This window comes from Callithrix jacchus, chromosome 3, assembly GCF_049354715.1.
Source record: "Callithrix jacchus isolate 240 chromosome 3, calJac240_pri, whole genome shotgun sequence".
Lineage (NCBI taxonomy): Eukaryota > Metazoa > Chordata > Mammalia > Primates > Cebidae > Callithrix > Callithrix jacchus.
In genome coordinates, this window is record NC_133504.1 from 139,606,007 (window position 1) to 139,887,219 (window position 281,213).

Genomic DNA, 281,213 nt, shown 5'->3' on the forward strand with positions numbered 1-281,213 from the left:
GACCCCCACCTCTCTATGAGTATATTGAGAGAGGAAGGTATCCCTTTAAAGCAAAGTGCATCCCACCTACTCCTCTGGGGTGGTGGTGGCCCTGTTAGAGATTTACTCTGACAGGTTTAAGCACCATGGAATATTCTTACTGATTGCATCGCAACTGGATGCCTGATGATCAGACTTTTTCAACAAGAATGCTCCCAGTGGGTGGTGGTTTGCCAATGTGCTACTTTAATGATTATTCATATTAGCTCTGTGCTCAAAGGTCCCAAGTTATGTCTCTATCTACTCCAGTGTTTATTTAGAGCTCAGTGTTGGGATGAGTAATAAGCCCCTTAGCTTTGTGACAGATTGTTCTTTAAAGACGAGACCCATCAGCACTCTGCTCTTGAGCTCCTGCTAAGCAGAGAAGATTCCCAAGGAGTAACTCCTCAGCCCCATGAGAGTTTCTGAAATGTGAAATTGGAGGTCGGTGGAGGCGTAAACAAATCCAAAAGTAGCTCTTGTGAAAAATCTGCTCTACAGTGTAGGGCCCATTTCTGTTAGAGCTGGTTGAGACCTTCCATGAGTCCTGCATCCCTCCCACTGAGGTTAGTGGGAGGTAGAAAGAGAGGTGGATTTAGCACTTGCAGCTGACTCAAAAACACCAAATTTGGAAACAGGTAACTCTTCAGTTTGATTTGGTTTTTAAATCCTAAGGTATCTGCTTTCTCATGATAGCATTAAAAAGTTTTTTTAATTAAAATAAATAAATACATCCTAGAGTATGCTTTTCTACCCCTCCAAAAAGACAGAAATATATATATATACTCTTACCCTTGTATTAGTGGTGAAGAAAGTGAAGCACAGAGAAGTTTACAGCCTGAACTCTGCAGTAGTAGGGGCTACCTGGTAAGTCATAAACAGCAGTGAGGATTCTGGAGCCCAGAACAGGTCCTGACCACTTGCTCATGTGCCTGACAAAGTGTCTAGCACTGAACAAATAGTCAAACCATGAATGTTTATTGATGAATGAATGGATTGGTTAATGACAGAATGAAATCGACTAAACCAATGTCTCACATATTTGAGTAATATAAAGACCTCTTTTGGAGAAATAATATTCTTTTGATCCCAGAGATTTTCTGTAAAACCCCTGAATAATATGGTCTTTTAAAAAAAAGGTAAATTCACCACTGTAGGCAATATGGAAGAACCCCATCTCTGCAAAAATTACAAAAACTAGCTGGGCATGGTGGTATGCACCTGTAGTTCCAGCTACTGGGGAGGCTGAGGTGGGAGGATAGCTTGAGCTTGGGAGGTTGAGGCTGCAGTGAGCTAAGATCACACCACTGCACTCCAGTCTGGGTGACAGAGCAAAACCCTGTTTCAAAAAGATTAAAATTAAAATGCTTCTCCATAGCAAATTATCATTATAAAAAATAATTTCTGCATTTATAACTGATAAAAGGTTTTATTCTTATTGACAGAAAATCACAATTTTTTAACGTTCTCACAGAATTCATAGACCTCAAGTAACACCAGCAAACCCATTTGAGAAAGACCAGCCCAGACTGTAAACCCTTGACTGAAGGCAGGATGTAAGACACCCTCAGCACCTTGACCTGGTAGCCCTTCTCTGACCATTTGAGGGTGGTGACAGTGATATGATCATGGCCAGCCTCCCGTCCTACACATGAAAGGACAATCTGCAATGCCAGCCAGGGACTGCTAAGCACCACAGGAGAACTCTGGTGCTCATGGTGACAGCACTGCAGGCACCGAAAGCTGGAGTCCAGCTGGGTGATCAGGAAAGCTTCCATAGTGGACGTGGAAGGTGAGCAGGGTCCAGGATCATGAAAACGACATGGTGGCACAAGGAACAAAGAGGAGGGCTTTACCATTCAGAAAGGGAAGTGTTTTCCTTTCCTGTTGATTTGCTGCCTTCTCTCAAATTGGATTTACCAACAAAGACAGGCCCTAAAGACATGCATCAGAAGTCCCTTGAAACCTCAGAGGACTGCATGGGTTTTGAGTAATGCCCAGCCAGGCAGGACACATTAGAAAGATAATTGAAAATCTAAAGAAACTCTGATTCGTCCACAAAAAAAAGCATCCCAGGGAGGTGAAGGAAAATTACTCTTTTCTACCACCTTCTGTCTCCTTTCTCTCCATTTCTGAGTCTGAAAACTACTTTAGGCCACCCGGATCCTGTTCTCAAAATCTGAAGTCTATCATTAGTGCTCTGAGACTCCCCTTCTATGTTTTCTCAGATCTTAACCCTCACACTCCTGCACAGCATGTCCTTGAGGTCCACTACTGTGTCTTTTTCATGTTTTTTTTTCCAATATTATACTGCCAATCACATCTATGCATTCAATAAACATTTCCTTTAAAAGATACTGTTTGGCCAAGTGCAGTGGCTCACGCCTGTAATCCCAGAACTTTGGGAGGCCAAGGTGAGCGGATCACTTGAACCCAGGAGTTCAAAATCAGCCTAGGTAACTTAATGAGACTCAGTCTCTACAAAAAATTTTAGAATTAGCCTAGCATGGTGACATGCATCTATAGTACCAGCCACTCAGGAGGCTGAGGAGGGGAGAATTGTTTGAGCCCAGGAGGCTGAGGCTGAAATGAACCATATCACACCCAGCATGTCGTAGGTTGTAATAAACTGTGGTTATTGTTAATATTATTTGGCTGTCTCAACAGAGTAGCTGTTTCCAGATCAAAAAAGGTAATTGACACACTTCTTAGCTTCATCTTGGGAAACATATTCAATTTGGGGCCCTCCATCCTTGTGGGGTGTGCGTGTGTGTGTATGTGTGTGCATACATTCATATATATATATATATATATATATATATATATATATATATATATACAGTTATAGTCATAGTTACAGTTATAGTTTTGGGGGAAAAAGAAAACCATCCAGAGTTCTGTTGCCCAATCACTTCTCAGCTGTCAAATTTACTTCTAAGAAGCTGACAAACTCAGTCACATTACAATTTAACTAATACCACTTAGTATATTGCCCTACCCAGTGGCATTTTAAATCTCACGTAAGTAGGAATTTAGATATATTCAGAAACAGAATTGGGACACGAGTCAAGGCTAAAGAGGAGGTGTTCTTTGTTTCCAAGCACATAGGTATATCTTACTCAGCTGATGTTGGGAATGGTTCTCATCAAAGAGATGAAGTGAGATTTTGGCATTACTCAGAGAAGGCCATAATGTTGGTCCTGTGATCACAGATAGGAGTGATAAAGAACAGCCTTTAAAAAAAAGTGGGGGAGGAAGGAAAAACTACAATCTATAGCCTAGGAACACTTATTAAGATGAGATTTAACCAAAGACTATAAAATCTTAAATGGTAGATAATAAGGTCAAGCCAAGTTACTATTTTCAGCTTGGAACAGATGACAAGACAGGAGGACATAAATGGAAATTAAAAGAAAAGGGATTCAGAACAGATCAGAAGGTTACCAAAAATAATCAATGGCTGAAATGACTTTCTGGACTCATTCACTTGTGCTGAAAATATTGGGTCATTGAAAAAGTAATGAGATGATATTCTTGGGAAATGGAATAGTTAAAATGAATGAGTCCAGATGGATTCGAAGACTTTAATCATTCTAAGGAGAAACGCTGGCTCAGATTCTCTCTCTCCCAAACCAAGTTAAAATTTCATTCTAGGGAGAAAGCTAGGTGTAAGAGACCTTCGTTTTTTACATTCTGTGGGTGTTTGCCGCTTCTTGAAAATTATAATGGTATTTAATATCAAGGGGTTTTTATGTGTGGTGCCTCCTACAGGATCTTAACAAGAAAAATGAGCAAGACAGCCACTACAGACAAAGGAGCCTTGGAGTTCATTCTCAGCCAGGCTCCCATCCACAGTCAAAATCTTCCCAGTGCTCTCACTAGTCTCACATCTTCTGATGCATAATTCCAGGAACAGGACAATTCAGAGGCAGCCTAATCTACTACTGGACAGCTCTGACTGCTAGGTGACTAGAATTGTTTCTGGCCTCCTAGTTTCCCCATTGAGTCTAATTATGTTCTTTGGAGCTGTACCTCTTGTGTCTATTTCCACTTTTACATGGTGACCCAAGAAATACTGAAAGGCAGTTCAAACTCAGCTTTCTCTTTTCCATGCTAAACATTCCCATTTCCCTCATATGACAAGTTTTCCATATTGTCTGTCTTTCTAACCACCATCCTTGGAAAGATCTAAATGTTTAATCATGCATGCATACAGACACACACACACACACACGCATGCGCACGCGCGCACACACACACACACACGCACTCCCAGAGTGGAGGGCCCCAAATTGAATATGTTTCACCAGATGAAGCTAAGAAGTGTATCAACTACCCTTTTTGATTTAGAAACAGCTACTCTGTTGATACAGCCAAATAATATTAGCAATAACCACTATTTATTACAACCTACTACATGCTAGACACTGGACTAGCTGCTTTGTATACATTATTTCTAATCCTAACCATAGCCCATTTTAATAGTCCCATGATACAGATGAAAATATTGAAACTAACTGAGAAAATAACTTGCTCAAGTTCACAGAGCTAGAAAATAGCTAAGCAGGAATTCAAATTCCACTGTCTTGGACACCAAAGCTGTCACTCTTCCAGTAGGTCATACTGCCTAACAGTTTCTTCATGACTGCTTCCCTGTCTTTTCATTTGTACTCATGGTCATCCAACATCCCCAAGCTTCTTTCACTTTCACAGGTGTTAAGGATTTGTACCCAACAGGGGAGTAAGGCACTTTGCAGAGTAGTGGCATTCATCCCAAGATGTGCCAGGAGAAAGGGGCTGGACCCAAGCCAGGTGGGGTTCAGGTCTGTGACCCCAGGATAGGCTACCCATGCTCCACACCCTAACCTAATTCCAAGGTAGCCCATCATCAAGGGGTCTCAGGAAGACTTCGTAGGGAGACTGGGGCAGGGACACGGCCTCAGAAGTACACAATATTGACTATGAGAATGTCAAGCTAATCCAAGTTTCTACATTGATGTATTAGTCCATTCTCACACTGCTCTAAAGAACTGCCTGAGACTGAGCAATTTATAAAGAAAATAGGTTTAATTAACTCACAGTTCTGCATGGCTGTGGAGGCCTTGGGAAACTTACGATCATGACAGAAAGGGAAGCAGGCACATCTTACATGGGAGCGGGCAAGGGAGTAGTGTGTGTAGGAGGAACTGCAAACACTTATGAAACCATCAGATCTCGTGAGAACTCACTCACTACCACGAGAACAGCATGGAGAAAGCCACCCCCATGATCCAATCATCTCCCACTAGGTCCTGCCCTTGACATATGAGGATTATAAGGATTACAAGAAGATGAGATTTGGATGGGGACACAGAGCCTAACCGTATTAATGGAGTTCTGGCCTCCCAGCTCCACAAGTGTATACAACCACTAGGAGAATAAAGCCAGCCTTTGTTTACCTGGCTCAGACCCCATGATATAGAAAAGGGTAAAAAAACAGGAAAACTGTTAAGCACACAAAAGATATAGACAGGCCAGGCATGGTGGCTCACACCTGTAATCCTAGCACTTTGGGAGCAGAAGTAGGCAGATCACTTGAGGTCAGGAGTTTGATACCAGCCTGGCCAACATGATGAAACCCCATCTCTACTAAAAATACAAAAATTAGCCAGGTGTGGTGGTACAAGCCTGTCATCCCAGCTGCTGGGGAGGCTGAGGCACAAGAATCACTTGAACCTGGGAGAGCTGAATTCACACCACTGCACTCCAGCCTGAGCAACACAGTGAGACTCCATCTCAAAAAAAAAAAAAAAAAAAAAAAAAGAATAAGAAGAAGAGAAAGAAAAGAAAAGGTACAGACAGAAGGGAGCAAGGCCTATGCTTACAAGGCCTGACCTCTGGTGCAGAAAAAGATTAACTCAGGAGGCTTGGAGTGCCCAAATCCTGCACATTCCAAAAAAAGGAACTGCCCCTTGACCAGCTCCTGGGGGATAATCTGTCAGACTCTGGACTATCCCGCCTGTAAAAAGTGTCTTTGTTTACCTGGGTCCCTGAGCCACAACAGATATTTTATGCTAACAAGGTGATGTATGGTAAATACCTGTTTTGATTCACCTATCCATGCTTAATCAGTGTGACCTCTGGGGAAGCTGGAGCCTCAGCAGCTAAGGTCAGCCACATGAATGTTCTTTGCCTATGTGACTTACCCCTCATAAAAACCCTGAACACAAGACTCAGATTGGCAATTCTTCATGCATGGTGCCACACATCAGTGCTGGGGGGGTTAAGTGCTATCCGTGTGACCCCACTGGGTGACAACATCTGGAAGCTCCTGCCCAATTTCTCCTGGACTCTACTCTATATACCTTTTTTCTTTGTTGATTTTAACCTGTATCTTTTGCTCTATAAACCACAACTGTGGGTATAACAGCTTTTCTGGGTTCTGTGAATCCTGCTAGTGAATCATCAAACCTGAGGGTGGACTTGGGGACCCTACACACATTTCCCAATAGCAGCCTTTGGGAAGGGGTGGCTGTGACTGGCAGCGTTGCCCAAAACGGAGGTTAACTCCAAACCTCCTTCTGTGGCTGTACAGGACTCCCGTACCACAGACCCTCACTGGTACTAAGGGGAGCCAGATCCGCCTGCCAGGGATGGAGTCGTCGTTTGAAACAACTAGGATGGAGCTCAGTACTGCAGGATCTATAGTTCTAATTGTGAAAGCAATACTTATTTGTTGTCAGGAATCTGAACAACAAAACAAAATAAAAAAGAAAACAGTCCACTGGAATCCCACCACCCAAAGGTAAGCATGGATAATATTGTGGTATAGTTCTTACTAGTCGATTTGTTCTTCATGAATATGTAGCAGTATCCCCAATAGACAGAATTTTTAAATTTTTTGTTAGCAAGAAAATCTGCAAGTTAAAAGTTGCCAGCCACTTCCATGTCTAACAAGTCATCCTGGGACACATTTTTTTGTTCTGGAAACTATCACCCAGGAAGTTTCTTTTAGCTTTGCAAATTTAAGGCAGAGGCACCCATCGTTCAGAGGCAGGAAAGTTAGTCATAGGCAATGTTTTTTCTCGGCTCCCCATTTGTTCCCCAGGATACCAAGGCCTAATGTCACCAGGAAGTGTGAAATAGTTGAGTCCATTTGAGAGGGAGCCTAAAGCCTCCTAGGAGAAAACAAACCCACGCTCCCAGGCACTTCTCCTTAGGTTCACTGATCTTCAAACATCTCTGATGAACTCCGCGGGTCTTCTGCAGGAGCCTGGATGACTAAACTGCTGATGTTAGTGGTGAGATGTTTTAGGGATGGCACATTGCCAAGACCAGAACCTTCTACCACAGCAGCCACTGCAGCCCCATGGGCATGGTTTGAGAATCATGTGTATGAGGACAAACTAAGAAGTTGAAACATTGGGAACCCAGGCCATAGCTGGCATAGGACAGTGAGAAGGGGTCTCTTCCCAGCACTGTAGGAACTATCCCCTATTCAGCTGTGACAGCGCAAGACAGTGATAGCTCAAGGCTGTGTGGAAACTGCTTTCACCAGCCCCTGGTGTTAGGAACCAGCAAATGCAGACCACAGTGGACCCATCAAATTTTCCAGGGCTGTCTCCGCAAGAAACTTGGGAATATCACTGATCCTTTAGGGACCAAGGAACCTTAAGTATATCACAGAAAGAGGACCCCACTGGGAAAGAGAGAAGGGCATGTTAATGCTGACGAATCTATGCATGCTACCATCATGGAAATTGCTGAAAGCTGTTGGCTACCCAGCCTTGGGGCCATTCCTGTCTGCGCTGTCACAGCTGGTCAGGGGATGGTTCTCATGGTGCTGGGAAGAGGAGATCAAAGACTCAGTTCACTGGAGACATGTGACCATTTCTTACACTCCAAGTTGAAATAGAAGACATAAGCAATACAAAAATACAAATACACACACTTTGCAACAAAACAGGATTAAACTGCACAATGCAGTATGTTTTTCCCCACTTACTGTTACCTACCAAGCATTTCCTAATGACATTAAACATATTTATAAACATAATACTAACAGGTAATAATAATAGCTAACACTGATGTAGTGGTTAGTTAGTATCTACCTGCAGCAGTGTTATTAACCCTATATGCTAGATAAGAAAACTGAGGCACAAAGAGATTCTATAACTTGTCCAATGACCCACAGCTAGTAAAAGAAGATAGTATTTGAACACAAGTAACCTTCAGTGCTAATGCTCTCATTTTTTTAATACGCAGGTTATTTAAACATTTTCCTACAGTTGCATATTTCATCTTTCCCATGTTTTCACTACTATAAATATGCAGTGATAAACATCCTTATATACGAAACTTTGCAAGTCAATTAAAACTTTTAACCTAAATGTGGAACTTCACATTTATTTAATTCCATCATTTTTAATTTAGACCTGCAAGATTGTCTTGGATCTTGATTCTGCAATTTAAATTTTCCACTTTCCTCCCAGCTTTGTGTCATTCAGATTTAACAGATTAAACAGCTCAACAAACACTTTACCTAAAGCTTGACCTGGACAGGAAAAGATCCAATGGCTTGGCTCCTGTCTCTCTCACTAGCTCATCCCTGTCTTTCTTTGGGGGCCCTGTCACTTAGTCTTCCAGTTCCTCAGTCATACTGTGCTCTTTCAGGCCACAGGGCCTTTGCACATTCTGCTCCTTCTCCTGCAACCCTCTCCTCTCGCCTGGTAAATTTCCAGTAGTACTCTGCATCTTAGCTAAAGCTGAGGCCAGGGGAAGTTCTTCGTTATACGCTTTCACAGAACTGTGTTCTTTTCCTTCCAAATGGGAAATGTATGCACTAGGTCATGAAATTATCTAATTAATAGCTGTCTCTCTCCCTCAATAACAGACAGCAGAAACCATCCTACTTCCTGCCCATGTTATCCCTAGCACCAACACTGTAAAGCTGGCCCTCTGCATCCACAGGTTGAATCCATGGATTCAACCAACTGCTGATAGAGACCCAGTGACACCAAGGGCCAGCTGTATGTACGTATTTTCCATTCATGGTTGGTGAATCTGCCAAAGGGCCAACTGTACTATGCCATTTTATGTAAGGGACTTAAGCATTTGTGGATTTGGTGCCCTGGGTATGGTGGAACCAATCCCTGAGGCTGGAGAGGGCAGACTCTACTGCGCCCTTAGTGACATTTAATGAATGTTTGCTGAATGAATGAATGAATGCAGCATCCTGTGGCTCAGCAGTAGAATACTCCGTGCTGACGGTGAGCACACAGAGATTCATCAGCCCTCCTTGAGGACTGTGCTCCAATCAGGTAAAATGTACAGCCTACCCTGTTCTTCTCTTAGTCCCAGGATATTCTAGAGAGTTTATCAGCTGCAGCTGAGTTCAAGCACTGTGACTGACCTGCTCTGATCTCTTCTCTCCAGGCAACCTCTATTCGGTCTCCAGTTGCCCTTCCAAAGGTAGCTGATTATAAGACTCCCTGATTAAAAGCTTTTGTGGCTTCACAGGGTCCTCAGGATGAAGTCCAAGCACCTAATCTTGACATTCAAGGTCCTTCACATTCTGGCCCTTGCCTCCATTTTCCCTGTCATCTCTGCCACTGACACCCCCAATTCCAACCCCATACACATATGACCAAGATATTCTGCAGCACTAAAAGTCTTCCCATATGCCATGCACCTGTGTTCTTTTGACCCTGTGCTCTCTCTCCCTAGAATGCAAATCTCTCTTCTCTGTCTGACAAACTCCTACTCATCCTTCAAAGTCCCACTCAAAAGTCACCTCCCCTTTGAAGGTCTCCCTGTCTCCTTCCATCAAAGGTGAAATTAATTTTCCCTTCTGCTGTGTTCGTACAGCATTTTGAACTTAAGTCTATGTTAGTGCCTATGCTATCTATCTTCAGGTGCCTGTGTTTCCTGAAGGATGGCAGGCTCCTTGAGGGTAGGCATCTTATCTTCATTCTTCTCACCTCAGCCCTTCCCATAAAATAAGCATCCCATAAATGCTCAGCAGGGCTTGTCCTTTGGTATGATCCCACTCCACCAGTCTAGCGACACTTGCAAAAACATTTGACTTTTGGAGCCATGGCTGACCAGCTGGCTAAGATCCAGCAGTAGGTGGGATGTGGAGACTTTCAGGAAGAAGAGTGGTAAGTTTCACATGCGAATGTGGAATTTAACCTCTCTGCTTCCCCAACCACCACAGCAGCCACTAAACTCCCAACTCAGCCGAGTGGAGCTGCCTGCTAAACCCTGCTTGCTGATCTTGTCAGCAGCCCATCTTCCCTTTCCTTCCTTTTCCTGCTCTCTACCTCTTTATGACTTAGCTACAGCTCTGGACTGGCTCAAGGTGAAAGGGATATCAACAGAATATAGAAAAACACCTTCATAGGCCAAGCATGGTGGCTCACAACTGCAATCCCAGCACTTTGGGAGGCCGAGATGAGAGGATCACTTGAGGTCAGGAGTTCAAGACCGGCCTGAGCAATATGGCAAGGCTGTCACTACCAAAATAAAAATAAAAATTTAATTTAAAAAGTTTTTTGAAAAAAAAAAACCTTCCACAACTAAGAGCAGTGAGGACTGTTGAGTTTCTTGAGGAAACTGTCTGCTCTGTCCTCCTCCTGCCTCAGTCTGCCCCTCAGGCAACTCATCTTTATACACCCCTTGGCCTACAGACTCTTCAGCGCAGCTCTCCATATTTTCACCAGACCATTCTTTTCAACATTCTAGTCCCAAAATCCCGAAAGACTCTGACTGGCACATTGCCTACGCATTTTTGTGGCCTTAAGGTAGGTCTCCTGCTCAGGTTCAATCAGAGGGAGCTGGCAAAGGAGGTTTCGGTCCTGTGGGCTGGCGTGGTTTTCTCAGCAGAGGAGGGGAATGGTGAGGGGCGGCGGGGGGCGGCGGGGGGCAGTTAAATTTGGTGACTGTATCTCTAGGTAAGCACTAAAGAATTTTCTTTTTTTTTTTTTTTTTTTTTTTTTTTGCTTGAAGACGGCTTCAGAGAGAAGCACCAGCTGGCTGGAAGGAAGCAAAGCACTTGTTATTCAAAGCATTGCTAGACAGAAGGCAACCTTGCCTGCCATCCTCAATGGAATAGTAGCTCTTAGACAGGCTGCTTTCTAAGCATTATTTCCAAGCGATCCCTATTGACCTGGCAAAATGAAGAAATGGGTCTGTAGCTCAAAAGATAGACTGGAGATTCAAATGTGGTTGTCATCAAGACAAGGCAGTGAAGAGGATGGCGGTGGGTTTGGGACACACTCTGCAGGGGTGCACAGAGTGAATCTTAGAGGAACAAAGAATCCTGGGACCAGGGACATTTAAAGGATTGGCAAAGGAAGGAAATGCCTGAAAAACAGAAAGGAACAGCCAGAGAGAAAGAGGTTTCGGAACCAGAACCCAGCCAAGGTGGGACAGAGTTTGGAGGAAGGGAGCAAGCGCCAGTTCTATAGATCAATTAAGAAAAAGATGAGGTTCAAGAAGTGTGGGAGCGACCGAAGAAGAGGCCATCGGGAGCACCGTGTTCCCCACAGTCGGAAGAGGCAATGCCGCCCGCCACAGGCGGTTGCGGGTCCCAAGGTCACGCGTAGGACGCGGACCGCAAAGAATAGCCCGCCGCCTTCCCCGCTGGCTCCTGCGCAGCGCGTGACGATGATGCCCTCTGCCGGCGACAGTCGGCATCACACCACACGTGAAGTCCCCCTGCTCTAGGAACCCGAGCGTGAGCGGCTAACAGGCGCGGGGGGCTCTAAAAATAAAGCTCACTGCGCGAAAGGAGTCGGGGAGGACATCACGGCGACGGGGACGTTGATCCTCCTCTGCACTTCTCTTTGGTCACGTTAACCGGACCAATTATCCAAAGCAACGTTATGCCCGGAGCCGCAAAAATCCCTGAATCTTAGCCTATGCTCTGGATTCATACTCGTCGTGACCCGCCAGGTACGGACCATCTGGAGATGGCGGGGCACAGCAGGCAGCAGGGCGGCGCGAGTACCTGAGCCTCACCGCGGAGCCCAGGAAAGGGGGAGAGGGAAAAGGGAGACTCTAGCTGCGAGAGGACGCATTGGCTGCACAATGCTGCCATCTACTGGGCATGTCCGGGAATGCGCTGCTACCGCGCGCTCGTCCGCTGGCCGGAGCCCTAGAAAGCAGGGGCGCCGCGTGCGACTCCACAGCACCGGGCGCTGTCATTGGCGGTGGGTTTTCAGGCACAGCAACACCGGGAATCACCTACTCACGCAGCAGCTCAGGAAAATGAGCAGTTGTTTTGTGTTTTGAGGCCTGGTAATAGGGCCTGAATTTTTTCATCTTAATAAAGAAACTTCTAGAAAGAGAACTACCATGGGCAAATGAAATAAAGTCTCCAATAGGTGTGAAAATAAACATCAGATAAGTCTTTGGGGTCTGGAATGGTGTGGATGGCAGGCTTAGGGTCAATGTCACTCACTTTACAGATCTGTGTGGAGCATGGAAAGAGGATTTGGATCTTCAGTCTGTTGGCTCCTCTGGGCTGTTTCCTCATCTGTAACATGACAGTAAAGTGGGCCTCCAGGAAAAGGATAAAAGTATATGGCATCACTGGATGTGATCAAATGCAAACTCTTGTTCCAAATGAGGGTTGACTAAGCAAGATCTCCCACATCTAGGAGATTTTGGTGTTGAGAGGAGTGGTAGTGTATCTCAATTCTATTTTTTCAGACAGGGTTTTCAATAAAATCTGACTTTTTTTTAAAGCTTCCCCCATGCCATCCCCAGGGATGTTGTGAAGAAGAATTAAATCACTTTCATTAAAAACTCATCTCTGTCCTTGAAGAACAGCTACTAGAGAATGATTAGGGCATATGTGTTTTGGAGTTGTATTTGTTGATAAGTTTAAATGAAATGTCAATCTTATTTTTAGGAGCTAAACAGAACATATGCTAGACATTTTTGCAGTGAGTTCAATTCTCCCAATATTACTGTTAGCAAAAAAAAATTTTAGGCAAATTAAGTTTATTTGAGCAAAAAACAATTCATTAATTTGGCAGCACTCAGAACCAGAAAAGGTTCAGAGAAGCCTGTCCAGAAGTTTGGGCAGAGGTTTTAAAGGCTGAACAGGCAAGCAAAGCAAAGAAGTCACCTGATGGGCCACACTTGGGCATCTGCCTTATTTGGGCATGGTGCAATGAACTGGCTGCTGCGATTGGCTGAATCCTATTAATAGTTGTTTGTGATTGGCTGAAACTCAGCTGTTTGTTATTCTAAGTATTTCATTTCCAGGTGAGGCAATGACAATATTCTAAAATTGATTGTAATGAAGGTTGCACATCTCTGCGAATATATTAAAACACTGAATTATACACTTTAAATGAGAAAATTCCATGGTATATAAATTATATCTCAATAAAGCTGTTATGTCAAAAAAAATGTACACTATAATTTTGAATATAGTCAATACCTGAAATTTCAGGGTCTAATTCACTATCAACTTACAGTGTGACCTCAGGCAAATCTCAACACTGTTGCTGAAACTTGTTCTCTGAAGATACATTGACATAAACAATGTGATTGTTACCTTTCAGAACAGTGCACTGTTCCTTTTTTTGTAATTGAGATGGGGGTCTCACTATGCTGCCCAGGCTGGTCTCAAATTCCTGGGCTCCACTATTCCCTTTTGAGAGGCCCAACAAATAAGTCTAAAGGAGTCTGATGTAGGTCGTTCTTGTAGCTGATGACATTTTTCAAAGATAGCCTTCATAATATCATCCATCCTACATGCTCTTCTGCAACATGGCCTTGCTGCTAGAATCTATTGCTCTCAGCTTGAATCGACGCTGACCTTAGTAACTCAGCTGTCACAAGAGAAACAGAATACACAGCACTGTGTGGCTCCCAAAGCAAGATCAAAGAAGGCTTACAACTTCTGCCTTGCTCCTTTGAAATGCTCACTTTCAGACACCCCTTTCAAGATTCCCCTTCTCACAGCTCAATTGCATTGTTGTAAGATGCCCAAGCCATGGGGTGAGGCTAGGTATAGGTGCTTTGTTCAATGGTCCCAACTGAGCCCAGCCTTTGAGTCATTCCAGCCAGTTATGTGTGAAGAAGCCTCTAGATGATTCGAGGTCCCAACCATTCAAGCCTTCCTACTGAAGACCCAGACATGGTAGAGCAGAGACAGTCACCCACGCATGCACTGCCCAAATTCCTGACCCATAGGATTCATGTACATAATAATATATTACACTCCTAAGTTTAAAATCATATATTGGCCGGGCGCGGTGGCTCAAGCCTGTAATCCCAGCACTTTGGGAGGCCGAGGCGGGTGGATCACGAGGTCAACAGATCGAGACCATCCTGGTCAACATGTTGAAACCCCGTCTCTACTAAAAACTACAAAAAATTAGCTGGGCACGGTGTAATCCCAGCTACTCAGGAGGCTGAGGCAGGAGAATTGCCTGAACCCAGGGGGCGGAGGTTGCCGTGAGCCGAGATTGCGCCATTGCACTCCAGCCTGGGTAACAAGAACGAAACTCCGTCTCAAAAAAAAAAAAAAAAATCATATATTACGCAGTCATAAATAACCAGAACATTGTTCTAATCAGGTACTCAAATTCTGTTCCTCTGACAACCTGACCAGCCTAGGGCCAAGGAACAAGGAAAAATGTCAGTAGAGACTACTTACTGGGCATCTATTATATGGCAGAATGGTGCAAGGTGCTTTCTGTACTTTATCTCTAATTCTCCCAGAAACCCACCAGGTATATGGTATGAGTCCCACTGTCTAAACAAGGAAGCAGTGGTTAGGTAACTTTGAATGTCTTACCCATGTTTACACGGATGGTGGATAGACAGATGGACATGTACGCTAATCTCATTATACTCTCACCACATCCAAACCATGCACTTTCCCTTACAATGTAACCCCCATCTCCAACCCCAGGCTCTCCACCAGTAATGCAAGACTAGAACTGCAAGAACAGTGCTGAAGGATATGAAGAATGCTGACTTTTTAGTTTCGCCATCAAAACTGCAGGAAATGTGTAGAATACCAAGGGGTCGAGGTGTTAAAGGTGTTTGTTTTCATCAATTCACCTTATAAAAAATAAATTTAAATAAATAAAAAGGAAATGAAGAAAACTTTCAAAATAGAGCAGATTTCATTTTTCTGGTCTTCCTTACCTGAAGTCAAGACTGACAAAGGCATAAGGAGAAAGTTTTCCATCCTGGGTCAGACATAGGGTAGGGATCTGGCTGAGTCATTTCTTGTCCTGAGGACTGAAGAAGACAGCCAAATTGTGGGAGATGACTGAGTGGACCAAGACTCTTTAGGAAAAGGCCAGAACCTAGGGTAATCCAGAGGGTTTTGGACTAGATCAACCCCTAGATATTTCTACATCCCCTCACTGCACACCACAACTACACTCCCAAGCAGTAGTTACATAATTATTCAGCATATAAATTGTTTGTTTAATGTCTATATTAGTCAAAGTTCTCAAAAGAAACAGAACTTACAGGAGATAGATGATAGATACATACATACATAGATGAGAGGCAGAGAGAGGGAGAGAGATTTATTATAAGGAGCTGGCTTACATACCTATATTAGTCCGTTCTCACAACACTATAAAGAAATACGTGAGATGGAGTAATTTATAAAGGAAAGAGGTTTAATTGACTCACAGTTCCACATGGCTGGGAGGCCTCAGGAAACTTACAATCATGGTGGAAGGGGAAGCAAGGACCTTCTTCACATGGTGGCAGGAGAGAGAAGTTCCAGCAGGGGAAATGCCAGACACTTATAAAACCATCAGATTTCATGAGAACTCACTCACTATCACAAGAACAGCATGGGGAAACCGATCCATGATCTAATCAATCCCTCCCTTGACATGTGGGGATTACAATTTGAGATGAGATTTGGGTGGGGACTCAGAGCCAAATCATATCAATAACTATAGAGGCTGAGGAATCCCAAGATTTGCAGTTGCCACACTAAAGACCTAAGACAGCTGCTGGAGTGATTCCAGTCCAAATCCAAAGGCCTAAGAACCAGGAGAGCCAATGGTATAAGTTACAGTCCAAGAATAGAAGATTGATGTTTTGGCTGGGCACAGTGCCTCACACCTGTAATCCCAGCACTTTGGGAGGCCAAGGGAGGCAGATCACCTGACGTCAGGAGTTGGAGACCAGCCTGACCAACATGAAGAAACCCCGTCTCTACTAAAAATACAAAATTCGCCAGATGTGGTGGCGCATGCCTATAATCCCAGCTACTCGGGAGGCTAAAGCAAGAGAATCGCTTGAACCGGGGAGGTGGAGGTTATGGTAAGCTGAGATCATGCCATTGCACTCCAGCCTGGGCAACAAGACCAAAACTCTATCTCAAAAAAAAAAAAAAAAAATATATATATATATATATATGTACACACACACACATATATTAGATACATTAGATAGGAGAAAAATCCAAGTTTAGAAGAAAAAATAAGAAAAAAAGAAGATTGTTGTTTCAACTCAAGCAGTCAGGCCAAAAGTTCCCTCTTAGGTCAGTTTTCTTGTTGTCTTCAGGCCTTCAACCAATTGGACAAGCGCCACACACCTTTAGAAGGGGGAATCTGCTTTAATTTCTCTATAAATTCAAATTTTAATCTCATCCAAAATCATCCTCACAGACACACCCAGAAAATGTTTGACCAAATGCCTAACCCCCCTGTAGCTAGTCAAGTGGACAAACAAATTAACCATCGCAATGTCCACTGCCCCTGCCAGATTATAAGCTCCCCAATATCTGTGACTATTTCTTGTTCCCAGACATAGTCCCATAACCTGGCATAATCGTCCATCACAAAGAAGCTGTTACATAAATATTTGTTGAATGAATGAGGCATGACCCCTAGGAGGCTTCTTCAGTGACATTAAACTGCCAAGTCCCCTGTGAGCGCCCAATTATGACCATGCTCACCTGAGTGTGAAATGACAGTCATTCTGTGAACTGCCTCTTAAATTTCAAGGTCTAAAACAGATGACCTTCCCAGTCCCTACCAGTAACAATGATGCAGAGTGAGGAAGCAGAAGCTAAAAATAGAATGAAGACATTTAGGGATGCAGACGAATCTAGAGCAATCCAATAGAAATGTAATGCAAACCATATGGGTATTTCATGTTTTCTAGTAGGCACAATTGCTAAAAGTAAGAAGGTAAGTAAAATTAATTTTATCATATATTTTACATTATTACAAATATAAGAATTTCACCCAACATATCAAAAATAATATTATTTCAACATATGGCCAATACAAAATTATTAATGGAATATCTACCTCCTTTTTTTTCTTTTCTTTTTTCTTTTCTTTTTTCTTTTCTTTTCTTTTCATATAGAAAAAGGGTCCTACTACGTTGCCCAGGCTAGTCTCAAATGTCTGGGCTCAAGCAATCTTCCTGCTTTGGCTTCCTAAAGTATTGGGATTACAGGTGTGAGCCACCACACCCAGCCTTACCTCCTTTTGTAAATCTTTTGAAGTTCACACTTACAGTACATCTCAATTCGGACTGGCCACATTGCAAAAGCTCAGTAGCCGTGTGTGGCTATTGGCCAACACAGTCTAGTGGACAGCAGCATCATGCCTGACTCCTTGCAAGCAAGGACTAGTGGCATCCTCTGAAGCCCTGGTTAATTAGTGAGACTGACATGAGGTTTTGTGAGATTAAATGTCTTTGTCCCCTTGTCTCCTCTCATCTGAGAAAAATCAGAACCAGGATCACCATGTACCAGAAGCCTGTGGAGCCAGAAGAGGCCAGAACCCAGGACCTGCCTGCTCCTTACAAATGGTGAGACCCAGGGAAGTCACTCAATCTCTCCAAGTGCCATTGTCCTCACAAATGAAACAGCATTGTTGAGAGAATGGAATAAGGCAGTAAAACTGTGTGCAACTTCAGGATTTTAGGCTGAACTCCCCAGACATGGAACTAAATTGGGGTCTTTCTATTGGCCTCTTCTGCACAATGGCTGAGTCTTGAAGTGAGATATGGAGAGTTTTCACTTCCCTGGGGCTCCCTGGGCTCCCTGAAGGAAGTTAGTCCACAGTCCACCAGAGGCCACTGTATGGTGGATTTCATGGTTGCCATTCACAGAGGGAGCTGGTGGTGCTTCCCAGTCTCTTGACATGGGCTTCTAGGCCAGACATTAGAGATTTCACATAGAGCAAACAAACTGCCAGTACAGCAAATCAGTGGTTCCCTCTGATGTGGTCAAATGATGCACATGCCCTTGCTCTCTACCGTTTTGAAATTGTCCCAGGAGCTCAGAGAGATGGACTGGGACACCTACGGATTCTGGCGTCTGCGGGATCCATCATATTAGGAAGATACTTCCAAACTCATGTAAGACCCTCGCAGCTGCTTCAGATCCTCTGTCCACTGCCTGCTCACCTTCAAATTGTCTCTAAAAGCAGCTTCTAAAGGCCATCGGCATTTAGAAATCTGCCATGTTCTCCTATTCTGTAGTTTGTACATTGGTTTCCTAGAGCTAGTGACATTAACCTCTTTCCAAATGTTATCAAATTCGTGTCTCCATTCATGATCCATCAGCCTCTTTAGCTCTCAGAAAGGCAGCAGAGGAAAAAGAAACAAGCCCAAATGGCTTTTTTGGCTGCCCATAGCATTCTTGGAAATCTGTTAGTGATGCAGCCAATGCCTCCTCTCCTATTGTTGGTCCCAGCTGGCAGGCATGGACTGACAGTGCATTCACCAGCATCTGTGTTGTTTTATTCTGCAGAATGAAGCCTGGCTCTTTTCTTCTCTCTACCAAAGTAAAAGAGGAGTCGTGGGTAACTTGTACATTATCTGCATGAGACAAAAATGTGTCAGATGCTTCCTGCTGCTGTGGGACTGGCAGAGAGAGTAGCGAAAGCACACACCATGTCTAAGGCCCCTGCAGAGGAGCCACAAGCTCCCAGGACTGTGGGGAAGATGGATGGAAAAGCAGGTACAAGAGAAGAGGACAGATGGAGAACAGAAAGAAGGTGGAGAAAAGGTTAAAATGAAGAAAAGAGGATAATTCTGGCTGCAGGGAGGAGACATGTCTGTTGGATGCCTGTGTCGTGGCATGAAAATGAGCCACCAAGACCATCCTTCAGGAAGCACGTGCTGCTCAGCTGCAGGAGGTGGCCAGCAGACAGCCTCTGAAGGCAGCTCAGGGGCTGCCTCCACAGCAGGAGCCGCCTCACCCAAGAACACCCCCTTCCCAGGGCAGCCAGGTCTGGTGACTGAGTGAAGCAGGGCTATAAGGGCTGGCCATCTCAGCCCTCATGGGACAATGCAGACGGACAATATTCACTGCAGGGCTCCTTGGGTTTGGTCAAGGCTCTCCCAGTCCCACATTGCAACTCAACCTATCCCTCTGCCCACAGCTTCCTCCCTCTCTGCGCACAGGAGCTGATCCCTAATAAACATCTTGCAACCCAAACTCCATCTCAGCATCAACTTCCAGAACCCCACCCTGCAATAGCCTAGATTTTATTGAACCAAATACTTTACATGTTACCCCTCTTAATATGTATTAATATATTTTATATATATACACACATATATATGTGTGTATGTATGTGTGTACATATATATAAATTAGTCCCCTTTTGCATCTAAGGAAACCAAAGCTCTAAGAGGGTTAATAACAGGCCCTTGGGTTGCATGGCAGCAGAACTGAGGTTGAACTGAGCCAATGCAGCATCAGTGTGTGATAAACCCTTTCTTCTGCTTCCTACCACCCTGGGCTTGTGCATCAGAAGACCATCCAAATGAACTGCAGATGAACCTGGAGGGCACCAGAAAATCAGGAAAGGAGTGGGCCTCTTTAAAGAACAGCAAAGATGGGAGGACCCTGCAGAATCACCTTTTGATCAGATTTCAGGGTTTCTTGGAAGGTACCCTGCACCAAAAATACTCCCCTCACCTGGCCGATTGCTGACTACAATGCCTTGCCTTCCAAAACTGGAGAGTAAAGCTAACAGCTAAATCCTGAGAAGCGTCTCACATGCACTTGCTGTCCTCCTGTGGGTGAGTCACAGCCCCCAGCCTCCTTGTCTGTGCTTCTGTCAACCTCCACCTCCTGCTCTCAGCCTGCCCTAGATGCCTCGCATCACCAAGGGGAGAAATCAGATAAACTGACTCCCTAGAGTGACAATGTGAGTTTACATGTTGCAAGATAATTCAGGGAGGGGAAAATGTTTCACCTGAGCAGCCCAGCTCTGGGTTGGGAGGGCATCTTGAGGTAGGAGCATCATGACCCTAGCTGTCACTTCACAAATTTGAGTTTGCAAGTCCAGCATGCCTGAAGCCATTGATTTCTTTCTAGTTATGTTGCCTGTAATTGAGAAACAGTAGATAATAGTCCCTTACTAATTATCTAGTGGTAAAAATAACTATTCTTTACATAGCCATGGATAACACAGGTATTTTCTAAAAGCCAAAATAGAGTTATTCATTAAGCAACATCATTAAATAGTAGACTCTAAAATATAATACATAATTAAGGTAAGTTTTTTAATAAAAATCATTTGAAATTTAATTTTGCAGTCTGTTAAATAAGTCCGTTTACTCTAAGCATAGCTTGCCCTGGGCTGGATGGGCATGACCCTGACTCCTCCACTCGGTGGCACTGGGACTCCGCTCTAGCCTGCATCTACATTTCACCAGCCTGATGTTGGCAAGTCTCTAAATCCTCCATCCAGTGAAGGGATCCAGATTATGCCACTTCAAAATATGCACCTTTGGCATAAGGATTATTTTGAGCTGAAGGCAATTGAGAATCAACAGATGCAGGAAGAATTCTCTGCCCTCCCCTTGTCTGCCTAAAAGCAGGGCATAAATTTCCATTTGTGAAGGTGTCCCACCCTTCACCCCAACACTAGGGAGCAAAAGCACTCATCACCAAAGACAGAGTTGACACCAAGAGGAGTTCACAAAAACAGACCCCACTAAAATAAGCTTTATCTTCCATTAGTTCTCCCATACATTTTCCAGTCACTTCCCCACCGTGTGTCATCCCTTGAAGCCTAAGCCCGCTTCCTTTTGTTAAAATGGGATATGAGCACTGGAGCCTAACTCACCACCTCTTTGAGTTTCACCTCTTTTCTGTGAACTCTCATGCATATAAAGTATGAATAAAACTGTATGCTTTTCTTTTCCTCCTGTTAATCTTTCTTTTGTTAGTTTACACTGTAGGCCCCCAGGTAGTAAATATAAGAAAGTAGAAGAAATGTTTTTCCTCTCCCACACCAACTACAGGCATCTTTTTTTCCCAAACAAGAGAGCCTCTTTATTGCTGCTGACAGTCTCCCTCTGTCATATAGTTCAGGGACATCCTACCTAATAATGCAAGCTCTCTTTGTTCTTACCTTCAAAGACAAACACTTTCAGAATGATCCAGCTACTGAGAGGGAAACCCCATAATCTCCTGGCATCTTGCTTCTCCAGGAGTAGGAAACTTGAGACATGTGGGGTAGGCACTACCCTGGAAGTCAAGAGGTCTGGGTTCTTTCCTTACTCTACTCTGTAACCCTGACATTAACCAGACCAGGGCTCAGCTCCCTTGCAGAAGGAAGGGAAGGGAAAAGGAGAGAGATGAGGGGAGGAAAGTGGGGGAGAGAGGAGCAGGCAAGGTAAGGGGCAGGCAGGGAGAGGAAAGAGGAGAAGAGGAGAAAAGGGGAGGGCAGGGAAGCAGCTAGGAGAGGTGATTCTAGTCCCAGCCCCTCTGCTTTCTCCCAGAGTCACTGTAAACCAGCCCCTTACCTCTCCAAGTTTCCATTTTCCCATCTATAGACTGAGAGAGTGGAAGGTGCCTAGATCGGTGCTTCTCAAGGTGTGGTTCTTCTACCAGCATCAGCCACTGTTATGCAAAGGCCGAGAGTCAGTCTATGTCCTGCCACTCACCACACAGAATGCCAATCACTGAGACAATGAGTATTACCAAAGAAGAAGGCTTTAATCTGTCTCAGCAGCCAAGGAGAACAGGAGACAAAGCCTCAAATCTGTCTCCCTGGACAACTAAAACTGGGGGGTTTCTGTACCGGCAGAAGGAATATAGCTATAGGCAGGAAGGATTTAGGGCACAATAAGAAAGTGATCATGAAAAATGAAGGATCTGGCTGTCATTATCTGGTTGCAGTGATATGGTCAGTTTTAGTCTCTTACCTGAGGCTCAGTTTCCAGAGGAAGGAATTCACATGAGACAAATGTAAATTCCAAGTTTTAAGACCCAGAGGGTCAACTTCTACATTTGTTAAAAAAAAAAAAAAAAAAACCTGTAAGTATCAGTTCTGTGGGAAACTTTGACCAGTGTCACCACCATAATATTGGCATGAGGATCACTGGGGAATTTATCAGAAATGTAAAGGTTTGGCCCTTTCCCCGACCAATTAAAGAAGAATCTCTGTGATACAGCCCAGAAACCTGTGTTTTAAAAAAATTTCTGGGTGATTCTCACTCAAATTTGAGAACCATAGGCCTGAATAATCTTACAGGTCTCCTCCAGATTAAAAAACCTCAAACTCTTTCTGCCCTAAACTTAAGAGATTTTACCCCAACTTTAAGTTTTCTTCCTCTCCCTCCTCCTTCTCTCTCTTAAAAAAAAAAAAAAAAAAAAAAATTCCTGCTGCAAACTTCTTCTCTCCTCTCCATAGATTGCTAACTTCAAGGGACTTAAAGTGAAATTTGCATTCAGTCATTTCCATAGCAACCTTAACAAAACCATTAAGATGCTTTTGTTCTTTAATACATCTGTTCCTTCTTTTAAAGGGACTGTGTTCCTTTTTCAGCTATAAATCCAATCTTATCTAAGGATAACCCTTAAAAACACTTCAACAGTACATAATTATTATCCCAATTAGCAGTGTAAATAACATCATTTAAGTCATATCACTGAATTCATCCTCTGTGACAGCTTTCCCAAAGACCAACTCTCAAGATGAAACCAAACCTACACTCCTAAGTCCACAGCAAATAATCTGAGACTCCACAATACTCCATCCACCTTTATTGACTTCACACTCTACCCACTGACCCTGCTTCCAGAAATAGCTACCAACTTTCATTGGGGAGCCATCCTGCCCCACTCTCGGCCCATGTAGTTCTGATACAGCTGACTCCACACCTAACTCCAGGCTGGGCCAACAAAAGCCTTCATGGCCTGGACACTCTAAGTGATTCGGAGATGGGCACATGACCAGTCAAAGCCAATGAGACAGTGACTGAAACTTCTGGGAAATAAACCTGTATTCACTGAGTAAAAACCTGAAATGATGAAGCTGAGAGTTCCACAGCTGTTTTGTTTTGTGCTTTTGGTTTGGTTGGGGTTTTGGGGGGTTTTGTTGTTTTGTTTTTTGTTTGTTTGCTTGCTTTTTGAGATAATGTTCACTCTGTCTCTCAGGCTGGAATGCAATGGTATAAACATGGCTCAGTGCAGCCTTGACCTGCCAGGCTCAAGTGATCCTCTTGCCTTAGCCTCCTGAGAAGCTGGGACTACAGGTGCACACCACCATGACTGGATAGTTTTTAAAAAATTATTTGTAGAGACAAGGTCTCACTATTTTGCCCTGGCTAGTCTCAAACTCCTGGGCTCAGGCAATCCTCCTGCCTCAGCCTCCCAAAGTGCCAAGTCTGACCAGCAGACTCTGTCTGAGCCATAGATGACAGAAGTATGCAGACACAGATGTTTTGCCTGTGCAAGCACGGCCAGGGGACCCCACAGCTCACAGATCCTGAAGAGACTGGAGTCCAGCCATGGAGCCCTCATATGACAAAGAGGTTTACATTTATTTAGTACAGATTAAATGACAAAGGTCTTGAAAAACACCATTAGTGGATATTTAACATTGCTGAACCCCCAAGTAGAGAGCAATTCTAAGTAAACAAGCTATTTAGATGTACGTCCCTTACATTCCTTTGGACATACTTTTTGCCTAATTGCCTCTGGGTAAGGACAGCCACCTTCAGCTCATTCCTTCCCAAAGCTTTATAAAAACCTCTTGGCCTTCCAAAAAGGTTTGCATTTTTCTTATAATTTTTCCCACCACCCTGACAGATCTCCTACACCAAAGTTCTGGGATTACAGGCATGAGCCATGTTACTCAGCCAGAGATGTTTTAAGATCATAAAGGAAACTTGTCTGAGATCAAGCCACCAAAGAGGAAAAAGAGTTGAGAGGCCAGAAAAGAGAAGCTGGAGCCAGGTGACATCATTTCTGAGCCTGTATCTAATCAAGCCTGAAATCAGCTAAACTCTGAACCTTTAAGTACAAGGTCCATTAAATTTCCTTTCTCCACTTTGGGCTGACTTTCTTATCACTAACACCAAAAACATTTTAATGGATAATGGATACAGAGTAGAAATTCATGCAGCATTGAATAGGCAACTTATCAGTGTCTATTTAAAAAGTTTCTTGTGTATAATTCTTGTCCTAACAATTTTAGTTCCAGAAATATATTCTTAAGAAATGCTCTCACAATTATCGAAATATATATACAATCAAGAAGTTCATTAAAGCACTGTGACAAACAATCCTTTGGGAAAGGATTGGAAACAAATAGTGAAAAAGTGATTCATTCACAAATTGTGTTGCATTATGCCATGAAATATTGTGTAACAAATCAGGTCAGTGGATCAATATAACTGAGATGAAGAAAGTCAGATTTTTGTCAATAAGTAAAAATAACCAGTTTCAAGCTGTGTTTTAAATATTATTTTTGAAGTGGGAGGAATGAATGCATGCATTGAAAAGATCTAAAAGGATCAAATGGTTTATAGTAGTCATTTCTGTGAAATGGGATTAGGGACCATTCATTTTAAATCATTTTTATATGGTTAATTTTTTACCTCAAATATAAATTACTTTGGCATAAGAATGACATAATGGACTCTGGGGACTCAGGGGAAAGGGTAGAGGGGGGTGAGGGATAAAAGACTACACATTGGGTACAGTTTACACTGCTCAGGTGCATCAAAATCTCAGAAATCACCACTAAAGAATTTATTGATGTAACCAGACACCAATCTGTTCCCAAAAAATCTATTAAAATAAAAAAAATTTTAATATAAATTACTTTGGTAATTAACAAAAAAAAGAACAAAAAACAGCAAAAAGCAATATATTTGAGTCATGTTTTGGATGAATAAGCATGTAATCAGTGCCTACTGTATGCTAGGCTGTATGCTAGGCTCTATGCCAGGCACTGGGAATCACAGATGAACTTCAATGTAAAGACAACACTGGGCAATCTGTCCACACACCATAGAGTGACCATGCCCGCCTTCTATTGTGAAGATTTAGCCATAACAAATCACAGGATGAATTCATCTCTTGAAATTGAACCCAGTTAGATACAGTGACTCATGCCTGTAACCCAAGCACTTTGGGAGGCCAAGGTGGGTGGATCACCTGAGGTCAGGAGCTCGAGACTAGCCTGGCCGATAGGATAGTAAAACCCCCAACAGATGGTAAAACCCTGTCTCTACTAAAAATACAAAAATCAACCGGGTATGGTGGTGGGTGCCTGGTAATCCCAGCTACTCAGAGGCTGAGGCAGAAGAATCACTTGAACCTGGAGGTGTAGGTTGCAGAGCCCAGAGCATGCCACTGCACTGTAGCCTGGGTGAGAGAGCAAGACTCTGTCTCAGAAAAAAAAAGAGCATGAACCCACGGATTTTAGCACAATGTAGGGTAAAGCTAGTGCCACCAAGTTACCATTCAGTGCTGTGACAAAAAATTCTTGGTTACATTTTATACAACAAACTGGTCTTGCACAGGCTCCTGAAAAACCCAGAGCTGTATGGTTGTGGAAGTGCTAGAAAGCCAATCATTTGGCACAAACTTGAAGCCCAATGGCACCCTAAAGAGTATTTGCTTTCACTCTGTGAAACAGGCAAATGACCTTTTGATTGGAAGGGCATCTCCAACCAAAATCAATGGGGCCTCATGTGCCGGGCTGATGTGACCCCTGGGAATTTATCTGAGATGGCCAACTCACATCCCCAAACATCATTTATAGAAGAGTGGGCACTGGGTTCCTTCCAGCCATGGAAAGGTTACAGAACCCTGTTCTAGCACCACTCCTGGACAACCCAGTTTCCATGAAGTAATGAAATTATCTCCACTCTCTAATTTATCCAGTCATGTGTTTGTTATGTTCTTGTCACTGCATTGTGAACTCCACAAGAGTAAAATCATGTCTATCCTGAACCCCCATCTCTAGCACAGATTGACACATCACAGAGGCTCAATCAACACTGCTGGATTAATAAACTCATTCTTTAGACAAAACAAAACTTTTCTACAAAAAAAAAAATGTAAACAGTCTTTTCATCTCCCTTCTCAGCTCCACTGCAAGACTAAGAATTATAGATTAAGGAAGAAGCAAATGAGACGGTGTATGTGGAATCTTCTGCACACTTTAGAGAACCATACAAATGTTGGTGAATATCATTACCATGATCTGAAAAGTGCTTGGGAAACTACTTAACTTCTAAGTAATGGCTCCATCATATTCCCAACTTAATAGATGATTTTGAAAATAAAAATTGGGCAGCAGTTGGCACTTCAATAAGTGGATTAAAGCATATTTTTGTGTTTATGTTATTTAGCAACCTCCCTCATTTTACGAATTTGTAATGTTAATGAAGAGTAAAACACAACCCCAATTATAAAGTCAAAGTCTCTCAGAGCTGAAAGGGAACGTAAGTCTAGTATTCTATATCTATCTTCTTACAGATGCAAAAACTGATGCCCAAAGAGGTAAAGCGATGTGACTAACTCCACACAACCAATTCTTCAAAGAATCAGGACAAGATTCTTTGTCTTCTGGCAGACTTTCCTCCTCTACATCATGCTAGGTCTGGTATTCTGATTGTGTTGGTCGTTGTGAGACAATGGCTGGTGCCTGGCTTTTCAGTGTAAAGTCAATACCCCCAATGCAAAAGGTAAATCAACATTGCACTCAGCATCAATGATAATGAAGTAATGCTTCAAGCTAACAAAAATGGCCTTTAGCCAAGCAGACAGCTTTTTCTTTCCTTCTTCTTCCCCCACTTTCCCTTCCCTTCAAAAGTCCTGGGTACCCCAAAGCAAATGCCATTTCAGAAAACTTCAGCAGCTAAATGCCAGTCAGTGCAAAGCACTATTCTCAGCCACAGTAATAAAGCAGTTGAAAATGCTGTGCATTCAAGTCACAAAAGATATGATTTCTGCCTGCGATTGTCCGATAACAGAAATGAATAATGGTTCTTTGCCTGAAAATACCTATTGATTGTTGGCTGTGAATTTCACTGTGGATAATGCTGAAGTCACCATCCTTCAAAGGTATGTGAATTGAAGTTGCTGTTACCTAATCCTTGCAGGATGATTTGTAGCAAGAGACAAGACAAGGCAGGAGAAATGTCTACATGTAGGTCAGGCTGGACCTTCTCCAACCAATTTTCCATCTCAGATTATGTGATCTTCACTTCTAAGGTCCCAGTTTATTGCATGAAAGAACAGATTGATTGCCTGCATTTGACTAAGATGAAGGCAGCTTCATACTCTTGAATCTTTTGCAGAACTTAATTCTTCAAAGTCACCCCATATTCCCAGGCCCGGCCACTATTGAACAACTTAAATATCTGCTGGGCTGACCTAGCCCAGGATGCATATACTTTCTGTTTGCCTGTGAGTGGGAACCACATGGAAACCAGCACATACCCCAGGGTGTCATCAACTCTCCCCAAGCCAAACCAAACTTCATTCTAGCTCCTCAAAGGCAGCAATAGTTGTTTGATATTTTTCACTTTCTGGTGCTTAAAAGCATTAAGGATTACTAGCTAATTTAGCTACCAGAATACTTTTAAATCCTGCAGAATGTGGTTGGTTGGTCATAGTTGGTTAACGGAGGAAGAGAATAGTGTTTGAACCTCAGCTTCATGTTACTCTAAACTAGCAACTAGGACATCAGGGTCTGGTGAGCTCAGAAATTTTAAGTGTGTGAAGCTTCTCACAGGGAAGAATTCAAAGGGCTCCTAGTTATTTTTCACTGTCTGGTGCTTAAAAGCATTAAGGATTACTAGCTAATTGGCTACTAGAATACTTTTAAATCCTGCAGAACATGGTTGGTTGGTCACAGTTGGTTAACAGAGATACACTTTTCCAGCAACCTATTATGATAGTTAAAATTTTACCATTAAAGATTTGTTTCAGGCCAGGGATGTGGATTATGCCTATTATCCCAGCACTTTGGGAGGCTGAGGAAGGAGGATCACTTGAAGCCAGGAGTTAGAAATCAGAGTCAACATAGCAAGATCCTGTCTTTATAAAAATAAAAATTAAAAAATTAGCTGGATGTGGTGGTGCGTGCCTGTAGTTCCAACCACTCAGGAGGATGAGCCAGGAGGATTGCTTGAGCTCCGGAGTTCGAGGTCATAGTGAAGTATAGTTGTACCACTGTGCTCCAGCCTGGGTGACAAAGTGAGACCCTGTCTCCAAAAAGAAATCATTGTTTCATTAGAGTTCAGTCAAAGTGAAGTCTCTGAATGGCCCTTGTAAGAATCCCAGAGGTTCTGAGAGGGCTAGCTATTATCTCCACCGTAGCAGAAGTGTCTTCTGAGTTGACAGGCACTGAGCACAAGCCTTTATGAGAATATGAAACATCCAGATATGGGAGAGACATGAGAGCAGAAATGAGTCACAGAAAGGAGGTGAAGAAGGCACTCAGGTACCACTTCCCAACTTAGTCCAGAATCTGCTCAAGGAAAACACCCATCCAATTTATAAGAGAAATCAGTCCCAGTGAAATGTCCTGAGGATAGAAGTGGTAAAATTCCACAGGACATTCTTGGAATCCTTTTATTCTAGAGACAGACTCTCACTCTGTTGCCCAGGTTAGAGTGCAGTGACTCAATCATAGCTTACTGCAGCCTTGAACTCCTGGGCTCAAGTGATCCTCCCCACCTCAGCTTCCCGAATAGCTGGGACGACAGGGGTATACCACCATGCCCGGCTAATTTTTTTATTTTTGGTAGAGACCGAGTCTCACTATGCTGCCCAAGCTGGTCAAACTCCTGAGTTCAAGCGATCCTCCCACCTTGGCCTCCCAGAGTGCTGGGATTACAGGTGGGAGCCTCCATGCCCAGCCTCCTGGAACCTCAGTAAATCCTAGAGTAGGTTTTTATGCCTTTTCATTCCTGTAACTCACATCATTGGTTGCCACCAGGTGCCTAATCAGGGAAACTGGGACAAGTGAGTGGACACACAAAGCAAGAAGTTAAAGAGGAGAAACGTACCATTCAACATCATCGAGTGTCATTAAAAGATTTTTAAATGCTTTCTGAAGTCAGCAAGACAAATCAGTCGACTTCGCCTTTTTTTTTAAGTATAAAAAATCACCATTAGAGAGGGGGGAACATCTCCTTGGATGTCCTAGTGCTGTCTCATTGTCGTCAGCTCTCGCTTTGTCTTACTAATGACTTAATCATCTCTCTCCCGCTGATCCAGTCATCCTTCTTCTATCCCTGAGTTGGAAGAGAGTCCATTTCCTCATCCTCAGCCGGTACTTAGACCCTGAGCATAACTATCTTGGCCTCTTTATCATCTCTTTTCAGGAAGGCTGCTAACTGAAATTCTTCTTCTCTAAATGAATTCTATAAGGCCCCAGAGCCCAAATTCACTAACTTCTTTTCTGGCATGTTTTATGTAACTACTACAAAGGTAACACAGAACTGCTGGCATCATGCCTACTTAGTGTGTATCTGTTTTACTTCTTCCCATTTCTACTGCTAATAGGAACAGTCTGTCTCTTGTGTTTCGTGACATCAAACCCCTGAAATGATCTAACGTAACCATCATTGGACCCACGGGCTTTGGTAAAAACCTGCTGGGGATAAATTCTCCAAATGCTCTTCTCTCCATCTTTGAATGTATCTTATCATCCATTGCCCCTCCTTCAATCCTATCTCAGGGAAAATACTATACCCCTTCCTCTCTGAGACATAGTAGTTCCACTTCCACTCTTCCTTGGTCTTGTCAGTTTTGTCTCCCACTGTATCTTGAAATAAGAACTTTCTAACCCTTAACTGCCACCCTACAAATGCTTCCTGTCCTCTATGTTCTTACAGCCTCTAAATATGCAGCTGACTCACCTAATTAAACTATCTCAACCCTTCCTCCATGTAGACAGTGCAGACACTAATTCAATGACGATTTTATATCCTTTAAATGATATATCCAGAGTGAGAGGCACATAGCGGATGCTTACAATGTAATTGTTCCTTTTTCCCAACTGTGATGGATTTGCTTCTCAGTCTTCCAGCCATTGCTGAGGGAGTGTAGCACAGGGGAGAGGGTACAGGCAGATCTTTAGAGTCACACAGACCAAAGTGTCCTCCCCAGCTCCCCAACCTGCCATCATATCTGTATAATGGTGTGGGTTGTTGACATCTCAATGGGATTCTGCATAGTGAATTAACATGTGGTTTTTCTCCCTCCCACCTTCAAGGGCAGGGACCATGATTCTCAATCATCTTTGCATCAGTCTTCAGTTCCAAGAGACATGCCTGGCAAAAAGGAACTATTCAGCACATGTTCATGGAACCCACGTGCAACAGTGATAACTGGAGATTATATTAAAAGTAATATCAGACACCACGGGGATAGAAAGGGGAAGAGGGAACTTAGGCTTACAGAAGTGCCAAGAAATCCCTGGAGGTCAACAACAACTGTCCAGAAATGGACAAGAGAGAAAAGGATAAGAAAGGAGGTACAGTGATCACCAAAGAAAAAAGAGTACGAAACAGGATTGCAAGACCAAGGGACTCTGATATTTGGTTGGTTCTCTAGAACTTTTTTGGGGTTTTTTTGTTTTGTTTTGTTTTGTTTTTGAGACAGAGTTTCACTCTTGTTACCCAGGCTGGAGTGCAATGGCACGATCTCGGCTCACCGCAACCTCTGCCTCCTAGGTTCAGGCAATTCTCCTGCCTCAGCCTCCCGAGTAGCTGGGATTACAGGCGCACACCACCATGCCCAGCTAATTTTTGTATTTTTAGTAGAGATGGGGTTTCACCTTGTTGACCAGGATGGTCTCGATCTCTTGACCTCGTGATCCACCCGCCTCGGCCTCCCAAAGTGCTGGGATTATAGGCATGAGCCACCATGCCCGGCCTTCTCTAGACCTTTTTTAACAGGAATGCTTCTATTAAAAATTGAACTAGTTCTACAACATTTATATGAGCATTTTTAGTCATTAGATGCTTGTTATGTTCATTCTTTCTTATCAAAAAGCTGCAAGAATTTTCAACTTATTTCTGTTGGGTGCAGGGAGAAATGGAGGGAGAAATTGGAGGAGAGATTAATTATCTGAAAGAACATCAAGGAAACATAAGAAGGCATGGGATTCCAGAAACGATAAGAATCTTACCTGAGGACCAAACAGAAGACAGGGAAGTTTCCTTCCAACCCTCCTGAAAGGACTTGAAAGAGGTTCTGCCCCTATTTTAGCCTTTGATGTTTCAAAATAATGTAGGATTTTGTCTTCCATAATTTTCACCATTTATTTGTTTGTTTTGGTGAAAGTATGTATAGAGAATTACAGATGGGAATCCATGTATTATTTATAACAAGAAGCTATACATAATCATTTAAACTAAAGATGGTTGATCAACAATTCTCTACATGGAAGAGAATTCTCTCTCATGGAGGAAACAAGTTTTGGTGTCTCAAGCCCTCTGATATTGCACCTGCAGCACTGGTCACAAGTTCCTACAGCCAAAAGGCTTTTATCAGAAAGGGGCATTCTAGCAGAGGCCAAGCTAATGATGACACTCAAGCCATTATTAAGAGAAGAAGCCAGTGGCCAGCAAGCTCTATGTGCTTGAAAAGAGCATGATGTATTTTCTGATGTGTGTGCTCTCCTCAAAGGAATCAAAGACAATAAATGGGCCAGGCAAGTTGACTCACACCTGTAACCCCGGCACTCTGGGAGGCCAGGGATAAAGGATCTCCTGAGCCCAGGAATTCAAGGCCAACGTGGGAAATAAAGCAAAACCCCATCTCCAAACAAAAAAACTTTTTTTAATTAGCCCGTGTGGTGGTGCCTGCCTGTAGCCCCAGCTACTTGGGAGACTGAGATGGAAGGTTTGCTTGAACCCAGGAAGTCGAGGCTGCAGTGAACCATGTTCTTAAAAATATATAAAAACACTATCTTGGCCAGGCACAGTGGCTAACGCCTGTAAGCCCAGCACTTTTGGAAGCCAAGGCAGATGGATCATTTGAGCCCACGAGTTCAAGACTAGCCTGGGAAACATGGTGAAAACACATCTCTACAATAATTAGCCGGGTGCAGTGGCACACACCTGTAGTCCCAGCTATGCAGGAGGCTGAAATGGGAGAATTGCCTGAGTCTGGAGACAAAGGTTGCAGTGAGCCAAGATCGCACCACTACACTCCAGCCTAGTGACAGAGCAAGACTCTGTCTCAAAAAAATAAACACATACACACATACTATCTTTGCCACGTTTTAAATCCTAATAGATTCGAAAAATGAAATTATGAATTTTTAATGTTTTCTTTTCTGTAACGCAAATAAAACTGGGTATTTCATGATTAGTCACAATATAGTTTTGCATTCAAAGAAGCCAAAACCCCAAAGAAAACACCAAAAAGCAATGTACAATTTTATGGAATTCTTTTGAAGAGAGTGGGAAGAGTTTTCATATGGCATGACACTTGTGAAAACATCTTTAAAATCTTTTTATTATATATTTCCTCTGAGTTTCACAGAACGCAGCTAGTAGATGCATACAAAATTTTGTCCTTCTTTTCCTCCTTTCAATCCCAGCTCTCTGCTTTGGGGTCTGTTCTGTTCTTCCAACTTCTCTGGGCTCTTTTAACTAAAAATTAGTTCGTCCTTTCAGTTCTGCCACCTCATATTTTCTCAATTAACACAGCAAAACACTGGATCTTGTCCTCCTTCAATAGGGAGGGGAAGGGGAAAACGTGTGACTGCTTACACATTCATACATTTTAATGTCACAGAGTCTATCATATCTGTACTTTCCAAATCTTTTTAATGAATATGTATAACATGATAATTAAAAAGGCATATTTCCTTTTTTTCAATAAAACACAGAAGGTCTTTAAAATGTACCTTAAACTGTACTTCCAAGGATCATTTCTGTAGTGCACTATTAGAGAACCTTCTATGAAACAGTAGAGCATCAAAGGACAAAAACCATATGATCATCTTAATAGAGGCAGAAAAAAGCATTTGATAACATTTAAAATCTCTTCATAATAAAAACTCTCAACTAGGCATGGAAGGAACATACCTCAACATAATAAAGGCCAAAAATGACAAACCCACCAACAACATTAGTCTGTTCTCATGCAGACTAATATGGGACTATACTAAATTACTCAGTCTTGGGTAATTTATAAAGAAAAGCAGGTTTAATGGACTCATAGTTCCACATGGCTGGGGAGGCCTCACACCATGGTGGAAGGTGAAGGAGGAGCAAAGGTATGTCTTACACGGTGGCAGGCAAGAGAGTGTGTGCAGGGGAACTGCTCTTTATAAAACCATCGGATCTCATGAAACTTATTCACCATCACAGGAACAGCATGGGAAAACCTGCCTCAATGGTTCAATTACCTCCCACCAGGTCCCTCCCACAACATGTAGGGATTACAGGAGCTACAATTCAAGATGAGATTTAGGTGGGGACACAGCCAAACCATATGACCCACTTCCACCACTCCTATTCACCACAGTAATGGAAGTCCTAGCCAGTGAAGTCCAGCAATAGAAAAAAATTAAGGGCATTGCAATGCGAGTTGCAATTCTCACATCTGATAAAATAGATTTCAAAGCAACAAAGATATAGTGGTAAAAGGATCAATGCAACAATAAGAGCTAACGATCCTAACACCCAGAGACATAAGACCCATAAAGAGATTTAGACTCAGCGAGACAGAAAATTAATAAGGACATCCAGGACTTGAACTCAGATCTGGAACAGTAAACATAATAAATATTTATAGAGTTCTCCATTTTAAATACACAAAATATACATTCTCCACCTTAAATACACAAAATATTGATCGGCCATTATTAATACCCATTTTTAGAATAAAGCTACATTCCCGTTCTCTCTCCCTCTTTTTCTTCCTCTTTCTTCTTCCCCTTCACTCCTTTTTCTTTTTCTTTTTTTAAAAAAAAAAGAAAAAACTTAAGGGTATTCAAATTTGAAAAGAGGAACCCAAATTATCCCTCTTTGCAGATGACATGATCAGATATCTAGAAAACTCCACCAAAAGCTCTTAGATCTGATAAATAAATTCAGTAAAGTTTCAGAAAACAAAATCAATATATAAAGTCAGTAGCCTCTCTATACACCAATAATGATCTAGCTGAGAAGAAAATCAAGAAAGCAACTTTATTTACCTAGCTACCAAAAAAATGCTTAAGAATAAATTTAACCAAGGAGGTTGAAGACCTCCACAAAGAAAACCACATAACACTGGAGAAATAAATTGAAGAAGATACAAATAGAGACACCCAATGCTCATGGACTTTAAAAATTAATATTATTAAAATAAACATGCTCCCCAAAGCAATCTACAAATTCAATGCAATCTCTGTGAAAATATCAAAGTCATTTCTCATAGAAATAGAAAACATGATCCTAAAATTTACGTGGAACCAAAAGAAATTTATGTGGAGCCCAAATAACCAAAGCAACCCTGAGCAAAAAGAACAAAACTAGAGGCATTACACTACCTGACTTCAAAATATACCATCACAAGGCTATAGAAACTGAAACAGCAAGATCTTGGCATAAAAACAGACACATCGAACAATGGAACAGAATAGAGAGCCAAAACTTAAAATTTAAAAAAAAAAAGTTTTAATCAACTCAAGAGAGATTAAAGACTTAAATGTAAGACTCAAAACTACAAAATTACTAGAAGAAAACAGAGGAAACACTTCAGGACTTTGGTCAAGGCAAAGATTTTATGGCTAAAACCTCAAAAGCACAGGCAACAGAAACAAAATAGACAAATGAGACTATATTAAACTAAAGAGCTCCTGCACAGCAAAAGAAAAAACAATCAACAGAGTAAAGGGACAACCTGTTGAATGGAAGAAAACATTTATTTACAAACTATTCATCTGACAAGGGATTAATATCCAGGATACACAAGGAACCTAAAAAACTCAACAGTAATATATAAAATATATATATTATGTATTTTTTAAATATCTTTTTATAATATAAATAATATTAATATAATATAAATACTATAAATATATATTATAATATAAATAATATATGTACATTATATACAAATATACATATAAATATAAATAATATATAAATTATATATTATAAATTATATATATTATTTATATTATAAAATATATAAAACTCAACAGTAATATATAAAAAACCTCAACAATAATAATAATTCCATTAAAAAGTGTGCATAGAACATGATTAGACATTTTGCAAAAGAAGACATACAAATGGCCAATAGATACATGAAAAAATGCTCAACATCACTAATAATCAGAGAAATGCAAATTAAAACCACAATGAGATGCCATCTCACATCACTCAGAATGGCTGTTATTAAAAAGACATAAAATAACAGATGCTGGTGAGGCTGCATATAAAAGGGGACATTTATAGATTGTTGGTGGGAATGTAAATTAGTCCCACCACTATAGAAAATAGCATGAAGATTATCAAAAAAACAAAAATAGAACTACCATATGATCCAGCAATCCCACCATTGGGCATTTATCCAAAGGAAAAGAAATCAGCATATCAAAATTATACCTGTGCCTGCATGTTTATTTCAGCATTATTTTCAATAGCAAAGATATGGAATCACCTACATGGACGAATGGATAAAGAAAATGTGATGTAGACTGCTCTGCCTATGGGGTAGCCATTCTTTTATTTCTTTACTTTCTTAATAAACTTGCTTTCACTTTACTCTGTGAACTCACCCAGAATTCTTTCCTGCATGATGCCCAAGAACCCTCTCTTGCAGTCTGGATTGGGATCCCTTTCCAGTAACATCCTCCTGGCAAACAAGGAAGGCGTTATACTGAGAAGACCCCCAACTCAAAGGAAATGGAAATGGACTGCAGCACCAACTGGCTGACTTTGGGTAAGAGGTGGGGTACATTTCACCAGGGTAAATGATGAGATTGGGTTAGAGGCCCAATTTAAGAGAGTTAGACAGTGAGGGCTAAAGGCCCATCTTAATAAAAGACAAGGACGCTTGACCAAACTTGGGTTCAAGGCCCAACTTAGGAAGGTTAGAATCCATCCTAAGATTTAGGGAGTTAAAGGCCCCCTGTAAGTAAAGTCTCTCAGTTAAAAATGGATTTGGCATTATGGGCTATTAACCACTATTCTCTTTGGATTAATCTGCCTTACACTCTTTGCTGATGGCTGTGGGTGCCAGAAAGGCAAGTTACAGGATCACAGGTCATGGGGAGCTTTTCTCTCCCCAAAGAAAGAAACCTGAGAGCTTATGGGACTGCTGGAAAAGATACCTTTGTGACTGACAAGCAGCTACCTGAACTTTTTATTCCCTGTCACTGCAATGGGTGACAGTGGGTCTTTCTCTGGCCTCCCTGAGCTCCTTGCCTTCCTCACCACACCACAGGCAAAGCTTTTCTCTCTCTCTTTCTCTCCTTTCCTTTTCCTATCTTTTCTGTTACTCAAGGAGACCACCTGCTCTTCCATCTTGCCCAGAGGCCACATGCTGAAACTCCTGGTTAGAAGTCATTCCACCCCACTTTAAATGGATTAAAGATAACAGGGCCCAACCAGGGGCAAGTTTGAGCTGTACTGGTTCAATATTGGGTGCTAAACAGAGTGGCTAATGTCTGTGTTTTGTCACACATATTTTGCTCTGGCCAGAATGGAAAATGTGAATCTGGTTAACCCATGCAACCACTTGGGTGGCATCTTGCAAAATTGATAGGTTTTTGCCTATGGTTCCATGAAACAGAAAAAGATGATTTTCCTTTGTGTCATGGCTTGGTGCCAGGACTATGATGTGGCAAAAAGGGTCACTACAGGTGCTCAGGAAAGGGAACCCAGAAATCTAGCATGCTAGCAAAAGGGTAAGAATTTCTTATCCATCAGGCTTCTGGCTCCTCTCTCTGTGCAAACTGGTTGAATGAATGGTAAAGAAATCACTGTTCGTCTCCTCTGCAAGGTTTTGAATAATGGGAAAAATAATCTGTGGGGCCAGTGCTAGGCTGTAACAAATCTGGTAGACTTTATGCTATGAATTTGTCTTGTAACTTTCTGTCATAAAGAGGGGTACCTTAGGAAAGAAAATAGTCCTAGGACCCTATAAGTCCGCTGTTCAAGCCAGGCCAGGAAACTATTCAGTTGCCATTTTTGCTCCCCTGAAACAAACAAACAACAAGAAAAGAAACTAGAGGATGTTTCCCTCTCATCTTGTTTTATGTCCTTGGGAGCTTGTCCTTGTAACCATGTGGCAGTACTTGCTCCTGGTCTCTGCCAAAATTCGGAGACAGAAATTTTGGAGTTCATGCCATAGTTAGCTCTAAAAAATTCTATTGAGCAGTTAAAAGCCTTTGCAAGCTCAAAATTGGCTGCTTCTAGGGTCCTTCTGAAAAGGACAGTGGAAACTGCCCAATGCTACAGCTTAGGAGCTAAGGCTGCCCAGGTTCCATTTTCAGCCTAGGGAATGAGTACTTTCTGGTTGATATTTGTGTGACCTTTGCCATTTGCTGATTCTCTTCCCTTCCATGTACAACTTCTGACTTCCCATCTTAGGTTTTTCTTTCTCTGAGCACCTGGGAGGTTACCTTGGATAAAGTTCAAAAGCCAGAAATACTTGCTGTTTATTCTGGATAAGGTCTGGTAATAAGATATTTGGTTAAAAGTCAACTAAATTAAAAGCAATATTCATGCTATACATATATTTTAAAGGCCTTTATGCTTTTTTTCTCTTCCTGGATTTTATTTTTCTGAAGAAAATGTTTTTCTCTTCTCAGGTGACTAAGTTGAATGTTTTTCTCCATTTTGTCTTCTTGCCACTCTTGATGTACACATGAGAGAAATTATCCTAAGATAACTTCTAGCAGCCTGGAACTCCTTGAGAAAAATAGAAGAGGCACCACCGATGGGGTAAAAATTCCATTTTCCTCATGAAACCCCAAGAATTGAAAGTAGATAGATTCCTCTAAAAATCTAAGGCTCTGTTCTGTTTTGCATTGCATTATCTGACATTTTCAGTTTTGGGGGGTATTAGAAATCACTTCATATTATGAAAGAGCTTTGATGTATAGTAAGTAGGAAGGAAATATACTTTTCAGCATGGCTAATATTTATAGCAGTTATCAGGGGATACTCAGCTCTTCACACTTTTGGATCAGAGACACAAGCTCGACCACCTGGAAAGTATGGAAATATCCCCCTTTCTCTCTTGAAAAAAATTTTCATGTAATATTAAAAATAATTAAAGATTTTTGTTTGCCTTTTAAATAAACCATAGGAAAAAGAAAGGAAAGAAAAGAGACAGATTGTTTGGAAAGCTAAGTCTTTTCTCTACTAATAAGTAAAAGTTTTTGCTTTTTTAAAATTGTTATTATTTTGACTGAATGAATGACTTTTGGTGACCTAAATTCTATTTTATAGTACCAAGTCTTCTAAATCTTTGATATTTGACAAACTTTCCAAAATCAAATTGTGAATTATGTCTTTTTCTGACCAAATTAATAATCTTTTAGATATTAGGTCCCCTAAAGTCCAAAAATGATTTATTATATTTGGCTTATTGGTTATGAAATCATACAGGAAGCATTGTCAAATATAAAATGGTGTTCGGCTTTCTTTGGGGTATATTTGTATAAATATGTTATTGGTATATGTTCCAAAATTATGGGAAACTTCCATAATTCTGACTTAGTGTACATTATTTACAGTCATAATTCTTATGTAAAGTTCTATACCACAGAAGTAACCAAAATTCCTAGTCAATTGTGGCTTTAATAGGGTCTGCCCTAAGACATGGCCATCCACAGGCAATTGTTGACTTGGTTTGATCCTCTTTAAAAGGCAGTTTTATACTCAGCTACAGGGCTTTGACAGGTGCTCTTGAATGCAGGTTTCTGGTAACTTTGCAGATTGTGAGAAAAAACTTTCAGGACTCTCAATAAAAGCTGAAATGTTCATGAATATCAAGCAGAACAGGGGTTAATTGCATGAACTGAACTAATAGAAGACTGAAATCATCCCTTTATGATTTTTTGCTTAAAATGTTACTGATCCTTTGTTCTGTTTTTCAGACTCAAGAAAACTTTTCTTTTAAGCTATTTACAGTTTTTAACAATTGAGTAAAGTATACTTCTATAAACAAAGTTTGAAGCGTATTTGTTTCTCTACCTGATTTCTCCAGAATCTGGAAACTATTTGTAAAGTATTCTTTTATTCTTCTGTTTCTTGAGACAGAGTCTTGCTCTGTCACCCAGGCTGGAGCAGAGTGGCACAATATTGGCTCACAACAATCTCCACCTCCTAGGTTCAAGCCATTCTCCTGCCTCAGCCTCCCAAGTGGCTGGTATTACAGGTGCCCACCACCACACTCAGTTAATTTTTATACCTTTAGTAGAGACAGGGTTTCACCATTTTGGCCAGGCTGGTGTTGAATTCCTGACATCAAGTGATCTGCCCACCTCAGCCTCCCAAAGTGTTGAGATTACAGGCATGAGCCACCATGCCTGGCCTACTTTTAAGTATTCTTAATTTATGGCAATATCATTATTTGCATAAGTGCAATAAGGATCTGTTTTCTTTTGCAACAGGACACAATTGGAAACCCTGGTTATTTTATCAAGCCTTTTACTGGAATAGTATGCTTTCAGGTACAAACAGGCTCCTTTAAGGAATCAAAGTTGACTTACAGAGCCAATAAAAGCCCCTTGGGAAAACTGGTCTCATTCTTTGTCTACACAGTCCTGCACAGGGTTCCTGACATGTGGTAAGTAAAGTATGTCACTTCCTGACAAGCCTAGGAGCCCTGAGTTGTCTTGAGACATCAAAAGGATCTGAATGTACTCAACTCATATAGGTATTTAATAGCACAAAGCCATGGCTGGGCTCAAAGCTTTAAAAAAAGGTCTTAACTGAGATTCCTATGGAACAGAGTTCCATTAAGGCCAATTTAAAAAGCCTATGTGAAAAATAATTATTCTTCCTACACTTTATATAAATATTCAGGCTAAATATAAGACAAAAGCTTATTTTGCAAACTTCAGTACTATTATGATTTGTTTTTAATAAAAATGAGAACTACTGTGTTTCTAAAACCGTGGTACACTTATTATTAGGTTCTAGTCTCATCAGTTGTTTTTAAGTTTTTCCCTGCAATTTAGACTAACCCTGATTATTCTTCTGAATCAACCAGTGATCTCTGGCTGCAGCTCAGAAGAAACAAAAGGGATGGGTGATGTAAAAATCTGGATCAGTATTCTAATTCTGGCACATATTGGAACAAATTAGCAACTCCATATCAGCTTGGTTCCAACAAATGCCTAGTTAATGGAAAGCTATTTACTTTACTTGGGATAATTTTACTTACTTTGCTTTACTGTTGTGGCATATATTGCTATTGTAACGCTGTAGAAACATAGGATAAGCTTACTCAACATTTTATTAAGTTGAACACTTATTAATCTTCTAGATACAACCTTTTGTTGGAACTCAGAGTTATGACTGAACCTCAGCATATTGATGCTTTCTAACTGAGCTTTCTAACTTCTCTGTCCTAGACACAAATATCCTTATAGTTACATAGCAATACTATTGCCCCTATTTAGCCTGAAGAAGTTACAGAAGATGAATCTTCATCACTCTACAACCCTTAGGATTGAGAGTTCCCTTGTAAAAGGGAGGAAGGAAATATGTCACAGGCAGTTGAACAAAAGTGACTCCATCTTGAATAGGGGCTGGGTAAAAAAAACACTAAGACCTGCTAAGCTGCATTCCCAGGAGGTTAAGCATTAGTCACAGATGAAATAAGAGGCAGACAGGACTGGTATCACAGGATACAGGTTACAAAGACCCTTCTGATAAAATAGGATGTGGTAAAGAACCTGGCTAAAACCCACCAAAACCAAGATGGTGATGACAGTGACCTCTGGTCATTCTCACTGTTCATTATATGTTTTTTTTGTTTTTTTGAGACAGAGTCTCACTGTGTTGCCCAGGCTGAAGTGCAGTGGTATGATCTCAGCTCACTGCAGCCTCCACCTTCTGAGTTCAAGCAATTCTCTTGCCTCAGCCAAGTAGCTGGGAATACAGTTGCATACCACTATGCCTGGATAATTTTTATATTTTTAATAGAGACAAGAGTTTCTCCATGCTGACTAGGCTGTTCTCAAACTCCTGGCCTCAAGGGATCTACTCTCCTGGGCCTCCCAATGTGCTGGAATTACAGGTATGAGCCAGTGCACCCTGCTATTAGATACTTATTATAATGTATTAGCATGCTAAAATACACTTCCACCAGCACCATCACAATTTACAAATGCAATAGCAATGTCCAGAAGTTACTCTATATAGTCTTTTTTTTTTTTAAAAAAAAAAAAAAAAAAAAAGAGGAACCCTCTGTTCCAGGAAATCTCCATGGTTTTCCTTGAAAATTTATGAATAATCCACCCTTAGTTTAGCATCCAATCAAGGAAGTATACTCAGTCGAGCAGCCCATGCTATTGCTCTGCCTATGGGGTAGCCATTCTTTTATTTCTTTACTTTCTTAATAAACTTGCTTTCATTTTTAAAATAAACAAAGAAAGTGTGGTATATATACACAAAGGAGTTCCATTCAGCCATAAAAAGAATGAAATCATGTCATTTGCAGCAACAGGGATGGAAGTGGAGGTCATCACGTTAAGTGAAATAAGCCAGGCACAGAAAGACAAATATCACATGTTCTCGCTCACACCTGGGAGCTAAAAAAGTTGATCTCATGGAAGTAGAGAGTAGAATGATAGATACCAGAGACTGAGAAGATCATGTGGGGAGTGGTAGGGATTAAGAGAGTTTAGTTAATGGGTACAAACTTACAGTTAGATAGAAGTTACAAGTTCTAATATTTGACAGCAAAGAGAAGCGATTATAGTTAGCAACAAGATGTTGTATATTTCAAGTTATCTGTTCCAGATAACTTGAAATATTACCAGCACATAGAAATGATAAATACTGGCAAGGCGAAGTGGCTCACACCTATAACCCCAGCACTTTGGGAGGCCAAGCCGGGCAGATCACTTGAAGCCAGTAGTTCGAGACCAGCCCAGCCAACATGGCAAAATCCCATCTCTACTAAAAATACAAAAATTAGCCAAGCATGGTGGCACACACCTGTAATCTCAGCTGCTCAGGAGGCTGAGGTACAAGAATCTCTTGAACCTGAAAGGTGGAAGTTGCAGTGAGCTGAGATCCTGCCACTGCACTCTAGCCTTCTTCTCAAAAAAGAATGAAAGAAATGATAAATACTAAGGTGATGGATACACCAAATACCCAGACTTATCATTACACATTCTATGCATGTAACAAAATATTACCCCATAAATGTGTGAAATATTATGTATCCATTAAATTTTTTAAATGTACCTTAAAATAGTGGTGCTTAGATTTGAGAATTTTACCCAATTTTAATAAAAATCTTGGGGTCTAACATAGGACTAGTAATTTTCTATTTCGCCAAAAAATTAATTTTTAAAAATCTGCTATTCTCATCATTTCATTAAAAAAGAACATTTTGACAACTAAAAAAATAGAGCAGACATTATTTCATAACAAAAAAAAGTCTTAAATAGAACAATTTGGCTTTGCAAAGACTCACTAAATTGTGCCTTTTTTCCACCACTCTTCCGAGAGTAGTGTGAATTTCATCAGGGACCAACTCTGCTCTGAGCACCAGCTTTGGGAGATATCAGCTTAAGGGTAGTGGAAAAGATAAGAATGGAGTGAGGGTAGACTGGTGAAGACAGAAAAAGAAATAAAGATTAGGAGTCATCAGACAATGATTCAGTAGAGCAGTGGTTTCCAAGCTGCTTCTCAGAAGATACTCAAAGGCAGCTAGCAAGGAGTGGGAAGAAGATCAGACGAGACTGTGGGTCTCCAGCGTTTGCCCAGAGAGGTCTTACTCTTATTTGATGTATATTGACATGCCACCCAGTGAGGTTCACTGAGGCACATGGGTTCTCTCTGGGCTGGTTTATGGTTTGTGCCAATTCTTCGAATACTGACTCAACATATTTTTAGTGAGAGTAGGGAGAAACCAGCTAGCTTCACTTGAAAAAAAAAAAAACTATATACCTCCTTCTTTTTTTTTTTTTCTTTTTTTGGGGGGAGGTTGGAGGAAGGAGTCCCACTCTGTCACCCAGGTTGGAGTGCAATGGCACAATCTAGGCTCACTGCTACCTCCAACTCCCAGGTTCAAACAATTCTCTTGCCTCAGCCTCCCGAAGAGCTGGGATTACAGGCAACCACCACCATGCCTGGCTAATCTTTTTGTATTTTTAGTAGAGACAGGGTTTTGCCATGTTGGCCAGGCTGGTATCAAACTCCTGACCTCAGGTGATCTACCCACCTTGGCCTCCCAAAGTACTGGGATTACAGGTGTGAGCAACTATGCCCAGCCACTTCCTTCTTTGTGTTTAGAACAAAAGACAATTACAAACACTTATCATTAACATAATATTTTGACTTATTTGTAATTGTCTTTCATTTCACTGATTTTCCATTATTCCTAGCTACAAAGCACTGTCCCCAGTCCCTCAGAGTCACTGGGAATAGAAACTGCTAAATGGCTTTTTCAGGGTGATTTTACTGTGTTTTGTTTTATCTTTCTTGTTAATGAAACATTCTCTTTTCTGAAATATGTGTTATTATTTAGGATGTGTGAGATTTTCCAAACCAGATACATTTTTCGGAGGCATTAAGAGATTAAAGTGCATATGATAGAGTAAATCACTTTTTCTCAGTAACTGAGAATCAGTGGTGCGTTGCTGGGTTTCAGAATTTCAGCTGATTGCAGCTGCCAACTTCAGGCCTCTGTCAGCTGCCTTGCTAGGGTTGGTTGGGGCCAAATGAACTGCATGCATGCCGGAGTCATCAAAACATTCAGATCAAATTGGCCACCACCATCAAAGAGTGTTTTGCCTTTGTTTTCATTTTCACCTGAAGGGCTGTACTTCATTAGGACTGAAAACAATATAGATTTTGATGCTTTTGAAAATAATAGCAGGTGGAAATCCAGGTTTTAAAAGTGCCATATTTCTGATTTATTCCAGCATCCTTTTTAGTTGCTTCCTAGGAAGAAGCTCAGTTGATCTGCTTTTTAATCCAGATCTGTAAAATTCACTTGAATAAAGGGTTTGGCTTTTCAGTAAAGTTTTAAAACCACAAAAGAACAGGAAGGAACATCTGGGTACACTGGAGGGTTACAATAGTTAGTTGTAAAATGAAAAGTATTATGAAAGTCGCATGTAGTTGTTAACTACCAATCTGAATTCTTGATGAGAATATTATCCAGACCAAACTGCTATCATCCAATGCTTAACTGTCAATGGTTTGCTCTGGACTCCTGCCAAACATGGGAAGGAAAAGGGGCAAATGAAGGGAAGGAAGACACCGGCTGATGGCTACCAGTACATCCTTTCTCTATCCCAAGGCATATCAGACAGATGAGGTTCACCCACCCACCTCCACCTTTTCTCCCTTATAATGGTTCAAAATGCTCCCTACAGAAAATATGTGCAACAGCAGCAGTCTTCCTCTTCCCTGCACAAGTCTGCACCCATTTTTGTGCTGATGCTGACAGTTCATTTGGTATACAGAAAGGACACACAGGGAGAGAAAATAAAGCCCAACTTCCTCTCTGATAACCTGAGAAGCCCAGCCGCATTGGCCCACTAGCAGCACATGCACATGGATGGGAGATCAGGTCCGGGAGGACTTGGCACTCCCTGGAGCTGCCCTCTGAAGCCCATCCAATAATCCATCCCATTGAATGCAGGAGGTGTGGAGATAATGACTATTTCCTGAGTATCGTGCTGTTTAAACAGCCCTGCTGTGGTGTTTGGAGGAATTCAGGATGTTTTTTCATCCCAGGTGCTGTTGGAGCTGCCTAGCTAAGCTAAACACCCCACACAGGCACTGAGAACAGGTGGTGTATGGCCAGATTGCTGGCAGTCAGGATGATGGTTGTTTTTCTTGTTCCAGCAGTTGGCAGAGGAATGCAAGCTTCAGTACAATCAGTAGCTTTCCATCCTCAAAAAAGGAATGTGTTTTCCCTGACACCAGTGCATAAAAACACTCTATACTGCTCAAAAGCCCTTTCTGAGACAGAACAAAGTGCAGAACCACAGACTACCATTCAGAATCTTCTCAATTTATCCCTGTTTTTAAGCACTTTGGCATGCAAACTGCAAGATCCACTTAAGCTAGCTCAAGAGAGGCGGGTTGTGTGTGTGTGTGTGTGTGTGTGTGTGTGTGTGTGTGTGTATTAGAGATGTTACTAAAAGAATGCAAGGGAGGAAATGACTCAAAGGAACCAAAACTTAACCAGGAATCACCTGTGACTCCCTAAATCTCTGAGGGACCACATAGCTCCTCCCATCTCTATTTCCTTATGGGATACACACACCCTACCTAGTCAACTATCTTCCTAGTTTTTGTCTTGGCCTCCATATCTACTAACCACTGTTACCTTCTTTCAAGGGTCTTCTCTGACCTCTCCCCAACCACACCATTTGATGACATCTGTTTCTCCTAATACTCTGTTAAATGACCCTGTTTCATTCATTGCCTTTATTATGACCTGACATTTTATTTATTTACTTATTCATTTACTTTTTCCCATTTAAACCTAATCTCTGTGAAAGAAGGACTTTGCCTTATACATCCCTGTATCAACAGGCCCTAGAACAACAGCATGAGGCAGATAATCAGCACTTAGTGCATGCATGATGGTTCACACTCAGGGTCCTCTACTATGAAATTTCTACATTTGTTGGTTCAGATCTTCATGTGAGATCATCTGATTCATTCTCTAGCCAGCTAGATGATCTCCCCTGGGCATCTGAAACATCAAATATAGAAATCAAACCAAAACTGAATGCTAAATCCAAAAGCATTCTAGAACCAAGTATAGAAATTGGGCCAAGGGTGAATGCTAGAACAATACAGCTAGAACCAGTTCTTTTAGTTCTAGTATTCACCCTTGGTCCAATCTGCCTTGTCAAGGAGGAAGAGTCAGAGGCTCCCCTTTCCAAAGGTTATAGGAAGTACTGAGCCTCCAGAGATCTACGGGAGAAGAACTAAAACATGCCTAAGAGAAGACTCACCAGCCTTTGCAGAGTTACCTCCCACAGGTATGTGTGCAACACATCATTACCCCATTCCTGTGGGCTACTCAAAATCCCTGGCTCTGATAGGCACTCACACTTTTGTTAAGTCACCCTGTCTTCCTGGCTTCAGACCTTGTCTCAAACTGTTCCCCCTTTCCAGAAGATCTCATCCCAAACAGCCCAAACTCACTATCACTCTATAGATGTTATAGCCTTATTTCAGAATTCATATACTATGATTTCATCTCATTCCCAGATTCTGTCATTCTAAATTAACCACTCCTTTTCTCAAAGTCAGAAACACTTCGGTTCAACCTCTGCTAAGGACTTGCACCAGGCTTCTTTGCAAGAGAAAGGTAAGAATCAGATAATAAAATGCCACCTGAATGTCCTTAGTGGGGATAACCAGAGATTTATTTACAATAGCATGGGGCCAGAGCGTGACACCTATAATTCAATTATCTCCATCTAGCCCCACCCTTGATACATGGGGATTATTACAATTAAAGGTGAGATTTGAGGGGATACCATGTCACTATACTTGACCCTCTTGCCTCCCAAAACAAAATGATATCTAAAATACAATGAGGGCTGGTACCTGGCTCATGCCTATAGTCCCCACACTTTGGAAGGCTGAGGTCACTTGAAGCTAGGAGTTCAAGACCAGCCTGGGCAACTTAGAGAGACAGCCAGCTCTGCAAAAAAATTAAAAATTAGCCAGGCATCCTGGTGCATATCTGTAGTCCCAGCTACTTGGGAGGCTGATGTGGGAGGATCACCTCAGCCCAGGAGTTCAAGGCTGCAGTGAGTTATGATAGCACCACTGCACTCCAGCCTGGGCAACAGATTGAGACCCTGTCTCTCTCTATTAAAACAAAAATGTAGTGATGTATTAGACCACTTCACACTGCTATAAAGAACTACTTGAGACTGGGTAGTCTATAAAGAAAAGAGATTAAATTGACTCACAGTTCCTCAGGCTTAACAGGAAGTTTCCCGACTGGGACGCCTCAGGAAACTTATAATCATAGCAGAAGAAGAAGCAAGTACCTTCACATGGTGGTAGGAGAGAGACAGAAAGCAAAAGGGTAAGTGCCACATACTTTTATACCATCAGCTCATGAGAACTCACTATCACAAGAATAGCATGGGGGAGATCCATGATCCAATCACCTCCCACAAGGCCCTTCCTCCAACACCAAGGATCACAATTCAAGATGAAATCTGGGTGGGGACACAGAGCCAAATCATATCAAATGGTATGAAGCCAAGAGCTTGCAAAGTCTGGCCTGACTTAAGCCAAGTTTATGTAAGATAAACATGTTACAGTTGTTGCCTGAACCACTGCAGAAGAGAAGATAGCAAATTTTAATTGTGGAATTATTTAATGACTTAATTTAGACTTGTGGAAATGTTGATGAGCATAGGTCCCTATTTTAAAATACAAGACTGGGGAGGAAATTCCCACATGGGAATCAGCAGATTAAATTAAGGCAAACTCTTGTCAGACAAACAAAAAAAAATACATATGATAACAAAAATATACGCAGGATTCTAATTAATGAATTGACCTATTGATTTTTTTCAGCTGTGAAAATTAGCTAGCACTGGTAATTATCCTGGATAATAGGGGTTGGCCTATTAAACCACAGCCCATGGGTCAAACCTGGCCCACCACCTGTTTTTGTAAATAAAGTTTTATGGAACACAGCTATACTGATTTGTTTACATATCACCTATGACTGCATTCATATTGTAACAGCCGGGTTATGTAGTCGAGAGATAGCATGGCCCACAAAGTTGAAAATATCTACTAACTGGCCCCTTATAAAAGTTCATCAATCCCTGCTCTGTAGAAACATGGTATAATATCATTTCCCTACCACAAATACCTGATAGCCTTAGTAAAAATATATTAAAATTTGTGCTTGAAGAGTTATGCTTGATATAGAGTACAGGGAATAGCAATTATGTGTTTATTATTTGTTACATACCACCTGGGGAAAATTACTAAGTAAAATTAGCTTATACCACTAAATATCTATTTTTATATAGATAAGAGTTACACTAACAGTAAAGATTTCATTTCAGTCTTTATTAGCAATTACTACATGGTTAGTTATTTTCACCTATCAGGGCAACTTGGAAAAGAAATACAGTTCATATTATTTCTGCCTTAGTTTTGCCACAGATTAAATGTAAAGGGAAATGGAACTGGTGTGTTTAATTCAACTCAGGACTTTCTATCAGGATGAAATAGTGTCAATTATATGCACTGCAGTTGTTTTAAAGCAAACTGAAACATAAAATATACTCAATTTAATTAAAGCATAAAAACAAAATGAGGTATCAATAGTAAAGAGAACAGCAGTGTTGGTATGGTAATCTTATTTATGTATCTCGATTTACTGCATCAAAAATTGTATGGGTTTTAAACAGTCATTAATGGGAATCCGGTTAAAATAGAGCAACAAAGGAGAGAAAAAAAAACATTTAAATGAGTGACATTTTTCTTTTTTGCATTTAGCCATCTTCTAAAGGAGGGGCTATTAAAATTTTAAATCAGTTTTTAATCAAAGTTCAGTGGTATAATATTTAATTGAAAACCACACCAGATATTCTTTATCAAAATGTCTTTCATAATGGCTAAATCAAGGCTTGAGAAGTTATTTAATGAGATAATTGTTGGTCTGTGAATACAGCAGCAATTCCATATGTACTTATAACACTAAAAGACACAGGTTTGGAGGCTAGCCGAGGTTCTGTTGGCTGCTTTCTGCTTCTTGTATTCTCTTCTTGTGTGTTCCAAGCAAACATGGTGCTTTAGTGCTTTGATTACATTAAAATGATTCTGTTTTAAAATAATTATTTTGTAAAAATAATTAAATTAGTACTGATCAATAGACTTCGAGTTAAAAGAGAAACTATCCAAATGAGCCTACTCTCATCACATGAACCCTTTGAAGCAGTTTTCTCTGGGTAGTAGTAGAAGAGGATGTCAGAGAGATCTGAAGCACTAGAAAGACTCAACATGCCATTGCTGGCTTTGAAGATGGAGGCGCCATATACAAGGAGGACATCAAACCTCAAAGTCCAAAGCCAACAGATGAACCCCAGGAATAAGTGCCCTGGAGAATGGCATCCTGTTTAAACCAGAGAAAAAATTCCATTTATAAGATATAAGCTGGATGTGGTGGTTCACACCTGTAATCCCAGCACTATGGGAGGCTGAGCTGGGTGAATTGCTTGAGTTCAGGAGTTCAAGACCAGCCTGGGCAACATGGCCAAAACTGATCTCCATAAAAAATTAGCTGGGCATGGTGGTGCACACCTGTAGTCCCAGCTACTTGGGAGGCTGAGGCCGAAGGATCACTTGAGCCCAAGAGGTGGGCATTGCAATGAGCCAAGATCATGCCACTATACCCTAGCCTTGGTGACAGAATAAGATTCTTCTCAAAAAAAAAAAAAACATATACAGCATAGGCAACAAACAGCTGTATGGTTCACAGGCAAACAAAAACAAGCAAGGGAAATCCCAGAGCTCAGTTTCAGCAAAGAGTTAATTTGAGAAAACAATATTTGACAACTGTGGTGGGCAGAACTCTAAATTGACCACCCAAGATTTCCTGCCCTAATCTCCAGAACTATGAATAGGATGTGATATTATGTCTGTGACTATGTTATATTAACTAGCAAAAGGGATCTTGCAGAAATTGCATTATTACTGATCAATAGACTTTGAATTCATCAAAAGGGAAATGATCTTAGTGAGCCTACTCCAATCACATGAACCCTTTGAAAGCACAATTTTCTCTGGGTAGTAGCAGAAGAGGAAGTTAGAGAGATCTAAAGCACCAGAAAGACATAATATGCCATTGCTGGCTTTGAATATGGAGGCGCCACGTGCAAAGAGAACTAGAGAGCTGTCCAACAACATCCAGCAAGACAGCAGGGAACTCAGTCCTACAACCGCAAGGAACTGAATTCTGCTGAAAACCTGAATGATCTTAAAAGTGAATTCTTCCTCAGAGCCACCAAATAAAAGCCCAACCCAGTCCACTTTCATTTCAGCCTAAGCAGAGAACCCAGTCAAGCCTACAAGCTGCAAACTTTGTAGTGATTTGTTAAGCAACAATAGAAAAGTAATAAAACTGTCATTTCTTCCATTATTAAGCCCAGAATGACAAGGAATTTCCAAAGTATCTGTTGGCTTTTCTTATCATGGTTCTGCTTGATCAAATTCCTACAACCTCCCTGACACTCACCATAAAATTGACAATACTTTATTTTCCTGGAAGAAAAGACAGACATAAGAATCTATTAATATTAAGCAAGTTACATTGATATCTGCAGGCACTTTTTCCAAAAAGACAATTGCTGCAACAGGTAGACATGCAATGCTTGTGAGATTCCTAGGAGACACTCATCTCCCAAAAAGTTGGGCCAGTCAGCTGTTTAACATTGTTCCTATAGAGCAAAGGCAGACCTGCCATAAACCTGCTTCAAGTGGGGTGATTAAATGCAGACTGGATGTTGATAACTGCCATCACTTCTGCTCCATGGAAGATAATGAAGATGGATAAAACAGCCCTATCCCAGTCCTTGGAATTGGCCCCTGTTTGTGAGTGGTACCAAAGTAGACATAGGTTCACTTTGCCCTTTAAAGTGAAGGACCAGAACTACTTTTGAAAAAAAAAAAAAATGTATCTTACCATCAGAGGACTTGGATTAGTCAGGGTTCTCTAAACAAACAGAACCAATAGGAGAGATATAGTTGGAGACAGAGATAGAGATAAGAGAACAATTGGCTTAGTACGACAATTGGCTCATGTGATCATGGAGACCAAGAAGTCTCATGATATGCAGTCTGCAAGTAAGAAACCTAGAAAAACTGTTGGCACAATGCAATCAGAGTCCAAAGAACAGAGGACGGGGGAGCTGATGGCAAAAACTGAAGCAGAAGCTATAAGAACCTGGAGGAGGTTGGACAGCAGATAGGAAGGTGGTACAGTAATCAGTTTAAGTCCCAGAATCCAACGGCCCAAGAACTAGGTACTGCATTGTCTAAAGCCAAGATGGCTATCCCAGCTAAAAGACACAGAAGAGAATTCACCCTTCCTCTGCCTCTTTGTTCTATTTCATCCCTCAGGGGATTGGATGATGCCTACCCCTCCATATTAGTGAGGGTGGCCTTCTGTACTCAGTCTACTCATTCAAATGCTAATCTCTTCCAGAAACAGCCCCATACACACCCAGAAATAATGCTTTACCAGCTATCTGGGCATCTCTTAGCTCAATCAAGTTGACACATAAAATTAACCATCACAGGGCTAAAACCAGCGTGATTAGCATTTAAATGTTATATATTTTTCTTTGAGATAGAGAATTTAAAAAGCAGTCAAGGCCGGGCACAATGTCTCACACCTGTAATCCCAACACTTTGGGAGGACAAGGTGGTTGGATCACAAGGTCAGGAGTTTGAGACCAGCCTGGCCATCAAGAATTTAAGATCATCCTGGCCAACATGGTGAAACCCTGTCTCTACTAAAAATACAAAAAAAGCCAGATGTGGTGGCAGATGCCTGTAATCTTAGCTACTCAGGAGATTGAGGCAGGAGAATCGCTTCAATTCCTGGAGGCAGAAGTTGCCATGAACTGATATTGCACCATTGCACTCCAGCCTAGGCGACATAGAAAGACTCTGCTCAAAAAAAAAAAAAAGCAGTCAAAAAATCCTTTGACTTACTCCTTATTTTAAAAGAACGAGAAAGAAGAATTCCCAAATCTCAGTAAGTCCTGAAACAGCAACCATGAAACTCTTTATGAAGGACCCCATGGGCATGAGGAGGCTTCACTTTTCAAGAGGTGCTATCCTCCCACGGACTCCCCATTAGCAGGTGCACAGAGGTCCAGCTTGAAAGACTTTGCAAGCTGGGCTGGAAAGACTAGCCCTGCACATACAAGTTTCCATTGCGAAAGCTGTTGGAATCAAAATGGAGTAACTTGTGTTAAAAACCCCAAAAATAGACACCAGAGAAGGCCATGAAAAGGTTATCACACACAAAAGCCTGATAACAACTATCAGAAAAGATTCTGCAAAAACCACAACCCTACACAAAGACCATCACAGTCTTACATAAAAACAAAACTTCTGCAAGGACATCTGCCAAGCAGATTTGTCCAACCTTGAACTGGCGCCACCCTTGTTATTGATCCTTATAACCCAGGATAATTATCTCAAAACAACTATGCAGTCCTCTCTTTTTCCTTTAAAGGCCATTGCCATCTTTTACCATCCTGCATACGCACACTCCTATTGCAATGCCTATTCCCAAATAAATATTATTTTAGAGAGCATCTCTCTAGTTGTTATTTAAGTCGACACCTTTTTGTCTCAGTCATCATGTTAACTTTATCAGTGCTCACATAGCGTTGCTTTTTAAAAAGTTTGTTCTGACCTTATAAAATTATCGAAAGGTTGTCAAACTTAAGTCTGACATTAGGTATCTCTCATATTCCAACTGTGACCTGCAAAGTAATTCAGCCTAGGAAATACCAACAGAACTACTCACCCCCTCCCCACCCAAAAACCTGAGTCCCTCCAACAATATGGGAAGGCTCAAATGGAGAGCAAAGGAAAAGGAAAACGAAACTATTTATATAATACTCTCAACTTAGCAAGAGAGCAAGAGAAGTTGCAGTGAGTAATTATTTTATTCTATTAGTCAATTTTAACAAAATCGTCAGTTAATAATACTGTGAAAACATAAAGGAAAGCACAGGAAATAATTCAGTCATCATATTTATTGAGAGTTTATTATGTACCAAGCACTGCTCCATTCAATCTCCCCACAGCCTTATGAGGTGGGTATACTATTACTCCACATTACAGATGAGAAAACTGAGGCACAAAGCAGTTAAGTCACTTACCCACGGTCATATAGCTAGTAAGTGCTGGAAACTGGAATACGAGAAGAAAGGAACTAAAAAAAAAATTCTGAAGAATGTATGGTAACTGAGATGTCTTAGGCAACAGAGAGCTAATCAGTGGAAGATGTGCAGGGAAATCTTTCATTCATGCATGCATGCATGCACCTACTGAGCTGAGCGCTGGAGATACAGCAATGGCAAATAAGTTGTTTGTCGTTGTTGTTTTGAGATGGAGTCTCTGTCGCCCAGGCTGGAGTGCAACAGTGCGATCTCCGCTCACTGCAACCTCTGCCTCCCTGGTTCAAGCGACTTTCCTGTCTCAGCCTCCCAAGTAGCTGGGAATACAGGCACACACCATCACGCCTGGCTAATTTTTTTTTTTTTTTTTAGACAGAGTCTTGCTCTGTCACCCAGGCTGGAGTTCAGTGTCATGATCTCGGCTCACTGCAACCTCCGCCTCCCGGGTTCAAGCAATTCGCTGCCTCAGCCTCCCGAGGAGCTGAAATTACAGGAATGCACCACCACACCCAGCTAATTTTTGTATTTTTAGTAGAGACCAGGTTTCACCGTGTTCCCTAGGCTGGTCCAGAACTCCTGAGCTCAGGCAATCCACCCACCTCAAACTCCCAAAGTGCTAGGATTACAGGCATGTGCCACCACACCTGGCCAGCAAATCAGTTTCTAAAGCTAGTCATTGTCCTTGAGATCTAATGGTTATATGCAGTGCAGTAAAGCTAAGGTGGAGAATGCACTGAGTGGGGAGCATGGGGAACCTCTGTGAGACCTGAGGATTAGAAAAAACTCTTACAGTGGATACTGATGTCTTCTCTGAGACCTGGAGGATGAGGAAGGATGCTCTGGAGGTCAGAGAAGATTGCCTTAGTCCTTTGGGAAGAGTTTTTGCTTCCCATGGGTGCTGGATGCTTTTTAAATAGACCCCAAAAGTAGAGAACAGGACTCTGACTGCCAAATTCCAAATGAATCCAGTCATAGAGTTTATTTTTCCTCCTAACCTAAAAGCCCTCAGGGAAAGAGAAAGGGCTTGGCAAAGGCAGAAGGTGGCCAGATAAACTGGGAAATGCCTGAAGCCAGGATGTGAGGGGTTCACTGGGAGGAAGGAAGCTCCGTGGGCTGAGCCAGCTACAGTGGTGGGAGAGAGAGCTCAGCCTGGTATGTGGACATGTTTGTGGAGAATACAACAGAGACAAGTGAAAGCAGTCCAAGACAGCAACCAAACCCAGACCGGCTCAGAAAGAGGGAGCTGCACTTCCTGGGCAGACACTATGCAGACATCTACGCAGAGAGGAGTGGCGTCAGACGGCGTTCTAGACTTGGCTGGGACTCAAAAGCAAGACAACTCCCAGAAGAGAAGTGGGCAGAGAAAACAGAGGCCTGGGATGAGGTAAAGGCTCAGTCTTTCCAGGGAATTCCAGAAAGAAGAAATCACATGTGAGACATCTAAAGAGGACGACTTTTCTGGGAGACAGAAAGTCATTCAACTTGGCACATGAGGAGGTCAAAGAGGAGGGGTTGAGTGAGGCTCACAGAAGGCAAGTTGGTAAGGACTTTATGAAGAATTATAAGAAGGCTGGTATTCTTCTCATTAAACAGGGGTGATAGGTCAATGATATTTACCTGAGTATAAACCCTCAATTGGCCAGAGCTGCTGCAAGAGACCCAGATTAAGAGTTGTGTATGTTCCAATAGGTTTGGTACATTTATACCTAGGAATACCTTTTTTTGTGTTTTGTTTTGTTTTGAGACTGAATCTCGCTCTGTCACCCAGGCTGGAGTGGAGTGGTGTGATCTCAACTCACTGCAACCTCTGCCTCCAGGATTCAAGCAATTCTCCTGCCTCAGCCTCCCTAGTAGCTGGGACTACAGGCACGTGCCACCATGCCTGGCTAATTTTTGTATTTTTTGTGGAGATGGGGTTTCACCATTTTGGTCAAACTGGTCTTGAATTCCTGACCTCAGGTGATCCACCTGCCTCGACCTCCCAAAGTGCTGGGATTACAGGTATGAGCCACCGCACCCAGCCTTATACCTGAGAATAGTTTTTACCCAGTCCCTAATTATCCTCTTCTTGCAAACACAATTGGTATAGAATTAAGAATGTGACCCAAAAAGATTTAGCAAGATGAGTTCTGAGAGGCACATGAAGCTGGAAAGTGCTGCTTCTTTGCACTAAAACAATTTTCCTGCCTTCTGAACGTCCAGCTCTTCATTTCAATGGCTAAAGAAATAAGAGGTTTTCCTACACAGGTGTCATTGCCACCACATAACCCCTCCTAAACCTCCCACTGAAGACTTACCAGGATAACAGGACCTTCAGTTTGATCAACTTCTGACCCTTTGAGGCCATGCAGGCCCCTCATGCTATGCACTAACACTTCTCAGCTATGCAGTAACGTGCCCAATTGCATTCCTGAAACCAGGAACCACACACAGAACATGAGAGATTTTACTGCAGGCCAAAGACAAGCATTCCTTCCCCTTGAAGTTGTATCTTCTCTTCTCTGTCTTGCATATCTCATTCCCAAATCACTTGCTCTGCTGTACAAAAAGCCATAGGGAACCTGCCCTGCTCCTGAAGACCTTGACCTTCAAGCCAATCACCATCTCTACTGTGTCACATGGGCCTCCAGGACCAATTTTATGTAACAGGATGACAAATATTTAACCTTCGAACCTTAAGGAAAACCTAAAAATGCTGCTTCTCAATAAGGCATGGGAATATACTAAAATGACCTGAGAGAATGTCAGTGAACAAGAATCAAAAAGAAGAGCAACTTAAGGTTTTCCAGGATTTCCTTTATTCTGACACATCCACATTTCTCTTTTAAAGCAAGCATTATTAATAAGTAATGATGCTATGAGAAGACACTACAGAGGGAAGTGGCTTAGCATTAAGGAAGTTGGATCTGAAGCCTGACAGCTATAGACTCTGACAATATTGAAATTTGCTTGTTATTCACCTAAGAGGCTGACACACCAGCCAGATAGCTGCACTGCAGAGGCAGATAAAGCAACATCCATGTCATTTGTGTGATAAGTGACTCTTTCTTAAAAAGGTGAATCCTCAGCATCAGTGAAAAGAATGTTGTTATTCTAAAACCTTAACAAGCTAAAACAAAATTTTAAAAAACTAGCATCTATGAAAGAAATGCTGTTAACATCTTAACATCCTAGCTGATCATCTGTTCAGAAGAAAAGGAATCAATGCTTTCAGGATAAATATCCTTCCAAACATTCAAAAACACTCAAGAAACTCCTTCCTGGGCACCAAGTTTTATTCATACTAAAGTTTGTGACGGAGCCACTGAAAATATTTTAATTCTCCTGATTTGACTTTCTCCCAAGCTTCTTACGATGATAAGGAGACATTTTTATTTTTTATTTGTCTCCTTTGCCAAGGTGAATTATGAAATCGGGCCACTGGGAGATTAATATAGGGCACTGCATCATTTGCCACCAAATGATCATATCATTTCCCCCATAACAAAAGAAGGATGAAGCCTAATTATGGAATAACCAAAAGACATTTCTCTCTACTTGTTGTCACAAAAAGAAATGCTTTCTAATTTATTTTACAGGGAAATGTAAATTTAAAGTCTGTGTTAATGCAAAGTTAAAGTGTTAAGATAATGAATTTTAAGACAGGAAATGAGGCTCTTAGAGGTTTAAAAGCCTCTCATGATATATATGCAGTATAGTCAGGATCATAGTTTAAAATCTAAATTTTCTTTGCAACTGTGTATATTTGGAAGTTGGCTATTATTCAGTGACCTCAAATCTTCCTGATGTGAAAGACAGTTAAATAATAGAGCAGAATACAAGACTGATCACACACAAATTTTCCTTGATGATTTCTGAGGGTTCTTCAACTATTTCTGTGCCCCCGATGACTCAGGATCAGGGCTCATGGATCCAGTCAGTCACCTGGCTTTAAATGACCTCTAGAGAGTCCTTCAGGTTCTGTGTCTCTAATATTGAATTTTATAGGCTATTAATGCCTTTTCAATCATATCATTAGCTATTTGCCTGCATAGCAGTACCTCTTTTCAGAGATGAGATGCAGAATAATGATAAGAAATCAGTTTCTGTGCTTTATTACACAGTGAGATGCTATCACTGAGGGACTTTACATCAAGGGCTTACTCTCAGCCAAATGCCCTGCAGTGTCTCCAATATAATATGCTATGATCACTAGGGAGCCCCCTCCTTCCTCTCCAGAACTGTCCATAAAGTGCAGGCTTGATCTGTAAAGAACGAGTCCACAATCAAGCTCATCTTCTTCCCCCAATACAAACCGGCTGTGGCAGAGACTGGCCCCCAGTCTCCCACAAGAGAAATTTTGGGGTTTCTCTTGACTTCCCTCCAGTCAGTTTCTTTACAAGACCTGTGTATTCTACTTCTTTTAAGATCCCTCGTCCATCTCTTTGCCTCTATTTAGGGTAACAATGTGTCCCTATTGTCCAGGACAGTCTTGCTTTATGCCTACTGTCCCAGTATAATGATGAACAGTGCCCCCTTTCACTCACCAGAGTACGGGTATGGACAACAAATGATACCATCTCTACCTCGACTCCCATCGCCACAGCTGACTTCAGGACCTTGCTAATTCCTACCTGGATGGTAGTAGTAGTTAGCAGTAGGAGCCGCCAACTCATCTTCCCTTTGATCCAATTACTTTTTAAATTTTTTAATCTCCTGGGCATGGTGGCTCACATTTGTAATCCCAGCACTTTGGGAGGCTGAGGCGGGTTGATCACCTGATGTCAGGAGTTTGAGAACAGCCTGGCCAACATGGTGAAACTAACAAAAATTAGCTGGGCATGGTAACAGGCACCTGTAATCTCAGCTACTCAGGAGGCTGAGGCAGAAGAATCACTTGAATCTGGGAGGCAGAGGTTGCAGTGAGCTGAGATCGCACCACTGCACTCCAGCTTGGGTGACAGGAGCAAAACTCCACCTCAAAAAAAAAGAAGAAGAAGAAGAGAAAAAAATGTGAATTGGGTGCCAATTCTGTACCAGACACACTATTAGCATGAGGCCACACTCCTCTGTAGGGACATGCAGTTAGCATACTGCACAAGGAAACCCAGCCCAGGGAGCAAGGAAGGCTATAATTCAGTTCTCCACCTGCTGGGCCACGCATCTTCATGTGGACTGGGTCTGCCTCCTCAGAAGAAGGAATGCCTTTTTCTTCAAACAAAGCAACCACCTGCTTGCCGAGTCTTGAACCCTCTGCTGCATCTGCCCAGTGGAGGCCATAAGGCAGAGAATTTCTTGAACCTGAGAGGTGGAGATTGCAGTGAGCCAAGATCGTGCCACTGTACTCCAGCCAGGGCAACAGAGAAAGAGAAGAGAAGAGAGGAGAGGAGAAGAGGAGAGGAGAGGGGAGGGGAGGGGAGGGGAGGGGAGGGGAGGGGAGGGGAGGGGAGGGGAGGGGAGGGGAGAGGAGAGGAGAGGAGAGGAGAGGAGAGGAGAGGAGAGGAGAGGAGAGGAGAGGAGAGGGAAAGAAGGGAGGGAGGGAAGAAGGAAGGGAAAAAAAAGAAAGAGAAAAAGAGAGAGAAAAAAGGAAGGAAAGGAAGGAGGGAGGGAGGGAAAGAAAGAAAAAGAAAGAGGAAGGAAGGAAGAAAGGAAGGAAAAAGAAAGATTCTTTTTAAACATTTTTTAAAACTGTATATTTACAGTGTACATGATGTTTTGATATAGGTACATGTTGTGGAATGACTAGATTAAGCTAATTAACATAACCTTTACCTCACATACTTATCATTTTTGAGACAAGAACATTTAAAATCTACTCTCTGTCAGGCATGATGGCTCACACCTGCAATCCCAACACTTTGGGAGACTGAGGCAGGTGGATCATGAGGTCAGGAGTTTGAGACCAGCCTGACCAATGTGATGAAACCCCATCTCTACTAAAAGTACAAAAATTACCTGGGCGTGGTGACGCACGCCTGTAATCCCAGCTGCTCTGGAGGCTGAGGCAGGAGAATCACTTGAACCCCAGAGGCAGAGGTTGCAGTGAGCCAAGATCACAACACTGCACTCCAGACAGAGCGAAACTCCATCTCAAAAGAAAACTCAACACCACTTCATGATACAAAACACTCAACAAACAGAATAGAAAGGAATTTCCTCAACGTGATTAGACTGTCTGTGAAATGCCTACAGCTAACATCTACTTAATGGTGAAAAATTACTAACAACTTTCCCTCTAAGGTAAGCTCCAGGACAAGGGTGTCCACCCACCTCTTCTATTCAACCTGACACTGGAGGTTCTAACCAGGGCAATTAAGCAAGAAGAAGAAACCAAAGGCACCAATTAAACAGGAAGAAGCAAAAGTATCTTCATCTCCACATCCAGCCTCTCCATCTCACGAAAACTGAAGCTGAACAGGTGACAATACCTCTGTTCTTGGAAGGATGGAGTTGTCAACTGCTCTTTAAAGGCCCCATTCACCTGCCTTTTTCCCAGCGTCTCTTCTTGTTTTCAGGTCCTCCAGCTTGACTGGTGCTACCAAAGAGCTCTGATTCCCCCTTCAGTGACCAGAACCTTGCTTGTTTTCCTTGCTTGCTGGGCAATGAGGAGGCTCCTCAAGGGACTCTGCTGTTGTACATGCTTGCGTTCTCACTGTTGGCGCTGATGCAGAACTTTCACACACTGTGGGTGACAGCTCTTAGTGTACAGCTGCTGTAACTGCCCACCCACATGCCCTGCATTGGGTCACACAGTTTGTAGAGCCTGAGGGCTTTGGCTGGCTGTGAAGATAAGCACCTTTACTGGCTGTCTTCCCTTCCTGCTTGCTCACCTGCCTGCCCCAAACCTCAATCCATATGTCCTGAGGTGGCCTCTCACGTGATCTGCACTGGAATCCTTGTCTCAGAGTAACCTCCTGGAGAATCGAAAACTATGATAGATCATCATACTAGATCATGGAACCAATTTAGTGGGTCTTGACCAGTGAATTAATTAAAAAATGAAGTCAGGGCTGGGCACAGTGGCTCACACCTGTAATCCCAGCACTTTAGGAGGCCGAGGCAGGCAGATCACTTGAGGTCAGGAGTTCAAGACCAGCCTGGGCAATATGGTGAAACCCCATCTATAGTCAAAATATAAAAATTAACCAGGCATGCCTGTAATTCCAGCTACTCAGGAGGTTGAGGCAGAAGGATAGTTTGAAGCCCGGAGGCAGAAGTTGCAGTGAGCTGAAATGTCAGCACTGCACTTCAGGCTGAGCAATACAGGGAGACTATTATTTAAAAAAAAAATGAAAAAAGAAATTGAATGGGAAATAGAGTGCACTCTGCATTTGTTTCCTTCTCAGAGTGTGTACTGGGTCATGTAAACTCCATCTGTCGGGACGGAACAAACGCAAAAATATTTAGGAAAACTGCTCTAAAGAGTTGTCATTGTTTTTTAAACAACAGTCAGGTCAACATATGACCTTTGGGGAAAAAAAATGCCCCACTTGTCTATAACACACGAAGAAGAGACCAAAGGCCGTGCTAGGCTTTTCTGGATTGGAGGATGTTTCCCCACTCTCTGCCCCCCGATTTTGTGGTCATTTAATTTTCGAAAAGTTTACAATAACTATCCTTGTAAGAGTCTGTTTAAAATGAGTTCTTTACATTGCTGATGGGATTATGAACTGAACTGCTGGCTTTCAGTCAGCAATCCTATAAATCCCTGGATTTATGCTAAGAAAAAAGAACACAAAAGAACCACAATGTGACATGCAGAATAATGCACGCTGCAGTGTTACCCATTCAGTTAAAAAGTGAAAGCAACTTCATGTCTGCATCGGAGAGGCCAGGGATCCTGACGAGAGGCTTTCAAGTTGAGTTTGGAAAGCACTTTGCAGAAAGACTGAGGAGGAGTCCCTCATGTATATCAAAAACCTTCCGGAATGCTGATAAGACTGGGGCGCGTTAGGTGCCTCGGTGGCAGCTTCACCAAGGGAGGAGCTGGGACCCCTGTTCTGTCAGCTGCGCTGTGCTCTCCCGAGAGGCTTGCTGGAGGGCCAGCAGTTCAGCAAGAACTCAAAACAGGCCAGCTCTCACACTGATTCCAGTACTCACTGAAAACTTGGCTCAGCACAAAAAAAAAAAAAAAAAAAAAAAAAAAAGCACAGAGTTTTGCCATCGGGAGGGGAAACGGGGAGGGAAGTGCAGGGAGTTAGAAGGTTCCAGAAAGTGGTTGGCCACAATTTGTCATTTTAGTGCCTGACACCCAAGACTACAGCTGGCCTGTGGCCAGCGCGGGCACAAAATCCACAGGTGGGGTTTTTCAACAGCTTGTTCTTAAAAGAGCTTCCCAAACCACACAGTAATGAGCGCTCAGGTGTCTCTGGTCCACGGAGGATTTAACAGATAAAACCCCGGGTCGTCTCGAAATCGTGGTTGTTAAGAAGTTTAAATACATGGACTGAAACGACGAGAAACCAGAGTGTGGAGAAGCCGCTCGAACTGCGGGGCGATCCCTGAGGGCTCGGGGCAGGGAACTGGGGACTGGGCCGGTGGGGTGCGCTCCGCGAGGCGGGCCTGAAACCAAGCGCCCTGTGGGCCCGTCCGGCCAAGTCTCCCACCCCCACACCCCGCCAGCGGGAGCGCGGCACGGGCGGGGCCCCCGTGCTCTCCCCGCGCCGGGGTGTGGTTCTTGAGGCCGGGCCGGGCCGGGCCGGGCGGGGCGTGGATTTAAGCCTCGGGCCGGCCAGACCCGGCTCATTCGCGCCCCCGCTGCTGCCACCGCGCCCCGCCATGGAGCGGCCGTCGCTGCGCGTCCTGCTCCTAGGCTTCGCGGGGCTGCTGCTCCTGCTCCTGCCCCTCTCCTCTTCCTCCTCTTCCGACACCTGCGGCCCCTGCGAGCCGGCCGCCTGCCCGCCCCTGCCCCCGCTGGGCTGCCTGCTCGGCGAGACCCGCGACGCGTGCGGCTGCTGCCCGATGTGCGCCCGCGGCGAGGGCGAGCCATGCGGGGGCGGCGGCGCCGGCAGGGGGTACTGCGCGCCGGGCATGGAGTGCGTGAAGAGCCGCAAGAGGCGGAAGGGTAAAGCCGGGGCAGCAGCCAGCGGCCCGGGAGTGAGCGGCGTGTGCGTGTGCAAGAGCCGCTACCCGGTGTGCGGCAGCGACGGCACCACCTACCCCAGCGGCTGCCAGCTGCGCGCCGCCAGCCAGAGGGCCGAGAGCCGCGGGGAGAAGGCCATCACCCAGGTCAGCAAGGGCACCTGCGAGCAAGGTGGGCACGAGCGCTTCCCGCGAAGGGCACATCCGACGGGGCGTCCGCGGCCGCCTCGCCGCGCTGTATTCACCGCGACTCCCCCGCGGGCATCCGAGGGGGCAGGTGGGAGGGAAAAAGTTGGCAGCCGCGGGATGGCGGGAGTGGTGGGCGACACCTCCCCTTCTCCTTTCTGGTGGTTTTATTTTGAGAGTTTGGTGCGTGCGCCAAGAAAGTGAGAACTCGTAGGGCCAGGTGTGTATATAGAAAAGATTTTGCGAGACCTCAGACTTCCCTATCCCCAAAGTGCACCCAGCTCCCGCAAACATCTGTCAAGTCAATTCGCAAGAGCTGCAAACCCAAAGATGTCAATTTCGCGTCATTCTTTCTTGGCTTGGAGATTTAGAGAGAGGTGAAGTCAAGAGATGGGAGAAAGGAGTTTGACAATGAAATATAAGTAAGGACTTCCAGACAGGCTTTGCTTTGCTTTGCTTTGTTCTTTTCTCTTTGCTTTGCTTTGCTTTTTTCTTTTCTTTTCTTTTTGAGACCGCTTACTCTGTAGCCCAGGCTGAAGTGCAGTGGTGCGATCATGGCTCACTGCAACCTCTGCCTCCCCTGCTCAAGGGATCCTCCTACCTCAGCCTCCCAAGTAGCTGGGATTACAAGCCTGTGCCACCATGCCTGGCTAATCGTTGTAACTTTTGTAGAGATGGAGTTTTCCTATGTTGCCTAGGCTGGTATCGAACTCCTGAGCTCAAGTAATCCTGGCTGGTGGGATTACAGGCATAAACCACCATGCCCAGCCCTGATTTCCTTGTATTGAAGAAAATAGTCCACTTACTAAAAGTTACAGTTCTCAAACAGTAATCTAACTAGCTAATTATTTGTGGGCAAGAGTAAAATACAAACTTTTTGAACAATGTTTTTGTGATGCACTTTGTTGTGAACCTTCTGACCATTTTGTTTTTCCTTCCTGTGTCTTTGATTTGTACTGTTTGTATAATTTGTCCCCAGGATGCACTGTTCGGCAGAAATGTCTTTGAGATTATGTTTGATTGTTTATTTTATTCCAAACAAGTCCAACTTGCTGTAAATGAAATAAGAAAATAGTCTGGACTTGTAAACACACACACACACACACACACACACACACACATTTTAACTCTAATGCCTGAAATAACATTTTCCATCAGCAGTATTTTCAAGGGAAAGTCAGACATCCAATGTTGGCAGCTCCTGGTCCTAGCCAAGATAGAAAAGGGAAAGAAGGCAGTTCTGAGATTACAGAAGCTGTTGCTTCTTTAACACAGTTTAGACTTTCTCCAGAATTTCCAAATTCTTCCTTTAGAGCTTTTCCCAGAAATCCACACACTAATAGGCTGTATGTCATCAATTTCAGAATTCACTATTGAAAGCCTTAAATTATGTAACTCACTGTTAACCATTAATGGTATCATCACCTTAAACTTAGAAAATTGCAGCCCAAAATAATCTGTGTGTGTTTCCAATAGAAACAGTTATTTGTTACTTTGGATCTCATAGGTCACATGAAAAGAGAAATGTGCATTATTTAAGAATTTATTCCAAATATTGAGATTTTCTTATAAACATTACAAAAGGAAACTTTCCCCATAGTTTTCTTCAAAATGACAGATACTTGCCTTATCAGAGCAGAAGGTTAGCTTGGTGATTGTTGTCAATTTCTAGTCTATAGTTAATATTCCTTTTTCTCACCTGCTACATACATCTCCAAACACTCACACAGTCTGATTATAAAATGTTGAGACTGACAGTCATGTAGAACCAGTTTCATAACCTCGCTTTCTCATACACCCAGCTCCTCAGTACCTCTCCAGACTGCAAACCCTTTGAGGGTTCCAGCCCAGTTTTTCTTTATATTTGGGGAAATTTTAGGAAAAACAGCATCTAAAACTGGAAATCTTTACTTAAATTAGCCTTTTCTTCTCATCCTAAATTGAGAGAGATGAGGTCTAAATGGCAGAGACCATTTATAGGAGAATGCCAAAGAGCAGAAGAGAATGTGAAATCTTTCCCACAGCAGAATCTTTCCACAGCAGAGACAACAGAGTGATCTCTATCATGTCCCCTAATATATTTTTTCTGATTCCTGGATGGGTTTTAACAAATATAGAAGCAAGCTGGACAGAGTGTCATTTACTTCTGTGCCATTTAATACTGGGGTTTGCACAGAATAGGAAATGAATTGTTAGGTTCCTCTAGTCCTTTCTATTCTCAGAAGAAACTTCAGTTATGCTTGTGTGTAACTTGATTGGGGGCCCAAGAGGGGCAGCCTGGTGGGATTCAGCCACAATGGTGTGGTTCAATCTGCCTTCTGGACTTTTGGTCCCATTTAACATGCATTTACTGAGCAGCTAACTTGAATCAGCACTGTAGTAGGTGCTATATACGAGAGATGCACAAAACAGTATTGCTGATTAAGAAAGTATCTGGGCTGGGAGCAGTGGCTCACGCCTGCAATCCCAGCACTTTGGGAGGCTGAAGCGAGCAGATCATCTGAGGTCAGAAGTTCAAGACCAGCCTGGCCAACATGGCAAAACCCTGTCTCTACTGAAAATACAAAAATTAGTCCAGCATGGTGGTGGGCACCTGTAGTCCCAGCTACTTGGGAGGCTGAGGCAGGAGAATCGCTTGAACCCGGGAAGTGGAGGTTGTAGTGAGTCAGGATCACACCACCGCTCTCCAACCTGGGTGACAGAGCAAGACTCTGTTTCAAAAGCAAAACAAAACAAAAGTATCTTTACAAGTTACAAACTCATCTCCCAGAGCACTTGCCCTGGAGCCCTGGAGTTCATCCCAGTCTTCCTCTTTCCTAAGATCACCACTTACCCACCTGGGAAGAGATCTTGGTCTGCTTGTTTTCCGTACCTCTCTGGGAGGAGGCAAAGCCATCTGCTTGAAAATATGTCTGAAAGATAATCAGCAAATAATTTCAAATCTTGGAAGTGTCATTATGAATTTAGTGCCATTTAATGGTATTGAGGTCCCTGAAGTCATGGGTAACCAGAAGGGGGAATTTGAAGATTCCATTTAATGAAAAGAAGTTTATACAAAGAAGATAAGGTATAAAATTTCATAGTTGGAAGAGAACATGGTGCTTCTCTGTTCCAATTATTGGTTATACCTTTTGTTCATAGTCTTTGAAATCTGAGCTCTTTGGCAATGCCATTTTAGCAGCTTTGGTCTCATTAGGTACCATCCCTTCTCCCTCAGAATTCATTTTCACTTGTGGAATCAGAATGTCGTTCTTAAGGGTCTCCCCTTAAGGGTCTTCGTATCTGTAGGACCAAGTTCAAACTACCTAGTGGGGCATAACAGGGCCTTCACAATATAACTCCATTCTATTATTTTGACCTCTTCTCTCCAACCTCCATTATGCACGAGCCACTCATTAACAGTGAGTGTCTGCTGTTCACACTGCTGTTCATACATGTTCATAGCATGTATGTCTCTATGCTTTCGTGCCTTTTAGATGCTGTGCCTTCTGCCTGCAATGTCTCCCACCTCCACACACACCACAATCACCCTCCTTCACTTCCTTTACATCCTTTGAACGCTTACCTATGATCCTTTTGTACTTCATAAGCATGTGATTGAGTGTTCATACACATGTGTGAGGTATGTCACCCTTGAGATGTATGCCTTGTTATGACATTGGAACATTACCTGTCTGACATGAAAGAAAAAAGAGTTTTAAAAACAAACTCTTACCTAGCCTTCAAGGATCAGCTCTGTCACTTTCTCTGTGAAGCACTCTGACTTTCCCGACCCCAAAATAATGTATTTGTTCTTCTAGGGCTATGCATCCAGCCATTGTTTCAACTAATATTTATTGTACGTGTCTGTGTATCTGTATATAAGAGGCAGTATAGCAGAGAAGTTAAGATGAGGCACTCTCAAGCCAGACTCCCTGAGTGTGAATCTTGACCATTTCCCAACTAGAGCCTTGAGCAAGTTATTTGACCTCTCTGCCCAGCGTTTTTTCTCACTTGTAGGATAGGGATTATGACCATATCTATCTCATAGGGTTGTCATGACGATTAAATGTCATGAATATTATTCATAGAAAGCATTCAATGAACATTAATTTTTGTCATCATTCAACATGAAAGCTCCAGGTGGGAAGGAAGCTTTTTGCTCCCTCATGTAGACCCAAGGACCTAGATAAGTGCCTGGTATGTAGTATTGTTGTACTGGCCCGAGCATAGAAAGTCAACACCAAGACAAAAGTATGCCAAATTGCAGGGTCTTTATTGCGGGCAGCCACGGAGGACTCGCGTGTCTCCAACCCATGGCCCTGAAAGGAGGGTGTCAAGACATTTTATACCCATAAAACTACCTCGGGGGTGAAGGTGAGAGGCAGGGGTGGGGGTGAGGGGCTTCAGACATTCCGAGGGTTAGTGGATTCCGTAAATTACCTCCTGGGCGGAGATGAGGGTGAGGGCCTCCGGAAATTCCAGGGGATTCCTGGGAGAAGATGAGGGTTAGGGTCTCCCAACATTCTGAGGGCCAGGGGACTTTTGACATTCTGACTGTTTCTTAAGTGATTCACAAAAGTCAAGATAAGCATTTGTTTACACATTGTCTGGGTAGGGTGGAAATCACAGACCTTAATTACTTATTAAAAGTCGCAGGGGCCAAGATGGAGTGGGTTTGGACTGCTTACCTGTCACATTAGGGGTTACAGAGAGCAGTTTCAACAGAAAGCCGAGGTATAGTTGAGGTATGCAGTTTTATGGGGCTTTTACCATGTCACAGTATGGGCTTTAGACACATGTCTAATCCATGAATCAATGAATGAATGAACCTATGAATTGGCTAGGCACTCTCCTAATCTCAGGGTAAGGAGCCTTGAATAAGATCTACAGAAACAAGGAAACAGACGTTTTCACACAATGTGTATATGCTGTGAAGGGTGTACAACAGAGAAATCGGATAGAGACTAGAGATGAATGAGCAGTATTAAGATGGGCGGAACCATGCTAAGAACCCCTGGGAGGATTTCAGCAAAAGGAACAGCAAGGCCACGGGCCCTGAGTGGAGAAAAGTGTGGCTAGAATAGATCTTCTCCAACCGCCTCAAAAGGACTATTTGAATGTCTGTCTTCCCCACTAGACTGTAAGCATCGTAAAAGAAGGATTTCATCTTATAATTCCTTATCAACACAGTGTCTGGCTAATAGTTGGGTACCTCATAAATATTTGTTGATTAACAAAGGAGGCCAAGCGCGGTGGCTCACACCTGTAATCCCAGCACTTGGGAAGGCCGAGGTGGGCAGATCATGAGGTCAAGAGATCAAGACCATGCTGGCCAACATGATGAAACCCTGTCTCTATTATAAATACAAAAATTAGCTGGGTGTGGTGGCAGGTGCCTATAATCCCAGCTACTTAGGAGGCTGAGGCAGGAGAATCACTTCAACCCAGGAAGTGGAGATTGCAATGAGCCAAGATTGTGCCACTGCACTCCAGCCTGGCAACAGAGCAAGACTTCATCTCAAAAAAATAAATAAATCAGAGGCTTCCTCTGTTAACATTTAAGAAAGCTCCTTCCCATTTGGAAATACAGGAAAATCACTCTCCTGCCCGTCTGTTCTCTTTTCACCTGGCATCTTCTGCCTTCCTAAAATCCAGGCCAGGGAATTCCTCTGACATTGACTTGCCTTCCTGTCCATCATCAGCAATCCTGAACTCTAACACTGAATGGTAACTTTTCCCCCAAATCCCAACATCTCCATGTCCCCTTGCTGAGAGAATTAGATCCAGAGCAACAAACTGCTTTGTACATGAAAAACGCTTCAGTATAGATTTTGATTTTCAGGAACTCATTTTATTTGATGAATTTTAAACCTCCATTCTTTGAGAAGCTCATTTTAGACTCATTAGACTCATTTTTATGTTGGTAATATATCACTTAAATGCCCATGTTCTGCTACTATCCTTCAGTAAATTTATGAACTTCATTGAAAGTTGAAACAAAGGGGTTTCAAATTAAATGAAGCCGTTAATTGTCTGGTTTATCTTGGGGGAGTACAAGTCAGTGTAATACTTCATTAAAGTAACACAGTAGTACCATAAGGACTGTCAGAGAGCCAGTGGAGGAGACCCAGGTTTCTGGAGGAAGAGCCAGGAATCACTTAGTGGAAGAAGGATGTCCTGACTGAGATAGGGATAAGAAAGAATTGGCTGGAGGAGAGCTAGCATAGAGGTTGTAGTAGTTAGACTGGAGATAAGAAGAAAACACTGTATATATACAGTAGAATACTACTCAGCCTTTAAAAAGAAGGAAATATTGTCGTTTGCCATAACACGAGGGGACCAGAAAGACATTATATTAAGTTAAAAAAAAAAAAAAAAAGCCAGGCACAAAAGACAAATGCTATGTGATCTCATTTATATATGGAATCTAAAAAAGTCAAACTCATGGAAATAGAAAATAGAACAGCAGTTACCAGGGATAGGGTTGGGGGCAGGGGGCGGGACTGAGGAGATGTTGGTCAGAGGACACAATTTTGGTTAGAAAGGAGATATAAGTTCAGGAAGTCTATTTTCCCTCATGGTGACTATAATTAATAACTATATTATATACCTGAAAATTGCCAACCTGGCCAACATAGTGAGACCTCATCTCTGTAAAAAAATCAAAAAATTAGCTGGGTGTGATGGCACACACCTGTAGTCCCAGCTATTTGGGAGGCTGAGGCGGGAAGATTACTGGAGCCCAGAAGGTCAAATCTGCAGTGAGCCATGATCATACCACTGCACGCTAGCCTGAGTGACAGAGCAAGACCTGTTTTAAAAAAATAGAAAGTTCTAAGGCAGACTTTAAGTGTTACCACACACCAAAAAAAAAAAAAGTGAGGTAATGCAGATGTTAAACAGCCTGATGTAGCCATTCTAAAATGTCTACATATATGAGAATATCATGTTGTATACCACAAATATATACAGTTTTCACTTATCAGTTAAATATATATATTTTTTTTGTTTTTGTTTTTTGTTTTTTGAGACGGAGTTTCGCTCTTGTTACCCAGGCTGGAGTGCAATGGCGCAATCTCGGCTCACTGCAACCTCCGCCTCCTGGGATCAGGCAATTCTCCTGCCTCAGCCTCCTGAGTAGCTGGGATTACAGGCACGCGCCACCATGCCCAGCTAATTTTTTGTATCTTTAGTAGAGACGGGGTTTCACCATGTTGACCAGGATGCTCTCGATATCTTGACCTCGTGATCCACCCGCCTCGGCCTCCCAAAGTGCTGCGGTTACAGGCTTGAGCCACCGCGCCCGGCCAAAAATATTTTTAAGAGAAAGGAGATAACCAGAGCGTAGCCAGCAGAAGGACTCACATGTGGTTTGGTGGGACTGACTGGGGAGAAGGAAGCAGCTGGCCACGTGGCAGAGCCCAGTGACAGGTGAGGGCCTGTGACCCGGTAAGAAGCTGAGATGCTGCCACAGAGCAGTGGGAGCTGCTGAGTGATGGAGCTGGATTTGTGCTTTTAGGAAAGCTTTGTTGGCAGCTATTGGAAGAATGGATTGGAAGGGGGTGAGAACTGCAGTCAGAGACTCCCATAAGGAAGCTGTTACTGTAATCCCAGCAACAGATGCCTACACTCCTTCTCAAGACCTGTTTCCCTCTTACATCTTAGAAGCATTGTCGAATCCGGGTTCCCAGCCTGCTGTGGCAAGCTGTTGCCACTTGGGAGTGAAAAGCCCTTGAGGAGCTTCCTCTTACTCAGTGACTGCTCAGAAATTGCCCTCACCTCACTCGCTTTATTAGCCGGTCCTGCCTCCAAATTACCACCACTTGCTTATTTCAGGAGTCTCTTCCCCCTCAAGTCCCTATCACTCTTTATCTCTGCTTTCAGATCAGAAACAGAAAAAGTCACATTCCCTATGAGTCTGCTCCAGTCCAATAGAAATGCTTTAAAAATTTTTCTGACCTCAGCTGTCCTTGGCACAGAAATTTCTAGAATGTTGAGTGAATTGCTAGTTCTTTATTATCACTTTGTCCAGTTTCAATCACTGCATTTTAGGAAAGATTTGAAAACTGAAGGGCAGAAAGTGGGGTCTTACAGGACTTAGAATTCTTTCAGAGGAAAGTAATCTAAAGAACAAGTGAATGTTTCTTCATTGTTTGGGAATTCGTTATTAAATGGAAGGTACCTGTCAAATTTTTCTCTTAATATATTTCTTCAGGAGGACGGCATGAAAGGCCTGGAATTAAATAGCCACAAGGCACATTTAGATGATACATCAGGAAGAACTTTCCAGTAAAAACTGTTGAATAGGATACCATGTTGAGGCAGAAGTCAGGAGACTTTTTAGGAGAGCTGAGAAATAACTTGAGGGGGAGGGGCCACGTCTGGGGGAAGATTTTATAATTTTTAAATCTTTCAAACTACACAGCTCTGAGATGGAATGATGAAGCTGAGAAGGCATTTATTAACATCCTGAAATATGATTTCCATCCTGTCCCTAGAGCCTGCCCTCGGGGTCCACTGTAGACTGGCCTTCTAGAAGAAAACGCCTTATAAGGCTCTCTTGGATAGTTCAGTGACAGAACACCTCTGGATGGAGTCCAAGGCCCGCCAGCCTTCCCTGATTCAAAATTCCTCCCCACAGTGGATGAGATTATGATGCTTCCTTTACCTCAAGCTACCCCTACCCCACAAAAGATCTGACCTCATCTGTGTTTTTCATTGTTAGACAAATAACATCTTGTTTTTAGCAGCTGGGGAACCCTGAATTATCATCAAAAGAACTTTTAAGCCAGCAAATATGAGTGTAACCTTTTTTTGAAATTTAGGAGTGACACAATTAGAAAGCTTTGAAATGGAAGGAGACTTAGGTGTATGAGAATTAATAAGTCTGCTTATTTCAGCCAATTTCAGAGATTGCCCAGTGGGGTAGCAGTGGAGGACTAGAAATGTCCAAGGGAAGCTTCCTCCAGACTCTTGCTTATGGCTTTTCCAGGTCAATCCAGACCCTCCCCTCCACCAGGCCTCTGAGAGAAAATGAGATCAGAAGAAAAAAGCTAGGTTGATAATGAGGGGAAAAAAATGTGTTTTTGGTTTTTTTGTTTGTTTGTTTGTTTTACTTAAAATTGATGTGTTGAATAGTTCTATTTTATCTCAAGTTGGATTAATGGCAAAATGATATGGCCCTTTTGAAAAAGCTAATGTGTTGAATTGCCTTTACTGTTTTACAGAGGATAGCAGGGCAAGGTTAATTAGAAACAGCGGGAGCTAACAATAAACCTCACCTCCAACCCCCAGTCAATGTCCCTAGCAGGGAAAGGGTTACCAGGGAGAGCAGCAGTCCAGGGACTCCAGGGAGGGGCCGCTGGTCTCAAAAGGAGACCAGAATTGCAGAGAAGTTTTGTGTCTGAAAAATAAGACAGGTTCATTTAAGGTGAAACAGACCTAGGAACCCTGTGTTGACAAAGCCCCATTCATACGGTATGAAGTTCCCACAGTAAAGAGCACTGTCAAGGCCAAGACCAACCCAACAGATTCAAAGTAGGCTTGGCCACTGTGAAAAAACAACCCCCTCAAAGCTTCAGGAGAATATGTATCATAACTGAAGGTACAATTTCCTACCTTTTCAGGATTATTGAGAAGGTCAAATTACATAACAGCTGAAAGCATTGTGTAGAATATGCGGCACCAGATAACTGTAAAGAATTATTAACTGTACCGTAAATGCCTTGGGGGCAAGGGCTGCATCTGCATCATGCTTTGTAGTGAGGGATAATGACAACTTGTGAAGTACTTCACATTTGCTAAGGGCTTTTGTGGATTTTCCTCATTTGCTGCTCACAACAACCCTGGATGATAAGGGGAATTATCCCAAATTCCAAATAAAGACACTGCAGGTCAGACATCACACAGCTGGTAAATAGCAATTCCGGTACTTAATATAGGTATTCTACTACAGCCTTGCTATTCAAAGTGTGGTGCATAGGCCAGCAACATCGACACTCTGTGCTATCTTTCTTTTTTATAAACTTGGAATTATTTCAAAATAAGAGGTTTCTAGCCAAAGAGATTCAGAAGAGTCAAACTCTTACGTGTGAAAAAGTTTTAGGAAGACTTTCCTGAATTTATTTTGCTTATATTTTGTTTTTGATGAAGAAGCCAGGAGGATCTATGATATATTTGGGTCTAAATAGATCTAAAAGAGCTCTTTCATTAGCATAAAATAAACATTATGATAACAAAGTTTATGTCAGAGTTGAGATGGCTTTTTATGGTACATATGATGTGCCTTATAAAAAATGTCATATTCAGTGAAAGATGGTATTTCTTAAAATGAATGAATGTCTCTGAGGTGGCTAACATTAGTCCTTCCATGGCCAGATTAGAAATCTTAGTGCCTGGTTAGGCACAGTGGCTCTTGTTTGTAATCCCAGTACTTTGGGAGGCAAAGGTGGGAGGATCACTTGAGCTCAGGAGTTCAAGACCAGTGTTAAATGTAAATATTCAGTGCCACAAAGGAAGCAGCACTCGAATATAAATTTTCTCAGCAAGGCAATTTGCTTCTATAGTAGGGTGCATCTCACAGATGGACAATGGCAAACACACACGTGGGCAAGGGAGGGGAAAATATTCTTATTACGGACACAAGTAGCCTCTACTGCTGTGTTCCCCTATTGGCTAGGGTTGGACCACACAGTCTAAGGTAATTCTGATTGGCTGTTTTAAAGAGAGCAGGGATATGAGATGGAGTGATGGGTGGGTAGTTTGGCAGGAAAGATGGTTATGGAACAGGTCAGAGCAGGTGACCAGGGGTGACTTAGGTCAGAGCAAGTGACCAGGGGAACAGATGTGAACTACTGATTAGAACTGGTGGGAAAGTTGTTTACCAAAACTAGAGGCAAGGGGACAAAGAGAACCAGGAAGTTAAACTTTAAAATGGAGAATTAAAGAATAAGAGAGCCGAACATACTGACATTCTGATTCTTTGAAGAGAAATTTGGAGTTCACTGTATCTAATAACCAGCCTGGGCAACATAGCAAGACCTCATCTCTACTAAAAATAAAAATAAAATTTGTAATTAGCCAGGTATGGTGGGAAGCAGCTGTAGTCCCAGCTACTCGGGAGGCTGAAGTGAGAGGGTTGCTCAAGCACTGACACCAAGGCTACAGGAAGCTATGATGGTGCCACTGCACTGCAGCCTGGATGACAGAGTGAGACCCTGCCTCAAAAACAAAAAAGAAAAAAGAAATCTTAGAGCCTGGCCAGACATGGTGGCTCATTCCTGTAATCCCAGTGCTTTGAGAGGCTGATGCAGAGGATCACTTGAGGCCAGGAGTTCAAGACTAACCCTGGCAACACAGTGCGAGACTCTGTCTCTACCAAAAAAAAGAATTAAAAAATTAGCTGGGCTTGGTGGTGTACCTGTAGTCCTAGCTACTTGGGAGGCTGAGGTGTGAGGATCACCTTCACCTCAGAAGGTCAAGACTGCAGTGAGCTATGATTGTGCCACTGCACTCCAGCCTGGATGACAGAAGGAGACCCTGTCTCAAAAAAAGAGAAATCTTAGAGCCCAACCCTTCAGTTGCAATCAAGAGGCTCTTGAAGGATCAGCCCGTGTGCTTGAGGCTGCTGGCATGAATATTATTAGTCCAAGAAAGACCTCTTGGAGCATAATGTTTGTATGTGCTGTTTGATCATTTTCCAGGCCTTTCTAGTAACTCTGAGTAGGGTAGAGGAAAAGAATCACTAACATAACTGTCAAACATGCTCAAGTATCCGCTTTCACCTGAGTGTTGACCTTGATCCCTGATCCGAGCACTGCCCCACCATCAATTTTCCCAGTTTGAGTAATATTTAGTCCACATCTAAACTAGGACCTAGGGCTACTCTCTAGAAGGAATTTGCACTTTTTTTTGTTTTTTTTTTGAAACAAGCATATTTTTGTCAGCTAGGTGACAACTTGCAGAAGGAAAATTCATGCAGGGTTTTGAGAACTCAATTAAGCATAATCCATTTAGACTTTCTGAGGGAGAAGAAAAAAAAGAGGGCTTTCATATTCTTACAGACAGAAGGGCAGCTGACTCCAATCATCTTGTTCTTTCATGTTGTTTTTCGGGAAGTCTCCAGCTTCTACAGAGGTTTGTCTTTTTCTCTGAGTAAGAAATGCTCAAAGGAAATTTCATTTACATTACCACAGATTAGTGGGCCAGTGGTCAACTGGTTGAATTGGGAAAGCTTTAGATCTGACATCTGTTCTGATTTCTTCTGGCCTGACCCCAAGCAAGGGAGAAAAAAATTATCAAGAAACAGATCTCCTGGAACATGCAGAAGGTTTTGAAAGAGACCACACAGAAATGAGGCTTCAGGAATTTTTTAGGGTAGCCCAAACTTGCAGGATTCAAAGCCTGCTCCTTCTCCATGGGAGCTTTCAGAACTTTCTGCTCAGGGAACAGAAATCCAAAAGTGAATTTCAATAGCAGATACAGTAATTACACTGCACCCCTGGCTTCCAAAGCCCAGCCCCCCACCGTCGCCGCAGGAAGCCATAGAGCGTTTGGTGGAAAATGAAATGCTTGTGCAGCAGTGCTGTCTGAGTGAGAGAAGGGGAGATGAGAGACCCATGCAGCAAGCCTGCTTAGTAGAAATGCTCCGCTCAGTGGGAGAGGGCAGGCTGGGGCAGAGATCAAGATGCCGCCAGATATTTGATAGGCCAGGGCTTTGGAGCCAGAGCTCCCTCTTTGCTCTGTTGTGTCTCAGATCAGAGCCTCGGAGCAGGACGGAAAAGTTGATCTGACTTACTTGGCTCTTTCTGCACTGCTGGGCCTTTGGTTCACTAGAAAATAAATGGCAGGGCAGGCCTGTTCTGGACGCAGTTGTAATGTGGCAAAGTGAGCAGTTCATGCGTCTTTCCCACCTCCCGATGTCCTCTCATCTGAGGCCTCTTTCTTTACACTCATTCAGCCTTACCTGTTACTACATGCTGCCCCTTTTTCTTGTCTGACTGAACTCAAAGAAGTGGGATTTTCTTTCTTCACCCACCCCTCAACCCTTTCTTAGTTACAGAGCTTGACCAGTAACTTTATAAATGGTTGAGCCCTGCTCAATCCACTCCTCCTAACTCCATCCCCAGACTTACGAGCCATACCTGACATTTGCCATGAGAGAGCAAATAAGCAAAAACCTGACATGCCAACTCTGAAAGTCAGCCAGCTCAGTTCATGACATCCAGGGCCAGCCCTTTTTTTCTTGACACTCCCTTGGGATGAAGTTTTTCACATGTCTTAGGATCATAATCTACCCCATATATCAGCCCCAAACCTATCACCCTTTTTAGGACAAGCCCAAGGGGTAGGAGAGATAGCTACAACCCCATGTGACTGTGGGCTCGAACAGTCTCCAATGCTTACCCCAGGGCTGTCCCTCCCAGTTACTTTCAACTCTTTGTGGCGGGTCACCCAAAAGCCAAGATTGGCTGATATACTAGAGGAAATATAGCAAAGTGGTTAAGGAGACGAACTTTGGAGTCACACCACCTGGGTCAAATCCTCACTCTGCCACTTAACTATTTGTGTGACCCTAACCTCCTTCATGATTTTTTTTTTTTTTTACCTGCAAGATAGGTATAATAACAATGTTGTTATACTTATAGAGTTTGTTAAGTAAGGTAATACATGAAAAACATTGGAACCTGGTACATAGTGGGGTTTCACTAAATGCTGTTTCATTTCCATTTTTATTTATTAGCATTATATAACCAAGTATGAATTAATAGATAAATGCCTTGCTGGTGTCTGATTTTGACCTGCCTAAACACAGTACTGCCTCATGTGTTCCCAGGTTTGATTTGAAACCTATGTTGAGACCTGTGCAAACACAGTGATAGGATAGTGTTCTTAAAGGGAAAATTCCTGGGAGCTTCCAACTTGTTCTGCAAGGATTTTAGAACAGGGAGTTCTGCCCATCTCTTGAGAGATCCCAGAGGCCAAATGCAGGCAGTCTAATGGGAACTACCCAGGATGCTGGCCAGAGAGCAGGCTTTGCTTTGCAGCATAGAATATTTCCATCTTCAAGCTCATTGTCACTCACATTATTTTTTAATAGTACCTTTTAGATATACAATCATTTTGGATTCCAAGGTTACTCACATTTAGTAATCATTGGACTCTCTTTTCCCTGGATATTCTACCAGTATTTTATACATAGGAAATACTCAATAATTTTTGTTGGATGGTTCATGGGGTGGGGGGAATTGAAGTACTGGCTCCAAAGACACATGTGAACCAAAATCACAGAGTTTGGCAGAAAGAGAGCATAATTCATGCCCTTTAGGTACACGTTGAGTATTATCTCTGGCTTTTAGTTTTATTGTTGGAAATAATAAAGTCTTTGGCTGCAATTCACGTGTCTCTTCTTTGGCTATACATGTAGCCTCAGCTTAGCAGAAACTCGTTTTTTAAAAATCATTTTAAAAATCAAAACATTCAACTATAAACAGATGTATTTAGACTCAGAAAGGTACCCACTTAGGTTGGTTCATTGCGTCTGTCTAAGAAGTGATAATGTCCACCTTCCAGTGTGGAGTGATTAGCAAAGAAATGAAGGTATGGAGAGGAGGTTTAAGAAGTTGGATGACTTGGGCCGGGCGCAGTGGCTCACACCTGTAATCCCAGCACTTTGGGAGGCCAAGGTGGGTGGATCACAAGGTCAAGAGATTGAGACCATCCTGGTTAATAAGGTGAAACCCTGTCTCCACTAAAAATACAAAAAAATTAGCTGGGCATGGTGGCGCATGCCTGTAATCCCAGCTACTCAGGAGGCTGAGACAGGAGAATTGCCTGAACCCAGGAGGCGGAGGTTGCAGTGAGCCGATCTTGCGCCATTGCACTCCAGCCTGGGTAACAAGAGTGAAACTCCGTCTCAAAACAACAACAACAACAAAAAAAAGTTGGATAACTTTTCAGATCCACCAGTGTCAGCAATATTGAGTGAAACTGGCAGAACATTGCGACTACTGGCTCTCCATGTCCTGTGCACTCTATCACCTTCTAAAGCAGTGGTTCTCCACCTTGGCTGTGCACCAGAATCACCTGGGGAGCTTTACAGAATGCTGATGCCTAAGTTCCACTCCAGGATTCTGATTTAATTTGTTTGGATGTGACCTGGGCAGCAGGACTTTTTAAAACTTTCCAGATGATTTAATGTCCAGTCCCAGTTCAGAACTATTGTTCTAAAAAGATGTCAAGTCACTTTTTGGGATGCTTCATTCCCTTGGGATAATTAATAATAGGCCAGTTTTTGCTCATTTTATTCAGCATCTAGTGTTTCATAACAGGGGACTTTTGAGAAGATCTAGTGTGCCACAGGAAGTGTCAGCCCTAGAAAACATGATAAATCCAATATATTGCAGGCAGCATAAATGATTTGGCTACTTCTTATCTTCTTGGCTATTTCAGAGCTTTTATTTGAATAAGACAGAATAGAAATATGTCAGTATTGTTGGTATTTTTTAGATGGTATCCCAATACATTCAGAGAAGTATTCACCTGAAGCCACATGATCTAATCTTCCAATTATCTCACTAGAACATACGTTCCATGAGCCCATTGCTTTTTTATCTATTTGTTCACTACTGAATCTCCAATGCCTAAACCATCCTTGGGATGTGGTAGGTACTCAATACATCCTTGTTGAGTAAATAAATGCATAATTAAGAGTGGATTTATTATGTGCCCTGTTGGAAAGGGAACCTTCACACTGTTGGAAGCTCACTTCTGTCATCTATCTTGAATCTCTGATAAGGAGAGGCATCTCGGTTATCTCTTGTCACTTGGCTGAGGCCTTTCTGATTATCTTCTTCTCAAATCACCCCTTATACTTACTCTCTATTGTCACAAAAACTCTGAGACTGACAGCAGCATTCCATTCCATTTTATCATCTCTCCCCTAATCATTTCCCAGGAAATGGGTATGGAGCTTTTGCAGCCTTAGTTAATGTACTTAACCTCTCTGAGCATCAGTTTTCTCATCTGGAAAGTGAAGATACTACCGACCTCACAAGGCAGTTGTGAGAGTTACGTGACTTAATGTATTTTGAAAGCTTAGCACAGTGTTTGGTCCACAACTGGCCTTTTTAAAAGGTTAATCCTAGTCTACCTTACCCTTCAGTTAAACAGTAGCAGAGGAAAGTGCAAGGATAATATGTTCTCATTATTCACAGAAGTTTTGTTCTATGAAGTCACCGTAAGCACTGAATTAGCAAATACTGAACTACTGCTCATAGGGGCCCTACAGTTAGGTTCCTGCAAGCCTCCAATCACAACATTTTTATCAACTGATCAATACATAATTTTATGTGTGATTCTGTTTAAAGACACATTATTATTATTTTTCTTTTTTTGAGATGGAGTTTCACTCTTGTTGTCCAGGCTGGAGTGCAATGGCACAATCTCAGCTCACTGCAACCTCCACCTCCTAGGTTCAAGCAATTCTCCTGCCTCAGCCTCCAGAGCTGGGACTACTGGCATGCACCACCATGCCTGGCTAATTTTTGTATTTTTAGTAAAGATGGGGTTTCTCCATGTTGGTCAGGCTGGTCCAGAATTCCTGACCTCAGGTGATCCACCTGCCTCAGCCTCCCAGAGTGCTGGGATTACAGGAGTGAGCCACTGCTCATGGCCTAAAGACACATTATTTAATATACATTACGATTCATTGACACTGAACTCATGGCCAACAGCAAGCACTTTAGCTCATGCCAGAATGAAGCTTATCTAACACACGTATTTTCAATGAGGCATGTCACAGCCTTCTTGCTCATAAGGAATGACTAGTCAGCACTTTAGCAAAGTTTGGGGCCATTTTAAACAGCTGAATCGCCATCAGAAAGCATAAAAATACACACAAAAAAAATGGCACCACAGATTGTTAGAGGGATGCTTGTTTATAGTGTGAGAGCTGAAACTAGAAGGGCAGAATGGTACCTTGTTCCACCTCAGTGGGACCCTGCGCATCCAACGACTCAAATGTTTGCAGCTCTGTGCATGGTCTGCAAATGATTTGATTTAGGGGAGGCAATTACATTTTAGCAAGTAGGTGAATTTATAAATATAGCATCCACAAATAATGAGGATTGACCGTATCTGGAAATGGTCAAGGCTTCAGCAACAAGCATTAGAGAACTACCCGGGATTTCTGGGGCACAACCCAAGCGTGGGTGATGCTTCCTTTATGTGCCTCAAAGCATATGATGTCATTCAGGGCACAGAGCAGGTATTTAGGAAATAATTCTTGGATGACTCTTGATGCAATTTAACAAACATGTAAGCTAGCCTTGTTTTGACTATCCCATGATGAGCCTGTTTTTGCCCTGTACCCACCTACAAGATATTAGTGAGAAGTGTAGAGTTCATTAAGTTTTCATAGGAGTGGCAGGAAGGTTTTGTGGGAGGCTTCTCCTCCCATTTCTCTGTGCAGCCTTCCCACCCGCTGCAGAGCATTTCATGTGGCCCTTACTTCATATGGAGCCACCCTCAAAGGCACCATCCCGTCCACACTTTCCCCACAATCACACGTCATCTCTCTGCCAGTTTCCGCTTGGCAAGTAGGCACTGTCCCTGGCTCTGCAGAATGCACCCATCTTTTAGCTCAGGAAATGACACAAGGTTACTTGGATTCTCACTATCATTGGAAGTGAAAAATTATAATCTTAACACTCACATCCAGTGCCTGCTTTTTGTAAATGATGTGCTGGGTGCCAGATGGAAATCTGCCCCATGAGAAAGGCTGCCCCCACTCTAAGAAGCTTAGAAACCTGCAGTCTATCCTAGTGGTTTATGAAGTATGGAAGAAACAAGAGGCAGTTAGACTCAAAATAAGGAAGTCCCTGTGTAAGCCAAGCCTATATGAATGCACAGGAACAAAAAATGCACACACACACACACACACACCCCTTAACCCCTCATTTTTAATCATTGGAAGCATATTTTCTGGGCGATTTCTACTGGAAGGGGAAAAATGAACAAAGACACATTCACATCTGTAGCCTGTGAATACATTATAATTTGATTGCAGACTCTATGAGCTTATACATAATGTAACTATGGCTAGAGGTATAGTAGTACATAAGTGAATTAGTTATTACTTTGCCCAAAGTGACATTCTGGCATAAAGATGAGTGAATCTTATGTTTGTTCAGAATTGAGCTAAGCAGAGAATATTGATCCAAAAGAATCTTACAGATTATATTTAAATACCTTAGTAAATGCTAAGGGAAAAATAGGCAGTGAATTCACTCTACCTAGTTCCTTGGCAAATGTGTAAAACAAATTTTTTTTTAATGGGTACAATGACCTATTGAGATGATGAGAACACTGTTTGGAAGTTAGTCAACAATTCATTGTCAGGAGTTTCACTTTTCGGACAAACTGCAATGGATTTTAAATTCTTTTTTTTTTTTAATTTGAGATGGAGTCTTGCTCTGTTGTCCAGGCTGGAGTACAGAGGTGTGATCTCGGCTCACTGCAACCTCCACCTCCCAATTTCAAGCAATTCTCCTCCCTCAGCCTTCCTAGTAGCTGGGACTACAGGTGCTTACCACCACACCTGGCTAATTTTTGTATTTTTAGTAGAGACAGAGTTTCACCATGTTGGCCAGTCTGATCTCGAACTTCTGGCCTCAAATGATCTGCCTGCCTCGGCCTCCCAAAGTGCTGGGATTACAGGCATGAGCCACTGCACCCAGTGTAGATTCTAAGTTCTAGACTTACATATCCTCGTTAATTAAACTTTAACTGCTGTGTAGCTTCAGTGTGTCCTGAGGATGTAAGCTAATTTCACTTTATTTTCACTAAAGATCTTTTTTGTTATTAAAAACTAACATTGTGGAAATTTATAGAATGTATTGAAATTGAACACAATCATTGTTAATATTTTTATTGTTCCATTCTAGTTTTTTTCTAGGCTCATATGACATATTTTGATCATACTATCCATACATATTTACATCTTGCTTTTAATTTAGCAAGTAAGTGAATTTGCAAATATGGAGTCCATATATTTACAAATTTTTTATTTATAACTACCATGTATTTAAAATATTTTATAAATTTTATTTATAAATCTATAAGTATTTGTAATAATTTGAACCATAATTTACTCCGTTTTTTTCTGTCATAAATAACCTTTTAATTCACATCTTTAGACATAAATATCTTTCTTCTGCACTAATTCTTTATAATAGATCCCAAATTGGAATTACTGATCAAATGATTTGAAGATTTATATATAATTTTATATAGAGATATATATTGGCATTAGTGATTCCAGCTTAAAAAATGGCCTCTTCTAAACAATTCAGTGCATTATCTCCTAAAAACAAAAGGTCAAAAGCAAAACATTTCAATAATACAATAGAAATTACTTGTTAATTATCAGATCTGTATCGTGACTATCCATCTTCAATGGCATAGAGACCATTGAGAGTTGCACCTGCATCCTGGTTTCCATTTATAAAATTTGCAGTTACTAGCCAGAAAACCAGGGACCCTGCCAGTTATCTAGTTTGCATCTAATATTACCAGGAATCATGGTTTCTATCTCAGATCATGAAGAGTTCTTCCAGCAAGAGCAGAAAGAAAGGATAATAGTTTTCTTTTTTAAAATCCAATTTGGTTGGTCAAATATTTCAAAATAACAGGGAGATGGAAAGAATATTCCTTTGTGCCTAACTGAATTGAGATTCATAAAAAGCATCCACATTCCTACTAGAGTAGCTTGAAAATGTTTGTTGTAAGGGCAGCCACCCATCTGAGATGTAAACAGGAAAAACTTTGTGAAATTTGGAGTTTTGTCTTTAAGAATTTTTTCACAGAAGAAAATGGTCCTGACTATTCTATTTGATAGTCGATGGCATACCTCCAAGCTGAATCTCAGCATCTCTTTAAATGCATCTTCCCTGCATAATACAGAGACCATGGTTTGACCGCCTGTTTCGCCTCAATTTCTGATATGTACTATTATTCTCCGCCTCTTAAGGAGAGCCTGTTTCCTGCTCCACTTATTGAAACTAGAAAAAAATTTACTTACAACGTTTTTACCACACATGTCCTTGGAGCTCTCCTTAGGTCCTGAAGGAGGCTGGCAAAGCCCTGTTTCTCTTTTTCTCGAGTCCTTTAATCTCCAGCGTATTCAGCAACAATCATCCTTTGTAAGGCAGGTATTCCTGTTAATACAGTAAACAGTGCTGAGAATATATTTATAAAAGAAACTGCATGTGATTTTCAGGCAGAATTTTTCCCTTATTTGACTGGGAGATAGGAATCATAACAGCACAGTGCAGATTCTAAGAATTTTCACATATATTCATATGCATATTACCTTTTGAATCCTCACAAAAACTCTGTGGTAAATTATTATCCTCACATTATATTAATAAATTAGGCAACCAAGATTCAGTGTGTTTAAGTGCCCAAGCAGAGCTGCTGTTAATGGGAATTGAATAAAGCTGGAACAAGGAATTCAGGTGAGTTGATGTGTACTTGGATACACACACATATACCCACATTCAATCCAAAGGAAGCTAAAATTGAGTGTCAGAACCTGTTAAACATAAATATGCTTCACTCATTTATTCATTCATAGTTCTTCCATTCCTAATCTTGTATCTCCTACATTAAATTCCCTGCATGGTTAATACTCTGCATTTCCACAATCTCCAGATACTCTGGTCATTACCACTATGTGGAAGTGCATATGCCTTTGCTTGTTTTGTTAAACCATGTAGATATTTTTTGAAGAAAGATATCCAGAGACTGTAAGGCCGTTGTTTTGGTAAATTAAAGCAACTTAAATTCCAGGTGTTGGCAGTGGCAGTTGTCTAATATAACATGATAAAATTATCCCCCAGGTTCCCATCATCAGCTTGGTTAATTACAGGTGATCCGGCTCCCAAAGAGGCTGGATCTATAAGCTCTGCTGAATAAAATAATCAATGTAGCATCTCATTTTCTGTGAAAAATGTTAAGTAAACTAGAAAAGGTAATCAAATAAACTGTTGCTCTCACATGTTTGTTTTGTTTTGTTTTGTTTTGAGATGAAGTCTTGCTCTGCCACCCAGGCTGGAGTGTGCAGTGGTGCAATCTCAGCTCACAGCAACCTCTGTCTCCCAGGTTCAAGCAATCCTCCAACCTCAGCCTCTGAAGTAGCTAGGATTACAGGTGTGCACCACCACGCCTGGCAAATTTTTTATTTTTTTATTTTTAGTAGAGATGGGGTTTCGAACTCCTAATCTCAAGTGATCTGCCCGCCTCGGCCTCCCAAAGTGCTAGGATTACAAGCCTGAGCCACCACGCCCAGCCTTCTCACATGTATTCTAAAAATAAAACCTCTATCACTGAAGAGCATAAGAACTTTATGAGGAACAAATTAAATGTTCAATAAAATTAGTTCATCAATAAAATTGAGTGCTCTGGGGATATTTCATTGTTTGTGTGTGTGTTTCAACACTACAGAATGAGAATGTGACTATGACCCACTAAGTCCTTAAAAACAATAGAGTATATCATAAGAATTATAAGGCCTAACTTCAGACACTGCCAAGAAAGCTGGAAATAGTAGGTTTCTCATGGTAGCATGACTCAGGAAATTCTTGGGCAAACCAAGAATGAAGGAACAGTTCACGGCAGTTTTCTGAATTGTATAATTATGAAATGTTCATTCATAAATACTTTTAGGTACATAAGTCTGTACCTGATGTGGAGATCATACTCTGTACCAGCTCCCTCAACATGTAAGGAGATGGTGGGATTTGGGGAAAAGGAAGAAAAGAATGATGACCAGAAAGGACAATAGCTGGCCTATTGGTAAGAAATTTGTTCAGCTGCAAGTAACAGAAAACCTAGCTCTAGTGGCTTGACCAAAATATGGTTTATTTGCTTGTAGAACCAGGAGTTAAGGTGTAGATGGTTGTTTGTGTGGGTTTAAGTATTCAGCAGTGCTGTCGAGGACTCGGGTTCTTTCACTCTTTCTGCTCTATCATCCTTTGCATGCTGGCTTTCGTCTTCATACTTGGTAATTGCAAAAAGGCTACTGTACCTCAGATCACGGAGTCATCATTAAAGACAGAAGGAATAGAGAAAAGGGCAATGCCAGCCACATGTCCCATTATATCAGGTGAGCAAATGTTTCCCAGAAGACCATACCCAGCAAATTTCTGCCTAATCTCATTGGCCAGAAATGATCACTGGGTCAGCCTAGTGGCAAGAGAGACAGAGAAGGGGGTGGTAGAGACGGGCTGAGTCAGCCTGCTGCAGTGTCTGCCGTAGCTGGGCAGCAGTTCTTTTTAGATTTTCATTTCAGACACAGTTTCTGAAGGTGAATTCAAAGGGTAACTAGAGACTGGCTGCAATGGTTCACGCCTGTAATCCCAGCACTTTCGAAGGCCAAGGGGGGTTGATCACAAGATCAGGCGATCAAGACCATCCTGGCCAATAGGGTGAAACCCTGTCTCTACTGAAATACAAAAAAAATGCTGGGTATGGTGGTGGGTACCTGTAGTCCCAGCTACTCAGGAGGCTGAGGCAGGGGAATTACTTAAACCTGGGATGTGGAGGTTGCAGTGAGCCGAGAATATGCCACTGTACTCCAGCCTGGGTGACAAAGCAAGATTCCATCTCTAAAAGAAAAGGGATAGAGTAACTAGAAGTTTAGCATTTCAGAGACCACAGACCCCATCAGACTTCACTGAAATGTAACATTTCCTTTGGAAGCCAGATAAAATAGGTCATGGCTGGGGGAGGAAATGTAAAGCTTTGTAGCAAATGGCATTCCCAAAGTACAGCCGGAAGAAGTCCTATCTGAAAGATGTCAAAGATCCACACTGAGTCTGTTTTGAAAGAAATTACGTTTCACTCTTTCCCTCACAGAAATGATGGCTACCAGAATTAGGGTTCCTGCCTGATTTAATATGTAGAAAGGGATGATTTAAAAATTAACTCAAAAAAGGAAAAAGTTACTTTAATTGTTTGTATGCTGATTGATGCAGTAAAAATGCTAAAAAGTATATTTTGATTTTTATAAATTGTATCAACTTCATCCTCAGGTCTAAGTACGGTGAATTTCTTGTAGTGTTTTTATGCTTAAGTCATACATGTTATGTGGATTAATGTTTTAGAGAGTGTGGGGTTCAAATCTCCACTTTCCCACTTAATAAATGTGTGATCATTAAATGCTTTAGCCTCTGAGTAGCTAGAATTACAGGCACCCACCACCACACCCAGCTAACTTTTGTATTTTTTAGTAGAGACAGGGTTTCAGCATGTTTGCCAGGATGGTCTCGAACTCCTGACCTCCATGTGATCCACCTGCCTTGGCCTCACAAAGTGCTGGGTGTGAGCCACCAAGCCCCACCAGCAAGTTGCTTCTCTTAACCTCAGTTTTGTCGTCTCTAAAGTGGGGCCAATATTGCTTACCCAAAGGACTGGTGAGAGTATTAACTTCATATGAGGTTCTAAGCATAGGGCCTGCCGCACAATAGGGTCTCAATTTGGCCATTGCTTTTATCATTAGTAGTAGTGGCTAATGCTTCAGAAACAGCCCTCAAATGTCATACTATGGTACGTTTACCTTCATTCTCCCCTCTTTTTCTGGAGGGATAACTAGAGATGGAATGAAGGGTGGAGGCAGAAACTGAGAGGGGTAGGAATGATTGGACGATATTATATGGAGAAAATGAGGGCTGTTCTAGCCCAAACTGGTTCAGAACCTCAAAGTTCTTATATACTTATAATTTACAGCCTACCTTAACATTGGATTTGTGGCAGTTTACATCACCGTGCTTTTCAGATACAGCAATAGTGCTATAAAAAGCACTAAATTGCCTGGGCATGGTGGCTCACACCTCTAATCCCAACAATTTGGGAGGCTGAGACAGGGAGATCACTTGAGACTAGGAGTTCAAGACCAGTCTGGGCAACATAGTGAGACCCCATCTCCACAAAAAAAAAAAAAAGCCAGGCGTGGTGGTACACATCTGTAGCCCCAGCTACTCAGGAGGCTGAGTTAGGAGGATCACTTGAACCTAGGAAGTTGAGTCTGCAGTGAGCCATGATTGTGCCACTGTACTCCAGCCTGAGTGACAAAGCAAAGCCTTGTCTCAAACAAAAAGTAGTAAACTTAGAAGAAAAGAGTCTGAATCCTCCTGCCTTGGCCTCCCAACATGCTGGGATTACCCGTGTAAGCACCACACCCAACCAAGCATCTGAATCCTGCTATCCATTGACTAACTGTGATCATGGGCACATGACTTAGTCTCTTGGTCTCTTTGTTTTCTAACCTATAAAATGGAGCAAGCAGGACCTGTATTAAAGGATTAGGGTTAGAGTTATGGAAATAAATGCAGTCACAGATTTGAAAGCCTCTCTGTTAGGGCTTTATGAATCCAAGATTGTATTCCCTCCGACTTTACCAACTAGTATAGCAACAACTCTCAAAGATGCCCAATCATTTAACTAACTTGTGTACAGCTGTGTCAATTATTTACTTTTTTACCCATCTACCTCTGGTCCATCCCTCCCCTCAAATCACTATCAGCAAGTAGTGCCCAGGGACTCCTGTGTTATAACATTAGCCTGAACCAAACAGTAAGGACTCTGCTACAACAAACTTATACAGAGAAAAATATAAAGTACTTTAAAATCAGCATCCTTTTGAGATAGTCTGTTCCTCTCCTGCTCTTCATTAGTTGGGTACTCAAGAGTTGGCAGTGTTCTCCCATCTAGAAGCTCATCATGTTGCATATTGACCCACAAAGGTATTAGTCCAGGTAACGATGGCAACTTTTATGTTATTCATCAGTCACTTTAATGAGTACAAAAAAGCATCCTATCACTCTGCCAAGAGACAGAGAAGTTAAGAATGACTCATTTATCACTTAAATGTTTGAGTGTTTTCTATGTGTCAGGTGCCATCCTGGTGCTCTGGGGAACAGAACACAGACTCCAGTTTCCAGGGGCTTACTGTTAAATGAGGCTGAGGCAGCAGCAGTGTGTAGGTCTCCTGTATTCAATCCCCTCATAAAAACTGAGCCACTAGGCCAGGCACAGTGGCTCACCTGTGATCCCAGCACTTTTGGAGGCTGAGACAGGTGGATCACCTAAGGTCAGGAGTTTGAGACCAACCTGGCCAACATGGTGAAACCCTGTTTCTACTAGAAGTATAAAAATTAGCTGGGTGTGGTGGTAGGCACCTGTAATCCCAGCTATTTGAAAGGCTGAGGCAGGAGAATCACTTGAACTGGGAGGTAGAGGTTGCGGTGAGCCAAGATCACGCCATTGCACTCCTGCCTGGGTGACAAGAGTGAAACTCCATCTCAAAAAGAAAAAACAGCCAGTAGAAGTGTGGTTGTGAAAGGTGAGGGGAGAGGAGACTAGGGAATTGTTGTTTAAAGGGTATAGAGCTCCACCTTCCAAGATGAAGAAAGTTCTGGGGAATGGTTGCATAACAATGTGAAAGTACTTAACGCTAGAACTGTTCACTTAAGAATAAGATGATGAGGCCAGGCGGCTGCCGCTCACACCTATAATTCAGCACTTAGAGAGGCGGAGGCAGGTGGATTAGCTGAGGTCAGGAGTTTGAGACAAGCCTGGTCAACATGGTGAAACCCCATCTCTACTAAAAATATAACAAGTAGCTGGGCGTGGTGGCAGGTGCCTGTAATCCCAGCTACTTGGGAGGTTGAGGCAGGAAAATCGCTTGAACCCAGGAGGTAGAAGTTGTAGTAAGCCGGGATTACACCACTACACTCCAGCCTGGTCAACGAGAACAAAACTCCATCTCAAAAAAAAAATAAGATGGTAAAATTTTTGTGGGTATTTTACCACAATTTTTTTAAATTAGAAAACATAAATCCTCTGGATTCCAAAACCCAAACCCCATGGACAACATTTACCACACAAAAACATGACAAGCTATCCCCACAAATGCCAAAATATAAGTGGGTTGGAACAAACCACCTATGCCACCAAGCCTGCAGGCTGTCAGCAGCTAGGTGGAAGGAAGCAGAGGGCAGTAATGAGGTGATGACAGACCCAGTAATAGGAAAATCTCAACGTAGCCAACAGGTCCTCACTGGAAAGTCCTTTAGTGGGTGAGTACAAGGGACCCAAGAGGTGGAAGGGGCTTGAGCAGTCTGGGTCCTGTGGACTCTCAAAGCCTGCAGCCAGGGCTCCTGATACGGTTTGGCTATGTTCCTACCCAGATCATGTTGAATTGTAACTCCATAATCCCCATGCGTTATAGGAGGGACCTGGTGGGAGGTAATTGAATCATGGAGGCAGGTTTTTCCCATGCTGTTCTCATGATATTAAGTCTTACGAGATCTGATGCTTTTGTAAAGGGCAGTTCCCCTGCACACACTCTCTTGCCTGCCGCCATGTGAGACCTTTGCTCCTCCTTTGCCTTCCGCCATGATTGTGAGGCCTCCCCAGCCATGTGGAACTGTGAGTCCGTTAAACCCCTTTCCTTTATAAATTACCCAGTCTTGGGCATTTCTTCATAACAGTGTGAAAATGGACTAATACAGCTCCCTTCCAGGACAGGGCCCTTCATCAAAAAAAAAAACAAAAAACAAGTAATAGAAGGAAAATTGAGCAGGACATAGAGATGAAGGAAAGAAAAGGCCAAATAAAAGTGAAAGAGAGAAACCCAGAAAATCACAGAAAGCAAGTTACTATTTTTAACACTAAGTGAAAACACATGCAAAAAGCTAATTTGGACAATATCTCCTTGCAAGGCTCTGGAAAACTAATTTTACATTTTTAAAAAGCACAGAGAAGGATTAAGGTCCAACCCACACTAGAAAGAAATTTAATATAAGGAAAAGAAAGAGAGAAAGAATAGCATCCCTACAGTGGAAGCATGTCTGAAAGACATGCCTACAAACACATGAAAACTATAACCTACTATCTGAATAACATGAGCTAAAAGACGTTTTTTAAATAATACACATAGTAACAACTTAAGACAAAATTAGAATAACTCAAAAATGTGGTGAAGACCTCAGACATTATTTCAGAAATGAAACCAAAAGAAGCACAATAGCAAATAAGCACAACCTTAAAATACTAGAAGGGCAAAAGGAGGAAAATTACTAAATTAAAAAGAAAGGAAGAAAGATCAAAAGAAGCAGCCACTGAAGATATGCAGAACAGATCTCACATATGGATAATAGGAGTCACTGAAGAAAGAAATTAAAACAAGAAAGCAAGCCAATACTAAACACTATAACACCAAAAAACTTCACTGAAATACAAGAAAAATGAAGAACTACATTTTAAAAGAGCAGACCGCACACCTGAGAATATGGACCTAGAATGACAAATACCTATTGGTATTCTAGTAAAACAATTACTGTACTTTAAAGAAAAAGAAAAAAAGATCTAGGCCAGTGCAGTGGCTCGGGTGTAATCCCAGCATTTTGGGAAGCCAAGGTGGGTGGATCGCGTGAGCTCCGGGAGTTCGAGACCAGCCTGGACAACATAGTGAGACCCTGTATTCATTTAAAAAGAAATTAGCCAAGCATGATGGCACACACCTATAGTTCCAGCAACTTGGGAGGCTGAGGTGGGAGGACCAACCGAGCCCAGGCTGCAGCGAGCTGTGATCACAGCACTGCAATCCAGCCTGGGTGACACAGTGAGACCTTGTCTTAAAAAGAAAACAAAAAAAAACTTTTAAATATCCGATTAAAAAGAACAGATGATTTATAAGGGCAAAGATTACATTATCATCAGACCATTTGACAGCCCCTCATTTTGCCAGAAAAAATAGAGTAGCCATTGAATAATAGCAGCAATTTCGGTTTCCTTGCAAGCCGTTTTGTGGTCAGTGCCTTATGAGTGGTAGAAACAAGAATTGCTGCACATGTCCAGTAGAGCAGCCATGACTTCCAACTAGGAGGGCTTCATGGAGGAGGTGGAGTGATTGCATCTTAAATACTGGAAAATATTTATACTGCTAACATCAGAATATTATAATGCATAAACATGTGAGTTACTCTCAAAATGTTCAACTCTGTATAATGTTGAATTCATTGCACACCATTTCATGTCCTTGTTTTTTCTTCATAGTTTTTAGAAAAGGCACATCACTTCTAGCTAAAGGGATTTTTTAATACTGAAATTTGAGTAATTAATTCTGTTAATCCAGCATATGCTGCTATTAAATAAATTGTATACAATTCAGTGACTTCCTTAGAGATGATAGGTTAGCATACTTAAATTTCCTGTTGATAATCCCTGATAATCTACATTCATTGATAACTGAGACAAAAGTAATCATATACAATCAAACAAAAACGTGAACAAAATTGGCTGTCAGAAAAGCATTATCCAAACTTTTTTTTGAGATGGAGTCTCACTCTGTCACCAGGCTGGAGTGCAGTGGTGCAATCTCAGCTCATTGGAACCTCCAGCTCCCAGGTCAGGTGATTCTCCTGCCTCAGCCTCCAGAGCAGCTGGGGCTATAGGTGCACACCACCACACCCAGCTAATTTTTGTATTTTTAGTAGTGACAGGGTTTCACCATGTCGGCCAGGATGGCCTCGATCTCTTGACCTCATGATCTGCCTACCTTGGCCTCCCAAAGTACTGGAATTATAGGCTTGAGTCCCCACACCCAGCCCCCAATACTTATTTTTTAGTTAATTTTAGCTATTTTAACAACACATAAAATGAGTGGTAGGGTATATTTGTTTTTTACTGTATAGGACACTTTAAATATATTCTTTAAAGAATTTGTATTTTGTAAGTAATGCTTTTCACACAAAATAATGGCCAAACTTTAGGGTTGGTTTGCCCTGCTTTATACCACATGCAAAACAAATTTAAGATGGATTAGGATACCAAATAGAAAAAAATTCTTAATAAAAAACTATTCAAGATGGATTAAAGGATTAATTGCAAGAAAAGTAAAACTAATAAAATAGAGCTATTGTGATAACCCAGAAACCATAAGAGAAAGGATTAACAGATTAGCTGCATTAAAATTTCAAGTTTACTACTTATTCACCCATTCATGAGATAATTGTTTTATTGAGAACATACTATGTGTCAGGCACTATTCCTGTGGCTGAGGGTACCACAGTGTACTAAACAATCAGCATCACTGCCCTCATGGAACTTACATGCTACATGGCAACCAAAACCATAAACAAAATGGGAAGAAAGACAGTGACAGCCTGGAGAAATTATTTGCAAAATATATATTAAGCAAAGTAAATATCTGTAGTAAACCAGAGCTCACACAAGTTGACTGATAAAGCACTAGCAAAAAGAGAAAAGTAATAAATAGTTACAAGAAGAACTGCAAGTGGCCGATAACCATGAGAAAAGTTGCTCAACCTCACAACTAGTCTTGAAATGCAATTAGAACAACAGTGACCTACAATGTTTCCCCGTTCAGCTTGGCCAAATTTTTGAAAATTTCTAACTCCCACTGACAGGAAATGTGTGGGGAAATGGGGACCTTCATGCACTATTGCCAAGACCAGAATTCCTAAGAAGCTTTTTTGAAAGTAATCTAGGAGTCTTTATTAAAATTAAACATTCTCATACTCTTTGACCCACCAATCTTATTTCTGGAAACCTCTCCTACAGAAACAAAGTGCTAACACATATGGACATAAGTATTAAGATACTTATTGTATCACAGTTTGTATATAGTAGAATTTGAAACATCTGGAATATTAAAGAAGTATGCCCATGTTTGGGGACATTTTGCAGCTATTGGAAAGAATGAATTTGACTTACGTGTATTGACCTAATAAGGTTAATACATGATACATGAATTGTTCACTGAAAAAAAGGCAATTTAAGCCAGGCATAGTGGTGCACACCTATAGTCCCAGCTACTCAGGAGGCTTGAGGCCAGGAGTTCAAGATAAGCCTAGGCTACATAGAGAAACCCTGTCTCTCAAAATAAAATTTCTAAAAAAAAAAAAAAAAACTTAAGGAGCTTGTAGGTGAATAGTTATGACATTTTCATTAAAAAATAAAAACTGTATTTATAAACAGTTAATATAGGTTGTTGGGTTAGGATTATCATGAGATAAAAGTAGACAATTTGCTCCCTCTTTATATACTTGTATATTGTTTGAATTGTTACAGTGAGATGAACTTTTGCGTTTTTTTAAACAGCAACAAAATATTTTAAAATACTGAACCATTATATCTTTGGTGTTCCTCATTAACTAAATTTTGAAGGTTCTTTTCTTTCCTTCTTTTAATTACCAAACACTAGATTCAAATTTAAAACTATACACTCATAGATCTAGAATGACTCTGGGATGAGATTTCAGTTCACCATTAACCTTTCCCTGCCCACTTCCCTGTATCATCTTGGTTTAAGAGATTTCAAACATGGCAACTCCAAAGATGCAGGTCCCAGAAGAGCTCTCTCAGACCACCATTTGGGAGCCACACTGTTCAAAAGAGGAAAATCACAGAGTATCTTTAACTCAGCCTTCTCTCAGGAAAGTCTTTCTTAATATAACTGATATTCCTTGGGCTGAAGCTTACACGTGTTCCTCCATTTCCGACATAGAGACAAAGAGAAAGGATTCTTGACTCCAAAGGACCTCATAGATCATTGCTTCAACCTTTCCATTTTACAGATGAAAAAACTGAGGACTAAGCAGGATGGGAGAACTGGTACCAAAACCCACTCCCCCAGCTTGCTTGTCAGTGCATATTCTGTTTCTCTAGTCGTACCTTTCTCTCTCACACACCAGCATACCCCAGTCAGTTCTACAACCGTGCCTTTCACCCAGTAAGGCAACATCTATTGGATGCAAACTGCTTACATAGAATCCCAAGTAGAAGCTAAATTATCAATGTCAAAGGACCAGGAAGGCAGGGGATTCTATTGCAACCCCAAAGAAGCAGCACTTCTAAGCCAGAACAGAACTGAATAGTTCTTTATTTTATGCTGAGGACCTAGAACCTCCACTTTTCCTTCTCTGGAGCCGGACTTGATGCTGGAACTTTGTTTTGAAATTGAGGCCCCACAGGATTCAGAACTAAAGAATTTTTTTTCACACGTATTCAGAATGAAAGCCCCGCCTCCATGGTGAAGCTCAAGGTCCTTGCTCAGCTTCTGCTTGTTTTGGGGCTACATGAAAATCCCTGGGTGGTGGTGGATGTTTCCAGCACCAAATGATTTCTGCACAAGGCCCAACAGTCCCCCTGGCCTGACGGGAGGGTCACGCCAGACACCGAGAAGGATGTGACTAATAAAGAATGTGACTTCAGAGACTTTACAAGTCCAGACAACTTCTGATAAACATTTAAACAGAGGTCAGGAATGTTTTCCTTTCTGAGGGGAAAATACGTGGTCCATGGTGTGAGTGGGAGGGGTTGGCGGGAGGTAAATCTAAGCATTAGCTTCCTCCCTTCGCAATTCTCAAGCATTTTAACAGCAGTCGTTTTTAATGCCCTAACAGGCTTTCTTTCATACTTAGAACCCATAGCTGAGTATGGGCCGGAAAACTCTGTGGAAGAAAAATGGGCAATTCCGAAGTGATTACCAAGCAAGTTTAAATCTAACACTGGGATCATTGGAGGCACGTTCCCTGGGCCCCACCCTGAAGCTAAGAATGTTCCAGAAATATCACTCAAGGCCCACTTTAAGTACCCAGGTTAGGATCCTCACTTCCCCTGCTGACAAAAGAGGGAAGCTCCATAGAGGAAATGGGTGTTGACTTCCAGGAGAGGAAAGGTGAGAAGGACCAGATGGCATCTGTCAGCATCCTCAGCCTACCAGGGAGATTCCGGAAACATTGATCAGGGCCAAGGAGAAGGGATTGAAGAGCAGAAGCCAACAGAGATATCCCCTTCGCAGGGGAAAGAAAAGCAGCAGGTCGTTTTTGTGACCCAACACTTTCATTGGTAGTGCTGACCCAGCTAATGTCTTTTAGCTTTTTTTTTCCATCAGCTGTTTGGTTTGTCTCCTGACACTTCCTAGATCAGTGTGCACTGTAGGGACAGGGAGGGTGAGTAAGACTAGCATTCTCTGGCTGGTTCTAAATAAAAAGAAAAAAATATGTCAGCCAGGTGTGGTGGTGCATACCTGTAGACCCAGCCACTTAGAAGGCTGGGGCAGGAGGATCACTCGAGCCTAGGAGTTAGAGGCTGCAGTAAGCCATGATCATGCCACTGTACTCCAGCCTGGGAGTCAAAATGAGACGTTGTCTCAAAAAATAAACTTCACCCAGAAATCTTCCTCTAAATGAGAGAATGGGAGCTCAGTATTGGAAGAAAGTTTCTGACACCAACTTTAGTAAAACCCTTCATGTATCTGCAATCAATATGCCTTCGTTGTTTCAGCTATACCCACTGTAGGATGGAGCACTCAGGGCCAATGTGAGTAGAATGCAGTAGTGTCAATTTCCCACCTTTGAATCTTAGGCACGTAGAGAAATTATCTCATTTTGAAGTCCTAAGTATTTTCATACTCAGTTTTAGACATTTCTTGCTTTTCTTACTGAGACAAAGTATGTTATTTTGAAAACCTAGTCTTCAGAAATCACATTCACAATTTTTGTTGGTTCATTTGTTCTTGTAGTCATTCGTTCATTCAGTTACTCACCAAGCCCTATGTTGGGGTAAAGAGCCATGTCAGTGGGCCATCACTTAGAAAACTGTGGGGATCGTGGTCAGGATGGAAGTTCTGGAGTCAAACCTACCCTGAATCCTGGCTCTGCTTCCCATGTGCTCTGTGATTCTGGGCAAGTTATGTAACCTCTCAAAGCCTCCAATTCCTCATCAGTACAATGGAGTAATAAGCATAGCCACTTCACTAGAGTCTTGTGAGGATTACCTGAGATAATATATGGATAAGCCAGCACTATGCCTGGCATACAATAAGCTCAGTAAATGGTAATAGAGGCAGTGGTAAGGATAGTGCTAATTTTTTATGATTAACAGTCATGAATGAGACAAATAGCTTGAGAGTGAGAGGAAAAGCGCCATTAGATGTCAGTGGAGGGGAAATTGTTGGACAGAAGCTACCTGGGAAGTTTCATATAGAATCTGACTTACTAGCTGTTTTTCTCTTGAGGTTTAAAAAAATAAATTTTAGTGGACAAATTGGGAAATTCCTTTCCCTTTGCATTTCATTTTTATTACATTCCTAAAGACTGAAACTTTCGGTGTAGAATTTAGCTGAAGGCTACATCCCAGCATTTGCATTGGTCTTGGAGTGCCAGGGTAATTATTCTGTCAATTATTTCACTTTTTAAAGTCTGCCTACCTTGAAGAACCTCTGCAAAGAAGGACCGTGTTAATGTGTAACACAGAGATAAGCAAGGCTCTGCTCTTTTTTTTCTCCCCCATGGCTGTTCAACTGGAAAACTGAAATGGTTCTATTTGCATCTCATCCAGCAGCTTTGAAAGGTAGGGGATAAACAGCTTTTACTAATGAAGTACAGTGGGATATGAATTTGAGCAATGAAAAATGCCATGAATCACCGGCAATTAAAAAAAGTGGGGGGGGCGGAATTACAAGACAATATAAACCTCACTTGAAGAGACGATGGTATGTAACAAGAAGACAGCAAGAGAAATACTTCAAGTTGAGCCAAGTAGATGTATGCTGCTTTTGTAGATGGAATAAATGATCCTCACTTGCAAAGACATAGACAGCAAGGTCATTTTTCTCACCCTGAATGGAAGGCATTAATCATCAGTGCTGGAGAACAACATTCAGGACAAGAAGAAACAAGCCACTGCAGCAGGAGGTATTGAGTTGAGCCAGGAGGACTGGGGGCCCTGTGGATGGGAGCCAGCTCAGCCCTAGTCTCTCCCAGATCAGCAGGGGTGGGTGGTGGAGCTGGTCCTCTTGAGCCCTAACAGCTTTGCTGGGAATTTTCCATTGTTCAAGAAATCTCCTAGTTACCATCCAAGTGCATTTCTGAAATGCCTGATGGTGCTCAGGGCTCTGTAGGCTCTGGATTAGCCGGTTCTCCATGGACCCCGTCTGCATTAAAAGCAAAGATCAAAAGAACATGGTAGAGCTCTTTTTTAAAAAAAAAAAACCCTAAACTCACAAATGAATGGGAAATGCATAATTATATTACTGGCCCTTCAAAGGGTAAGGGTGTTCTGTGAGAGGGGAGGAAGAGAAATCTATAATTAGGAATGAAACTCTTCAAATTCAGAGCTGGAAGGACTGCATTGAAGACTGAGAAGAGGAGATTGAGGGCAAACACTGGATCTTTTGCCATTTTCCTTTTTTTTTTTTTTTTAAGATAAGTTTGAAATTGAGTTTAACTGCTTTCCCATCAGCTACACCAAGTAGTTTACTTGTGCAGTGGGTAATTGATTTGTTGAGGCAGACTATTAGGTTACCTATGAGGTAATATGGGATAGTGGTTAGGAGTACCCAGCTTTTTAATCCCAGCTCTACCATTTATGAGCCTTGGAGCTCTGGGCAAGTTACTCAACCTTTCTGTGTCTCAGTTTCCTCCTCTGTAAAACAGGAGATGGTACCAAGCTCACAGGGTTGTCACAAGGGTTAAATTATTTACACATATGAGCAGTCAGTGAATAAGTATTGCTGTTGATTTTTTTCCCAGGGCCAAAAATGGGTGAGGTGGGTGGTGGGTGGCAGGAGTGAGTTGAAGGGGAAAAGAGTAACGTGAAACAGGGTAATAGAATATGGTTGTTGACAGGAACCACGGAAGTCATCCAGTCCAGCTCCCCCTTAACCAGGAAAACAAATCCTATGGCATTTTTAAATAATTCTTTTGAAATTGTAAGTAAGAGTGCCCATTTATGGATTGAGTGTTCTGTGTGCTGGACAGCATGGGAAGCCCTGCCCCTGTATCATAACACTCAACAAGGCCTGAGCACTATTATTACCCCATTCTGTAGATGAGAAAACTGAGGCTTAAACCATTAAGTCATTTACCCAACATCATCTGGACCTGAAAACAGAACTGTCTGAATGCAGAGATTCTGTGAGTGATGCGGCAGTTTCTGCTCCCTTTGCATTTCATTTCCTGTTACATTCCTTAAGACTGATAATGCCTCAGTACAGGATTCAACTGAAGGCTGCATCCCAGCATTTGCATTGGCCATGGAGTGCCAGAATAAACTGTTCTGTCAATCATTTGACCTTTTAAAATATGCCTTTTTTGGCCAGCTGTGGTGGCTCACACCTGTAATCTCAGTACTTTGGGAGGACAAGGCAGGTGGATCACTTGAAATCAGGCATTTGAGACCAGCCTGGCCAAGACGGTGAAACCCTGTCTCTACTAAAAATACAAAAATTAGCCAAATGTGGTGGCGTGTACAAGTAATCCCAGCTACTCAGGAGGCTGAGATAGGAGAATCGCTTGAACCCAAGAGGTGGAGGTTGCACTCCAGCCTGAGTGACAGAGTGAGACTCTGTTTCAAAAAATAAGAAGAAGAAAATATGCCTTTTTGAAGAACTGCTATAAAAGGAGGACTGTTTGGATGTGTTCTGTGGTCTCAGAGAAATGAATATATAACATCCATGAATACACGCCTTATTCTGCTTTGTCTCTTTCATATAAACCCAGAGCACCATATTTTGTTTTTCTGTCTCAGCTACTCTGGAGGCTGAGGCAGGAGAATTGCTTGAGCCCAGGAGGTAGAGGTTACAGTGATCCAAGATTGTGCCACTGCATTCCAGCCTGGTGACAGAGCAAGACTCCATCTCAAAAAGTAATAATAATGCCTGTAATCCCAGCACTTTGGGAGGCCGAGGCGGGTGGATCATGAGGTCAGGAGATCGAGACCATCTTGGTCAACATGGTGAAACCCCGTCTCTACTAAAAATACAAAAAATTAGCTGGGCATGGTGGTGCATGCCTGTAATCCCAGCTACTCGGGAGGCTGAGGCAGGAGAATTGCCTGAACCCAGGAGGCGGAGGTTGCGGTGAGCCGAGATCGCGCCATTGCACTCCAGCCTGGGTAACGAGCGAAACTCCATCTCAAATAATAATAATAATAATAATAATTCCTTGGTACACTGTTTCTAGTATAGAGATCTGCTATGGTCTGAATATTGGTGCCCCTCCCCCAAATCTCTCTGTGGAAGCTTTAATCCCCATTTTGATGGTATTCACAAGTGAGGCCTTTGAGAGGTGAATGGGATTAGTGTGCTATAAGCAGAGAGACAGAGAGATGTTGTCTCTTTCTACCATGTGAGGCTACAACAAGAAGGCAGCCATCTACAAGCCAAGAAGCGGTCCTCCCCAGAGCCCAAACATGCTCACACCCTGACCTTGGACTTCCCATCCCATACACTTCAGTTGCTTAAGCCACAAAGTCCATGGTATTTGTTATAGAAGCCCAGGCTGACTAAGACAAGGGCTTTGGTGTTCAAGATTTTCATATTGTATTCCTAGATTCGCCAAAGTTCTAAAAATAGACATTCTTTGTTTTATGTAGGGCCTATATGTAGTTCTGTATAACAGATCAATGTTCCAAGTGTTACATGTACTCTGAATGAAGAGACCCCTAAACAGGCTTTGTGTGAGCAACATGACTATTTATTCACCCAGGTGTGGGTGGGCTGAGTCCGAAAAGAGTCAGCCAAGGTTGGTGGGATAGGAGTTGGTTTTATAGGTTTGGGATAGGCAGTGGAAAGTTACAAAAGTTATAGTTCAGGGCGGTTTTTGCAAGCTGAGAGGGTGTTGTAGGGTCTGGAGTCACAAGGTTGACCTATCAGTTGAGTAAGATCAGTTGCAAACTCCAGTTGCCTTATCAGTTGAGGCAGAAATAAGGAATAATAGAAGAATGTCTCAAAGTTAATCAGGCACCACAGGGGTTGGTCATTCTTCTCTCTTTTGTGTTTTCCAGTTATTTCAGACTTTCTAGTTCCAGAAACTCATCTGGAGGTGTACATGCAGGTCACAGAGGTTACCACGCAGTCCATGGTGCAGTCAGCCAACCTAAAAGACCTTACACCAAGTAGATGCAGATGAGTGGAAAGGCAGGTACTTCAGTCATACACAGATATTCAGGTGGCTCCTTGATGACCTATCTACCCACCACATTCATCTGCCTTGTGTCCACCCTTTTGTTTCAAATGGGAAAATTATTTGGACTTTATTTTTCTACTTGTCAAATTCTCTTTAGCTGTTGTGTTGACCTCTCTCTAAAAGGCATTTGGTTATTTTTTTTTTATGTTTTTGCTTCACTGAAGCCTAGTGTGCTTTTTATAGTTTTATGGTTACCTTGCAGAAATCTCATTAGGAAAGCACTTTAATATATTACTTGGCAATGAGACATCTGACAATGTTCTAGTTCATTAGTTAGGAAGCCTCCCCAAGCTTGGAGGAATAGACATTCCTCTGTGAATGGTGGAGCTTTGATCACTCCTGCAGGGGCCAGGATTTATTTTATTGCATTTTAGGGGAGAAGAAGAAGATATCCTAAGCCTGGAAAAATAAAAATAACACAGATTAAGGAAACAATGAAATGTTCTTTAAAAAAATGCACTTCAGTTAATATTATTCTATGGTATCTCCTGAGTCCTTTGAAGGCAGAGCTTATCCTAGAAAATATGTCTCCTTTAGTGGGCAGGAGGTTCGTTAAGCAACCTCACACCAGATCACAGCGTGTACTGAAATGATCCTAATAAGGATAGACTTTTCAAAGCTATATTCACTTTAGCATGAATAAATGGATTCAAGACTTATTTGTGGGATTTTAATTTCCAACTTTGAATCTGCAGACTATCAAATTCCTTCAAAGACATGGTGTGCAGAGAAGGCTCTGAGTAATAGGATTGCTTATTTTTAAAGGAAGATGCCCTTTAGCAAAGCACTAGGCTTTGAAATGTGATCAGTCAAGGGTCCAGTCAGCACAGTTTTCCCACATGGCACTGTTTCTTGTTGAGTTCCAACCAGATTTAAAAACTCATACAAAATGCAGCTCCACCCTGAGGGTGCCTGGTACCCTCAAAGCAGATAATGCTGTATTGTTTTAACACAGATTATGCCAAATGAAGTACAATTTAAATTCCTGAAGCCTGGCAGTCCTTGGTGCTGGTGGCTGTGTTTTAGTTGGGAGTTGTATCTTTTTTTTTCCTTTTCTTTTAATTGAAAGACATAAAAGAAGCAAGTCTGAAAAAGAGTTTAGAAGAGCTTGGTTTTCGAATGGTATAAATAGGACAAAGGCAAAGGATGCCATGAAAGAAGGGCCTTCCTCCAACTTTGAGAGAGAGAGGAAAGAAATGGGAGAGTCTATGCAAACGTGTCGTAAGCCCCTGAAGACAGGCTGGGGAGGAAGCTCTTTTGTGTCTCACGTGAGGAGAGAAATGGGTGAAGCCTATAGTACTTTTGCCCTCACCTGAATGGGAAGTAGAGGGCAGAAATCACTTGCAGCTTTTTAACTTTTTAACACCTTCAGAGGCAGGAGGCAATGGTCAGTGGGGGTAATGGTTTTGTTTGGGGTAAGAGGTAAATTTTCCAGATCGGGGGTGGTAGCTCACACCTGTAATCCCAACACTTTGGGAGGCCGAGGCAGGTGGATCGCTTGAAGCCAGGAGTTCAAGACAAGCCTTGCCAACATGGCAAAACCCATCTCCACTAAAAATACCAAAATTAGCCAGGCATGGTGGTGTCACCTGTAATCCTAGCTACCCAGGAGGCTGAGGCAGGAGAATCGCTTGAACTCAGGAGGTGGAGGTTGCAGTGAGCTAGGATTACCCCACTGCACTCTAGCCTGGGTGAAAGAGCAAGATTCTGTCTCTTAAAAAATGCATTTTCCAAAGAGGAGAGTACAATGGGCAGAGTTTGGAAGCTGGCTTGCTAGGTGAGCTGCTGCCCTTGGGAAAGTCACTAGGCCCTCCCCTCTTCCCCCTTCCCTTTTTTGTCATTTTTGTGTGATAGGGATTGTGATTGCTCTGATCAACTCCACAGGACTGTGCTGAGGGTTGGATAAGAGAACACACTTTAGAAAGCTGTCCACAAATGGGCTGTGGCTATGGTGTGGTGGTGGTGACAGTGATACTGGCATCTGGGCTGGCCTGTAGGTTGTCCAGTAACTGTGTAGTCATGGAAGTTTAAGGGAGCTATTTGAAGAGGCCCATCCTAGTCTGACCTCATGAGCCAGAGACAGTAGTAATCTTGGCCAGTTCTGGGGCATGTGTGTGTGTCACCCATGCTGGAGTGCAGTGGCAGGAGTCTTAGCTCACTGCAGCCTCAACTTCAATCCTCCCAACTCTCAGCACCCCGAGTAGCTGGAACTACAGGCACATACCATCACGTCCAGCTTATTTTTTGTATTTTTTGTAGAGACAGGGTTTTGCTGGTCTTGAACTCCTGAACTCAAGCAATCCTCGCCTCTCAGCCTCCCAAAGTGCTGGGATTACAGACGTGCACCACCACGCCCAGCCCAGAATGTACTTATTTAATATACATCACAGGCACTCAACAGGAGGCTTAAAAGGCAAACAATAATACCACAGCTCAGGATACAGAGTGCTATACAGAAATCACAGAAAGGACAGACCATCTAAGGAAAACCTAAAATGATGGCACAAGGACAGGCCAGGCATGCTGGGTCAGGGCTCCTGGCTGGTGACCTGCTTTAAGTAGGTTTCTTGCAGGTACTTCTTAAAAGCCATGGAAGGTTTTCCAGAACTCGTCATCATGCAAGTTCAAAGGGCTATCAATGTTGGGTTCTCCTTGCAGGCTATGGGTGGAGAGCAGGATAGTCCTGACATCATACAGGGCAGACCACTTGTCCTTCAGGATGTCCAGGCAGATGTTACTCTTGGTGTCCATGTTGGGGTGGTAGCAGGGCGTGAGGAACTTCACCATGGGTGCATTGTAAGGGTAGCCCCTGGGAGTTCTAGGGAGAGCGTAAACCTCAGGTCTTCACATGCTATGCCAGCTGCTCCGTGGATGGTCCCCCTCCTTTGAAAAGGTGATCTGATTCAGGGAAGGCAGAAATCCCTGTGTCACCAGACATCATGAAAATCCTCAGCTCCTGCTGTAGCCTTTTGCCCCCAGGGTAACGGATGGCACCTGGGGTTGGATCCTTTACAGGCAGCGGCAATGCTGGTGGCAGCTGGATCAAGGTTTTGAGAGGCCATCTAGGTGGCACTGGCAGAGAGATAGGAACTTAACACAACTGCGACTGCCTTTTTAATGTTTTTGAGACACAGTCTCCCTCTGTCACCCAGGCTGGAGTGCGGTGGCATAAACACAGCTCATTGCGTCATCAACCTCCTGGGCTCAAGCAGTCCTTCTGCCACAGCCTCCCAAGTAGCTGGGACCACAGGGGCACCCCACCACACGGCTAATTTTTTATCTTTTTGTAGAGATAGTGGTATCTGCAGCCAAAAAAAGAATTGAGATCATGTCTTTTACGGGAACATGGATGGAGCTGGAGGCCATTACCCTCAGCAAACGAACACAGAAACAGAAAATCAAATACCATGTGTTCTCCCTTATAAGTGGGAGCTAAATGATGAGAACTCATGAACTCAAAAAAAGAAACAACAGACACTGGGGTCTACCTGCCAGTGGAGTGTGGGAGGAAGAAGAGGAGCAGAAAAGAAACTACTGGGTACCGGGCTTAATACCTGGGTGATAAAATAATCTGTACAACAGACACCCATGACATGAGTGTACCTATGTAACAAACCTGCACATGTACCTCCAAACCTAAAATAAACATTTCTTAAGATTCTGAATTTAAAAAAAAGGAGTCTCATCATGTTGCTCAGGCTGGACTCAAACTTCTGGCCTCAAGCAATCCTTCCACCTTGGCCTCCGCAAGTGCTAGGATTACAGGCATAAGCCACTGCACCAAGCCTAGGACATTTTTATATAATCACCTCCTTTACCCCAGCCAAGGTTCCCAATCCTCAGGAAAAAAAGCTGTTTAAGACAGATCTTCCTAAGCAGACCCCAAGTTTTGAAAGCCCATATGAAACCTGCCTTCCTGAGTACCCTGCTAGCCTCCATGCCCAAATATGCCACAGCAAGGCTGATGTGGCTCCCTTAGACCTATTCTGATATCTACTGAGATCAGTCCCTTGTGCTGGGCAGAGAGCCTGATGGCCACGTGTGTGCTGTTAGAGGACACTGCCCACACAGTGACCACTCAGGGAAAAAGAGAGACTGAATTTCCTTGTGTGTGTTGAAACACGGTCAGTGTTAGAGATCCGGGTTGCTTAGTCTAACCCCAAGTGATTAAGAACCAGCTATAATTCCAAACTGACTGCAAACTTAGTTGTCAGCACAGATGAAGAAATGAAATAGACACACCAGATGTAAAGCCTCAAAAAGGCCTCCTACTGACAGATCCTGCTCTCCTAACGCATATAGAATCCTCCTGACTTGCTGAGATGTATGTATACTCAATGAAAGCCTAGAATTGAATGGTTGACTACAAGTGGCTTTCTAGAGGCTGTAGCAGGAAGAACATTCTTTGTAAACACCAAGTATTTCCTTCTCCCCAATATATCAGAACAGTGTCTTCAGTAGGACCTGGAGTAATGCATTGATGGGCATCACTTTTGACCAACATATGCTCATGCCATACCTTATACAGATTTGCACACTTCTTCCAGACAGGTTTTGCCACCACCATATGCACATGGACCCTCGGGACTTCAGTAATTTGGGGGACTAGTTGTGTTCAGAGCAGAAGAAATAGGAATTAGTGTACAATGAATAGGTCCAGGGAACCCATCTTCAAATGAATTGGCCTTTGTAATTAGCAGTTTTATGTCAATAAATTATTTAATACATTGAGATGTACATTACGGCATTCAACACTGATCCACAAGCTTGATCACATTTATGTTTTAGAATTAATCTTAATCAAATAAAAAAATACACTGAATATCCCTTGTGTCCAGTGCTCATCACCCCTGCGGCCAATTTGTGAGTTGGTTTGTGTTGTCTTAGACTTTGAAAACAAAAACCAAAGGTTTTCTTATTGAACCTTTTGGTTGTACATTGCATGTTTGATTTGAGAACAATTATGGTTCAGGCCTGCAGTAAGAGATTGAGAGCCTTACATCATTATAAATGTGGCCTGGGGCATCCACCTCATTTAACTAGAGGATAATGCAGAGGAGTGATTTGCAGCTGACTTCTTCCTCCCACAAACTAATCTTTCTAAATAGTTTGTACTTTTTTCTGTCCCCAAAGGGATTTGTTAAATGCGATTTTCAGCAGGAAGTGTACTTTTTTTATGTTAGCCATAATGGAAAAGCATAGATAAACTGAATCCATGTTTTAACATAATAAGACAATCAAATTTTTTGTTTAGTTGTGAGGGAGGGAACAGGATAGAGGAAATAGGAAAAGCTTCGTCAAACATAAGCTGAATATTTATTTGGCTTTTGTTTTTATTTAAACCAGCCTCTTTAGAAAATTACTTTCTTAATAAGACATTATACAGTGAATTTTTCCCAGTCATTTTGAGGGAATATGTGGTACTCTGGGAGAACTTCTAGAAGAAAGAGGGAAACTCATTTCAGATTCCCAAGCTCTACAGAGGGCTCATGCTGCATAGCTTCCACTGAGGACCTTCCATCTTGGTGCTTTTTGTCGTTTGTTTTTTTGAGATGGAGTTTCTCTCTGTCACCCAGACTGGAGTGCAGTGGCACGATCCCAACTCACTGTAACCTCCACCTCTGGGGTTCAAGCGAGTCTCCTGACTCAACCTCCCGAGTAGCTGGGATTACAGGCACGCACCACCATGTTAGTTAGGCTGGTCTCGAACTGCTGACCTCAAGTGATTCACCTTCCTTGGCCTTCCAAAGTGCTGGGATTGCAGGCATGAACCACCACATCTCGTCCCATTTTATTTTGTTGTGAGAGATCGTAAACAGCCTAGAAAGATAGAAATCTCAATGATGAGAAGTTTCCGTCATGTGTGGCTCCTGTCCACCTTCTCTCTGCTTATTTGTTGTCTTTTTTTTCTTTTTTTTTTTTTTTAAGATACGGCCTTCTCTGTCACCCAGGCTGAAGTGCAATCATCATGGCTCACTGCAGCCTCAAATTCCTGGGGTCAAGCAGTGCTCCCACCTCAGCCTCCAGAGTAGCTGTGACTATAGGCAGGTGCCACCACACCTGGCTAATTTTTTTTTTTTTTTTTGTAGAGACCAGACCTCACTATGTTGCCCAGGCTGGTCTTGAACTCCTGGCCCCAGCAATTCTCTTCACCTTGGCCTCCCAAAGCACTGGGATTATAGGCATGAGCCATCACCCCAGGTCTATTTACTGTCTTGATTCTCTTTTCCTCTCCATCCAGCCCCACAAATGGCCCAAGACCTCCCAAATGGGCAGTCAACCTTCACCACTAAGTTGAGTTTTTTTTACTGGACAAGTCAAGGGGTTTTGATGAGATCCTATCTTGAAACAATGCCAGGGAAGGATATGAGGTCTCCTTCCTCCTAAAAACACCCCTAGAGGGAAGCCTGGGAGGGGTAAGCCTGGTGGTTCAACCTAGTAATTCAACCACCTATGAAAGACCCTCTAGGCCTAATGACTGGGTGAGGGGCTCTGAGACTTTCTCCAGTCTTGGCCAGAAAGGCTTCCTTACAGCTTTCGCATTTCTCTTGTGTCCTTCAGAAGGGACCTGCATCCAAAAGTGGCCATGGAAAGCTTCACAGAATTAGCTTTTATTGTAAAAAAGTAACCAGTTGAGGAATGACTCAAGAGAAAGCATGCTCTAGCTTCAGTTAACTTTGAGGGCATGAGCCCATGTTCTAAATTTAAATACAATCTGTCCCTTTCTCCTTGTATATCCAGAGTTTCCTTTCACTTCCCTCAGTGCCTTCAACTAATCCCATTCCTGGTTTACTGCTTGGCAGTGATAATTATATGTGTGCACTGTGGCAGTTCAACCTTTCATTTGCCACTTTCCATCTTTTGGTATTTTTTTTTTTTCTGTGGGAAATGATATCACAGAATCTTGCCATTTATATGTTCTTCATTTTTGACTCCAACCATGCACTACAGAATAGAAAGGATTGCAGTCTCCTTTACTTTCTTCTGCTCTTACTGGAAATGATGTTAGCTCATTGCTCATCGTCATCACTTGTCACTGGCTGCCGTTTCCCCCACTTCCCTTGGTATCATGTCTACATGTCTTTGCTATAGGAGGAATTAGTAAATGGGTGATGTCAGCCCTTTGACTGGAGGTTAGCATTTCAAATGCTCAGATATTTTTTGTTAAAGCTGACTTTAAAAAAAAAAATGAGAAAATGTCTGTGTCACCCAGGCTAGAGTGCAGTGGCACAATCTCAGCTCACCGCAATCTTCACCTCCCAGGCTCAAGTGATCCTCCCACTTCAGCCTTCCACATAGCTAGGACTATGGGCATGCACCTCCACACAGGGCTGATTTTCATATTTTTTGTAGAGACAGAGTTTCGCTGTGTTGCCCAGGCTGGTCCTGAACTCCTGAGCTCAAAAGATCTGCCCATCTCCGCCTCCCAAAGTGCTGTGACTACAGGCACCAGCCACCACTTCCAGCCTGAAACCCACTTCTTTCGAAACCTCAACATATCTCCAGATCAGTGATTCCCAGATTTCTTGTCATTGCAACCTCTTCTCCTTATGTTTGCTTTAGATATTTTATTATATCCATCTTTTCTCCCCACCTTGCCAATTATTCCCCAGGGACAAGAGAGCAACATTTTTTGTTTTTTTATGAACAGTAAAACATTTTTGTTTTAGTCTTGAGGAATTTTTAAGAGCATACAACACTCGGTGGTCTATTGGAGAAGTGCTGGAGTGTTGCAAAAAAGCAGTCACTGCTTTGAATCGTGGAATAAGGTCATTTTAATCTCACTGTTTTTCCTTTATGTGTTTTGTGGTTAAATAAAAAAAACACATAATATGAAATCTGCCTCTTCACAAACTTTTAAGTGTGCAGTACAGTGTTAACTATAAGCTCATTGTTGGCAGCGGATCTATGGAATTTTATACCCGTTGAATAGCAACTACTCATTTCTCCCTTACCCCTGGCAACCAGCATTCTGGGTCTGCTTCTCTAAGTTTAAATACTTTAGATTCCTCATACAAATGGAATCACATCATATTTGCTCTCCTGGGACTGGCTTATTTCTCTTAGCATAGTGTCCTACAGGTACATCTGTGTTACGGCATATGATGAGTTAATCTCACTTATTATTTCTTAAAGTATAAATACAAGACTAACACACACACACACACACACACACACACACAAACATCCCTTGTGTCTTCCATGGACCGTTTAAGCTTTCAGATGCTCACAGTTAAGGCTTATGTTTCGGGAATCCTGGGAGGATGTAAGTTCCAGTTCTTTTTTGTATAATGAGGAAAGTAACACAAAAGATTCTAGGATGGCAGGTACAAAGAACAGGTTAAGAACGGCCCTTGAAAATATATATTATCATTGCAGACATCTTCCTGGGGTCAAGTCATACTGTTCCCATATAAATAACTGTTGATCCATGAGGACCTGCTATGAGTCTGTGTTATTATTAGTTTGTCACTAATAATTTAAAGATTTAAATTTAAACAAAAAAAAAATTTAAACAAAAAAAATTTTTTGTTGTTGTTGTTTTTTTTTGTTTTTGAGATGGAGTCTCTGTTGCCCAGGCTGGAGTGCAGTGGTGTGATGTCAGCTTACTACAACCTCCGCCTCCTGGGTTCAAGCAATTCCACTGCCTCAGCCTCCCAAATAGCTGGGATTACAGGCACACACCACCATGCCCTAGCTAATTTTTTGTATTTTTAGTAGAGACAGGTTTTCACCATGTTAGCCAGGATAGTCTCGATCTCCTGACCTCATGATCTGCCCGCCTCAGACTTCCAAAGTGCCACCGCGCCTGGCCTGTTTTTGGTTTTTACCCTATCTCTTGGAGAGAAGACTTTATGACTAAAAACAAATCAAAAACAAAAAAACCTTTCAAAAAGAGATTATAATTATTAAGAAAGAACTCTAGCTGATGATGGAGAAAGTTCAAAGATATCATATTATTTGTTTTATTCTTCTTTTAAAACAATTAAGGCCAGGGGCAGAGGTTCATGCCTGTAATCCCAGCACTTTGGGAGGCTGAGGCAGGTGGATCATCTGAAGTCAGGAGTTTGAAACCAGCCTGACCAAAATGGTAAAACCCCAACCCTACTAAAAATACAAAATTTCACTGGGCGTGGTGGCACATGCCTGTAATCCTAGCTACTCAGGAGGCAGAGGCATGAGAATCACTTGAACCCAGGAGGTGGAGGTTGCTATGGGCCGAGATCATGCCATTGCACTCCAGCCTGGGGGACAAAGCAAGACTCTGTCTCAAAAAAAAAAAATTAAAACTAAAAGAAAATATGCTAGTTATTTGCTGCTACATAATACATTAGTCTAAAACATAGTAACCTAAAACAGTAATAAATATTTGCCATCTTACAAAGTTTCTGTGGGTCAGAAACTTGGGAGTAGCTTAGTTTTGTGGTTCTGGCCTGGAGAGTCCCATGAGGCTGCAGTCAGTATGTCAGCAGGGACTTTGTCCTGGCTTTGGATTGACTCACTGACATGGCCGTTTTCAGGAAGCCCCAGCTCCTCATAACATGGACCTCTCCTTTGTGCTCTTTGAGCATCCTAACAGCATAGCAACTGGCTTCTCCCTGAGTAACTGATCCCACAAAAAGCAAGAAAGAATCTGCAGTCATGCACTGTCCTCCCACGATATTCTATTCAAGTGTGTCACCAGAGCAAGTCACTAAGTACAGCCCACACTCATGGGGAACAGAATTAGCTCCACCTAAACAGGGAGGATTTGATAAAGTGATGGAAGACCCATGCCACCAGAAGGGTAGACAGGACCTTAGCCAGATGTTCTAGTGATGCTCAGGGACAAAGAAAGAGTGAGTGTATGGAGTGTGAGCACAAAGTCATAGATATGGTCAGTGCCAGAGCTGGAGATGGGGGAGGGAGCAAAGGAACACCTGGCCAGGCAACCCTGAGCATCCTCTGGGAGCCAGGCCTATGGAGTGGAGAGAGGTAACAGGAACAGAGTCAGTGGCTCAAAGATGTGTCAGAGATTTCCTGAGGATGAGGCCAGGAGGCCAGCAGAGAAGTGATGCGGGTAAAGACAGTGGCTTTGACCAGAGAGCAAGGGTGGATGCCCTGGGCCAGCCCTGGAGCTTGGCACTGCTGGAGGAAGTACTTTACACCAAGCAGAGCTTCGTTTGCTGCTGCTAAAATGGAACGGTGCCACCAGGCCCTCTTCTCCACTGGAGATGCTCCTTCAGCTCAGCAGGACACTAGCTCGGAACCCAAACTGCACATTTTTGTGGACTGGGAGGAGGACTGACACCTTGGTGGGAGAGCCTCTGAAGCTGCCTTTTGAGGGTGTTTACTTGTTGGCATTTTCAGTACTCCACGAGTCAAGAGTGAGCCTCTTCTTCTCATCATGGAGTTAAATTCCCAAGACGTCATCTTTATTTTCTCCACAGCCCCTTTCCAAAACTCAACTTTTGTTTGCTTCATAAATTGCCCTCTTAACCTCCATGGACTGAGTTTATCTGTCTTGATGGATGAATCATAGTCCCAAACTCGTCTCTTTTGCTCCAGCTCTCTTGGCATAGAACACAGGAAGATGGGTTTTGCTTATGTGTGTGTTTGGGGAGGACTTTTTTCTTTTTCTGTCTCAGCCTTCCTTAGCTTGTGGGCAAGCAGGCACCTGGGACCTTGACCCACCTCCAAACGTGGGCTGAGGCCACATGGGGAGTTCTCCCCAGAACCGTTTGTGATGTACCCTAATTCAAGGATGGGCTACAGTTTCCAAATCCAAGGCTCAGGGGAACTGTGGGAATTACTTTCCTGGAGCCAGCCTTATCTTATTTGTCCATGTTTTATTCATGCAAATTGGAAATACTCCCACTACTAAACTGTCTGCTGACCATCTGCCTAGGCAGTGGAGCTGTGGATGCTAAATGGCTTTTCTCAGCGCCTTCCAAATCTCTCAGCTTCACACTGTTTACATGGCAGCCACCTGATTGAGAACAGATCATATTTTTGCTCTGTTATTAATAAAGTGCAAGAAATTGGAGCTGGGCACAGTGGCTCAAGTGTGTATTCCCAGTACTTTGGGAGGCTGAGGTGGGCAGATTATGAGGTCAGGAGATTGAGACCATCCTGACCAACATGGTGAAACCTCGTCTCTACTAAAAAATACAAAAATTAGCTGGGCATGGTGGCATGTGCCTGTAATCCCAGCTACTCGGGAGGCTGAAGCAGGAGAATAGCTTGAACCAGGGAGTCGGAGGTTGCAGTGAGCTGAGATCACACCACTGAATTCCAGCCTGGTGACAAAGTGAGACTCTGTCTCAAAAAATAAAAATAAATCATATAAATAAAGTACAAGAAGTTGAATTTGTATAATTCTAGTTCCTTTTCTGCCGTTATCTAGGAATGAGCTTAGGTCAATATCTAACCCCTGGGGCCTCTTCTATAAGAGATTTGGTCAAGATGGATCTCAGGGTGCTTCTAAGGCTCAAGTTCATTGGCTATGCCATAATTTAGGAATAAAAAAATATATTCCTAATATATATGAAAATATTATATTCCTAATATATAAATATAAAAATATATTTATTATATAAAAAATTATATAAATTTAAAATTAATATAAAATATATTATAAAGTTATATGTTTTATATATTATATATGAATTATATATAAATTTATATGTATATTTATATATGAATTTATATTAATATATATGTTATATTATGAAATTAATATAAAATATATATATAATTTAAAAATATTACATTCCTAAGAAGAATATTATATTCCTAAATTAGTAGAGAAGGATGTATTTACCACTAAAGGAGAATCTCTATCCTTTCTCTTGCCACTCAACTCATTAGAAAGGATCTGCACGTAACCAAGAGATTTCCCTCTGCATTGTGGAACCAGCAATTTCTTCATGTTGGGAAATAAAATCTAAGTTGGTGTTTTCTCTTAAAACCATGCAAACGTTCCTAACATCTTTGTATAACTGAGGCTTATGCTTTACTGACCATTTCTTTTAAATCCATTTTCCCAATACAAAAATATTGCTTGTCAACACAGACTTGCCCTTCTGCAGTTCTGTTTTTGAGTCACCCAGGCTGGAGTACAGCGGTGCCATCTCAGCTCACTGCAACCTTCTGAGGTGGGAAGATCACTGGACTCAAGGGATCCTCCCACCTTAGCCCACCAAGTAACTGGGACCACAGTCACATGCCAGCACATATAGCTTGCTTGCTTGCTTATTTATTTATTTATTTATTTATTTAGTAGAGATGGGATTTTACCATGTGGCCCAGGCTGCTCTCAAATTCCTGGGCTCAGGGGATTTGCCCGCCTTGGCCTCCCAAAGTCCTGGAATTACAGGTGTGAGCCATCATGCTGGCCTGCAGGTTTTTTTGTTTTGTTTAGTTTTTTTGTGAATAAGTTATACTTTTATTTTCAGAAACAAAAATGACAAGTGGCAACTTGCCTTTCTAAATTATTAAAGAGTATCAGAGTAATAAGCTATCTCTCATAGAGCCAGAAGCCCAAGAAGCACTATTATACAACTCTCAAAGAAAGTCCTATTAAATAAAGCTCAGAATAATATACTTTTAACTAAATCAACAAGACAAAAACCACAAAAAATTATACAGAACTCAAAAAAATGCATATGGTGGAAAAAGGGAAATCTTGACATTAAAGATTGTATATGAGGATACATTAAATCTGCATATTAGAAGTTATTAAAATCAAGGTGGCTCAAATCTGTTTCATTTTTAAAATATGGATATAATTGTGTTTTTCTAAATGTTTCATTAGTAATACTCAGTCTTGTAAGTCTGGTCTCATAATAATCTATAATGTAACTACTTCCATCTGCAGGTCCAACAGTCTGCATTGAAATAAAAATGAAATCAATTAGGCTCCCAATTCCTCAGAACCCTACAGTGCAAAACTTTAACAAACCCAAGACACAGTATCCAAGGTAAAATCAATCTGCTCCCAACCATCCAAGAAAGAGATGATGCAACTGCCACTTTGTATGAATAACCATTTACATTTCGGCAAGACATGGGCTTGAAAAAACCAACTTCATTCCCAGTAAAATATGTTTCATTGCCACTGGAATACTTACAAGTTATGTTGGGTGCTGGAAAACATGAAACATGAGCTGTGTGTGGTTTGTACAGTTAACTGATTTTTGTGTAGCTTCATTTATTTTTGGATCTGCAACCCCAACTTTACCTGGCCTCCAAGGGGGGTGATCCCCACAGAGGATATTGTCCCACTTTGAGGTCCTCGCACTTAAGCGACTCCATGCCCCCGGCAGAGGTGGCAACAGCCCCCAGGGTCCTGTGGTGACTGAGACTAACCATAGGACACCAAGGAGTCTGACAGTCACGGCCTCCACAACAGACAGACTGGAGTGCCAGATGGCCACCATCTTGAAAACCGGCACTTCCAGCTGGCCTGCAGTTTTAAAGTTTGTGCTAAAAGTCACTCTGGTTTCTCCCACTAAAAAATCTGACCGCTTAACTTCCAATTTTTAAGTTTTATAAATTGACTAATAAAGGAATATTTTGCTACAGTGTTAATCATCTCTTATCTCCTGGATTTTATGTGAGTTTTTAAGTGAAATTGCTTCTGTTGTATAGATATTTAACTTATGATGTATGTTAGTATTAAGGTAAAAATTGTGAATCAGCAACTCTGGTCATTTTATTGCTCTAGTTGAGTGGCTGAGTCAGGAACATAAAAAGGGCATACCCAAACATTGACCTGTTTGTACCTATGAACGGCTGAGGACCAGGTTTTAAATAGGTCACAGTTAATCAAAATCTCTGTACTTTAATCTTTTCCAAATGTTAAACTATGCCCTTGTACAAACTGGAATAAAAGTAGTCATAGCTAGCTATGTCTAGCATAGTCCAGAGTTCCCTGAAAACCTTTTCCATGATCAAGAACAAAAGCCAGTTTCTTGGAATGGTTCCTAAACTCTTGCTATTTAAACCTTCATAGGAAAATGCTAAGTGGTGTGTATTTTGGTAGTAACATTGGTTCACTCAACTACTCAACAGTTTTTGATTACCTGCTTGGTGTCAATTACCAGCACCAGGCATTGGATCACAGAAAAGAACTAGAGAGAATAAATTGATGCGTCCTTAGCAGCACTGAGCCCACGATATGCAGACAATTTCAATGCATTGTGAAAATGCTATAAGAGAGAGGCATGTAAGAACCAGGACCCCATTCTAAGTTGGAGGGGCTGGATTCAGGAGTGAAGAGGGGTGAGGAAGGGTTAAGGGAGGTTTGTCGAACAAAAAAGAAAACTAATCTGAGACATAAAGAATATCTAAGAGTTAACCAAGCAAAGGTAGGGTGGGGTGGGAAATGGAAGAAATATTCTAGAAAAAGGAATGGCATGTGCAAAGGCTAGGGGCTAGGGAGAGCAAGACATGCTTGAGGAATCACAGGAAGTTTATTATGGTTGGAGCTCAGGGTTCAGGAGGGAAGAGGCAATAAATGAGGCTGGGAAAAGTTACTCAGAACCAGAGCTCATCTGTTCTGGATTTGACAGTTTAGTAAATGTATTCTTCATTCAGGACCATTACCTTCTTCCTGGTAGTTAGAAAGTTTTTCTCAAGAGGAAAATGTAAATCTAAAACGTTTCAAATCCCAGAGAGAAAATACTTTTCCCAGGAGTATTTACCAAGTGTTAACATTGACTTTTAAAGTTTTCCTAGGATTCCTGCCATCCAAGGTAATTCTATGGCATATGGCGGTTTTTTTAGTAATTTGCAAGACAAAACATGAAGCATATTTTCAAATACTGATTTTCCACATTAAACACTAATTGAAAACATTAAAATCCAATAAAAAGGGCTGGAGTTCTCGGATCACTTTATTCTAAGATGTGGGTAGGATTTTAACCATTTGGCCACAATGGGGTTATCATCCACCCAGCATTCAGGAGAAGGAGGAGGATTCTCACCTATGTGGGGTTGCAAATCTAAGCTACTTATACCACTCAGATAACACCTCAAACGTTTCAGACTGGGTGCAAATAGTAAGCCATGACCTCCGTTTATGATTCTAGAAATATGTGGCCTTTTCTCCAAAATATATTCATGCTTTTACTCTCTTGTTTTTCTATTTTGGTAGTTTGTAGACATAACAAAGTGCCTTGGCTTGACATTGGAAACCTCTGTAATCTAGTCTAGGCTACAGTTCTTAAGATTCTGTTTTCTTCTCCCCAAAAACCTCACTCTCCAACAAAGCAAAATGAGACGGAACACCCCAGCCATACAGATTGTCTAGAGAGGCACCATGAATGCATGAGGGAGGCTCTGGGTTTGGACTCAGAAAACCTAAATTCGTGACCTACCGACCCCATTTCCAGTCTGTGTGACCTCACACAAGACACTTAGCCTCACTTAACCTCAATTTCTTTATCTGTAAAATGACTGTCTTCTCTCACAAGATTGCTAGGAAAATCAAAATGAAGTCATAGATATAAAAACTTGCTGTGAGGCCAGGCACTGTGGTTCACACCTATAATTTCAGCACTTTGGGAGGCCAAGGCAGGAGGATCGCTTGAGCCCAGGAGTTTGAGACCAGCCTGGCCACATAGCAAGACCTTGTCTCATTATTTTTAAAAAAGTAAAAATAAAAACTTATCTGTGAGGTGTAAAGCCCATTGTTAATGTAAAGTACAGCAGTCTGCCTTCATCCATGGTTTCGCTTTCCACCATTTCAATTATTTATAGTCAACCTTGGTATGAAAATATTACGTGGGAAATTCCAAAAACAAACAATTTCTGATTTTCAATTTCACGCAGTCCTGAGGAATGTGATGACATCTCCCCCCATCCAGCCCTGTCCAGGTCAGGATGGGAATTACCCCTCTGTGTAGGGTGTCCAAGCTGTTGACGCCACCCACTCATTATTCAGTCAGTAGATGTCTCGGTTATCAGATTGACTGTCATGGTATGATAGTGCTCATGTTCCAAGAAACCCTTGTTTTACTTAATAATGGCCCCAAAGTGCAAGAATAATAAAGTTGGTGTATTGTTAGTTGTTCTATTTTATTATTAGTTACTGTTGTTAATCTCTTACTGTGCCTAATTTACAAAATAGATTTTATTAGAGGTGTGTGTATACACACACATATATATACATAGTATTAATATATACTGTATATGTATACACATAATATATATACATAGTATTAATATATACATAATATATATACATAGTATTAATATATACTGGATATGTATATACATAGTATTAATATATACTATATAAATTTAGTACTATCCACAGTTTCAGGCATCCACTGGGGGTTTTAGAAAGCATCCCCTGCACGGATAAGGGTGGGCTATTGCATTTTTATTTTTCCTGCAACTGACACACAGTTTTCTTTCTTTCTTTCTTTCTTTTTTGAGACAGAGTCTGGAACTACAAGGGCACACCATCATGCCTGTCTCAGTCACCCAGGCTAGAGTGCAGTGGCGCAATCTCAGTTCACTGTAAATCAAAATGTACCCACCTCCAGGGTTCAAGGAGTTCTCCTGCCTCAGCCTCCCAAGGAGCTGGGATTACAGGTTACCGCCACCACACCCTGCTAATTTTTGTATTTTTAGTAGAGATGAGATTTCACCATCTTGGCCAGTCTCGAACTCCTGATGTCGTGATCCATCCGCCTCAGACTCCCAAAGTGCTGGGATTATAGGCGTGAGCCACAGCACCTGGCACACACAGTATTCCCACATCTTGAACATACTGATCCTCTTGCCTGAAATTTTCTTACTTATCCCCACCCACCATTTTTAACTTTTGAAAGCCCATTTCCCCTTTCATGAATTTAGTTCTGACCTACTCAGTAAGATTTTTTTTTTTAGAGATGAGGTCTCGCTATGTTGCTCCAGGCTGCAGTTCAGTGGCTGCTCACGGGCACAATCACAGGCACTGCAGCCTCAAAATCCTGGGTTTAAGCAATCCTCCCATTTCAGCCTCTCGAGTAGTGGGGACTACAGGATTTTTTTCCCCCTGTCATTCAGGCTAGAGAACAGTGGTGCAGTCATAGCTCACTGCAGCCTTGACCTCCCAGGCTTAAGTAGTCCTCCTGCCTCAGCCTCTTGATTAGCTGGAACTACAGGGGCACACCATCATGCCTGGCTAATTTATATTTTATTTTTTAGAGATGGGTTCTCACTATATTGCTCAGGCTCCCAGGCTGGTGTCAAACTCCTGGGCTCAAGTGATCCTCCCACCTCAGTATCCCAAAGTGCTGGTGTAGCAGGCTGGATCTTCATAAGCACTTTGCTGTAATGATGAATGTGTAAGTTAAACATTAAAGCAGAAGTAGAAAAAAATGGATAATGAACTGGGGAAACTGGTGCCAGAGTAGGAAAGCTCGAATGCAAAAACAAACCCATTAGAAACTTACCTGAACTTCCTCAACCTCAAACCTGACGGAGTGATAAAAGCATGCACCAATGGCCAGGCGCAGTGGTTCACGCCTGTAATCTCAGCACTTTGGGAGGCTGAGGCGGGTGGATAATGAAGTCAGGAGTTCAAGACCAGCCTGGCCAACATGGTGAAACCCCATCTCTATTTAAAATACAGAAGATTAGTTGGGCATGGTGGCACGTGCCTGTAATCCCAGCTACTCACTCGGGATGCTGAGGCAGGAGAATCACTTGAACGAGGCGGAGGTTGCAGTGAGCCGATATCACTCCATTGTATTCCAGCCTGGGCAACAGAGCAAGACTCTGTACCAAGAGTCTTGGTGCAGAGCTTTCCTACCTGTAGACCCATAGTTAAAATCAGATTAAGAAACACTCCCACAAGTAGGCATAGAGCTTGAATTGTATATATAAGCTAAAGGAAAACCTATAACTTTGAGTTGATCTGGTGAGTTTCTTGGTCTTCTCCCTGTAACTGGTTGCAGAAATAAACTCCCTCCTTTCCCAGTCTGTCTGCATCTCGTTATTGGACTCGAGAACAAGCAGCCAGATCCTATTTGTCTGGGAACTCTGGGAATACAGCCCAGGAGATTATTTTTTATATTTGTATTTTTATTATAGGACAGGTTGCACTTCACCTGTATTATAATTGCATGTATACTTGTGTGTCTTCACTTCCTGATTGTAACTCCCTATGGGACAGGAGTCCAACCCTATCATCTCTCTATTCCTCATGTGACCCAGCACAGCATTTAGTTCATGATGGACTGCAACAAATTAATCCATTCCACGTTTCACCTGCTTAATGCCACACAGTACTGAAATGTGATTTAGTTAGTATGATTGTAGACATTTCTCACCTTTTATAACATTTTCCATAGAAATTTCCCCTTAAAGAATGAATTCAGCTAAGCAGTAATAGAAGTTAGTGCTCTCATTGTAGGGATACATATTAAAGTTGATGATGATTAGGTGATATTTTTCTTTTTTAGTTTTAAATATACTTTTTTAAAAAATCGATTTATTTTAGGTTTGGGGGTACTTGTGCAGGTTTGTTACATAGGTAAACTCGTGTCATGGGGGTTTGTTGTACAGATTATTTTATCACCCAGGTATTAAGCCTAGTACCTAATACTTATCTTTTCTGCTGCTCTTCCTCCTCCCACCCTCCACCCTCAAGTAGACCCCAGTGTCTGTTGTTCCCTTCTTTGTGTTCATGAGTTCTCATCATTTAACCCCTGCTTATGAGTAAGAACATGTGATATTTGGTTTTCTGCTCCTGCGTTAGTTTGCTGAGGATAATGGCCTCCAGCTCTACCTGTGTTCCTGCAAAAGACATGATCTCATTCTTTTTTAAGGCTGCATAGTATTCCATGGTGTATATCACCACATTTTCTTTATTCGGTCTGTCATTGATGGGGATTTAGGTTAATTCCGTGTCTTTGCTATGGTGAATAGTGCTGCAGTGAACATTCTTGTGCATGTGTCTTTATGGTAGAATGATTTATATCCCTCTGGGTATATACCTAGGAATGGGATTGCTGTATCAAACGTTAGTTATGTTTTTAGCTCTTTGAGGAATCACCATACTGCTTTCCACAATGGCTGAATTAATTTACACTCCCACCAACAGTGTATAAGTGTTCCCTTTTCTCTGCAACCTTGCCAGCATCTGTTGTTTTTTTGACTATTTAATAATAGCAATTCTGACTGATGTAAGATGGTAGCTCATTGTGATTTTGATCTGCATTTCTCTAATGATCAGCGATGTTAAGCTTTTTTTCATATGCTTGTTGGCCACATGTATCTTCTTTAGAAAAGTGTCTGTTCATGTCCTTTGCCCACTTTTTAATGGGGTTGTTTTTTTCTTGTAAATTTATTTAAGTTCCTTACAGATGCTGAATATTAGACCTTTGTCAGATGCATAGTTCGCAAATATTTTCTCCCATTCTGTAGGTTGTCTGTTTACTCTGTTGATAGTTTCTTTTGCTGTGCAAAAGCTCTTAAGTTTAATTAGATTCCATTTGTCAATTTTTGCTTCTGTTACGATTGCTTTGGGTGTCTTTGTCATGAAATCTTCACCTGTTCCTGTGTCCAGAATGGTATTGCCTAGGTTGTCTTCCAGGGCTTTTATAGTTTGAGGTTTTAAATTTATGTCTTTGATTCATCTTGAGTTAAGTTTTACCTATGGTGTAGGGAAGGGGTCCAGCTTCAGTCTTCTGAAGATTCCCAGTACCATTTAATGAATAGGGAGTCTTTTCCCCATTGCTTGTTTTTGTCATCTTTGTCAAAGATCAGATGGTTTTGGGTGTGCAGCCTTATTTCCAGGCTCTCTATTCTGTTCCCTTGGTCTACATGTTTGTTTTTGTCCCAGTACCATGCTGTTTTGGTTACTGTAGTCCTAGTAGTATAGTTTGAAGTCAAGTAATGTGATGCCTCTGACATTATTTTTTTGATGTTCCCTAATTATTATGAATCGAACCTCTGCTCAGCCCAGTTTAACATATGATGATCAGTATGTTCCAGAAAGATCTGTTATTTAATCATCTTCTCAGCACATTACATACCATTGAGGAAAGCTAGCTAGTACTAATCTTATGAAATATTTATGGAATTATTATTCCTTATGATTTTGTAAGTTAAAATGCTCCTCGCTGATTCAAAAAAAAATTACCCAGGAATTTTTTGTGAATGAGATTAATCTTCTCTTCTCTTTTCTACAGACTATGACTCCCTGTTCTTCACAGAGGCCAAGCTCCCATTAATATGGGGTGGAAATTTGGAGACAGGTCAAAGTCATACATATCCCAAGAGTCTTGTTCTTATTTTCACTGAGCTTGCTTTGAGCTTTTTCAAAGTAAAAAAAAGTAAAAAGCTTCTCACTTTTTACTTTTTTTTTAGTCTTCAAGCATAAGTTCAGCTGATTTACTGGCTCAGAGACTATAATCCTTTCCCATGTACTAGATAAACCTGGATTACTTTCTACCTCTTCCCCTTGTTGACAAGTAGTCGGTGTTTGTGAAAAAGCATTGTCTTGGTGTTTAAAGTCTGCTGCCTTAGCCAGGTGCAGAGATCCATTCATCATCTTTGAAGCATCCAGCTTCCTAAAGGTCACACATTTTGTTAAAGGGACTCCCTGAGAATGTACCCAAAAAGCAAGGATGAGGGAGGCAGAAACAGCAGCTCGAAGGCCAATTTCAGGAGTATTGAGAACAATTTCTTCCTTGTGCCTATAAATAATGAGTTTCCTACTTTTATGTATGGTTGCTCTGAAGCGGCGCCAAATCTGAAATCCCTTGTTTTATGAGGAAATTATTTTCATTTATGTAAACAAAAGAATAAAATCTCCAAGGCCAGTACTGATGGTTGCTCTAGAAGGAATGCCTTTGGAAGTTCTACAAGCCCCAGGTTCACCTCACCCGTAGGATACTTTTCATGTAGTTTCTCCCAGTCCTTGTAAAGGCATAATATCCCCACCTTTAAAACCCAACCCGGCCGGGTACGGTGGCTCACACCTGTAATCCCAGCACTTTGGGAGGCCGAGACGGGTGGATCACGAGGTCAAGAGATCAAGACCATCCTGGTCAACAAGGTGAAACCCCGTCTCTACTAAAAATACAAAAATTAGCTGGGCATGGTGGTGCATGCCTGTAGTCCCAGCTACTCGGGAGGCTGAGGCAGGAGAATTGCTTGAACCCAGAAGGCGGAGGGTGCGGTGAGCCGAGATCATACCATTGCACTCCAGTCTGGGTAACAACAGTGAAAATCCATCTCAAAAAAAAAAAAAAAGAAAGAAAAACCCAACCCATGGGCCAGGCACGGTGGCTCACACCTATAATTCCAGCACTTTGGGAGGCTAAGGTGGGTGGATCACTTGTGGTCGAGAGTTCGAAACCAGCCTGACCAATATGGAGAAACCCCATCTCTACTAAAAATATAAAATTAGCCAGGTGTGGTGGTCCATGCCTGTAATCCCAGCTACTCAAGAGGCCAAGGCAGGAGAATTGCTTGAACCCAGGAGGCAGAGGTTGCATTGAGCCAAAATCGCACCACTATACTCCAGCCTGGGCAACAAGAGCAAACTCTGTCTCAAAAAAACAAAAAACAAAAACAATCTATGGATGGGTGCAGTGGCTCACACATGTAATCCCAACACTTTGCGAGCAAGGCAGGGGGATCACTTGAGTCCAGGAGTTCAAGACCAGCCTGGGCAACACAGGGAGACCCTGTCTCTGCAAAAAAGTTTTAAAACTTTGACAGGCATGGTGGTATGTGCCTGTAGTTCCAGCTACTTGGGAGGCTGAATTGGGAGGATCTCTTGAACCCTAGAGGACAAGGCTGCAGTGAGCCATGAGCGTACTGCTGCACTCCATCCTGGATAACAGAGTGATAGCCTGTCTCAAAAAAAGAAAAGAAAAATCTATAGAAACAATGAAAACCCCATTCTGTGTCTCCCTGCACTGCTGAGGAACTAATAATTCGAGTAAAATAAAAAACAAAACTCCAAGAAAGAAAGCACCATCAACTAAAGAAAAATAATCACTGCCTAAAATTAGCCAAAGTGCCAATGCAGATATTTCTGATTTGAAAAATGCCAATAAGAGCAGAAAAGAGTATTTCCATGCCCCTGCGATCTCCTCCTGTGGATAACACATCCCACATGCACTGGCATAGCTTTGCTTCACCTCGTTCCCATCTCTAACAACTCACGCCCAGCCCGATGGGCTCCACCGTCTCCCAGACCACCAAGAGCAAGTGTGATTTGCCTTGCTAAATGGTAAAGTCCTTCTGCAAAGCCTTCCAGTTCTCACCAGCCAAGTGCTCCTCTCCTGTGATCAGAGACACATACCCATTTCCCTGATTTCAGAGCGGTGATATTTGGCACTTCTGAGACTCACTGAACAGTCTGGCTCTTCCTGGCCCAGATTGTTTATTGCACCCACATCTCTCACCTTCTCAATTCCTCTCAGCTCTCAGAAAATTTGTCTTGTAGCTGTACTGGAACACACAGTAATATATCTCCTAAGTACCCAAGACATATGAGAAGAACTAGTCCACGCAGGAATTAAGAGGAGTATTCTGTTCCAGGTTCAGCCTTAGGGACAGCACCAAAAATGGGAGAAGAAACACAAAATCCTACTAGGAAGCTGGGAGAAAATCTGAGAACACTCAGCCAAGAGTGCAGAAGCAGAGGATGGGGTAGATAACGGAGAGCTTTTCAGTCTCTGGACATCACAAAAGGGCTCAGAAAACAACCAGAGGGGCCAAGCTGGAGAAGAGGAAAACACTGAGACAGAGCAGGAGGAGCTCAGCTATGCACGGCTGGCTAGCATCTGGGGTTGTCTGCCAGGGAGTCGCAGCAGCTGGGCTGTGATGATGACAGCAGCCTGGAGGGTAAAAACGTACCCAAAAACAAATGCCAGACGCCCGCCAAGCAGCCAGCATGTCCTGCCCTCTGCTCCACGGAAGCCTGAAGGGGGCCATTCACACACAAAGATCTTTATTCATCCTCCTTCTTGCCCTCTTAAAGCCAAATCGAATGTCTAAACAGAGAGACACTTGGACCAGAAATAAGCAGAGACCTGCTCCCAAGTTGGTGGGATTTTAAATAAGACCCATGCACTCTGGACACAGAGCTCCATCTCTGTACAGCACAGTCAAGGGTAGGAATGAGGAGGGCAGAAGAGGGAGGCAACTGCACTATTTTATGAAAGTGGAAAGCAGTCCAGAAGGAGAACTGATGTCCCTGTCAAAGGGAGGGAAATTTGACATTGACCACTGTCCATCCCCACATGAATCAAGTGGTAGCCAGGCTGGTGTTACCAGGTGTCTGTACCCTTCACCCAGAACCAGCCTACTGGATTTTCTCAATTCTCCATGAATACTGGTACCTCCCAAGTAGGACTTGGTCTCTCACTCCCCAAAGAGACCTAAGAACATAATTTCTTCTCATCTGGCTCCCTCTCTTTCTCTCTAACTTTCCGCCTTCCTGTCTTCCTAATCATCTGAGTATCTCCTGCTCTAAAACCATGTTTTAACTCAGTGCTTCCACGTAGGGAGTTTATTTGTTCGTTTGTTTGTTTTGAGACAGAGTCTTGCTCTGTCGCCAGGCTGGAGTGCAGTGGCATGATCTCAGCTCACTGCAACCTCCACTTCCCTGGTTCAAGTAATCCTCCTACCTCAGCCTTCCGAGTAGCTGGGACTATAGGCATGTAACACCATACCCAGCTAATTTTTGTATTTTTAGTAGAGACGGGGTTTCACCATGTTGACCAAGATGGTCCTGATCTTCTGACCTCGTGATCCACCAGCCTCGGCCTCCCAAAGTGCTGAGATTACAGGCATGAGCCATCGCATCCAACTGGAAATTTTTTCTAAGATACCTGTGCCAGACCCCACACCCAGACCAATGAGAAACTCTGAGCATGCAGCCCAGGAATAGCTATTTTTTAGACACCCCCAGATGAGTCCAGTGTGCAGCCAGGATTGGCAACCACTGGATAAGCTCCTGCAGGACAGAATCCTTCCTAGAGATGAGTACCTGGTGGCAGAGGCTTTTCCTATTGGCTCTGTGTGTCTGCTGCCTATTTCTGCAGATACCCTGCTATGACATCTTTTCCAACCTGTGTAGCCCTCTGGAGACTGAGCAAATCTCTGGTAGCTCTTGGTCTAAGAGGGTCACCCTATACTGCACTGTCAGATCCCACAGGCACTGTCCAGTGCTGTCAGCCTGTCCTGAAGGATTTGCTGGGACTTCTAAAGTGTAAAGCTCTTCCTTGAGCAGTGTGGTGCTAAACACTTGTCTGGTTCTCAGGGAGCTAAAGAACTTTAGTCTTCTACTAAAGAGCCAAGGTGTTAAGCTTCCTAGTCCTCCTTGGTTGTCAGAGTGTACCGGGAACAGCAGAACTGGCCCCACTGTAGCATCCTCCCAGGGAGTTCAGGCCTCTAGCTTCCCAAAATGCTCTCAGGAGCAGGTTTAGCAAGTCCAACTCTCCTGAAGTAGATTATTACTTGGGAATCTCTTATATCCTCTTCCCCAGGGGCAAGGTTTAAGCACATCTTTTTCTTTTTCTTTTTTTTTGAGATGGAGTCTCACTCTGGCTCCCAGGCTGGAGTGCAATGGCACTATCTCAACTCACTCCAACCTCTGCCTCCCGAGTTGAAGTGATTCTCCTGCCTCAGCCTCCCAAGCAGCTGGGACTGCAAGTGCATGCCACCACACCCAGCTAATTTTTTGTATTTTTACTAGAGATGGAGTTTCACCATGTTAGCCAGGATGGTCTGAATCTCCTGACCTCATAATCCACCCACCTCAGTCTCCCAAAGTGCTGGGATTACAGCCTGAGCCACAGTGCCCAGCCAAGCACATCTATTCTAAGCAGACTGCAATTCTAGTTAGTCAGCATAGGGCCTAGGGATAGAAGACTAAGCTTTGAGGATGGGTGAGCCTCCACTTACAGGTAGGTCAGTTCAAGATACCCTTCCTGATGTCTGAGGATACCAGGCACTGGGTTAGTATGTTGGGGACTGGGAGTGGGCAGGGACTCCAAAATGAAGTATCCTAGCCAGTCTTGGTGGCTCCTGCCCAGCAGGAGGCGGAGGCAGAAGGATAGCTTGAGCCCAGGAGTCCAAGACCAGCCTGGGCAATGTAGCAAGACCCCATCTCACAAAAAGAAGAGAGGCCAGGTGTGGTGGCTCATGCCTGTAATCCCAGCACTTTGAGAGGCTGAGGCAGGCGGATCACAAGGTCAGGAGTTCAAAACTATCCTGACCAACATGGTGAAACTCCTTTTCTACTAAACATACAAAAATCAGCAGGGCGTGGTGGCACATATCTGTAATCCCAGCTACTCAGGAGGCTGAGGCAGGAGAATCGCTTAAACCCGGGAGGCAGAGGTTGCAGTAAGCCGAGATTGCACCATTGCACTCCAGCCTGGGTGACAGAGCTAGACTCCATCTCAAAAAAAAAAAAAAAAAAAAAAAAAAAAAAAGCTGGGGAGAAATGTCCTAGGGAAACTCACTAGCTAGTCTTCTAGGAATCCCAGAATCAGGTGTGACCATCCACATGGTTAGCAATAAGTTTCCTATGGAAACTTCCCACCCAACTCAGTGCTTGCAGAATAGGAAAGTGCTAGCAAAAATCTTTAGTACCTTGGATTTAAGGTGAGTCATAGTCCAGACAGGACTGGCCCATGAGATGTGGAAAAATATGTTTCCAAGGCTACGTTAACATCACTAGGGAGTTTCCTCTCAGGAAGGCGCTCTCTATAAAGTCAGTTCTTCCATATGCCCAAACCAATTAAAAACCTAGGCTGCTGCTTCAGCTTGTGTGGACCTCAGTCAGTCTGCTAAGGATGATAATGTAGGTATTCCAGCTCCCTCGGGAGCCCTGCTGAATATATTAGCTCATCCCTTGGCAGTGTTGTTGACACAGCTCGTGTTACCTCATCCATCACATGCAGAGTGAGCTCACCCCCTGCACACCTAACATGGTTTCATGTCCTTCATGGATTTACTTTATGGCAGTAACAGGGTCCCTTCAAGAATGGCACCAGACCACGTGTACCAGAACCACCATGGGTGAAAACCACACCCTGAAGTCAGACCCTTTATCGGTATCCCACTCTTTTTTAATGCTAGACGCATACAAGGAAGAAGACAAGAATAAGAAAACATCACCAAGGGCTGGGTGCAGTGGCTTACGCTGTAATCCCACCACTTTGGGAGGCCAAGGAAGGCAGATCACCTGAGGTCAGGAGTTCGAGACCAGCCTGGCCAACATGCTGAAATCCCTATCTCTGCTAAAAATACAAAAATTAGCTGGGTGTTGTGGTATGTGCCTGTAATCTCAGCTACTCAGGAGGCTGAGGCAGGAGAATTGCTTGAACCTGGGAGGCGGAGGCTGCTGTGAGCCAAGATCGCCCCACTGCACTTCAGCCTGGGCAACAGAACTAGAATTCATTAAAAAAAGAAAACAAATTCAAAAAAGAGATTTGTTTACAAGCAACACATTGCAAGAAGCAACTTTCTCTGTATGTTCCATGGTCAGTTGAAACTTACAGTGATAACTGTGAGATATCACAAGATTCACAGTCATCGTAGGGAGACATCTGAGTCCTATGTCCACTTGAGAAAAATATACTTCATGTTCCCAAAGGAGATTCTCAGCATCAAAGATTGGAGCCAAAATTGGATGTCTTATTAATCCAGAGGTAACTAGCAATCAGCCTGGAAGCTCAACTCAAGATCTGGGCATGCAGTCACCAGGGCCGCATTGTTTTGGATGGTCTGCTCTTGGGTGGACTGGCCCTGCACATACATGCCTGGAAGCTAAGCAAGGCCTTGCTATCTACTTCTCTGCCTTACCTGGGGTGGGGTGGGGTGTGGACGGGCCAGGTGGCCAGCAGTGAGCTGATGGAACTCCTCCTGGAGAAACTAGTGAGAGGGAGTGCCAAATCTGTCTTCCTTCCACCCAGAGGAACCCACATAGCCTTCTCAGTGCTAAAATGTCAGCTAGACAATGCTTGCCCTGGTACTTCTGGTCTCCCCACTGGGGTTCAGTGCCTCCTCATGTCCCAAATGATAGCTGAAATCTAGCAAATTTAACCCCAAATCCACCCTTTCTCTTTCTTCAATCCAGCACCTTCCTCAGACCGAGGCCCTGGCTTCTGTTCATGCTGCAGCCGCCTGCTGTAACCTTTGAGCCTTGTCCCGCTTCCCCACAGCTGGTCAGTTACTGGGTAGTGTTAGTTCTTCCTGAATAATCTCCCAAGCCTTCCTCTTTTCTCTCTCTTCTCATTGCTATGACCTTGAGTTAGAGCCTTAATCTCTGCCTTGTCCCATCCTGCTACAGAGACCTCCTAAATCATCTCGGGAAATGCCACTTGAATCATGGTACTCTCACTTTCAGAGACACATTGGAGGGTAAGGCCCCAGCTTGTCTGCCTTCTGCTGTGCCTTGCACCACACACAAATCCTCTTCCTAAGCCAGCCAGCATTTTCCTGCCTCCCCTGAGGCAGGTCCCTGCCTCTCATCTTCCTGGATGAAAGTTCAGTTTCTGAAATGAAAAGCAACAGCTCATACTTCTTGAACGTTTACCCCATGCCAGGTACTGTGCTAATTGCTGTGTCTTGTTTGATCCTTTTGATGGTCTGATGATGTGGATACTACCATTCCATTTCACAGATGAATCAGCCAGGGGAAGTGAAATACCTTGTGCTATGTGGCATAACTCAGGAGTGGCTGAGCAGAATTCCTGATTCCAAGTCCATACTCCAAACTGGCTATACTCTGTTACCTCCCAGCATTTTGTTCTTAATCTAAATGCGCTAAACCTCCCGAACACCACCCCAATAGATTATATTTAGAGACAAGGAAGCAGTTCTTACACCTTTTGCCCCAGACAGTATTTGGCAGGGTCCCATCGTTATAAACTATTGGTTCTTCATTCACACTAAAGTGGAGATGACTAACAATAGCTTCCATAACCAGATGAATTTGCCTTAAACTGAAGGCCTGAGTTTCTATGCTGCTTAACGTGTCATATTTTCTTCTCCTCCCTTGCTGTCTGCAGCCGACACCCCTGAGACTGTGTACTAGATTCCCATAACAGGGTTCAGCTGCTACATCATCCTGGCTCTGGAAGTTCCCTAAATGACTTGCCTTGGCAGATGGCTCTGCTCTTTAATTAGCCATACAGTTACTGCTTCCCCTTATTTAATATCAGGAAGCTTCCACTTGTTTCATCCCCTTCCCCCTCTTGGCCCTAGTGCCTTCCTACTATTCTTTTCCCATTTTGTACTTTTGTTTGGTCCTGTTCCCTTCAATGTGTTATCAGAATCTCATCTCAATCTAGGGATTTTTGCCAATTTGTCTGAACTCTCTATCTCCATATGTGGTATCTGAGATCCTTCTTAAACCCTGATTTTTCCCTTATTTGGTGTCACACTCCATATGAACTATTTTCAAACTCGGCATCCACAGTCAAGATGAGTATTGTTTGCAAATCTACCGTAACTCAGAGAAGTCCCCATACTCAAAAGTCTTAGCCATGTTACTATGTACTCAGTAAGAGGCTAAGCACAGTGGCTCACACCTGTAATTCTAGCACTTTGAGAGGCTGAGGAGGGAGGATCACTTGAGCCAAGGGTTTGAGACCGATCTGGGCAGCAAAGCAAGACCCAGTCTCTACAAAAAAAAAAAAAAAAATTAGCCAGGCATGGTTTTGCTTGCCTGTGGTCCTAGCTCTTTGGGAGGCTGAGGCAGAAGGATCTGTGAGACTAGAATTTGGAGTCTGCAGTGAGCTATGATCATAGCACCATTGCAATTCTGCCTGAGTGACAGAGCAAGATTCTATAAAAACTTTAAAAGTCCTGGGTATGGTAGCTCACGCCTTTAATCCTAGCACTTTAGGAGGCTTAGGCATGTGGATCACCTGAGGTCAGGAGTTTGAGACCAGCCTGACCAACATGGCAAAACCCCACCTCTACTAAAATTACAAAAATCAGCAGGGCATGGTGGTGGGTACCTATAAGCCCAGGTACTCAGGAAACTGAGGCAGGAGAATCACTTGAACCCACAGGATGGAAGATGCAGTGAGCCAGGATCACGCCACTGCACTCCAGCCTTGGTGAAAGAGTGAAATTCCATCTCAAAAAAATAAATAAGTAAAATAAATGCTCAGTGAGAACCATAAAGTGAATAGTATAACCCAGCATGATGCAGAAACCCTTTGTTTTCGGTGTAAGGATGATTGATAATCCTTTTCTTCCAGCAGACCTATCCATCTCAGTGGGATTTGCTTCAAGTGATATATGTTCAAATTAATTTGCATCTCCTGGTCATAAACTAATTGGTTGGTGAGTGGCTAGTAGCCAAGAAACATTGCTTATGGCAAGAGAAAGTCAAGTGGAAGATTAAAGAAAATCATGATGAATAATCTGCCAGCTGATAAATAAGAGGGCTATAACACCACTTTGGTGAGGTGTATGCTTTTGGCCATGTGTACACTGGTGCATTTCAAGACAGTGGCTATCTTTGCACTTTTGTTTGGCTGATCATGTTATGTTGTTCTGAAGTTACTGCTGCCCTATACCCACTTCATACAGCCTGAGCTATGTCTCCTTCCAAGGAACATGAAGAACATTTGATTCTGTGGTTCCTGGTTCAGTTCTAATTCCAACAGGATGCTGGCACCCTCAATCAGCCCAGCTGAGGAAAGCATTAGAGAACAATGATGCACTACGCTCTGTGGGACTTACTGAACCCAACAGGATTTTAGAGAAGAAATAAGGGGGGATCCTCAAGCTGTCAGGCTTCAAAAAATGTCAGAGAAATGAAACTTCAGCCTAAAGTATAGGGTCTAGATAAGAAATAAGAGGAGGGAAGATATTTCAAGTAGCCAAGGGCATCAGCATAAGCAAAGGTGCTGCAAGGGGTAATGAACATGTAATAGTGGGTGAGCAGGGCTGCTGGGAGCAGAGAGTGAGTTTAGGTAGAAGTGACACAGTAGAGTGGATTGATAAAAATGGCAGAGATGATGGGGAAATTAGGAGAGCAATGAAGCAAAAAAATATATAGTTCAATATGATATTGGATGACAGAAATTGATTATTGGGGGAAATTTGACTTTTGATCATTTCCCAGCTTAATTCAAGTCTATTTAGCTTTAAAACATGACTGCTCCTAATATCTTCTACACAGCTCTTTAAGATGAAAGAAATTGGCTAACTAGGTAAAGAGTGATACCTTTATAAGCTCTATTTTTTTAATCCCTGAGGAAATGAACCATGTTATGAGTCACATACATTGTGTTTAGGTAGGTGAGGAAATGCACCAAACTGATCTGCAGAGAATGAGAGCTCCAGACCCAGGCAGTGGAACTTCAGACCTTTCTAGATGTCAAAGATGCCTATGACTGTACTCTAGGACACATTCATGACAGGTTCACTTCTAACACCAAAGAGAATATTCTTAGACACTCCTTAGTTTCTTCATCTTGTAAAAGTGGTTAAGTGGCTTGTTCAAGGTCTTCTGGCTACAAATTGTAGACAAGGATTCAGAGCCAAGTGTTCTGTCCCCAAGAATGCTTTGTCTTTTTTTTTTTTTTTAATAGTAACATGATGAGGACATCTCAGGTCATGACTGGGGAGTGCTTTGTGCTCTGTAAGAGACTGGGAAATTGTTCACATATTTCTTTAATATTGTCCCTGCTGTGCTTTTTATAGGATAACATATTTTAACTCTCTCCTCACGACTGCAACTTTATATAAAATAAGCTGGAATGAATTGCTGGTCAAATTCAAAATGAATTTCATGTCAAAGTCTTTTCCTCATATTTGTGTGTTTTGTGAGGACTGCCCTTCTTAAACTCTTCTGAACCAAGTCGTAATATTCCAAATTTAAATTCATCCATCTATATAACTACCTTTTCTATATCAGTAGTACTTTTTCAGAACATACCTATTTCTAGATTATAACCAAATATTCTTAAAATAATATGGTAGCCTGTGGGTCTTTTATCTAGAACTTAATTGAAAGTGGCAAAGGAGAGGCCACACATGGTGGCTCACACCTGTAATCCCAGCACTTTGAGAAGCCAAGACAGGAGGAGTGCCTGAGCTCAGGAGTTCAAGACCAACCTGGGCAACATGGTAAGAGACCCTTTTGTAGAGACCCCATCTCTACAAAAAAAAAACTAGCTCGGTGTGGTGGTGCACACCTGCAGTCCTAGCTACTTAGGAGGCTGAGGTGGGAGGATCATTTGGACCCAGGAGATTGAGGCTGCAGTGAGCCATGTTCATGCCACTGTACTCCAACCTGAGTGACAGAGAAAAAGACCCATTCTCTTTTAAAAAAAAAAAAAAAAAAAAAAAGGAAAGGAAAAGAAAAGAGTGGCAAAGGAGGAGTATGCAGACTTAGGGGGAGATTCTGCAGGAGACTTCTAAGTACTTTTAAGGTGATCTGATTCATTAAATTGAATTTTAGCTTTTTAATTTTTTAATATTTTTATTTATATAAATTTATGGAGTACAAGTGTAATTTTGTTCCAAGGATATATTTCATAGTAGTGAATTTTTGTTTTCTTCCAAACTTAGAACTTTCTTCTTCTTTGCTATTAACTTCCTTTAGGATGTGACTATCTTTCTTTAGTTCTTTTCTTTCTTCTCTTTCTCCTCCACCTCCTCTGTAATAGTCTGTTCTCATCCTGCTAATAAATACATACCCAAGACTGGGTAACTTATAAAGAAAAAGTAACAAAGTTATCAAGACTCACAGTTACATGTGGCTTTGGAGGCCTCTCAATCATGGTGAAAGGCAAAGGGGGAGCAAAGTCACATCGTACATGGAAGCAGACTAGAGAGAGCATGTGCAGGGGAACTGTCCTTCATAAAACCATCAGATCTCATGAGACTTACCATTACAAGAACAGCACAAGAAAAACCTGTCCCCATGATGCAGTTATCTCCCTCTGGGTCCCTCCTATGATGCATGGGAATTATGGGAGCTACAATTCGAGATTGGGTGGAGGCACAGTCAAACCATATCATCCTCCCTCCTTTCTTTCTTCTTTACCTTTACCTAAGGAATGATCAAAAAGAAGAGACCCTCTAAGGAATGATCAAAAATAAGAGACCCTCTAAGGTTACTGAGCAAGAGTTATAAAAAATAGGGGAGGCAAGAAAATGAATTTAGAGGGTTAAAAAGGATCTGAAGAAGTTGAATAAGAATTAATTGAGTGTGTCAGGTAAAAAGAAAATGCGGTAACCTGGTTTGGGTATAGGTATCTGGATAGGAAAATACGGGTAGTCCACCTTGGTTGGGTGTCTCTTTACATCAGACAGTACTGCAGACAGTTTGGTTGCTTTCGGGAGTTGCCCAGGGTGGGTACAGGGCAGAGGGAAGCAGTGCACAGTCAGTTTTCTATTAACAGGATGTTTGCTAGACAAATATCTGAGCAGCCTGGAGCTCTTAATGGAACAAAAGCGAGGATAAACAAATAATTGAATCTATCCTGATGTTTGTCCCTATACATTTAAGAATTCTTTCAAATGAAATCCAAACACTAAGTATGAGTTAGATGATAATGTTGTTATTACCCTTCACGTGGCCTTGAGGACTGATTTTTAGCTTTCCGTATGAGAAAATTATCTCAAAGTGACCTAAAAATTTCTTTATTCTTAAAAACAGAAATAAATTCTGTATCTGCCTTGGATTTCCTGGAAGAAAGGTAGAGTGGAAGGAGTTAGAAGTTACTTGGTAAAGAGTCATTGAGTAGAGTGCTCTCCTGAGGTAAAACAGAACTGTCAGGAATGGAATTGCAGGACAGAACTGCAATTCAAGATGATTGTTGGCAGTGAAATTGCTTATGAATGGAATATGTGGGATGATGGTTCTTGAGAGTCAGGGAGGAGAGTGCAGCATTGTTGGGGCTGCCGTTGTATCCACCAGAAACATTTTCAGCATCTCTTCTATACAAGACTTGTCCTCTTGGTGTCCCTGTGAGTCATCATTAAGTCACTTGCTTATTCTTTCTCACCATGTATCTTCATATACCTTTCTCTAAAACTTCTGTAATTTGCTTTTATCAAGAGGTTTTCGGCCAAGTGTGGTGGCTCATGCCTGTAATCCCAGCACTTTGGGAGACTGAGGTGGGCAGATCACCTGGGGTCAGGGGTTCAAGGCCAGCCTGGCCGACATAGCAAAATGCTGTCTCTACCAAAAATACAAAAATTATAATTCAAGGACATTTAAAGAATTTAAAATATATATATACAAAAATTAGCCAGGTTTGGTGGTGGGTGCCTGTAATTCCAGCCAAGATTGCACCATTGCACTCAAGCCTGGGTAATAAGAGCAAAACTTAGTCTCAAAAAAAAAAAAAAAAAAAGTTTTTTCATTCTATTTGTATATTCTGGGGAAATTTGCAGACCAGGTAAGTGGGAAAGAACCAGTCAGAGCTTAGTAAATAGGAATCCTCCTGGGTATCAGCTCTGAACAAAGTACTGGGAAGAATGTTGAATCCCTACAGATTCTTCCAACACAGGAAGTCAGGTGGAGGCCAACCTGCCTTCACCTACTCTAAGAGATCTGTTGATCATTTGAATGTTACGCTAATAATTTCTTGATATGACTTTCCTTTTCAAGAGACTGCATATCAAAACCAAAAGTCCATTCTGTAGGTTAGCACTTTCCAGTTTATATATTGTTTGTTAAACTTTTCCTGTGTTAGTAAACCCAGCATTTGTTCAAGGATATTTGAAATACCCAAGTGTTTTTGTAAATGTTATGCAGCAAACTAGTCCTAAGAGCCCATCCTCTACCCTTCTCCACTCCATCACCCCACCAGGACTCAGCGAATCATAACAGATTTTTGTGGTATGGAAGTCTCATAGAATTCTAGGCATAGCCTAATGGCAGGATTGACAGAATCATTTACATTCTCAAAATGATCCAAATGTTGACTCGACCCATTTACCTAAGGCATTCCAGGGGTTGGCAGAGTGAAGGAAGAACCTGTGGTATGATTTGTCCTAATATTGAATCCCCTGACGATGGCTGTCATTCAAAGTATTCCTGGGTTCAGATGTTTTTAAAGAATTAATGGCTGGTCAATGTTGCTCACACCTGTAATCCCAGCACTTTGGAAGGCTGAAGTAGAAGGATTGTGTGAGCCCAAGAGTTTGAGACCAGCCTGGTCAACATCAAGACTCTGTCTCTACAAAAACAAAAATTAAAAAACAATGGTTGCTTATCCCAGCCGGGCATGATGGCTTACGCCTGTAATCCCACCACTTTGAGAGGCTGAGGTGGGTGGATCACCTGAGATCAGGAGTTCAAGACCAGCCTGACCAATATGGTAAAACCCTATCTTTAAAAAGAAAAGAATGGTTGCTTGTCCTAGAGTCTTCTGCTTCTTGGAATAGTAAGAGGATTGAGGAAAACAGATACATGATATCTGCCTTTTATTTAGTGCTTCAATTTTAGTACAATTAAATTCTAAATTATGCCATGATTATTGATGTAAAGATAGACACATAAACCAATGGAGAAGAACAGAGAGTCCTGAAATAGTCCCATACAGTGGATCTTGTAGATTTCCACAAAGGCATTATTATGATTCATTAGGAAAAAGATGGTCTTTTCAACAAATGGTGCTGAAGTAGTTGGATGTCCTTTTAGGGAAGGAAAAATGAAACTTGACCTGCCTCACAGCACACACAAAAATTAATTCAAGATGGAGCAAAAACTTAAATGTGAAAGGTAAAACCTAAATAAAGCTTGTAGAAGAAAACAGGCGATCTTCATAGCCTTGGACTAGGCAAAAAAAATTCTTAAACAGGACAGAAAAAGCACTAACCATAAAAAAGAAAATTTGATAAATTGGACTATATTAAAACTAAAAACATCTGTTTAAAATCCCATGGGAAAAATCCATAGCATGTCTTCAAGATCTCTGGCAGAAAATCTGGCTGGAATTCACCCACTGGCACTCCAGAATCTGCCCCCTGCCCAAGACTGATGACCCTGCTACCTGTACTGGCACCAGGGAGATGAACGCAGGTTAAAGGAAGTAGGTTTTGGCAGGACCAAAGCCCTCCGACCCTCACAATAAAATCATCTTGCATTCCTTGTGTGGGTTGGATATGTGAGAAGCAACTTTGTTCCCGAGCCCCACCAAATCTCTGAACACTGGTGTGTTCTTCTCAGAGCAATCCTTTGAGATCCCCTGAGCTTTGAAGTCCTCCTGCCAAGTCTGTGTGTGGGAAGGAGAACAGAGCAGCGTGAGGGCCCTCGGAGAGGTGGGCGAAGGCAGTTCAAAGCCCAGCCAGATCCAGATCCAGATCCAGCTCTGTGGTGGCCAAGCCCTTGGGGTCCCAGAGCCCTAGAGGAAGGCTGGGATAGGGTGAGGCCCAACCCTTTGCAGGGTTCTGTATTGCTGCAGCCAGACTAGGAAATGTCTGAGACAGAGCCAGAAATGTAAATGCTGCACCACTACACTCACCACATTTTCATGTTTGCAGCAGAGGAGCCAAGCCCCCTGGCCAGGATATATGCTTCCTTTTCAGACCTATGGTTTGGAGGGAAGGAAGCATGAAATGTATTTAGAACTTTCCAAACTTTGATTGTTTTGCACATTCCTACAAAGGGAAAAAATAAAAATATCCCAAGGGATTAAAAAAAGTCAGCTTCTAATACTTCAGATGAGTGGGAAAATCTTGAATACTGGGGTCATTTCCTTTCTATTTCAAGAAATTAATACTGTGCTGGAAATAGTCTGTTGCAAAAGGGGAGACTCATGTCGTTTGAATGCTGATTATGCCAGAAACTTTCCAATCCTAAGGGGAGGTTGTCCCTTTCCCAGGACTCTGATGCAAGATGACCCTGCAGTTCACTATTTTACTAGGATAGAAGACCCAAGAAAACAGAGATTTAAAATTCAGAAGGGATCATTAACTCATTCATTCAAGAAACCATGCTGAGCATGGAATAAGGGCCAGGTTAGGTTCTGGAGTCTCACACTGCCCCGCATGAGGAACCCGGCCTACCAGCTCCCATATCCCTGCTCTGCAGATGGTCCCAAGTCTTTCTAAAGGCCCCTGGTGACTAAGCCCTGGCATTCAGACTTAGCAGAAATGGCATACTAATTGCTAGTAAATAAAAAGTAGGTGTTTGGCCGGGTGCAGTGGCTCACACCTATAATCCCAGCACTTTTGGGAGGCGAGGTGGGTAGATCACTTGAGTCTAGGAGTTTGAGACCAGCCTGGCCAACATGGTGAAACCCTGTCTCAACTAAAAATACAAAACATTAGCTGGGCATAGTGGTGGGAGCTGGTAATCCCAGCTACTCAGGAGACTGAGGCAGAAGAATCCCTTGAACCTAGGTGGCAGAGGTTGCAGTGAGCCAAGATTGCACCACTGCCCTCCAGCCCAGTCGACAGAGTGAGACTCCATCTCAAAAAAAATAAAAATAAAAAATAAAAAGTAAGTGTGTGCATCTCTACTGTAGATGCTGGGAAGCCAGGCTGCCAGGGGACAGGCGCAGTTGATAAGCATCCACTCTCTCAGTATCTGTTGGTTTCCCCAGTGTTGTGTTTCAGAGCCAAAGCAGAAATCACCCAGGGGGGTTACCTGCATCAGCTCCAGAAGATGTGCAAAGGATTGAAGTTCTGAGACTTTCCCGTATTATCTCATTTAGGCATCAGCCTCCCTCAGTTGATTAGAGCAGGAATCAGCAAATTTCTTCATAAAAGGCCAGAGACAGTGAATATTTCAGACCATACAGCCTCAGCCACAACTGCTCTAGCAGCTGGAGACAGCAGGAAACAAGTGTGGCTGTGTTCCAGCAGAACTTTATTTTATGGACATTTCCTTACAATTTTCACACATCACAAAATATCCGTCTTTTAATTTTTTTTTTTTCCATTTAAAAATGTAGGCCAGGCGCAGTGGCTCACACCTGTAATCCCAACATTTTGGGAGGCCGAGGCAAGCAGATCACTTGAGCTCAGGGGTTCGAGACCAACATGGCAAAACCCTGTCTCTAATGAAAATACAAAAATTAGCGGGGCATGGTGGCATGTACTTGTAGTCCCAGCTACTTGGGAGGTTGAGGCATGGGAATCACTTGGGCTTGAACCCAGGAGGCAGAGGATGCTGTGAGCAAGGTCATGCCACTGCACTCCAGCCTGAGCAAGAGTAAGACCTTGTCTCAAAAAAATAAAAATTTCTTTAATTAAAAAAATTAAAATGCAAACACCATTCTTAGCACACGGACCATCCAAAAACAGATGGCAGGCCAGATTTGGTCCATGGGCCATAGTTAGCTAACCCAGGACCAGAGAGTCATACCACTTTCATAGCAAAAAGTATACACATGGTTTGTGTTGACGCTGAGTAGGGACCTTCTCCAGAGAGTACCATGATACAGAAGGTGGGGGGTGTGTTACCTAATTGGGGAAATGGAGAAGCATCACTCTGGCCTCTCTCAGTGGTCCCATAGCTGCTAACTCTATTTAGGCAGTGGCTTGAGGGTGCCCCTGACTTGCCAATGTCTCCTGCCAGAGACCTGAACACTGAGAACACTGGAAAAGGGCCCTCTCCTTGGGGACTCTGATCACACCCAATAGACCAGTCATTCTGACCGCACTGGAAGAAGGACCCTTGTACCACCTTCCTCAACACCCGGGCCTCTTCTGTTCAAAGGTGCCTCGCGTACAGGCATGGTGGCTCACACCTGTAATCCCAGCATTTTGGGAGGCTGAGGCAGGAGAGTGATTTGAAGCTAGGAATTTGAAACCAGCCTGGGCAACACAGCAAGACCCCATCTCTAAAAAAAAAAATTAAAAATTAACTGACATGGTGGTACATGCCTATAGCCCCAGCTACTCAGAAGGCTGAGGTGGAAAGATTGCTGGAACCCAGGGGTTTGAGGCTGCAGTGAGCTATGATCAAGCCACTGCACTCCAGACTGAGTAGCAGAATGAGATTCTGTCGCAAAAAAATAATTAAAAACAAAGACGTCCCTTCTAATCCCCTAAGGCACACAGCGCTCCGTGTGGGGGTTTCTTTTCTTCCCTGCCTCATCACCTTTTCAACACTAGATCCTAAGCTTCTTGAGGCAGAGATTTCCATCTTGTCTGGGTGCTTAGCACATTTTCAGATATTCTCTTAGGTTTTTTTTCTTCATTACCCAAGGAGCAGTTATTTGCTGCCTTTCCAACCCAAAATAGAAATGCTGGTAAACAAAAGAAGAAAAACATTGGGCATTTTGGAACTAAAATTGCATTATTACTAGAAAAGTCCTAGATAATAAAAAACAGCTGGTAAATTAGCACTCCTCTAAGCATGGTCTAGGGAAGAAGAAAATTTTAATAACAAATTTTTCTTCCTAATTGTTTTTGTTTGTTTAGATTTATGCATTCCCAAAGGGGACCTTTAAATCATGTTGTGGCCAGAGGAAGCCAGTGTGGTCTTGGAAATTTGCTTCAGATAATCCACCAAGGGGACGGCCTCATAAACACAATTATTATTTTCTTCCTAGGATGCTGACTCATGTGAAGGGCTGTTTAAAAGATGACTTTGGCTTTGTGTCCTCTCCTGCAGGTCCTTCCATAGTGACACCCCCCAAGGACATCTGGAATGTCAGTGGTGCCCAGGTGTACTTGAGCTGTGAGGTCATCGGAATCCCGACCCCTGTCCTTATCTGGAACAAGGTCAGTGGCACAGACTTCAGGAAGATGTCCTAGATGGACATGCTTCTCTTGCACTGCACAAATATGGTAAAACATTAAATCCTTAGTCTCCTGCGTTCACTGCAGCTCTTCCAAGGTGAAGCCTTAGGGCTAAGGTGAAGTACAGGCACCTCCCCTGGATCCATGGAACAAAAACCAGTCCCTGTCCTAAAAACTGAGAAACTGGAAGAACAATAATGCTGAACAATAATCCTGAACCCACCTTCGGGGGTGTGTGCACCTGTAGTGTGATATGTGTGTGCATATGTGGGTATGAGTGTGTGTGTGTGTGTGTCTGTGTGTGCCCTCAGTGAAGACAGTATAGCATAGTGGTTAAAAGTATAAGTTTCTGTCTTTCTGTCCCAAAATACCACCCTCCCCCACCCACTGCCAAGCTGTTTGTGATGGCATCAGTCTCCTCATTTAAGACTCAACACTTGGCTGTTAATTTGGATCCTGTCTGCTGGGAGACATTATTATTATTTTACTGAGAGGAGAGACGGGAGGCTCCATTAGAAGGTGAAAAGCCAGAAGGCTCTGTAGCGTTCTCCTGTGAACATGGATTATTTTTTCAGATTCCCTAAGTGCTGGGAGATAGGATGAGTATATTTTAAGGGCACTTGGAAGTAGGTTGGAAGGAGTGAGATGGGATCTATTCTTCTAAGTACCAAGGCTATAGAACCCTCAGTTAGGGACAGGAAGTCCCTCCAGAACAGAGCATTAAAAAGGAACAAGAGGAAGAATATCAAAGAAAAAAATGTTCTTCTTTCTGAATTTTGCTAAATGCTGGCCCCAAGTGGAAAAGCATGATATTATTTTAATAAATCAGCTTTGAAATGACTTCCTAAATGGAAAAAAAAAAAGTATGAGGCTGGGTGCGGTAGTACATGCCTATAATCCCAGCACTTTGGGAGGCCGAGGCAGGAGTATCACTTGAGCCCAGGAGTTCAAGACAAGCCCAACCAACACAGTGAGACTTCATTCTTTTTTTTTTTTCGAGACGGGTTTCGATCTTGTTACAAATAATTATTTTAATTTAATTAGCCAGGCATAGTAATGCATGCCTGTGGTCCCAGCTACTCAGGAGACTAGGGTGGCAGAATCCCTTGAGCCAGGAGGAGATTGAGGCTGCAGTGAGATGTGATTGCCTCACTGCACTCTAGCCTGCCTAAAAAAAAGAAAAAAGAGCGTGAATTCATTATCCAAGTTGGCTGGGCTGTCTGCAAGCCAGGGTTTCTCAGCCAGTTCTTTGCTGTGAGGGCTGCCTATGCTTTGAAAGATGTTTAGTAGCATCCCCAGCCTCTATTCATGATATAACAGTCACACCCCCCGTCCCCACTGTTGTGAGAATTAAAAGCATCTTCAGACATTGCCAAATGTCCCCTAAGGGTGGGGAGCTGGGGAATTGCCCTGGATTGAGAACCATTGCTATTAGCCTCAGCTCCCTTCTCTACAGTATAAAAGTAGCATGTGGCCGGGCGCAGTGGCTCAAGCCTGTAATCCCAGCACTTTGGGAGGCCGAGGCGGGTGGATAACGAGAGATCGAGACCATCCTGGTCAACATGGTGAAACCCCATCTCCACTAAAAATACAAAAAAATTATCTGGGCATGGTGGCGCGTGCCTGTAATCCCAGCTACTCAGGAGGCTGAGGCAGGAGAATTGCCTGAACCCAGGAGGCAGAGGTTGCTGTGAGCTGAGATCGCGCCATTGCACTTCAGCCTGGGTAACAAGAGCGAAACTCCGTCTCAAAAAAAAAAAAAAAAAAAAAGTAGCATGTAATTATCATAAAGATTAAAGTAATGCAAGTAAAAATCACTTGATACACAGTTAGCACTCAGTAGACATTAGCTGCAGTTCCTGGAAATTTTTCCCTTCTAGTGGCATTATCTTGTATAATTATCTTCATATTTGAAGCACACCATCTTCTCAGCATGGATGGTATGGAGAAGGGAAAAGAAAACACTCATTGCCATCAACTAATGCCTCACAATTATAGCATACACTTAGGTTTTTATCCTTTTGTTACTGTTGTTGTTGAGACAGAGTTTTGCTCTTGTCACCCAGGCTGGAGTGCAATGATGTGATCTTGGCTCACTGCAACCTCCGCCTCTCAGTTTCAAGTGATTTTCCTACCTCCACCTCCTAAGTAGCTGGGATTACAGGCATGCACCACCACACCCGGCTAATTTTGTATTTTAGAGTCGGGGTTTCTCCATGTTGATCAGGTTGATCTCAAATTCCCAACCTCAGGTGATCCACCCGCCTCAGCCCCAGATTGCTGGGATTACAGGCATGAGCCACTGCACCACCCATTTTTGTCCTTTTTATACATTTTGAGTTGCTTAGCCTCACAACTATTCTATGAAGAAAAAAAAAAATCATAAAACTCATGCTACCAAAAAAGAAACTTAGTCTAAATACAAAGGTTTAACCAGACAGCCCTTTTTAGCTGCCTTGCTTCTCCAGCAAGCTCTAAGGTAGATGATGGTCTCTCTTGACTCTCTTTTTGTTCTTTGTGTGATCAGAGAAGTAATTTCTAGAACTCCAGGAAGACTATGGCTCCTGCAGTCAGACCTCTTTCTGTTGCAAGTTCCACCAGCCCATTTGAAACTAGCCTACCTGAAACAAAAAGGGGGCGGGGTTCAACCTCAAGGGTCCCTGCATCCAGGTACACATGCCATCAGGACTCTTAACTCTTGACTCTTTGCTCTCAATATACTGGTCTCGTTTTCTTCTGCTTCAGAAAGCTTCCTCTGCAGTGGGAGATAGCAACTCCACTCACATCATTATCACAGCTTAAAGACCCCAGAGGAAAGAAAGGGCTTCCCTTCTCCCTGCTGCATTGTGAAAATCCCACTGAAGAGCTCAAGTCCAGGTCGGGCCACCTGCTAACCTCTGGCTCCCCCGTGCGGCCAGAGGGATGCGGCCACTGACAGTGGCACCTGCGTGAATCTGCCTGGTTTGTGTCAAGTCTGGGAACAGGTACCAGGAAATGCCTGAGGTGGGGTTGATGGCAGAAGCAAAGCCATCTATACCATCCTGTACAGCTGAAACTTCTCTTAAAGGAGCAATAAGATTTCACCCCCAATCAGTTATGTTTTTAAAAGGAAGGTGGAGCAAGAGCAATTAAGAGCAGAAATGCAGTCCGCAAATGGGTTCCCCTCCACCCTTACTGTAAGAACTACAGGCCTTCCTCACTGCTTATTTGGAGATTGCTGATTTGCTCAGGGTGTGGAGAGGTAGAGGTATCACTTTCTGAGGAATATCCACGAAAAGCTGCATTGCAATTCTCTAAGTTTTCTAGGGATACTTACACATTGAGAAGTGAGGGTCGCCTAAGTGTCCTTGGGCATGGGACCTTATTTGCAAATCTTGGCAAAGATAATTTCTTCAGTCCTTGCTCTACCTGACTCCAGCTAAAGTATTCACATACCAGAGGAATACATCTTCCTCGGGAATCTGTTCCCTTTTAGGTCTGTACAGGGCAAATCCCAGTAGGCCTCCCTGAGGGCTTGTCCTCAGGGCTGTTCAAAAACACCGAAGTGGTCGAGGCTGGTGTGGTGGCTTGCACTGTAGTCCCTAGCTGCTCGGGAGGCTGAAGTGAGAGGATTGCTTGAGCCCAGGAGGTGGGGCTACAGTGAGCTGTGATGACACCACTGCACTCCAGCTGGGTGACAGAGCAAGATCCTGTCTGTAAAAACAAAACAAATCCCACCATGTCAATCAATGAGATGGGTGCTGAAGGAGAGAAGTGAAGAGGAAGTAGGAAACTATTTTTTTCTGCAGACTTTCCAGAACAAGCAAAAGAAAAAGAAAACAGGCTGAGACGCTGTGCCTGTTTTCTTCTGCCTCCATAATGTAATTCGCCACATGCATCACCCAAGGCGATGTTTCTTACACTGTAGACAATGACACATCAGCAAGTCCTGGAGCTAATGCAGAGATCACAGTTAGCATGTTCTTATAAAAAATAAAAATTAAAAAATAAGCCGGGCGCGGTGGCTCACGCCTGTAATCCCAGCACTTTGGGAGGCCGAGGCAGGTGAATCACCTGAGGTCAGGAGTTCGAGAGCAGCCTAACCAACATGGAGAAACCCCATCTCTACTAAAAATACAAAATGAGCCAGGCATGGTGGTGCATGCCTGTAATCCCAGCTACTCGGAGGCTGAGACAGGAGAATCACTTCAACCTGGGAGTACACGGAGGTTGTGATGAGCCGAGATTATACCATTGAACTCCAGCCTGGGCTATAAGAGCAAAACTCCATCTCAAAATAAAAAATAGAACAGGACCTATGTTAAGGCATCACACTTACCACTTATGAAGGTGTCATTTCATATAACTTTCATATATTCCAGATTACAATGTAAAATGTATTTCTTAGTTAGAGCCGTGTCAAAACTAAGAAAACTTGGGAAGTCACTGACCTAAATAATTAAACAGGGTATTTGTTTACTCATTACTGTCCTTGTAACCAGACTCTTAAGAATACAGACATAGGCTGGGTGAGGTGGCTAATGCCTGTAATCCCTGCACTTTGGGAGGCCAACGTGGGCAGATCACCTGAGGTCAGGAGTTCAAGACCAGCCTGACCAACGTGGAGAACCTTTGTCTCTATTAAAAATACAAAATTAGCCAGGTGTGGTGGTGCATGCCTGTATTTCCAGCTACCTGGGAGGCTGAGGCTGAAGAATCGCTTGAACCTGGTAGGCGGAGATTGTAGCGAGCCAAGATCACGCCACTGTATTCCAGTCTGGGTAACAAGAGCAAAACTTTGTCTCAAAAAAAAAAAAAAAATTACATATTTACTGTCACACACATTTCAAATCCAATTTAAGAGTAGAACACCTATTTTTTAAAATTTTTTTCTTTTTTTTAAAGATGGGGTTTCACCATGATGGTCAAGCTGGTCTTGAACTTCTGACCTCAGGTGATCCACCCACCTCGTCTTCCCAAAGTGCTAGGATTACGGGCATGAGCCACCACGCCTGGCTTAAGAGTAGAACACCTTTTTGGATAGGATATTAGGATCCTCACTTGTTAAACAAGAGAAACTGAGGCTAAAGAAAGACGGCATGTTTTTCTTGCTCAAGGATTCTTTGCAACAGCAGGATTAATGGCACACGCCTTCTCTCCGTGACACTTGAGGCTGCAGTGGCTATTCTTATGGTTGGCACAGCCTGGTGAGTGGCCTTGACTTTCCTCACTGGTAGTTATCCTGCTAGCTTTAACAAGTGCCATATCTTTCAGCTAACGCCTAGCCTAAGAAGTTTAAAGGGCAATATTTTGAAACGGGAACATGAACTAAAATAGCCATATTTGACTTAGCCCTTTTAAATGATGCTTACAGGGAAAGCAAAACACCTTCCCAGAACCTGTCTCTGAGACTGAGAGGCTCTCTGTTTAATTTTTTTCTTGCCTGAATATTTCTTCCGATAGGACTTTCCTGACCTCTAAGAATATTTTTTAATTAAAAATAGTGACCTTGAAGGTAATGGTGATAAGGAGAAATTATCCAAAGATGTAGAAAGAAAGAGTTGAGAATCTTCCCCCACCTCCTCCTCCTGCCTTAAGTAACCCACGTCAACTGCCTTGGTTTGTATTTCTCCACACTCCTTTTCATATCTAACCATATTCAAACATGTCCCTAAGGTAAAATGAGAATATAGTGTGCCAATAAACTCGCTTTTCTCAACAAATACTTCATGGACATCTGTCCAAGTCTGCTTCTCAACAGCTTACAGGGAAAATATGTAATATTCCAAGTATTTACTAAATCAGTTCTGTATTGATTCTGTTGTTTCCACATTTTTGTCAACTTAATCCTACCTTAAACATCAAAGTACATACATCATACATAGTAGTACCTTTATTGTTATAGGATAGATTCCCCAACAGTTACGTGACTAGGTCAAAATATTTGTTTTCATAGACATTGTCAGATTCCTTTCTAAATAGATTGCAGTAAGGAGAGATGCCATTTCTCTGCATCTTTACTAGCACATGATATTAACCTCTCTTTTTAGTTTTAGTTCCAATTTTAACTAGAAAACACATATTTATCAGCCAGCATGGTGGCTCACACCTGTACTCCCAGCACTTTGGGAGGCCGAGGCGGGAGGATCACTTGAGGTCAGGAGTTCTGAGGTCAGGAGTTCTAGACCAGCCTGGCCAACATGGTGAAACTCTGTCTCTACTAAAAATACAAAAATTAGCTAGGCGTGGTGGCACATGTCTATAATCTCAGCTACTCAGGAGACTGAGGCAGAATCACTGGAATCCAGGAGGTGGAGGATGCACTGAGCCAAGACTGCACCACTGCGCTCTAGCCTGGGCGACAAATTGCAACTCTGTCTCAAAAAAAAAGGAAAAGAAAACACATATTTATCAACACTTAGAATCCCCTTACACAAATAAGGGAGAGTTTGTCATATAAAAATTTGTCATATGAAAATTCTTAGCACTTTTTTCTACGTTTTCTACATGATGTATAACCTTTTATAATTACATAACATTAAAATATATCATTCCAACACCTGTGAAAAGGGCTACATTTCTGTTAAATCACTGTATATCCAATTTGCACAAGGAAAATTTTTCTTAAACCACTATATATGTGTGCGTGTATGTGTGTGTGCGTGCGTGTAGTGATTTCTGTTAAATATTATATTTAACAAAAATTTCCCTGTGCATAGTGGATCAAGTTAACTGGCATAAAATGCTCTTTACTAAGAGCGACAAGATTTGCGGACCAGTAGCTCAGTCTCTAAGATTCAGTACTTCAGTGTTTCTTATTTTCTTTCTTTGGTCACACACAAAACCCTGATACGATTCTGAAATTCAGTAAATAAATGTCAGAGACATACTTACTACTTTAGACATTGAATCAAATTAATACTTCTACCAAAATATTCTTAAAACCCATTTTTAAGTAACTATTTCAATAGCTGTTTTTGGCATAGACCATTTCTGCCAGCTACTTGGGAAACTAAGGGAAAAGGTACCCATTGAGTATATGTTTGTCTTCATAGCATTTGTGAGAAAGACATTAAGGTACCTGGTTTTCTCTCACTAATAGTGGCGATGGAAAATCCCAGAAGAAAAATGCAAAAAGCCAAGCTTTCCAAATCAGTCATGCAAGATATTTTTTCTAGAGCAGGCATTGGCCTAGATCACACATGGTTTGCTGAGTCGCAGTCCTGGCATCATAAAGCTGAGAAGATACAGTGTAGGTCTGAAGCTGAGACAACAGCATAGTCACAAAGAACACGTGGTGGGAGTGGGTTCCACATGGGAAAAGCAACACTGAGAATAAGTTCATAAATATATGAACTTTGCCATATATATACATAGTGTGTATACACACTATTATCTGGTCTTTATTAAGATTTGCTTTATTATAGAAGAGAATGAAAAGCTATTTGAGATTGTAAATCCTTTCTAATTACAAAGGTAGTATCAAATGTCAAATTGGCTCTTAGAGGAGGTCTGGGTTGGAATGAACAAACGATTTGTTTATCCTTTGATTTTTTTTTAACTCACCATTATCACAAGGCTTAAAATACTTGTACTCTGTAACTCAGCTGTTAAATATATATATATGGAGGAGTTACAAATGAATTTCATTCTTTTTTTTTTTTTTTTTTTTTTTTGAGACGGAGTTTTGCTCTTGTTACCCAGGCTGGAGTGCAAAGGCGCAATCTCGGCTTACCGCAACCTCCACCTCCTGGGTTCAGGCAATTCTCCTGCCTCAGCCTTCTGAGTAGCTGGGATTACAGGCACGCGCCACCATGCCCAGCTAATTTTTTGTATCTTTAGTAGAGACGGGGTTTCACCATGTTGACCAGGATGGTCTCTATCTCTTGAACTCGTGATCCACCCGCCTCAGCCTCCCAAAGTGCTGGGATTACGAGCGTGAGCCACCGCGCCCGTCCAAATTTCATTCTTTTGTGTATTTTCCAGAGTTTATATAATAAACATTTTGCCTTTTAAAATGAAGGCAGAAAGGATGGTATTCCTTATTGGCCTTGAACCAAAAAAAAATGCATTTCTTCTGAATCTTAACATGACATACACAGAAACAGCAAGTTTTGTTATTTAAAAAAAAAAAACAAAAAAACAGCACATGTATTTGACAGGTGTTTTTCTTTTTTTTTCCTTTTTTGAGAGGGAGTCTCAGTCTGTTGCCCAGGTTGGAGTGCGGTGGCACAATCTCAGCTCACTGTAACCTCCACCTCCCAGGTTCAAGCAATTCTCCCACCTCAGCCTCCTGAGTAGCTGGGACTACAAGCACCACCAACACACCTGGATAATTTTTGTGAGTTTAGTAGAGACGGGGTTTTCTCAAACTCCTTTGATAGGTGTTTTTGATCTTAGGTCTTCAGTAAAGCATTTGATTAATTCTTAGCCCTAAGAACAAAGTAATGGTATTGGCTTTGGTCTCAGCCTACTATTTTCCATTTCCTGCTATTGCAGGAAGAGCCCTAAGGTCCCAAGCATCAAACCTAGTACTGGGTGAACTAGGTTTGAAACATGAAACATGCCTAGTTCATCAGTTGAAAATGGCATGACAGGCAAAAAGCCTGGCACTGAGAAGCAGAATTTCCAAGAGTATGAGTGAGTGATGACGGTGGTGGCCAGTAGCAGGAAATTATGACCATGTATATTCCCCAGACATGCAGAAAAAATACATTAGTTTAAAACATGTAAGATTAGCAGGAAACTGGCAGGAAGAAAAAAAGAGGATCTTTATTTTACAAGTATTCAGGAAAAGGAAATAGTTGAGTAAATTGCTGGGTTTTATCTATTAGAAAGTCTGACATACACCATATGCCATCGTAGGGATGTGACCACTTCCAAGTAGATGATTTGGTGCACAAAACTGAGTGTTACTCTCTCCTTTTATTTTTGCAGGTAAAAAGGGGTCACTATGGAGTTCAAAGGACAGAACTCCTGCCTGGTGACCGGGACAACCTGGCCATTCAGACCCGGGGTGGCCCAGAAAAGCATGAAGTAACTGGCTGGGTGCTGGTGAGTACCAGTACCAAGAGCTGGGAAGAGTTTCATTTAGGATTAGACACAAGCATATCTGGCAGAGGTGCCTGATGTACTGCCAGCCTGAAGGTGCTTGCTCTTCCACCTCTTTGGAATAGCCCTAGAATGCAACAACCAATATGGCAAAATTGCCTTTCATAGCTAAAATCACCCACAGAGCACTGCTCCTCTTCAGAGAAACTAAAGGAAAAGTGCTTTATTGCATGTTTTGAAAACAACCAATGAATTAACGAGAGCTAATTATTTTTTCCTAAGAGCTCAAAGCAAAATCCTCACACACAGCTACGTGGCCCAAGCATTGTTTAACTCATTATCAATTAATACCTTCTTACTTGACCCTTGATATTCGTGGAGAATACTTTGATCGTATACCCTATCAAGGGTGCCTTCAAACCGACATCGTGCACCTATCCAGTTTTTAACCTATGCAGTCAGAAGTTGTCCCTGACATTTCCTCAGATGAATCCTTTCAGCATATCAAACATGGTAGCTACCAAAGTCTCCTAGCACAGGACTTGGACTACTTCTGGCAGTACCTTTGCTATGAATCCCCTGGTCATCTTATGAAATGTATAAAATAATGACCTAAATGGAACCACTGAAAAAAGAGAAGACAACCACAGAGGAATACTAGATCCTTTTTCTTTCACAGGTATCTCCTCTAAGTAAGGAAGATGCTGGAGAATATGAGTGCCATGCATCCAATTCCCAAGGACAGGCTTCAGCATCAGCAAAAATTACAGTTGTTGATGCCTTACATGAAATACCAGTGAAAAAAGGTATGCAATAAATCTCACAGCCATTTAAAAATGACTAGTACATTTGCTTAACAAGGAACAGAACCAAGTATGAAAGTATCATAGTTATTAATGAGATTCTCTAGTTAGGAACCCATAAGGGCGTTAAGTATGCTATTAAAATGCAGAGCATGAGACTCCAAAAGATTATCCGGATGGGTGACTGAATGTCATTATTATGACTTAGATGCTTTTACCTTATCTAACATGTAAGAGTCAAAACTCAAACTTGCCTAGGAATGGCTTATGTTTCCCATAACTTTCTACCTATCTACTTGGCATTTTCCCTTTGTGTTGTGACTATTATATTAAATTCCCATTTACAAGAAAATGATTGTGGGCAATTCTTGTCCTTCACTTTTAGCTTTTAAAAGAAAGGAGAGTATATTGGCAAATACCCAATTCTGTTCCTCCTCCCCTTCCTTCACTTCCAAAAAGCTTCCTCTGAAGAAACCATCCTAAGTGTCATAGCAATGCTACTTTACATTTATATAGTTCTATGAAACTGATGTCTGAATTGGCTTTCCCTTAGACAGAACAAAACTGTCAGCATGTGTCAAACCATTCCACTGTGCAGATCACTCTGCTGTGATATGAAAAGAAATATTAAGTAAAGAAGTATTTGGTCAGATTCTCTTCAGCCATAATGTATAATGCCAGGCGATGAAACAGAGCAGTAGCTAAGGGTCAAGCCATGCGTTTGAGTCTAGCTCTGCTACTAATTATTCCTCCACTTTACATTTTGAAGGAGATCTGGACTACAAAGGAAAGTCTTTAACCTCTCTGAATCTCAACTCGGTCGTTTGTGAAATGTGCTCTTCCAGTTCTGTAGTAAGATGTACCTTTGATGCATCACCCAGTAAAGCAAAATTGCCTTTCATAGCTCAAGTCATGTAACTCAAGTTCCACAGAGCACTCCGGCATGTCGTTTATACTCATATCTTCTTTTCCCCACATTTTAACGTCTTCATTTATTTGGAAACACTTAACTACCTGACATTTCGAAAGTCAGCCACATCCCTAGATGTAACTAATTTTTATCTTTTTCTTTTTTTAAACAGGTGAAGGTGCCGAGCTATAAACCTCCAGAATACATTAGTCTGCATGGTTAAAAGTAGTCATGGGTAATTACAACACCTGTTCTTGCCTAATAAGTTTCTTTTACGCCAATCCACTAACACTTTAGTTATATATTCACTGGTTTTACATAGAGAGATACAAAATAAAGATCACACATCAAGACTTATCTACAAAAATTTATTATATATTTACAAAAGAAAAGCATGCGTATCATTAAACAAATAAAACTTTTTATCACAACACAGTACATATTTGTCATTTTTTAAAAGCCACACAATAGAAACAAGACACCAAGATTTTTTTTTTTTTTTTTTTTTTTGAGACGGAGTTTCGCGCTTGTTACCCAGCCTGGAGTGCAATGGCGCGATCTCGGCTCACAGCAACCTCCGCCTCCTGGGTTCGGGCAATTCTCCTGCCTCAGCCTCCTGAGTAGCTGGGATTACAGGCATGCACCACCATGCCCAGCTAATTTTTTGTATATTTTTTAGTATAGACGGGGTTTCACCATGTTGACCAGGATAGTCTCGATCTCTTGACCTTGTGATCCACCCGCCTCGGCCTCCCAAAGTGCTGGGATTACAGGCTTGAGCCACCGCGCCCGGCCCTAACACCAAGATATTTTTAAGTATCTTGTCGTGTCTTGTAAAATAGCTAAACACTCATCATTCGTGGTGCAATACTCATAGACATAAGTTCCTGAAACAATAGTTTGCATGCATAAGGCATTCGCACCAAAGAAATCTGAAAAGAAAAAACAAATAGCAATTAGCAGAACTATGTTGAAGTCACCCCACTTCTCTACCCGAGAAAGCAAAGGTCTGGTACTGCAGATAATAAATGAGTGGAGCTGAGAACACGCATTCTGCTACCTCGGCTTACGATGGTTCTTTCTCCTAGTACGCTTGGTATTTTACCCTTCCTGCCAGACATAATTTATATTCACCCACCTCAACTAAAAGGTTTTTAAAAACTCATTGTTTAAAATCCCTTGTACAAAGTTTTATTTCCAAAAGATGAACAGCTTAAAGAAATTACCACACTAAAACCTAAACTGGTTTTTAGAAACATCAAATTATTTTTTTCTTATTTAGAACTAGAAATCTTACAGAGGCATGCTATCAAAATTGTGAAAATGCTGATCTGTTCTACCACACTAAATCTGCCTGGATAATCAGACCAACAGAGTTTCCTCTAAACAAATATCAACTGCCAGTGAAGTCTATACCCACCTGGGTTTTATTGCGGCAGCCCCTGCATTCATATGTATGGGTCCTGGTGTTGGCAATCGCCATTATTCCACAAAGGTTGCAAACATGAACCTGATATGGATCTGATGCCTCAAACAATCTTTCCCTTAAAAACTGGGCTGCTCCATGGGCAATCTGGCAATCTCGTTCCATTTCTCCAAAACGCAGACCACCATCACTGTTAAGAGGAAAAAAATTATTACTTTATACTTATTTTTTATTACAAACACTGCCTTGAATAATGGCAAAGGTGAAGAATAATATTTGCAAAGAAGGAGAACTAGGGTCTAATTTTTATACCCTATACCCTGGTAGAGGAGAAATCTACCAACTATTTGATGTGCATTAGAAAGTCAAATGGGCTAAGCGAAGTGGCTCACGCCTGTAATCCCAGCACTTTGGAAAGCGGAGCTGGGTGGATCTCTTGAGCCCAGGAGTTCAAGATCAGCCTGGGCAACAGGGTGAGACCCCATCTCTTTTTTTTAAAAAACATAAAGAAGGTTCCCCAAATGCAGTAGCACAGTAGATTCTTAAGTATAGCATTTAATTTTCCTCACCAGATACAATGAAGCATAAAGCACAGAGTGGAGGTTCATCATGCTATCATTTAACTTTCTAGAATTCAACTCTATACCAAAAAATGAATAATAAAAAAGACAATCTAAATAAAGCAGTTTGTCAGTGGAACGAGTTTCCCAGGCAATCAGCCTTGAAATCATAAATACATGTTGGCGGAAGTAACAGAAAGAACAGGTAAATAATAGGTTTCCCCAACATAAGAAGTAAAATGCATTATTTGCCAGGCAAATAGATGGTGATGGCTTCCTTAACATACTTAATATCCTAAATATATAAAGTAATACCAATGGGTTTATAATGATATTCCACCAAAACAAATCATGGGTTAACTGTGGACCAATGATTTGGATCATTAGACAATGAACTCATTGTTTTGAAAACCGGTAAATAAAGAGAATCAAGCATTTATTCCTGCCCTTACTATAGGAACTATGTCATTAGGTAACCAAACAGTTGAGGAAACAAAGTTTTAGAAGTAGCCTGACTAAAAACTGAAAAAGGAATGAGAAAAAATAGAATCGCATCAGTTTGTAATCCCTATTTAATTAAGGTCTTCAAAGAAGTGATCATTAATAGCTGCTAAAATCATAAAAAGAAAGGCAAGGAGATACTGGAAATATAGAATACCACCTAGGAAGTATTACTGCTAAAAAACTCAAACCCTAAATCTCAAGCTTCAAGATCTAACTATTTACAAAAAAAAATAAAAACAGCAATGCAGAGCACTTGGGATACAATCAGCACAATTCAGTCTGAAGACCCAGATACAGTCCAGTGTCTTCAATAAATAAATTACAAGGGGAAAAAAGGTTGGAGGGCAACCAACGAATTCAAAAAAAGGCTTAAGAGATGTATCAATCAATCACAAAGCATGGATCTTATTTGTATACTGATTAAAACCACAAACCTTTAAAAAAAACTTACGTGATAATCAGGGAAATGTAAACCAATATTAAGGAGGTACTGTGGTTAGGTTTAATGTCCTAATCTTTTAGGGCAGAGGTTCTCAGAGTGTGGTCTATGGACGTCCAGAGGGTCAAAGCTATTTTTTATAGTAATACAACATGTATTTTCTTCTTTCACTGTGTTTACATTTGCACTGATGGCGAAAACATAAGTAAAACTGCTGGCACCTTAGCAGAAATCAAGGTAGTAGAACCAAATGTTACAGCAGTCATATTCTCCATTCAGGTAAAGGGGAGAAAAGCCAGTTTTACTTTAAAATGTCCTTGATGAAGCAGTGAAAAAAATAGTTGTATTAACCTTGACCCCTGAGTATACATCTCTTTCATATCCTGTGACTTTAAGTCCTCGTGCTCGCTTTGGCAGCACGTATACTAAAAATTGGAACGATACAGAGAAGATTAGCATGGCCCCTGCGCAAGAATGACATGCAAATTCGTGAAGCGTTCCATATTAAAAAAAAAAAAAAAAAGTCCTCAATCAGGCATGATGGCTCCCACCTATAATCCCAGCACTTTGGGAGGCCAAGGTGAGAGGATGGACTGAACCCAGGAGTTCTCTGTATAAAAAATAAAATAAAATGGAACATTTCATAAGCAGTTCTGTATAGTGAAGATGATGGCTTTGAATAAAAGCACTTGCATGATCCTGAACTAGTCCCTTTTATCAGGAATATCTTTTTTACTTGAATAGCCAGCCGACACCAACTATGATAACGCCCATAATGTTAATTCAGACTTAGAATTAAGTTGATATTGCTGTAGATATTTGGCAGACAAAGAAATGAACAAGAAGAAATGAAAGCAAACAAAGTAAGTCTTTCACTCCAAGGAAAATAATTCTAAGTATTTGTTGAAAATGATGAAAATTTTGAGCTTCAGGCAAAAATCAGAATTTTAGAAAACTTCTATGCACCACGCTTCCTGATATATTTAAAGGTTTTTCTAATGACATCAGTAGTGATTTTAACAAATGCAATTTTAATTATAATGAAATGTGTCAACATTCGAAAATCTACATAACTCAGCAAACCAATATTTTCCAAATGACCAATTAGGATGCTACAAAATATGCATGTGTAAAAGATACATGTGAAGTACAAGACAAACTAATGAACTTTAAGCATAAGAAATACAGAAGGTTCATTCACATGGTTTCAGTTTCTACACTGAAACCAACCTTTGAGAAACTACAGCTTACTGTTTTGGTGTAGCATCAAAAAAAAATATCCATAGGCCAGGTGCCTTGGTTCATGCCTGAATGAAATTATCTCAGCATTTTAGGAGGCCAAGGCAGAGGGGCAGATCACTTGAGCTCAGGAGTTCAAGAATAGCTGGTAAACATGGTGAAATCCCATCTCTACTAAAAAATATAAAAAATTAGCTGGGCATGGTGGCTTGTACCTGTGGTCCCAGCTACTTGAGGCTGAGGTAGGAGGATCACCTGAGGCTGCAGTGAACTGTAACTGCGCCACCACACTCCAGCCCAGGGAACAGGAGTGAACCTATCTCCAAAAAAAAGGGGCCAGGCGCGGTGGCTCATGCCTATAATCCCAGAACTTTGGGAGGCTGAGGTGGGCGGATCACTTGAAGTCAAGAGTTCGAAACCACCCCAGGCAACATGGTGAGACCCTGTCTCTACAAAAAAATTAGCCAGGCATGGTGGTGCCCGCCTGTAATCCCAACTACTCAAGAGGCTGAGGCACAAGAATCCTTGAACTTGGGAGAGAGAAGTTGCAGTGAGCCAAGATCGCACCACAGCACTCCAGCCTGGGTGACAGAGCAAGACTCTGTCTCAAAAAAAAAAAAAAAAACAGAAAAGAAAAATCCACAATTACCTGGAAAATCAAAATAGTCCTCTCTCTCCACCCACTTATCTGCATGAAATCTGAGTTTCCTCATATACTTAAATATTAAAAAAAAAATACTACAATGGAATGAATGCAGAAGAAGATGGAAGAATCCAACTGTCTTCTAGCAAGCCATGTCATTAGAGAGATTCACAAAAATGTAAACCAGTGTTGTTATTATCACTAAATTTATCTGGAAAAATAGACATTTTTCATTAAACACGGTTTTGTTTTGAATGGATATGGAGTCTCGCTCTGTCACCCAGGCTGGAGTTCGGTGGCATGATAACGGCTCATTACAACCTCTGTTGCCTGGGTTCAAGCAGTTCTCCCACCTCAGCCTCCTGAGTGGCTGGGATTACAGTTGTGAAGCACCATGCCTGGCTGAAACATTTTATTTATGTTAGCATGTAATAAGCTTGTTAGTGTTCTTAAAATAATAAATTTAAAATCTCAGCTTTAACTTCTAATATGATAATTATCAATAAATACAACTCACATAAAACAAAAGCATTTTGGGATCCTGGGATCAAGAGATTTGAGAACCATTCTTTTAAGATATACACTGAAACATTCATAGAAGAAATTACACAATGTCTGGGCTTTGCTTAAAAATAATCAAGAGGACTAGGCACAGTGGTTCACGCCTGTAATTCCAACACTTTGAAAGGCTGAGGATGGAGGACTGTGGCCAGGAGTTCGAGTCCAGCTTGGGCAACACAGTGAGCCCCCCTGTCTCTACAAAAATTTTTTTGTTTTTGAGACAAAAAAAATCACTCTATGGCCCAGGATGGACTGCAGTGGTGCAATCTCAGCTCACTGCAACCTCTGGTCCCAGGTTCAAGTGATTCTCGTGCCTCAGCCTCCTGAGTAGTTGGGATAACAGGCATGTGCCACTACACCTGGCTCATTTTTTGTACTTTTAGTAGAGACGGTGTTTAACCATGTTGGCCAGGCTAGTCTCAGACTCCTGACCTCAGGTGATCCACCTGCCTCAGGCTCCCAAAGTGCTGGGATTACAGACATGAACCACTGTGCCTGGTCTCTACAAAAAAACTTTTTTAAAAAAAAGGTGTAGTGGCACATGCCTGTAGTACTAGTTACGTGGGGGGCTAAGGTGGGAGGATTCCTTGTGCCCAGTTCAAGGCTGCAGGGAGCGATGGTCATGCCACTGCACTCCAGCCTGGGTGACAGAGTGAGACTCTTACCTTTAAAACATGATGATAACACCAAAGGTTAGAGGGACAGAGATGAATGCAACAAGACTGACCACAGTTGATAACTACTGAAATGGGGTGAGAGGCACATGGGCATTCATTATCCTACTATCTCCATTTTGGTGTGCTGACACTGTTCATAATAAAAGGTTAATTAATAATGATGATGATACAGCTCTTACCGAGATCTACCCTCCATGGGCTGTCTATTAAGGATCTGAATAGGTCCCCTAGCACGAGAGTGAATCTTATCATCCACCATATGCTTCAAACGCTGGTAGTAAGTGGGGCCAATAAATATTTGTGATGTGATTTTTCGACCAGTGAACCCATTGTACAGGACCTGCAACAGACACAGATTTTGATGTACAGACCTAAAAATTAAACACCATCAAAGAAGATATGTGCATATATATATATAGTGCAGCTCCATTTATATAAAAGTTGAAACAGACAGAACTAATCTATAATGTTAGCAGTTAAGAGAGTAGTTAGCTTAGGGTGGGAATGGTAAGGTGGTGACTGAAAAAGGTTCTGGTAATTTTATTTTTAGATCTTTGTGCTAATCATGCAGCTGTGTTTACTTTGTAAAAATTCAAGCTGTACACTTCTATATGTACACATATTATACTTCAATAAAAGGTTATATCGTTTCAGAATAAAACACATACAAAAAACACAAGTGACAAATTACTACTGTAAGAGCAAATATACCTCATTTCCTCTGAGATGATAGCCATAATCGGATAAAAGATTAGAAATTTTCTGCACGTTAACAGCATCATTAAATGGAGTAGCATCACCAATTTCACCCTTGTTAGCTGATACCTTTTTTATAAAAAAAAAAATAAAAGTACTCTTTAAAATGTTGCTTCAGTCTCTCTCTCCCCAAAAGTCATATATCAACAAAAATGCATTCACATGTTTTTTAAATACTTTTTTTTTTTGAGACAGAGTCTTGCTCCAACACCAGGCGCCAAGCTGGAGTGCAGTAGTGCGATCTCAGCTCACTGCAACCTCCGCCTCCCAGGTTCAAGCAATCCTCCTGCCTCAGCCTCCTGAGTAGCTAGGACTACAGGCACATGTCACCATGCCCAGCTAATTTTTATATTTTTAGTAGAGATGGGGTTTCACCATGTTGGCCCAGATGGTCTCGATTTCTTGACCTCATGATCCGCCCGCCTCGGCCTCCCAAAATGCTGAGATTACAGGCATAAGCCACTGTGCCCGGCCTTTAAAATACTTTAAAAATTTGAAAGCATTTATTATTTTAAGTATTTTTAAATTCAAACATTTTGAACTCAAAATCCATGCTATGGAAAGCTGTGATATATTAAGGTTCATTTTATTATCTTACACAAAATATTTACAACAAATGAACTTGCCTAAAAAAGAAAATCTCAAAACTCAATCATAAGTCTTCAAATAGAAATTAATCCAGTACTTCAGATGGCTCAAGGAAGATGACATTTTAATGACCTAAAACCAAGCCATCCATGTTAGGCTATTATCACTTTACCTTAAAAAAAATCTTTAATAATAGAAAACCTCCACTGCATACAGAGTTGATAACGGAACTATAAAGTTACTATGTTCACATTGAACTAACCATCAACAAATTAACTCTTCATCTATAGAAAAGAACCAATCACAAGGATAACCACATAGGTAAGTACTAGTTGGACGGTGTATATCTCACAAAAATTGTGACTTGTCGATAACTTCGCAAATTGCCAAAAAAAAAAAAAAAATGGCGGCATCATAACCAATTTGAAAGCAGAAAAATAAGTCTCACACTAGCTTTTTACAAAGTACCCTGGCTCAAATTTGAGAAAAATCACCTATAATAGTTTTAGAAGAAGGCCAGGCGCGGTGGCTCAAGCCTGTAATCCCAGCACTTTGGGAGGCCGAGGTGGGTGGATCGCGAGGTCAGGAGATCGAGACCATCCTGGTCAACATGGTGAAACCCCGTCTCTACTAAAGATACAAAAAATTAGCTGGGCACGGTGGCACGTGCCTGTAATCCCAGCTACTCGGGAGGCTGAGGCAGGAGAATTGCCTGAACCCAGGAGGCGGAGGTTGCGGTGAGCCGAGATCGTGCCATTGCACTCCAGCCTGGGAAACAAGAGCGAAACTCTGTCTCAAAAAAAAAAAAAAATAGTTTTAGAAGAAACATCAGCTTAGAATCTATATTTTTGAAGAACATCTCTTACCTTCCCTTGAAGGCATTCAATTAAGTGACCAATAGTCATACGAGAGGGGATGGCATGGGGATTTATGATGATATCAGGGGTGATACCTTCACAGGTGAAAGGCATATCCTATAAAGAAAAGTTTTAAAAGAGACTTAAAATGTTTAACAAAACTGTGGTTTGGGTGTGAGGGAGATCAAAGATACCTACCTCTTGTCTATACTGAATACCACAAGTACCCTTTTGACCATGTCGACTAGCAAATTTGTCTCCAATCTGCGGAATTCTAACAGAGCGGACCTAAATTCATATAAAAATAAGTTAGTTAAGTGGATTTGGTTTACTTTCTAAAACTAGCTACATAAACAAAGTTGTACTCACCCTTATTTTACAAAATTTATATCCTTCCTGGTTGAGAGTTACCATAACCTGATCCACAATGCCCGTCTCGCTAGTTCTGAGAAAAGTGCTACAGTCCCTCTTGGTATAGCGTCTATTAGTGCTCTCCAATTCATCTTCATTTTCAGGCAAGGTGACTGTTTTGCCTATAATAACATCATCTCCTGATACACGAACCCCTGGAGCTATCAAACCATCATCATCCAGCTTGTCATAAATGGCATGCCTCATGCCTGTGAGCAAACAGACATGGAATGTCACATAAAGATTAAAAAACATATACATTAATCAGTACCAAGTCAGAGAGAAGTTTACAGGAATCTCTAGACCATGAATCATACCCTTATTCCAAGTATTACAAACTATTCTGACTCCATATCACAGTCAAACACAGAAAAAAAAAAGGCTATGAAGAAAAAGAACACTGGAATAAGCATTGGGAAAGCAGATTCTTCCATGACAGACATTTATCTAGTGACTTTGCATATGTTTTTTGCCATCTTCTCATTTCTATATTACAAGATAAAGAATATCTCTGCCAACAGTGGACACAGAAGAAATAAAATTAGAAAGAATATGGATGCCCTCTGCACACATCCTCCCACAGAAATTTTGGATTTCATCTTAACTCAGTCTTAACTCCACTGGACATCAATTCACTACTACATAGAACCACCCAATGGAAGGGGAATAATAGGAAGATGCCAAGAATCAAAACAAAATACATTTTACTTCATGCAATGCTATTCAGAGTCAAAGCTAGTGGTGGTATTGCATTTCCCTGGAACATCCCAACCATCCATCCCACTGCATAAGCAGTTTTTAAGTGTCTGAAAGTTTGAGCTTTCTAGAAGAAACAACAAATGCTAGGTATCCCCTTCTCACTAGTTATTTTTTAAATGTTTACAAATAATGTAGCGGAACAAATATTATGATCACACCATAATTTGGAAAGATGGGGGGTTGTGAAGTGTGTCCCCAGAAATTACATGACTTCTCTGATTTCCTAAACTTCCTCCTCAATGCAGGGCCTACCAGGAAGGAAGGTTTATAGCAAGCTCACTCATAGGTGCAAAGACTTTTATTAAACACGCATATTTTCTTAGATGTGAACTTTAAGAATAACATAAAAACATATTTCCATTGCTCAAAAAAAGAGGTGGGGGCATGGGGGCAGAGCACAGAATGACACAATGCATCAAAATCCCTTAGGAAAACCACAGTAAGTTAATTTTGGATTCCATAATATAAATGTTAATGTCACTTACCCTGGCATGTTTCACGTGTAGGCTTCTCAAAAACTTCTTCTTGATCAAATCCTTTTTTAGACTCCTGTTCTTTGTATGAGCGATAGAAAACAGACCTAAAAACACATGGTTCTAAAGGTAAAGTCTACTTTCTTTTAACAAAAGGGCTGAGACTATACCAACAATTTCTCATTTAATTAAAATTTGGGAGACAATTTAAACTATGAATCTGGGACAAGAGTAACTGCATTAAGGGTTAAACTCTAAATACTATCACATGAGCTATACATGTAGCATCTGACCCATAACCTTAACTACTTAGAATTTTATGTCAAAATGGAAAAGACCCAGGGTCAATAAGCCCAACCTCCTATACAACGTAAGAATCTATTACATAACCCTGAAAGATGGTCACCTAGGTTCTACTCAAACACTTCCAGTGTGAAGTTTTTACACTGGCCAAGCACAGTGGTTTACACCTGTAATCCTGGCACTTTGGGAGGCCAAGATGGGTGGATCATCTGAAGTCAGGAGTCTGAGATCAGCATGGCCAACATGGTGAAACCCTGTCTCTACTAAAAATGCCCAAAAAAAAGCTGGCTGTGGTGGTACATGCCTATAATCCCAGGTACTTGGGAAGCTGAGGCAGGAGAATCTCTTGAAACCTGGGAGGCGGAGATTGCAGTGAGCCAAGACCACAGCACTGCTTTCCAGCCTTGGCAACAGAGTGAGACTCCGTCTCAAAAAAAAAAAGTTTTTACATTAAGCCATAATAGCTATCATCTGACTTCTAGTGCTATCCTCTAAATTACACAGGAAAAGGAAAATCCATCCCCTCCTCTAAAGTCTCCATTTTTAAAATAATCTTTATATGCCATGAATTTGAGATGTTTGTCAATAAGACAATCAAGCTGAAGCAGAATGGAAAAAAAGAATGAAAACATAACATAATTTTAACAGCAGTTATCTATGTATTCCAAGTTATTTTTATTTCTTCTTTGGACATTTCTGTATTATCTAAATGTAAATGTATATTTCCTTACCAAAAGAAAGGCTCAAAATATTAGCATTTAGAAATTCTGAGAGATATAAGAAGTAGTATCTTCGGTTGTTTGTGACCATCAACTAGGCCTTCTGCTTTCTGGAGTAGGGTGTAGTTAAACTGTATTTTTAAAACTTTCTCTGAATAAAAAATTAGCGTTTCCCCTGTATCTGTGTTTTGATAAGTTTACAAAATACTAACCTGAAGAAGCCGCGGTCTACAGCTGAACGATTCATGATAACAGAGTCTTCCTGATTATATCCAGTGTATGATGCAATGGCCACAATTGAGTTAATGCCTGCAGTGAATTTAAGAGCATACATTAAAACATCACCTGGAAAACAGAAAACTGTCCTTTCTTTAAATCAGCTTTAATTAAATCATATTTGCCATAAATGCTTGGGTGTCTGTTATCATGGTAACTGTCAAAGTCTACTCCTCCTGGAATAGCAATTTGTGAGGCAACTACTCTGACTGCTAAATATCTCATACAAGCAAATCCTAAGACCAGTCACTCACAATGTATCTATTATTATAGTGAGTGATTACACATATATGTCACCTCCTATTTAGAAACTGCCTCCCCAAACCAAGTTTCATGATCCTCACAGCAACACTGTGCCATAAACTAGATAAGCATTATTATTCTCATGAATCAGAGCAGTGAATTAATATCCTACCCATGTTCCCAAAACTAATAAGTAATAGGCTCAAGTCCCAGCTCTTTGTCTCCTGATTTCTGATTTTAGGTTTGAAACTGGTACTATCCTATTCCCCTCTCCTTATGCCACCAAGAAAGTATCATATCTTCACCACCACAATGAAATTCTTAGTTGCTGGGCCAAAACACTGTTTGGTGAACCCATAAAGCAACCTGATATTCAGAACCTACATATCTTCATGAGGAAACAACAGTCAAACCTAAATTTAGATACAATGCAAAAATAAGTTTCCTGAACTCTTCACAAATGTCAAGGTCATGAAAGACAAGAAAAGACTGAGAAACTGTTCTAGATTAAGGAAACTAAAGAAACATGCAATTAAATTCAATGCACAATTCTGGATTAGCTCCTAGACCCATTAAAGAGATCTTTAGGCCAGGCGCGGTGGCTCACAGCTGTAATCCCAGCACTTTGTGAGGCCAAGGTGGGTGGATCACAAGGTCAGGAGTTTGAGACCAGACTGACCAACACGGTGAAATCCCATCTCTACTAAAAATACAAAAATTAGCCAGGAAGGGTGGCATGCAATTGTAATCCCAGCTACTCAGGAGGCTGAGGCAGGAGAATCACTTGAGCCTGGGAGGCTGAGGTTGCAATAAGCCAAGATTACACCACTGCACTCCAGCCAGGGCAACAAAGCAAAACTGTCTCCAAAAAAAAAAAAAAAAAAAGACATCATTAGGTTTGAATATAATAAAAGTTGATTTCTCAAAAAAAATTAGAAGATATCATTAGGACAACTGGCAAGATTTGAATTGGGACTACTGACTATATGGGTATCAATGTTATCCTGACTTTGATGGCTGCTCTGCAGAGAAGGTCCTTCTTCATAGGAAACACATACTGAAGAATTATAGAGTGATATAGCTTCACGCCTGCAACTACTCTCAAGTGGCTCAGGAGGAAAAATAAAAAGGGAGAGAATAGAGCAAATGTGGTAAAATGTTAAAAATAAACATTTTTTTTAAAGATGGTATGATGGGCTGCCCGTAGTGGCTTACATCTGTAATCCCGGCATTTTGGGCGACTGAGGTGGAAAAATCACTTGAGCCCAGAAGTTCGAGACCAACCTGGGCAACAAAGTAGATCCTATCTCTACAAAAAATAATTTTAAAAATTTTTAAATAAAGATGCCATGATGAAGTCAGGAATAACAGGACTGCAGTCCCTGCCAGCCATACCTCTCTGCATCACACCAGTACCACAGAAACATTTGCTTTCAGTATATTTATTTTCTTCTCTAGCCATAAAGAAATTGTATTATCTAAATGTCGGAGAAAACATGGCACTGCAAGCACAGCCCAAAGATATGTGCACACTGTGCAGAAAACCTAACAGATTTTGCTTTTCTAGACAAGAGGAACCCCTGGTGGAGGATTCTGAAAATAATTTTTTTATGCAAATAATCTTTATTTTTATTGGAGTGTATTGTGAGGGAAGACCTCAAAACACATACAGAAAAAGAATAAGTAAAAAAATGTTATTACATAATCATTAGAGAGAGCAGGAGGAAGAAAATAGCGCTTGGATTTTATGCAACAAGTGAAATTAAAATATCATCTAACATTTGTAAGCTGCTTTACAGTTTATAAAGTATATTCATTCATAAAATTCCACTTAATATTCATAATAATCCCATGAGGGTCACATAATCAGCATACCCATTGCAAGATGAGAATGCAGGCTCAGAGAAAATTAAGTTTTGCCCTATGTCCCACAGTCTGTTAGGGACTAAGACAGCAAAAACCTGATGTTCTGAATCACAGGCCAAGTTGTTTTGACTACACCATGCCAAGAACTTTTATTAGTTTTCTTGGTTACTTGGTATAGTTCATTATATTTTGTGTATCTCTGACTTGTGCTCAACCTGGTTCTCTACAGTGCAAGCTCCCCTGAACAATAAGTTTATTAACAACATTATCCAAATGTATAAGAACCAGGGTTGACAATCTCCCGGAACCACAGGACTCGATCAATCTTTGACTAACATCCAGCATCTTGGGCTCTTCCGTAATCAAACCATGAGAATAAAGACTAAACATCAAAGGGTTAAAAGAAAGCCTGTTCAATTAATGCTGCCACAATTATGTTGTTTTGCAGATTACAGTTTCAAGTTGTCTTGAAACTTCACAAATGTCCATCTTATCCTCCTAATAGCATGCAAACAATTGAGGTTAGGGACCAAACCATTGTGTTTTACATTTCCAGGAGCACCCAGTATGGTGTCCTAAATATAGTACACAATAAATGCTTATTTTATCAGGTGGTACCTTCTAGAAAGTAATAGTGTTAAAAAAAGAATTTAACCTGCAAGAACTTCCTATCAAAACGTTAGAGCCCCATTACAGTACAATAAAGACAAAGTCTATTAATAAATAACAAATGTTACCCACATTCAAAGCCAAAACTCTTAATACAAAAGATAACAAAATACCAAAGAACTCTACTGTCTCCCTTAATAGTCAACACTCATGCCCTTCAGATTTCTCTTCATCATTTTACCTACTATCCAGTAATCTCCTGATAATCGCCTACAAACCCAGGATTCCCCTCCTTATCAGCTACTTCTCAAATCTTCTTTCCTGATTCCTCTTCCTGAAGTCTAAAATTGTCTGCCACTGACCTTTCTCTCATTCTAAATTCTCCTTAGGCAACTTCACAGTAATCTATAATTATAATTATTATATTAAAAATTTTACATCTTTAGACTTTCTTTCAAATCATGTTTGCAACTCACTGTTGGAAGTTCTGACTTAGTGTTCTGACACTAAGACACTAACTCAAAATCAACATATCCAAAACAGAATTATTGTCTTACCTCTAAAACCTCTTTCCCCTTCTAACATGTTCCCAGTCTTATTCCCAAACCTATTAATAGCAGCTCTCTTCAATCACCCAAGCCACAAACACCAACTATATATATATATATATATATATATATATTTTTTTTTTTTTTTTGAGACAGAGTCTTGCTGTGTTGTCCAAGCTGGAATGCAATGGCACAATCTTGGTTCACTGCAATCTCCGCCTCCTGGGTTCAAGCAATTCTCCTGCCTTAGCCTCCCAAGGAGCTGGGACTACAGGTGCCACCACCACACCCAGCTAAATTTTTTTGTATTTTTAGAAGAGACGGGGATTCACTATGTTGGCCAGGCTGGTCTTGAACTCCTGACCTTATGATCTGCCTGCCTCAGCCTCCCAAGGAGCTGGGACTACAGGTGCCACCACCACACCCAGCTAAATTTTTTTGTATTTTTAGAAGAGATGGGTATTCACTATGTTGGCCAGGCTGGTCTTGAACTCCTGACCTTATGATCTGCCTGCCTCAGCCTCCCAAAGTGCTGGGATTACAGGCATGAGCCACTGCACCCAGTCTCATCAGCAATATTTTCAATTCCTCTCTTCCTGTTCTATATTCAACCAGTCATAAAGTCCTAGTGTATTTCAAAAGGTATCTTACCCACCATTCTTTTTCATTTCTTTAGGACCCTGCCATTTCACATTTAGACTACTGCAAAAACCCCTAAATTATCTCCCTGCTAATACAGTACTCTTTATGCCGCTGTCAGGATGGTACTCCTAAAACATATTTCTGATACTTCCCTGATCCAAAAGGTTGGATGGGTCTCCATTTTCAAAATAAAATTCAACCTTTTCAGGCTCTCTCCACAGTGGGACCAAGCTTTCACTCCCATATATTTACAATCTACCCACACTAAGCTGACATGACTAACTGTACCCATTTCTCATGTCTTGCTCCATCTAGGCCCTTGCTTAAACCACCTCTCAAATGCAAATACCCCTTCACCAATTTTGCTCCAATCTAAAATGCCACCTTCTCCGTGAAATTAGATCTAGACTTCCAACAGGAATTAATCACTTCCATCAGTCTGTGCTTCCAAAGGACTTTGTACCTCCACCACAACACTTTCCACATACCTACCTTTTTATAGTTCATGTTTCCCACCGAACTATAAATTCCATGAGAACAGGCACTATGTCATATTTTTTTAAATCCTCCCAAGCACCCAGAAAAGTTCCTTAAACGTGGCAGGATCTTAAATAAATTACAGCAAAACTGACCATACCTGCTGGCAGCTCTCTAAATCGTAGATATTCCATGGACCGTGTAGTCACAAGTGGCTTTTGAGGATAATAGAGAACATGGGCCAATGTGTCCATGCGAACATGGAAGTTGGTAATGTAAACTCCCATAGCCTGCTTACCCATAGCAGACTGGTATGTGTTTCTAGGGGACTAAACGTAAAAATAAAAGGCAGAATCAACAAAACGTTACTATCACTAACAGGAAAGACTCTGACAATAAATCAAAAGAAACATGATTGGTAAAATTCCTTTTTTCAAAAACAGTAAGTAATAACCATTTGGAATCATCAATTACCATGAAACACAACAGCAAGTATATCAAATGCTGATTGTGTAGGAGTTCATAGCTTTTCATTAAAAGGCTTTTCCCTCCAGATAAGATTATAGAGTTACTTCCAATATTTATTACTTCTCCCAATTCCTTATACAGGTAGACAAAAAGTGATACCAACCTGGTTATGATCAGGAAAGGGAATAATAGATGCACAGACACCAAGGATCATTGATGGATGAATCTCACAGTGTGTGTATGTAGAACAATAAGCTACTTCTTTCTCCTGTAAATCATCTGGAGTCATTGCAAGCATCACTGTTTCTTCTTCCAGAGTATCAATATATTCCACTACCCCACTGGCCACAAGATCCTGCCAACTAAAAAAGAATTCACTCAATTTTCCATTTCCTAAAATATTTTAACTAACCCTCCTACTTAAAAGTATTCCCATATTTATATTTACTGACCAGCACAGTTACGTGATTAAGAGTGAAAAAGATAAGCTGCTGGAGAATAAGGCCTGGTAGAATACACACCAAACTGTTACCAGTATTTACTTGTGAAGAAGAGAGTATAAATTGGAAGGCAATTTTTTGATTTATTATATATAGTTTGAATTATTTTTACATTAGTATCCATAACTATACATTCATATAGCTAAAAAAAATATTTAACGCAGCTTCATCTTTTTATATTTCTTAATTATTCATATTATTACATCATATTACACGCAATATATTATATTTAGGTTATACAGGCTATTTGTCACTATTACTACTAATAGATTTTAACATATCACAAACACTTTTTTTTTTTTTTTTTTGAGACAGGGTCTTGCTCTGTTGCCCAGGCTGGTACAATCGAAGCTCACTATTCCTGGCTCAAGTAATCCTCCTGCCTCAGCCTCCTGAGTAGCCAGACCACAGGTGCATTCCACCACACCTGACTAACTTTTTTATTTTTTGTAGAGATGGGAGTCTCACTACGTTGCCCAGACTGGTCTTGAACTTCTGGCCTCAAGCAATCCTCCCACCTTGACCTCCCAAAGTTCTGAAATTATAGGCATGAACCACCACACCTGGTCAATCAAAAGACTTTTAAGCTTCAACAAAATCCTATTCATTTTCTTGCTTCATAATAAAAGTTAAGAAAAACAAATGTGACTCCTGAGAGTACAGAGTTTTGGGGGGGCAATAAAAGTATTCTAAAATCAGATAGAGGTGATGGTTGGACATCCTTGCAAACATCCTAAAAACCACTAATTGTATACTTTTTTAAAATGGTTAACTTGCCGGACATGGTGGCTCATGCCTATAATCCCAGCACTTTGAGAGGCCGAGGCAGGAGGAACACCTGAGACCAGGAGTTCAAGACCAGCCTGGCCAACATGGCAAAACCCTGTCTCTACCCAAAATACAAAAATTAGCCAGGTTTGGTGGTGCACACCTGTAATCCCAGCACTAGGGTGGTTGAGACCAGAGAACTGCTTGAACCCAGGAGGAGGAGGTTACAGTGAGCAGAGATCAGGTCACTGCACTCCAGTGTGGGCAACAGAGTTGAGGCTATGTCAAAAATATATATATTAAAATTAAATAAAATATTAAAAACAAAAATAAAATAATTAATTTACGTTAAATAAATTCTATCTCAATTTTTGAATACACACATTTTCCCACTGCATGTTTTTACCTGTAGTTGTTATATTCTCTCTCTTTCAATTGATCAATATGCCTCTTCTTCAAAAGTAACTTTTGTTTTTCCACAATCAGAAGTGGTCTACAAATACGGCCTGCATCTGTATAGATCCGAATCTCCCTCTCTCGAATATCTCTGATCATAGAAACCTATATATAAAAAAAAAAAGTCTCATGAATTTTTATTTTCTCTTTATTATTAGACTTAGTTAAAAATACAATACAAATCCTACTAAGTTTCTGGAGCAACGAATTTGCCAAGTCAAAAGTGCAAATCTTAGTTTACTATTGTTTAACATTAAAAATTAAAGAATTTGAGAACGATCCAAGATGGCCGATAGCTAACATCCCGGGATTGCAGCTCTCAGGGAAGGTGCAGAGAACTAGAGGACGCCACACTTTCAGACAAATTCTGGTCGCTCACGGAGCAGAAGATCCCCCAGTGGAGGAAACACACGGGTGGCCAGCGCGACTCTCGTGGCCGGCGCAGCGGTTCTGCCGGCACCTTGGCGCGGCAGCTCTCAGAGCAGAGTAAACAGGACCAGTTTCCCTTCTGACCGAGGTTTGGAGCCCCGGGAAGGCAGAGTCGCCTACTACGGACACAAGAAGGAAGCCAGACAGGAGAATCCTGGGCAGAAAAGCACCGTCAGTCTTAACACCGCTGCTCTGGCCCTGGGAACTAATAACCTGGACGTCCACTCAAGTGACCTAATCTGAAAGTTGGTAATTTCAAAGACGACAGGAGGATAAATTTACAATGATGGGAAGAAACCAGCGTAAAAAAGCTGAGAATACTCAAAATCAGAACGCCTCTCCCTCTAAAGATGATCACAGTTCCACATCAACAATGGAACAAGGCTTGATGGAGAACGAGCGCATCCTGATGACAGAATCACTCTTCAAGGAATGGATAATAACAAACTTCGGTGAGTTAAAAGACCATGTTGTAGCCCAACGTAAAGAAACTAGGAACTTTGAACAAAGGTTTGATGAAATCCTATTGAGAATAGACAACTTAGAGAGGAGTATGAGTGAATTAATGGAACCGAAAAATACAATACAGGAACTCCGAGAAGTATGCACAGGTTTAAACACTCAAATTGTTCAAGCAGAAGAAGGGATATCAGAGGTCAAAGTCCAACTTAATGAAATAAAACGTGAAGAAAAGATTAGAGAAAAAAGGTTAAAAAGGAATGAGCAAAGTCTCCAAGAAATGTGGGACTATGTGAAAAGACCAAATTTATGTTTGATAGGTGCACCTGAATGCGACCAAGAGAATGAATCCAAGCTGGAAAATACCCTTCAGGATATTATTCAGGAAAATTTTCCTAAACTAGCAAAGCAGGTCAACATTCAACCCCAGGTAATACAGAGAACACCACAAAGATATTCCTCAAGAAGAACAACCCCAAGGCACATAATCGTTAGATTCACCAGGGTTGAAACGAAGGAGAAAATACTAAGGGCAGCCAGAGAGAAAGGTCAGGTTACCCACAAAGGCAAGCCTATCAGACTTACAGCAGATCTCTCAGCAGAAACTCTACAAGCCAGAAGAGAGTGGGGGCCAATATTCAACATCCTCAAAGAACAGAACCTTCAGCCCAGAATTTCATATCCAGCCAAACTAAGCTTCACAACTAAAGGAAAAATAAAATCTTTTACCACCAGGCCTGCTTTACAAGAGCTTCTGAAAGAAGTATTACACACAGAAAGAAACAACCAGTATTAGCCTTCCTAAAAATACACCAAAAAGTAAAAGCACCAACATAAAGAATTTACACCAACGAATGGATAAAACAGCCAGTCAACATCAAATGGCAGTAAGCCTAAATTTAAATCGACTAAATCCCCCAATCAAAAGACACAGCCAAAACCCAATGGCATGTTACATCCAGACCTGTTTCACATGCAAGGATACACAAAGACTCAAAACAAAGGGATGGAGAAAGATTTACCAACCAAATGGAGAGCAAAAATAAATAATAAATAAAAAGCAGGAGTTGCAATTCTCGTATTGGATAAAATAGATTTTAAAGCAACAAAGATATAGTGGTAAAAGGATCAATGCAACAACAAGAGCTAACGATCCTAACACCCAGATAAGAGACTTAGATTCAATGAGACAGAAAATTAATAAGGATATCAAGGACTCGAACTCAGATCCGGAACAAGTAAACTTAATAAATATTTATAGAGCTCTCCACTTCAAATACACAAAATATACATTCTTGTCAATACCACATCACACCTACCCATAAGTTTAAATGAAACATTGATTGGCCATTATTAATACCCAATTTTTTTCAAAATAAAGCAATATTTCCATTTACTCTCCCTCTTTCTCTTCCTCTTTCTTCCTCTCCTTTACTTATTTTTTTTTTTCTTTCCTTCTCTCAAAAAAAAAGAAATCAACTTGTAAACCTCTAGATCCAGGTCAGCAATGTCTCTCTCATTGCTTGATTTCCTTCCTTCCTTCCTTCCCTTCCTTCCCTTCCCTCCCTTCCCCCCCTCCCTCCCTCCCTCCCCACTTCCTCCCTTCCTTCCTTCCTTCCTTCATCCCTTCCTTCCTCCCTACCGTCCTTCTTCCCTCCCTTCCTGCCTTCCTCCTCCACCAAAAAAAAAAAAAAAAAATTTAAGAATTTAAAATTTTATGAATGAAATAATTTAACCTTGGCAATAATATCTAATGATAATGTCACCCAAGTTAACGTAGGAAATATTTTTTCAATACCACAAACACTAGTATATGACAATTTATTTTGGCTCTTTACTGATTATATCTCACCCTGTAACCTTTCAAACACCAGCCCCTATATCACTCTGCCTTGACTAGCCTTTCCCAGTCATTAGCCTGACTTCTCATATCCACCATCAGACAAATGGCCTATAGCCTAGCTATCTAATACAGTGGATATACGGTTTCACCATGTTGGCCATGCTAGTCTTGAACTCCTGATCTCAGGTGATCCACCCGCCTGAGCCTCCCAAAGTGCTGGAATTATAGGCCTGAGCCACTGCAAATGGCAAATTAACCATTTTTTTAAAAGTATACAATTAACGGTTTTGAATATGTTCACAAGGTTGCACAACCATGACCACTAATTTTAGAATAGTTTCATTGCCCTCAAAAACTCTGTACTCTTCGGAGTCACATTGGTTTTTCTTTTTTTTTTTTTATATTACTCAGCTGTTTCCTTTATATAATCCTGAATGTAGTTGTTTTTCTTAACTTTTATTATGAAGCATGTTAATTACAGGATTTTGCTTAAGCTTAAAAGTCTTTAGGTTAGCTAGATGTGGTGGCTCATGTAGCCACATGTGACTACTGACCACCTGAAATGTAGCCATTCTGAACTGAGATGTGCTGTAAGTATAAACTACATAATGGCTTTGAACAACAGTACCAAAACAGAGAAAAAAGAATGTAAAATAGTTCATTAATAATTTTTATATTAATAGAATGCTGATGTAATACTTTGAGATGTATCAAGTCAAATAAAACATGCCATTAAAGGCCGGGCACAGTGCCTATATTCCCAACACTTTGGGAAACCAAGGCGGGCAGATCATCTGAGGGCAGGAGTTCAAGACTAGCCTGGCCAACATGGTGAAACCCTGTCTCTACTTAAAATACAAAAATTAGCTGGGTGTGTTGGTACACACCTATAATCCAGCTCCTTGGGAGGCTGAGATAGAAGAATCAATGAACCTGGGAGGTGGGAGGTTGCGGTGAGCTGAGATCACGTCACTGCACTGCAGCCTGGGCAACAGAAAGAGACTCTGTCTCACAAAAGAAACAAAAAGAAGCTATTAAAATTATTTGTATTTATTTCCTTTTTAATATGATGGCTGCAAAATTTAAAATAAAAATATTTCTATTAGACAGCACTGGTCCAAAAAATATATTCCTAGAAAATATCAAAAATATGTTGAGAAAATTTACAATAAAAAACATAAGAATTATTAAAAGAGGTTGGGCACAGTGGCTCACAACTGTAATTCCAGCACCTTGGGAGGCTAAGGTAGGCAAATCGCTTGAGTCCAGGGATTCAAGACTAGCCTGGGCAACATGGTGAAACCCTATCTCCAAAAGAATAAAAAAACAAAACCCTATCTCTACCAAAAAAGTACAAAAATTGTTTTATATTTTCTTCCAGGGTAGCTGACTATAGTAGTCCTAATTACCCTGGAAGCTGGGGTTGCAGTGAGCCAAGATCGCGACACTGCACTCCAACCTGGGCAACAGAGTAAGACCCTGTCTCAAACAAATAAATTTTTTAAAAAGGAAAGAATTATTTAAAAAGCACTGCATGGAGTCTGAGAACAGCCTGGCCAACATGGCAAAACACTGTCTCTACAAAAACATAAAGATTGGCTGGGTGTGGTGGTGCACACCTATATAGTCCCAGCTACTCAGGAAACTGAGGCAGGAGAATCGCTTGGACAAGGGAGGTGGAGATTGCAGTAATCCAAGATAGCGTTACTGCACTCAGGTTGGGTAACAGAGCAAGACTCCGTCTCAAAAGAATAAATAAATAAAAGCACTGTGTAATCTGAAGTACCCATATTTAATAAAATAGGTCAAAAAGGAAACAAATAAGAATTTCTAAGGAACTATTTTGATCTATTAATAACATATAATCTTGAAAGCCAATGAAGAAATGAATTATCAGTGAGTTGGGAAACTGAAATATAGATTGGTATTTTCCCACAGAAGCACTTTTATAAAGTGAAATGACACCTGGATCCTCTTATGAAGGAAAGGATTGGGTTTATTTAAGAAAAAAAAAAAAAGATTTGGATTACTCAGTATAAAAACCATGGTACACCATAAAACCTTGATCAAAAACACCAGCCAGATGTGGTAAATCATGCCTGTAATCACAGCACTTTGCGAGGATGGGTAAGCGGATGGCTTGAGCCCAAAAGTTCAAAACCAGCCTGGGCAACATGGAGAAACCCCTTTTCTATAAAAAACACAAAAGAAAAAAAAGTCAGCTGGGCACGGTGGCATGTCCTATAGTCCCAGCTACCTGGGAGGCTGAAATGGGAGAATCACTGAACCCAGGAAGTCAAGGCTGCAATGAGCCGTAATCCTGCCACCGCACTCCAGCCTGGGCAACCCTGTCTCAAAAAACAAAACATCAAAACATCAAGTTTTTCTCCAAAATGAAAGAGTCAAAAGCCAAGAAAAAGAAAATGTTCCAAGTTCCTAGCCAACTGCCTGTCCTCAGAAAGTAATTTGGGGAGGCCAGGCACGGTGACTCACATCAGCACTTTGGAAGGCCAAGGCAGGTGGATCACCTCAGGTCAAGACCAGCCTGGGTAACAGGCTGAAACCCCGACTCTACCAAAAATACAAAAATTAGCTGGATGCAGTGGTGTGTGCCTGTAATCCCAGCTACTCAGGAGGCTGAGGCAGGAGAATCACTTGAGCCCAGGAGGTGGAGGTTGCAGTGAGCCGAGATTGCGAGATTGCGCCACTGCACTCCAGCCTGGGCGACAGAATGAAACTTTGTCTCAAAAAAAAAAAAAGAAAGTAAGTAATTTGAGGAGAAACACTGTGAGCAAAAATATCATCAGTATCCTAAAGTCCAAGAAAGATTCTGCTTTCAAATACACTACCTTAAGTTCTTAGAAAACTAAATAGCTCTACTGGCCAGGTATGGTGGTTTATGCCTGTAAGCCCAGCACTTTGGGAGGCCAAGGCAGGTGGATCACAAGGTCAGGAGTTCAAGACCAGGCTGATCAACATAGTGAAACCCCGTCTCTACTAAAAACACAAAAGAATTAGATGGGCATGGTGGCAGGCGCCCTTACAGCACTACTTGGGAGGCTGAGGCAGGAGAATCACTTGAACCTGGGAAGCAGAAGTTATAGTGGACGTTGCACCACTGCACTCCAGCCTGGGCAACAGTGCAAGACCCCGCCTCAAAAACAAAGAATACAGCTCTATGGTCCTTTTTCCTTTTTCTTAAATACAAACGGTGAAACCCCGTCTCTACCAAAAATACAAAAATTAGCTGCCCAGCAGCTAATTTTGAAACGGTGCCCAGGCTGGTTGGTCCTAAATTCCTAGCTTCAAGCATTCCTCCGACCTTAGCCACCCAAAGTTAGGCAATTACAGGCATGAGCCACCACACCTGACCATCCTACTGTCTTAACAGTAAGGTCATAAATTGAGCTGTGCCTTCTCAAAGGCCAGAGAGTATCTTGAGTCCCACAGGAAATAGGTATTCTTTAGTAAGTCAAAACAGAACTGACAGAAAAGCCTTCTTAATGGGTACAACAAGCTGGAAACAGGTAAAATAAGGACCTCTGGTATCAGAAAATATGAAGAAAAAGTACTAGACTCCTGAAGAATATACATAATTCTCCCACTTAGCGCCTCCCAACATTGTTTTCCAATAGATTAAAATGCCTAGTCCAAGGACATAGGGTCCATTTATATGTTCAACATTTACTCAATTTCTACTTTATATAAGACATACTCAGAGTTGAAAATACAAAGTCACATTAAGACATGTTCCCTGCCTCTAAGAAGCCAAAAGTGTAGTCAATGAGGCAGGCAAATAAGTTACTGTACGGTATAAGCATTCTCAGAGGTATTTAAGTAAAAGACACTATTTATAGTCACAGAGATCTAAACTGGAGAGGTCAGCAAAGGCTATTGCCCTCACCCACCAGCCGTTTTTGTAAACAGTTTTTTCAGTTATGTACTACCTATGGCTTCTTCTCACTCTAACAGCAGAGCTAAACATAAATACGCACTGTAACAAAACCTGGGTGTGGTGGCACACACCTGTGGTACTTGGAAGCCTGAGATGTGAGGATCACTGGGGCCCGGGAGGTAGAGGCTACAGTAAGCGATCATTGTGCCACTGCATTCCAGCCTAGGCACCAGAGACAGATCCTCTCAAAACAAACAAACAAAAAATACAGCCAACCTGGTGCTTAGCTCCCAACACTGGGAAGCCAAGGCAGGAAGAACTCTTGAGCCCAGAAGTTAAAACCAGCCAGGCAACACAGTGAGAGCCCACCTCTATTAAAAAATAAAGATATTGGCCCAGCACGGTGGCTCACGCCTAATCCAAGCACTTTGGGAGGCCAAGGCGGGCAGATCACAAGGTCAAGAGATCGAGACCATCCTGGCCAATGTGGCGAAATCCCATCTCTATTAAAAACATAAAAATTAGCTGGGCATTGGTGGCACGTGCCTGTAGTCCCATCTACTTGGGAAGCTGAGATAGGAGAATCGCTTGAACCTGGGAGGCAGAGGTTGCAGTGAGCCCAGATTGTGCCACTGCAGTGAGCGGAGATTGTGCCACTGCACTCCAGCCTGACAGAGCAAGACTCTGTCTCACAAACAAACAAAATAGAGAGAGAGAGAGAGAGAGAGAGAGAGAATTTCGTTTTTTTTTTAAGCTTTCTCTTAGCCTTGCCTGCCTTCAAGTGAATGACGCTTTTCCTGCCTTCAAGCTGTAAATAAGCCTAGGTCAAAACCCAGGGCCAGGCTAGGCTCAGTGGCTCACATCTGTTATCCCAGCACTTTAGGAGGCCAAGGCAGGCAGATGGCTTGAGCCCAGGAGCTCAAGACCAGCTTGGCCAACTAAGGCAAAACCCCAACTCTACCAAAAATATGAAAATCGGCAGGGCATGGTGGTTCACACTTATAATCCCAGCACTTTGGGAGGCTGAGGCGGGTAGATCACCTGAGGTCAGGAGTTCAACACCAGGCTGGCCAACATGGCAAAACCTCATCTCTACCAAAATTACAAAAATTAGCCAGGCGTGGTGGCAGGCACCTGTAATGCCAGCTACTCAGGAAGCTGAGGCAGGAAAATCATTTGAACCCGAGAGGCAGAAATTGCAGTGAGTCAAGATCACTCCAGGCTGGGTGAGAGAGCGAGACTCCATCTCAAAAAAATAAAAATAGAAATAAAAAAATTAGCTGGGTATGGTGATACAGGTCTATAATCCCAGCTACTCAGGAGGCTGAGGCATGAGAATTTCTTAAACCTGGAAGGCAGAGGTTGCAGTGAGCTAAAATCACACCACTGCACTCCAGCCTGGGCAAGAGCCAGACTCTGTCCCCCTCTCCAGAAAAAAGAAACTCAGGTCCTGCTGCTGGAAAAGGCCTAGAACAACCAGAACAACCACTCTTCTCTGCTTTGTTAGATACAAAGACCAGCTAATGGCTAAGTGTGTTCAGTTTCTCTCCAAAACCACTTTCAACCAAGGTGTAGATTTGGGAAAGTCAAAAGCCTGAGCTACATTCCTCAAACAGTATACTAAAACCCTTACTTGGGAGAGTAATAAAGTTCGCACTACATTGTTTTGTTTTCGAGATGAAATTTCACTCTTGTTGCCCAGGCTGGAGGACAATGGCATGATCTCGGCTCACCGTAACCTCTATCTCTGGGGTTCAAACAATTCTCCTGCCTCAGCCTCGCAAGTGAGTAGCTGGGATTACAGGCATGCGCCACTATGCCAAGCTAATTTTTTTGTATTTTTAGTAGAGACAGGGTTTCTCCATGTTGGTCAGACTGGTCTTGAACTCCCGACCTCAGGTGATCTGCCCGCCTTGGCCACCCAATGTGCAGGGAGATGGGGTTTCACTATGTTAGCCAGGCTGGTCTTGAACTCCTGACCTCGTGATCTGCCCACCTTGGCTTCCCAAAGTGATGGATTACAGGCATGAGCCACCATGCCTGGCCACTGGTACATGCTTTAATCCCTCAATCAAGTTTGAGGTTACAGGCATGCGCCACCATGCCCGGCTAATTTTGTATTTTTAGTAGAGACGGTTTCTCCATGTTGGTCAGGCTGGTCTCGAACTCCCGACCTCAGGTGATCTGCCTGCCTCGGCCACCCAAAGTACAGGGATTACAGGCATGAACCACTGCACCTGGCCTTTTGCTTTTTTTTGAGACAGAGTCTTGCTCTGTTGCCCAGGCTGGAGTACAATAGCACACGATCTCTGCCCACTGCATCCTCTGCCTCCTGGGTTCAAGTTATTTTCATACCTCAGCTTCCCGAGTAGCTGGGACTACAAGCACATGCCACCACACCCGGCTAATTTGTTTTACTTTTAGTAGAGGCAGGGTTTTGCCATGTTGACCAGGCTGGTCTTGAACTCCTGACCTCAAGTAATCTGCCCACCTCGGCCTTCCAAAGTGCTGGGATTACAGGTATGAGCCACTAGGCCTGGCCTTATTGTAATAATTTTTTTAAACCCCATCCTAATCCCAAAGCACTTCAATATCCACCTAAATATAAAAGAATCTATTAGAAGTGTATCATGTTTTATGAATGAATCTCTGGATTCAAAGGATAAATCCCAGATGGTTATTCCCTTTTTAAAAGTATTCTCAGCTTTATAAAAAGATCCCGCAAAGAATTTTTACTTTATGAGTTCTAAAATATAACTTAATAATTTAAAATGTGTCAAAATTTTTAGAAGCATGTATCTAGAGATTAAAACAAGCCAAAAAGGAAAAAAAAAAAAAAGGAAAAAAATTTTCATGCTGCTAAAAAAGACAAAAAATTTTTTTAATTTAAAAAAATAAAAAAAGATCAAAGCAAGCAATAACTTTTTTTTTTTTTTGAGACAGAGTCCCACTCTGCCACCTAGGCTAGAGTGCAGTCAGTGGCTCAATCTCGCCTCACTACAACCTCTGCCTCCTGGATTCAAGCAATTCTCCTGTCTCAGCCTTCCGAGTAGCTGGAATTATAGGCACATGCCACCACATCCAGCTAATTTTTGTATTTTTAGTAGAGATGGGGCTTCACCATATTGGCCAGGCTGGTCTTGAACTCCTGACCTCAGGTGATCCACCCACCTTCACCTCCCAAAGTGCTAGGATTACAGGCATGAGCCCCTGCACCCAGACTAGCAACAGCTTATAATTAAATTTACACTTTAGAGTTCAAAGTAATAAAGTTCAAAGAAAGGATGTCAATGCAAAGATAACATTCACTAAAAAAATTAGAAAGATAACTTTCACTAGTCGTATGCCTTGTTGAAAAGTCTCACAGAACACACCCTCTTAACTAAAGATTCTTACCTCAGACACAATGATGTCCATCTGACGTCGCAGTTTCCTTAGGGTATTCATAAGTTGTTCGGGATCTTTATGTATTCCAACCCAGCAGCCATTAACAAAAATTTTGGTTGCACTACAATGAAAAAAAACAGAAGCATTTTACACTTAACAATTCTATACTAAGCTACAACTAAAGATTAACTATAGTTTAAAAAGCTAATTCCATCTTTACACACTCAGCAATAGCTGCAGGAGAAATTTCTTCCAAATTTTCCATACTCCATTCTTCTAAAAATTCCAGAATTGGAGATGGTTGAGATCCAACTGAAATATATGCCATCAAAGCTAAATTCTTCACAAGTCCTACAGCATGGCCCTAAAAAAGAAACCAAGTGTTAGTCATTCTGATGTTACATGCCTATCAAACTTCTTTTCCATAAACATTTTTCCTTCAATTTGATTTCAAGATTTATTCTTACTTTCTAAGAATAAAATTATAAATGATATCTTATTTCTAAACTGCTCTGTATAATTTTTAAAAGTCTACTTCTAAAAGTAATTATGTCCTACATAATTACTCACTGACTTTTTGTCTTGAATATAAATTCTAATGTATTACCTCTGGGGTCTCAGCAGGACACACCATTCCCCACAACGTATTATGCAACTGTCTTGGTTTTGCTAGCTTGCCATCTCTACCAATAGGAGAATTTAAACGACGCAGGTGAGAAAGAGTAGACGCAAAAGTCAGGCGGTTTAACACCTAGAAAAAAATAACAAATCTTTAAAGTTTGGACATTTCTGTGATTCACAGGCAAAAGTTTGAACAAAAAAGGCAAATACTTGGAAAATGAAAACTAGCTTCTAAAATATCCTTTAAATAAATAGCAGAGAAAAACAAAACTGTAATTCCAGAATATGTAAGAGAAAAATTCATACTATAACACTTTGTTTATCTCCTAAACAAGAACTTCTTTTCACCTTCTCGGGCTGTGCTAAGTACCTTTCTCCAGCATTCCCACAGAGCAGTAGTGCACATCTCTTACTATAATAGTTACCGTGCCATGTTGTAATTATCTGTTTACATCTGTCTACAAACACAGACTGTCAACTACTGAAGACTGGGGATCACTGCATCTCCAGCATGTGGCAGAGTACCTGGCACATCATAAGTCCCAATAACAATTTCTTGAACTGAATCTGCAGTGTGGCATTTATCATAACACAGCACAGGGCATAATGAGCTACACATGAATGAAACTGTTTCCTCTGCTAGATGCTGATGAGCTCCTTGAAGGGTGAGATAGCATCTCATTCATGTTTGTCAACTTAGTATCACAAGTATCAAATATACCCAATAAATCCTTACTGAATTAAAAGGAATTTAAGTTTTAACTTTGCTATCAGCGGCCCCTCAAAATTTCTTAAGAATATCTAGATTTCTAGGAATAAGGAGATTGATATTGGTGTTTGAATGCCAAATCAATCAGGTAATACTAGTATAGGGTAGTTTAAACAAGGAGGAGGAGATCCCCCTAAAAAATTGCATAAAGTACATTACAGGTATTCAATCATCTATGATAAGCAAGTACATAACATTAAAATGCATAGTGAGACACTCTTTAAAACGCTTTTCTCCATTACTTCATCTGAGAATATATGTGTAATAGACCCTATATGTGTAATAGACCAATATATAGAAACCAGAGTCAGAAGTACTGCACTTTCCAACAAAGGAGGCAATGCCCGTTAATTCTCTGGATTAACTTCTAATATGGAGCTTCTAAGACATAGAAATTTCACTAACTTGGACTGTCTCACCTGCTAAACAGCTACTCTGTTAATTGAGTTTCTAAACTGCAAGCCAAAAATCTAACTTAGTAATGCTAACAGCTAATTTAAGAAAACTTCATGTTCATTTAATTCAAAAGTCCCCAGTAGTTTTATATTTGACCAAGAAAGAAAAGCAATATAGACCAGGCACAGTGGCTCATGCCTGTAATCTCAGCACTTTGGGAGGCTGAGGCGGGCAGATCACCTGAGGTCAGGAGTTGGAGACCAGCATGGCTAACACGGTGAAACCCTGTCTCTACTAAAAATACAAAAATTAGCAGGTATGGCGGCAGGTGCCTGTAATCCCAGCTACTCAGGAGGCTGAGGCAGGAGAATTGCTTGAACCCAGGAGGTGGAGGTTGCAGTGAGCCAAGATTGCGCCATTGCACTCCAGCCTGGGCAACAAGAGAGAAACTCTTTCTCAAAAAAAAGAAAAAGAAAAGAAAGAAAAAAAGAAAATAATTTACATTCAACAAACAAAATAATCTAGTCCTATCAGCATGTTTCCTACTGAACCTGTAGTCGTAGTTGACACCATTACCTGAGATACTCCAGCTCTGGCTTGATGAGCTTTCTTTTGATCACCCCAGTTTCCAGTAGCTAACGAGTATTTTAGGCCATCAGATATAATCCGTGTTTTAATCGCCAACTCCAAGTTAAAATCCTTTCCTCGATCAATAAATTTCTGTGCATAGATTCGCACTTCTTTAAGTAAATTCTTAAACATACTGCCGAATAAAATGGTATTATTTTAAACATGTAAAGGTCTATAACAAATATTGTCAACAGGAGCAATACTGCAAAAAAAAGTGTGGGGAAGGCAAGCAAAAATGGTTTGGGCAGAGTGAAAGTTGTTATTGCTCTTTTATGTCTAGAGCACAGACATACCTATAGTACATGAACACATATGGCAGGGGAGCAATTACACAAAAATGTCAAAAGAGGAGGGGCACAGTGGGAATCCCAGCACTTTGGGAGGCTGAGACAGACAGATCACCTGAGGTCAGGAGTTTGAGACCAGCCTGGCCAACACAGAGAAACCCTGTCTCTACCAAAAACACAAAAATTAGCCAGACGTGGTGGCACATGCCTACAGTCCTAGCTACTTAGGAGGATGAGGCAGGAGAATCGCTTGGCCTTGGGAAGGGGAGGTTGCAGTGAGCCAAGATCATGCCACTGCACTCTAGCCTGGGCGACAAGAGCGAAATTCTATCTAAAAAAAAAAAAGTCAAAAGAGGCTCCTTAGTGGGGCAGTATCAAAAAAAGGCTGAAAAACACTAATCTATAACATACTAAATAACAAAACACATGCAAAACACTGCCAATGTTATCCTTTTTATATTGTCTACATATTTCATTTTTGAAAACATCTTTTTTCCAATTATAGGAAATATAAAAACATCAAGAATTAAAAATCGCACATAATACCAATACTGCGAGACTATCACTGATAGTATTTTTAAATATTTCTCTCCAGCTTTTGTATATATGTGTACAACAATACAAAAGCAGGACAAAATCCAATATCCTTAGGAAAACCAAGGCAATAATTCAGCTTTCTCAAACATCTTACAAAGCTACCAGAGGAATAAAGAAAATATAAACACATAATATATTTTCCTTATAAACTTGGCTTTCCTAGACATGAACCAAAACTAAATCTGAGCAAGTAGCAAAAAGAATGTAGCTAACTTTATAAGCACCCAACGTGGGTGCCAATACAGTTTAGCCTGGCCATGTGCAATGACCAATCTCAAGTGAAATAAATCTCCCTGTTTTAACAACTTCATTATGTAATTTCTTACCCTCTAAATAAAAATGCAAGCAACGGCCCAGCAAGATCCAATCTCTTGTTTCCATAGTGATCTCTGTCGTCTAGTTCTCTTCTACCCAAAGCTGCTAGAAGTAACCTATGAACCATATATCTAGAAAGAAAGAAAAAGGAAGGAAGGAAGGAGGAAGGAAGGAAGGAAGGAAGGAAGGAAGGAAGGAAGGAAGGAAGGAAGGAAGGAAGGAAGGGAGGAAAAAAACCGTTTTAGGCTTTTTTTCTTGACTTATATGTTAAAAACATCATTTTTAACTTTTTTTTTAATCATCATTTTTAACTTTAAGAAAAACCTTTATCTCGACTATATCTTGATAAAGAACTTAAAACAATGAAATTTAACATACCCCAAGAAATAGGCTTTTTTGGTCTCACAAAAATCACTGACACCAACATGAGGGAGCATTTCTTTTTGTAAAACTTCCTTTGCATATTTAATTCTTTTCTCTTTAGTAACACCAGGCTTTGCCCCTCTTGAACCAATGAAATTTAGTGCAACATTCTGTTCTTGGATGACAAAAGCTTCATCAAGAGAAGGTTTAACCTATCAGATAATTTAAATGAAAGTTATTTTCAAATTCACGTTGTTAACTTAAAATGAGTAAACTACCACTTAGTTCATAACTAAGCCAAGCATCCCTACAAACCTAATTAAATATGCAAGCATTTTTAGAAAATCAAGAAATCACAAAATCTTAGAAGATACCTCAGAGATCTAGAGGCCTCTGACAAAATCCACTCATTAGCACAGGTAACTATACTTTCTAGAAAATACAAATAATTCCATTATAAAGAGTAGTGTGTGGCTCATCTCATGCCTGTAATCCCAGCACTTTAAGAGGCTAAGGTGAGCAGATTGCTTAAGTCCAGGAGTTTGAGACTTGTCTGGGCAACACGGCAAAACCTTGCCTCTATTAAAACTACAAAAAATCAGCCAGGTGCAGTGGCACACGCCTATAGTCCCAGCTACTTGGGAGGCTGAAGTGAGAAAATCGCTTGAACCTGAGAAGTAGAGGCTGCAGTCAGCTGAGATGGTACCACTGCAGTCCACCCTGGGTGACAGAGACCTTGTCTCAAAAAAAAAAAAAAAGAGTACTGTTTCTTTTTTACATTTTACCAATGGCAAAATAAAGTTCCAGATACCTAAAATCAATTTACAGAAGTTTCATAGTCAAATTAAAATTCACTGAACTATACAAATGGATAAATGTGCCAGATTGTTTTCAGTTTTGGTATTAAAAAATGTTTAGCCTGGGTGGCGTGGCTCACTCCTATAATCCTAACACTTTGGGAGGCCAAAACAGGAGGATGGTTTGAGCCCAGGAGTTCAAAACCATCCTGGGAAAGAAAGTGAGAACCTAAATCTACAAAAGAAAAATAAATTTGTAATCAGTGTGCACCCTGGAGTAAAAAAAAAAAAAAAAAAAAAAAAGATTTAAATTGAACCCAATATTTTGCAAAGGAGACTATTTTTATTTTATTTCATTTTTTGAGACAGGGTTTCACCCCACTGCGCTAGCTGGAATGCTGTGATGAGATTCTGGTTCAATGCAGCCTCAACCTCCCAGGCTCAAAGGATCCACCTCACTCTCCCAAGTAGCTAGGAGTACAGGCAACACCACCACATCCAACACACCCAACTATTTCTTCTTCTTTTTTTTAGAGACAGAGTCTTGCTTTGTGGCCCAGGCTGGAGCACAGTGGCACAATCTCGGCTTACTACAACCTCCACCTCCTGGGTTCCAGTGATTTTTGTGCCTCAGCCTCCTGAGTAGCTGGGATTATAGGCATGCATCTCCACACCCTAATTTTCCATTTTTTGTAGAGACAGGGTTTCTCCAAGTTGCCCAAAATTGTCCAAGCTGGTCTCAAACTCCTGGCCTCAAACAATCCACCTCAGCACTCAATCCTTTCAGCACTCGGCTTCCCCAAGTGCTGAAATTACAGATGTAAGCCACCATGCCAGCCCAAAGGTTTTTTTGTTTAGTTTTGTTTTGTTCTGTTTTTTTTGAGATACAGTCTCGCTCTGTCTCCCAGGCTGATATATAGTAATGCGATCTCTGCTCACTGCAGCCTCAGCCTCCCAGGATCAAGTAATTCTCCTGATTCAGCCTCCTGAGTATCTGAGACTACAGGCACACACCACCATGCCCAGCTAATTTTTGTATTTTTTAGTAGAGATGGGATTTCACCATGTTGGCCAGGATAGTCTCGAACTCCTGACCTTGTGATCTGCCTTTCTCAGCCTCCCAAAGTGCTGCAATTACAGGTGTGAGCCACCGTGCCCAACCCAAAGTTATTTTAAAAGTACACTGAGAAAGAAACCTGTATTCCATTCCTGCCACTATCTGTGGCCTCTGGAAAGGCATGTAATGGATTTCCTACCTACAAAAGGGTTACATAAAATAATTTCTAAGTTGCACACCAATTCCAATATTCTAAATTTCCAACTATACACAATAATGAGCACGAGAAATGAAGGGTAACATTTGACCACTCTGACTTCTGTATGTACCCTCTGATCTTATCCCAGGCACTGAAATGCCTTTCTTGCCCTTGATTTCCTGTCTTTTAATCACTGATCCACAATTTTTTTTTTTAAAGACGGGTAGAGGACCCAAGGGTCAAACAAAAATATGAAACACTTCTCAAATTTGTATGTCATCCTTACACAGAGGTGTGCTAACCTCTATATTGTTCCAATATTAGTACATGTGCTACAAAAGCAAGGACCATACCACAAGTTTAAACATCAAAATTCCAATCATGGAAACAAAGAAAAAAGCCCTGTAACCAGTCAAAGCAAGGCCACAGATAGTACAGTAAATCAAAGGGATACGTTTTTTAAAGGAAATTGCCATTGTTGTTAAAAAAAAAAAAAAAACCTACTTTGTTAAAATATAGATTAGAAAAAAAAGAATAACAGTAATAATGCACTTTCAGAAGGAAAAAAAGCAGTTTTATGAAGTGAATGCTTAACTCAGAGACTTGTAAAAATTGGCCTAAGCTTCCTAAGTGCTGAAAAAACAAACAGTAATACACAAAGGGATAACATACATAAAGCATATCATATTTTTCACTTTACTACGTAAACTTCAGGTTGGAGCCGGGCGCTGTGGCTCATGCCTGTAATTCCAGCATTTTGTGAGGCTGAGGAGTATAAACCATTTAAGTTCAGGAGTTTAAAATCAACCTGGGCAACATGGCAAAACCCCATCTCTACCAAAAATACAAAAAATGAGCCAGGCATGGTGGTGCATACCTGTGGTCCCAGCTACTCAGGAGGCTGAGGTGGGAGGATTACTGGTGCCCCGGAAGTCGAGGTTGCAGTGAGCCATGATTTCACTACTGCACTTCAGCCTGGGTGACATAGCGAGACCCTGCCTCAAATAATAATAACAATGAGGCATATAACTACTGGCAAAATCTGAAAGTACAATCTAACCAGAACCCATTTTTCTCATGTAACCACATCAACAAATATTCAAATAACTAAAATGCACTCCCCATTCTAACTTTGCGACAAAGATTTAGCCTTCAGTTTACCTTAATTCTCTGTAGTCTTAAACACTCTGGACAATTTAAGACAACTTTAAGAATATCATTTACTGTTCAGACAAGGAACCTCAAGGGGAAAAACTGGTAAGGAATTGGATATTTAACCCCAAAAACCCTTCCCATAAAAGGTTCTCACAAAAGTAGTAACCTTACAGTGGAGGCACCTAACAGACACGACTGTGAAGCAATCAAAGTTAACAGTACCACTATTGGGGCAAAATGGCATCACATGACTCCTGAGACACTCTGGGAAACACATATTCCTTAAACATTTTTTCTGCTAAAAAAATGCATAAACTGAAACTAATCATGGAGAATTATGTGAAAAACTCAATTGAGGACAATTCTACCAAATAAATGGCCTGCCCTCTATAAACTTTATATGTTATGAAAGACAAAGAAAGGCCAAGGAGGCCAGGCATGGTGGTTCACACCTGTAATCCCAGCAGTTTGGGAGGCTGAGGCGGCAGATCACTTGAGATCAGGAGTTCGAGACCAGGTTGGCAAACATGGTGAAACCCCGTCTCTGCTAAAAATATAAAAACTAGCCAGGTGTGGTGGTGTACACCTATAATCCCTGCTACTGGGAATGCTGAGGCAGGAGAACCCTTGAATCCAGGAAGTGGAGGTTGCAGTGAGCTGAGATTACACCACTGCACTCCAGCCTGGGTGACAAAGACAAACCTTGTCTCCAAAAAAGAGGCCAAGGAAAGATTTTAAAAGACTTTAAAAGACACAGAAACAAAATGCAATGCATGATTCTGAATTGGACTCTGAACTATGTAAGATATTAAACTTGGCTAGTCACAGTGGCTCATGCCTGTAATCCCAAAACTTTAAGAAGCGGAGGTGGAGGGATCCCCTGAGGTCAGGAGTTCGAGACCAGCCTGGCCAATTTGGCAAAACCCCGTCTCTACTACAAATACGTAGTGGCATGCGCCTGTAATCCCAGTTACTCAGGAGGCTGAGGCAAGAGAATCACTTGAACCCAGGAGGTGGAGGTTGCAGTGCGCTGAGATCACTCCAGCCTGGGCGACTCAGTAAAACTCTGTCTCAGGAAAAAAAAGATATTAAACTTAAATTATTATACACTATTAATGTACAGATCTTACTACTTAATAGTTTTCACTATTATCAGGACAACTGACAAAAATCTGAGTAACATCTATACATTAACAGTATTGTATCAAAGTAAAATTTTCTAATTTAAATAATTACACTATGACTATCTAAGTGAATATCTTGATTCTTAGAAAACATGCACTGAAGTGTTTGAGAATAAAGGGCTACTGCCTATAACTAAACTCTCCAATGGTTCAGGAAAAGAAAAATGTGTTATATATAGAAAGAATGAATGATAAAGCAAATGTGACAAAAGTAACAAATGGTGAATTTGGGTGAAGAGCATATAAGACTTTTCTATATTATTCTTGCAACTTTTTTTTTTCTTTTTTGAGATAAGGTCTCACTCTGTCACTCCAGGCTAGAATGGGAAGGCATGATTAGGGCTCACTGCAGCCTCCACCTCCTGGACTCAAATGATCCTCCCACCTCAGCCTCCTCCGTAGCTGGAACTACAAGCACATGCCACCATGCCTGGCTTTTGCATTTTTTGTAGAGACGGGTCTCCCTATGTTGCCAAGACTGGTCTCAAACTCCTGGACTCAAGTGATCCTCCCACCTTGGCCTCCTAAAGTGCTGGGATTATATGCATGAATCACCACGCCTGACCTTTTTGTAACTTTTCTGTAAATCTGAATTATTTCAAAATAAAAAGTTAAACAACAGACATCAACTACTCATCTTCCCTTTTTACTAAATTGCACCAAGCTGGTGTGTTTCTGTAAGCTTCCTTACCACTGCTTCTTCTTGCTGCTGTCATTAACTCCAGCTGCCTCTGGTTTTCATGTCTATTCTACACCAAACTGACAGAAGTGAGGCCCAGGAAGGGCTGAAAGCTTCTACTACACAGTAAATGGCATGAGATTTGTGACAGCTAAATTACTCTTCAGAACAGCTTTCTACTATGTTTTAAGGTTAGCAACAATCAGTAACTCTAAATCTCTTATAAAGCTCTGAATACATTTTGCTTTCACATTACCATTTCCATCATCTCTGGATCTTCAAAATCATAAATAATGTGTTCTAAAATATCTCTGTCAGACACAAAACCTAATGCTCTGAACACAATAATGATGGGAACTTCTTGCTTGATATATGGTAGAGTTGCCACAATGCGCTGACCAATAGCACTCTTTTTTGCACCCTAGAAAAATAAAAATATCATTAGAACATGAATATACCAAAGCTCATGGCAATATAAAAACATGAAGAGAACCATTTAATACACAAATTATTTGTGCATATTTCAAAAGAAGCATGCCTCCCATACTATGAGGAACCTCCTATGACTGCTTTTCAAAACCACTGAAACAAGTATACTAATTTTACACACAGGTGAGTCACTTAGACCTAAGAGAACTTCCATTCTCTCCTATCTGCCTGCCAAGATTCTCTCAGAATTACCCAATACTATATTTGGAAATCACTTTTGGCTGCAAAAGAATATGAATAATGATTCCTTAACTCTCCCCACCCTACCTCCCACTCCAAAAACAAACCTCTGAAGAATGAAAGAGATGAGGGGTTAAAAAAAAAAAGAGAATATGAACAGACAAATATGGAGAAAAGCTAAGCACACAATGAAAAATAAATATTAAATCAGAGCGGTCTGTGAGGCATTTCCTTGTTTCAATGTTTCAAAATTAACGGCCCTTTTCACACAGCTTCTTTTTTCCAATTTTTCTCTCTTTAATTGTACATGCATACAAAAACAAATTAAAAGTTACTAGCCTATGACATACCTGATTTCTCAGTTTTAATCATATTTGTCTGATTAAATATCAATTTCACTCTATCTTCCCTTGGCATCATAACCCTACATTATTATGATTCCTCTAATAATTTCCATCATCTTCCTCCTCCCACCACAGGCCTCCTTCTTTAGAACTCCTCTCATGGGTTTGTTCAGTAGAAACTTTTCATAAGTGACACCCAAATCTTCATCTTGATCTTTTTCCTGTGCCCCCATGTCTCCAACTGCCAACTGGTTGTTTCTACTTGGACATCAATTATTCCATTTTTGGAATCAATTATTATTTGTTTCATCATCGATCTTATTTCAGAACACTCAGAACATTAAAAAATAATATAGAATAATAGAGCTGGGCACAGTGGCTCATGCATATAATCCCGACGCTTTGGGAGGCCAAAGCAGGAGGACTGCTTGAGACCAGGAGTTCAAGACCACCCTGGACAACATAGTAGGAACTCATCTCTATAAATATTTTTTAAATTTTTTAAAGAAAAATAAATAATGTCTACAACATGCACTCCCCAAAAAGCTTGTCCAAACTGAAGTTATTACGTTCTCTCCTAAATCAATTACTGGAAATTCACCACTCTCCTGGAACTTCAGAATAGAAATCACTGTATCTTAGTTGACTCATCCTTCTATCATTCTGCCCCCATTCCCATCAAATACTTGTACCTGGGCCCCATTCCACCCCCATTCCCATTATTGGTCAGCAGATTTGGAAAGGTGGCCCCCTTTTGTACTTAGAAGAGTCTTAGGTTATTGATGTGAATTTTTAGTTAAAATCCACTAATCCAGATCCACCCTGATCATCTACTTGTCACTCATTATTCAACATACTCCATCCAGCTCAATCAAAGCTATCTTCCAGTGATTCTCCAAACACTCATCCCCACTCTCTTCCAATAAGAATGTACTTCCAGTTTCTCTCTGCTTATATAAATCTATACTATCTTTCAAAGTGTAAGTCAAATCCCATCTTCTCTATGAAGTGTCATGAACTGGTCCAGGCAGTGGCTCACACCTATGATCCCAGCACTTTGGCAGGCCAAGGCAGGCAGGTTACTTGAGCTCAGGAGTTAGAGACCAGCCTAGGCAACATAGTGAAACCCTGTCTCTACTAAAAAACACAAAAATTAGCCAGGTGTGGTGGTGCATGCCTATAATCTAACTACCTGGGAGGTGGAGGCACGAGAATCACTTAAGTCAGGAGGTGGAGGTTGCAGTGAGGCAAGATCTTACCACTGCACTTCAGCCTTGGCAACAGAATGAGATCCTGTCTCAAAAAAACAAAGTTTGCATGGACACACCATACTAGCAATCTCATTCTCCTCCAAATTTCTATAAAACTGTTATATATAATAGGTGTCATTTGACCTCTGCACTGTGTTACTACCATTTAATGTCTAAAGCTTGTATTCCCAATAAAACCATTGCTTTCTTTCTTTCTTCCTTTTGAGACAGGGTCTGGCTCTATCACCCATGCTAGAGTGCACCTGGCACCAATCTCAGCCCACTGCAACCTCAGCACTCAATCTTCCCACCTCAACTTCCAGAGTAACCGGGACTACAGGCACCTGCCATCGCACCCAGTCAATTTGGGGGGTTTTGTTGTTGTTTTGCTAGAGACAGTGTTTTGCCATGGTGCCCAGGCTGGTCTCACACTCCCGGGCTCAAGCAATCCCACCACCTCAGCTTCCCAAAGTGCTGAGATTACAGGCATGAGCCACCACACCTGGCCATCTTCTCTATAAGGATTGTGTGTTTTAATAATCTCTTGCAATACCCAGTAATATTGTGCACATGGGAAGAATGCTTATCTTACAAATAAAATATTATGAAAGGCTGGGCACAGTGGTTCACGCCTGTAGTCCTAGCACTCTGAGAGGCAGAAATGGGCAGATCACGAGTTCAGGCATTCGAGACCAGCCTGGCCAAAATGGCGAAACCCCGTCTCTACTAAAAATACAAAAATTAGCTAGGCATGGTGGCAGGTGCCTGTAATTCTAGCTACTCAGAAGGCTGAGGCAGGAGAATCACTTGAACCTGGGAGGAGGAGGTTTTGCAATGAGCCAAAATTGTGCTATTGCACTTTAGCCTGGGTGACAAGACCAAGGCTCCGTCTCAAAAAAAAAAAAAAGAAAACGAAAAAAAATTTCATCAAGGTTGAAATGAAGGAAAAACTGTTAAGGGCAGCCAGGGAGAAAGGTCTTGTTACCCACAAAGGGAAGCCCATCAGACTAACAGTGGATCTTTCTGCAGAAACCCTACAACCAGAAGAGAGTGGGGGCCAATATTTAACATTCTCAAAGAACTTTCAACCTAGAATTTCATATCCAGCCAAACTAAGCTTCATAAGCAAAGAAGAAATAAAATCCTTTACAGACAAGCAAATGCTGAGAGATTCTGTCACCACCACACCTGCCTTACAAGAGCTCCTGAAAGAAGCACTAAACATGGAAATGACCAACCAGTACCAGGCACTCCAAAAACATACCAAACTGTAAAGGCCATGGACACTGAAGAAACAGCATCAATTAAGGGGCAAAATAACCAGCTAGCATCATAATTACAGGATAAATTTACACATTAACGTTAAATGTAAAGGGGCTAAATGCCCCAATTAAAAGACACAGACAAAGTCAAGACCCATCAGTGTGCTGTATTCAGGCAACCCATCTCATGTGCAAAGACAAACATAGGCTCAAAATAAAGGGATGGAGGAATATTTACCAAGCAAATAAGAGCAGGGGTTGCAATCCTATTCTCTGATAAAACAGACTTTAAACCAACAAAGATCGAAACAGACAAAGGCATTACGTAATGGTAAAGGGATCAACGCAACAAGAAGAGCTAACTATCCTAAATATATATTCTCCCAATACAAGAGCACCCAGATTCATAAAGCAAGTTCTTAGAGACCTACAAAGAGACTAAGACTCCCACACAATAACAGTGGGAGACTTTAACACCCCACTGTCAATATTAGACAAATCAACAAGACAGAAAATTAACAAGGATATTCAGGACTTGAACTCAGCTCTGGACCAAGCACACCAAATAGACAGCTACAGAACTCTCCACCCCAAATCAACAGAGTATACATTCTTCTCAGCACCACATCACACTTATTCTAAAATTGACCACATAATTGGAAGTAAAAACACTCCTTAGCAAATGCAAACGAATGGAAATCATAACAAAGTCTGAGAGACTTCTCAGACCACAGTGCAATCAAATTAGAACTCAGGATTAAGAAAGTCACTCAAAACTGCACAACTACACGGAAACTGAACAACCTGATCCTGAATGACTACTGGGTAAATAACAAAATTAAGGCATAAATGAAGAAGTTCTTTGAAACCAATGAGAACAAAAACATAACGTACCAGAATCTCTGGGACACATTTAAAGCAGTGTCTAGAGGGAAATTAATAGCGCTAAATGCCTACAAGAAAAAGCAGGAAAGATCTAAAATCGACACCCTAACATCACAATTAAAAGAACTAGAGAGGCAAGGTCAAACAAATTCAGAAGACAAGAAATAACCAAGATCAGAGCAGAACTGAAGGAGATAGAGACATGATAACCCTACAAAAAAAAAAAATCAATGAATCCAGGAGTTGGTTTTTTGAAAAGATCAACAAAATAGACTGCTAGCCAGACTAATAAGGAAGAAAAGAGAGATGAATCAGATACAATAAAAATGATAAAGGGGATATCACCACTGATCCACAGAAATACAAACTACCATCAGTGAATACTATTAACACCTCTATGCAAATAAACTAGAAAATCTAGAAGAAATTGATAAATTCCTAGACACATACACCCTCCCAAATCTAAACCAGGAAGAAGCTGAATCCCTGAATAGACCAATAACAAGTTCAGAAATTGAGGCAGTAATTAACAGCCTACCGAATAAAAAAAAGCCCAGGACCAGACAGATTCACAGCTGAATTCTACAAGAGATACAAAGAGGAGCTGACACCATTCCTTCTGAAACTATTCCAAACAATAGAAAAAGAAGGAATCCACCCAAATGCCCATCGATGATAGACTGGACTGGGAAAATGTGGCACATATACACCATGGAATATTATGCAGCCATCAAAAACGATGAGTTCGTGTCCTTTGTAGGGACATGGATGAACCTGGAAACCATTATTCTCAGCAAACTGACACAAGAACAGAAAATCAAACACCGCATGTTCTCACTCATAGGCAGGTGTTGAACAATGAGAACACATGGACACAGGGAGGGAAGCATCACACACTGGGGTCTGTTGCGGGGAAAAAGCGGAGAGACAGCGGGGGGTGGGGAGTTGGGGAGAGATAGCATGGGGAGAAACGCCAGATATAGGTGAAGGGGAAGAAGGCAGCAAATCACGCTGCCATGTGTGTACCTATGCAACAATCTTGCATGTTCTTCACACATACCCCAAAACCTAAAATGCAATTAAAAAAAAAAAAGAAAGAAAAGAAAAAAACAAAAAAAAAGAAAGCAGCTCATACACAGTTTAGAATTAAACTGTGTGCTTGCTTTGGCAACACATATACTAAAACTGAGACGATACAGAGAAGTTTAACATGGTCCCTGCACAAGGATGACACGAAAATTAATGAAGGGCTCCAATTTTATTCGAAAAAATTAAACTGTGGTAGCCAATTATAATGATCCCTTCTCACATATGTGCATCAGGGGCTTTCTCAGTAATTGTTTTCATCATTGGAAGTAAAATCTCTGTGCAGAGACTGTCTGCGTTACTTCAGGCAGTGCATGAATTCATGCATTCATCCAGAAACTCAGTGATTCTTGAGCTCCTTCCTGCCATGTTCCAAGCTCTGTATGAAGCTCGGAGTGAACAGAACACGGTAAGATACAGCCCCTGGCTGCAAGGATCTCACAGTTGTGGGGCAAGAAGTGAATCACACTACAGTAGACAGTGGGCAGTCTGTTCTTAAACAGACACAAAGAGCACTGACCATAAAAAAGATTGATAAATAGAGCTTAATCAAAATCAGTAATTACTCAGCTGGGTGCAGTAGCTCACGTCTGTAATCCTAGCACTTTGGGAAGCCGAGGTGGACAGGGTCAGGAGTTTGAGAGCAGCCTGGCCAACGTGATGAAACCTGGTCTCTACTAAAAATACAAAAATTAGTTGGGAGTGGTAGCACTACCTGTAATCTCAGCTATGTAGGAGGCTGAGGCAGAAGAATAGCTTGAGCCCGGGAGATGGGGGCTGCAGTGAGCCAAGATCGCACCACTGCACTCCAGCCTGGGCAACAGAGAGACTCTGTCTCAAAAAAAAGAAAAAGAAAAAAGAAAAGGTGCTTATTCATCAAGAAGACGCAAATTCAAACACAAGGAGATAACCGTAAACACCCACCACAATGCCTAAAATTAAAAACATTTGTGAGAATGTGGAGAAACCGGATCTATTATATACTGCTGGTGGGCATGTAAATTAGTAGGAATAGGTTGGGAATCTGGCAATATCTGCCAAACTTAAATATTCACCTGCCCTATGATGGTAGTCCTACTCCTAGGTATATCCCCAGAAAAATCAGTGCCTAATTCCCTCAGAGGACATGTAGAAGAATATTCAGAGAGGCATTACTTATAACAGGCAAAAGTTGAAAATATAAATGTCCACTAAGAGTAGAAAAAGTTGGCCAGGCGGGCGGGGCGTGGTGGCTCAATCCTGTAATCCCAGCACTTTGGGAGGCCGAGGCGGGTGGATCACGAGGTCAAGAGATCGAGACCATCCTGATCAACATGGTGAAACCCCATCTCTACTAAAGATACAAAAAATTAGCTGGGCATGATGGCATGTGCCTGTAATCCCAGCCACTCGGGAGGCTGAGGCAGGAGAATTGCCTGAACCCAGGAGGCGGAGGTTGTGGTGAGCCGAGATCGCGGCATTGCACTCCAGCCTGGGTAACAAGAGCGAAACTCCGTCTCAAAAAAAAAAAAAAAAGAAAAAGTTGGCCAGGCGCAGTGACTCACGCCTGTGATCCCAACACTTTGGGAGGCCAAGGTGGGCAGATCATGAGGTCAGGAGTTCATGACCAGCCTGATCAACATGGTGAAACCCCGCCTCTACTAAAAATACAAAATTAGCCGGGCGTGGTGGTGTGCGCCTGTAATCTCAGCTACTCGGGAGGCTGGGGCGGGAGAATTGCTTGAACCCAGGAGGTGGAGGCTGCAGTGAGCCGAGATCGCGCCATTGCACTCCAGCCTGGGCAAAAAAGAGCAAAATTGCATCTCAAAAAAAAAAAAAAAAGTAGAAAAAATTGTAATATTCAACGCAATAATACTCAGCAATAAAAAAAGTATAAATTACAAAAAAAAAAAAAAAGAAAAAGAGGGAATCCTCCCTAACTTATTTTATGAGGCCAGCATCATCCTGATACCAAAACCTGGCAGAGACACACAAAAAAAAAAAGAAAATTTCAGGCCAATATCCCTTATGAACATCAATGCAAAAATCCTCGATAAAATACCGGCAAACCGAATATACAGCAGCATTATCAAAAAGCTTATGTAACACGATCAAGTCAGCTTCATCCATGGGATGCAAGGCTGGTTCAACATATGCAAATCTATAAACATAATCCATCACATACACAGAACCAATGGCAAAAACCTCATGATTATCTCAATAGATGCAGAAAAGGCCTTCCACAAAATTCAACACCACTTCATGCTAAAAACTCTCAATAAACTAGGTATTGATAGAATGTATCTCAAAATAATAAGAGCTACTTATGACAAATCCATAGCCAATATAACACTGAACAGGCAAAAACTGGAAACATTCCCTTTGAAAACTGACACAAGACAAGGATGCCCTCTCTCACCACTCCTAGTCAACATAGTATTGGAAGTTCTGGCCATGGCAATCAGGCAAGAGAAAGAAATAAAGGATATTCAAATAAGAAGAGAGAAAATCTAATTGTCTGTCTGTAGATGGCATGATTGTATATTTAGAAAACCCCACTGTCTTAGCCCAAAATCTCCTAAAGCTGATAAGCAACTTCAACAAAGTCTCGGGATACAAAATCGATGTGCAAAAATCACAAGCATTCCTATACACCAATAACAGATAAAGAGAGAGCCAAATCATAAGTGAACTCCCATTCACAGCTGCTACAAAGAGAATTAAATACCTAGGAATACAACTTACAAGGGATGTGAAGGACCTCTTCAAGGAGAACTACAAACCACTGCTCAATGAAATAAGAGAGTATACAAACATTAATGGAAAAACATTCCATGCTAATGGATAAGAAGAATCAATATCAAGAAAACGGCCATACTGTCCAAAGTAATTCACAGATGCAATACTATCCCCATCAAGCTACCATTGACTTTCCTCACAGAATTAGAATAAACTAGTTTAAATTTCTTATGGAACCAAAAAGGAGCGTGCATAGCCAAGACAATCCTAAGCAAAAAGAACAAAGCTGGAGGCATCATGCTACCTGACTTCAAACTACACTACAAGGTTATAGTAACCAAAACAGCATGGTACTGGTACCAACACAGATACATAGACCAATAGAACAGAACAGAGGCCTCAGAAATAATGCCACACATCTACAACCATCTGATCTTTGAGAAACCTGACAAAAACAAGCAATGGGGAAAGGATTCCCTATTTTATAAATGGTGTTGGGAAAACTGGCTAGCCATATGCAGAAAATTGAAACTGCACCCCTTCCTTACATCTTATACAAAAATAAACTCAAGATGGATTAAAGACTTAAACATAAGGGCCGGGCACGGGGGCTCAAGCCTGTAATCCCAGCACTTTGGGAGGCCAAGGCGGGTGGATCACGAGGTCAAGAGATTGAGACCATCCTGGTCAACATGGTGAAATCCCGTCTCGACTCAAAATACAAAAAATTAGCTGGGCATGGTGGCGCGTGCCTGTAATCCCAGCTATTCAGGAGGGTGAGGCAGGAGAATTGCCTGAACCCAGGAGGCGGAGGTTGTGGTGAGCCGAGATCGCGCCATTGCACTCCAGCCTGGGTAACAAGCGAAACTCCGTCTCAAAAAAGAAAAAAGACTTAAACATAAGACCTTAAACCATAAAAACCATAGAAGAAAACCTAGGCAATGCCATTCAGGACACAGGCATGGGCAAAGACTTCATGACTAAAACACCAAAAGCAATGGCAACAAAAGCCAAAATTGACAAATGGGATCTAATTAAACTAAAAAGGTTCTGCACAACCAAAGAAAGTATCATCAGAGTGAACAGGCAACTCACAGAATAGGAGAAAAATATTTGCAATCTATCCATCTGACAAAGTACTAATATCCAGAATCTACAAAGAACTTAAACAAATTTACAAGAAAAAAACAACCTCATCAGAAAGTGGAAAGGACATGAACAGACACGTCTCAAAAGAAGACATTTATGCAGCCAACAAACATATGAAAAAAGCTCATCATCACTGTTCATTAGAGAAATGCACATCAAAACTACAATGAGATGCCCTCTCACACCAGTTAGAATGGTGATCATTAAAAAGTCAGGAAACAACAAATGCTGGAGAGGATGTGGAGAAATACAAACGCTTTTACACTGTCGGTGAGAGTGTAAATTAGTTCAACCATTGAGGAAGATGGTGTGGTGATTCCGCAAGGACTTAGAACCAGGAATACCATTTGACCCAGCAATCCCATTACTGGGTATATACACAAAGGATTATAACTCATTCTACCATAAAGACACATGCATGCATATGTTTACTGCAGCACTATTCACAATAGCAAAGTCTTGGAACCAACCCAAATGCCCATCAAAGATAGACTGGATAAAGAAAACATGGCACATATACACCATGGAATACTATGCAGCCATTAAAAAAGGATGAGTTCAGGTCCTTTGCAGGGACATGAATGAAGCTGAAAACTATCATTCTCAGCAAACTAATACAAGAAATGAAAACCAAACACCACATGTTCTCACTCTTAAGTGGGAGTTGAACAATGAGAACACATGAACACAGGAAGGGGAACATCACACACCGGGGCCTGTATCGGGGTGGGGGTATGGGGGAAGCATAGCATTAGGAGAAATATCTAATGTAGAGAAAGGATTGACGGATGCAGCAAACCACCATGGCACATGTATACCTATGTAACAAAGCTGCACATTCCACACATGACCCCAGAACTTAAAGTATATATATTATATATATGAAAAACATGCTTGAGATGACAGGTATGCTAAGCATCCTAATTTGACCATTACACATTGTATACATGCATCAAAACATCATATTGCATCCCACACTTGCATAATTATTAAATTTAAAATAAAACTTCATTAAAAATTACAAAAAAACAAAAACAGATGGAAACCCGTTACCAAAAACCATTCAGTCTCATTTACAAATAAAAACCATTTTAATTATTTAAAACACCTATTCTCTATCTGCATTTAAACTTAAGGAGAGTAAAAACTCTGATCTTCAACTTCTTCATCTTTATAAGGCTTACAAACGTCATGTTAGACTCTACAGACTGTACGATCACAAGACTAGAAACCTAATGTCTATCAAAAAAATTAAAAATATACATGAGCTGAAATATAGTTAATTATAATTACTTTTCAAAATAGCTGTAAAGATTAAATTAAGCAATCTGAGTAACATAATTGGCATACAGCAAATGTTTAAGAACTGCTAGCTACTACTAGATTCCATTGTTATAAGCAACCTATGCTTATAACTATGCCAGTGGTCTGCAGCTTCTAAGATGGTACCCAATGATTCCTGCCTCCTACTATTGCCCTTGTAATACCCTCCTCAGTATGGGTTGAACATACTGACTTGCAACTAACAAAAAGAACATAGCAAAAATGACAAGATGTTGCTATCACTTTTAAGTTATAAAACAGTAATTTCCACCTTGCTCACACTCTCTCTCTCTGGCTCTTTTTGGTTACTCTCTCTGAAGAAGCAAGCTGCTATGCTGCTGTCAGCTGCTATATGCAGAGGCCCACATGGCAAGGAACTAAGAAAGGCTACCAGCCAATAGCCAACAAAGACCTGAGACTCAGTCCAAAAGCCAATGAAGAACTAAATCCTGCAGACAACCATGTGAATGAGCGTTGAGAGGACAGCAGCCCAGGGAAACACCCGATTGCAGCCTTGTGAGAGATGCTTGGCCAAAAGACCCAGCCAAACTGCACCCAGATTCCTAACTCACAAAAACCATGAGATGATAAATGTTGCTAGAGAATTTGTTACAAAGCAATAGGTAAACAATACAACATATAACAACAATAATTTGCTCCAGAAAAGCTTTTTTGGACCAAGAATGCAGTCTAGTAAATTTTAAAATAAGGCAAAAAGGAATAAACCCAAATAACATCATATCCAGTCGATACCTGTCCTCCTCTTGCCAGCATGCTAACCCATATAGTACTGGTGGGTCGGGAAGAATTCTCCAGACAGGATCTACACTCTCCTGTGTAGGCATATTTAGAATCCTTTTTGGCAAACACATAAACTGTGTTTGTTGCCATTTTCTCTTGGGCAATCAGAACCTATTTGGACAATAAGAAAGTTACAGCCATGAAATTCAAAAAGTCACTAAAGAAGAGAGTAAAATCTACATCTTAATTTAATCTGATTATATAGGTTCACTGAAATATTTAATTATTAACTTTACAAACTCCATTTTGCATAAATACTTCATAGAAATATATAAGCTCCAAAACCGATGAAAACTAACCAAATTTCCAGTGCATACTATATACAGCTAAATAAAGCTTTGGTTTACATAAGTTTAGCTGTCACACCTTAAGTAAGTCAACTGTCACTACCAAGTTATCCTGCATGAAAATCTGTTTTTTTTTTTCATTTCAACTTTAAACTGAATTTTAACTACCATTTTGTAATTTTTTAAAATAATAGTACTATACCTTTTCTGATCCATTAATAATGAAATAGCCACCAGGATCCAAAGGACATTCATTTAACTCACAAAGATCACGATCTGTCAAGCCATTCAAAAGGCAGTAAGTTGACCGCAACATAATTGGAATTTTTCCTATAAAAGTTTTCTGATGTTGAGTCTGAAGTTGTTCTTCACCTTCTTTAATGACTGTTTTTGTTATATCGACATAAAGTGGAGCAGAATACCTTTGAAAATAACAGCAGATCACACTTAAGCAATAGGGTATCTGTTAAAACAAATCCTCAAGTGGTTAAAATTACATTTTCAGAATTTTATTTCAGCATCTACTGCTGACAAGGAAAAATTCTTTCTTACGTGAGATTTCTTAATCTAGCTTCATTGGGCATCATTGGTGAAGGAGCACCATCTCTTTCCCAATGGGTAGGCTTGGAAAGATAAATTTGTTCAAACTTCAGTAAATATCTTGGCTGAAATTAAACAAAAAACATGAAAAAGGTAAATATTTTTTTCCACAAAAGTTTTAATGATTCCATTTTCATCGGCATTAACATTTTAAGTAGAAGCAGCTCTACAAACTGGCAAAATTAATCCATTTTACTGAAATGGGAACTTTCCAGTCAGTATCCATAACACACAAACGTTAAGTTTTAAACCAAATCACTTTCTCTTTTTTTCCTCTTTTCTTAGAAAGATTTTTCACATATGACAGGTAATGTGCTAACAAGGTTTATAACAATGTTTAAGGAAGGCTCATCTCACACCCAATCATCACACTTATGAGCTACAAAAGGATCTGCTAACTGCTTTCTTAAGGCAGAAGACAAAAAGAAATTTAACATACCAAAAGCAAACAGAGACTGTACACATCATGTGCTCTGAGTTTGAATAAAACTGTTAAAATGGTTTTGCATTAATAATCTATATGGTTTCATGTGCCCTCTCCTTGGTTAGGGTCATCAAAAGCACAAAGTGACCAGAGAACAAAGATAACAATTCCAGACAATTAGAACTGTGTTCTAATCTAATCAATAGAATGTTTTAAAAGAATAAACCTGACTCTTCAATTAAACATACAAATTAATCTGTCAAAGGAGTAGAGTTAACAAAAGAAAAAAAAATTTATTTTAAAAAACACACAAGCTGAGTGCAGTGGCTCATGCCTGTAATCCCAGCACTTTGGGAGGCTGCGGCAGGCGGATCACAAGGTCAGGAGATCAAGACCATCCTGACCAACACGGTAAAACCCCATCCACTAAAATACCAAAAAAATTACCCCAGTGTGGTGGCATGCACCTGTAGTCCCAGCTACTCAGGAGGCTGAGGCAGGGAAATGGCTTGAACCCGAGAGGCGGAGGTTGCAGTGAACCAAGATTGTGCCACTGCACTCCAGCCTGAAGACAGCAAGACTCCATCTCAAATAGATAGATAGAGATAGATAGACAGATAGACAGATAGATAGTGTACACAAAAATCCTAATCACTCTATATAAAGGGCTGAGAACTCCAACCCTGGCTGAATATAGCTTAGGCCCATAGCAAAAAAGAAAGTTTTCAATTAAACATTCACTTGCTGCCTAATAAAACAAGATCTATGAGGACAACTTTCTAGAGATAAATGGATAGTGTACTTCTCTCTAAATCAAGCCTCAAAGAAGGAAATAGGACTAAGCAGGTGTTTCACTAGTGATTAATTATTGACACTCAAGTCTCCCAAACTGGGGTAGATAAAAGGCAAAGAGAACTGGTGGTGATAAGAAACCAAAGGGAGGTCAACCCTCCACTCCTTATCTGTGCCATCACCTAGTCTAGGACACTATTATCTTAATCCTAGGCTATTCTAAGATTTTTATCTCCTCTAGCCTCTTTTGTTGTTTTAAGATAAGGTCTCACTCTATCACACAGGCTGGTGTGCAGTGGTGATTTCGGCTCACTGCAACCTCTGCCTCCTAGGTTCAAGCAATTCTCTTGCCTCAGCTTCCCAAGTAGATGGGACTACAGGTGCACGCCACCAGGCCTAGCTCATTTTTCTATTTTTTGGTAGAGGTGGAGATGGAGTTTCACCATGTTGGCCAGGCTGCTCTCAAACTGCTGGCCTCAAGCAATCCACCCACCTAGGTGTCCCAAAGTGCTGGGATTACAGGCATGATCCACCTCACCTGGCCTCCTCTAGCCTCTTTCTATTCCAAGTAAACATCATTTTCCAAAGAAACTTTTCTAAAATAATGCTTGATGTATATTCTTTGACTATCTCTCAATAATTCCTCATAACATCCAATGATACTCAGTTTTCAACAATTGGGTTTCATCTTATCTTCCCAATGCCTATTAAAAACAGATAAACTGAAATCACATATTGATCATTGCGGTCCCCATTCCCATCCCCAGTCTAAATACACCAAGTATTTTCTTTTTTGAGACAGAGTCCCACTCTGTCACCCAGACTGAAGTGCAGTGGTGCAATCTCGGCTAGCTGCAACCTCCACCTCCCGAGTTCAAGCAATTCTCCTGTCTCAGCCTTCCAAGTAGCTGGGGCTACAGGTGCCCGTCACCATGCCCAGCTAATTTTTGTATTTTTAGTAGAGACAGGATTTCACCATATTGGTCATCAAGCTAGTCTCGAACTACTGACCTCAGGTGATCCACTCGCCTCAGCTTCCCAAAGTGCTGGGATTATAGGTGTGAGCCACTATCCCCAGCCACACCAAGTATTTTCTTGCTGAAATGACTAAGCACCTTTCCTCTTCTAAGGGAACTCCTACCTGTCCTTCATAGTAAATTTAAGTCTCTTCCATCTTTTCTACTAAGCTCTGACAACCAAGCATTAGAGATCCCCTCCTCCTGAAGTACTTCCGTTACTGGCACTTTGAATTTGCTATATTATATTATCTTGCTTGTTATACAAAGACCATGAAGAAAAAATGACCCAATGAGCCAGGTGCAGGGGCTCACACCTGTAACCCCAGCACTTTGGGAGGCTGAGGCAGGTGGATCACTTGAAGTCAGGGATTGGAGATCAGCCTGGCCAACATGTGAAACTCCATCTCTACTAAAAATACAAAAAAATTAGCCAGGCGTGGTGGAAGGCGCCTGTAATCCCAGCTACTCAGGAGGCTAAGGCAAGAGAATCACTTGAACCTGGGAGGTGGAGATTGCAGCAAGCTGAGATCTCGCCACTGCACTCCAACCTGGGTGACACAGCAAGACTCTGTCTCAAAGAGAAAAGAAAAAAATGTCCCAAGAATAAAAAAGAAAATTAATGTCCTCTTCCAGCCCTAGAAAACCCAATCACTTTCATTATTAATAGCAAAATTTGGTACAGTATGTCCAACTAAAATGGGAATAACACACCAGCCCTTAGGAGATAAACTACATGGAAGAGAAACTCATCTGGCTAGAAACAATGACCTCTCCCTGTGTCTATTTTGAGGGCTTTCCCTACCTCACTTTGTTTCTCAGTTTTCACTGTCTTTCAAAGCCCAACATGTTCCAACAGCCTCTCAACTGCTCTAAAACTGGACAGTCATTATTATGAACTACAAACCTTTTTTTTTTTTGAGACGGAGTTTTGGTCTTGTTGCCCAGGCTAGAGTGCAATGGTATGATTCAGCTCACTATAACCTCTGCCTCCCAGGTTTAAGCAATTCTCCTGCCTCAGCCTCCCAAGGAGCTGGGATTACAGGCATGCACCACCACACCCGGCTAATTTTGTATTTTTAGTAGAGATGGGTTTCTTCATGTTGGTCAGGTTGTTCTTGAACTCCCAACCTCAGATGATCCATTTGCCTCAGCCTCCCAAGTGCTGGGATTATAGGTGTGAGCCACTGCACCCGGCCAGTTACATACTTCTTTACAACCACTCATGTAAAACCATATTAAAGAATTGTACCCAGCCAGGCGTGGTGGCTCACACCTGTAATCCCAGCACTTTGGGAGGCCAAGGTGGGTGGATCACAAGGTCAGGAGGTCGAGACCAGCCTGACCAACATGGTGAAATCCTGTGTCTACAAAAAATACAAAAATTAGCCAGGTGTGGTAGCAGGCACCTGTAGTCCCAGCTACTCAGGAGACTGAAGCAGGAGAATTGCTTGAACCTGGGAAGCAGATGTTGCAGTGAGCAGAGATGGCACCACTGCACTCTAGCCTAGGTGACAGAGCAAGACTCCATCTCAAAAAATAAAAAATAAAATAAATAAATAAAATTATACCCTTGGTATGATTTTAACAATGCTAAAAAACATGCATATATGTGAGCAAAAGCTACAAGAAGTTTAAAAAAGATTGCTGATATGTTTGGATGATTTTCCTATCTTATCTCATATAATAATGTACTTCATGCAATATATAAAAATCAGAAGAGAAATTCCTTCAAACATTTTTTATTACTTTTACACTATGAGAAAAAAAGTAGGATTATCTATCTAAGGCAATGTAACTGTCTCCGGTTCACTTCTTTTATTTGTCATACTTCAGAATCCTCTCTTCCCAACTATCCAATACCTACTATGTGAATAAGGATGAGATTACTTGCAAAAAATTACACCTCTTCATTAGGGAGAATAAATCAGAAAGTGACTGATGGTGCTGTAAGTACTTTGCTAAAAGCTCCAACTGACTTTTTTTTTTTTTAAAATAAAGATGGGGTTTTACCATGGTGGTCAGGCTGGTCTTGAACTCCCAACCTCAGGTGATCCGCCCATCTTGGCCTCCAAAGTGATTGGATTACAGGCGTGAGCCACCAAGCCCGGCCCCAACTGACTTTTTTTAACCTTTAAGCCAGGTGAAAGAAGGGCTGAAATTTCAAACCAATACTTTTCTTGTACTGGTATAACTATTAGAATTAACCATCTTACCGGTTCTTCAACTTCTCCACTAGCATGCTGAGCTTCAGCTTGTAGGTCTATAGGTGGAGCATCTTCCACAATTCTTTGAACAGACATCTGAATAAACTCATCAAAAGAATCCAGCTGTTGTCTGACCAACCCTTTCTCATCAAAATAGGAACTGGGAAAATATTTGAGTTCAGTCAGTTGCAACTCAGTGATAATTTCTAGCATAACTCCCAATTTTCATTATAATCAATTCAACAAACAATCATTAAATACCAACCATTATATGTCAACCACTAAACAAGATACTATGAGGTATCTTAAAAAGGATGAAGCCAGGCACATTTTCTTCGTAAAATGTATTATTTGGGGAAAAACAGCTTATATTTGTGGGTAAAATACTTAAAGCACAATATAAGAACTCTAAGGATCCAAGCTCTGGGAGGCCAAGGCAGGAGGATTGCTTAAATACATCCTGGGCAACATAATGAGACATTTCTACAAATAAGAAAAAAATTAGCCAGACACGGTGGCATGTGCCTATAGTCCCAAGTATTTAAGAGATGGGGGATCCCTTGAGCCCAGGAGTTTGAGACTGCATTGAGTCATGATGGCATCATTGGCACTCCAGCCTCAGAGATAGTGAGACTCCATCTCAAAAAAAAAAAAAAAAAACTCCATGTCCTTTACAGACAAATTTTATTCCACCTCTTTGAAATATTTCTAGAAAAATGTGTCAGGAGAGAAAATTAACAGTCAAAGTTAACAATAAGAACTTTAATTTGAATAGGAGGGAAGTAGTGATATCAATGACTAAAACAGAAAATACGTGAGAAAATCATTAGTTCTATTTTGAATTGTCAAAGGTAGGATGAGAATAAGTCATTTACATGAAAGTACTCAGCAAAAGACTGGTGAAAAAAATGTAGCATGGCTGAGATATCAGAGCCAGCAGTGTAGATATAGAAATCACATGGTTTTCTGTATCTACAATCTAGAGTAGACATTATTTTCACAAGGAACAGATGCTTTTCAGGTGAGGCGTGGGGAAAGACATAAAGATACAAGTAGATACAAGTACAAGAGGATCTCAACAGATCACTCCCCACTACCATCCAGGAACAGCTGCAAAGCTGGGCATCACAGAGGCTAGAGGAGTGCTGAGATCTAGCACCCTAAAGATTATCTCATCACCCCTCAGCAGCAGGAAGTACTCCACCACATCTCCACGTCTCCACTCCTGTTTCTTGTGACCTCTATCATCTTATATCTGTGAGACCTTCTTAGTTTCTAATCCCCAACTACTGACTTCCCCACCTTCACATCAATTTTCTGAGACAATATGCAGAGTCCACCTAATCATCAGCTTCCCATTTTATCAGGTCACCTCACACTTCAGTGACAGGCCAACAAATTGGCGGGTTTTCAGTCATGGCCCCACCCTGATCCAGTCAAGTACAGTTACCAATATCAGAAGTTAGCTTCTACAGCAGAAAACACAGTAGACAACCATACATGTGTAAGGTATGACCTAAATAATAGTTGGGGCAATTTATTTCAGTAGCGACTATCACATAACAGGAAAGAAATTTCTCACAACCATTTGGATTAGCCTTTGATATGTAAGAAAAACACGGCGTTGCCCGTAATATAAATAGCAATGGTTTATTATAGGCAATTTAAGATGAAATATCTTCTAAAACCATAGATAAGTTTCATGACCCTAGGAAGCTGAACTATAGCTACTTTCCCCAAAATTAATAGAATGGGACTTCATTAGAATGTCATCCTTTAAACATCTAAACTATATAAATATTTCATTTTTATGGTATCTACTCTAATGTTTATTTTACCCTGAGATCATCTTACAAAGTTACTTGTGATAACACTGCATCAGGCCACGAATACCTTTTTTAACAAAACAACCGTCAAGAAAGGTATTCAGTTATACTCCAAATACAACTGGCAAAATGTCAGAAGCATGTTTTCTTTGAAAAGGGAGAATGTTGGTCAGGCACAGTGGCTCACGCCTGTAATTCCAGCACCTTGGGAGACCAAGGAGGGTAGATCACCTGAGTTCGAGACCAGCCTGACCACTATGACGAAACCCTGTCTCTACCAAAAATATATAAATTACCCGGGCCTGATGGCACCTTAATCCCAGCTACTCGGGAGGCTGAGACAGGAGAATCGCTTGAACCCAGGAGGCGGAGGTTGCTGTGAGCTGAGACTGCGCCATTGCACTACAGCCTGGGCAACAAGAGCAAAACTCCATCTCAAAAGAAAAGGAAAAGGGAGACTGTTGACCAAGAGGACATGCACCTTGGAGCTGCTGGGGCTCAGAGAGGCATCTATTATCAGGTTATTACATATAAAGCAGGTGTCAGGGAGTGAGAGAAGAGTTATAAGCCTTTAACCATCCGAACATAACAAGATGTTACTTTACCACTTGTAAGTTACTTTTCTTATCTATATAATGCTTGTCAGAATTTTATTATGTTTTAGTTACACTTTGAATTGGATGGGAATTTGGGGTAAAATACAACCAATTTTAACTTTGTCCATTTAAAACAAGGAGAAAACCAAGGAATCAAATTAACATTACTAGTAATGAAACAAATGTGCCTCCTGCAATGAGGCACTGAGACAATGTCACTTCTGTCAAAAGTAATCATCTGAATCTAATTATGAGAAATAGCAGACAAACCTAAACTGAAAGGCATCCTAAAAAGTAACTCGCCAGTATTCTTCAAAAATGTCAAGGTTTAAAAAAAGGGGGCCAGGCAGGGTGGATCACGCCTATACTCCTGGCACTTTGGGAGGCTGAGGGAGGCGGATCACGAGGTCTGGACATCATGATACCCCGTCTCTACCAAAAAAGTATAAAAAATTAGCCAGGTTTGGTGGTATGCACCTGTAATCCCAGCTACTTGGGAGGCTGAGGCAGGAGAACTGCTTGAAAATGGGAGGCGGAGGTTGCAGTGAGCCGAGATCACACCACTGCACTATAGCCTAAGCAACAGAGCAAGACTTCGTCTCAAAAAGAAAAAAAGAACAGACACCCTGATTAAGTGTTTCAGATTAAAGGAAGCAAAAGAATATGCCATGAAAACTAAATCCAGTATGTGATTCTAGGTTGGACCCAGGATCAGATAAATTTTTATTTTGCTGGCTGGGCATGGTGGCTCACGCCTGTAATCCCAGCATTCTGGGAGGCCAGGGCAGGTGGATCACGAGGTCAGGAGCTCAAGGTCAGCCTGGCCAACACAGTGAAACCCCGTCTCTACTAAAAAAATGTAACAAAATTAGCTGGACACGGTGGTGGGTGCCTGTAATCTCTGCTACTCAAGAGGCTGAGGCAGGACAAGTTACCAATATCAGAAGTTAGCTTCTACAGCAGAAAACACAGTAGACAACCATACATGTGTAAGGTATGACCTAAATAATAGTTGGGGCAATTTATCTCAGTAGCGACTGTCACATAACAGGAAAGAAATTTCTCACAACCATTTGGATTAGCCTTTGATATGTAAGAAAAACACTTGAATACAGGAGGTGGAGGTTGAAGTGAGCCAAGACTGCGCCATTGCACTCTAGCCTGGGCAACAAGAGTGAAATTCTGTCTCAAAAATAAAATAAGATAAATTTTTATTTTGCTCTAAATATCAGTGAGACAACTGGCAAAATGTAGGTAAGGTCCATAGATTAAATAAGATCACCATAATCGTGATTATGTAAAAAAAATGTCCTTATGTCTGCAAGTGTTTTTGTTTTGTTTCAGGGTCAGCTGGACATGGTGGCTCATGTCTGTAATCCCAGCACTTTGGGAGGCTGAGGTACATAGTAGATCACAAGGTCAAGAGATTGAGACCATCCTGGCCAACATGGTGAAACTCCCTTTCTACCAAAAATACAAAAATTAGCTGAGTGTGGTGGCGTGCACCTGTAGTCCCAGCTACTTGGGAGCCTGAGGTAGAAGAATCACTTGAACCCAGAAGAGAGAAGTTGCAGTGAGCCAAAATCGTGCTACTACATCCAGCCTGGTGACAGAGTGAGACTTCATCTCAAAAACAAAAAAAAAAAGAAAAAAGAAACAGGGTCTCACTTTGCCACACAGGCTGGAGTGCAGTGGTGAGATCTCAGCTCACTGTAGCCTCAACCTCCCACGCTCAAGTGATCTGTAAGTTACTCTCACCATGTTTCAGAAAAAAGTATGTACAAAAAGGAAAAAAGACAAAGAAAACGTAGTACGAGATAATATTTTCAGAATCTGCGTGAAGTGATTAAATGATTTCTTTGTGCAACTTTTAGGTCTGAAATACTTTAAAAATATATAAATAAAATAATAAATACTCTCATATAGCATATTTATACAGAACATCTATTTATCAAGAATAAGCAGAAAATCTACAGTGTCTTTTCAAGCTTATTCAGTTTGGTCCATAGTTACCTGATTACAATCCAGCATGCTTCTTGCCACAAATCCGGAGTGATTTCATCATCATCCTCATCATACTGCATATCTGTAAAAACAAAATATTATACTCATTTGCAACAAGATGCCACTTAGTTAACATCTTGCTCCTACGACTTTACATATGACTTTAAGTAGCAAAAACATATTTTCTTTCTGCTGAATAAGTAATCCTTTCACCCCACTTTTCTAAATTTCAATTACATTAATAAAATAATTTATGTCTGCCACACAGGTATTCTTTCAATACACAAAGAGGCTTACTAGAAAGGTTCAATGTAAGTTGTATGAATTTTAAGTTTTCCATTTTATTGATCAATAAGATTTTCAGAGACTAGAGTCAGAGAACAGGGTAAGGGGGCAGAGCCATGGAAGGATTCCAACAGCTGGGCAACACCCTAAGGTGGGGTGATCTATTACAGCAACATTTCATACATGTACAGGTATGAAAGATTGCATTTTCCAAACATGCCACAAGCCTATCTCCCATCCCACATGGTCTTCTATAAAGTGATCTTAATACTCCTATCATCAGATATAGTGGTCTATGCATCCTTTCTCTGAATCTGGGTAGCCTTTGACTCTCCTGTAACTAGGAGAATGCAGCTGAAGGTCAGGCGTGGTGGCTCACACCTGTAATCCCAACACTTTGGAAGGCCAAGGCGGGCGGATCACCTGAGGTTGGGAGTTTGAGACCAGCCTGACCAACATGGTGAAACCCTGTCTCTACTAAAAATACAAAATCAGCCAGGCATGGTGGCACATGCCTATAATCCCAGCCACTTGGGAGGCCAAAGAAGGAGAATCACTTGAACCAGGGCGGCAGAGGCTGCAGTGAGCCAAGATTGCACCATTGCACTCCAGCCTGGGCAACAAAAGCAAAACTCCATCTCAAAAAAAAAAAGAATGTAGCTGAAGTAATGCTGCAATGCTGCATGACTTCAAAAGCAAGATCAGAAAAGGCAATGCAGTTTCTGTAATGTATGTTAAAACACTTGCTTCTGGAGCCCTGAGCTGTCATTAAAAAGTCAGACACAGGCCAGGCACAGTGGCTCAGGTCTATAATCCTAGCACTTTGGGAGGCCAAAGGTGGATGGATCACTGGTGGGAGGTCAGGAGTTCAAGACCAGCCAAGCCAATATGGCAAAACCCAGTCTCTACTAAAAAATACAAAACTTAGCTGGGCATGGGGGCACATGCCTGTAATCCCAGCTACTCAGGAGGCTGAGGCAGGAGAATTGCTTGAACCCAGGAGACAGAGGTTGCAGTGAACTGAGATGGCACCACTCCTGCCTAGGCAACAGAGCAAGACTCCATCTTAAAAAAATTTTTTTTTTTAATTTTTAAGTCAAACACTATTCTGAAGCTGCTACATTCTGAGGAAGCCCAGACTGTAAGGAGAGGCCACTTACAGGTACTCCATTAGCAATTTTAGTCCTTGAGTCCTACTGGGATATGTCTCATGTCAGACATGAGTGTCAATACTATAGATCTGTCACCCAGCTGTCAACATTCAGCCTTAATGACTTCCCAAATGAACAAGATTCACAGTGGAACACAGGCAAGTCATGCCTGTTATGCCCTGTTCAAAATCTTGACCTACAGTATCCATGAACATAACAAAGAAATTTTTTAAGTAGCTAAATTTTAGTGTAGTTGTACAATAGTAATTTACGCATTCAAAAGAATCAGTGTGCATTGTTCCTCCAATATTAGTCCAATCTTCTTATGTGAAAGAAGAAGTGTGCTGTATTTTTGGGGTTTATTCTAATGTACACAAATATAGCCTGTAAACCTTAAGAGCTTTGGGTTCAAAATCTGATACATATACAAAATAAATTTTTAATAAATCCTTCTTGAATGGACTGAAATTATCAATCCTTACACATGGGGAAAGGGTAAGAAAGACAAAACTATCTATGATAGCTCAGATATTTCTAGCTTTGATGGGAGATTAAAAGCTAGTATCACTGCCACAGAGGAGCAAGTAAAATGGTAGAAGAAAGAGGTCATGATTAGGTCGGCTTTAGAGATATCTGTAGATCAAATACACACGTGTATGAATATAAACTCAAATGAACAGTCTAAATTATAAACAAAGAACATGTGACACATAATCAATATACACTGACACATAACAGACGTAGATCTATTATGTATCAATAAACGTTTTAAACTTTGAAAAAAGTACAGAGTTGGAATCATTAATAAATGAGCAATAGAAAAAGGAGATTTTACACAGAGAAGGAAGACTGAAGGCAGGGTACTTGGGAACACTTTTGTTTAAGGGTCATATGAAAAAGAAAACGAACCCATAAAGGAGACTCATTTACTCATCCATTCATCAAATTTTTTCTGAGGCAGGACGCAGTGGCTCACGCCTGTAATCCCAGCACTTTGGGAGGCCAAGGTGGGTGGATCCCCTGAGGTCAGGAGTTCAAGACCAGCCTGACCAACATGAAGAAATCCCATCTCTATTAAAAAAAATTTTTTTAATTTAGCTGGGTGTGATGGCACATGCCTGTAATCCCAGCTCCTCGGGAGTCTGAAGCAGGAGTAATGGCTTGAACCCCGGAGGTGGAGGTTGCGGTGAGTTGAGATCACACCGTGCCGAGATCACGCCATTACACTCCAGCCTGGGCAACAAGAGCAAAACTCTGTCTCAAAAAAAAAAAAAAAAAAAGTTTAACTTGTTTCCATGTGGATGACAGAAATCCAACACTTTCACATAGAAAGAAGCCAGCTGAAAAGGAGTCGCTAAAAACTGATGAGGACATACCTAATAAACATTTTAGATGACATGGGCACAAATAAAATGTAGCTTCACTGCTAAAGCAACTCTGATTAACTCTTGTTTTCCCACAGGATCATTATACATGACCAATAAGAATACAAAATTAGAACAGTCACCACTGTGGTGGTCACTTGCCACCATTTAGCAAAATCTTAAAGGTGCGTATCATCTGACCTGACAATTTTATATGTAGGAATGTATCCTAAAGACATATTTGGGCAAATTATATGTACAAGATTATTCACTCTCAGTACTGTTTTAACGGAAAAAGACTAGAAATAAATCAAATCAAATATCCATCAAGACACTAAAGTTACATCCACACAAACTATTTAGCTGGGGGCGGAGGCAGGGGCGGCAGCAAGTGATGCTCTCTGTGTACTGACAAGAACATCTCCATTAAGCAAAATCTAAAAGTGGAGTAAAGTGTAAACGTTACTTTCTGTCCTTAAAAAAAGAAAACAATCCCATTTATATTTGCTTAAATATGCATAAAGAAACTGTAGAGGCTGTGCGCCAACGCCTCAGACCTGTAATCCCAGCACTTTGGGAGGCCGAGGCAGGTGAATCACTGAGGTCAGGAGTTTGAGATCAGCCTAGCCAACAAGGAGAAACCCCATCTCTACTAAATGTACAAAAATTAGCTGGGCATGGTGGTGCACGCCTGTAATTCCAGCTACCTGGGAGGCTGAGACAGGAGAACTGATTGAACCAGGGAGGCAATGGTTAGTAAGCCAAGATTGCACTACTGCACTCAAGCCTGGGTACAGAGCAATACTCTGTCAAAAAACAAAAAGAAACTGTGGAGTGATAAGAACCTATTATAACACTAGTTGCCTACTGTGGTCAACTGGGCAGATGGTAGATAAGAAGGAGACCTAACACTTTTAACTTTTTTTTTTTTTTTTTTGGAGACGGTCTCACTTTGTCCTCAACTTACAGCAGTGTCAACTTCCCAAGCTCAAGTGATCCTCCTGCCTCAGCCACCCAAGTAGCTGGGACTATAGGTGAGCACCACCACACTCTAGCTAATTTTTTACAGAGAGGGGGGTCTCCCGTGTTGCCCAGGCTGGTCTCAGTTGTTAAAGTAGCCACCGTATTTTAACATTTTTAAATTTTCTGGTTTGTGAGCTATGAGAATATATTACCTAGCCAAAAATTATGCTTTAAAAAATCTTTTTTTCTATTTTTCTTCTACTGAGAGAGTAGTTAACAGGGAATATGATGATGCTAATACATTTCTGGAACACAAGATATTAATGAGAAAGAAGTTTAAACAGCTTTAAAAGTTTAAGCTTTTGGGCAGGGACAGTGGCTCATGCCTGTAATCCCTGCATTTTGGGAGGTCAAGTCAGGCGGATGGCTTGATCTCAGGAATTTGAGACCAGCCTGGGCAACATGGCTAGACCCCATCTCTTTTAAAAAAAAAAAAAAAAAAAAAGAGGCGAGGTAGCGCACACTTGTAATCCCAGCACTTTGGGAGGCTGAGGTGGGCAGATCACAAGATCAGGAGTTCGAGACCAGCCTGGCCAACAGAGTGAAACCCCTCTCTTCTACTAAAAGTACAAAAATAAACTGGGTGTGGTGGTGGGGACCTGTAATCCCAGCTACTCGGGAGGCTGAGGCAGGAGAATCGCTTGAACCCAGGAGGCGGAGGTTGCAAAGAGCCAAGATCGTGCCACTGCACTCCAGCCTAGAGCTAGACTGAGTCTCAAAAGAAAAAAAAAGTTTAAGCTTTTGCTTCAATTTTTTCCATCTAATTTATCAGAAGTAGCTGAGGAAATAGAGATGTAAGGGGTAGCCACAGAATTAAGAGCTAGAAGAAAATAAGGTTTGAATTAGTAGATACGGAGAATGGAAAAGGCAGCTATGGAAAAGGCAGCTACGAAAATACACTAGACTCGACTAAGAATTTTTTTTTTTTTTTGAGATGGGTGTCACTCAGGCTGGAGTGCAGTGGTGCAATCTCGGGTCACTGCAACCTCCGCCTCCTGGGTTCAAGTGATCCTCCGGTCTCAGCCTCCTGAGTAGACGGGAATCCAGGCGCAGGCCACCACACTCAGCTAATTTTTCTATTTTTAGTAGATATGGGATTTCCCCCATGTTGGTCAGGCTGGTCTCAAGCAATCGGCGCGCCTCGGCCTCCCAAAGTGCTGGGGTGAGCCATTGCACTCAGCCACTACTAAGAAATCTATATGCGCAAAGAAAAAGCTATACACTGGTCCGGTGCAACAGAATATATATCATCTGAGAACTGTGGCATTGTGAGAAGAAGGTTAAAGGCCATCCTTTAAGACAATTTCACTTACAAAAAGCATGAAGAAATGTGAGACTAAACCGTTTCGCCCCCCACCCCCCTCCTCCGATAGTCTGTCCCGGTGTATTTCCAGGGCCTTCCGCATTGCCTTGCACATGCTGACATCAATTGAGCTATTCAGTAAATCGACTGTGGCTTTTAGGATAATTTTTAAAGGGTGCCCTTTGCTTCAGACAAATTCAAAACAACGGAATTTATCTTACGGTTCTGCACGCTACTACAATACAGGAGGCGGGGATTAGATCTAACGGAACGAGAAAGGGCAGAGAGCAGCAGTGAACCTAATCAGCAACATTAATGCTATGTTCCCTGCACCCTCTGCCCCTCCCTAGCCTAGTTTCGTTCCCGGCGTGGAAAGTATGGTAACAAGGCTGGGGACCACGCGGCCGGCGCGTGGGAAGGCCCCAAATCCTCCATCCGACCACTTCCCCACGCTTCCCTGCTTAAATGGACCGCCATGGCGTGTGTTTTGAGTGTTCACCTACCCTCATCCGCGTCGTACATACTGCCAAAAGATTCCCGAGTTCCTAACTCTAGAAACCGAAAAGACAAAAGAGCGCACAGAAGCCACCAGCGTCTGGAGCTATAGACGAATTAACTTCCGTCTCCAGCGTTCCCAGAATACTATGCGTCTCACACGAAGGCCGCCCACAAGGACGCCAAAGTTAGGATCTGCGCCTGCGCAAAGTGTAGGGCGCGCTGGGGCGGGCATTAGAGTTGCCTACGCGCAAATTGTGTGCCGCCGCTGTTGGTGGCTGATTGAAAAGACAGCTCTCGCAATCTGCGGTCGGATCCGTCCCGTGAATGTTTTATTTCTGCTTGTTTTTTAATGTTGTTGCACAAATAACGACAGCTGAAAACAAAACCAAGTATAGTTATTAATAAAAAGTGTTCGTTCTGTGAATCCGCGACATTGGGATGTTAAATTTATTTGCCTTTTTAAGGACCAAAACAACACGAAGCTATGTTTTATTTTTATTTATTTAATTTTTGAAACGGAGTCTCGTTCTGTTGCCCAGACTGGAGTGCAGTGGAGTGATCTTCGCTCACTGCAACTTCTGCCTCCCAGGTTCAAGCGATTCTCCTGTCTCTGCCTCCCAGGTAGCTGGGATTACAGGCGCGCGCCACCATGCCCAGCTAATTTTTGTATTTTTAGTAGAGACGGGGCTTTCACCATGTTGGCCGGGCTGGTCTCGAACTGCTGACCTGAGGTGATCCACCCGCCTCGGCCTCTCCAAGTGCTGACAGACGTGAGCCACGCGCCCGGCCGGAAGCTCGTTTTTAAATGTGATTTATTAAGGGCTGCTTGTGATAGCAGTGAGGCGTTAAAGATGGTGGAAAGTGAAAAACCGGCCGGGCGCGGTGGCTCACGCCTATAATCCCTGCACTTTGGGAGGCCGAGGCGGGTGGATCACGAGGTCAAGAGATCGAGACCATCCTGGTCAACAAGGTGAAACCCTGTCTCTACTAAAAATACAAAAATTAGCTGGGCATGGTGGTGCGCACCTGTAGTCCCAGCTACTCGGGAGGCTGAGGCAATAGAATTGCTTGAACCCAGACGGCAGACGTTGCGGTGAGCCGAGATCGTGCCATTGCACTCCAGTCTGGGTAACAACAGCGAAACTCCGTCTCAAAAAAAAAAGAAAGTGAAAAACCCAAAGCACACGCAGATCTCTTCCGCCCACCTAGCTTAACCCTCCGGTGCCTTTGCGGCAGCTTTAACTAGGTTCTCAGTCTCAGCGCTTTAATCGCGAGAACACACGGGATTAGACAGGAGAAGAACCAAGACACCTCCCAAGTACCCACGCGCTTTAGTCTCGGGTCTCGCGCGCCTCGGGGCCTAGTGAGCGCGCGAGCTTGTGGCTCCGCCCCTTCGCCTGGAGCTACTTCCTCATGCTGCCTGCGCGCCTAACGTTCAGGCTCTTGAGCCCTTTCCTGCGTGGATCCGTTCCCACGGCCGCGCTCCATGGCCTCCCGGAGCCGTTCCTGGGGAGGAGGTGCCCTGCCGCCTCCTCCTTCCGGAGCTCATCGAGCCTGGGACGCGAGATTCCTCATGACCCGGTGAACACGAAGGACTTCGAAGAAAGTGCTGACATGCAGGAGCATTTTCTCTTCCCAGAGTACCTCCTCGAGCCGGAGCCGGAACCTACCCCCAAAGAGCAGCTGCGGGAGCTCCAGCAGCAGCAGGAGGAGGAGGAACAACAGAGGCAGCAGCGGCAAGAGGAGCGGCGACAGCAAAACCTACGGGCCAGGTACCGGGAGCCCCGGGTCCTGGGGCACCCGGACCCGGCAGTGCAGCCCAGCGGCGTGAACTGCTCGGGCTGCGGGGCAGAGCTGCACTGCCAGGACCCCGGCATGCCCGGCTACCTGCCTCACGAGAAGTTTCTCCGCGCGGCGGAGGCAGGCGGCGGGCTGACGCGGACCGTGTGTCAGCGCTGCTGGCTGCTAGTGCACCACCGGCGCGCTCTGCACCTGCAGGTGAGCCGTGGCCAGTACCTGGAGCTGGTGAGCGCGGCTCTGCGGCGGCCGGGGCCCTCCCTAGTGCTCTACATGGTGGACCTGCTCGACCTGCCCGACGCCCTGCTGCCGGACTTGCCCGCGCTGGTGGGATCCAAGCAGCTGATCGTGCTGGGAAACAAAGTGGACCTCCTGCCCCAGGATACTACTGGCTACAGGAACAGGCTGCGGGAGCGACTCTGGGACGACTGTGCCCGCGCTGGACTGCTGCTGGCCCCTGGCCACCGAGGGCCACAGGACCGGGAGAATTCGAATCCGTCAGACTGGTCCCGCACTGTGGTCAGGGACGTGCGGCTGATCAGCGCCAAGACCGGCTATGGAGTGGAAGAGTTGATCTCTGCCCTTCAGAGCTCCTGGCGATACCGTGGGGACGTCTACTTGGTGGGCGCCACCAACGCTGGCAAATCCACTCTCTTTAACACACTCCTGGAGTCCGATTACTGCACCGCCAAGGGCGCCGAGGCCATCGACAGGGCCACCATCTCCCCTTGGCCAGGTGAGTCTTAGGAGGCTCGCCCTCTTCGTTTTCTGACAAGGTGGACGTCTGGTCCTGGCGGAGGCACCGAGTACATCCTCCCTTAATGTCCACTACGCTGCCTGAACCCTTCCCTTTACAAATTCCCTCCCCACTCTGGTCACACCTCTCTTCTGTGTCAGCTTATTGCTAGGAAAAATTGAGGATGTGTTGTAGTAATTTTCTAACGGAAGTGATTATGGAGCACTTCTCTGTTCCCAGTCACTAGGCGCTGGAGATACACCAGGGAACAAAGCAAGGAAATGGAAAGTTCCTGTTCGGGAGATTTGCTTTGTAACTACTTTGTATGTTGTTCTAGAAAGTGTGTGTTCTTTTTACTTTCTGAACCTCTCTCCACCCCTCAATCTTACTGTTCACATGTTGGGTTTATTCTTATGAAACCAGTGTACTATACACATACAACATGTGAGTAATTCGTTAATGACATTTGTGATTTTGGTTTTTGAGACGGAGTCTCTGTCGCCCAGGCTGGAGTGCAGTGGCGTGATCTCAGCTCACTGCAACCTCCACCTCCTGGGTTCAAGTGATTCTCCTGCCTCAGCCTCCCAAGTAGCTAGGATTACAGGCATGCACCACCACACCCGGCTAATTTTTGTATTTTTAGTAGAGACAGGGTTTCACCATGTTGGTCAGGCCGGTCTTAAACTCCCAACCTCGTGATTACCCCCCCACCTCGGCCTCCCAAAGTGTTGGAATTACAGGTGTGAGCCACCACACCCAGCCTAATTTTCGTATTTTTAGTAGAAATGGGGTTTCGCCACATTGCCCAGGCTGATCTAGAACTCCTGACCTCAGGTGATCTGCCTGCCTTGGCCTCCCAAAGTGCTGGAATTACAGGCAGGCACCACCATGCCCAGCTAATTTTTGTATCTTTAGTAGAGACCGGGTTTCACCATGTTGGCTAGGTGGGTGTCCAACTCCTAACCTCAAGTGATTTGCCCACCTTGTCCTCCCAAAGTACTAGGATTACGGGTGTGAGCCATGACATCCAGCCCATTAGTGCAATTTGATGTGTGGCTTCCCCAGGCTCAGTGTCTCAGATCTGTAATTCTAGTACCTTGGGAGGCCAAGGCAGGCAGATTGCTTGAGCTCAGGAGTTCAAGACCAGCCTGGGCAACGTGGTAAAACCCTGTCTCTACTAAAAATGCAAAAATTAGCCAGGCTTCGTGACGCATGCCTGTAGTTCCAGCTACTCAGGAAGCTGAGATAGGAGAATCACCTAAGCCCAGAAAGTCAAGGCGGCAGTAAGCCCTAATTGGGCCACCTCACTCCAGTCCTGCCTTGACAACAGAGTGAGACCCCAGAAAACGGAAGTATCAGCCTTGTGACTTTAAGAAACTTCTGTGGCCAGGTGCAGTGACTCACACCTGTAATCCCAGCACTTTGGGAGGCCGAGGTGGTCAGATCACCTGAGGTCAGGAGTTCAAGACCAGCTTAGCCAACATGGCGAAATCCTTGTCTCTACTAAAAATACAAAAATTTACCAGGTGTGATAGTTGGTGCCTGTAATCCCAGCTACTCAGGAGGCTGAGACTGGAGAATCACTTGAACCTGGGAGGCTGAGCCGAGATCGCACCATTGCACTCCAGCCTGGGAAACAACAAGACTGTCTCAAAAACAAGAAAGAAAGAAAGAAAGAGAAAATTCTGTAATCTGTAATTGGAAAACGAGTCCTTCTATGGTTTAAATTTTTTGTTTTTGTTTTTGTTTTTTGAGACCGAGTCTCACTCTTGTCGCCCAGGCTGGAGTGCAGTGGCGTGATCTCTGCTCATGGCAACTCCCACCTCGCAGGTTCAAGCCATTCTCCCCAAGTAGCTGGGACTACAAGGGCACACCACCACACCTGGCTAGTTTTTTGTATTTTTAGTAGAGACAGGGTTTCACCATGCTAGCGAGGATGGTCTTGAACTCCTGACCTCAATTAATTCACCTGCCTGGGCCTCCCAGAGTGCCGGGATTACAGGGTGGGCCACCATGCCAGACCAGGTTTAAATTTAAGGTGACAAAAGTGACTGCCCCATTTGTTCCCTTGAAACCAGAGTTTCGTTCTTTTCTGTCTTGCACTTTGAATTTTACACAGAATTACTTTTATACTGGATGTTAATGTGATGAAAATGGAAAGAAATCAGGCCTGCGGATTTTGGATTCAAATTCTGGTTTACCTTGTGAGCCAGTCTCTTAACCTATTTCTTCATTTGTAAAGTGGTAGTAATTTTATATTTTATTACAGTAACTAACACAGTGTAGAGCCTGAAAAATGTTCATTTTCTAACCCTCATTCCCTTTTCTAAAGATGTATTTATTCTGTGTATTTCAGGTACTACATTAAACCTTCTGAAGTTTCCTATTTGCAACCCAACTCCTTACAGAATGTTTAAAAGGCAACAAAGACTTAAAAATGATTCAACTCAAGCTGAAGACGATCTTAGTGAGCAAGAACAAAATCAGCTTAATTTCCTGAAAAAGCATGGTTATGTTGTAGGTAAGCATCCTCTGTGGGAAAACCCTTGTAGGTACTATGCTAAAATTCTTTGTTAAGCAACCTGAAATACAGCTGTCTGAGGTTAGCCAGTTTTTGTGGGGAGAGACTGCCTGCCTTATTCTGCAACAAAGAAGCCCTTTAGTGGTAAGGGTACTGTTTGGAAACCCAGAGCAGTACAGGTAGTAAAGTTTTGACTCCATGCAGCAGCTTTAAATTAGGTTGTCTGTCTTTTCTTGGTACATCTTTTTAGCCTTTTTTTAAAACAGTTTGATTTCCACACACCCTCGCCCCCCCACCACTCCAAGTACACAGCCAGCCACACCCTTGATTATTTCAAGAGGCTGACTCCCACTGCATTTGGGAAAAAAAAGCAAAAGTGTCATTGTAGTCTCACTTTTATATACTATAATCCTAGTAACTTGTTTGGGGGAAACATAAAAATTCTGTCTGGAGTCAAAAGTATTAAAAGAGTGACTAATAACCTTAATATAACTTGTTCTAGGAAGAGTTGGAAGGACATTCTTGTATTCAGAAAAACAGAAGGATAAAGCTCCCTTGAAGTATAAAGTTCCGTTTGAGTTTGATGCTGATTCACTTGCCTTTGACATGGAAAATGAACCTGTAATGGGTGCACCCAAATCCACCAAACAAGTACAATTGACTGCACAAGATGTAAAAGATGCCCACTGGCTTTATGACACCCCTGGAATTACAAAAGAAAATTGTGTATGTATTTGGTTTCTTTTAGAAACATTTACTTTTTTTTGTTTTTTAGTGGGTTTATGTTGAATTGCCTGCTGCCCAGATACAGCCAATTTAGCAAGACTGGAATTGCAATAGAGAAAGAGTATAATGCATGTAGAGCCAGCTAAACTGGAAACTGGAGTTTTGTTACTACTTATATCAGCCTCTGAAACATTTACTTTCAATTGCACAAGTACTATGGTCTTAATTGGCAGAAAACAGGAAACAAAGTATACTTCCATTTTAGACTCAGTTCTGATTCATTCATAAAAGCTGTTTAGGGATGAATCTATATCCCATCAAGTTCTCTATTCCATTTGATAGACTTCATTGCTGTCAACCAACTTATTTTATCACTGTGATTGCTACCTTAGTTAGGGAAACATTTACAAAAGCCTACGTTTTGAGGCTGAAAAAAACATGAATATCACTGGAGTCCAGCTCCATAGTCCCTGTGTGTATTACCTCTATAATATATCCATCAAGGGGTCCTCCATCTTGAACTGAAAGGAGTGACTCACCATTAGCTGAAATTGTGTCACGTCACCTTCCAAGATAACCCATTTGGGTCTTCGACCTTCTCTTTGTATTGAGTGTATTGAGCTGAACAATCTCCCTACAACATGTACCCATTGTTCCCCAAAGCCATCTGGGACTAACATATTTCCCTTGACAGACTTTGAAATACTTTAAAGTGTAATGTCCTATCTCTTCTTCACCTACCCCTTCCTTTTCTTATCTTTCGTTAGTTTATCCAGCAAATATTGAGCATTTACTGTGCTGATAATCTGGGATTATTTGTCTTCATTCCCTACAGCACCGCTGCCTGAGAAACAGGCTATTCATTGGCCCAGGCCTCTTCAGAATGTTTTCTATGTTTGTTCTTAAAGTGTGACACTGAGAACTAAGTGCTCTCAGGTGAGCATGAGTTAGAATAGCATTAACTCCACCTGTCTTATCCCTGTGCCTCTCTTTAATCCAGTTGCTCATGGATAACTTTGGGTCTTATAGGTAACTTTGACTTTGTCGAATTAAATTCATTCTATATCTTATTCTATTAAATATTCATTAAATCTCATTACTTTTTATATTTGCAGTTTGAATCTTCATTCAGATCATTGATTGACTCAAATGTGCATCCAGGATACAGCCTCACAACAGATTCATTAATCACGTCCTTTGAATCTAGTTACTGACCAGTTTCTGAATATTCTAATTATCTTTGTATCTCCCTACAAAACCACATGGGTTTCTTAGGTACTTTTTTTGGCCTCATCAGGAACACTTACATTCTCAGAATGGTGTTCTATTTGGTGTCCCGTCACTGAATCGTAGACCTTTTAACTCTGTTGCCCTCCTAGAATAATTGCTCATGCCATCTTTTCCTCCTTAGTAGTCCATAAGTTCAGAACTGCTTTCTTTTTTTTTTTTTTTTTTTTTGAGATGGAGTTTCATTCTTGTTACCCAAACTGGAGTGCAATAGCACCATCTCGGCTCACTGCAACCTCAGCCTCCCAAGTAACTGGGATTACAGGCGTTCACCACCATGCCCAGCTAATTTTTTTGTATTTTTAGTAGAGATGGGGTTTCACCATGTTGACCAGGATGGTCTCGATCTCTTGACCTCGTGATCCACCTGCCTCATCTTCCCAAAGTGCTGGGATTATAGGCATGAGCCACTGCACCCGGCCAAGAACTGCTTTCTAATCACTTTAGTTTTCTATCACTGCTTTCTATCACTTCAGCTAATTTAAGTAATTCTTTCTTTTTTTTTTTTTGAGATGGAGTCTGACTCTGTCGCCCAGGCTGGAGTGCAGTGGCATGATCTAGGCTCACTGGAACCTCTGCCTACTGAATTCAAGCATTCTCCTGCCTCAGCCTCCCAAATACCTGGGATTAGAGGCATATGCCACCACACCTGGCTAATTTTTGTATTTTTAGTAGAGATAGGGTTTTGCCAGTTGGCCAGGCTGGTCTTGAACCCCTGACCTCAGGTGATCCACCTGCCTCAGGCTCCCAAAGTGCTAGGATTACAGATCATGAGCTGTTATGCCCAGCCTAATTTTCCCTTTCAGATGCTATTAGATCAGGGGTAGTAGTTACTTCAGTCATATACCCTCTGTGAAATAATTGTGTCAGAAAGGCAAGAATTTACAAAATACTCTAGACAGCAGAATGAGAACCCAAATTTTTAGATAAAAGTCTTGTCAGCACTAGTAGTTTGCTTCTCCTGTCAGTTTACAGGTACACTTATTTGACTTCTTGAACCAGAGTTGGCCGAACTGAACCAAGGATCTCTGTTGTGAAATGGAAGTATTAAGACTCAGGTTTGGCCAGGCACGGTGGCTCACGCCTATAATCCCAGCATTCTGGAAGGCCGAGGCGGGTGGATCACGAGGTCAAGAGATCGAGACCATCCTGGTCAACAAGGTGAAACCTTGTCTCTACTAAAAATACAAAAATTAGCTGGGCATGGTGGTACATGCCTGTAGTCCCAGCTACTCAGGAGGCTGAGGCAGGAGAATTGCTTGAACCCAGGAGGCGGAGGTTGCCATGAGCCGAGATTATGCCATTGCACTCCAGCTGGGTAACAACAGCGAAACTCCGTCTCAAAAAAAAAAAAAAGACTCAGGCTCAGCACAGTGCCTCACACCTGTAGTCCCAGCACTTTGGGAGGCCAAAGTGGGAAGATTGCTTGAGCCCAGGAGTTTGAGGTCAGCCTGGGCAACATAGCGAAACCATTATCTCTACTAAAAATGCAAAAAAATTAGCTGGACATGATGGTGCATGCCTGTAATCCCAGCTATTCAGGAGGCTGAGGCAGGAAAACCGCTTGAACCCAGGAGGTTGTGGTGAGCCGACATCATGCCACTGCAGCCCAGCCTGAGCAACAGAGTGAAACCCTGTCTCAACAAAAAAGAGAGCAAGAGAGACAAGGTTTCCCCTGTTGTGCACTACCACACCCAGCTAACTTTGTATTTTTAGTAGAGACAAGATTTCTCCATGTTGGCCAGGCTGGTCTCGAACTCCTGACCGCGGGCGAGCCACCCACCTCAGTCTCCCAAAGTGCTGGGATTACAGATGTGAGCCACCATGCCCAGCTTCTTGTTATTCTTTTTCATTGTTGTTGTTTGAGACAGTTTTGCTCTTGTTGCCCAGGCTGGAGTGCAATGGCGTGATCTCAGCTCACCACAACCTCCACCTCCTGGGTTCAAGCTATTCTGCCTCAGCCTCCTGAGTAGCTGCATTACAGGCATGCCCCACCATGCCCAGCTAATTTTTGTATTTTTAGTAGAGACAGGGCTTCTCCGTGTTGGTCACGCTGGTCTCAAACTCCAAACCTCAGGTGATCCACCGGCCTCAGCCTCCCAAAGTGTTAGGATTACAGGTGTGAGCCACCGCACCTGGCCTTGTCATTCTTAAGAAAGAAGTTTACAGGATTTTTGTCCAATTTTTACCTTCTTTTTTAACCAGATTTTGATTTCTTAAATCTCTTCAGAATCTTGTATTTCTGTCTTTCCTTTTCTGTTTTTCTCTAGTCTCTTTAGGAACTTTTCATCCGTAAAAGGGATTTATTATAAATCATAGGAATAAATTATAAATCCTCAATGTTATAAGCATAGGAGATTTATAACTTGCTCTCATTCTCTGCTAAATATTTGGGGAAAATAAGGAAATTAAAGACCAGAATTTAGAAAGAGGTTCTTCAGCCACTTTACTTGCACCTAGAATGGGGTAACCATTTGCATATAATGCATGTGTACTTACCACTAGGACATGAGGTCACATAACCCATTCCTTTAAACTGAAATTGCTACTCCCCACAAGCCTTGACAAGGAGAGCATATATTTCCTTTTCTTTTTTTTAATTTGAGACGGAGTCTTGCTTTGTCACCCAGGCTGGAGTGCAGTGGCACAATATTGGCTAACTGTAACCTCCCCACTCCTGTGTTCAAGCAATTCTCTGCCTCGGCTTCCCGAGTAGCTGGGATTACAGGCGAACACCACCACACCCAGCTAATTTTTTTTGTAATTTTAGTAGAGATGGGGTTTTACCATCTTGGCCAGGCTGATCTCGAACTCCTGACCTCAGGTGATCCACTTGCCTTGACCTCACAAAGTGCTAGGATTACTAGCGTGAGCCACAGCACCTGGCATGAAGAGCATATATTTTCTATCTTGGTATTGAATCAGCATGTTTTCAGGTTCACATTAATTTTGACATTTAGGGGATGCTGCTGACATAGGAAAGTCTCATACTCCTATAAAGTTATTTTGCCATTACTATAGATTAAGTTGTAAAACAAGGGTAGAGCCATCGGTAGATTAAGATCAATTTAGACAAGAAGAATCTATAAATTTGATGTGTAGCAAACTCTGACATACTTTGGTTTATTTTGAAGTCTGGCCTATATTTCATCACTTTTTATTTTACAGGTAAATCATATTTTCAATAAAAGTATTTTTCTAAAAAATCTGCTATTTGCTTCACAGATTTTAAATCTTCTAACAGACAAAGAAGTAAATATTGTTTTGCCAACACAGTCCATTGTTCCAAGAACCTTTGTGCTTAAACCAGGAATGGTTCTGTTTTTGGGTGCTATAGGCCGCATAGATTTCTTGCAGGCAAGTAAAGTCCGTACCATTAAAAAATGATTTTTTAAATATTGAGATTCACTTTATGGAAGCAGATACATGAACAAGACTGGCAAAATGTTGATAACTAAGCTATGATTGTAGAGAGTTTAATTTGTTTTTATGTTTAAAAATTTCTGTGATAAAAACTTGGGGATGGCTGGGGATCGTGGTCACACCAGTAATTGCAGCACTGTGGGAGGCTGAGGCAGGTGGATCACTTAAGGCCAGGAGTTCAAGATCAACCTGGTTAACATGGTGAAACCCTATCTCTACTAAAAATACAAAAATTAGCCAGGCTGTAATCCCAGCTACTTGAGAGGCTGAGGCAGGAAGATCATTTGAACCTGGGAGGTGGAAACTGTAGTGAGCACAAATCGCACCTCTGCACTCCAGCTTGGGTAACAGAGCAAGACTCCAGTTCCAAAAGGCGGGGGGGGCACAGTGGTTCAAGCCTGTAATCCCAGCACTTTAGGAGGCCGAGGCGGCTGGATCACAAGGTCAAGAGATCGAGACCATCCTGGTCAACATGGTGAAACCCCGTCTCTACTAAAAATACAAAAAATTAACTGGGCATGGTGGCGCGTGCCTGTAATCTCAGCTACTCGGGAGGCTGAGGCAGGAGAATTGCCTGAACCCAGGAGGTGGAGATTGTGGTGAGCCGAGATCGCACCATTGCACCAGCCTGGGTAACGAGAGCGAAACTACGTCCCAAAAAGAAAAAAAAAAGCGGGGAAAAGAAATGCCCTGTTCTTCCATGCCCCAACAAAAGTGCTAAGTCTTAAAAACCATGTTTTCAATTGAGTACCCCACACAGTTTGCCATTATCCCTATCATATGGTTTTATTTCACATGGGAATCAAAGTCAAACATTTAGGTACAGAGTTATATGCATTAAATTAATTCCACACTTTGTATCCCATGATATGTATGTTTTTATACATATACTATTTTCTTTGGCATTCATTTACATTAGCATCTAAGGATTTTGGAGTATCTATAAAATTGCTCTCCATTTTGCTAAAGTGAAGAGAAAAAAAATGAAACGTAGATATTTTCAACAACACAATACAACTTACAGGCTGTTACTATAGCACATTTCTTGGGTTTTGTGTTCATACTTTGTTAGAAATTTTGCCTTACATACTTAGAACCCTTATATATTTCATTTTGGGGGGTTGTTGGTTTTTTGTTTTAGGGGTTTTCTTTTTTTTTTTTTTTTTTTGGAGACAGGGTCTCACTTTTTTTGCCCATGCTGGAGTGCAGTGGTGTATTCACAGCTCACTGTAGCCTCAACCTCCTGGGCTCAAGTGATCCTCCCACCTCAGCCCTGCAAGTACCTGGGACTATAGACACGCATCACCACACCCAGCTAATTTTTGTATTTTTTATAGAGACAGGGTTTTGCCATGTTGCCCAGGCTGGTCTCAAACTCGAGCTCAAGGGATTCACCCAACTTGGCCTTCCAAAGGGATTAGAGGCATCAGCCACCACACCTTATATATTTCATTAGAAATAGAAATATATTTCTAATGAAATATATAAGGTGTGGTGGCTGATGCCTCTAATCGAAACCTTATGTATTTCATTAGAGCCCATAAAATGTTAGTATTTGAAACCCGACTTTACACAGAAACAATTGAAGCAGACAATATTTCCTTTTTATATTTAATAATAGACATGTTTTTCAAAAATAGTATTGAGTCTGTCAAAGAAGTCATAGTTTCACATTAATTGCTAAAATGCACTTCTTTAGTATTGTGTCTCTGTTCTTAGTATAATTTGATTTACAGCTACTGCCATACCAGTACTTATAAAGGGAGCCTGATTGGGTTTTTGTTTTTTTGTTTTTTTGATAATTTATTGTACCTTGTAATATGCAGGTTTTCCTAGTTTCTCACCAGGTAAAATAGCTTCCTTCTTTCTTAGGGAAATCAGTCAGCTTGGTTTACAGTCGTGGCTTCCAACTTCCTCCCTGTGCATATCACCTCCTTGGACAGGGCAGATGCTCTGTATGAGAAGCATGCGGGTCATACGTTACTCCAGGTAAGGCAGCACGCCCTATAATTCCATGGTTATGGTTAGTACACACTGGGATGGTCCCATAGCTCTGTTAAGAAAGCCTTTGTTGGCTAGAACTGTTATATAATAACTTGAGCTAACTTTCTCCTCACCTTATTCTCTTTGAGAATTCTGGCTATAAAGCAAAATTGCTCTTATAGACTGATCCTAGACTGGCCACACAGCTGTTTTTTCTCTAGACTACACTGTCCAACTTGGGAGCCATTAGCCACATGTGGCTATATAAATTTAAATATATTAGTTACAATTAAAATTTGCTGAAGTTAGGCCAGGCACGGAGGCTTACGCCTATAATCCCAGCACTTTCGGAGGCCAAGGCAGGTGGATCACAAGGTCAGGAGTTCAAGGCCAGCCTGGCCAAAATGGTGAAACCCTGTCTCTACTAAAAATACAGAAGTTAGCTGGGTGTGGTGGCAGACACCTGTAATCCCAGCTATTCAGGAGGCTGAGGCAGATACTTGCAACCCAGGAGGCAGAGGTTGCAGTGAGCCAAGATTGTGCCACTGCACTCCAACCTGGGTGACAGAGCAAGATTTCGTCTCAAAAAAAAAAAAATTTGCTCAAGTTAGCCAAGTATGGTGGCATGCACCTGTAGTCCCAGCTCCTCAGGAGGTTGAGGCAAGAGGATCACTTGAGCCCAGGAGTATAAAGCTGTGTTGAACCATGATTATGCCGCTGCACTGTAGCCTGGGTGACAGAGTGAAGCCCTGTCTCTTAAAAAGAATAAAAGTAAAATTTAAAATATGGTTGCTTAGTGGCACCAGACACATTTTGAGTGCCTAGTACTGATGTTGTTGCAGAAAGTTGTATTACAGGCTCATCACTAACACACACACATACACCCATACCCATACTTTGGACAGTTAAGCTACAGTTCCCTGAACTCATCATCCTTTTTCCAGTTTTTGTCTGTACCTATGGTGACCGAGAATACCTTTCCACTGAATAACTTTGACTCATTTCTCAAAATACTGCTCATATATTGCTTTGTTTTTATTGTTGCTGTAGTTCATGTGTGTGTGTGTGTGTATATATATATATATATATATATATATATATATATAGCTTCTTTACTAATGTTTTCCTTGACCAAACACATTCATTACTCCTTCCTTCACAGCCATAGTACTTATAGACGCCTCACAGTACATTTCTGACCTTGTATTTGCTTACATATTATTTGCCCCTTTGATCTCCTTGGGGGCAGGAACTGTACTGCAAAATCTTTGTGTCCTTAATGCTAAACACAGGAGAGATTTGCTAATGAATATGAATAAATTATCTAGTCACGGCCAGGCACAGTGGCTCACACCTATAATCCCAGCACTTGGGAAGGCCGAGGCAGGCAGATCACCTGAGGTCAGGAGTTCAAGACCAGCCTGGCTAACACAGTGAAACCCCATTTCTACTAAAAATACAAAAAATTAGCCTGGTGTCATGGCGCACACCTATAATCCCAGTTACTCGGGAGGCTGAGGCAGGAGAATCGCTTGAACCCAGGAGGTACAGGTTGCAGTGAGCCGAGATCGCACCATTGCACTCCGGCTTGGGCAACAAGAGCGAAACTTCATCTCAAAAAATATGTATATATAAATATATCCTCATTGTTAATGATGATCCTGGATGGGGAGTGGGGAGAAAACAATAAATATATCCAGATATTTCTAATTCATGGAAACATCTGTAAACGTAGAAGCTAAATCTTACCCATTTCACATGGACCCTTAACCCATTAAGACCAGGCATTAATCTTCATGGTCACACTTATAAGAACTAAGGTACTTGGAAGGACCGTGCTTTCATTGCCCAACATTAATCTATGTGAAGCCCTGTGGAGGACTCTAAAAACCGTATCAATGAAGCACAGTTCTGTTGAGGCTGCCGACAGGTACTTGCCCACTGTGGCCCAGGGCCCTGAGATTTGTAGGCTTCATCCCACCACAGAGTTCCCTTGCTTTTCATTTGACCCCAGAAGTGATTGCTAGTTCTTTTCAACAGTTGAATATTTGAAAGGATTTTATTCTTGATCCCTGTACAGAATTACCTTATCAGTGATTCACTTAATGTTAGGGTTCCAAGAAATTTAATTTTAACTTCTAAATACCTTTATTTCATTGGAAGGTTCCAATGGGTGGAAAAGAACGAATGGCAGGGTTTCCTCCTCTTATTGCTGAAGACATTACATTAAAAGGAGGACTGGGGGAATCTGAAGCAGTGGCTGACATCAAGTTTTCCTCTGCAGGTAATTTGATGCCAAGCACTTTTTAAAAACTGAATAAAGCAGCCTTACTGACTATTTTTTATAGAAAATTGCCTTAACTGATGAAAACTGATTAAGATATACCTACTAGTTTATTCATAAAATACAGCCTATTCTGAAAATAAATTTGTACTTTTCACAAACGTATTGTATGCTTTCATTAAAGTAAGGTGTGCCCACCTGTGCCCCCAGCTTCTCAGGAAGCTGAGGCAGGAGGATTGCTTGAATCCAGGAACTTGACCTCAGCCTGGATAACATAGCAAGACACAGTTTCTTAAAAAATAAGAATAAAATAATAAGAGAGTGACAGCCTTTTCTGGTGTTCCATTTTCAGCTTTGGTTTGGTATTTTTAATAAGATGATTGCTAACAGCCTTTTGTGTTGTGTCACATGCCTGCATAGGTTGGGTTGCAGTAACACCTAACGTTAAGGACAGACTGCATCTCCGAGCCTATACACCTGAAGGAACAATTTTAACCGTCCGGCCTCCTCTCTTGCCATATATCGTTAATGTCAAAGGAAAGCGCATCAAGAAAAGTGTGGCCTATAAAACCAAGAAGCCTCCTTCCCTTGTGTACAACCTGCAGAAGAAGAAAGGACAGAGAGCTGTATAAGACTGACCTTGTTCACTCCAGGTATTAACTATATTGAACATAACAATAGACATTGAAATTGTATTAAACATAAAGAAAACTTCCACTGTCATCCTTTTTTTCGAGACAGGGTCTTGCTCTGTTGCCCAGGCTGAAGTACAGTAGTGCGATCTCGGTTTACTGCAGCCCCCACCTCCTGGTTCAAGTGATTCTCATGCCTCAGCCTCCTGAGTAGCTGGGATTACAAGTATATGGCACTATGCCTGGCTAATTTTTGTATTTTTAATAGAGACAAGGTCTTGCCATGTTGGCCAGGCTGGTCTTGAATTCCTGGCCTCGAACTCCTGGCCTCAAGTGATCACCCACATCAGGCTCCCAAAGTCCTGAGATTACAGATGTGAGCCACCATGCCCCACGTTACTACTGTTTTTTATCTTGAGACCAGATATCATTTCTTTTTTTGAGATGGAGTCTCGCTGTCACTGGGGCTGGAGTATAATGGCATGATCTTGGCTCACTGCAACCTCCGCTTTCTGGGTTCAAGCAGTTCTTTGCCTCAGCCTCCCAAGTAGCTAGGATTACAGGTACCCACCACCATGCCTGGCCAATTTTTGTATTTTTGGTAGAGATGGGTTTCACCATCTCATCATTACAGATATGAGCTACCACACCCAGCTATTTTAAAAAATATAATAGAGATGGGGTCTCACTATGTTGCCCAGGCTGGTCTTGAACTCCTGACCTCATGATGTACCAGCCTTTGCCTCCCAAAGTGCTGGGATTACAGGCATGAGCCACCACGCCTAGCCCAGGATGTCATTTCTCTTTGGAGTTAGCAGTCAGTATGTGAAAAAATGGCAGGAAAATAATTTCTCCAAAATTCGTTGGCTTAAATAAGATAGAAGTGAGTAGGTGGCTCTGCTCCAAGGATCCAGCTGGTAGAACATTCCATGGCCATCTGTAGGTCTACGGTGTTTGCCCAAGTTGTCATTCTTTCCCAACAAGGATGAAAAGGGGGAAGGCAGGGAGAGCAAGCACCTTCTCCATTTAAAACAAGGGAGGAAAAACTGGATGTTGCACACATCAGTTTAAATAGTCCATAGGTCAAGTCATGTGGCCACACTCACCCATACGTAGGCTGGGAAATGTAGGAGGAAATGGGGACCATTTGGGGTTTTTATTAAGGAAAAATGGGAAGAATGGATACTAGAGAACAAGTAGAAATTTACTTTACAAAATTTGGCAATGCCTGAAAATCTTAAAAAAGGATTCAAGGCCAGATGTAGTGACTCACACCTATAATTCCAGCACTATTGGAGGCCAAGGCAGGAGGATTGCTTGAAGCCAGGAGTTCAAGACCAGCCTGGGCAACATAGTGAGACCCCCATCTCTTATTATATTTTTTTAAATAGCTGGGTGCGGTGTCTCACGCCTGTAATCCCAGCACTTTGGGAGACTGAGGCAGGCAGATCCCCTGAGGTCGGTAGTTTCGAGATCAGCCTGACCAACATGGAGAAACCCCATCTTTACCAAAAATACAAAATTAGCCAGGTGTGGTGGCACATACCTGTAATCCTAGCTACTCAGGAGACTGAGGCAAGAGAATGGCTTGAACTTGGGAGGCGGAGGTGTCAGTGAGCTGAGATCATGCCATCGTACTCCAGCCAGGGCGACAAGACCAAAATTCCATCTCAAATATAAATAAGAATAAGAATAGTAAAATGAATTATAGGCCAGGTGCAGTGGCTCACACCTGTAATCCCAGGACTCTGGGAGGCCAAGGCAGGTGAAATCACCTGAGGTCAGGAGTTCAAGACCAACCTGAACAACATGGTGAAACCCTGTCTCTGCTAAAACTACAAAAATTAGCTGGTCATGGTGGTGGATGCCTATAATCCCAGCTACCCAGGAAACTGAGGCAGGAGAATTGCATGAACCAGGGAAGTGGAGGTTGCAGTGAGCTGAGATAAAACCACCACACTCCAACCTGGGCGGCAGAACTCCATCTCAAAAAATAAATAGTCTGGGCACAGTGGCTCATACCTATAATCCCAGCACTTTGGGAGGCTGAGGCAGGTGGATCACCTGAGGTCAGGAATTTGAGACCAGCCTGGCCAGCATAGTGAAACCCCATCTCTACTAAATATACAAAAATTAGCTGGGCGTGGTGGCAGGCACCTGTGTAATCCCAGCTACTTGGGAAGCTGAGGCAGGAGAATCATTTGAGCCCAGGAGGCGGAGGTTCCAGTGAGCAGAGTCTTCCCCATTGCACTCCAGCATGGGCAACAAGAGCGAAATTCCATCTCAAAATAAAGATTTTTAAAAAGCTGTATCTTTCTAGCAAGTGAGGTCTATTCTGCAACTGAGAGAGCACTTTAACCATTGCATGTACATTTTGTCTTTATATGACTGAATAACATTACATCGATCAGAAGTCTTTACTGGCCAGGCGCGATGGCTCATGCCTGTAATCCCAACGCTTCGGGATGCCAAGGAAGGAGGATCGCTTGAGCTCAGGAGTTCAAGACCAGACTGGGTAACACAGCAAGACCTATCTACTAAAAACCAAAAATATTAGCCAGGAATGGTGCTACACACCTGTAGTCTCAGCTACTGGGGGGGCTGAGTCTGGAGGATCACTTGAGCCCAGGAGATAGAGGCTGCAGTGAGCTGTGATTACACTACTGCACTCCAGCCTGGGCAACAGAGCGAGACCCTGTCTAAAAAAAGGAAAAAAGAAAGTCTACACCTTTTGTTATTCCTAGCTGAGTCAGTAGTACTACAGCTGTGTGTCATGAAGAACTTGCAAGTCAAGTCCCAGATCCTAATGTTGAAATAAATGCTGCTGAGATAAGCTAGGCTGAAATGCAGTTTAGAGCCATGAAATTCCTAAGAGAGAGGGCCCATGTTCTCTCCTAGCATTTGGGAGCCCCCCTGTATTCCACACTCTCCTGCCTTCTCCCACTCCTTACCCCTCTTCTAAATCCTCTTAGACTAAATATAATGGAGAATTTTTTTAAGATGCAACTTGTAATGTTGTAGACCTTTTATAGTGTTTCAAAGTGAGTACTATTGGTAACTTGGGGAAAGTGGTTCTTTATGTATAAAACTGCATTTGAGCCAGGCACGGTGGCTCATGCCTGTAATCCCAGCACTTTGGGAGGCCAAGGCAGGCGGATCACCTGAGGTCAGGAGTTCGAGACCACCCTGGCCAACATGGTAAAACCCATCTTTATTAAAAATATAAAAATCAGCCAGGCATGGTGGTGGTTGCCTGTAATCCCAGCTACTCTGGAGACTGGGGCAGGAGAATCGCTTGAACCTGGGAGGCAGCAGTTGCAGTGTGCCGAGATAGCACCACTGCACTGCAACCTGGGCAACAGAGCAAGCCTCCATCCAAAAAAAAAAAAAAAAACCTGCATTTCAGTATTTCTGTTATCTCTCATCCCAGACACTAAATGTAGTAGGAATTCCCTCTGCCGTCAGTCCTGGTGACAACTGGAAAGTGCCCCAACATTTCCGTATTACCTCTAGAGGGCGGCAGCTTCCCAAGTGGAGAAAATTGGCAGTTGATTTCTAGTTTTTTATTTTGGAGGGAATGAAATACCATTAATTTTATAAGTTAAAATTGTGGTCATTATATTTCTACCTATGGTTGAACACAGGAGTATTTCAATACAAAAATTAGCCAGGCATGGTGGCAGGCACCTATAGTCCCAGCTACTCAGGAGACTGAGGCAGGAGGATCACTTGAACCCTGGAGGCGGAGGTTGCAGTAAGCCAAAATCATGCCATTGCACTCCAGCCTGGGCAACAGAGTGAGACTCCATCTCAAAAAAAAAAAAAAGAAAAGAAGGGCCGGGTGCAGTGGCTCAAGCCTGTAATCCCAGCACTTTGGGAGGCCGAGGCTGGTGGATCACGAGGTCAAAAGATCGAGACCATCCTGGTCAACATGGTGAAACCCCGTCTCTACTAAAAATACAAAAAACTAGCTGGGCATGGTGGCGCATGCCTGTAATCCCAGCTACTCAGGAGTCTGAGGCAGGAGAATTGCCTGAACCCAGGAGGCGGAGGTTGCTGTGAGCCGAGATTGCGCCATTGCACTCCAGCCTGGGTAACAAGAGCGAAATTTCATCTCAAAAACAAAGGAAAAGAAAAGAAAATGTATTTCAAGCCAGGCTCAGTGGCTCATGCCTATAATCCCAGCACTTTGGGAGGCTGAGGCGGGTGGATCGCCTGAGGTCAGGAGTTCGAGACCAGCCTGGCCAACATTGTGAAACCCCATCTCTACCAAAAATACAAAAAATTGGCTGGATGTGGTGGTGTGCGCCTGTAATTTCAACTACTAGGGAGATTGAGGCAGGAGAATCACTTATACCTGGGAAGTGGAGATTGCAGTGAGCCAAGAGTGTGCCATTGCACTCCAGCCTGGACAACAAGAGCAAAACTCCATCTCAAAAAAGAAAAAATTTCAGAAAACAGGGCTCACACCTGTAATCCCAACACTTTGGGAGGCCAAGGCAGGAGGATCCCTTGAAGACCAGCCCTGACAACATAGTTAAGACCTGTGTCTACAAAAATGTTTTTTAATTTTAGCTGGGTATGATGGCACACACCTGTAGTCTCAGCTATTCAGGAGGCTGAGGTGAGAAGATCCCTTGAGCCTGGGAGGTTAAGGCTGCAGTAAGCCATGATTCCAACACTGCACTCCAGCCTGGGCAACAGAGCAAGACTCCATCTCCAAAAAAAAAAAAAAAAGGCAGGAAAGAAAGCCAGCAAAGGGTGAGAAAGATGCTCTATGCCTAGAATTGGTTGAGGACTTCTACTGGGATCTGGTATTAATTTGTTCCATAGTATACCTCTAATCTAATGCAGCTTAGGATCGCTACTAGGATCAAGTGCTTCCTTGTAGATTTTGCTTTAAGAAAGTTCCATTACTATATTGGTCTCTGAGATGTAGTCACTTTACACACACAGTTGTGCATTGCTCAGCAACAGGGATGTATTCTAAGAAATGCATCGTTAGGCAATTTCATCTTTGTGCAAACATAAAGTGTACTTACACAAACCTAGATGGTATAGCCTACTCCACACCTAGGCTGTATGGTATAGCCTATGGCTCCTAGGCTATAAACCTGTACAACATGTTGCTGTACTGAATCCTATAGGCAATTGTAACACAAATCATTAGGGGATAGGTATTTTCCAACTCCATTATAATTTTACCAGACTATGGTTGTATATGTGGCCCCTTGCTGACCAAGAAGTCATTATGTGGTACATGACTGTACTTCTTTATCCATTAATCTGAATATAGGGACATCTCTTGAATTAGTAGTCACTTACACTGTGACAGGCTGCAGGAATTAGTGGGCTCTTCTGGCCAGGAACAGAGGAGATGATGGCAAAGTACCAGGACAGCCTCCTCACTTCCACAAATCAGAGGTGGTTAGGGGTGGCTAGAAAACAATGAAGCAGTGGCCGGGCGCAGTTGCTTACTGCACTTTGGGAGGCTGAGGGGGTTAGATCACAAAGTCAGGAGATCGAGACCATCCTGGCTAACACTGTGAAACCCCATCTCTACTAAAAATACAAAAAATTAGCCAGGTGTGGTGGTGCGTGCCTGTAGTCCCAACTACTTGGGAGGCTGAGGCATGAGAATCACTTGAACCTGGGAGGTAGAGGCTTCAATGAGCAGAGATCACACCACTGCACTCCAGCCTGGGCCACAGAGCAAGACTCCATCTCAAAAAAAAAAGAAAAGAAAACAATGAAGCAAGTTTATTCTAGATTGTTTACCTGGCTCTGCAGCCCAGTGTTGAGCATGTCATCTCTTTTGTATTCATGACTCCCAAAAGAAGTCAAGTAAGTTCCACCAAAGTACTTTTTGACTCTTTTGTGATGTTAGGTTCAAAGTTTTATTTTAAATAGTTACACTGGCTGGGCACGGTGGCTCACGCCTGTAATCCCAGCACTTTGGGAGGCCAAGGTGGGCGGATCACAAGGTCAAGAGATGGAGACCATCCAGGCCAACATGGTGAAACCCCATCTCTACTAAAAAATACAAAAATTAGTTGCATGTGGTAGCACAGCCTGTAGTCCCAGCTACTCGGGAGGCTGAGGCAGGAGAATTGCTTGAACCCAGGAGGCGGAGGTTGCAGTGAGGCAGGATCACACCACTACACTCCAGCCTGGCGCCTGGTGACAGGGCGAGACTCCGTCTCAAAAAAAAAAAAAATTACACCTAATCTCTCGGCTTTCCCCCCCTTAATTAAACTAAAATAACAGCATCTTCGTCAAGGTTACTAAGACAAACTGAAGTTTTAATACATTTTGCATCTTTCATCACCATAAATGCCAAGCTGTGCCAATCACTGTCTTTACTGTATAATTCCCCTGAGTCTAGTATATGTTACTTGTGACACTCACTTCCCATAACAACCAAGGAGACGTGGAGTAGAGATGCAATCTTGTGTACCTGTGTCTCTACCATTCAGACCCTTCTTGCACAATGGAGATAGGCTGGTTTCCTGCAGCTGACTAACATGGAGGCGCTCCAGCTGTGTCAGCCATGACACAGTTGTTCTTGCTTCACTGAGTAAGCACCCAGAGCTCAAGCTGAGGCAGGCTGTTGCGTAGACGGGCTCAGATCATTTACCCTGGCTTCCCTCCCACTTGGCTCTGTGTCGTGGAGAATTAGAATCATTTCCATTCTTTCTCAGCTGTTCCATTTTCTCTTGGCTGCTTTCCTCCTCCCAAGGGGATTGTTTTCTCTCAACTGTCAAAAGAGTAATACTTAAACATTAAAAACAAGACTTCAGACTCATGTGAATCAAATAGATAACACATCTGCCTGCGCTGAATGTCTCTCTGTCATGTTATCTGCTCTTGTTAAGACCTTGTAGTGAAAGGGCAATGGTTCAAGATTACTATTTTTTTTTTTGGACCAAGTCTTACTCTGTCACCCAGCAGGCTGGAGTGCAGTGGCAGGATCTCAGCTCACTGCAACCTCGACCTCCTGGGTTCAAGCGATTCTTCTGCCTCAGCCTCCCGAGTAGCTGGGACTACAGTGCACACCACCACACCTGGCTAATTTTTTTAAAAAAATATTTTTAGTTGAGACAGGGTTTCATCATAGTGGCCAGGCTGGTCTCAAACTCCTGATCTCATGATCCACCCGCCTCAGCCTCCCAAAGTGCTGGAATTACAGGCATGAGCCACTGTGCCCGGCCAAGATTACTATTTTAACATCATATTGCAATGATGCCTCACCTTTTTCCTTCATGTCATGGAGTTTCATGATCCGAATACTCCTAAGTATATCTGGACTGTCCTCAAAACACCCACTGCTTGGATTCCCAGGTTCCTGTTTTCAAAACCTGCTTTTTGCCTCTAAAATAATTCTCAGAATTTACCTCCTGTGTAGTTAATCTAGTGGGAGAATTTATTCCGTCTTAACATTCTTATTGATCGGTGCTATAATAGGTATAATGCTTAATCACAGACACTGTCAGTACCTCTACCTGGTAGCTGTGGTAAATCAGAGAAAACCGAGGTCACACACAAAGAAAGCATATGCATTAGAGAACACATCATCATGTGTCAGGTGATACTGGAAGTGAAATATATGGATGTGATAGACTGCCAAGATTCTTGGCCGGGCACAGTGGCTCATGACTATAATCCCAGTATTTTGGGAGGCCACAGTGGGTGAATAAACTGAGGTCAGGAGTTCGAGACCTGCCTGACCAATTCAGAGAAACCCTGTCTCTACTAAAAATACAAAAATTAGCCAGGCATAGTGGAGGATGCCTGTAGTCCCAGCTACTCAGGAGGGTGAGGCAGGAGAATCGCTTGAACCCGGGAGGCAGAGGTTGCAGTGAGCCAAGATCTCACCATTGCACTCCAACCTGGGCAACAAGAGTAAAACTTTGTCTAAATAAAAGACTGCCAAGATCCTTTCTAATCTTTCAGTAAGCCCCTAGAAAAGAGTAGGCATGGCCAGGCTCATTGGCTCACGGTGATCCCAGCACTTTGGAAGGCTGAGGCTGGAGGATCACAAGGTCAAGAGTTTGAGACCAGCCTGGCCAACATAGTGAAACCCTGTCTCTACTAAAAATAAAAAAAGGCCAGGCGCAGTGGCTCATATCTGTAATCCCAGAACTTTGGGAGACCGAGGCAGGCAGATCACCTGAGGTCGGGAGTTCAACCAGCCTGACCAACATGGAGAAAGCCGGTGTGTACAAAAAATACAAAATTAGCTGGGCATGGTGGTGCATGCGTCCAACTACTCAGGAGGCTGAGGCAGGAGAGTTGTTTGAACCTGAGAGGTGGAGGTTGTGGTGAGCCGATATCACGCCATTTCACTCCAGCCTGGGCAACAAGAGTGAAACTCTGTCTCAAAAAAATAAAGTAAAATAAAAATACAATACAAAAAACATTAGCCAGGAGTGGTGGTGGGTGCCTGTAATCCTAGCTATTCGGGAGGCTGAGGCAGGAGAATCGCTTGAACCCTGAAGGCAGAGGTTACAGCGAGCTGTGATCACTCCACTGCACACCAGCCCGGGTAACAGTGCAAGACTCCATCTCAAAATAAAAATAAAAAAGAAAAGAAATAGCAGGCATTCAATGCATGAATCAGTAGAGTGAGAGGATTTTTTTGTTTGTTTGGTTTTTACCTTCCCCGGAAATTAGAAAAAGAGCAAACTTAAATTTGCTTAGTAGCGTTCACACTAAGCTCTTCTAGAGTTTCTTCCTTTCCTGTATAAAGCCAGTACCTCATGGTAGTTGTATTTCAGACTTCAGACTACTCCTAGTTGCTATAATCATATGATAGCCCACATATCTTTTTATTCCTTCATATTCATATAATAATAGTAATAGTAACTATCACTTATATACTACATAAAATGAGCCAGGCACTCTTTCAAGTGCTTTACATATATTAACTGAATACTTACAGCAATGCTTGCAGAAAATACTACTACCCACATTTACAGATGAGGAAACTGAGGCACAAGTAACTTACCCAGGATCTAACTAATAAGTGATAGAGCTGTGATTCAAACAAACCCTGGCATTCCGTCTCCAGAACTCATGTGGGGCTTCATTATTTTATTTTGAAACAGGGTCTCACTCTGTCACCTGGCCTGGAGTGCAGTGACACAGTCTTAGCTCACTGTGGCCTCTACCTTCTAGGCTCAAGTGGTCCTCCCACCTCAGCCTCCAGAGTAGCAGGGACCGCAGGCATGCACCATAACACTTAGCTAGTTTTTTAATTTTCTGTAGAAACAAGGTCTCTCCCTATTGTCCAGGCTGGTCTAAAACCCCTGTACTCAAGTAATCTTCCTGCCTCATCTTCCCAAAGTGCTAGGATTGCAGGTGTGAGCCACCATGCCCAGCCTGGGGTTTTTAATTATAAACAGACTTTGTTTTCTTTCGATGTACAGTTCTATCACATATATATATTTGTTTAATGACCACCATAATCACAATATAGAACAGCTCCAGCCAGGCACCTTGGCTCACGCCTGTAATCCCAGCATTTTGGCAAACTGAGGCAGATGGATCACAAGGTCAGGAGTTCAAGACCGACCTGGCCAAGATGGTGAAACCCCGTCTCTACTAAAAATGCAAAAATTAGCTGGGTGTGGTGGCAGGCACCTGTAATTCCAGCTACTAGGGAGGCTGAGGCAGGAGAATTGCTTGAACTTGGGTGGTGGAGGTTGCAGTGAGCTGAGATTGTACCACTGCACTCCAGCCTGGGTGACAGAGCGAGACTCCATCTCAAAAAAAAAAAAGAACAGTTCCATCAGTATCCATGTCTTTAACCACTGCACAATAATTCCTCTATATACTAAAACCCATCATCAAGTCTAAAGGTGAGACTGTTTCAACCTTAGGAAGGAAACCTGCTTTGAAGACCTTCAAAGGTAATACAATTCTCTTGAGAATTCTGGGCAACTACCAGTTAATCTCCTTATGGCTTCCTTTGAATTCACCATATACAACTCCTCCCTGAGCTTATGTCTCAGAGCAGGTGTATGTGTGTGTGTGTGTGTGTGTGTGTGTAAAGTGCAGTGCCCTTGCTGTCTTCAGCACTGCTGCCCAAAACAGGTGTCCCCTGATTTCCATGCTCTCTCGCCACCACAGATGGCTTTTTTTTTTTTTTTTTGAGATGGAGTTTCGCTGTTGTTACCCAGACTGGAGTGCAGTGGCACAATCTTGGCTCACCACAACCTCCGCCTCCTGGGTTCAAGCAGTTCTCCTGCTTCAGCCTCCCGAGTAGCTGGGACCACAGGAGCACACCACCATGCCCAGCTAATTTTTGTATTTTTAGTAGAGACAGGCTTTCACCTTGTTGACCAGGAGGGTCTCGACCTCTTGACCTCGTGATCCACCCGCCTCGGACTCCCAAAGTGCTGGGATTACAGGCGTGAGCCACCGCGCCCGGCCTCAGATGGCTTTAAGTGGACTGTGCTTCCCTGGCTGGCTGGAAATCTTTCACATTGCTGGTGAGCTTGCCAAGTACCACGGACAGATCACAGCATGCATGGAGATCCAGACCCACGATTCTGATTGAGAAAACAGTAAATTAGATACACAGGAAATTTGGAAATCAAACATCCAAAAATTCCACTAAACTATCATAGAAAAGAGACTGTAATTTTTCATCCTAGTCCTACTCATGAGATTAGAACTGGTGATCCCTATATACCTGCAAATCAAAAAGCGTCAAAAACCAACCTGTTAATTTGGCCCTGAACTTGTTTAAATGTCCCGCCTTTCCTATGTGTGTAGCGCTAAGTCCAGTTTCCTGTTTCTTGCTACATCTGACTTCCACTAAACAGGAGTTTAGTGGGTTGCCCTAACTACTGGGTTGGCCAATTAAAAGCTTTCTATTATTGCAAGTTTTTCTCGGTATTTAGCATTTGACCTAAATAGATGTATCTTTTTTTCCCTGTCTTTGACTTTAAACTATGATGAGGCCAGACGCAGTGGCTTATGACTGTAATCCCAGCACTTTGGGAGGCCGAGGTGCGCAGATCACCTGAGGTCGGGAGTTTCAACAGAGAGAAACCCCATCTCTACTAATAATACAAAATTAGCCAGGCATGGTGGCACATGCCTGTAATCCCAGCTACTCGAGAGGCTGAGGCAGGAGAATCCCTTTAACCCAGGAGGCAGAGGTTGCTGTGAGCCAAGATAGTGCCATTGCCCTCCAGCCTGGGCAACAAGAGGAAATTCTGTCTTAAAAAAACTATGGTGAAATACTCCACAGGAAGGCAAATTAGAGAAAATGGGGCTGCTTTCCTTTAAAATACCAGATAAAAGATGTATTTTACTGAAACACTAGCTTTTTCATTAGAAAAATAAAGCTTTATGTAAAGCTAATTCTGAGAAATGTGTTAAAAATTTTCAGTATGGGAACTTGGACAAGAGACTGTTCAACAAAGGAGAACAATGTGTAACTGTCCCATTTACCCACTAACTCCCCCGTTGGGCAGGGAGCAAGTCACTTCTAGGTACAGTTGCTCATTTGTTCATTGAAAATGCTTCTTTTTTATTAACTAGGTTTGAGGACATGATTAGGTTTGTATCCATATCTATTGCTGAGTAACAAACCACCCTGAAACTTGGTGACTTGAACCAAGTGATTATCTGCTCTCATTCTTTAGTTTGGCTATTGAATCCAGGCTCCGCACAGTGGTACTTCTGCTCTATGGCAACATACATTTGCACACAGCATGCAGCCAGGCTGACCTCATCCACAGGAGTTTCAGCTGAGACGGGTGTAACGGCCGAGCAAGTGAGGCATTTTCCATTAATCACTATCTCTTCCTAGGGTCTCATACTCAAGTAAGCCAGTTTGAGCTTGTTCACAAGGTGACAGTGTTCACAAAAAGCCTGAGAGCTGGTAAAGCCTCCGGAGGCTGAAGCTCAAAGTCACACAATGCCATCTCTGCTGCATTTATTGGTCAAAGCAAGTCACAATGGCAGCACAGATTCAAACATGTACTGGAATTTGTGGCAATTTTAATCCATCATAAGCTTTCAGGGTTGATGACCCTGAGGAAAATACAGTATAATGTGCTATCTAATTGACCTATAGAAAGTGAATCTGTCTGGGTGAGGTGGCTCACGCCTGTAATCCCAGCACTTCTGGAGGCCAAGGTGGGCAGAACACGAGGTCAAGAGATCAAGACCATCGTGGCCAACAGGGTGAAACCGTCTCTACTAAAAATACAAAAATTGGCTGGGCGCGGTGGCTCACACCTATAATCCCTGCACTTTGGGAGGCCGAGGCAGGTGGATCACGAGGTCAAGAGATCAAGACCATCCTGGTCAACAAGGTGAAACCCCGCCTCTACCAAAAATACAAAAATAAGCTGGGCATGGTGGTGCGCGCCTGTAGTCCCAGCTACTCGGGAGACTGAGGCAGGAGAATTGCTTGAATTCAGAAGGCGGAGGTTGCAGTGAGCCGAGATCATGCCATTGCACTCCAGTCTGGGTAACAACAGCGAAACTCCATCTCAAAAAAATAAATAAATAAAAATAGGAGGCTGAGACAGGAGAATCGCTTGAACCCGGAGAGGCAGAGGTTGCAGTGAGCCAAGATTGTGCCACTGCATTTGAGCCTGGGGACAGAGCGGGACTCTGTCTCAAAAAAAAAAAAAAAGAAAATGAATCCAGGCCAGCGCAGTGGCTCACTCTTGTAATCCCAGCACTTTGGGAGGCTAAGGCGGGTGGATCACAAGGTCAGGAGTTCAAGACCAGCCTGGCCAACATGGTGAAACCCCATTTCTACTAAAAATACAAATTAACCAGGTGTGGTGGTACACGCCTGTAATCCCAGCTACTCAGGAGGCTGAAGCAGAAGAATTGCTTGAACCCTTGAGGCAGAGATTGCAGTGAGGCGAGATCACACTACTGCATTCCAGCCTGGATGACAAAGTGAGATTCTCTCAAAAAAGAAAAGAAATATTATCTTAATTTAAATTTATCTCAAAAGTCTGATACATAGAGCTGCTATATGACTGAGGAAAGAATGAGAGAGAGGTTTTTGGCTTTTAATCTCATAAATCCTTTAGAAATAGTTTGCTTTTACTTATGTGTACATATTACTTTGGTAACCAATTTCAATGAAAAAAATCCATGCAGATTCAAGGTCTATCTGTCCCTCTAGCCCCAGTTCTTATACTAGAAGAAAGCTATCCTGGAAGTCCTCTACCTGGGAACTCTATAATGGGGAAGGTAATGAGAACACAGAAATGAAGGGCTTTCAAATCTCTAAATAGTATCCTACTGCTCTCCAAGAAGGAAAAATGGACAAGAGTTTGAGGCAGAGTCCAAGCTGAAGGTCCTGACGCCACACAAACTCCTTTCTTTTCCTGGCTCCGTGAGTAGGGAAAGTAATTTCAGAACCCTTTTAGTGTTGGCCATCTGCCAGCATTTCTCCATCTCTGTCCCTCCCCTCCCCACACCCTCTGGGCCCAGACTGAAAAGGGGAGGCAGGGAGCAAGGAGAACCATAGAGGAGGTCCCTTTGTTCGTCAGTCAGTCTTCAATTCCATGTTTTACTAGAATCTTATACTGGGGTATCTAGAAATTTGCTATTGTTGAAATACAAAAAGAAACTACTTGAACTGTCCCCACTAGTTAGTGTAAAAACTATAAAGATGAAAAAACATTGGGCAAAAAGGTGTAAAGTTAAAGTTTTTTTGGTTTTTTGGTTTTTTTTTTTCTTGAGATGGAGACTCACTCTGAAGCCCAGGCTGGAGTGCAGTGTTGTGATCTTGGCTCACTGCAACCTCTGCCTCCCAGGTTCAAGTGATTCTCCTGCCTTAGCCTCCAGAGTAGCTGGGATTACAGGTGCCCACCACCATGCCCAACTAATTTTTGTATTTTTAGTAGAGTGTTTTACCATATTGGCCAGGCTGGTCTCGAACTCCTGACCTCATGATCTACCAGCCTTGACGTCCAAAAGTGCTGGCATTATAGGCGTGAGCCACCGTGCCTGGCCTTTTTTTTTTTTTGAGATGCAGCCTCAATCTGTCACCCAGGCTGGAATGCAGTGGTGCAATCTCAGCTGACTGCAACCTCCACCTCTTGGGTTCAAGCGATTCTCCTGCCCCAGCCTCTGGAGTTTCACTATGTTGGCCAGCTGGTAAACTCCTGACCTCAAGTGATTTGCCCACCTCGGCCTCCCAAAGTGCTGGGATTAAAGGCATGAGCTACCACGCCCGGCCCAAAGATGATTTTTGAAAGCTTTATGAATTGATTTCATCATATATTTACAGAGTTATTCAGTTTGAAGAGGCCACTTACTCTAATGAAAGTTATCAAGTATTCTGGCAGGACCTGAAATCTGAGGATCTGCATAGGTCACAGGGAATATCCTGAGATTTTCCAGGTTCTGCTATAAGGCACATTTCCCACATATGTACGAGTGTCAGAGGCATGTGAATCAGAGCAACTCCATCTTAAATAGGAGCTGGGTAAAATGAGGCTGAAACCTACAGTGCTGCATTCCCGGATGGGTAAGGAATTCTACCTCACAGGATGAGAGAGGAAGTCAGCACAAACTACAGGTCATAAAGACCTTGCTGATAAAACAGGCTGCAGTAAAGGAGCCAGCCAAAACCCACCAAAACCCAAATGGCAGCGAGAGTGACCTCTGGTTGTCCTCACTGCTACACTCCCACCAGCGCCATGAGTTTACAAATGCCATGGCAACCTTCGGAAGTTATTCCATATGGTCTAAAAAGAGGAGGCATGGATAATTCACCCCTTGTTTAGCATGTCATCAAGAAATAACCATAAAAATAGGCAACCAGCCATCCTCGCCTCAGGGCTGCTCTGTCTATGGAGTAGCCATTCTTTTATTCCTTTACCTTCTTAATAAACTTGGCTTTCACTTTGCACTATGGACTTGCCCTGAATTCTTTCTTGTATGAGATCCAAGAACCCTCTCTTAGGGTCTGATCAGCACCCCTTTCCTGTAACATGAGTACAGCCCCGAAGAGTCTGTGCTCATACTAGAGTCTTCTGGTATCTCCAGAAAAGTCATTTCATCTGGAGTTCATTGACTTGAGGGACCAAGGCCCTGAAATCCCAACTTCATTCGAATGGGGTGGACTGATCTTGCACTGCCTGCTGTAGGCCACTGACCGACCAGAGAGAGACAGGAATCCAGCAAGCCTCAGTGCAGAATTTTTTTTAAAGGTAATCAAGTGTCAACTTTATTGTTTCTATATTAACACCTTTTTGTACTGAAAACTGTAAAAATAGCATAAACTTTGCTCTTATTGCAAGCCGGGCGCGGTGGTTCACGCCTATAATCCCAGCACTTTGGGAGGCCAAGGCGGGTGGATCACGAGGTCAAGAGATCGAGACCATCCTGGTCAACATGGTGAAACCCCATCTCTACTAAAAATATAAAAGTTAGCTGGGCATGGTGGTGCAGCCTGTAGTCCCAGCTATTCAGGAGGCTGAGGTAGGAGAATTGCTTGAACCCAGGAGGCGGAGGTTGCAGTGAGCCGAGATCGCACCACTGCACTCCAGGCTGGGTAACAAGAGCGAAACTCTGTCTCAAAATAAATAAATACACTAAAAGCTTAAACTCATGCCCTGGCACCAGTGAACCTTATGTAACTCAGTTTATCTTCCCTTCAAGCCATCTTGTGGTGGGGTGCAACAGCTCACACCTGTAAGTAATCTTAACACTGGGAGACCAAAGCAGGATTACTTTGAGGCCAGCTGTTTGAGACCAGCCTGGGCAACACAGTGAGACCTCATGTCTACCTTTTTAAAAGAAAACATCTTCCTCCAATTATGAATCAAAATTCACTAATTCCAGGCCTGCTACTGAAAAGGGATATGCAGCCGGGCATGGTGGCTCACGCCTGTAATCCCAGCACTTTGGGAGGCCAAGGCAGGCAGATCACGAGGTCAGATCGAGACCATCCTGGCCAACATAGTGAAACCCCATCTCTACTAAAATACAAAAATTAGCTAGGTGTAGTGGCACGCATCTGTAGTCCCAGCTACTCAGGAGGCTGAGGCAGGAGAATTGCTTGAACCCGGGAAGCGGAGGTTGCAGTGAGCCAAGATCACGCCACTGCACTTCAACCTGGCGCGTGCCTGGTAACAGCAAGACTCTGTCTCAAAAAAAAAAAAAAGGATATGCATATTAAAACTGTTAAGGGGACTTGTGGTTGGGAAGTAATTACTATTTAAAATCTTGTGTGACTTGTCCAATTTCTCACCCACCTCCCACCTCTCAGAAAGCAGTGTATGCTTTGGGTTACTACCCATACTGGATTGTTACCCCAAACAACATGCTGTGACTTCTCTACATGCAACGGGTCACCTGTGGGAAATAATCTTGAAAAGCCTATTAATATACTTGCAGTTCCAGCAACATAAATTTGGTTTTCTACGTTCTTGGATCAATAATAAATGAAGGCATCATGCTTTTTAAAACTTTATTTCAACATAACTATGCTTACAGAAATACACTCATATTGGTTAATAGAATGCAATTTAAGTTTAACTTATTCTACACAATTTGGACCAAAAACTTGGTACATGGTTTAAGATTTTAAAGAAGGATTTGCAATCTGGTTTATTTTTATCTATTACAAATGTATAAAAGATCTTCCATCAAATGCTGCTAAAGAAGGCAGCAAGAACCTTGAGAAATTTACCTTTGGTTTGTCTCAGAAAAATAACACGTATTGCACTGCATAAGTTTATAAAATTGGTGCAACAAAACATTGTTGTAATGTTTCAATGCCAGTTTAGAAAGTTCAATAACTAATGGATATGGAAGGGACAGGGAGGGAATCTATGTACACATGTGAAAATGTAAAAGCTATCTGATTTAGTTAATATTGCATGTAGATTGTAAATCTACACAAACCAAGATTCAGACAATTTCTTCAATCTGATTTAACACTATCTGTTCACTTCATCTGCTGAGGTCAACCAGGAAACTGGGAACACTAGCTGTAAGTTTTTCTGATTTATGCAAAAAAGAAAATTAACTTTCTTCCGCAGCTTTTCAGTTCAGAAGTGACAGTATACTACAGGCAAGATATTCCTTCCATTGTCAACATTCATAGGGTGACATGCAATGAGGTCTACTTGGGTTTTAATTTGTATCAGCTCTCATATGCCAAACAGTCTCCAAAGTTAATTAACACATGACTTTAGAAGTGACTCTAAAAAATAAACTGGCCCTTCTTAGAGGACTAGAGCAAAACATCCAGCCATAGTTATAAGCCTTATAAAAAAAAAAAAAAGCAGCCCCTTGTGAATTACACAATAAAAAAGTAGCCCCAGAATAAAAAGCAGCTCTGAAAAGAGGAAAAAAATATAACTTAAAGTATCTTGAAAACCAATGTGAATATAGGTTCAAAAGATAATTAAGAGATTCATTTTCATAAGTCTACCTAAGATTAAGGCTTATAATGTATTCTAGTATTTCAAGTTTATCACTAGTTACTAAACATCAATTTACAAATAACATGTTCATTTTTTGTTCTTTTAACCAAAGGGAAAATTCTAGCTTAAATTCTATCCAGTGTGGGGGAGGGGGACTAGAAAATAAAAAGATTCAAACAGTTCCATGCAAATATCACATTTTTCAGATGAAAGAACTTCCAACTAGACCAGAAGTTCATATTGCTAATGTACTTTTCACTGAAACAATTTTTAGTAAGTTCAAATACACGGCATTAAGGTTCAGAACCTAATATAGGCCTGACAATCAAGTCCTTATTTTCTGGAAGAAGGCCTCAAGTCCAATCAATTTCCAGTAACAATGTTTTTACAAATCAATTTAATAATAAGGGGTTTTAATTTCCTTCATGTTTTTGTTTTTAGCATTCTAGTGTAGAATTTAGCTCAATTCCCCAGAAGGCAAATGGTTTTTCTTCTACAGTATGAAAGAATCCACAAAAAAAAACTTCCCCAAACAAATTCCTAATATCCAATCTGTGCTTAAGATGAATCTTTTTCTATACAATGTAAACGGTCACTTAGGTAAAATGTACCCATGAACATTAAAACTAGTCATTAGAAAGATTTAACTAGCTTTATAATTTAAGTTTTAAAACATAAATATTTGCAGCTTGATCTTCTGTTGACAGTGATTGTCAGAGCCTAGAATTCAACATTTACAATGTTCAATCATGCACACAAAACACACACCATTATCACACAACTTACTCCTCATGTCTTAAGAGAAGAATCTTCTGCTTCTTTAAATCTTTGGCCTCCCAGTCAATTCCATGTTCAAACAACTTTTAACTCAAACTTCACTCAGATTTTTAACAAGCTCTCCATCCATACACCATTAATGCTTTTCCTAATCTTTCCTCTTGTACTGCCAAAATCTGAAATCTGCCTCAAAGAAATCATCATATTTTTAAAAATGAAATACAAAGTGGTTATTTCAAAACAGAATATGGGGGGTCAGAATTCAAGATTCCCTACTGGGATCATATTTTGTTTTACTGCAATGAATAACTGCTATCAGTAAGAAAAATCCTATGATTCTTTCATACGCTTTGTCGATGGGCCAAAAAACCTACAAAAATGTTTTGGAGTACATGCCCTTTTTCATACAAAGTGCCCCCACAGGAACACCAGGATAGCTACAATTCATTTGAGGCCTCACCTGTATGTAGAAAGAGGCTATCACAGAGACAGCCAGGACACCCACTAGTTTGTGGAGATCCCTGAGAAAGTATGATTTTTTAAAATCTGGCCTGTACTTGTTTCACCAGCCTTTTTCACTGTATAGGAAAGTTGCAGCTGGTCTGCCAGCACTCACACTACCTCTCATATCCTAGGTTTGCCGCGTAATAGCTATGGCTTTGGAATCTTCCAAGTGATATTCTGTAAAACTTAAAGGAATAATTATGTCTCCTAATTCCAGGTTTGCAGTTTCCAAGTATCACTTACAGTTCTTTATTGTAAAGTAGCCATATGGACACCAACCATCTATGAGAAAAGGTTTTCCTCAAACATTTAACACTCTAAATTAGGAATGAGCTGTACCAAAACACATGAAGAAGAAAAAAAACTGATGGTTGGTATTTGAGATAAAAATTTGTTCGATATGGAACCTAGTGGTTTATTTATTGCAAAATCAAAACTGAGAACTGTGAATTCACTACATCCATTCAAAATAAATAAGTTATATGAAATAAAGATTCTGGCATAGATATAAGATGTAAAAATCAAAGTCAATGGATTGAACCTGCATGTTTCATTTGCTCACAAACTTGCACACACTACTATTCTGCAAAATAGACAACTGCAGCAAAGAAAAAGAAAACTGCCCTTTTGCAAACAAGTCTAAAAGCATCCCTCCAAAGAGGCCAAAATAAACATGCATATATATATACGTATAAAGTGTTACTGTTTAACACAAATGTTCTATCTAGGAAAAATTTAACTGCATAGGTAAAAAAACAAAAACAGAAACAAAAAAAATGTGCAACATCTTAAGCCATTAAAGCACCAAAATAAAAAACACACCAAAATCACTGTTTTCATGACAATTAACATACACAAATAAAAAATATTGATCAAAACTCAGGAATTCTATGCTTGGACTGATAGAATGTCTATTGCTGGGAGAATTTTTCTTCAATGTAAATGTCTTCTCATCTCTAAAAAAAAAAATCTTAAAGTGCTAACTTTATATAAAGCAGGCAAATTATTCAAGTAATTTGCTATTAAGCCAATTTTTTATAGATCTCAATAAAAAACTAAGAATAAACTAAAGTGAAACAGGAAGACAGACATGGAGAAAAAAATGACAAGTTGTAGCTGGACAAAGCAGTAAAATGCTGCTATACCATCTCAGCCTCATTTCAATTAGACACATAAGCTAACAGATTTAGGTATCTGCTGGTTTAGTAGATTTGCTAAATTTACACAACAATCAACAATCCTAAGCAAAAGAATGCCACTTAAAAATCAACATCAGAGACTAATTAAAGCAATCTTAAAAGGTTGTCTACTACTATAAATGAATATAAAATGTAATATACCTTACAAACTAAGAACTGAAACCTTGTTCAAAGTTTCATTACTCCTGCCCTTGAGCTGCTTCTTCAAGATAGTACACATTAACCAAATGGCGATTGAGGTGTTTGCTATAATCTTTTCCCTTTCTGAAAGAACGATCACAGAAAATACAAACAAAATCTCCCTTAGCCACTTTGACTGCTAAGGCTTCCTTTGCATTTTTTCTGCTAGATTCTTGTGAAACTGGTCGAGCCCCATGTAATCCAGAATCATCACTACCCTCTGACATGTTGTCACTTAGATCACTTCCTTCATGGCTGTGGATGCCTTCATCTTCATCAATTTCCTGAGACTCATTTACTGCCATGGTAGCAGGAGGTGATGGCGGTACAGTTTTAGACACTGCTTCACCACATTCTTCTACTGCTGAGGGGGGAAGCACTGGTGAAACTGGTTCTTCAACTGTTGAGTTTATAACAGGGAGATTCTCTCTTATGTTCTCATCAGTGTCCATTTCCATTTCACAAACCACAGCGTCAGTCTGATGTTTACCATCTGAAGTTTCACCCTCTGGCATATTCAAGCTTTGTCTAGAGGATGAAACATGGGTAGATTCCTCAATATTAGCAGCAAGACCAGGTAGGCTCTCACCTGCCTCTTCTGCTCCTACTGTCTGAAGAGGGGCTTCTTCATTTCCTTCACCTCTGATGAGTAATTTTTGGTCTCTTGACGCCTCTTCTTTTAAATTTTCCTTTGGCAGCAGTGGTGACGGTGGTGACAGATCTTCTGTGCTTATACTTTCCCTTAGAAGCCGGCTATCTTTAACAGGCATTAAGCCAACTTCAATAAGGACTTGCTCCTTCTGTGCCCTTTCACTCTGCATGTTAGACTTTTCCTTTTTAAGTTTTCGGAGAGGAGGCTTTTTGGAAATTGGCTCCATGTGAAGGGGAGGCTCTACGGGAGGAGAAGGCTCCTTCTGAACCACCCTGACGGGAGGAGACAGCTCCATCTGAACAGGTTCCTTCTGGACCACCTCTGTGGGAGGAGACAGCTCTATGTCAACAGGCTCCTTCTGTACTACCTCCATAGAAGGAGATAGTTTCATCTGAATAGGCTCCTGGACCACCTCCATGGGAGACAGCTCTATCTGAACAGGCTCCTTCTGAACCACCTCCATGGGAGCAGGCCCCATTTGGGCAACCTCCATCTGAGCAGTCTCCATGGGAGGAGGCAACTCCATGTGAGCAGGTACCATCTGAGCACCGACCACCTGAGCAGGCTCCAGAGGAGGTGGCAGCTCCTTCTGAGCAGGCCCCTCCTGAACCACCTCCATCTGAACAGGCTCAGCATGAGCAGGCTGTATCTGGGCACCCTCCATCTGAGCAGGCTCCATGGGACGTGGCAGCTCCACCTGAACAGTCCCCTTCTGAACTGCCTCTGTGGGAGCAGGCCCCATCTGGGCAGGCTCCATGTGAGGAGGGTCCATCTGGGCAGGCCCCTTCTCAACAGGTCCCTTCTGAGCAGGCTTGCTGCTTTTCTTACTTGATTTATTTTTCAGAGTTTTCTTCTTTGTACTTTTTTTGATGTAGGTATTTTGCTTTTTATTTTCCTCCACTTTGCTGTCACCCTTTGGCACTTCCTGACTATTATTTTTGGATTTGCTTTCTACCTTCCTTTTCTTTCTTGTTGAAGATTCCTCATCATTCACAGGATCACGTAAAGAATGGGTGTCAGCTTCCAACTTCCTTTTGCTTTTCTTAGTTTTAGAAAATTTTTCTGAATTGCTTCCAGTATGCACATCCATCTCTGTTACTGATTTTCGAGTTCTGGTAGTCACTTGGATCACTGACACATTAGAAGACTTTTTCTCTTTTGAGACATCTCTTTTCTCCGCTTTTATAGACTTTTCATTTTTCTTTCCAGCTACATCCCCTTTTATTTTTGTCTGTTCTGTTTCTGTTTTTTCATTGGTAATATTATCAGGCAAGTCAGCCTCTCGTTTTTTGGTTTTCTTTAGTTTCACTTTTGAGACATCCATTGTTTTATTAGGACAAGTAGGATGCTTAGATTTGAAGTGATACTGTAGATTACACTTCTTGGAAGCTGCATAGTCACATACAGGGCAATTGAACTGTCGTGGATTCACATGTAGCTCTACATGTTTTTTGAAGTTACTTCTATCTGCTGTTTTGTAGTCACAGTGTGGGCAATTAAGAGGTTTAGGCCCATTGTGAACCTGTCTTGCATGGCGAGTTACTTCATGTTGATTCGAGGCCACATAACTGCACTGATCACATTTAAATGGCTTCTCACCTGAAGGTAAATCAAAAGTATGAGAGAAGATACAGATTAAGAGAAATTCAACATTAAAATATAAGGAACTGTACATGTAAAATAATGACAGACTATTGAAAATGCTGTATCATGCACCTTACATTTACCATATTTATTTGTGTAACATTTCTCTATCCTTTGACATTGATTCTCAGAAGAAATCTCAGTCAACCACAAGCTTCAAAACAGTTCAAGTTAGAGTCCTCAAGCACTATTAAAGAACAGAGATTCTTTAAGAAATACACAACCATTGGCAAAGTTCAATTGGGCTCTGGATGTTAATTTGAAGGAAAATTATCTATTTAAAATTGTTTTGTATATTTAGTTAAAATAAATGCATAATGGAGTAGAAAATAAAATTCTGGGGCCAGGAGCAATGGCTGACGCCTATAATCCCAGCACTTTGGGAGGCCGAGGTGGGTGGATCACAAGGTCAAGAGATCGAGACCATCCTGGTGAACAAGGTGAAACCCCGTCTCTACTAAAAATACAAAAATTAGCTGGGCATGGTGGTACACGCCTGTAGTCCCAGCTACTCAGGAGGCTGAGGCAGGAGAATTGCTTGAACCCATGAAGCGGAGGTTGTGATGAGCTGAGATCACACCATTGCACTCCAGTCTGGGTAAAACAGCGAAACTCCACCTCAAAAAATAAAAATAAAATAAAATAAAATTCTGGCCAGGTGCAGTGGCTTATGGCTACAATCGTAATACTTTGGGAGGCCATGGCAGAAGGTTCGCTTGAGCCTAGAAGTTAGGGGAACAACCTGAACAAAATAAATAAAACAAAAATTAACTTTGGGAGGCCAAGGTGAGTGGATCCCTTGAGGCCAGGAGTTTGAGACCAGCCTGGCCAACACAGTGAAACCCCATCTCTACTAAAAACACAAAAAAAATTAGCTAGGCATGGTGCTGCACGCCTGTAATCCCACCTACTTGGAAGGCTGAGACACGAGAATTGCTTTAACTTAGGAGGCAGAGTTTGCAGTGAGCCAAGATCGTACCACTTCACTCCAACCTGGGCAGTCAGACTGTCTCAAAAAAAAAAAAATCAGCCAGGTATTGGGGAGTGCACCAGTTGTCCTAGCTACTCAGGAGGCCAAGGCAGGAGGACAGCTTAAGCCCAGGAATTTGAAGTAGCAGTGAGTTATGAATGTGCTACTGCACTCCAACCTGGGCAACAGATCAAGGTCCTACCTCAAAAATAAATCAAATAAAATTCCCAGCCAGGTACAGTGGCTAACAGCTATAATCCCAGCACTTTGGGAGGCCAAGGCAGGTGGATCACCTGAGGTCACGAATTCAAAACCAGCCTGGTGAACATGGCAAAATCCTGTCTCCAGTCAAAATACAAAAAATTAGCCAGGTATGGTGGCAGATGCCTGTAATCCCAGCTACTTGGGAGGCTGAGGCAGGAGAACTGCTTGAACTCGGGAGGCAGAGGTTACAGTGAGCCAAGATCATGCCACTGCACTACAGCCTGGGCAATGAGAGTGAAAATTCGTCTCAAACAAACAAACAAACAAACAAACAAACAAATAAATAAATAAATAACATACCCTCCCCACCCTAATTTTCTTGTGGCAAATCTTGAGAAAAACACTCTGGGCTATACTCCCAGATCCTAGGTAAAAGTTTTGAAATTCTGCTTTAGCCTGAGCAAAGGCTTTTTCTTGAAATTTAATCCTTCTGTCCATCATGGTAAGAACTGAGTAAATTTTCACTTAGCAAACTTTCTGTGCTAGCATCGCTATTTTAAAGCAAAAATATAGGAAAACTTTATTGATGTTTCCCCCACCTTTTATATAAAATGTATAAAGGAACTAGGTAATGAGAAGTGGCACACAAATAGATATGGTATGTAAAATAAGAAACATCATAATCACTGATACATACAGAACCAGAACCACCCCCACCCCCAAAATTAAAGGCACAAGAGTAATACATTCTACCTGAATACATACCCATCTAGATCACACTCTAGTAAATATTACCAAATGGTATCCATACCCCACTGGTCCAATGGAATGCATAGTAGAAAAATGGAAATTGACATTTATGAAAATTCATCTCAAACATTCTCAAATTCATTATCAAATCTTACTAAAATTTTTCATAAAGCAAAACTCAGACATTAGACAAAACCATGTAGATGTTAAACTTTACATGATTAGAAAATGCCTGGTAATAAAATAATCACCTTATCCAGGTAGTCAAATTGGATATTCAGCTGACTGGATAATTCTTCTCCATGTTGGTCTACGAACAGATTAATATGCAAGTTTCTACAACATGCTACATTACTCTATACTTGGTTCTATATTGTCCTCTCCAGTGAATGATTGAAATGGAGACAAACATTTTCTTAACATATGTGGACATAGAACATAGAAAGATAGGTAGCACAAGGCCTAAGAACTTGTTCTAGACAAAGCTAGACTATCTGGGAGATAAAACAATGGGCTCTGTCTGCAAGATGCTTACTCCGAGACTTTGAGCAAAGTACTGAAACCTCTCTAGAGTTCAATTTCTTAAAATATAAAATACTCTCTAAGTGTTGTGAGCTATAATCTAATCTAATCCATGTAAAGTCCTTAACATGGAGCAGAGAGCAAGAATTTTCACTTTTGGAACCATTTGGTAACTCTGAGTATGGATAAATAAAAAAGAAGACTAGCCCAGGCGTGGTGGGTCATGCCTGTAATCCCAGAACTTTGGGAAGCATTTTTGTAAAAATACAAAAAAAATTAGCCAAGTGTGGTGGTACTTGGGAGGTTGAGGCAGAAGAATTGCTTGAATCTGGGAGGTGGAGGATGCATCGAGCTGAGATTGTACCATTGCACTACAACGTGGGCAACAGCTAGGCTTGTCTCAAAAAAGAAATTAATTAAAAAGGCTGGGCACAGTGGTTCATGCCTGTAATTCCATGGTGAAATCCCATCTCTACTAAAAATACAAAAAATTAGCTGGGCATGGTGGCAAACATCTGTAATCCCAGCTGCTTGGGAAGCTGAGGCAGAAGAATCGCTTGAACCTGGGAAGCAAAAGTTGCAGTGAGCTGAGACTGCACCATTGCACTCCAGCCTGTGCAACAGGGCGAGACTCTTTCTCAAAAAGTAAATAAATAAGGCCAGGTGCAGTGGCTTACACCTGTAATCCCAGCACTTTTGGGAGGCTGAGGTGGGAGGATCACCTGAGGTCAGGAGTTAAAGACCAGCCTGACCAACATAAACTCTGTCTCTACTAAAAATACAAAAAAATTAGCCAGGTATGGTAGTAGCACATGCCTGTAATCCCAGCTACTTGGAAGGCTGAGGCAGGAGAATCACTTGAACCTGGGAGGCGGAGGTTGCCATGAGCCATGACAGCACCATTGCGCTCCAACCTGGGCAACAAAAGAGAAACTCCTTCTCAAATAAATAAGCAAACAAATAAATGGGAAGACTCTTATGTATCCTGTCTTTCCTACATTATGAGTAAATAAGTGGAATTTATCTCTTCTCTTCATATTTATACTAATAGAATTATAATTAAAACATCATAATTTTATAACCTCTAACAAATAAGGCGATCTATACAGCAAGCATCAAGGTACAAGGTTCTCCCTAAGGAATGGCAAAGGGAAAGGGAGGATGCAGAAATTTTTGTCTAACAGCTTCTCATATTTATAAATCTGCCAGTTGTCTGTTTTATGCCTCCAAAATGAATGTATAGGTGTAAGCAAGTCAAAAGGGGAAGGATTTTTGTAAGCTTTACATATACGTATCAAAAGCATTCTTCGAAGAATGGTCAGGCATAGTGGCTCACACCCGTAATCCTAGTCCTTTTGGGAGGCTGAGGTGAGGAAGATTGCTTGAGCTAAAGAGTTTTGAGACCAGCGTGGGCCACCTAGTGTGACCCTGCCTCTACAAAAAAATTTAAAAATTAGCCAGATGTGGTGGTACAAGCCTACAGTGCCAATACTCTAGAGGCTGAGGCAGGAGGATCGTTTGAGCCTAGGAGGTCAAGACTGCAGTGAAAAATACACAAGCACAAGCCTCTCAGTGTTTTTAAATTTTTTAAATTAAGTCTATTAAAAATAAAAACAAAACAAATATCTAGAGAGAATATCAAAGAAACTTTTTTGAGACTGAGTCTTGCTCAGCTGCCCAGGCTGGAGTGCAGTGGCGCAATCTCAGCTCACTGCAACCACCATCTTCTGAGTTTAAGTGATTCCCTCATCTCAGCCTCCCAAGTATCTGGGATTACAGGCACCCGCCATCACACCCAGCTAATTTTTGCATTTTAGCACAGACTGGGTTTCATCGCATTGGCCATTCTGTTCTTGAACTCCTGACCTCAGGTGACACGCCCACTTTGGCCTCCCTAAGTGCTAGGATTATAGGCGTGAGCCACTGTGACCAGCTGGCAGAGAAAATTTTTAAGTAAAAAATAATGGGGGCATACAATAAATTACCAGCAATAAAATGAAATTCCAATAATGCAACATAAATAAACCTCAAGAACATTTTACTAAAAAATGTCCTAAAACTACGCGCAGTGGCTCATGTCAAGAGGTTTAGGAAGCTGTGACTCTGCCCACTGCACTCCAGCCTGGGTGACAGAGTGAGATCCCATCTAAAAGAAAACAAACAAACAAAGAAACAAACACACTACAATGTTCTTTGGTAGGACACAGAATATCATCCAGGGAAAAGACTGGATGTGCTGAGTGGAAAGGGCAAGGTGTTTCTGAGCAGAAATATTCCACATCTTGTTCTTGAGTGATAATTAACCAAGTGAAAGCATAGTCACTGAGCTGTATACTTAAGACCTGTGCATTTTTAAATTTATAAATTATACCTCAATAAAATATTGTTTTTTAAATTTATTCTACAAAGATTCTCAAACTATTATAATAACTTTCAAACAATCCCAGCTATTTAAGATAGTCCCTTGGCACCAATGTTATCAAAATAAACACATACATCTGGACACAGTGACTCATGCCTGTAATGCTAACACTTTGAGGCCAGGAGTTTGAAGCCAGCCTGGGCAACACAGCAAGACCCAGTCTCTATAAAAATAAATAGGATATTTAAATAAAAATCGGCCGGGCGCGGTGGCTCACGCCTGTAATACCAGCACTTTGGGAGGCCGAGGCGGGTAGATTACCTGAGGTTAGGAGTTTGAGACCAGCCTGACCAACATGGTGAAACCCCATCCCCTCTTCCCCCAAAAAAAGAAAAAATAAAAGAAAAATAAATAAATAAATGAAAATAATAGTTCCAGCAGAGTGTGGTGGCTCACTTCTGTAATCCTGGCCCTTTGGGAAGCCGAGGTGGGTGGATAACGAGGTCAACAGATAGAGACCATCATGGCCAACATGGTGAAACCCCATCACTACTAAAAACACAAAAATTAGCTGGGTGTGGTGGTGCACACCTATAGTCCTAGCTACTCAGGATGCTTAGGCAGGAGAATCATTTGAACCCGGGAGGCAAAGGTTGCAGTGAGCCAAGATCCCGCTACTGTTAACTCCAGCCTGGCAACAGAGCAAGACTCCGTATCAAACAAACAAACAAAAGGCTGGGTGTGATAGTTCACACTTGTAATTCAGCACTTTGGGAGGCCAAAGGTGGGCAGATCACAAGCTCAGGAGTCCAAGACCAGCCTGTTCAATATAGTGAAACCTCATTTCTACTAAAAAAATAAAAACAAAAAAATAAACAAACTTAGCTGGGGCGTGGTAGCTCATGCTTGTAGTCCTAGCTACTCAGGAGGCTGATGTGGGAGAATCGCTTGAACCTGGGAGACAGAGGCTGAAGTGAGCTGAGGCTGGGCCACTGCACTCCAGCCTGGGCGACAGAGTGAGACTCCATCTCAAAAAAAAAAAAAAAAAAGAAAAAAAAAATATATAATATTAGCTGGGCGTGGTGGCGGGTGCCTGTAATACCAGTTTCTCAGGAGGCTGAGGCAGGAGAATCGCTAGAACCCAGGAACCGGAGGTTGCAATGAGTCAAGATTGCGCCACTGCACTCCAGCTGGGTGACAAGAGCAAAACTCCATCTCAAAAATAATAATAATAGTCCCCATTAGCTGGAGTGGTGGCATGTGCCAGTAGACCCAGCTACTCAGGAAACTGAGGCAGGAGAATGGCTTGAGGCCAGGCATTTGAAGTTGCAGTAAGGTGTGATCATACCACTGCATTCCAGCCTGGGCAACAGAATCCCCAACTCCAAAAACATAAACAGCAACAAAAATTACTTATTTGTGAGCCTTTGTCCTATAATATATAATCTGAAACTCAGTATCTTTGTATTACTAAGATTGGAGACAGCATATACTTGTTTTTAGTAACCAGCATATATACAACAGCTAGTAACTATTACTAGTTTTTAAGACACCATTAAAATACTTGCTATACTATACCAGCAGCTACTAAAAATCATTTTTAAAATATAGTAGGCAAAACTCAAAACATTTTGCAAACCCAAAAACAATTGTTTCAGGCAAAGATTATTAACTGGTGTAAAACACCATAAACATTTAAACAGTGACAAGACAAACTATTACTAATTCAATGAAAGGATGAAAGTATATAGTCCTTCTATATGCAGTGACCCAACATTATATTAATGGATCAACCAGATGTGACTTTAAATGAGGCATATCATTTGTGGGAAAGATTATCAAGGATTTAAATTTAATTTCCAGTTTACAATACAAAAGATAGAAGAAAAGTTAAATGACACCACGAGAAAACAAGTGGACATATCCAGAAGGGAGGACATTCTACAAAAAAAAAAAGGTCATATTTTTTCAATGCCCTATATTCCCCATCTGTAAAATGGGGATAATAGAACTCATGCAACACAAAATAGTCATGAAGACTAAAACTAGTTAACTAAAATAAAGCTCTTGGCCAGGAGCAGTGGCTCACGCCTGTAATCCCAGCACTTCGGAAGGCTGAAGCAGGCAGACCACTTGACTTCAGGAGTTCAAGACCATGCTGGCCAACATGATGAAACCTCATCTCTACAAAAAATACAAAATTAGCCAGGCATGGTGGCGCATGCCTGTAATCCCAGCTACTTGGGAGGCTGAAGCAGGAGAATCACTTGAACCCAGAAAACGGAGGTTGCAGTGAGCTGAGATCATGCCATTGCACTCCAGCCTGGGCAACAAGAGCAAAACTCTGCTACAGAAAAAAAAAGTAATAATAATAATAATATAAAGCTTCTAAATATTTTACTAAAAAGCTAGAGTACAACTATCAACAGGACATGATGCCTACCCCGAAAGGCATCCATGTTACCGTCCAGAGAATGAAACCAGAAACCACTCAAAAATAAGGAAATCAGGTTTCTGGTTAACTGGCACCACTCAATAGCTTAGATTTAGGGAAAAAACGCTCAAAGTACATTAACATGACAAGCATGTGGGGTCAAGAAAGACTAGCAAGCATACTAAAGGACACACCTTCACAGCTGTTCAAATAAATCAGAACCTGCAATATAATCAAATCTCACTATCAAGTCTTATTCCTAACTCATGGCAGCAATGTCCAGTAGATAATGCATATCACACATGTAATCTTAAATTTTCTAGTAGTCATATAACAAAGGTAAAAAGAAAAACAGGTAAAATTTGTTACTACTTTTTAAAGCCAATGTATTCAATAATTTCACCATATGATCAACTTGAAAAATAAATATTTAACATTATTTATTTTTTCTCTAACCTGCTTCACTGCAAGATATTCTTCATACTATTTGGAACTGTGGCCAGGTGTGGTGGCTCACACCTGCAACCCCAGCACTTTGGAAGGCCAAGATGTGCAGTTCACTTGAGGCCAGGAGTTCGAGACCAGCCTGGCCAACATGGTGAAATCCCATCTCTACTAAAATTACAAAAATTAGCCAGGCATGGTGGCACATGCCTGCAATCCCAGCTCCTAGGGAGGTTGAGGCATGAGAATTGCTTAAACCCAGGAGGCAGAGGTTGCAGTGAGCTGAGATCTGTGCAACTGCACTCCAGCCTGGGGGACAGAGCAAGACTCTATCTCGACTAAAGAAAAAAAAAAGGAAAACAAAATCTGGTAAGTACATATTCTATAAATATCAATTCAAACTAGCAAGGTTTCAAAAGTTTAATAACCACATGTGGTTAGTGGCTACTCAACTGAAGAGCACAGATCTAAGATAATTATTAACTTAAGGGAAATGGGTCTACATAGACTTTTGTAAATAGCAAGATTTAAGATACTTTTTCCACAGAGACATACTTTCTAAATCTGTATTCTAATCAGAAGTGGTAGTTGGGCCAGCCATGGTGGCTCACACCTGTAATCCTAGCTGAGACAGGCGGATCACGAGGTCAGGAGTTCAAGAACAGCCTGACCAACATGGTAAAACCCATCTCTACTAAAAATATAAAAATTAGCCAGGCATGGTGGCGCACGCCTGTAATCCACCTACTCAGGAGGCTGAGGCAGGAGAATTGCTTGAACCCGGTAGGTGGAGGGTGCAATGAGCTGACATTGCGCCACTGCACTCCAGCATTGGCAACAGAGCAAGGCTCAGTCTACTGTGTTTTTTTGTTTTGTTTTGTTTTTTGGCTCAGTCTCAAAAAGAAAAAAAAGAAGTGGTAGCTCACCAAGTGTCATCAGGGCTGGAATAAAATAATTACCCATTTGAGCAAGATCACCAATAATAACATTACTTTTTAACTTGATAATGGGGACTAATTTTTTCTTTTTTTTTTTGAGACAGAGTTTTGCTCTTGTTGCCCAGGCTGGAGTGCAATGGTGTGATCTTGGCTCACTGCCACCTCTGCCTCCCAGGTTCAAGCGATTCTCCTGCCTCAGCCTCCTGAGTAGCTGGGATTACAGGCATGTACCACCATGCCCAGCTAATTTTTTATTTTTAGTAGAGACAAGGTTTCTCCATGTTGGTCAGGCTGGTCTTGAACTCCTAACCTCAAGTGATCTGCCCACCTCAACCTCCCAAAGTGTTGGGATTACAGGCGTGAGTCACCATACCCAGCCAATGGGGTCTAATTCTGAGTGGTGATAGTGACTGCTTCGGTCACTGGAGTGGATGAATCTCTCATTGTTATAGTCCTATAGTCTTACTATAGCTTAATAATTGGCATCCTAGACTGTTTATTATTCTCTTTTTCAAGCCAAGCTTTTGCAGTCAGTCCTCGAAAGCTCTACCAAACCTTGAAACACAACAAACCTAAATTATAGGACCTGAAAAGCTAAAAAGGAATCCCTGACACATGTCAACCACACATGATGTATCTCAGCTTTATAATGTTAGGGGAAATGTGAGAAGTAGGAGTTACGCAGAAAGGATCAATCAGCCTTGGTCTATATTAGTTTAACTTCTGTTGGAGGAATGCTTCAAAGATTTGATAAGAATTAAGGCCCCTCCTCCCAGAAAATGTGTACCCAAAAATTTCACTCTCAGGAGGTCCACCTTTGGATTCCACATTAGGAATTCCCGATAGAACACTGATTTTTAAATTCTGACTTCTAAATTCTATTAAAACTAAATCATAAATAAATAACTCAGTTACAAGTCTAAAAGAATGTCCTCAAAATGGTCATTTACTGAAAATGATAGAGAAGTTCCCATTTCATACCAACCTGAATGAGTACGCATATGTCTAGTTAGATGAGTCTTCTGAGAACTTGAGTAAGGACAAAGTTCACATTTATATGGGCGTTCTCCTGCAAAATTTCAATGATGAAGAGTGTTTAAATGTCACTCTTTGGTTTAAAATAAACCAAACACAATTCTCACTAACAATGCAAAAATATTCAGTACTCAGTACATTTTAACAAGAATTTTTTTCCTATTGCTGACAAAAAGATCAATTTATCATGTATTTAAACTGTAAGTTATTTATTTCAGAAATTATGACATTATTTTGGCTTTGAGAAAAAACAACACTGACTTTCTGAATTCTCACAGCCCTTTTAATTTTCACAGTGATACTGCATGTTATTACATTTAGTAGTGAGAAGTGAAAAACTATCTTGATAAGGTAATCAAGCATGTTTGTTAAATAAGAATACCCCTTCTTTTTTTTTGAGACAGTTTCGCTCTTGTTACCCAGGCTGAAGTGCAGTGGCGCGATCTCGGCTCACCGCAACCTCCGCCTCCTGGGTTCAAGCAATTCTCCTGCCTCAGCCTCCCGAGTAGCTGGGGCTACAGGTGCGCACTACCATGCCCAGCTAATTGTTGTATTAGTAGAGATGGGGTTTCACCATGTTGACCAGGATGGTCTCAATCTCTTGACTTCATGATCCACCCGCCTCGGCCTCCCAAAGTGCTGGGATTATAGGCGTGAGCCACCGTGTCCGGCCAAGAATATCCTTTAAAAAAAATCTACCGGAATTGTCTAATGCTATTAACAGCAGTTTTCTTTTTGAACCTTGTAAATGATTAATCTACCACTTGAACTTGTTAGCTTAAAGCAACAATACTTTTGAGTGGGGATGTAGTTGCTTTATGCTAAAAATTCAAGTGGTAGAGTTCCAGACCAGCCTAGGCAACACAGCAAGGCCCCATCTCTAAAAATGTACTTTAAAAACTAGCTTGGGTCGGGCATGACGGCTCATGCCTGTACTCCCAGCACCAGCTCACTGGTCAGGAGTTCGAGACCAGTCTGACCAACATGGAAAAACCCTGTCTCTACTAAAAATACAAAAGTAGCCAGGCATGGTGGCACATGCCTATAATCCCAGCTACTTGGGAGGCTGAGGCAGGAGAATCACTTGAACTGGGAGACAGGTTGCAGTGAGCCAAGATCACACCATTGCACTCCAGCTTGGGCAACAAGAGTGAAACTCTGTCTCAAAAAAAAAAAAAACCTAACCTGGGCTGAGTATGGGGATTATGGCCCCCACCTGTGGTAACCCTAACACTTTGGGAGGCCAAGACAGGTGGATTGCTTGAGCCCAGGAGTTCAAGACTAGCCTGGGCAACACAGTAATACCTCCTCTCTAAAAAAAAAAAAAAAAATAGAAAAATTAGCCAGGTGTGGTGGCACATGCCTGTGGTCCCAGCAACTTGGGAGGCTGAGGTGGAAGGATTGGTCGAGCCCAGGAAGGACAAGGCTGGTACGAGCTGTGATTATACCATCGTGTTCCAGCCTGGGTGAAAGTGAGATCCTGTAGACCCAGCACCTGGGAGGCTGAGGCAGGAAGATCACTTGAGCCCAGAGTTTGAGGTTGCAGTGAGCTATGATGGCACCACCGTATTCTAGCCTTGGAGAAAGAGGGAGATCCTCTCTCTAAAAACATAAAATAAAAAACAGTTATGTTATAAAGTTAGGCCCGGCGCAGTGGCTCATACCTGTAATCTTAGCACTTTGAGAGGCCAAGGAGGGTGGACTGCCTGAGCTCAGGAGTTCAAAACCAGCCTGGGCAACAGAGTGAAACCCCGTCTCTACTAAAAATAACAAAAAATAGTCAGGCATGCTGGGGTGCGCCTGTAGTCCCAGCTACTCAAGAGGCTGAGGCAGAACTGCTTGAACCCAGGACGCAGAGGTTGCAGTAAGCCGAGATCATGCCACTGTACTCCAGCCTGGGCGACAGAGTAAGACTTGAAAAATTTAAGAAATAGGTCATCAATTTTCTTTTTTCTTTTTCTTTTTTTAAAGACGGGGTTTCACCATGTTGGTCAGGCTGGTCTTGAACTCCCAACCTCAGGTGATCCTCCCGCCTTGGCCTCCAAAGTGCTTGGATTATAGGCGTGAGCCACTGTGCCCGGCCCAACTTTCTTCTTACTGTTATAGGATAGGGTCTTGCTCTGTCGCCCAGACTGGAGTACAATGGCGTGAGCATGGCTGCTGCAGCCTCGACCTCCTGGGCGTAATAGATCTTCCAGCCTCCTAAGTAGCTCGAACCACAGACGTGTAAAACCATGCCCCGTTAATGTTGTTGGGTTTTTTTTTTAAGAGACCAGATTTTGCCAGACTGGTCTCGAACTCCTGGGCTGAAACAATCTAACTGTCTTGGTGTCCCAAAGTGCTGGGATTACAGGCATGAGCCACCAGGCCCAATTAGTCACTAATTTTAAAAAACAAATTCTAAAAGCCACAGGGACTGAAGACTAGAGGCCAGTGACTTTTTTTTTTTTTTTTCTACCTTCACTTGAGGGTTTAGAGGCCAGTGATTTAACACTGAAGAATTAAGACTCAAAGGCAGGAAATGTATATTCTTTTTAGATATGGCTGTCAACCACAAAACAAGCTTTAAAGAAAAGTGTACAATTTGTTTTAATATAGTCTCCAGACACAAGATAATTATGACTTTGGTAAAGTTACTAACAGGCCGTTTCCCCAGCTGTAAAAGTAATAGAATCTTCATTTCCTACAATTGTGAAAGTTTAAATAATACATGCAGAGCATTTAACACTGTGCCTGGCACATAATAAAGCCCTCAATAAATGTCAGCTGTCAATTTTGTCAATATAACAAAATACAGAAACAAATGTGTCTAATAAAATAAGGAAAAGATGGTACACAGAAAAAAAGAATAGGCCAGGCATGGTGGCTCATGCCTATAATCCCAGCACTTTGGGAGGCAGGCAGATAGTTTGAGCCCAGAAGATTGAGGCTGCAGTGAGTGGTGATCACACCAGTGCACTCCATACAGGGCAACAGAACTGTATGTCTCAAAACAAACAACAACAAAAAGAATGGTGGCAAGTGGGAAAAGTGTTCCTAGTAACTATTCTACTGTAATTTGCTGGTAGCTATGCATAAGCTGTAAAGAGCTGGTAGCAATAGAATGCCAACCTTTTGACCTGAACAATTAAGGTAGTTTTATGTTAATGGAATTCTGTAAAAAATGATATACAAATAGCCAATAAACACATGAAAAGATGAACATTATCATTAGCCTTGAGGGAAATGCAAATCAAAACCACAATGAGATGAAAACTTCATACCCACTAGGAAGGTATCTGTAATCACAAAGACAGATGTTAACAGTATCACTGCTGAGGATGTGCTGCAATTGGAACCCTCACACATTGCTGGTGGGATTGTAAAATGGCATGGGTAATTTGGAAAACAATTTGGCAGTTAACCAAATGTTGCTACTATACTTCCCCACAATCTGACTCTTAGGTATATATATCCAAAAGAAACAAAAACATATATCCACATGAAAACCTAAACATGAATATTCCTAGCAGCATTATTCAGACTGTATATTATATGATTCCATTTATATGAAATATTCAGGGCGGGGCGCAGTGGCTCAAGCCTGTAATCCCAGCACTTTGAGAGGCCAAGGCAGGTGGATCACGAGGTCAAGAGATCGAGACCATCCTGGTCAACATGCTGAAACCCCGTCTCTACTAAAAATACAAAAAATTAGCTGAGCGTGGTGGCGCGTGCCTGTACTCCCAGCTACTCAGGAGGCTGAGGTAGGAGAATTGCCTGAACCCAGGAGGCGGAGGTTGTGGTGAGCCGAGATCGTGCCATTGCATTCCAGCCTGGGTAACAAGAGCAAAACTCCGTCTCAAAAAAAAAAAAAGAAAAAGAAATATTCAAAACAGGCCAATCTATAGTGAGCCGTATATGTAAACTGTATCTCAACAAAGTTGGAAAAAATTAAACCTCACTGCAGATAAACTTGAAGAATCAAAGAAAATTTACTTTTACATTATTTTATTATTATTACTATTTTTTGAGACGAGGTTTCACTCTTGTTGCCCAGGCTGGTGTGCAATGGCGCGATCTTGGCTCACTGCAACCTCTGCCTCCTAAGTTCAAGCGATTCTCCTGCCTCAGCCTCCAGGGTAGCTGGGACTACAGGCGCGCACCACCATGCCCAACTAACTTTGTATTTTTTTAGTAGAAGCGGGGTTTCTCCATGTTGGTCAGGCTGGTCTGGAACTCCCCACCTCAGGTGATCCACCCGCCTTGGCCTCCCCAAAATGCTGGGATTACAGGCATGAGCCAACATGCCCAGCCTTTTTTTTTTTGAGTCGGAGCCTGGCTCTGTCGCCCAGGCTGCAGGGCAGTGGCACGATCTCAGCTCACTGCAACCTCTGCCTCTTGGGTTCAAGCGATTCTCCTATCTCAGCCTCCCGAGAAGCTGGGACTGACTACAGGCGCGTGCCACTATGCCAGGCCAATTTTGTATTTTTAGTAGAGATGGGGTTTCACCATGCCAGCCAGGCTGGTCTCGAACTCCTGACCTCGTGATCTGCCTGCCTCAACCTCCCAAAGTGCTGGGATTACAGGCATGAGCCACTGTATCCAGCCTACTTTTAAATTATTTACAACAGATTACCTTATCTGTGTAATTCTACAAACTAGGCCTAACTGTTCTAGAAAGCTTAGTTACCTACTGATTTTTCAGTTACTACACAGGTAAAGGGTTTTCTTTAAAAGTAGATTTTGTGAACCAGTTAAACACCAAAACCACTAAATTAAAGAGGTTAACCTGAATGAAAGTAATCCCCAACCACACCATCACCATAATAACCAGCTGTAGAATAATGAGATTGCTGAACTTTAAATGCTACTTGTTATTTTTCGAGATAGAGTCTCACTGTGTCTCGCAGGCTGGAGTGCAGTGCAACCTCCACCTCCCAAGGTCAAGTGATTCTCCTGCCTCAACCTCCCAGAGTGCTAGGATTACAGGTGTGAGCCACCACCAACAGCTTTAAATGATACTTGTATATGACTTTGGGAACATCACTTCAGACTTTTATATGTCAAGTTTTCCCCTCTGTAAACATGAACTGTTATCACAGATGCTATTTTCCTCAATGAACTGTTCTGAAGATTAGCATAGAAGACAGCACCTAACACTGGTCACAAGAAACACAAACCCAGTAAGTGAATCAGAAAACTGGGCCACTTAATAATGCAAGTGGAAATGAGAATTCCTGCACACTCAATTTAAGTGATTCCTGTTGTTTTTCTCTCTACTCCTCTACAGCAGATGAGTTTATTTTCTATAATTTTCAGATTTATGCATTTAGTAACACCAGAGATACTTTCAGAATTTACATAATCAAAGTATTAACCTTCAATCTACCAAATTGTTTTAAGATGTATACATCACCAAACTGTTAAAGACGTAAAAAAAAAAAAAAAGGCCAGGTTCCGTGGCTCAAGCCTGTAATCCCAGCACTTTGGGAGGCTGAGGTGGGGAGATCACAAGGTCAGGAGTTTGAGACCAGCCTGTCCAATATGGCAAAACCCCATCTCTACTAAAAATGCCAAAAAAATTAGCTGGGCATGGTGACACACACCTGTGATCCCAGCTACTCTGGAGGCCAAGGCTGGAGAATCACTTGAACCACCAGGAAGTGGAGGTTGCATGGCGCCAAGATTGCACCATTACACTCCAGCCTGAGCAACGGAGCAAGACTCTGTCTCAAGAAAAAAAAAATTCAGAATGAAGGTAGTACCGGGGAAAAACAAGCATTAAGACCAAATAAACCAGGGCAGTCATGGTGGCTCATGCCTGTAATCCCAGCACTTCAGGATGCTGAGACAAGCGGATCATCTGAGGTCAGGAGTCTGAGACTAGCCTGGCCAACAAGGTGAAACTCCATCTATACTGAAAATACAAAAATCCAGGCATGGTGGTGGGCACCTGTAATCCCAGCTAAATTAATATGATGTACTTACTTATGAGTTTGGTATATATGATGCCTGGGATTTGTTTTAAGATATTATAGGTGAGGTTGGCTTTGTCTAACAATCTAATTCAAACTGTCAAGTGATTAATGGGGTTGTATCCCCAAGTAACTTTCATTTCCTACTCTGTGTATTTTAGTAATACTTGACCTTTACTTCTGAAATCGAATGGTTTCAAAGCATGGAGGCAATCAATCACAGATTATGACGAATTCCAAAGGGACTACAAATTCTTTTACTAGACTAAATTTTAAAACATTCAACACATGAGGCATACATCTGCTGGGGCTTAGCAATCTTGTAACAGAGGTCACTCTTGTAATGGAATTTCACCTGCAAGTTTTATTGTTTATGTCTACCACTTAATAGTTTCGAAGTCTTTGGTATGTAAAAAATAAGTAAATAAAATAAATTTTAAAAAATTATGTCAGCTGGTTACAGTAGCTCACACCCATAATCCCAGCACTTTGGGAGGCTAAAGGCAGATTACTTGAGCTCGGGAGTTTTAGACCAACCTGGACAACATGGCGAAACCCCACCTCTACAAAACTACCAAAATTAGGCAGGTGTAGTGGCATCCATCTGTGGTCCCAGCTACTTGGGGGACTGAGGCAAGAAGATCACATGAGCCCAAGAGGTCAAGGCTGCAGTGAGCAGTGATCATGCCACTACACTCTAGGCTGGGTGACAAAGTAAAACTATCTCAAAAACAAAAAAAAAGTCTACCACTCCACTTAAAGCAGTAAAGCAGTAACAATTCCCCTCCCCAATGTCCTCTTCACCAGTGGGGTTCAGTCTTGGCAAGTGCCAGGACCTGTAAGTCCTATAAGAGGAGATCTGAGGCAAACAGCATCCCACAGCCCCTATTCATTCGTGATCTCGAGAGTAGAGTACTTGATTACTCTATCCATTAATCAGGACCCAAATGTACCAGTTCTTACCAGGAAAATGTAACAGAAATGTCCACGAGCTACCAATAGTTAAAAACATTTCTTTGAAAAATTAGGCCCTTTTGACAACAAACCAGTACAACTTTGGGCTTAAAAAAAGAAAGAAAGAAAGAAAGAAATTAAGAAAGAAAGAAAAATTAGGCCACTCAATTACAAATATTTAAAATCCAATTTAAATTTTTAAAAATTAGGTGGGTGTGGTAGTGCAGTCTCTAGTCCCAGTTACTTTGAAGGTTGGGGTAGGAGGACTGCTTGAACCCAGAAACTAAAGGTTGCAGTGAGCTATGATCACACCACTGCCTGGGCTACAGCTTGAGACTCTGTCTCAAATAAATAAATAAAACTCAATTAAGGCCGGGCTCAGTGGTTTACATGCATGTAATCCGAGCACTTTGGGAGTCCCAGACAGGCAGATCACCTGAGGTTGGGAGTTTGAGACCAGCCTGACCAACATGAATAAACCCCGTCTCTACGAAAAACAAAAAATTAGCTGGGTGTGGTGGCATAAGACTGTAATACCAACTACTAAGGAAGCTGGGGCAGGAGAATCGCTTGACTCTGAGGTGGAGGTTGCAGATCATGCCATTGTACTCCACCGTGGGCAACAAGAGCAAAACTCTGTCTCAAAAAAAAAAAAAAAAAAACTACAGTGGACACCAGCTGAATCAAACCCAATTTAAAAGTGAATGACTGGTGTGCACAGTGGCTCATGCCTATAATCCCAACACTAGGGAAGGCTGAGTCAGGAGGATCACTTGAGGTCAGGCATTTAAGACCAGCCTGGGCAACATAGTGAGACCCCCATCTCTACAAAAAGAAATTTTAAAAGTTTCTGCCAGGTGTGGCGGCTCACGCCTTTAATACCAGCACTTTAAGAGGCTGAGATGGGTGGATCACCTAAGGTCAAGAGTTTGAGAACAGCTGCTACTAAAAATACAAAAATTAGCTGGGCGAGATGGCGGGCACCTATGATCCCAGCTACTCGGGAGGCTGAGATAGGAGAATCGCTTAAACCCGGGAGGCAGAGATTGCAGTGAGCTGAGATCGTGCCACTGCACTCCAGCCTGGGTGACAGAGCCTGACTCCATTTCAAAAAAACAAAGTTTCAACTTTTTTGATAGTTATACTTAGTGTGAGTTCAAACAAGCTAAACATAATTCTCTGGAAAATACATTTTCTACGTGAGTTTGCTTTCACAGGAAAATGGTTTCAATTGGTGATAATCTCACCCATCTTTTAAAAACTACCTTCTCACATTTCTTTTAGGAACTCAATGCTGTAAGTCAAATGTTTTAAAGTTTGAGACTTTTGTTAGGCAGAGATATGCAAGGTTAATCACTGAGTTTTCCTTTTTATGTAAGCCCTCAATTCCTTTCAGAAATTATACTGCATCTTAGATGTGTTCAGTGTCACAAAAATAAATATACAAACTTTTCCTTTTTTCTTTTAAAAAGGGGTCTTCCCATGTTTCCTAGACTGATCTAGAACTTCCAGGCTCAGGCAGTCCTTCTGCCTGGTCCTCAAGTGCTAGGATTACAGGCATTGAGCCACCAGACACAGCCATCAACAAACTTAAAAGCAGTCTACCTTGCTGAAAGTAAATCCCAAGTTAGAATATGTACTTTAGGAAGAGCGTGGCAAGATCTCTTGGCTGTTCCTCCCAGATAACACTCTGTGCTTTACATATAACTTCACATAATCCTCCCATCCTAGATGTTGTTATTCCATGGAGAAAATTCTGAACAAAGATGTTAAACAACTCGTGCAAGGTCATAAAGATAGCAAATAATGGAACCTGGATTTGAACCAGAGTCCTTTTCCTCAAGGACTTTTCCTCCACTAACCACTCAACGATCAGAAATGAGAACTGAACTTATGGACAAGAAAGCTTCTCTTACCTGTATGAGTTCTAACATGCTGAACGTAATTGTTTTTTCTGTCTGAAAAATAGTTGCATTTTCCACAAGTGTATACTTTCCTTGGAAAATGGTTTCTCAAGTGTTTCCTCCAGTGATACTCGCTTACTGTTGTGTATGTGCAGATGATGCACTTGTAGACGCGCTCATTATCCCCAGCTCTGGTGTGGTGTTTCAGGTGTGCAGTATAGTGATCATATCGATTGGTATTATAGCCACAGCGGTCACAGCGAATGGGGCCCTTGGAGAAATCTCCCTCTTCTGCAGTGGAAGAGCCAGATTCCCTGGCTTTTGCCTGCTTCTCTGCACTCTCTTCCACAAAAAATTTCTTGGCACTGTGAACTCTGATGTGATGCACAAACTGTTCTTCAGATTCTGCTTCATACTGACATGGCTTACAGCGAAAGGGTTTGGTCTTTGAGTTCTTGCCTTTGTCCTCCACTCCAGGTGTTTCAGGAGGAAGATCTTTATTTGAGCTGTAAATCTCTGGAGCAGCTGATGCCTCAAATACAGGCTGAGGTTCTACGACACTGAGTTCCAAACTTCTCAGTTCCATGTTTTCCATTCCATTAGGTTCACCTTTGATTTCAGCAGACTCTTCAAGTCCTTCTCCTTCACTATCTGAAAAGTTGTTATCCCCAACAGGCATCAATTCTGCCATCTGTCTTTCTTCACCAACCAGGTAATCACAGCAGCTGCCATTTACTTCCCCAGTTAAGGCCACATTTGCCAGCATGATAAGCTGAGGTGCAGCCAGTTCAGCTTTGGAGAGGTCATGCAAGTCATACATGTCGTTAGGCAAGGCCATTCCAATATTGCCACTGCTGGTAAATAGCCCTCCTCCTCCAGAAGACTGCCCCATTACCTGGGTGGCCATAACTGTATTCTGAATTAAAAGTAAAACAGAACAAAAGCACCAGTTTAAACACTACTGTTACTGGCTTAAAACCATATCACTGTAATTCTTCGTAACTGAAAAAATTTCCAGTATGATCTTTATAACTCAATAAACTTCATCACTTATTAAAAACAAACCTTTAAAATAGTCGTTAATGCCCAAGAGTCTACTGCAATCACAAAAAAAAAAAAAAAAAAGTTCTACTATCCCTAGAAAACAATTCTACCAATTGTTTGTCATAACTCATTCATCATCCAGCCACTGGCATATGGTCCCTCAAGCACTTTAATTGTTCTGGTGGGGATAAAAAGTAACCTTCATTTTTCCTGTTAAAAATATTTTTAAAACTCAATACAAGAGTAGTAAATTATTGTCCTCTCAACTTCCCCTCATTGCCCTCTTTCTGATTCAATGGTCTGAATCAGAAAGCCCAGAAATCCACAAGCTATTCAGTGCATTTATTAAGTACACAAACACATCTGGAAAGTAGAAGCCTGTAATAATTATTCAACTTAATTGGATTTCGCATGAATTCAACTAACTCCAAAAGAATAAACTACTGTGAAAAAGTACCAGTTAGTCCCTCTTAATTTCTCGACAACTCTACAGGCTTAAAAGAAAAACATTATGGGACCCTTTTTCTTGTAAAAAAAAAAAGTAAGTTTGATTTATTCAAAACTCAGCAAATAAAAATTAATAAGCTTATTTTTCTGCAGGCTGAAATTCTACAACACTGAATTCCAAGCTTCTCAATACGAATATAATCATCGTGCAACTCAACTCGACAATCCGCAACTTTCTTGCATTGTGCTTGACTTGGCCTACTTGTCTAGTGGAAGCCATTACAAGATCACCTTCTTGAAAACAAGTTGGGCTTTCTAAGCTCTTAACTACATTACTTCTCAGTCTAAAAGGTGCTATTCTCAAACGAAGTGTTCTCTTGCAAATTCAAAAAAAAAATCCTAAGAAAATAAAGTTAAACCAAAAATACAAAAAGCAATCTGATTCACCCAAGTGTATAAACACAAACGGGTTTAGTTCTACGTACCAACTAAAAAGTTGGAAGCAAATGCCATCACAGAAAACAGAGGGCGAAAGCTGTCCCGGGGCTGAACAGCCCCAAGCTACTGGGCAATGTAGCCCAATATCGACTTTTCTAATCGCTCCCTAACCCCTAACTGCCACCCCAAAAGGAATTTTAACGATTGTTAGGAAGACCGTCCAGGCACAGCCCGAAAGTCCAACGTGCTGCACGAATTCCTCTGTGCTGCTGCCACCAGCGTCTGCCTCGGCCGCGGCATTCCTAACTGAAATAGGCATTCGGCCATTTTCTCAAAATACCAAACACAAAGCAGCTCTTTGCAAACTCGGGCGGCTCTCGCTTCCTCTCGCCTCGGCCCGATTACTGCACGCATTTACACACCAACTCGCAGGAGTCGCCCCAACACTCGTCCTGAGCCTTTTCCTGCGCTCTCCAACACTAAAACTGGGGAGGGGAGCAAGCTCGTGGCGCTGTTTGGCCGGACCGAATCCTCCCCGGGTCCAGGCAGACCCCTCCCCAGCCCTCGGGCCCTGGTCCTCCGAGAGGAAAGAAAGTTACCGCGTAGCCAACGTCCAGGCTTCTGACTGCCCCCAGGCCCCTCCGACCGCCCGAGGCTCGCCCAACGCCCAGGGCTGGGGAGGCTCCGCGGGCGCCCTCGCGAGGCGTCGGGCCCCGAGCGCCGGAGGGGGCCCCCACGCGGGCCAGCCGCCACCCCCGCGCCCCGGAAGTTTGCGAACTTCACTCCCCCACGGGGCCCGGCAGGACGCGCGCCTCAGTCCAGCCAACTCGGATGGTCGGTGGCCGGACGCGGGGGCCCGAGGCGCCCGGCGGCCGAAGCGCAGAAATCGCTGTCCAGCCCGGCTGGCGGAACCGCCCGGGCCCCGGGGCTGACTCAACCCGCCCGGCCACACTCAACGGCGCCTTCCGGCGACAGGGAGAGGCTCTGGGGGAGGGGGACGCGAGGGCCTCGGGCCCGCGCGGGGCTGCGGTGGGAGCTGGGGGCTGGAGGAGGAAACAGAGGAAGTTTCAGGACTAGGGCCCAGAGCAGCTCCTCTCCTTGGCCTCAAAGGACCAGATTCGGAGGAGCGTCCTGGCCCGCGCAGAGGCGGTGTCCCAGCTTCCAGTGGGGAGGGGGTCCAAGCGACGCGCCGCTCCCAACAAACGCCCCCAGCCCCCGGGCGGCGGCTGTGTAACCCGATCCCGCTCGGCCGCCAGTCCCCGCCCGGCGCGGTCACCGCCGCCAGAGCCACAGTATCTGCAAATCAGCCCTGGACAGCGCCTGGCTCCGCGTCCTTCCGCGCCCTCCCCCTCCCGCCACCGCCGCCGCCCGACTGGCCCTCCCCCACCCCGACCGAGCCCTCTGCCCCGCGCCACACTTACCGGCCTTCCTCAGGGAGGAGGGGCGGGCGACCCTGAGTCGCCGCTCCTTCTCCGACTACTTTTCTTTGTTGCTGGAGTTTCGGGGGAAGGGTGGGGGAGGGTGGAAAAGTTGGGTGCTGGGGCCGTCGAGGACCGAAAAGGCCCAAGAGTGGGGCTGCAGAGGGTATTCAGGCCTCCGGGACTCGCCCAGCGGTCTCCGCTGCCGCCGCCGCCGGGGTCTGGGGCCCCGGGCCTCGGCGGCGCTCGCTCAGCTTCTGCGCCGCGAGCTCGCGGGAGCCGCACATTCCAACACAGGACGCTGCGCCGTGCACCCAGCCCGCGCCGCGCCGCCGCCTCCCGCGGGACACGCCCCCTCGACGCCGCGCGCGGCCGCGAGACACGCCCCCTCCGACGCCGGCGCGCCCCGCCCCTCGACCAAGCCGGGAGTGCCCCAGTCTCCAGCCAGCCTGGGGGCGCGTCTAGGGGGAGCCGCTGGTAATCCTCCCAGCCCCTCACTCCTGCCCTTAGGTCAGAAAAGAGGCGGGGCCCCACTCCCTTTCTCGATTTCTTTTATAAACAAACAACAGAAGTTACCCCAAGCCCTGGCGTGCATGCATGAGAATAGAGCTGTTAAAAGAAGAATCCGCAGGCTTTGACCGATCTCTTTACAGCTATTGTCACCGGCCTCTCAAGTCTAAAGCGCTCGAAGATACCCTTCAAATCTCTTCAACTCTCTACCCATGGCTATCCTTGACTAATTAAGCTTCGCTTTAAGCGTCTGGGAGTTGGGAGTTGCGAGAAAACATTTCGGGAGGGAGGTTATGGACTCAAAGTGAGTGTGAGGACTGAGGGGACAGATCCCTAGACGTGGCAGGTAGCAAATCATTGCTGAACCTGGAAAGCACGACTTCAGGGAAGGAATTACCCTCAAATTACAGAGAGAAGAGAGGGTGCTGAGGACGGAGAGGCCGCCTGGGACCACGGTGTGTCGGAGTAACCAGACTCACGTCTCGGAAGCGGGATAACCAAGCGGAATGCCTGGCCCATAGTCATGTGCTAACAAAAACAACAACAAAAGAACAGAGAGAGTAATTCCACTCCCTTCTCACCTGAAAGGGCTTCTCAGTCTGCCTTTGATACCTTCCTAAACGTCGGTCTTAAGTCACACCTGAGGTCGGGCGCGGTGGCTCACGCCTGTAATCGCAGCATTTTGGGAGGCCGAAGCGGGCGGATCACGAGATTAGGAGATCGAGACCATCTTGGCTAACACGGTGAACCCCCGTCTCTACTAAAAATACAAAAATTAGCCGGGTGTCGTGGCACGCGCCTGTAGTCCCAGCTACTCGGGAGGCTGATGCAGGAGAATCGCTTGAACGCGGGAGGCGGAAGTTGAGGTGAGCCGAGATTGTGCCACTGCACTCCAGCCTGGGCGACAGAGAGACTCGGTCTCAAAACAACAACAACAACAAAAACACAACTGTTCTTAGAAGCATAATGGCTCCCCATGACTACAAACTTAAAGCTTAAACTCCTTAGTGTGGTGTTCAAGGCCCTACTACTTAACCTGACCTAGATAAGTCAGACTATTGCTGATATTACAACATAAGTAACAAGTGCTATGGGGGTTTGTCAGTAGGGAGATGGATCCCAAGAGGTTCTAGAAACTTCACAGTAGATGTATTCATTTGACCTTGGAGAATGAGGAAACTTTCAACAGGTGGAAAGTAGGGCAAGGAACATTATACACAGTGAAAAGGGCAAACTCAAAAATCCCAAAGCAGTTGTTAAGACATCCCAGCTTCTCCTCAGCGTACCTCACTTCCTTCTCTTTGAAGTCCCTTTATTTGTTTCTCTTAGGGCAGGGCTTCCAGATTCCTCATTTCCTGGTATACTATACCCACATAGGACCTCTGCTTCCCTCTATCTGGACAATACATTACTAATTAATGCAGCCTCCAATCCAAGATGGAATGAAGACCATAAGGTGCTTGGCCACCAAAAGTGAGGCAATTTCTTTTTTCTTGTCTTTCTTTTTGAGGCAGAGTCTCGCTCTGTTGCCCAGGCTGGAGTGCAGTGGTGCAGTCTTGGCTCACTGCAACCTTTGCTCTGGGGTTCAAGCAATTCTCCTGTCTCAACCTCTTCTCCTGTCTCAACCTCCTAAGTAGCTGGGACCACAGCAGCATGCCATCACGCCCAGCTAGTAGAGACAGGGTTTCACCACGTTGAACAGACTGGTTTCAAACTCCTGACCTCAGGTGATCCACCCACCTTGGCCTCCCAAAGTGCTGAAATTACAGGCATGAGCCATCGTGCCTGGCAGCAATTTCAAATGTAGGACCTCTCCATGAATCAAACCTGAAAGGTATTCATTTTCATTGAACCAAAGAGAGGAAGAAGGGAGGGAGAGAGGGAAGGAGAGAAGGGAGGGAGGGAGGAAAGGTAGATTAACATTTTTAGGACTGGTATAAAATTTTTTGTATATATTTTATTTTATTTTATTTTATTTTATTTGTTTAACGAGAATTGAATTTGAGATCATATGGCTTTTTTAGTTGCTGTAGCCCAGGGTACAGTTCAGGCCTCTACCAGGGTTGTCAGACATAAACTGTTTTCTTTCACTTTCTTATGTCCAAAAAACCAAAAATGAAGTATCTCTTGTTAAACTTACTAAATAAACGTCCTTCATTTCCTCAATCTGACTGCTTACTGGAAATGTCTTATTAATTGCAAATTTATTCCCACATATTGTGATGCAAATAGAAGAATGGCAATGGGCAGCTGCATTCATTCAAAATTAGCAGAGGCCCTTGTTCAAGGGATGGCATATTCAGAGTGACCCAAATTATCATGACATGAAGGCCACAGGTCAAATTCAAGGCCAAATTACAAATCAATAGAAAATTTCCTTGGGGGAAGCTGTTGCTATGAACTTGAATTCCCAATTGTTTTTCAAAAGGCTGTATTTTACTTTGCTGTATCCAAACTTTAGGATCTTCTGCAAGAGAAAAACATTTGAAATGAGAATGAGTTCTGCTTTTCTTATATGTTTTTTCTGCATATTTAACTCATCAATATTTTTATTTTAATTATCATATATTCTTAATATTTTTCTCTTTTTTTTTTTTTAAGAAGGAGTTTCGCTCCTTACCCAGGCTGGAGTGCAATGGCATGATCTCGGCTCACCGCAACCTCCGCCTCCTGGGTTCAGGCAATTCTCCTGCCTCAGCCTCCTGAGTAGCTGGGATTACAGGCACGCGCCACCATGCCCAGCTAATTTTTTGTATTTTTAGTAGAGACGGGGTTTCACCATGTTGACCAAGATGGTCTCGATCTCTTGACCTCGTGATCCACCCGCCTCGGCCTCCCAACGTGCTGGGATTACAGGCATGAGCCACCGCGCCCGGCAATATTTTTCTCTAGAGATTTCTCTCTCTTTCTTTTTTTGAGACAGAGTCTCCATCAGTCACCCAGGCTGGAGTATAGTGGCACAATCTCATCTCACTGCAACCTCTGCCTCCTGGGTTCAAGTGATTCTCCTGCCTCAGCCGCCCAAGTAGCTGTGATTACAGGCACATGCCACCACACCCAGCTAATTTTTGTATTTGTAGTAGAGACAGGGTTTCACCATGTTGGTCAAATTGGTCTCAAACTCCTGACCTTGTGATCCACCCACCTCAAACTCCCAAAGTGCTGGGAGCAGGTGTGAGCCTCTGTGCCTGGCTTTTTTTTTTTTTAGACAGAGTTTTGCTGGGTGCAGTGGCTCATGCCTGTAATCCTAGCACTTTGGGAGGCCAAGATGGATGGATCACCAGAGGTCACCTGAGGTCAGGAGTTTAAGACCAGCCTGGCCATTATGGTGAAACCCCATCTTTTTTAAAAAATAAAATAAAGTAATAATAATAAAAAGAAAAAAAGAGATAGTTTTATTCTTGTTGCCCAGGCTGGAGTGCAATGGCATGCTGTCAGCTCATGGCAACCTCCTCCCGGGTTCAAGCAATTCTCCTGCCTCAGTCTCCCAAGTAGCTGGGATTACAGGCATGCACCACCATACCCAGCTAATTTTGTATTTTTAGTAAAGACGGGGTTTCTCCATGTTGGTCAGATTGGTCTCGAACACCTGATCCACCTGCTTCGGCCTCCCAAAGTGCTGAGATTACAGGCGTGAGCCACTGCACCTAGACAAATATTTTTTAAAGTTCAGTATATTGGCCGGGCGCGGTGGCTCACGCCTATAATCCCAGCACTTTGGGAGGCCGAGGCAGGTGGATCACAAGATCAAGAGATCGAGACCATCCTGGTCAACAAGGTGAAACCTCGTCTCTACTAAAAATACAAAAAGTAGCTGGGAATGGTGGTGCGCACCTGTAGTCCCAGCTACTCGGGAGGCTGAGGCAAGAGAATTGCTTGAATTCAGAAGGCGGAGGTTGCAGTGAGCCGAGATCGTGCCATTGCACTCCAGTCTGGGTAACAACAGCGAAACTCCATCTCAAAAAAAAAATAAAAAATTAAGTTCAGTATATCTGGTCTCCCTAGTTCCTTCTCTATATCTTTCCTTTGCCTTCTGTAGAGACCCACCAACAGGCCCTGAGCTACATTGGCTTCAAGACTGCTGGTATCTGAAGACAGACAGATTAAAGGCCTGGTCTAGTCCTGTTTGATTGCTTGATGCAGCATCATCAACTCTTTTTTTTTTTTTTTTTGAGAGAGAGTCTCACCCCATCACCCAGGCTAGAGTACAGTGGCTGGATCTTGGCTCACTGCAACCTCTGTCTCCTGGGTTCAAGCAGTTCTCCTGCCTCGGCCTCCCTGGCACATGCCACAATGCCCAGCTAATTTTTGTATTTTAGTAGGGATTGGGTTTCACCATGTTGGTCAGGCTGATCTCTAAACCCCTGACCTCAGGTGATCCACCTGCCTCGGTCTCCCAAAGTGCTGGGATTACAGGCGTGAGCCACCGCACCTAACCAGCATCATCTACTCTTGCTGCCAGTTGGACTCTGACCTCTTGTTCTGGTTCTGATAACTGGAATAGTGTACTATTCATTTTAGGCATCTACAACTTGAACCAGGGAGGTGTTCCCTACATGCTGAGAAGGGAAGAAGGTAAACAAGGGAAACTGAGACTTGAGCTGGGCTCCTTCCTGTTGTCGTTTGGAGCCTAGATCCCTTCAGTCACTCTGGCCTCCTTGAACTGTGGCTATTCTAACTCAGATCCATCACTTTGCTTGCTGTTCCTCTTTTGAAAGACTATCCAGGACCACTCAGGCACTGTGGCTCATGCCTATAATCCTGGCACTTTGGGAGGCCAAGGTGGGCCAATGACCTGAGGTCGGAAGTTCCAGACCAGCCTGACCAACATGGAGAAACCCTATCTCTACTGAAAGTACAAAATTAGGCAAGTATGGTGGCACATGCCTATAATCCCAGCTACTCAGGAGGAGGAGAATCACTTGAACCTGGGAGGCACAGGTTGCAGTGAGCTGAGATCACACCATTGCTCTCCAACCTGGGCAACAAGAGCGAAACTCCTTAAAAAAAAAAAAAGAGTAAAGAAAGACTATCCAGGACCTCTCTGTCACTGCCGCTCATCACTTCCCCTCCTTGATACAAATGTCATTTTTCTCAGTGGCCACACTATTTAAAATTATAACTCTCTCCATTTTCATCCAATTCCAATACCCCTCTCTGCTGTTTCTGTCTCTAGCATTTATTACCAACATGCTGGGTATTATTTATTTACCCTACGATTGTTTCTCTTCCTTCACTGGAACTTAAGCTCCAGAAATGCAGAGACATTTCTTTATCCCCAGCACCTATAACTTGGCAGTTGCTCAACAAATATTAGATGAATGGTTACAGGATCCTAGCTTCGTATCACAATCTCCCAAAGTAGGGACCCTCCTTACCCATGTTGGTACCTGCTGTTTAGTACCCAACACCAGTACCCACCACAGTCTTCCCTCACACCAAATGTGAGCCTGCCCCCTTGAATCTCCCTAATAACTACCGTTACATGAATAAATAAATGCTCCTGGATCCCTGGTCTCGGGGTTCTTCCCTCCTGATGAAAATCTCCCTGCCTCCTCTTCTGCATATCGTATTCCTACCACATTCCTGGTTTCACACAACAGTCTGTAGTTGGATTTTTCTTGATGATCATTAGCAATCTGTTTCAACCTTAGGTGTATCCTCTTTAGGCAGGAGACTCGCTTGAATCTGGGAGGTGGAGGTTGCAGTGAGCCCAGATCACACCACTGCACTCCAGCCTGGGGACAGAGTGAGACTCTGTCTCAAAAAAAAGGAGACAGGCGTAACAAGCTTTTGGCTTGTCCAGGTTTGCACACCAGTGAGGGCACAGATGGATTCCAGCCAGTTCAGTGCTCTTTCCATGTCTCTCAGACACTTTGTCTTCTTTCTGCTCTTCCCTGGCCCCATTCCCCAAAACATCTTTTAATCTCTGGGGCCTGATGCGCCACTAAATACAATGGCTTTAGAGATGTATGTATTTGAGGTAGGGGGACTTTTCAGATCCACAATTCCATAACTCTGAAGCCTTCTTTTAATATAAGATTAATTACCTTCTGGGCCAGATGCAGTGGCTCAAGCCTACAATGCCAGCACTTTGTGAGGCCAAAGGAGGAAGATCACTTGAGCCCAACAGTTCAAGAACAGCCTAGGCATCGTAGTGAGACCTTGTCTCTACTAAAAATAGTTTTTAAAAAATAGCTGATGTAGGCTGGGCACAGTGACTCATGCCTATAATCCCAGCACTTTGGGAGGCCGAGGCAGGTAGATCACGAGGTCAAGAGATCGAGACCATCCTGGTCAACATGGTGAAACCCCGTCTCTACTAAAAATACAAAAAATTAGCTGGGCATGGTGGTGCACGCCTGTAGTCCCAGCTACTCCAGAGGCTGAGGCAAGAGAATTGCTTGAACCCAGGAGGCAGAGGTTGGGATGAGCCAAGATGACGCCATTGCACTTCAGCCTGGGTAGTAAGAGAGAAACTCCATCTCAAAAAAAAAAAAAAAAATTAGCTGGTGTGGTGAGGTGTGCGTGTTGTCCCAGCTACTCAGGAGGCTGAGGTGGGAGGATTGCTTGAGTCCAGGAGATTAGGCTGCAGTGAGCTGTGATCACACCACTGCATCCAGCTGGGTGGCAGAGCAAGACCATGTCTCAAAAAAAAAAAGCATTACCTTCTGGCTAGGGAAGCAGAAGCCCTTACTGTCCTTCATGGCATTTAAAACCCTCAAGAGCCAGCATTGACATGTTAATTTACAAAGCTAATCATCAATTTAGAGGAATATGGACTTGACTCAGAAGACAACTCCTGGTAGTCTTTCCTGGCTTCCCAAGAAGTCAAAAACTTCTCACATGTGCTCCTAAAGTGGCATAAGTATATTCTTGTACCTATTTTCTTTCTCACCTGTCTGACAGGGTCTAGAGACAAGAAACTGTGTTGTATGTTCTCAACATGCTGATATTCCTGACACAGTAAATAAAATCAAACTTCTGGCAAAGTGTATCAATCCTGACAAAGCTAAAATCAGGCACTGGTTTTATCCATAAATGTTTCCTAGATGAATGAACCTGTACATTGTCTTTGTTTGTCTAAAATTATCACTCAACCCACTAGAATGGCTAAAAGTTTTAAAAGCTAAATATAAAATGCAACAAGAAACCAGGTGTGGTGGCTCACACCTGCAATCCCAGCACTTTGAGAGGCCGAGGCAGGCGGATCACGAGGTCAGGAGTTCAAGACTGGCCTGGCCAAAATACTGAAACCCCATCTCTACTAAAAAATACAAAAAATTATAGGCCGAACGTGGTGGCTCATGCTTGTAATCCCAGCACTTTGGGAGGCCAAGGCAGGCGAATCATGAGGTCAGGAGTTCAAGATCAGTCAAGATGATAACACCCCATCTCTACTAAAAATACAAAAATTAGCTGGGCGTGGTGGTGCATGCATGTAATCCCAGCTACTTGGGAGGCTGAGGCAGGAGAATAGCTTGAACCTGGGAAGTGGAGGTTGAAGTAAGCCAAGACCACACCACTGTACTCTGGCTTGGGCGACAGAGCAAGATTCCGTCTCAAAAAATCTGTATATATACAAAAATACAAAAAATTAGCCAGGCATGGTGGTGCATGCCTATAGTCCCAGCTACTCAGGAGGCTGAGGCAGGAGAATCACTTGAACCTGGGAGGCGGAGGTTGCAGTGAGCTGAGATCCTGCCACTGAGCTCCGGCTTGGGCAACAGGGTGAGACTGGTCTCAAAAAAAAAGCAAGAAGGGCTGAGTGTGGTGCTCCTAGAACTTTGGGAGGTGACAGAGTAAGACTCTATATTTAAAAAAAAAAATTGATAAGCATGCTGAGCAACTGGAAATCTCTCTCCTCTCTTGAGACAGGATCTTGCTCTGTCACTCAGGCTGGAGTGCAGTGGTGTGATGTTGGCTTATTGAAACCTCCACTTCCTGGGATCAAACGATCCTCCCACCTAGCCCTCCCAAGTAGCTGGGACCAGAGGTGGGACCTACCACGTCCCGCTAATTTAAAATTTCTTTTTTGTAGAGACATGGTCTCACTGTTTTCCAGGCTGATCTTGAACTCCTGGGCTCAAGTGATGCTCCCATCTTGGCCTCCCAAAGTGCTGGGACTATAGGCGTGACCCACCTGCCTGGCTTAAGACTCCCATATTGCTGATGGAAATGCAGCACTTTTACAAATGTGAATTTTCTTTTCTTTCTTTTTTTTTTTTGAAATGGAGTTTAACTCTTGTTACCCAGGCTGGAGTGTGATGGCGCGATCTCTGCTCACTGCAACCTCTACCTCCTGAGTTCAAGCAATTCTCCTGCCTCAGCCTTCCGAGCAGCT

General features: G+C 42.1%; 4 protein-coding genes, 2 non-coding genes and 5 pseudogenes across 13 annotated transcripts; 6 read left to right on the forward strand and 5 right to left on the reverse strand.

Annotated features, from left to right (window-relative positions):
* Positions 1–33,151: 33,151 nt before the first annotated feature.
* Positions 33,152–33,241, forward strand: LOC118152432 (small nucleolar RNA U3; annotated as a pseudogene).
* A 28,845-nt stretch (positions 33,242–62,086) lies between these two features.
* IGFBP7 (insulin like growth factor binding protein 7) lies at positions 62,087–149,509 on the forward strand. Its single transcript, XM_002745806.7, has 5 exons — positions 62,087–62,595; positions 138,204–138,313; positions 147,248–147,364; positions 148,041–148,167; positions 149,247–149,509. The coding sequence occupies exons 1-5, from the start codon at positions 62,121–62,123 to the stop codon at positions 149,264–149,266; spliced, it is 849 nt and encodes a 282-aa protein (XP_002745852.1). The 5' UTR covers positions 62,087–62,120; the 3' UTR covers positions 149,267–149,509.
* On the forward strand, positions 66,180–66,289 carry LOC118152632 (small nucleolar RNA U13; annotated as a pseudogene).
* LOC100399397 (ubiquitin-conjugating enzyme E2 C pseudogene) lies at positions 102,178–102,711 on the reverse strand (annotated as a pseudogene).
* POLR2B (RNA polymerase II subunit B) lies at positions 149,429–212,890 on the reverse strand. 2 transcript variants are annotated; one of them, XM_002745805.7, is made up of 25 exons: positions 212,773–212,890; positions 207,153–207,225; positions 202,727–202,877; positions 198,231–198,343; positions 197,881–198,100; positions 197,344–197,502; positions 186,161–186,325; positions 180,849–181,045; positions 180,482–180,601; positions 179,218–179,404; positions 177,463–177,606; positions 177,080–177,219; positions 176,865–176,976; positions 166,793–166,947; positions 165,282–165,480; positions 164,811–164,979; positions 160,202–160,298; positions 158,980–159,074; positions 157,694–157,944; positions 157,523–157,612; positions 157,334–157,441; positions 155,835–155,948; positions 155,303–155,463; positions 150,495–150,690; positions 149,429–150,006 (listed from the first exon to the last, which is right to left on the reverse strand). In XM_002745805.7, exons 1-25 carry the CDS (start codon positions 212,789–212,791, stop codon positions 149,917–149,919), a joined length of 3,525 nt encoding a protein of 1,174 aa, XP_002745851.1. In that variant the 5' UTR covers positions 212,792–212,890; the 3' UTR covers positions 149,429–149,916. The 2 variants fall into 2 exon arrangements, with proteins under 2 accessions (XP_002745851.1, XP_008991513.1); XM_008993265.5 differs by lacking the exon at positions 202,727–202,877.
* LOC118152496 (U6 spliceosomal RNA) lies at positions 152,405–152,512 on the forward strand. Its single transcript, XR_004741257.1, has one exon. It is a non-coding gene; the product is annotated as a U6 spliceosomal RNA (small nuclear RNA).
* Positions 183,132–183,230, reverse strand: LOC118152541 (U6 spliceosomal RNA; annotated as a pseudogene).
* Positions 191,470–191,576, forward strand: LOC118152510 (U6 spliceosomal RNA). The gene has a single exon (XR_004741270.2). It is a non-coding gene; the product is annotated as a U6 spliceosomal RNA (small nuclear RNA).
* Positions 198,576–198,669, reverse strand: LOC118152640 (small nucleolar RNA U13; annotated as a pseudogene).
* Positions 212,891–214,154: 1,264 nt separating the features above from the next.
* Positions 214,155–231,385, forward strand: NOA1 (nitric oxide associated 1). Of its 5 annotated transcripts, XM_054253338.2 has the most exons (8): positions 214,155–215,300; positions 217,657–217,821; positions 218,324–218,547; positions 223,060–223,191; positions 225,130–225,246; positions 227,404–227,524; positions 227,945–228,177; positions 230,568–231,385. In XM_054253338.2, exons 1-7 carry the CDS (start codon positions 214,181–214,183, stop codon positions 228,154–228,156), a joined length of 2,091 nt encoding a protein of 696 aa, XP_054109313.1. In that variant the 5' UTR covers positions 214,155–214,180; the 3' UTR covers positions 228,157–228,177; positions 230,568–231,385. The 5 variants fall into 5 exon arrangements, with proteins under 5 accessions (XP_054109313.1, XP_078223310.1, XP_002745854.3 ...); XM_078367184.1 differs by lacking the exon at positions 223,060–223,191; XM_002745808.7 differs by lacking the exon at positions 230,568–231,385 and having other exon boundaries at positions 227,945–228,239.
* Positions 231,386–244,607: 13,222 nt separating this feature from the next.
* On the reverse strand, positions 244,608–272,690 carry REST (RE1 silencing transcription factor). Of its 3 annotated transcripts, none has more exons than XM_008993269.4 (4): positions 272,363–272,690; positions 269,025–269,928; positions 260,148–260,231; positions 244,608–250,493 (listed from the first exon to the last, which is right to left on the reverse strand). In XM_008993269.4, the coding sequence occupies exons 2-4, from the start codon at positions 269,917–269,919 to the stop codon at positions 248,242–248,244; spliced, it is 3,231 nt and encodes a 1,076-aa protein (XP_008991517.1). In that variant the 5' UTR covers positions 269,920–269,928; positions 272,363–272,690; the 3' UTR covers positions 244,608–248,241. The 3 variants fall into 3 exon arrangements, with proteins under 3 accessions (XP_008991517.1, XP_008991518.1, XP_078223309.1); XM_008993270.5 differs by lacking the exon at positions 272,363–272,690 and adding an exon at positions 271,541–271,663; XM_078367183.1 differs by lacking the exon at positions 260,148–260,231.
* Between the last annotated feature and the right edge of the window lie 8,523 nt (positions 272,691–281,213).

Excerpts from the sequence above, each read along its gene's own strand:
- IGFBP7 (XM_002745806.7), top strand. The coding sequence starts at position 62,121 with ATGGAGCGGCCGTCGCTGCGCGTCCTGCTCCTAGGCTTCGCGGGGCTG. Across the intron at positions 62,596-138,203 it reads CAAGGGCACCTGCGAGCAAG|GTCCTTCCATAGTGACACCC; the intron begins GTGGGCACGAGC and ends CCTCTCCTGCAG. Across the intron at positions 147,365-148,040 it reads AAGTAACTGGCTGGGTGCTG|GTATCTCCTCTAAGTAAGGA; the intron begins GTGAGTACCAGT and ends TTTCTTTCACAG.
- POLR2B (XM_002745805.7), bottom strand. Across the intron at positions 179,405-180,481 it reads CTTGCATTTTTATTTAGAGG|TATGTTTAAGAATTTACTTA; the intron begins GTAAGAAATTAC and ends TTTATTCGGCAG. Across the intron at positions 177,607-179,217 it reads CCAGAGCTGGAGTATCTCAG|GTGTTAAACCGCCTGACTTT; the intron begins GTAATGGTGTCA and ends ATTTTTTTCTAG.
- NOA1 (XM_054253338.2), top strand. The coding sequence starts at position 214,181 with ATGCTGCCTGCGCGCCTAACGTTCAGGCTCTTGAGCCCTTTCCTGCGT. Across the intron at positions 218,548-223,059 it reads GAATTACAAAAGAAAATTGT|ATTTTAAATCTTCTAACAGA; the intron begins GTATGTATTTGG and ends TTTGCTTCACAG. Across the intron at positions 227,525-227,944 it reads CATCAAGTTTTCCTCTGCAG|GTTGGGTTGCAGTAACACCT; the intron begins GTAATTTGATGC and ends ATGCCTGCATAG.
- REST (XM_008993269.4), bottom strand. The coding sequence starts at position 269,919 with ATGGCCACCCAGGTAATGGGGCAGTCTTCTGGAGGAGGAGGGCTATTT. Across the intron at positions 260,232-269,024 it reads GCATGTTAGAACTCATACAG|GAGAACGCCCATATAAATGT; the intron begins GTAAGAGAAGCT and ends GAAATTTTGCAG. Across the intron at positions 250,494-260,147 it reads ACATATGCGTACTCATTCAG|GTGAGAAGCCATTTAAATGT; the intron begins GTTGGTATGAAA and ends ATTTACCTTCAG.